Here is a 275,616-nt window from a genome sequence, read left to right as displayed (position 1 = left end):
ATGGGCTCTACTCTTTCCAATTAGCAGCAAGAGATCTTTTATTTGTGCTTCCCACAGGCAGGATAGCACAAATCATGGCCTTTGTTGAACCAGTTATGGATAACTGGTCAGTGCAAGTGGTTTACACCTACCCATTGAGCCTTGCGGAGCACTCACTCAGGGTTTGGAGTCGGTATCTGGATTAAAAATCCCATGCCTCGACTGGGATCCGAACCCATTACCTGCCAGCCTGTATACCGATGGTAGGCCTACTGGGTTCGCAGCCCGGTAGGCCTACCGGCTCCCACCCAGGTGTAAGACCACTACATCCTCTTCCTTTTTCACTGATTACTAACAACTAACCCACTTTTGTGAACAGACAGCCCAGATAGCTGAGCTGTTGAAATATGAACAGCAAACAAGGAAGGTATTTTTTCCGAGAAAACTTTAACGATGCCATTAATACTTCCTTTGTAATAGTTTTAAGTTTTTGTTTTGTTTAACGACACCACTAGAGCATATTGATTTACTATTTGATGTCAAACATATGGTAATTTTGACAGTCATAAGAGGAAACCCGCTACATTTTGTGTAGTAAGGGATCTCTTATATGACCAGCTAACAGACAGATACCACGGTCTTTGATATACCCGTGTAATAGAAGCCATAAAAAGTTCAGCAATAATAACGGATCCAGGAAGGGGGTGGGGGGGGCACTTTTTTTTTTTAAAGCGCAGGTTATCAAGGAAGGATGCAACCTTTAAAAGTATTAAACAATACACTAACGTATTATTTATATGGTAATCATCCACAGAAATATCAAGCTGAACACTAACGTATTATTTATATGGTAATCATCAACAGAAATATCAAGCTGAACGTAATATACTGATGGAGAGAAATAAGGGAACACACTTGGTATTTGAGACCATATATAATTCAGTATTAGAGAATAAAGCACACATGTAATGTTGGTCTGAATGTCAGTACGGTGTCAGTACGGATGCCAGTAAGACAGTAAAGTTCCCGACACTAGTCCAGGTAGTTATGTTAAATTTTTGAAGGTTGCATTTTTTGCTAAAGTTAATAACATTTTTGTCATATGTTCCCATGACTTACCTGAACCAGAAATCCATTGGTACCATTTTTTTTTTTTCTGACCACTATCATGTCGGCCATCTTGAAATTTTACTGACGAGCACCAAAAAAAATAAATGCAGATTTATGTAACTCCCTGGACTATACAATGGACGAGGGTTCTGGTAGCAGTAGAAATTTGCTGTTACTATTTATATGTTGCCTTAGTTCTTTCCATCAGCAAGAGATCTTTTATATGCGCCATCCCACAGACAGGATAGCACTTACCACCGGATATACCAGTTGTGGTGCACCACTGGAACGGTTACCTCACTGACGCCGATCTCAAACCCACCGCACATCAAGCGGACGTTTCACCACTCGGTTACCTCACGCCCCGCCATAGAGAAGAACGTCATCTACTCCAAAATTATATTTCTCGACTGTTTTATCAAGTGGCATACAGCCCACTTTAAAATAGTGTTAGGAAGTTTACACAAATGTGGATCAAACCACAGGAAGAAGACATGTAAATTATTTGACTAATTGTTTAAACTGTTTTAGAAATTTCTGAAATTGCTCTTAGAATGTAAAATAGTAGCTTCTTCCAGGCACGCAATCAATAAATTATATTTTTATATCATAAACACATTTTTTTTTAAGTTTCAGTAAAATCGTTGGTTACGTTAGTCTCATTAGTATTTTTTTTTTCAGCCTACTTTTGCAAGCGTGTTTATTGTTAGAAAAGCGAATGCATGTCATGACAGTTTGGGAAAGACGAAGCTAATGAACAATGGCGACTCAGTCTTAAGTGGTGTTTTATCCAATTTCAATGGCTAGGAATAAAAGAAATGACATAGAGGTGGCATGGTGCATACACGATTATCATTAGTGACGTCTACTTGCAAGACATTGCAATTGAAGTTGGGGGGGGGGGGTGTCTAGACTGCGGCGAGTTGTTTTTAGCGGCTTTTAGTAAGCTTCATAATCCAATAGTGTAATTGGTAAAGTTGAAAATCTAGCTTGCTGATATTTTTTGGGTGTGGGAAAGTGCATAGGCCTACCTAACGATGCTGTAAACGGCGATGTGGGTTGGACTCATTCATGGAGTCTCAGTGGAAAGATCATTTCATTTATATATGGATCATATAAAATGGCATGACATACATTGGACAACATAATAAGAACATAAAATGGTTAGATCAGATATATAGTAATAGTAATGATGGTATGAATATTATATGCATGTAATATGTATACGATATGTACACGTATGTATAAGTAGTGTGTATATGTGTTAGTCCAAGTTGGTGTTGTAGAAGGTCTGGTAAGTTCATCTTGTCTATGGGTGAACATTTCATAACAGAGTTGGCCAACAATTGGAGTCACCTGTTCTGGGCTGTCAAGAGGGAAAACACAGTTTTCCAGTTCAGACAGAAGTGTGAACTCAGAATATATTTGAGCGACTTTATAATATAGTATGACAGGTTGAATAGAAAGGTTTTTATCGGGACTGGAAAAAAAAAAGTCACGTCATTGTAAAAACTTGTATTACTCCATATAATACGCTTTTTTTCTCGAGGATCATAATGTAGATCATTTGTTTAATGTAAATAGTCTAATACCTATTTCATTTGTTACCAATGTTTTAGATAGGTAAACTAATTATCTAAATATTTCTTGGGCTAATAGTATTACTAATGATGTTAAAAAGATACACACGTATCGCTTGTTTAGAAATGTATATAGCATAGAACATTATGTTAATTAATAGTAGAGGCAAAATATTACAGTTCCGTGACCAATTTACGGGGACAAATGTTTGAAGGTGTTCTTGATATCTTCAAAGCCTTCTGAATAAAAGTAGCGGGGGTGACCCTCTCAAAAGTGTGGGCTAACTCCGCCAGGTGGCAAAATCCAAGATGGCTGCCAAAATTATCAAAGTACGTTTTTCAGCTTCTTCTTATCGTATGAAGATGGTTTTATAATAATAATAATAACAGATTTTTATTTCAGATCAGAGATCCATAAAACATATATAAACATCACATACAAAACTGATTACATAATATACAGCAGCTTGTGCCAGCGATTTACACATACAGATTTGACGTATACAGTTGTACACCGCAGATGGGCAAGTGAGGTAGGTCGTTTGAAGTTGTTTCGATTCTGCTCTTCAGCGAATATGCCGTTGAGCGAAGTAAAGCGCCAAAGCTTTTTACTCGATGACTGACAAACATCTTGCTGGCACTGTATGGTCGTCGTTATCCGATCATCCATCGGTATGCATTATTATAAAATATGTTAAGATCTTTCATGGTATTCTGTGTAAATTTCACCCATAATGCACCCGCTTACAAATTACTACAATAACTCACAAATAATTGTGTTTTAACAGATTCTGAACATTTTGCAAATCGCCGCAACAACATGTTTGCACGTACACAAAGGGCTCTATACTGTCGTTTAATGTCTTTATCGTCTTTCATGTTTTTGCATATAATATGACCTAGATATTTATAGTTGTCAACAAATTTCAGTACATCACCACACAAATATATCGAATGAATGAATGAATGAATGAATGTTTAACGACACCCCAGCACGAAAAATACATCGGCTATTGGGTGTCAAACTATGGTAATGCAAATAAATAAAGTGATGATCAACATCAATATAAAAATTCAAGACTTAAACAAAAACAGTGTGAAGAACTGTGCAAAAACACAAATATCACAGAATTTTACGGATAGTGAATTTACCAATGCACCACGACTGGTCAGTTTTGCTCTGGTATTGGCCATGTCCAAAGTCTGTTACATCCTGCATACGGTGAGGTCTCTTGCTGCGCAATCGAAAATATAGCGGGTTTCCTCACATTGACTCAATCATAATTACCAAACGTTTGGCATCCAATACACATGATAAAACAGTTTTCATTGTGCTCTATATAATGTTTTTTGCAGCAAAAAAACTTTAACATTAAATAAAATGCTGTTTGTAGATTTACAAAGAAGTCCTTATCATAATCGCAAAACTGAGTTATTTTGCGTGGCCCCAGCGGGTTTACCTCCCCCATTTTGACGGTAACTGTGCTCTTAAGGTCATTTGTATATGTGGCGATTTTAATTGTGTTAGAGGGCCGTGTTTTCAGTTTCATTGCACTTAAACCCAGATAGGCAACTAAGTACGAAATTATTCTGCAGATGAAAATCCTCGATAATACGCCTACAACCCAGCCAGTGTAAATAGGCCATGTGGCTAGTAGTTACGTAATATTTCCGGTAGTGGTTTTGGCCAGATACGATTGCTCGCGGTTAAAGGCGATTGTCCAGACTACTGACGATCAGAGCCTAACAAAATATTACCGACTCTAAATAATTTGATTTGTCAATAGATGATACTTGAGGTCACTATCCTTGTACCCCCATATTCAAAATCCTGATATTTTGTAAAAATAGCTAGAATCATGGAATGGTCCATAATTAGAAAAACTAAAATTGGAAGGCGTTGACATGGATTTCGTTCCATCAGTTTCAGTTACTGGTGAAATAGCTAGATTTTGCTCTGTGTATAACCTTGATGTAATTTTTATTTATTATAGATTTTTAGAGAAATGGTCTTTAAATCCGTGACATATGCCTTTAGACCCGTGTCTTATTAAATCTGACTTAAATATGTAGTTTAACTTTTTGTTCTATATCCTTATACGAGTATTGGTTATATAAATGTATTTGACATCCAATAGCCAAGGTATTAATAAAGGTTAATGCGCTCTATTGTGTCGGAACCATTACATATAATGTGTACGTCATTTTTGATGTTGTTACTGATCGTTCCCATAATTCTTGAAAAATAACTTATGTACTTTTATAAATGGTGTTGTAATTCCTTTTATTAGGCTACTGTGTGCTAGAAGGTGTTTCTCAATTAAAACATCGGGCTGGACGTAGCCCAGTGGTAAAACGGTCGAAGTTGATGCGCGGTATTGTAGTATCGACACCTAGAGATTAACCCATTAGGTGATCATTTTTGGGTTGTTATTATTGCTGTTATTAATGGTATACTAAAGGCTGTACATTGTGCAGCGTGTCTGTAATATGGATGCCAATAAAAGTTCTCTTGCTGCTAGTCGAAAATATACGTGCTTCCTAATAATATATATCATAATTACCAAACGTTTCTCTGATCCATACCTAGATGATAAATAAACTATTGTTTAACAGTGGTGTTTTTTACAAAACAAATTTAATTTAAATAAAATATCTGAGAGATAGTTTGATAATCGTGTTTTTTCTAGTTACGGGAAAGATAGAATTGCCCCGTGGCTGTAGCGGGTTTCCTCCCCCATCATTATCTATATGGTTCTTAACCATGTCTGACAACATAAAACCGTAATTAAAAGGTGTTGAGTGTCGTTAAATAAAACATTTATTTTTTATTTATTTATTTATTTATTTCCCTTTAAAGTCATCATTCGGCAGGGTTTTGTTTAACCATATAATACTCGAGGCTTACGCTACTTGTCTTGGCTTATTCTTTTTACGTGCCCCAATACCCCTATGGTTTCGGGCACGTCCCTCCAGGGTTACACCTCTGGCAAGGCACTGACTGTTCTTTACGTATAAATAAAACTGGTAATCCCTATTCAATCTCAAAAACATGAAGGGAAGGCGGGGGCGTAATTGGTATTTTGGCATTCAACATGAGCATTTAAAGAGTAATTATGTTTAAGAGTTTTATCATTGAAACTGGACTTCACATTTATGGGACTGACAAATCGTTTCGCATAAAATTGGGAATCCTTATTCGAACAGGCAGACATGCATATACTAAATACACAGAAAGGAAACAAGTAGCAATTGCGATCTAATGCAAGCAAAAGTGCTATTTTGCAATTTACGTGTATTAAGAAAACATTACTGCCTTCCGATTTGCATCTGAGTAAGACGTATATATGCTGGTGACTTTATTAACATCAGGACGACCAAAGCGAGCTTATGGGAAACAACTCTGCGAGGATAAAAATACTAATAGTGCTTTCAACATACACCTTATGTAATTACTGCAGATACGATTTGACTGGTAAGGATACACATATCAACAAGCACTAATATTTTTTGGGAAATTCTGTAATGTACAGTTAACGTTCATTTTGTAAAATCTATTTTTAGCAATGTATGGACAGAACAAGTGTAAAACAATATTAGTCCATAAACGAAACTGGAAAACTAAGTCTCCAATCTTTAATATGCTGCAACTTGTTTCTAACTATAATTAGTTTAACGTTTGTTTTGTTTAAGGACACCACTGGGGCACATTGATTAATTAATCATTGGCTATTGGATGTCAGACATTTGGCAATTCTGACACGTAGTCACCATAGGCCGGCAGCCAAGAGGAGGAACCCAACATTCTCTGATATAGTTTTTTTTCTCTCTACTGATTATTAATTTACGCTTCCATAATCTCAAAATGCAAAGTGGCGGCCATTTTGTAATCTAATATGTCTGCCATAGAACTGCAAGTGTATATATAATGATATAAAGCTAATAATATAGAAGGAAAAAGACAATATTGTTTATGTTTTGAGAAATAATGTTCTGTGAACCATACAGCAATGGCAGAATTATTCAGAAAACAAGATGGCTACCATAATGTTAACCAATATGGCCACCATAGAACCAAAAATTAACTCAAAATATTCTACTGTATTGATTATATCAAGGTGAGCAATCAATTACATACACTAATTGATCCTCATAATATATAGTTTGATCATAGGTATGAATAATTAATTGCTCTAAGATTGGATATCCTCTCGTGACCAACTATTTGTCGTTGGATCCCTTGGTGATGGGTCTGCTGTCAAAGCATTTCTCCAGACTGTTAACTGAAGATGGGTTCGGGAAACATTTTCCTTGATGTAGTCAAGGAGGCAAACTTAGGTGCACCAGCCACACTATGACCTACTTGGATCTAGTCTGGCCATAGCATGCCATAATGAATGGTGATGCTTGGGAAGTCACCTCTGACTGAAGACGGCTAGTGTCACCCATGTAATAATGACCGGTTCGCAGTATTTTAGGGCAACAGCCATGCCGATTTCAAAGTATTTTGTCATGGTGTTACAACCACAGACCGTATGCAGCTAACAAATCAGGAATGATCGTAAGATGTTGTTCAACAGTAGCTGTTACGTCAATCATCGCTCGACCTTAGATCAGAGAAACCATCATGACAGAGCTGGAGGGGATATATACTGGCTGAATAATGATCATTGCAAGAGAATGGGTGGAAAGCTTGCCATTTGGAGAACTAATGTCTGTGTCGATATTGTTAACCACTACCCGAATAAGACCATCGTTGACATAGAATAGTCCTTGTTTGTGGGACCTGCAGCTGTAGCCACTGCTGCTGAGCGTCTGGGGATGAAAGTACAGTAAATTCAGCACCAAAATGACTTCAAAGCTCCTTAATGAGTCTACAGCACGATATAGAACGCCCATCATTGCCCTGGTATAACTCGAAGAGTTCAGTTGAGTTCCATATACGACGTCTGTCTGCATGTAGGATGTCTGTCACGTGCTGCAGGGCTTCATATATTTCCACTTGTCTGGATGTTGTGCCTTGTTGGATTAAAGTAACCTTTTACTGATCAATAAGCTCATGCAGTCCTTGTAATATCTAACATGGAGGTCACTTTCCACATCTTCAGCACGACTTCTCACTTCACTTGCCCACTTGTCAGTACGAGTAACACATTTTCCCAAGAAGGTATTCTTTGTAGGGCTGCCATGCATGCTCAGAATGTGTTGAACAACATAGGTATGTTGGAGTCCATCTTTCTGTTTGTTTTGGGGTGGGGATTTTTCGCATCAGACTCAAAACCTTTTTTGGGGTTGCTAGAGTATCATCATTAGTGTTATACTTTGCTAGGTTAGTTTTAGATGTATATCGAGACACACAGTTTCTGAGGTGCAGAAGTTTCACGCTTTCATTGCCAGTAAGCTGTTTCTCAAGTTGTTGGTGAAAACTGTCTCCATAAATCTTGCTTGCTTTGATGATTTATTGTGTGCATGCCGCACCACTGGTCAATGAAAGGGGCCTACGTTCATCACCATATCGGGACTTACAAACATAGCCCTGTGCCATAATTTACCTGGAATCTTTCAAAGTAATGCTATGTGAACGTATTACGATATGAACACAAAATATTCAGTTCTGGTCCCAAGATCTTTGCAGATATATGTATTTTGTAAATTCATGACAAGATAAATTAACAATTAGTTCTATGACTGCCATAAGAAAGAAAATTGAACACAATGGATTATTACAAAATTGCCGCCGCTATGTATTTTGAGATTATGGATGTGTAAATAGTTGAAAATGCACCGTCACAAGGCAGTTTAACTATGTGTCTGTTCGTTATAACTGAAGCATTTTCAGCGCATTTGCGAGTCCATGGCGGCCATCTTGAATAATTAAAATTATTAAGTGTGATGAGTCCACGCAACCCAATGGTTAATAACCAGCAAAAATATATATCAGAGATTTTTATGTTAGTTAAAAAGCAGGGCTTCTGCTGCTAGATTGGCCATCCTGGATTTCAAAATGCCGCCATTCTGCATTTTAAGATTATGGAAGTGTAAATAGTTGAAAATGCACTGACACTAAAGTATTTTCGATGTATTTGTCCGTCTGTGGCGACCATGTTGAATAATTAAAATTGCTCAAGAGTGACGAGTCCACATCACCCTGGATATCTTTATATACACTCCAATGGTTAATATTCAACATAGAAAAAAAACTATGTCAGAGAATTATGGGTCAGGCAAAAAAGGGGGCTTTTGCTATCGGACTATCAGAGGAAAACCGCTACATTTTTCCTAATGCAGCAAGGGATCTTTTATATACACTTTCCCACAGACAGGATAGCACATACCACTGCATTTGTCAATTGTTGTGTACTTGTTTGAACGAGAAAACCCCCAATCAGTTCGATGGATCCACCGAGGTGGTTCGATCCTGAGACGCAAGCACCTCAAGCGAGCACTCAACCGACTGAGTTAAATCCCGCCTTAAATATAATTTGTGTGAATAGAATAGAATAGAATAGAATGGAATATAACAGAACATAATAGATGTTTAACAACACCCCAGCATAATTTGTGTGATGCCATAGACGACTATGTTTGTAATTCTATCTTTATGTCAAGTAAACAATATTCACACTTGATACAATGTTAAAAGAACCATCCTGAAATTTGTTCATACTTATTTAATTATTGGGAGGAAAAATCCGGTTTGGGTTATTACAAATATTAGGATGACAACAAACACCTTGTTTTTACAGATACTGACGGTCTTAAAATTAAAAAAATATTTTAATATGTCATTTTAGTCACCAAACAGCCTATGTTTTTGTTTGTGTGTGTTGTTTTTTGGTTTTTTGGTTTTTGTGTGTGTTTTTTTTTTTTTGGGGGGGGGGGGGGGGGGAGTTGGGTTTTTAAAAAAAACCTCAAGATGAATAATATTTTCAAACACAAACTACCAGTTTAAGAAAAGAAACATTAATTTCGGAACGAAAGCGAAAACCGAATGGTGACATGAAACCTAACAATCATGTACAAGTTAATTTACTAATCAAGTACCACACAAGATTTGTGCCAAGTTATTTCTGCTTATGTTTTTGTCTTCCAACAAAATAAAGCAACTAAATCTTGATTGACTAGTATATCAGTATATTAAGTTATACAAAATGTACTTGAAATTAGAGCACTTTATAAATTGTAATAATTGAGAATTAGTCTTCTCATTATATCGTTGTACGTAACGCAATTCTGGTTCCTGAATCGCAATATATCACAATACAAAAATTTCGGCAATACCCATTACTAATCTTGGTTCATTTCTGTTACAGTCAAACTAATGTGTATCTAGCACATATACAGTTGCTCATGATATAATTTTAAAAGAATATTTTCCTGTCATGTCCATTAAATATGAAAGAAAAACTATTTTGTTTAATAGGGTATACGACTTATTAGGTGCTGAATTATTTGCTATACGACTTACTAGGTGCTGAATTATTTGCTATACGACTTATTAGATGCTGAATTATTTGCTATACGACTTACTAGATGCTGAATTATTTGCTATACGACTTACTAGGTGCTGAACCGGTCTCGGTGGCGTCGTGGTTAGGCCATCGGTCTACAGGCTGGTAGGTACTGGGTTCGGATCCCAGTCGAGGCATGGGATTTTTAATCCAGATACCGACTCCAAATCCTGAGTGAGTGCCCCGCAAGGCTCAATGGGTAGGTGTAAACCACTTGCACCGACCAGTGATGCATAACTGGTTCAACAAAGGCCATGGTTTGTGCATTCCTGCCTGTGGGAAGCGCAAATAAAAGATCCCTTGCTGCTAATCGGAAAGAGTAGCCCATGTAGTGGCGACAGCGGGTTTCCTCTCAAAATCTGTGCGTCGTTAAATAAAACATTTCTTTTTTTTTACTAGGTGCTGAATTATTTGCTATACGACTTACTAGATGTTGAATTATTTGCTATACTACTTACTAGATGCTGAATTATTTGCTATACGACTTACTAGATGTTGAATTATTTGCAAAGTTATGTTCAGAAGACGTTTTATTTATTTGTTGTTGTTTTTTTTTATTTGTTTTTTTTAAACTAGGGAATGCATTAATATTGTTGATCCTGTTTATTTAAGTATTGTCTGTTATTTCTTTTACGTTCATTGAATCAAAAAAATAATCCGCAAACTATTAGAAATGTAAAAATGTGTGGTGATGCAACCCTATATAGCTGTTTGGCAGTAATGCTAATATTCTTCTTCTTCTGCGTTCAAGCTATAGTTGATCATGCTTTAGATTTGGAGTCCGGTTGTGGTGATAAAAAACGCTGTCTCTGTCAAGTCGTCTTTGGAACCCCAAAGCTTGACAGCCAGTGTTACTCCGTTCGACCAGTGCTTTATCCTGGCTTCATCATAGAGAGGGCAGAATTGCAGGATGTGCTCTGGGGACTGTGGTCCTGTTTGACATGGACATTCATCAGGATGGCATCGGACTGTTCTCCCTTCCTGGTGATTCCTGGAACATCCTCTACAATGGTTATGTCTTTTGATGATGTTGTCCAATCCTCCTCTACACCTATGATTCAAGGGTTTCCGTTCTCCAGATGTCATTGGTAGGATATCAGAGTATGTGTGCCCAAGCTGTCTGGCAAGATGGTTTATGCTGCTTCGTTTTAAACGGTTTTTGTTCGCTCTTGGAGTTGTTGATGTGCTGGGTTAGATGGAAACCTATTTAGTTTCTCGGCCGTGATTAAGAGTTTCTCCTCTGTTCATGTGTCTAGTGGCAGCAGTACTGTTGACTGTTCCAGTGCACTGATTGGAGTGGTTTTCATGCCACCTATTATAAGGCGCATTCCTGTGTTCTGTATTTTTGTCAGTCTGTTGGTGTTGGTTTTTGCAGCGGTTGCCCAGGCTGATGATCCGTATTCCATAACAGGTCTGACAGCTCCTGTGTACACTTGTTGTAGGATCTTGCTGTTTGCTCTCCATTTGGTGCCTGCCAACTTTTTCATGAAATAGACTTTTTTTGGCTCTGTTCTCAACCTCTTTTATGTGTGGGTTCCACGTTAACCGTTTGTCTAGCTTGACTCCGGGATAAGTCGGGGTGTTCTCCGGGATAAGTCGGGGTGTTCTCCTGGTGTAGCTCTTTTCCACTGACAGTCAACTTGAAAGTTTCCTTTGTAGTAGAGAGAGAGAGAAACATGTGGCTGCAGTCTTTTTGCTGTTTACAGTGACCAGTTTGATGCCCATTTGCTGATGGAATTCAAAACATCTTGCATGCGGATTGTGGCAGTGTTGGTGTTTTCTGCTGCATTCCGGATTGCGAGATTATCTGCATGGAGTGCCCTGTAGACATGTTTGGACAGATTTTCAGTGATAGCATTGATGAAGACTGTGAAGAGAGTTGGAGATATGACACTACCTTGTGGTACACCCTGTTTGAGCTTTGTGAGGTGGCTCAGACATCCATTCAATTTTACTTTGGCTGTTCGGTGTTGCAGGTAACACTTGATCCAGCTGTATATTTTGCCTGCTATTCCTGCATTCAGCAGCTTCAGCAGGAGTACACCTTTCCAGACCTTGTCAAAGGCTTTTGAGAAATTCATGAAGACTGGTATGACTTTTTTTTTCTCCTGAAAGCTATTTTTAAATAGAAAATGCTAATATGAATAAACGTTGTAACCCAGATTCCAGCACTTTTATTGTTTAATTCGGGCAAAAATCAGCCCGCCCCCTACACAAATGGAAGTCCGTATGCCAATGATAAGATAACTTGCCCATATAAAATGACGTCATCACATATGACGTTCCCTGACGACGTAATTTTTGCGTTCATCGAAAAATTAACAAACTCCCGTTGCTACGTCTGGACCAATCGGATGACGTTACGTTGTAATGAATGTAACAGAAATTTAATTATAAAGTGATGGAGAAAATATTGTTAACGGTTAGCTATACGGTGCCAAAATGGGATGTTCTTTTTCAACAGTAACACGACTAACACTGTGGTTAAATAACATTAGAAAGAAAATTATATTAGCATATATGTCTGTCTTTGAGTGTTTGTCTATATTATTATTATTGTTGTATTAGTTATAGGGCCTATTGTAAATTAATTTGCAATTCCATTGTTTTATGGGAGGACAGAAATTATCTATATGTCCTATCTATCTATCTATCTATCTATCTATCTATCTGTCCGTCCGTCCGTCCGTCCGTCCGTCCGTCCATCCACCCACCCATCTATCTATTTGTCTATCTATATATCTATTTGTATGCCATTCTTTCTAATTACCGTACATTGGGAACTAGGGTTAGTGACTTTAACACAACATAAAATTAGATGAGACGAAAATCGTATGCTACAAAGCGATCGTTACAAGAAGTCGTGCAGTAGCGAGATATCATTAATCTTTCATTAAGCAACAACATCGATTAGGTATAACGGTGAAAAGTTATTAGAGGCACATCGGAGGACACGGGTAGGCGAAATTGGGCTCACATATTTCTAATTGTGCGTGACGTATTTTTTCTTTTCTTCGCGCATTAAATTTAGGACATGGTTCACAAGGTCGTATATAAAGAATTTGTCTTAGTTATGACGGTTTATGTAAAAATGAACAGAAAAAGAAATGTGTCACCTGATTTTTTTAAAAAAAAAATATCCGTTTTTCAATTCTCAAAGACCTGGAAGGAAAATTAATTGAATTCTAAATACTAATATTTAAATATTTAAACTGTATACAACAAAGTTCCTTTCATATTACAATATATCGAATACTTCATAGCCGACTGGTCACGAAAACTATACCATAGTTCGAAACTAGAAACCATGTCACTGTTTATGGTACCGGAGCACGAAGCAAACACGTTTATGACGCTGAGCACAATGGTAATTTAAGTCTAGTATTGATTAACCCTCCATAATGCCTTTAATGGTTGTAATGGTTTAATTAAGCTACCTTGGAAAATCCACAATGTAGCACATTTCATCTGTCAATCAACATACTGCAGTAAACAAATATAGAGATCAAATTTATATACGATGGACTATGTATTGATATTTTGGTGTTATGATTGTTTCATAGTTTGGGTAGGGAAAGGGTGTACCTAAATTAAATATGTTTATGGATGGTAGACTGCGAGAACCGGCCATGCAAATAAAACTAAATCATTTTATTTTAAGGTTGTGAGCAGAGGCGTAGCTGTCATATCATTTACAATTTTTAAAATCAAATAAAAAAGAAACAGAAATAACAACAATAACAATTGAACAACTCTCGCCAACCCCTCAACCTCTCCCCCAAATGTTGAGGTAAATCAGTGTACTAAAGTCTCTCTCCTCCCACCCCCACTTATTACTCATTGCTTGCACACCACCTTTATGCCAGCTACGACTCTGCAGAGTACATAACTTGTTAAGAGAGACATGTATACACATGTTTTAACTATAGATGAATTGTAAATACATGTACATGTATATGATAATCTTGGGGTCTAAAAAGGCGTTTTGGTGGCTATGGTTATGGGTTTTTTAAGTCTTATTAGGGATGTCATTTTGGGGCTTTTTATCTGATTTCAGATTATTTATTTGTTTTGTTTTAAAAATGTATTTGTTTATTTAATTTAATTAACTTTATTTTACTTTTAAAAGGCAGCCATAACTTGACAGCTTTGTTGGTGGGGCAGGATATACTCACCTTCGTGAACGCATAATAATATATCAATATTGTGACAGTGATTCAAGAGTGCATGTTATCATAGCTATATTCGTTCCAATGATCTCTGAGCTAGTTTTGATTTAGTAAACTAGTATGGGAGTGGCAGTCCTCTTTGTGGCGGTGCAAAGGGGATGAAATCTCCAGCAAAGGATCTCCTTGAGAGGGGCTGTCCTCCTATAAACAAGGCAATTGATACAGATCCATGGAATCAACCACTATTTCGACTCTGCATTGTGCAGATGTTCGGTCTTGATCACGGATAACGTTCAGATTTGATCTTCAGTATTTATAGGATCATTTCAACATTTAGTTTTAAAGCAGTATCACACCCCTTATGGTGCAATTTCATATTTGTCTTGGACTACAACAATGTGCCAGACTTGCTAAGTTCTAGTTGTTTTTATCAGTAAAAACATATAAATTGTCATTTAATAATTGACATTTATATCAACTTAAAAGGAATTACGATTGTGTATTTTATTTTATCTAAACAAACGTCCTCTTTTGTCTGTGAGACACAAATCAAAGCACTAGTTTTAATCTACGTGTACTTGCTTAACAGTTGTTGTAAATAATCCCAGATGTTAAAATCCCATTAACCTTTATCTGAATGTTTTGTTTATACACATCAGCATGCATTACCGTAAATCCGATGTAATTAATTGTCCTGGAAGTGCAGCTGTGTGTTTACCACCGGAGAAGCTTTTTAATTCAGGAAGGACAAAACAGTGGAGCACCTGAACTTATATAAATTATCATTACTGACAAAAGCTGAAGAATACTGGCGTTGGTGACATAGTGGTTAAACTATCGGACATAAGGCTGGCAGTTACTGTGTTCGCATCCCGGTACCGGCTCCCACCTAGAGCTAGTTTTAACAACTCGGTGGGTAGATGAAAGGCCACTATATATACCGACTTCTCTCTAGCTAACAACTAACCGTCAGTCCTCGACAGACAGCCCGAATAGCTGAGGTGTGTGCCTAAGATAGCGTGCTTGAACCTTAATTTTATAAGAAAGAAAAAAAAGATAGAAAAGTTGAAAGTGTTATTTATCGTTTGGTAATCGCTTGGTTATAAGAAGAATACATACCAGTATGCATGGATATGTGCATGGCATTATATTTGGGTGGAGATGAGGATGGGAAATAAGGAGTGGGGTGGAAGATTAAAATGTATGTGTTAATCAACAACATCTTGACAATTTCAGAAAACTCAGGATAGATGCAACAGCCGATGGTTAATTAATGAATGTGTTCTACCGGTGACGTTAAACAAAACGAACTTTTCTTTTTTGCAAGGTAAATATAATTTTTAAATATATTTAATATCAATACTTCTGGAACATTCCTCAGCAATGTTACTGTCGCAAAGTCAAGATTTTTTCCAGCCTTTAATTACTCCATTCATACGTGTAAATTTATCTATGTTAGTAAACTGTATATAGATACATAATCGGGAAAACAAAAATAAGTATTAACCCAATCTCCGAGTGACCGGGGGGGGGGGGGGGGGGGGGGGGGGGTAGGTGACGGAAGCACGTTAAGAAACAACTCAATTCATTTAATTAAAAGTTTGTTTTGTTTAACGACACCACTAGAGCACATTGATTTATTAATTATTGGCTATTGGATGTCAGTAATTCATTTAATACGTTATTTAAAATAAAAATCTGTAACAATTAATTTGCATTCATTTGGTTTATTTATTGTTAACATTATTATTTTGTATAACACTGCAAGAGAAATCGTCTGTTAAGACACAGTCCTCTTAACGTATATCACCTGCATGCATCTTCAACCGGAAGGACAACATTATCGGTAAATTATATGAAATTATTGGCAGAAATGATAACTATTAGTGGCGTCCACCGTGGTCTTAACACCACTATCAAGACTATTAGTGGTCTCCTTCCATGGTGGCTTTCATAGTCAAGCCACTGCGCTATTAGATTAGATTACGATCGATCTTGGTCCGATGATGAAAGCAAAATTTGCTTTTAAAATGTGATGCACAGTTGTCAGACCAAAGGTGCTGTAATTTGCAGGGAAGTTCTGTACATTTCTGAGTTTGATTAGGTGTAGATTGGTTGAAAGCAACAGTTATTGGGAGTATGTTTGAGGACGTGACAAACTATCAGTTATGACTCTTCAAGTCTGCGCTTTTCAATAGTATGTGCGTGATACACACAATATGTGTACAAAGTACTCTGTTTTATGTTGAATATGGTTAAAATCTTCACTTAACGGGTTTCAAGGTGTTTTTTTGTTGCTTGCGAAATACAGCAGGCTAGGTTTTCTTCAGAACTAGTGATTATGTAGCGTCTGTCAGTAATGTCAGTTGCTATTCGAAGCGACTACTAGAAAAAGCCTGATAATTTCCTTTCATTGTATTGGGGGTTTTTCTGGTAATTTTGTCTGTGTTCTTTGGGAACGTTGTACATTCATTACCTGCACAAGTCGTGTTTTTATAAATGAATGTTCAAAGTTTAATAATGTTATAGTTTTCTTCTTCAAGTGGATAGACATCAGATTCTGTTGACACCGTCTCATAGGTGCTCTAGATTTTCACACTTGACACAAGAATTTAGCCAGAGTGTCGCTTTGATGAATCATGTTATTTTGATAGAGCTTTTTTGTTACACCATATTTCTCGTTGAAGGAGTCTCAGGATATGTCATTATTTAGAATATAACCAGCATTAATTATTAGTTTGGTTGAGTAGGAGCTATTTTTAATTGCGTCTTTTCCTGTGTAGACTTGGTCTTTTTGATCTGGAATCATGTAGCTTACATCTGTTCTGTCTGAGAAAGACGTGACAAAGTCTCCTCGAAGCGATCTTACCTCTAAGATCACCTCAAGTGCATACGGTTACAGGAGGCAGCTATGAATTTAAGGTGGTCTTAGTGTTAAAATAAATTCGTGGAACGGGGCTCTGATCATTAAGGACTATGAAGAACAGCTAGTTTATATTGGACAATACAGCATTTTCCATTGTTGATCGACGTCTGTAATATTTCAACCATCTTTGTCTTGTCTCTTGGTAAACTACCCGTCATCATTTAATAAGCGAGACAATCCGCCGAATGAAGATAATACATATGGTAACGTCTTACGATTCCTGATTTATTCAGTGTTTCGTCTCTCTCTCTTTGCGGTCTTTTGGGTTTTTCAATATTTATTCAATAAATGAGGTGATTGGTAAACAGGCATCAGTAAATACCTCTCCACAAATGTTCTGTGTAATAATTAATTAATTAATTAGCTATTTCCATCCAACACTGAAAAACCCACCAATTTATAATCTATTTTTCTGGCAGAATGGCTACAAAGTTATCATTATATTAAGAAAAAACCCTTTAAAATGTATACTGTACTTATTCCATACATCATACATTTATGGATATTGAAAAATAATAAGAGGATTCCTTTAAAAATAATTTGATCTCGTTTTGGTCTGATCATGGCCACTTTCGAAAATGCCAACGCGTATCTTCTCTTTTTTTCAATATATTTTCCGGGGAAGCATGTCTAACCCCCTTATAAACTTCGTTCGCGATAGTCTAGACGCCACACACACACGTACACACACGTACGCACACATACACACACACGTACACACACACACACACACGTACACACACACGTACGCACACACACACACACACACACACACACACATACGTACACTTGCCTGCAGTAAGATAATATGTCATTATTATTTGATTAATGGTTTCCATGAAGGTTCGGTGTTTGTTGTGCAGCTGATTATTTACGAAAGCTTATTATTATTACAAATGCAAACGACACTTGAAATTCTCTATATTCTGCTTCTAGGATAGTACGCCTTGTGAAGGACGATACATAGATAATACTACATGAGCGGCCGTTAGATACTGTTTATCTTACAACGAGTTGTTTATATAGAGAATACTACATGAGCGGCCGTTAGATACTGTTTATCTTACAACGAGTTGTTTATATAGAGAATACTACATGAGCGGCCGTTAGATACTGTTTATCTTACAACGAGTTGTTTATATAGAGAATACTACATGAGCGGCCGTTAGATACTGTTTATCTTACAACGAGTTGTTTATATAGAGAATACTACATGAGCGGCCGTTAGATACTGTTTATCTTACAACGAGTTGTTTATATAGAGAATACTACATGAGCGGCCGTTAGATACTGTTTATCTTACAATGAGTTGTTTATATAGAGAATACTACATGGGCGGCCGTCAAATACCGTTTGTCTTAGAACGAGTTGTTTAAAAACATATCTAACGAGCGAAAGCGAGTTGGATACGTTTTTAAACAACGAGTTATAAGATAAATGGTATCTAACGGACACGAATGTAGTATTTTATTTCTTACATATCTTCAGAAAACAGTTTTAAAATAAATTTAAACGCCTTTTCCATCTAAAACCTATGTACGGCTCTAGTGCGTATAGTTACGTTGTACGTCACATCTAGTGATCCATTTCTACCGTGTTTTTCCAATGGATGGTATGACAGTGGTGACCTGGTCATCACCTAGGTGCAGCCAGTCATGTGTCTGTAAAATGTTATCACACGTATATGTGTTAACAAGTATGTGTTATCAAAAATAACGAATAATGTTCTCACCAACGGGTATGTAAGAATTGTAAGTATCAAATGTGTTTATGACATGGATATTATGAGTTAGTTATAGGACAAATATCGCTTATAACGGTACTCAATAACTGTTATTCCAGAGATGGTAGGCGAATTAGTTTTGCTTGTAATGAAGCAAAGTGTATATTAGTTATTTTAATATTACTTTATTTTATGTCATCGGGGTTGGGAAGGGGGTGTTGGTGCAAGCGAACCACATTTTGGCAATTTGTTTTTTTTAACATACATACATACATACATACATACATACATACATACATACATACATATATACATATATATATATATATATATATATATATATATATATATATATATATATATATATATATATATATATATATATATATATATATATATATATATACTGAGAGGCATAAATAACGCAATGGAAGATATTGGTCAAATCGGAATTTTAAAAATAAAATGTGGTTTTAAACAAAAAACAGAACTGGTTTTTTTGACAATAAAACAGCAATTTGTTAACATTACTTACCATGGCATATTAAAAACAGACAGAAAACACACAAAAAATGGTTGCTTTTATAGGAGATGAGAGCAGGCAATACACATGCACTTACAATTATTACGAATATGTTATTTGTCCGCATACTTAATATATGTGATTTGACATGTCTATAAGAGATTATTCAGTGAAATACCCATTGCGTTATTTACGCCTCTCAGTATACATAATGGTGGTGCATATGTCTTGGTTGCTGTGATTATGTGTATCGATTCTATTCTACTGCATGTTTGCATGTATTTGTCATAGATATTTTTTCACTTATTTGGTGGCTTTATGTACAGTTAAAATGGAATTGCCGAGGAAACAAATGGTTTTAATTCAAAGCGTATGAATTTCTACGAAATGAAAAATAGAACAAAAATAGTCTAACCATTGTAAAAACAGTTTAAGCATTGTAATAACGTGAGGCAATAAGAATAGGTACCTAGAACAAAATGGTCGGCCTTAATGGGGTTTTTTCAATGTATTATCTTTTTTCATTTGTTTTTTATTTATTAATATGTACTGCAAATGTAGTTTTCAAAAAATCGATATACGACTTCCGGTACTACTTTGAAGTTAAACGTTTGTTTTTGTTTAACGATATCACTAGAGCAGACTGATTTATTAATCATCGGCTATTGGATGTTAAACATTTTGTAATTTTTGACATTAAGTCTTAGAAAAAAACCGTAACATTTTATATTAGCAGCAAAAGATATTTTGTATGCATTTTACCACACACAGGATAGCACATTCCACGGCCAGTTACAAATGGGAAACTGGGAAAAACCTAATCAAAGAATGGGTCCACTGATGTGATTCGATCCCACGACGCATGCATCTCATGCAAACGTTCTACCGACTGAGCTAGATCCCGTCTCTGTACCTCGTATTTAACATTAAGGGCGGGACGTAGCCCTGTGGTAAAGCGTCCGCTTGATGTGCGGTCGGTCTGGGATCGATCCCCGTCGGTGGGCACATTGGGCTATTTCTCGTTCCAGCTAGCACATCACGAATGGTATATCAAAGGCCGTGGTGTGTGCTATCTTCTCTATAGGATGGTGCATATAAAATATCCCTTGCTTCTAATGGAAAAATGTGGCGGATTTCCTCTCTAAGACTATATGTCGAAATGTTTGACATCCAATAGCCGATGATTAATAAATCAGTGTGCTTCAGTGGTGTCGTTAAACAACACAAATTTTAACTGTACCGCGTTGAAAGTATTTTGATTACATTAGCAGGCTGCCACGCGGATCTATCAAACACGGGGGTCGTCCCCCCCCCCCCCCCCGAACCCCTCCTCTGCACACGCGCCTCCATAATGTTATGGAAAGTCGGTACGGAGTACGACCGCTGGGTTGCGAAGATATTTGAAGATGATTCAAGAAGCAATCCACTTCCTGCTATAGATTTTCGCAATATTTATTAGAATTAGAAAATTACTTATGTAATGATTGAGGGGCGGGACCTAACCCAGTGGTAAGTCGCTCGCCTGATGCGTGGTCAGTCTAGGATCGATCCTATTGCTCGTTCCAGTCTGGTATATCAAATGTCGTGGTATGTGCTATCCTGTCTGTTGGATTGTGCATATAAAAGATCCCTTGCTACCAATGTACCAATAAAAAAAATGTAGCGGGTTTCCTTTCTAAGACTATATGCCAAACTTACCAAATATTTGACATCCATTTTAACTTTTATCGTTTCCAGTAAAATATTTTTTATCGGCGCATATCCCACCCCTACCCCGACAATACTGACATAACTGTGCGAGAGAAGGTATGCATACGACCTAAGGTCGACCTAAGAGGTGTCGTTAAGCAAAACAATCTTTTTGTTTGTAATGATTGATTATCGTAATTTCATTACGTGCATTGTATATATTGTATTCATCCGCCTATTTCTTACTGGATATTCCAGCAGCCTGGTAGGTCGTAAACGTAATATAGCATTTATTTCATTCGTGCTTGTATCCAATTAAGGTTCAAGCACGCTATCCTGGACACACACCTCAGCTATCTGGGCTGTCTGTCCATGACAGTGGGTTAGTTGTTAGTTGGCTAGTGGTTAGTGAGAGAGAAGAGGGTGTAGTGGCCTTGCACCTACCCATTGAGCCCTTAAGAACTCGCTCTGGGTTGGAGCCGGTACCGGGGTGCGAACCAACTGTGCCACCGAGGCCGGTGTAATATAACAAATCTGTGCGCTGTGCTAAGTTCAGCCAACTGAGCAGAAAAAAGTCAGGTTTATGCGCTTCACGGTAAACCAAATGGTACGTCGGGAACCAATCAAATAGTTCGCGAACGTTAGCGAACCGTTTGCTGGATGAACTTGGGGCTCATGTCCAGTTGGCCGTGGTATATGCTATCCTGTCTGTGGGATGGTGCATATAAAAGATCCTTTTCTACTACTGGAAAAATGTAGCGGGTTTCCTCTCTAAGACTATATGTCAAAATTACTAAATGTTTGACATACAATAGCCGATGATTAATAAAGCAATGTGCTCTAGTGGTGTCGTTAAACAAAACAAACTTTCATTGTTGTTTGTGCTCTGGTATGACTGTACCAAACGGAAACAATCGATAAAAGCTTCCTTTGGGAAAGTAATACCAGGACATGTCCTTGCTTCTCTCTGGGAAAACATATATGTAAATCGTAATTTTCGATACGTTCGTCGTCTGTTCAGTTTGTTGATGTTTAGGGAAGTGATTTGTGCATCTGCGGCACATTAGGTTTACTTAACACAATTAGTTTAATATCAATAAATTACATTTTATTCTACTCAAGTATGAAATGTAAGTACCTTGTACTGTATTGTCGTTAATGGAATTCGGATACATTAACAATGAACAGGAAAAAATCGATTTGACATTCAATCACAACATTATTGACTCAGTTTTCACTTTGCTTTGTTTGCACAAAACATAGTGTACTGTTAAGTATCTCTGAAAATGTTTGGTAAGTATGTATACCACGTGTGCCTGTGTACTATATGTGTAACACGCGCACACGACAGGGCTTTAGTTCTTACAAATTTGGACGCGCAACAAGTGTTTGGGAATAACGTTTATCGCCTTCACTTTGATGCATTTTACATCCCTGGGGTGGGATTTAGCTCGGTCGGTTAAGTGCTCGCTTGAGGTGCTTGCGTCGCATGATCGATTCACCTCAGTGGATCCATTCAACTGATTGGGGTTTTCTCGTTCCAGTCAGTGCACCACAGCTGGTCAAAGGCCGTTGTATGTGCTTTCCTGTCTGTGGGAAAGTGCATATAAAAGATCCCTTTCTGCATTAGGAAAAATGTAGCGGGTTTTCTCTGATGACTACGTGTCAGAATTACCAAATGTTTGACATCCAATAGCCGATTATTAATTAATCAATGATGGTGTCATTAAACAAAACAAACTTTCTAAACCCCTGAAGTCGATCTCTCTCTCTCTCTCTCTCTCTCTCTCTCTCTCTCTCTCTCTCTCTCTCTCTCTCTCTCTCTCTCTCTCTCTCTCTCTCTCTCTCACACACACATATACACACTCATGCATACGCACACAGAATGACAGAACATTTATGATCGAAGCTAATGATCATTTTTGTCTTGTCATGCTTGTGAAAAATCACCACAACACGTTGAAGGCATGTCATGCATATACGAGATATTGGCAATTCGCCCTTCACCTAGGATCAACCAATGCCTTCAAGTCAGTGATTAATTAATAAATGATACAGATGATAAAGTAATAAAATCCTTTTAATGATGCGACCGTAAACACCGAGAAACGAGATCAATATCCTTGTTGTCAAAGATGACTTTTGCTCTGGTGACATCTGCGTTGATTCCGAATGCAAACCACTGTTCTGGTAGCTGTAGACCTAACATTAGCAATTAAAATGCTTTTTGACTTATACTTGATTAAATAAATGACACATCCGACTGCAGAGACATGTCAGCTTACAGACATACTAACACGCCTACCTCAGTATTGATCCAGTTACTATGGAAATTATTTCGCTTATATGTGTCCAATGTATTTTGCGTCCATTATATGTGTACGGATCTATCGACAGGACAACTGGTTGTCTGATAGCTGCGGTAAAAGAAAAATTTAAGCTTTAGGACTTCGGAGATCTTCGGCTTTAAGCTAGAGATCATCACAAAAACTTCCAGGCTGGATTCTGACATGAATTATTTTAGACACTCACAAAACAGAAGACGTCGAAAATTACCACATGTGCAACGAAAGCAACACGAAAGTTCTATATTTTGGCCATCGTTTCACGGTGCGCTTGCTTGGATGAGAAAGAATCAGGAAACCATCGACACTGCTGTGAAACTGCTTGAGATTTACCCCAGTCTGATACAGGACAGATCGCTCGATGTTCTGTGGGATTTCCTCCATCCTTTCTTCGCGACGAAGACGAATACACCCACAGGTAGCAGCCAAACGTCAGCGAGAACGGTTTCAACGCGGTATGTCCCGTCCATCTGTGTTACAGAGTGCGAGGACATTTCCGGTGACAATGTCTATGGGATGCCCATTCCTGCACTCAATCTTCCAAAAATTTCAGTTGTAGGCGACCCTTCAAATGGGAGCACCAACTTTCTAAGACTCGTGAAAGATATTGACGTATTCGTGCTTTCCAATTCAGCCCCTGTCCACGAATCGGACGCTTGTATATTTCTTATGACTCACGAAAATATTTCCAGCAAGGCGTGTTATAGGGACCTTGTTTTAGCCAGCACGCTGGACATACCTACGTTGTTCGTCAAACCGCCAGGCTTTGTGTTACCAAGTCCCCTCCCCGATGCCGTCATCCAGTTTGCGTTGTGTAATAACAGCAGTTCGCAGCGGTATAGGAAACACCACTGCGGAGGTTCCGCTAGGATGACCAAAACTAATCAACAACAAGTAAATGAACGTAGTGGTTCATCTCTGCGGCACACGAACAACACAGCGAAACATCCCTTGGAAAGACACGATTCCGATTTAATCGTATTGCTCATAGATGGGTATAGAAAGGCTGTTGAATATGATCCTAAAAACCACGATGTGTCTGTTAAGACTTTGAAACAAAATATTGAGCAAGTCACCAAAATGAATTTGTCGTCTGCTAAAGGAGCGGAGGGCAATCTGTTTTTGGACACAGCTGAAACGACGAGCACATCTGGAAATTTCCTCAGTGTTCCTGATCCGGATGCGTCGATTTCGTGGATGGATAGTTGCGATACAGAATTTGATGAAGACATGCGAGCAGAGTCAGTAGATTCGTCGGACCTTTGTTTGGAAGGCAGAAGTCTTTCGGAGCTTAGCGAAGTCGAGTCTGAAATCAGCTCACTAGAAAAGGAGACTTTTTATTTTGTGTCCAACAACAAATGTTCGTCTGGAAAGGTCGTAAAATGGCCACCAACGCCCATAGAAACACATTCAGAAATTTCATCAGCAAGTAGTGACACGCCTACCAATTTTTACAATTTAGACTTTGACAACTTTCAAACTCAAATGGACTTATTCGATTCAGACTCTACACCGGAAATTACTTAAACGAATAGAAAGAAATGAACAGACTCACGTGCCTTTGGAACTCATATATGTAAAATGTTGCTAGATCAGCAGTTAAAGGTACAAAGTCTTATAAAAAAAAAAAAAAAAAAAAAAACATTGTAGGGTATTTCTAGTTGAAACAAGTTGATATATGTGCAACTTGGTTGAGTTAAAGGCATATTGTCACAGACCACTGACCTATTTAATGGTCTAACAAAGTATTACCTGAACAAAAATAATTTGATTTGTCCCTAAATGTACTTTATTCAACCATCTTCATAACCACCATACTCCATTTATTAATGATATTTTGTAAAAAAATAATTGAATTATGGCAATGATCCATAATTCAAAAACTAAAATTGTCGACAGGGTTGACATGGATTTCACTCCATCATGGTTCAGTTAAGGTGATGCAATAGCTAGATTTGGTTTCCAACAATTAATGTAATTTTTAGTTATTATCCATTTTTAGAGAAATAAGGTCCTTAAATCCGTGACAGTATGCCTTTAAGGTCTTCAGAAGCTCTAAACAAAGGCTTCCCGACTTTGCAACCATTGTAAGATGTTTCCAACTAGCAGTTTGCTTTTAGTTTGTTTTTGTTTAACGACACCACTAGAGCACATTGATTAATTAATCATCGGCTGTTGGATGACAAACATTTGGTAATTCTGACTCGTAGTCATCAAAGGAAACCCGCTACATTTGTCCTAACGCAGCAAGAGATTTTTCTATATGCACTTTCCCACAGACAGGAAAGCACATACCACGGCCTTTGACCAGTTGTGGTGCACTGATTGGAACGAGAAAACCCAAATCAGTTGAATGAATCCACAGAGGTGGTTCGATCCTGCGACGTAAGCACCTCAAGTGAGCACTCAGCCGACTGAGCTAAATTCCGCCCCTTCTCTAACAGAGTCGTCTGGGCGACTATAATAACATATTAAATATCATTTCTTACAATACCAGTGTCTGTATATCCAGTGTGTTTGCGGTCGTGTGCTGATGTTTGTAGCAGTTCTTTTTCATGTTTTACTTCGTAATATTTATTTTGTCATATGTATGAAATTATTAGGAGATAAAATCTGGTTTGGGCTGTTACAAAACATTAGGACGACAACAAACACTTTGTTTATAAAGCCACTAATATTCTAAACACGAAAATATCATATATGTAATATGTAATGTTAGTCATCATAACGGCTCGGTTAATCGGAAATATCTTATAGTGAAGGCAAACTCATGACAGTTCCTTTAACAAGACCGTCTAGCGCGTGCCACAGTGTTGTTGATATTGGGTTGTAATGAAAGTTAAAGTTTGTTTTGTTTAACGATACTACTAATTTATAATCGGCTATTGAATGTCAAACATTTGGTAATTTTGACATAGTGTTAGAGAGAAAACCCGTTACATTAGTAGCAAGGGATCTTTTTATATGCACCATCCCACAGACAGGATAGCACATATTACGGCCTTTGATATACCAGTCGTGGTGCACTGGCTGGAACCGACGTCTGGTCACGAACATGAGGATTTACTGTATGTGATTATACACTAAGGCATAAATTCCTCGTGAAGGATGTCAAAAAAGTATTCTTTCAAAATAGGATAAAGGTTTTAGAGAGAAATGCCATACAATGTTGCAAAGGAATCTTGTATCTTTAAAGAAATAACAAATATCTGAACTGCTGTACATAATTAGATAACATACGTACCATTTCGACGAAGCTTCATTCAAGCAAATATGTTAGAAAAAAATTAAATATTTGTTATTAATAAAAATTTATATTACGTCCTGGTATGTGGTTGGATTTGTTTGTTTGTTTTTGGGTTGTTGTTTTTTTAACTTACTGTGTATTGGTGTTAGTGCCATTGTTGTTATTGTTATTTAATACTTACTGTACCTCATGCAAGCAGAATACTTATTCACTATCGATTGCTGCTTTGCTTCTCTAAAAGACAACATTTAAGATAAATGCCCTGTTCGATATACTGGTCTTACGCATGCTTCTATGTACATATATAGCTATTAATTGAACGAATTGCTGTGTGTGCTATTGCCTGAAAGGGGTTTTCTGTCGGCGGTTTTACCTTAATTAACGTCAGATCAATATGAACTGGATGTAAGCAAACTACAGATGAAACATACGAAAGAGGATTGTGTGTGTTCATTTATTTCTATTCATTTGTGTACTTATAACCACTTAAGCACGCTGAGCTGGCATACAGCTCAGCTATCTGAGCTATCTGTCCACGATAGGAGTCGGTGGCTAGTTGGTTAGTGAGGGAAATGTCGGTGTAGTGGCTTCCCACCTCCCAATGATCTGTTAAAACTCACCACCGACCCGAGCCGTATCAATATAGGTTTTGTTTATTTGGATGGTGAATGGAGGCATGGATATATTCACCTTATTTTTATTTATTTACTTCTTTTTCTTTTTTTCTTCTTTTTTTTTTTTTTTTTTTTTGTGAAAATATACTTGGGCGTGGTCAGCACAATCGTTCGAATAGGTAAAATTAAAACAACATTGGTTATATGCCGTCATATTAATGACACTGACTTAAGAGAAAGTGTAAAATTAGCCAGAGTATTCTGACTGTAAGAGAGCTAGACGGACATTTGGACGGTTAGACGCTCTCATTACAGTCAGAGTACTCGGGCTAGTATAAAATATGTTTGACTTCTAATATGCTGACGGGAAGAAATAAGGGATCACACAAACATTAGAGGAAAAGAGTGACTGCAACCAAAACCCTCGTCTGTTATATCAGAACATTAACTGTGAAACTGTCATTCAGTCTTTCATTAGTGACATTCATTTCCACGTTACAAACGAGTATTTGTACTTTATACAGATATTACAGTGACTTAAATGTGATCGACTATACCCAGTGTTTCCTTGTAAACGGGTTTTCCCCTCAGTAGACTATACACACAGCGTTTTAGAGTTAAATTACAAATTACTTTGGTCTGCAGGTTTAATGCTTAGAACGCACCTAAGTGGCATTCAATCTTACATTAGTGACATTCAGTTCCACATTACAGGCGAGTATATTTACTTTATACAGACATTATAGTGAAACATTTTTTTTACCTCGGTATACACACAGCTTTTTAGAGTTAAATTACAAATTACTTTGAGCTTCGAGTTTAATTCTTAGAACACACCTAACTGTCATTCAGTCTTACACTAGTGACATTTAGTTCCAGATTACAAACGAGTATTTGTACTTTATACAGATATTATAGTGAAATTCGATATCAAGAGTTCCCATACGGTTTGTTTTCTCATGTATACACACAGCATTTTACAGTCAAATTAAAATTATTACTTTGATCTGCTAGTGTAATGCTTAACACACACCAGCTGACTCTACGGTCTTGTCGGCATTGTGCAGTTTGTGATGGCAACACACGTATAAACATTTATCCTATATCTTACTAATAATATCCATGTCATAAACGTATTTGATATTTACCATTATTATATAACATTTAGTGAAATGTCTTAAAATATCAGTGAAATAAAGGTGTTATCAGTCACTCAGTGACGATAACACATTTTAGAGTGAAAATTTCACTATTTCACTCTAAAATATGTTATCGTCACTGTAGAAAGTGTTATCTTCACTGTAAGAAATCCGGACCTATTTCGATGTTGGCATTTTAAAAATAACGGTAAATTGCCAAAAGTTATATAATAAATAGAAAATTTCATGTTTGCAACTTCACTCGATGAGATATAAATCATATTTGACAAAAAAACACAAAAAAACCCACATGAAATATCCTCTATTTATTAACTCTGTTAATACTGTTTCGTTGTCAATGGGCCGTTTGTTTACAGCCAACTTGTACACCTGAGACTTAAACACCTGAGCGTAACATTTTGATGAGATTTTGTTGAAGTGCGTGACGTCATATTACTGGTGAGACGACTTCAGAACTTTGATTTACTAAATTTATATCTAATTAAAATGTTATTTTAGAAGTCTTATAGGATAAACAGAATTCACTAATCGTGTTATCAACATCGTCCAGTTAAACAGAATTTGTCTCGGCAGAGCATCAACAAATACTGATTAACGTAGACTCGGTTGATATTTTACATATTAAAAAACACTCGTGACGAATCCTGCGTTTATTACCGACATTGCCTACAAGAAATATAGGTACCTTATATAAATATCGAATTTTCTCACGCTATCTTTATAGCATGTGTCATAATAATACATTGAACACTGTTAATGAGTGTTATGACACACTTCTGACTTCGCTATAACAGCTGCAAGCTTGCAGCTGTCACGGTTATGATATTGACATCATTCAGCGTCGCTGTAATTAACATCGCTCAATATTATAAACATCGATTGTAAAGCGATTACAATCATATTTAACGTTTGTTATAAATAGCAATTTGTGGGCAATAAATAAATTATACAAAATGTATTAAAGGGACATACCCTTGTTTTTAAAAACTGAGGCATATTGATTTTACTATTAGAATCATTTTTGATAACTGAAATGATATTTTACTTAGATTTTATTGTTTAGGTTATCTATTTCCGCACATTCGAAGTGTTTTTGGTCATCCTGGTATTTTTAATATCACAAAATGCATTTCTCATATTTTTAAAAACGCACGTGCGTCTGAGAAGTAACAGTTATAGAGTCGAGTTTTAGTCTATTTTTAGAGGATATTTCACCATTTCAAAGTCACAGACTCTTGTTTCACTCAACTGTAACTTTATCCAAATGAGTTACAGGTTTGTAGATTAATTAAACTTAGTGTTAATTTTCACGGGTTGAAACTAGGGTCTGTCCCTTTAAACTTGTTTGGGAATTGTTTTATACCCCTTGCTCTCGATCGGGGAATAAAACAATTCCCAAACTCGTTTCATAAGTTTCGTATGGCACTTACGCTCATGCAGTAATCTATATTTGTATATTTGTAGTCCAGTAAAAGTTATTCGCAAATATAAACATTTATGATCAGTGAAAGGTATACCCATGATGTGATGGAAGAGACGCTTGTGCTTTAAAGATATCGTTGGTAAAACTGTTGCCAACTTTGATATATATGCGCTTCACCGCGTAGGTGAGTTGTTGGATGACTGTGGGTGTCCAATGAATGCAAATATATGGATGGTGAGGTCTTGGGTGCCAGCAAATGAATGAATGTTTAACGACATCCTAACTCAAAAAATATACAAACACAGAGAGTAAAGGCTCTTTCGCCATAAAACTCGGTTTCAAAAATCTAACACCTTTTAAACAATGCTGGTGAAAGGAATATTTGTTTAACTACACCTCAGTACTTCTTTTTAATACTACTGCTATTTGGAGTCTAACATATGGTTATTTCGACATTTGGTCGAAAGATAAAAAAGGGAAAACCCACTGCCACCACATAGGTTGCACCTAATGATAAAGCAGCAAGGGATATTTTATATGCGCTGTCTTATAGAGGTGGTGGCCGAAGTTTCTGTTGTTAGTTAAGAAGTCAACGCCTGTGAATATGTTATATGGAGAACTGGGGCGTTACCCAGTCTCCCTTGATGTCAAATTAAGAATGATCACTTTTTGGTTTAAACTAATAACTGGAAAACACACAAAGTTATCATTCTTGATATATGAATTATTGCTGAATGATTACAAAAATGGAATATGTGATCATAAATGGTTAAAGTGTATCAAATCTGTTTTGGATGACGTTGGATATAGTAATGTATGGACTGCACAGTGTAACCAGCTACCAGATGTAAATCTATTAAAACAAAGAATTCTTTTAAGACTACAGGATCATTTCTTACAAACATGGAACAATGAAATTGTTAATTTATCTAAAGCATCTTGTTGCAGACTGTTTAAATCAAATATTGTGTTCGAGACATATTTAACCAATTTAGAGAAAAAATATTGCTTACCACTATTACATTTTCGACTCTCAAATCAGTTTCTTCCCATTGAAAAAGGCAGATGGAAAAAAATAACTTTAACAAATAGAACATGCTTTCTGTGTACAAATAACGAAATTGGTGATGATTTTCATTATATAATGCGTTGTCCTTTTTTTTAAAGATGAAGGAACAAGACGTCTGCCAAAGTGTTGCTAGTCTAGACCAAATGTTTATAAATTTAGAATGCTATTTGACAATAAAAAAAACTGGTGTTCTCAGAAAGCTAGCAGTTTTCTGTAAACAAATTATGCATATTCTTAAGTCCCATGGCTGAAATCTGTTTTTACAATTTCATTTTATTTGTATATGCAATGTATGTCTTCAAATGCAAGTATGAATCCATAGATATACACTTGTTTTATCTGATGTACATTATTATGGCGAATGTGCCATCTTGTCATTTATTTATTTAATTATATTTTTACAATGTACCTCATGTGCCGTTGGATTACGGCCAGAGTGTAACTAAAGTTCAGTTCAGTTCAGTAAGATGTATCGACTGTGGGGTACGGGTTAGGACGGAAAAACACGAATCCATCGACGGCGGGGGAGGGGGGGGGGGGGGGGTCGATTCTACGATCTATCGTGCCTCTGAGGAACGCTCTACCACTGAACTAAGCTTACATCGCTGATGACGCCCATGGTTGCCATTACCACCCACCACACGGTTAGTTTCCTTCCACGCATAACCTTTTGACGATTTGTGATATCATATTGCACCAGGCTAAATACAACTCACTGTAATTATTTTATAGAACAACCAATCTCAGTGACGTAAAGGCAAAGTCGTTGACCTTTAATAAAGCTGGTAGGCACTAATCTAGAATTTGAAAAAGTAGGAGACGTTAATTCTTTATTCACAAAAGAAAGTAAAGTCGAGTGTGTTTTGTTTAACGATACCACTAGAGCTCATTGATTTATTAATCATTGGCTATTATATTGGGTATCAAACATTTGGTAATTTCACATATAGTTTTAGAGAGAAAACCCGCTATAATTTTCCATTATTAGCAAGGGATCTTTTATATGCACCTTCTCACAGACAGGATAGCACATATCACGGCCTTTGATATACCAGTCGTGGCGTACTTGCTGGAACGAGAAAAATACCCAATGGGCCATGAGTCCTCTCTCGCTAACCAACCAGCCCACTGTCAGACAGTTTAGACTACTTTAATTCGATATAAGCACGTGCATGTGTGCGTGCGCGTGTGTGTGTGTTCAGGGCATCATGCTTGAACCTTAATAGGATATAAGCACGTGTGTGCCCAGGGCATCATGCTTGAACCTTAATTGGATATAAGCACGTGTGTGCCCAGGGCATCATGCTTGAACCTTAATTGGATATAAGCACGTGTGTGCCCAGGGCATCATGCTTGAACCTTAATTGGATATAAGCACGTGTGTGCCCAGGGCATCATGCTTGAACCTTAATTGGATATAAGCACGAACATAAATTGAAATGAATGAACCATTGTATGCTCTTCTATTACTGCATTTATGTCGATTGTTTGTCATCCGGTGTGTGGGACGTTTTCCACGGCCGTACATATATACTACCTAGTTATTTATACTAAACGAATAAGGAAAGGAAATGTTTTATTTAACGACGCACTCAACACATTTTATTTACGGTTATATGGCGTCGGACATATGGTTAAGGACCATAAATATATTGAGAGGAAACCCGCTGTCACCACTTCATGGGCTACTCTTTTCGATTAACAGCAAGGGATCTTTTATATGCACCATCCCATAGACAGGATAGCACATACCAGGGTCTTTGATGTACCAATCGTGGTGCACTGGCTGGAACGAGAAATAGCCCATTGGACCCACTGACGGGGATCGATCCCAAACCGACCGCGCATCAAGCGAGCGCTGTGCCACTGGGCTACGACGAATTAAGAAAATGGGTAGTAAAACTTAAAATAGTCAAGGGCCAGCAATGGAGGATTTTCGTCAACTACACAAAAGGGCATTTCTAAACTAAAAGGGACATATTTGTTTTTGTATTTCCCGGGTTGGGGGGTTGTAGATTTAACACATAATAATACCTGTGATTTACACTGACCTGTTATATGTTGGTGATAATTATTTGCAAATTGGTTTATCCTACGCATCAGCACTATTGAGCTAATATGTCAATACTCGCTCGATTTTATTAAAAATGGCTTCCAGACAGATACCAATTTTACAAAGACATTGTTAGCGTAGTTCGTAAGTAAACGTAAATGAAAATCTATCACTGAAAATAAAATTCTTATAGTTACATATCATTTACATAACTAAATTAAGGTCATCCGAACGAGTTAGAGAGTTTGACCTTTGCGGTCAGTTTTCATCCTATTACCATTATAAACATTGTTAAAATAATTGTCCAATTAGTGATCGGCAGCAGGAGAGGAGGATAACTCATTCAGTCCCAACCCAACCACATTCAACCCAAGGAGGATCCAGGATATGTTTTAGGGACGGAACCAAGGACAAAAGGGCCCATGGACCAACTCTTGAAAAGAACACTTCAATAAATATTTGGCATTCGCGAAATGAAGATCGTAAACAAACTGTCAAAAAATAGGCATTTATTATTTGTTAATTATCTTTGGGTGGTGGGAAGAACAGGTCCCACATGGTCTCCTTCCTTTGGTTCGCCCTTGCAGTCGAGGAACTGCTTAACGACACCGAGCACAGAGTTGGACTATTGGTTGATGGTTTCAGAGGCAAACGTTCTTGTGGTCTGTGTAAGAATGTTATTGAGCACCTTTGGGGCTAACAAAATCCATATTTTTGTGAACGACAAAACCGTTAGCATTTTCAAAATCGTATCTTTGCACAAAGGCAAGTCAAAACGACGGTTTGAAAACGTAACATATCTGACGAGTCACTGTCAAATATTTAGCCATTATGAGAATTGCCACTTTTTATTACTTTATAGGAGCAGAATTTAGTTCCGTGGTAGAGCGCTCGCCTGGGGTGCAATCGGTCGCATGATCGATTCCCCACGACAGACTCGGGTCTTTACCCGTCCTAACCAGTACCCCACGACTGGTACTTCAAAGGTCGTAGTACGTACTGTCCTGCCTAAGGGAAAGTGTATACAAAAGATCCCTTGCTGTTTTATCCTTAGGAGTAGGTTATGTGACGAAAGCGGGTTTGTACTCCTCTATATAGTTAAATGTCTAAATAAGCATGCGTCAGACACTAATGTGCTGAGATGTCGTTAAAGAAAAATCCTTTTCCTTCCTACTTCGTCTGACGGACTCCTAAGAATGGTTAGACAAATTTAAACGTGAACGTTCATTCAATTTATGTTCAGCAATCAAAGGTGTCTGTTTAGTGGTTAGTGGGAATGGGAACTCTATTAACGTGCCCATATCCTTGAAGGTTCAGGCACGCCGACCACGGATCCAGGCTCTGGCATAGCCAGTGGGTGGTTCCGGGGCAGGAGGGGTGTGGTTAGTGAGAAACGAAGTCGGTGTAGCTGCCTTATATTTTCCCCATTGAGCCGTTAAAGCTTGGTCCAGGTGGGAACGGTCTAATCTGTACAAGACAGAACTCAATGGACAAGCATCCATGCATCACTGTCCAAATTTGAACGACAGTATCGTTATCCAGTCAAAACCGCATCTTTGCACAATGCATAGTCGAATAGTGATTGACTCCATGCATCTCTATCTAGTGGCTCGGCTGTAAGAGGACAGCCACTCCCAAAGAAACAAATATCTATGTGGATGACTACAAATGCGTCCGAGTCCCCAAACCCCAAACAAAAGGGTATCGCCTCTGTGTATGTTTTGGGTGCTCCGATTCATATCTTAGATATAGATGTTTGTTTCTTTCCTGTATAAATATGAATAGTCCCTTTGTTTAATATTACCCACAATTCTAACAATTCCATAGAGCATTTCAACTTAACACGTATGTTAGTATCGATATTGTTTGCGTATGAAAGACAAATCTTCAGTCCTAAGTAATGTGTCCCTATATTCAGGGCCGTACCCTCCGGGGGGGCAGGGCTTCCATTTTTTTTAAAGAGGGGGGGGAGGGGCTGGCTTTTTCCCGACTTAAACGACTTAGTGCCCCCCCCCCCCCCCCCCAATGGATTTTGGTCAGGGTACGGCCCTGATATTACTATCCTATTATCAATAAACCTTTCATCAACAACAGGTTTTGGTGAAAACTTCATTAATTCTTCATCATACTTACTCCGATATGATCATGCATAGTTTTTTCATAACCTAGAGGTAATGAATGCGCCATCCTTGTGGTCGTATAATTATTGGCCAGTGAATTGAAAGCTGTTGTTTTCTAACACCATTTGGATTACTATTATAGTATATCCATTACCCTAGCATCCAAGACAGTCTTACACGACCTATTTCCAACTGCCGTTTTGCATGCCACTAATCCTTCCCTCTTGGGTAATCATAGGCGTGGCTTCCATTTTTTTTAAAGAGGGGGGGGGGGGAGGGGCTGGCTTTTTCCCGACTTAAACGAAAATGCCCGAATCTGCATAACAATATTTATTCATATTAGCATTACTACTAAACAGCTACATAGGGTTGCAAACGAATCACTATGCATTTGTACATGCATTACATCTAGTTTTGAGGGTAGAATGATGGAAATACATGGTCAAAAAGGCCTCAGGTTAGCATATTTTCCCGAATATCTCTATTGTTTTTGTCCAAATTTGAGGTTTTGTCCCGTCTCGTACACTTATGTGGGTATTGATGAGAAAATCCATAAACAAAATCCGCGCGTCGTATCTCGAATGTAGCTTGGACTATGTAATACAAATGTTTCCAGTTCCTCCGCACTATCGGCGATCTTTTCTGTTTATTATATTCTATAAATAAATGTATGAGGTCAATTTTTTTTGGTATAAACTATAAGCTTTAAAAGTGCAAATATTCTGAAATAATACAAAACATTATTTGAAGGTACGATCAAGGACAATCTATATAATATAACACGCAAGGTCGTTTTAACAGTTTTCTGATATCTTCTTCTTTTTGGATCTGCACTGTCGACCGCATCCGAAATATGTTTTTTACGCTCAGGTCCAGTCGAATACCATACACAATATTTTGTACAAAGATGAATTCCATAAATGCAACTGCGGTGGAAGCCGCCATCTTTGTCACTTAACACAGAAGTCTCTATATACACGGAGGCCGTATAGCCTCGGCTAATGACGGCTGACGATCTACATGGCGGTCGTATGTTGGGGGTTGTAAGGCCGCCACATTTTAAGTTTGCGCTATATTTCTAAGTTTGTTTCCGAGGAGACGCCTACAATTATTATTATTATGTTTTGTTTTATTCAATTTTTTGGGGTATGGAGGTGTAATCATTTGCTAATCGTCAACATCATACGATAACTGCATAAGTCACCTCCATTAACAAGAGCTTGATGTTACATAAGTGCCTAAGTCATTGCCCTTGTGGCATGTCAGCTCCGGTATTTAATTTTAAAATAGTAAAAAATGATAATTCACAGAGATTTTCTAATTTTTAATATTAGATTTCTAATTACATTTTTTAAATTTAATAAAACTTTTTAAAATGGGAAATTTCTAAATACCTCACTGATACCATTAGTTTGCGGAGACTCCCCAGATAATCATAGTATCAAGTTTCAGAATTTTAAAATCGATTCTAGTAATGGCATTGCTGTTCAAATTGTGCCAAGTGTATGAAATACAGGATCAAATTTCAAACCCAGATGGACCTTGTTAAGGGCATTTTTGGAGTCTGTTTTATTTTTATTATGTACTTTCAAATAATTTTCTGGCAGAAAACCTGCAAAACTATCCAATCAACATTAGAAGAAGATAGACTTTCATATTTTCAATTTAATTTTTCCTTTTGTAGTTCAAAAATACAAAATGTCTCAAATATATCTCTATTAGTGTGTGGAGAGTGTCACAGAGGAGTACTAGGCCTATACCAAGTTTCAGAACAATCTAATGAAAACCCTAGGAGGAAAACACATAATTAAACGTTAAAGCTAGAGCGCATTCATTTATTAATCATCGGCTATTGATGTCTAGGAGAATAAAGAATTCAATGTAAACGTTGACGGACGGACAAGGTATTAGAAGCTCCGCTGATAAATGTCATAACGATATTACAATGAAGGTTCTGCGTCATTTGTAAACATACATTTTCTGGGTGTCGGCCCGGGACGTAGAAAATCCTATTTTGTGTAGTACCGGTTTGCCGAATTATGAATATCCCGGGAAGTAGAAGGAACTAATTGGATTACATGTTCTGCATTGCAGTGTGAGCCGTGTTTTCTTTACCAACGAAATGACAAGTGTTTATATTCTAGCATTACTTTTCGGGGTAGCAATTGAGGAGGCGCGTGTGTGTGTTTCTTTGCTTTTATTGTTATTTTTTCCTTTTCTCCTCAGTTTTGTTTTATTTTGCTCATATTGGTCTCTACTGTTTTAAAGGATTACTGTCCTGGGTAGTATTTTATATCTGCTCACAACGCTGTACGCACTGTATTCCCCACCACACGATTGAGAGGCTGTTTTTTGTTTTTAATTTTCCATTACACTCAGTGTATTTGGCGTCGTACGCGCAAAAAGTATGATATTGAAAACGATGATGTACAAAAGGTGGTAAGGCGTGCTTCAACAATTTCGATGGTTCCACATATTAATCACTAATACACATAGTACAGAAAAAATCCGACAGCACCCACATTCAGCTACGCTTCGTGACACTCCGTCGCAAGAATTACAAAGCTCGGTGACCTATTTCGTGATGTAGATCACGTGATCGCCCACTGGGCGATTCCGCCTAGTAGACGGAATGGCTGAGTGGGCGATCATGTAACACAATGTCACGATATAGGTCGGCGAACTTAGAATTCTGCTGTCCGGAGTTTGCCGAAGCTTAGCTGAATGTGGGTGCTGTCGGGGTTCTTTCTGTAGTGTGTGTATTAGTGATTAATATGTGGAATTTTTTTTTAATCAATTAACTCGAAAATGATCGATGTAAAAGTATTTAACGTCAAACATAGGATTGTTGTGATATTAGAGCGGAAATCTTTGCCAACTGTTTGGTTGTCGGGAATTGCCAAAAAAATGCATAGCTTGGTCTCTGACTGTAATGAGAGCGTATTTATGTCCAAATGTCCGTCTAGCTCTCTTACAGTCAGAGTACTCGGGCTACAAATCGTCCAGAAGAGTCATCCGAACATATTTGAGGTGGTAGGTCAATTGAACCGTGAGCAGTCTACAGTGGAAGTTAAACTACAGATGGTCACTGGCGAGTTCCGGCACGAAAACAAAAATACCGCACTATTGATGCCAGAATCCGGTCTCTTAAAGACGAGTTGATCAGCCACAAAATCACAGACATGGAGTACACTGATCACATCGGAGAACTTTTGCATTTCAACGACGGACGGACAGACAGATTTACACCAGAGCCGTTAAAACTTGGGTTGGAAGCCGATATTATTGTATATCATTTTAAAATGTATTTTATTTAATTTATTTGTAATATCTACAACATAACCAGTGACACGAATTCTTAGTGCTAATAACTGCATTGTGGCACAGAAGTAGTTCGTTGTTATCTTTTGACTGCACACACCGTCATCCAGGTAAAAGAGCAATTAACGAGTACCGGGACGTAGATCGATCTGAATAAAACTGCTCAAATCCCAATGTTTTAAACTATTGTTTTCCCAGTCATCAGCTACAACCATATTATAATCACTCCCAAAATCATGATTGCAATAGCAGTATGTCAAATATTTCATCATTTTTATAAACTTGTGCCAAAAAAAAAAAATCAAATAAATGTGTTTCTATTTGAGTTTGAATTTTTTTTTTTTTATCTCAAAATTGAGAAACAATTACTTGGGCAATTATTATTTGAGACTGACGTAATGCAAAATATAATTTATACACAGCTAGCTAGGTTTAATAAACGTATGCATTATCACTAACAACGGTTATCGTTTAAACATAAGACTTTGTCGTCATGTTTTTAATTAATAGTAGCCAGATTTAACAAACATTTTTTTATAGAGGGACCACCGACACTGGAGGCCACCCACACTATGGGATGGGATGGGATGGGAACTCGTTTAACGTGCCCCTATCCAATTAAGGTTCAGGCACGCCCACCGCGGACTTAGCCTCGGACTTCGCCAGTGACTAATTCCGGAGCAGGAGGGTCCCACACTATGAGTTTTGTTATAGGTAGTACCAAACTAAATAACTTCCGGCTGAGACAAAGTTCGAGGTGCACCAAACTTTTGATAGTGAAGTTAACACCACAAGTCCTGTGATTGGTGATAAATGTGAGTGTGTTGGTTGTAAAAAGACATTAGTTTCATCTGAGTAAAAATTGTATGCAATTCTATTGCATATTGTACCACTGTGTCAAGTAGACTTGTGCTTGAAACATGTATGAGGTACCGCAATCTAATTAAAATTAGCTCCACTATTACATGTGGATCTAACACCAACCGGTTGGAGCTCATGTCCACCAATCAAAACCTTACTTGCAGAATCCTGCCAGTGATTTAAAACTAACAACACTGCGTAGTCCCCAATGTCCAGGTAACATTTCGTCTGTAAATAATAATTTATGGGATGGGATGGGAACTCGTTTAACGTGCCCCTATCCAATTAAGGTTCAGGCACGCCCACCACGGGTTTGACCTCTGACATCGCCATAATAATTTAAATATTGACCAATCACACTTCGCCTTTTATAACGTTATTTGGGAGCATACAAATTCTAAAAATATCGGGCGAGTCTATTTTAGTGGCCGCAGTACAGCGAACCATACCAATACATACGGGATGGGTTATCAGTCTTCAGTTTTACATTAAAAAGTATTTATTTATTTATAACACACACAAAAAAAAATCAGTCTTCAGTTTTACATTAAAAAAAATATATTTTATAAAATAAAACATGTTTTAAGGCATTCGTAAATCACACGAAACATGTCGTATACCCTCAGGATAATTCGGAATGTTTTCAAATTATTTTTAAATCACTGGCAGGATTCTGCAAGTACGGTTTTGATTGGTGGACATGAGCTCCAACTGGCTGGTGTTAGATCCACATGTCATAGTGGAGCTAATTTTAATTAGATTGGAGGTACCTGTAAAAGAAAGTACTCAAAATGTGTGCGACACTAGGGGTGTTGTAAAAACATCTGGTTATACCGAAAATGAGCCATGAAAGGTACCATTTTCTTCAGTTAATACTTTGAGGTAGAGGTTGTAGTACTGATATTAATGTGTCATAATTATGTTGATATATTCCATATACTGTTTTTGAACACAAACGTTCAGTTGGTCGCCTATGAGATTTTGTTTGGTATAGTAGGCCCTGCAGCCTATAGGGCGACAGGTAAATATATAAAAGGGGGGGGTGGGGGGGGGAGAGAGGTGTGCATAGGCGTACGGGCTAACATTTTTATGGGGATGGGGGGAGGGGGGGCAGACTGGCGAAAATGCCCGAATCTGGATAACAACAATTATTCATATTAGCATTACTACCAAAGAGCTATATAAGGTTGCAAACGAATCACTACGCTTTTTCTTTTTTTTTTTACATGGATTAGATTACAACTAATTTTGAGGGTAGAATGATGGAAATACATGGTAAAAAGGTCTGAGTTTAGCACATTTTGCCCGAATATTTGTATAATGTTTGCCCGAATATGAGGTTTTGCTCCAGAACTATGGGGCGGGGGGGGGGGGGGGGGCTGTTGGTATGTGTGGATGATCTATTCTAACTCTTTAAATATAACAATGCACTCGATAGTTTAGCTTTAAAAGTCCGTCGTTTTAACTGATCCTTTTTGTGAACAACGTCATCAAAAGACGTGTACAGAATCGTTTCCGTTTTACGGGATCTTTCGCCATTTATAGTCATCTTTAATTTTGGTGCCAAACATTTTATTTGTTTCGATCGCCAAATTACAATGAGTTCCTTGACAGTAACTGCTGGTCGAGACGGCTCTCGATCGTTTGGAGGTATGTCCTAATATTTTAGCCGATGTGAACAGAGCGTTTGTAATTGAAAGTCGAAACGCACAGCTGTGGTGAACGTTAAACATTTAACATCAAACATGGGTTACATGCTACACTCGCAAAAAGTCGCTAGTTTTTTAGGATCGTGTATCATACTGTATGCGTTTAAAATGTTTAAAATATATCACACAATACCTCTATAGTGGTCTAACGTTATTCGAAGATTAATTTGTAAACAAAATAAATAAAACTAGTGTCACAGTTCTGTTATTCAAGGGGAGGTAATTGCGTTAAACTAGCACATCACACAGCATCATGATTTGGTTACCAGTCATATCATCCCCATGTGAAAATGTCCCCGGTTTCAACGAAAACATCCCCGGTTCCTACTAAAATGTCTCCGGTACACTTAACACCGACTACACAATGCATACACAATAATTATTTGAGAGAAGTGGAATCAAATTCAATGTCATTTCAACCCTATTCAATCCCTGAATACCATTAGGCCTATGCGTCAATAGTGGGGTCATAGTCGGATTCATCAACATGATCAATCTCGATGTCTGCCCTGTAAGGCCATGAGAATGAAAGTTATAGATTTGCGTCCACTGCCCGCATGCCGTGAAAGGTACCGCTGAAAATGTTCATTATTTACAACAAAAAAAATCATTATTTGCACAAAAAAGGCACTTAATGATCATCACACAAATTCAAGTTCCAAATCGTCAATAGTGGTAATGTCTACGAGGTCCTTCGTGCCAATACTGTCATCTCCGTCATAAATTCTGAAGTGTAGCCCAGTAGAGCATTGAATTGTCAAGGAGGAAGCAGTATATTCCAAACTTTGACGAAAATTGCCGAACTCTTGATGTGTCGACCTCATTTGGACTTGAATCTACTATGGAAATAATAGATCAATAAAAATAATGAAAAATTAAAAAAGCGTCATGTGTTTTTTAAATTGTTCGGACGCAAATCTATAACTTTCATTCTCTTGGCCTAATCATGATGTTCAACTGACATTTCTTCGTTGAAATCATTCTCTGCACCTTGGAGCTCTAATCGTGGGTATGGCTCCTCTGTTGAAAGGCGACTATATTCAGCTATGTCTTGATGGGGTCCGGTGATGTTAAGACGGCATGTCAAACACGACCATTCGATGTCAGTCCCCTCTGCCAACAGCCCTTCTGTACTCTTCGTGGCTAATGCCCGTTTGGCATGTGCTGTGTTGCCAACGACTGCAGCCATCACAATTCAGGTTCTTCGTACGCGAGGACGATATGACGCGGGTATTTTATGGTCCTTCGTATGCGGGACAATTTGACGCAGGGATATTATGATTGGTCACCCATGATTTTATTGAGCAGTTTCTTTGACCTGGACTAGTCTAAAGGGATATAGAAAGTGTGGTTCTTTCTACTTCCGAATATTGTTACATACCCTATATATAGCTGGTTTAAAAATGTTTCTCAACCGAAATAGTGCAACAAATGGACACAAACCAAATGTATAACCTACCAAACTCACTAAATCCCGACTGAAGTACTTGTATCATTATTAACAAAATAAATCTTCCAATGACTGCATAAAAAAATTGCCCGCCATTTTAATTTTACTAAATAGAAGGAAGCAACTCGCCCTGCACATTGAGAAAAGTATTGACTTAATGTCAACCTGCACATGTTTTTTTGTTGTTGTTGACTTTTGTTTGTTTTCCTGTTAATGTAAAAAATGAATTCATTGTTGAGAATGATAAGCATGTGACGTATTAAGGTGAACGACAGCAGGGTATGCACTTGGGATTTTTTTTTGACTGGCCACTCACAGCAGCACTTTAACTCGCCCATACAACTTTTGAATTCATAACCCGTGATTGAATGTCTTTAAAAAAAGAACTTACTTAACCTTTAGACTACTGGATTAATTTTTAACAAAAATCACGTTGAGTGGGTACAAGTTTATAATTTTTACTCACATATATTCACTTAAATGTTTGATAAATACATGAAATAAAGTTCATATATATATGAATCGGTAAGTATTATTTTTGTGGGTTTTTGTAATTTTTATTATTTTTAGATCAGCTAATGGAGATTAAAATTAGGCAAAAAATCTAAAAAGTTGCGTTTACTTACGGGCATTTGTGGCCAGCTGTCCAGTATTTATGTCCATTATTCCCGATAACAGTGTTTTTCTGATCAGATTTTTTTTTTAAACCCGAACTACAATTTATATTGCAATATTTGGTGATTTTCGTTGTTGGTAAAACAATCAAATTTATTATCAGATTAGCTGTTACAATCAGCTATCAATCCCTGAAAATGACCGCGACGTGCCGCCATTGTTGTCAAGCTAAAATACTTGCCGAAAACCACATTTTGAACTCAAAATTTCAAGGTATTTTCAGTGGAAAAAATCAAAACAAAAGCCACCATTTTGAAACAAAATCTTTTTTCTTTTATTATATTTCCGTTTCCGGTGAGTGTCATGTGCAAAACGGCAGGAAATATGAATTGGGGAATGCACTATATACAGTTTACAGTATATATATCTCGCCTGCAGTACTCAGAAGGTTAAATTGCACTTTAAACCATTTTATCTTAGCATACAAACAATAATAACACAAAAGAAGGAAAACAAATTTGTTTTACTTATATTACAAACTGTTGTAATTAAATTATGATTATTATGTTTTATCACGGGACCCACACAATCAACATCTGGAATGTTTTACCAAGGCTTGGTCTTGGAGTGAATAAGGTGCTCTTGTGGCCATATGACGACAGGGTATGCACTTAGGATTTTTTTTGACTGGCCAATCGGGCCACTCACAGTAATACTTTAACTCGACCGTACAACTTTTGAATGGCCCGCGGTCGAATTTTGTTAAAAAAAAAGAACTTACTTAAATTGTACTTTAAAAACATGTTATCATAGCATAATAACAACTCAAAAGAAGAAAACAGAATTTGTTTTAGTTATATTGCAAACTGTTGTAATTAAATTATAATTAGGACCTATTATGTTGTCACTGGATCCACACAATCAAACGTGGAATATTTGACCAAGGTTAGGACTTGGAATCGTTTGCAGTGACGATGGGTGTTTGGAAAAATAGACTCGGTATATTCTGTAAGAAACGAAAACGTTCCAATACAATGTAACTTCGGAAGACCTCAGGCTCGTAAACAAAAGCTTTCTGCGAAACATAACGATTGAACCTACGAATTCATTTAGGTGGTTGAAGTTTCCCGAATACACAATCAAAACAGGCCATACATTTCAAATGGTTTTAGACTGTTTGATAGACTGGGAAAGTGTTCGCTATTATGTCCTATATGGGTTTAGTTGCGCAAATACTAATAAGAAACCAGTTGAAAACAGTACGACACGTGATACGGTTTTGACTTGCCCGACGCTATTTTGAGTCGCCATGGGCGATCGGGCGACTGCGAAGTGCACACCCTGTGACGAGAAATTTAAAAGCTGACAGCAATCTATACAAACAATAATCACATCCACTAGAGAAATAAACACACAACACAAGTTAAAGGTATAATCACTATTTAATTATGAAACGGATAATAACGATAAGAACAATATTTTTTAACCAAACAAACTAAATCACTATAGGGCAATTCCGTGGTGTTGGAGGTACATTTCAGACTGTTTAGCCAAGTATTACATAAATATACAACCAGTTCCACAACGTTTTATTGTTATACATTGTAAGAACCAACTAGGGCATCATTGTCATATATAAACTTTATTCCATCCTTATGTCACTTTAGGGATATAGTGAACAATATGCATGGAAAGAAAGAAAGAAATGTTTTATTTAACGACACACTCAATACATTTTATTTACGGTTATATTGACGTCAGACACATGGTTACGGACCACACAGATTTTGAGAGGAAACCTGCTGTCGCCACTACATGGGCTACTCTTTCTGATCAGCAGCAAGGGATCTTTTATTTGTGCTTCCCACAGGCAAGAAAGCACAAACCATGGCCTTTGTTGAAACAGTTATGGATCACTGGTCGGTGCAAGTGGTTCCTACCCATTGAGCCATGCGGAGCACTCACTCAGGGTTTGGAGTCGGTATCTGGATTAAAAATCCCATGCCTCGACTGGGATCCGAACCCAGTACCTACCAGCCTGTAGACCGATGGCCTACCACGACGCCACCGAGGCCAGTCAATATGTACTAGTATGGTGTCGGACGTATGCACACAAACTGCAATTTTTCACCCACCCATGGTTATGTCTAAATCTCTGTGATATGTGAGGGCATATTGGAAATATTGTGTCCTATTCCTATAGGGTTGATGTTTATCTGTATATTAGATGTAAAAGGATTGATCTTTTATCACACACTAAACAAATTGAGACAAACATGCTTGGTGTCGGATGTATTCGTGTGAAATACAACTTTACACTTTTTGAAAAACAGTCCTTATATTTAACAAACAACATGATATTAAAAACGAAAACACAATTTAAGCTAGTATTTTTTATTTTTGTCAGAAATGTTTTAAAAACAATTACCAGGTGCATCACAGGAGGGAGGTTTAGGGGGTGGGGATGGACACCCCCCCCCCCCCTTGGCCATATGTTTTTTTTTAAAGCAGTTCTTTGTTTTGAAAGAAAGCTTAAATATCAGCTATAATCTTCACTATTTCATTATAAAAATGAACCCCATTAAGGAATTCAAGGTAACACCCATTAGTACATTGGGGTGGGGGTGGAGGGGGAAGCTACCTTGTGATTAGTGTGCATGTATAACTAACAATTGGAACAAGAAAAATGTATACTACCTACATGTATAATGACTGGGATGACGGCACCACAGAAAATTAACATTATTCTAAAGCCAAAGGCATATAAGATGAAGGTGGCTGTGGCAGCCCCCATGACTATAGACTTCAACAAGGTACAAATGCCATATTGTACTATTTTTTAATTTATTTGTGACAAGTAATTTTATATTTATTGATTCCACACATAATCAAAGTATAATTAATTGAAGAATATCAAAATAGTAAAGTGCCACCACCTAATATAAAAGTGGTTTCCTCATATATGAACATTTCTGCCAGTAAATGCAATTTCTGGGTTTGTTATTTTTTTATCAACATGAACAGTTAGTTGTATGTATAATTTTTACATTTTAAAATATAATTAATGCTTTTGGCGGGAAGCTGCCTATTGCATACTTTGATAAACCCACCTTTAATTCAGTTATATAGATAATAAATTAACACTGATGGTTATAATTGGCTTTAGTTATAAAAATGTATGTTAATATCATACTGACATTGCACAAACATACATACTTTGCTTTATAGTTGGAAAGAATAAACATTCTTTATGGTGTCGGACGTACACTATAACAGCACCATAGTAGCATGGCAATTGTTACATATTCAGTAATTGTTTTTACATTTTTTAATCAACCACATAAAATTAACATTGCATCTCAGTTAGTAACATTTTACAAGCAGTTACCAGAAGTGAAGATTAAAAAATGTAATATTTTGGTGTCAGATGTAAAAACTAGATAAAAGTCAGCTTGAAATATAAATATTCTTTTATATATTATGTCAATTAGCAAAGGGCATGTCTGGGATTATTTCTGTATAAAGATTTATATTTCTACTCACTTGTATATCAAAAATATGCTGATAAATAATAAAAAAAATAAAGTATGTTACTATAATTTTTCGTAAAATATTGCTGCATTCACAGTTGATGTGTTGGTTGCATTATAAGTGACTAAAACACATCTACTGAAAAAGGATTAATGTAATATTTGACATTAGAGATAATAACCTTTCAAATGATACCAAACTTGTCTTACTTAAATGAGTTTTAATAAAAAAAATTACCCATTGGTTTACCTGACCACGGAATTACCCAGATCTATACTGATGGTTATTCACAAAATTTAAACATCATGAATATGCACTACGGTGCATATTCTGGAGAGAAAAAACATGTTGCAATATTAATCCGGTTTACAGTATATATATTTATTTGTTATATGAATACAATCCTCTGATGCTACTGGTTGGTGGCCTTGAGCGGAATAAAGGTCTGTTCTGTTCCGACAAATATAAAATGTCTCTGTTAGATTGTTTAAAATTAAATTCCATAATATACAGGTAAGTTGTTAAAACAAATTGTATGAAACAATTCATTGAGAGAGAGTACCAGTGTCACATGGCCAAGAAGTTGGTAAGTTATCTCTCTTCTGTTTTTTTAGGTCATGATGACAGGTGGTCAGGCAAACAGAGAAATCAAAGACGTGGAAGAGGAAAGTCCTATTACAGCAGAGGTACATTGCGTACAGATTTAATTTATTGAAATCATCTTTCTAAGCACGTGGACATATAGATCGGACTTTAAACTTTTAGACCTTCGTTCAAAATTTTATGTCAAAATTACTTTCTTTTTTTAATATTATTAAATAGTCCGATCCTCTCTCTTTTCTCTTATTTATTTTTGGACTGTCCTTATAAAATGCTCTAAATTATATAAATATTCAGCCGAACAGTCAATTCTTTTTTTATTTTTGGCTTGTTAATTTTTTTTTTATTTTATAAATCTTATTAACTTTTTCACTAATTGCTATTTTCAAAATTTTGTCCATTTCCAACTCATCCCCCCTTCTGTCCTAGACACAGTCACTGGCTAAGTCAGAAATTGTGCCCGGGAGAGATGTGCTTGAACCGTTATTGGATATAGGCACATTAATGTTATCCGATCCGATCCAATCCAGTCTAAGCATAATGATCATGTCTAATCTAGTAGCCCTTAGTAAAACGTAACCTTCTGTAGGTTAAATCAGTTAAGAAAACTATGCATTTATTAATGTATTATAATTAAATTTAAAGTGGTAAATATTTAGTTAATTTTCATTTATCACTATATAATTGCGTGTTGTATTCATGAGTATTATGCAATAAACAGACAGCTGTGATCAATACACACTGTATTTGAATTAATGCTGCCATTCCCACAACTTGGTTAATTCAGCTATATGTAATTTGGTAGATTCAAGAAACACAGTAACAAGAGTATTAGGATGTCCTAAACCATACCTTTATTCTGTAATTAGAAGGTATATTTTAGGGAACATTTTGTTCAGTATTAAGTCGCGATTCGCTACACGGATTTCAAAGATATCTATACAATTTTAAAACATTAAACTGTAGTTGCTAATCAATTTTCAAACAATAAATTTAGTTTATTTAGTACTTATGGACTGTGTTAATGTATCAGTATATTTGAATATTTCAGGAAGCTATAACAGAGGCGGTAATAAAGGTCCCAGGGGTGGCGGTGTTAACCCTCGTTCAAGATTCACAGATGAAGATGACGATGTCAACATGGATTCATCCAGTGGACATATCAACAGGAGATTGTAAGATATACATGTGAAATTTATATCATCCATTGAACTTTCACCTTCACAAAGTGAAATACATCACCCACAGCAAAATATGATTTGGTGCTTCAAATTTACATTTTGTTTTGGTATTTCTGTAGAGCATATTTTCAGTTTTGGAATTGTGAATACAGTTTATTGGAATTTTATTTACATGCACATGCAAAGCAGAATATAATATGCATTTAAAAATATAATTAACTGATTTGATATACATAAGTATATGAAAATATATTATCATTTTAAATATATTAATCTGTTTATATATATTTTTTAACATAAAACTGAATAGAGAGACAGACAAATCTTTGTTTCTGGTGCATAGTTAATGTGCTTAAGTTTACTTTACACATCGGGTCGCAATGGATAATTGGGTAGACCAGATTTTTAACATGCATAAATTTACCATGCATCGGGCCTGTGCAATTATGCAGGATTAGATACTGTATACATGCTAAATGAATATATTTGTGTGTGAATGCACATTGTTAAGAAACTGTTAATATGTTATTGGCATTTATGTATTATTTGTTGTCTGTGAGATAAAATCTTAGTACAAAGTGTTCTCGCTGGGTGAAAATTAAAGGAGGGCAGCTGCACGACCCCCCCCCCCCCAAAAGGCGAGGAAGTTTGGTCACCATATATCCTTGTGTGTTGGTCAATTTTATAGAAAAACCTACCCCTAATTTTGCCCCTCAATATCTTGTACAAAAAGGTTTGTACGATATACAAGCTGACTCATCTTTTACATATTATTAGTTGAACCGGAGATATTGTCGGTCTGACATTCATGGGAATTCGTTTTTCTGAATGGATCAAAGTTTTAATATTATTTTAATAAAGAATTCACAATATGTGAAAAATATTAAAGATTTGTTTTTAAGTGATCCTCTAATGTGGAATAATATGTTTTTGTTCTTTTTATTTTCATCTTCATCGAATGAATCGATCAGCCAGCTGATAAAAAGTAGTTTAGTTTTTGTAAAGGCGGTGTATATATTATTTGGCACTCAAGATAAATGATTTAATGATAAACACTACTACTTCCATTGTTTTTATAAGCAGTGATATCCCCAAAAACTAAAAGTTTCTAATATTTTATAAACAATTGTTGAATAAACAAATGACAGTAAGTAAAAATCATCAGTTACGAACAGTTAAGTCTACAACTGAGGACAAAATATTAGACGAGAGTTGGCACAAAAGACAGAATGGCCGTTCTGATCATGTGACAGAATTGGCGCTAAATAAGTGGTTTTTCAGTTTTAAACGATAATTAAAAAAAAAATCAATTCATTTCTCAAATAAAATATAACTTTCATTATGTGTATCAAACATAGAAATGGATACTGAAATGGGACACAATACAGGCTGTTAAAAATACTGTTAAATTATGTTGCAGTAACTTTTGTAAACTACTGAATTTTCTGTAATGTTTTTTTACAAACCACAGCTCATTTCCTGTGATGTCCAGTGTGCAGACTGATCGATTTTTTTCTCAGTATGTGCATTTTGAAATAGCTGAGCTGGGTGCTGTAAAATATAGTAGGATGTTGGAAAATAAAGAGGGGCGCAGAAAAATAAAGGGGTGCAGCAAAACACAAAAGCAGGGCATCAAAATGAAATAGCGGTGTGGGCCGCCCCACTTAAATGGAGCAGTGTAGTACATATGTTTAGCAATATTGTTTTTGTGTTTTAGTGATCCATATGGCCAAGGTGGTGGCTGGAACAGGCGAAACAGAGGACGGGGCAGTTTTAAAGGAGGCAGATACCATGGTGATTTCCAGAGTCATAGTTAGTATCTATTTTCAACAGTTGGCTATCAAACTTTACTATAGTTGTGATGCGTACATGTTACATTATATAGTGATAATTAATCCATATAAAAAATGCCATGGAAAGTCAAGAAATTTGCTTGGTAAGAAAAGCATATGAATCATGTTACCACAGTTGGACTGACTCCACAAATATTGTCATGAGACACATGATGTGTCAGTTAAAATTTGCAAAACAAAAATATTGATACACCCTGCCAGACTTTCTGCCAGAAAATAATTTGAAGGTACGTAATAAAAACATAAGTGAATCTAGTAGGTGGTTATGGGTTTGAATGTTTTGAAATTAGATACTGCATTTCATGTGCTTTGATCAGTTTTAAACAGCAGTTCTTTTAGTATCATTTGTCTGAAAATTATAAAATTAATATATTAATTTCCAAGATTTCAGCAGAGTATGACAAATATTTTGAAAAGTCACTAGCCACAGGGCTAGTGGGTTTGTGAAAACCACTAGCCCACCAAGATAAAGCACTAGCCCAAATTCCTGATCAATTATAACTGGATTTTTATATAATTTTTGTAACATTACACATTTACGAGTATAACAGTAAAATAAAACAAACACTTAAATCATGTTGTAACTCAGTTTTTTGTCGTGTCGTACGTTTTATATTTTGTCAAGTGTGATCCATCGTCATTGTCCCATTTTCGTTTTTGCGCCCCCCCCCCCCCGGGAAAAATAATTGAACAAACTCTTGGTTGGTATCTAAACACACTATCAAAATAATTAAATTTAAATGAGGGTACGACAGTGTGACACACGGTAATAGATGGTTCAGTGTATTTGGTAGTTGGTTATATATTTAGGGCCTACTATTTATGTCGCCAGGAACGGTGATGCCAAATACAGGGCATTATCCCGTGTCAGACCGATATCAAAAGAATATAACGGCGACATCTAATCCGTTGTTAATTTATGAACAAAAAAGGTATTATCTTGTATCGGCAGCTGTGACGTATTATCCAAACCGCTACACGTAATAGACCAAGCCGAGTCATTGCATATGCGGTTACCATTAAAGTAAATTGTTTTCCTGATTGCCGATAACCACATGTTAGCGAAGTGTTAAATTAGAAAACAATAGGTAAATAAAACAAACACTGAAATTCAAAGCATGGCTGGGGTTTACTTGATTGAGATTAAACTGTCGTCGCGATTGGTGATTTCCAAGTTCCAAGATTAACTACCACGTGACGTGTCTAACCAATCAAAACACGCATGTCATTAGACTTTATTTCCTGTGCCAGAAACTTGAAAGGGAAAGGTAAACAATACATGCTGTAACTGTGATGATGTAGAGATAGCATGTTACTGCAGTTTGCAGACCTAGCTCAAGTGGATTATTATTATATACTGATTGCGTTGTTGATATTATTCGATGACAAACGTCACAATCAAATTTATTAAACGAAATTTCAGCCGAGAGAAAAAGAAAGAAAGAAAGAAAAAAAAAACCACGATCGAGCGATGACGAGAGGAGGGGGGAAACATTCTCACTAGCCCGAACTTAAAAACCACTAGCCACGGGCATCGGACTAGCGGATTTGTCGAACTCTGATTTCAGGGTACGTAATTTTCCCTTCCGTATCCTGTGGCAGAAACCCTGCCTGCTCCTTTCGCCAGCAGAAATATTAGAAATTTTAGAAACTCTTTGGAATCGACCATAACCAAAGTTGTTGTGAGGGTTGTTTTGTTTTGGGGTTTTTTGGTGGGGGGCTGCTGTTGGTGGGGTTTTTTTTTCGAGGGGTGTGTATTTCTTGAATCTGGAGCTCATACAAACTAATTGTTATCAGTATACTGGGACATTCTCAGTCATGATAGTTTTCTTTTCAGAAGACACTGGTGCAATGCAAAGAATGGGTTTACCGGTCAGCAGACAGAACCAGTGGTACAAAATAACGGTGAGTTTTCATTTTATAAGGTGGTGCAGAATAACTAATTTTAAAGTGAATAGTATTGAGGTTTTTTGCTTTGATTGATTACAATGCATTCAAGCAAACAAAACAAGTAATAAATATTTTTTTCTTTTTCGTAAATTGTCATGGGAGTAATGCATTTGTTTAATTGAAACAGATGTTTTGTAGCTTAAAGTTGCAATCTCTGCTCTCCATCCTTTTTCATCTTTTATTAATGTGAAACGCAACAGTTTAAATTTTGATTTGCTGTACCCAGATATTGTCATGTGACTTGTTGTGATGTAAAGATCTCCTTGTCATATTTTAGCATTTTTATGACTACTAGATGCTTTGATAATGGCAACATATTTTAATGAATGGCACATCAGGGTGGAAATGCACAGTGGGTGATCTCTTCTTGATGCATAAGTGCTAGAAATAGAATCAACAGAGCAGCTTTAACTCATCTTTAATATAAATATTCCTTTTCTTTTATTTTATTTGAACTTCAAAAAGCTAGTTATTTTTTGACAAAATATTAATAATTACATTAAAATATTTCGCTAAAATAAAATTCGCCAGTTGATAGTATATATTATTTGTACTCTTTTTTTTTTTTTTAATCAAACTAATTTCTTCTATATTTTCAGATACCTCACGGCAAGAAAACGGGAAAAGATGAGATTCTGAAACTGATTAATTCTGTCATTGGTGCACCCTTTCAGCCTGTTTATGTAATTGTGTTTGATATTCACGTATTTTAATGTAACCGAATTATTCTATCGGGTCATGAAACTGGTGGGTAATTTTGTGTACTTAAATCAAGCATTATGGGGCATATGTCTTTTTGGACTGAAGTTATAAAAAAAAAACACACCCTAATATGAGCATACAGTAGTATAGAGCAGACATTTTTATAAATGTTATATTTTATTATAATATTGATGTAAACAGGACATGGACATAAATAAAATAAAACAAACTGGTCACATTTCACAACTAAAACATGACGTAACGTCATCATATATGTACTTATTATTTAGGACTATTTATTTCTTTTCACATTACCTGTCCTCACAAGTGCACTTCTTCATGACAATGAAGGGTTGACTGGCTGCAATTTACGACTCGCTCCGTCACATCTACTTCCGCCGACGCATTCCAAGAAGGGCCCGACACTGATGATTACATCGGATGTTCCTTGACGGCCGGTACTTTGCAGGTAGACGTTTGCTACCATGGCTGCCATGGTTCCTGCGATTTTAAGGCAGGTCCAGTGACGGTTCCAGCGACACCCATTACCGGCCCTATCTAGACTTCGCCTGTCTTGATGTTTCCGGATACAGTCCATCCTGCGGCTTTGCTTTGCTGTTTATGTTGCCTGCGGTTGCTGTGGAAGGGACTTCGGCGGTTTCACCGGTTTAGCATTTTTCATACTCTTTTCGTGACCAGTCTGAGTCGTCATCTCACCGGAGCCGTGCACGCAGTTGGTCTCTACGGCCTATCACGGGTTTCACGGACCGTTGTCACCAATTTTCGGCTGATGTTAGCTTCCAGGTTTTTAAGGGATCCCAACGCAACTTTTCATGGTCTCAGTCTCTAGCGTCTGCCATTGGTCTGCTTTATGAAGATAACTTGCCTTATGAAGATGATCCAGCCCCAACTGTGGTTGAAGATTGATCGTTACATCCGGTGGTGTTGCCAATCAGTCGCTACTTCCGCTGGCTCCAGAAGTTATCCAGTTGCCATCATGTGGTTTTGGGGGGTTTTTTTTACTGCAACTGTTTTACTATGGTCCATTGCGGTTTATCCCCTCACTGCATTCACTGTTGTTTTTTTTCGCTAGAATTGTCTGATGCTGAGAAGATTGTCTTTGCTGCTGCATAGCATCTGGTGGTGTGCCGATCAGGGATACTAGCCATTTGATGTTTGCATTGCTGGGTGTATACTACCAAATCAAATCCCATAGACGACAATAGTAACATATGTGGCTAAAAATCCTACCTGCAACGTATCAACCGACATAAACGCCATGGATATAAATACTACCACCCCTCACAATTAAAGTGAATGAGAAAAAAATGGGGGTCAAGCTGCTCGTTTCTGAGATAACGGGTAGCGTCTATGACTACCCTAGTTCCGCACAAAATTCGAGTACTTTTGTTTACAGGTACCCCATACATGTTTCAAGCACAAGGCTACTTGACACATTGGTACTAGATGAAATAAAATTGCATTTTTTTCTAACCCAGATAAAACTATTATTTTTTACAACCAACACACTCACATTTATAACCAATCACAGGACTTGTGGTGTTCACTTCTCTATCAAAAGTTGGGTGCACCTCGAACTTTGACCCAGCCGGAAGTTATTTGGTCTAGTACTACCTATACTGATAACATACATTTTTCAAAAAGTGTCCAGCTATGTGTCTTTATGACAACCAGGATCTGGTGTATTCTGACATAAACTGACAACCTCACTGAAACTGTTGTTTCTACAGTGCAACCTAATATAATGTACACCTCAAAAAACATATATATTGCATATAGTTTTGTACAAATGCAATATGTCATATTAAACAACAAAATGTTTTAAAATAAAACTCCTGAAGATATTTACTTTCAGTTGGGTGTGTGTACTCAGGTATATATATAGAGACAACAAAGATAGTCAGAGTACCTCTACCCCTTTAAAGAATTCCATTAAAACACATGCACTTGATTGACCCCTAGATTATGAAGACCTTAACAGGCACATCAAAGAAATATCAGTATTAAAAAAATACACTGTCTGAGGAAGGAAACACAAACATGACTGTACCTGTATGAAGTAATGACTTAATGTCCTGAACATTAGTGTTGGGAGGAAATCCTGTATGCTGGGTATGGGTGTCTTCAAGTTACCAGGTGTGCGAATTTCAAATCCATCGGCCATGCTGATTTTCATAATGAACCATCAAAACTATTGGCAGCCACCAATATTCCTGACTATATTTTATTTATAGCCTACTGTAGTTGGAGGTTTTAATAGTTGTGATATCTGGAATTATCATGCAGCTTTCACACATTTATTTTTGATTAATTACTGAAAAAAACTATTTTTAAATGACAAAATTACCCGAACATCTATTTTCTTGCATTATTTTCTAATCTGGATGAATACAATATGTATATTAGATGTATTCCTACAATCTGTAATCCAGCATTTTATTTAGCTAGTAACATTAGGTAATACAGCTTTAACAATAAAATAAATTATCAACTTAATCCAAGGCAGATAATCAAATCTGAAAAAATTGGTTCTGAATCTAGTATAAACTCGAAATGCTTTTCATGAGAGCTAACTAGGTGATTATTAAGAAAAAAAAATGATCTGGAGATCTAAGTTAATGTTTAACAACCTTATTGTTATGTACAAATAAGAATAGAAGGCACAATAGTGACAACAAATTTAATTATGTTTTTGGTAAAGTTTTTCTTCAAATTTACTTAAATTTTTTCATAAAACTACTATTTTGTCTAAAATATAACTTGGCATCCTATAAATATGTCAAAATGACAATAAAAATCAAGTTCTTTACAAATTTGAGTTTTCAGAATTTCATACATAAAAAATTAACAATGTTAATGGCAACTAAAGACATTAACCCACTATTGGCACATGCTATTTTTAATATAAAAATAAATTGCTATTAAAATCTTAGTTCAGGTTGCCTATATATAATACCATATTTAAGAGCAGTTGTATATGGCAAGTCAAATACCATGTAAAAAGAAATTATTGAAATCTTTACAGTATGAATTATAGGCCAAAACCAACTTTTCTTCAGTGCTAACTTTGATTCAAACTCCATTCAGAGCAATGTACAGAGATTATTGTCAAGGTCAAGGTCATTGTGAACTTGCATGGTAGAGTGATGGCTAATTAATCAACCAGTATAGTTTAATTAAATAAAATGACAAAATCATAATATTTTTTATTATGCACTGAATATGTGCTATAGGGTGTATACTACCAAATCAAATCCCATAGACGACAAAAGTAACATATGTGGCTAAAACTCCTACCTGCAACGTATCAACCGACATAAACGCCACGGATATAAATACTACCACCCCTCACAATTAAAGTGAATGAGAAAAAAATGGGGGTCAAGCTGCTCGTTTCTGAGATAACGGGTAGCGTCTATGACTACCCTAGTTCCGCACAAAATTCGAGTACTTTTGTTTACAGGTACCCCATACATGTTTCAAGCACAAGGCTACTTGACACATTGGTACTAGATGAAATAAAATTGCTTTTTTTTTTAACCCAGATAAAACTATTATTTTTTACAACCAACACACTCACATTTATAACCAATCACAGGACTTGTGGTGTTCACTTCTCTATCAAAAGTTCGGTGCACCTCGAACTTTGACCCAGCCGGAAGTTATTTGGTCTAGTACTACCTGCTTCACATCCATGGTTATCGGGAATATAGTGTAGCGGGTCATTACGCCGTCGGTGGTTCTTGACTGTCTAACAGGATGACTGTCCCGGGTTCCTGCTTCATTGCACACTACTGATTCATGTAGTGTCATTGCCAGATGTTTTTCTTATGCAGTTTCTCCAGCATCTCGATTGGGATTTGGGCCTTGTTCCAGTTCCTCTCGACCGATTGGCGAAGATTCAATTGATGATCACCAGGGCTTTGTTGTCTCATGTCTCCACCACAGGATTTGCAGTTCGTTCGGAGCCCGTCTGCGACCAGATCTCGGCCTTGTTCAGGTTCCAGTAGATCATTGGACGAAGATACAGTTATTGATCAACAGAGCATTGGCGTCTCAGATGTCTTTCCAAGAGAGGCAGTCTTTTGGGTCTCTTGATGGCAGGGCACAACTTGACGCTCAGAGGTCGACTCCAATTGCGCCGAATCCAGGTGTTCCTTCCATTCGGTACAACACTCCACACTTAAGCTTCGTCTGCCAGTCGATCTGCAGCCCAGTCTCTGTTGGTGGCAACGCCGATTGAACATCTTAGACAGAGTTTCTTTGCGGCCCTTCCAAGCGACTCGCCATCTCTTCGCAGATGCGTCTTTAGAAGGTTGGGGAGCTCATCTCAGCTGGACTGTGGTCTCCAGAAGAAGCCGATCTACATGTCAATCTTCTGGAGATGTTCACTGTTTACAACGCAATCCTCCACTGGCGTCCGAGGTTGATTGGAGCGTCCCTGATGGTAGCCACCGACAGTGTTTCCATGGCAGCTTACATCAATTGACAAGGCGGTACACACTCCAGCAGTCTTCTGCAGATGACGTTTTGCCTGTATGACCTGGTGGATAGCATTCCACTGCAGGTCCGTGCTCGACACATCCTAGGGTTTCCAATGTCCTGGCAGACAGTTTCTCCCGTCCGTCAGCTCTGCAGTCAACCGAATGGATGTTGCATCTGGAGGCTTTTCGATGGGTTTGCAACCGGCTTTGGACACCAAACATCGATTTGTTTGCCACACGGTTCAACCATCAGTTTTGAGTCTATATGTCAACAGTCTTGGATCCAGACGTCATAGATCTAGATGCCTTGGCCATCAGCTGGAATCAGATGGACGCTTACGCATTTCCACCTCCAATTCTGCTGCCCAAGGTGTTGCAGAGATTTCAGCAGTTCCATTGCCGTCTTCTCTTGATTGCTCTAATGTGGCCAACGAGAATGTGGTTTCCAGACCTCATCAGGCTCGCCGACCCACATCCTCTACCTTTACCAGACTGGGATCATCTGCTGTGGCATCCCACATAAGGTTACACCATCCGCAGCCTTGCTTGTTCCGGCTACACGTGTGGACATTATCACCAAAAGCTTGAAGAAGAAGGGGTTTTCTTCCAAGACTTCTGCGGCTATTTTGAATGCTCATCGCTCGTCTACTTCTGCTGCATATAATGTTCAATGGCTGTGTTTCCACCGATGGTGCATCCGGCAAAAACTCCGATCTCATGCTATTCCGGTGCCTTGTCTTGCAGACTTCCTGATGTATCTTCATACGTCTCTGAAGCTCAAGGGGTCAACCATTGCAGGGTACGTGTCTGTGATTGCTACGGTTCATGATCCAGCCTACTACTACGAAGCTGTCTACTATCCCTGAGATACACAAGATGATCAAGGGGTTTAATCTGCAAGATCAAGTCCATCACTTTCGTACACCGAAGTGGTACTTGAATCTGGTCTTGCTGTCCTTGACATCGGCACCATATGAACCTATAGAAGAGTCATCCCTGGAAGCATTAACACGGAAGACTGTCTTCTTGCTGGGTTTCACTACAGCAGCACGGGTTTCCGAGATTCGTGCCTTAGATGTGGACCTGGTCTGGTTTTACCGTGAACGCAATTGTTACCTTGGAGCTCCTTATGAACTTCGTGGCCAAGAATCGGCTGCCTGATCAAGCTCCTCGTTCCTACGTGGTTCAAGCCGTGTCATCCATTGTGGGTCCGGACGATGTGGAAGACTTACCCGTATGTCCAGTGAGAGCTTTGCATCACTACAGAGAGAGGACTCGCTCGTTCCATCAACGTCGAACATTTGACGTTCCTTTCCTGTCATCAAAGTCACCTGGAAGACATTACCAAGAATACGGTCTCTTCTTGGATTCGGTCTACGATCCTGTCTGCATACCAGAAGGAAGGTTTCCCTGGCCGCCACCATGTCCCTGCACTGTAACACACCCATTCAGCACCTACTTTCTGGTTGTTCTGGGCGACGGACTCCATCTTCGATAGCTACTACTTGCGGGATGTCTCTACTGAAGATGTTGAGGGCTTCCATCATCTGGGACCTGTGGTGGCTGCGCAGACATTGGTGAATACTAGCCGTCCTCGTCGTCGCTGAGCTGCTATTGACTTATAGACTGCACACCGATATGTCTATCGACTCAACAGGTGAGGACTTGCTAAGACTTCTGTTCTTTGCACCTTTAACATGCACTGCTGCTGGAACTTGGCCATATGTTTCCTAACTGAACTAACATTTCTTTGGTGTACTAGCCAGAAAACATTTGGGGATTTGTTCAGTTCAGTGTTCTGACGGATGCACCCATACTGTTGTTGCTTGTTTTTTACTAAAAATACTCCAATACGTTGGAAGGTTACCTAACACCTGCATCCCTGGTGGTACGTCTTCCCACCCTGTCAGAACCTACTTGAGATGTGGCTTCACGGCTCCTGTTCCATGTGTTTCGGGGAGCTGTACCTGCCACTGCTGACGGATGCTGCCTTTTCTGGTTGTTGTTACTAACATCACCTGCATGGGTTTGTGACGGGCATCCTTTGGAGGAGGGCTTACCATGGTGGCCTAATTCTTCCACTTGTCAGACTCCATCCAGTCTTGGGGAGAGCATTTGTGCATCTGCAGATCTCATTACTCACCACCATCTGTTGAATGCTGCATTTGTGATGACAGGTAATGTGAAAAGAAATGGAGTGTCATTACCTGTCCTCAAGGATTTATTCCCACCCGAGCCTCCCCGCTTCCTGTTCTCTGTTGATGCGCTCATGGAGAAGAAGGAAATTGAAGTCACATGACAGGAACTACAGGGAACATACAGTGAAGAATTTTAGGTCATCCCATTGGCTGTTGGAATGTTCGAACCAGACCACTCGCGTGGGGGAGGGGGAGGTGTACTTGTGAGGACAGGTAATGTATCTATAAACGAGAAAACACTCCAAGTTTTCTCCATTTTCTGAATTATGTGTTTTAACTGGAAATATTTTTTGTTTCTTTCTTTCAGTTTCACTATCAGAATAAGGACGCCTTGTTTTATGTGAAAGATTGGGACCAAGCAACAGCACTGAGACGCACGAGCAAGATGATCACATTGCCGTCAGGCTTTAAGGTGACTTAGAAATCGTTGTTGATGTAAAAAGATGAATACTAAACCTTGCCAGTTGCTGGCAATGGTACTGTTAATATACAGAGATTATTATACAAGCTTGTGTGTAGAACTGATTATACTAAACAAGTGTCAGGATTTTTGTATTGCCCAATTGAGAGCTAGGTTAATACATGAATCCTGACAAGAGTTTCGTAGAATCGGTACGACTCAACTCGAGTGTAATAATTTCCTTTATTGTCCATATTATTATTGTTGTTATTTTTTTTATGAGTAACAAGGACCATCCCAAAATGTTATAACCACAACTAGAAGGAGACAACAGAATGACATCATATTTCACATACACAGCCTGAGCCAGGACTAGAGAAGCAACGTCATCTTCCCAATATTACGTCATTACACTTGTTATTACATGTGTGATTCGTATACTTTTTATTAACTCGGTTATGTTGAACCATCTAGATAATAAAAGCACAAACTATCAAAATGGTCTGTTGATGTATCTTTGCACATCAGGCTACCATTTTAAACTCTTTTTTTTCTTCTTTTTTTTTTCTTTCTTAAATTTTATCAGCAGTTTTAGCATATCCTATTTCTGACTAATGCACTATATTTCATTTCACTGTCATATAATATTTTTTTAATTTATTTGTTTTTAATATTGATACATATTATTTTACTGTTGTCTATTTAGTGGAGGTAGTATTTATTTGTTTATTTTTTCCAGATGATTGTTGTGGTTTCGCCATGTAGCCCTCCAGTAATACCAATGGACAAAGAAAGCATTGAAAAACTGCAGGTATCTATGCTTGAAGTTTTATGTAAATTTTTTGTAATATGTTTTGGAGGTCTTGAACTAATATTTGATGTATACAGCATGTATTGATTTTATACATATACATATACATATATACAAGCACATGCACATACACATACACATACACATACACATACACACACACACACACACACACACATACACATACACATACACATACACATACACATACACATACACATACACATACACATTAACATTCACATTCACATTCACATACACATACACATGTCATATATATAAAATATCATTTAAAATGCTTTATCTCCACTTATCTGCATAAAGTTTTTCTTGTTAATCTGCAACTCTTGAATTTTAATTGATATATCTTTTTTGTTTGCCGCCAAGATCACAATAAATATGTATGTGGTGAATTCTGCTGAAAAGAATTATATATAGGTATTTTGTAGCTCAATCTTAAACAGTCTTCTCTGTTATATACTGGTTTATCAAAATGTATTGTTTGAATTGCTGAACTGGTGCGTGGTTGAGGAAAGTGTATAAATTTTACATTTTAAGATAACTCACTTGTTAATAATATGTGCATCTATTTCAGAAGAGAATGAGTGAACGATATGACCCTGCGTCTAAGTGTTTGGATCTCAGTTCACTCTACCAAGATGAAGGTAAACTAGGAACATCATTTTAATCATTTTTATTTGTATATACTAAGACAAAAAGGTTTAGCAATTTGTTAAATGTGCTTAAATACTTGTGTCTTTCAAAGTGAAATAGGCACTGGATATAATTGATGCATGATTTGTCACTGTAAGTAGCAGGAGATTTTCAGTATAAAATGAAATGCGTAATTGTCGGGTCATTGAATGTTGCTTGTATTGTAAAGAACAATGCAGTAGTACCGGATTACTATACTTTTGTGTCCTAGTATACCCACTAACTTGCACCAAACTATTGAGTTTAAACTAAAATATGATGGATTAAACTAAAATAAGTAAAGTTTGTTTAGTTTAACAACAACAACACTGTAGCAGATTGATAAATGAATCATCAGTTTGGGGTTGGAGAAAACTTGGTTGGTTTACTTATGGAGTTCATGCTCTGACCCAAGCACCTTAGGCAGACATTTGCCCAGTTCTTAAAATAGCTTGGTTTGGAAGTAGATTGGGTTCAAAATGAGAACTTATTCGACAGCTACTGCCATTTCGATTTAGGTAGCTTGGTTTGGTAGCATTGGTTGTAAAGCTGAACAGCAGTTTTAATTTGCTATGTTGGCATTTTTATTTAGGGTTCTCTGTACAAGCTTTGGTAGGGTTGGTTCTGGGTCAGCAAAAGATTTCACCAAATTCTCTACTAAACTTCAAAAACAGCAGAAACCCAGTTATTTTACAACGAAATATAAATTTTTCATGAAATTATTTTCAATTATTATTTCTTATATATTGACTCGGTAAAATACCATATCAATTATTAAGCATGGCTTTTCCTGTTAAAGCGATAAATAGAGGATAATAAACGAGTTACCATTTATTATCAAATTTATGTCTCTAGCTTTAGCCAGTTACAAGTAAAAATTATTTGATAATAACAGATATCAAGTTTGTTATTCTATTTATTACCCCATCTATTTTAATTATTTTTTATATACAGAGGCTGCACTTCCATATATATGGAGGCGATGTAAAGCACTTTACACACTGTTCTTGGCATTGCTTTAACTTTGCATTTTAATCATGGTTCTCAGATAATTTTCGAAAACCAAAGTTCTCTATATTCTGCAAAATTTGTTTTATAATGAATTGTATAAAACTACCATTTTATTACAAGTTTAACACTGAAAACAGAAAGACATAAATGCTATATGACGTCATTTTGTGTACTCTGCCAAATCATGATGATGTCATATTTAATACCGACTATGTGATTGGTTTGTAAGCATCAAATTGTCTCATTATTAGTGTACGTTAAACCAATGCAGAATATTTCTCACTGAGAAAATATGAAAAAAAAATCCCTGTTCAGAGTGACCACTGGAGTAATAAAGAATTGATATCTGCAATTTATTCTGTATATTAACATTTCTTACACACCCGTGTAGGAGATCACTGTTGTGTATCAAAATCGTATACAATGTATGTTGGAGATCATTTTTGAGAGGTCATGACCCAGTTTAGTGTTATTGTAAGGAGATGTAAAGTGACGACATTGGAATATTGAAGTCATTCAAATTCAAAATTAGCTGTATTATTACAATGCTTCGCCATATTAAAATGCTCACTTTTCATTAATTTCATTTTCCGAGTGGTTGGCAAATGTTTTAGAATGCTCTATGTTTTTAAGGAAAACGTATCTGTTAGTACAGTAGTGATTTGGTATCAAATGGTATCAAATGGAAACTCATGTATTATTCTCTATATCTCATATGATTTAAATATTTGTTATGTATTTCTTACCGGTCCTCTATTTTATTTTCTTCTTTTTCAGTATTGAGTGCTAGTGGTCTGTATTTAGCCCTGAATCGAGCCAACACAATGTCAAATGTGGTGAAAATTATTCAGGAAAATATCCCAGAGGTTGGTTTTTATGCATATATTTGGGCTTCTTTTTCACAGAAACAAATTCAACGAATTATTTTTTGACAACATTCCGGCATGTGTGTTGTGGAGCATGTGTTCAAGTAAGAGAAAGTAAAAAGGGTGACCTGTCTAGACTAGAAAATAAAATATAATGTTATTTTTACCATTTTATCATACCATGACAGCATTTTGACTCTGGGACATCTTATGCAAACATGTCAGTATTTCCAATAGAGTGCAAGCTATGGAAACACTGATACATATACCATTTCATTTTAAAATCAAAATAAGCTGGTACAAAACTTGAAAAAAGTGCATCAAACCATGGGCCTAAAACTACAAATATCATGAACTTCGATTATTCAAGAGGTTCTTATTTGGAAATAACAAAAAAAAAACACAATTATATAAAAAAAAAAAACATGGTCAAGGTGGAAAAAAACCCCATTAATTAAAAAATTAAAATCAGCAGTATTGATCCATATTGAAGAATATCTACTCATGGAGTGAGAAATTATGTTTTTGTGATTAGTTGTATCCTACAGAGCTCAGTATTTAATTATTCTCTTGATAATCTGTCAAGTACCATTTGGGTATCCATTTTGTATGTGTTCAGGATATAAAAAAAAAAGTATTTAACTATTTAATCTCACCATGTGTCACTGCCAAGTACAATAGTACAATATTAATAGATTCAGTCTAATTATTTATATTCGTGAATAGTTACTTGTATTTGAGGTCCCATATTTGCGATATGCATCGTATTTGCCACTTGGTATACAGTGAAACCTCTCAAAACCGGACATTTTTTTAGGCCCATTTTTAAATATCTGTACAGAATAGAGACTCTCTATGCCAGATACCTCATAAAACCAGACTTCTTACTTGGTCCCCTGGGTGTCCGATTTAGAGGAGTTTCACTGTATTTGTTAAAGGTGTGCTTTTTATGTATGGTTTTAAGTTGGATTAAGAATATTAATTCAGTGTTTGATTTCTGTTGTAGCTTGTTGGTTTGGATCTGAGCAGTAATCGTCTTCTGTCACTGAGTCACATGACAGATTTGGTTTCAGCTGCGCCATTTGTAACCAAATTAAACATTGGAAAAAATCAGGTATTGTTTGGCTTTACCTCAGTTTTCTCCTCTCAACATATTTAGCTATTTTTTATTTTGGTTAATTGTACATGCATATTCTTTGTATACATCTTTACGAGTGTATATTAAAATCCTGGTAAGTTTAAATGTTGACTTGTTAAAGAGCGATCTTAAAATTTAGCGAAATTCAAATAAGTGGCATATTATCAACATAAAATTTTAACGATGTGGTCATATCAGAAACTACAAAAAGAATAAGCTTAATTTGTAGGATCAGCTAAAATAATATTTTGGACCAATTTTGACGTTATGCATCTTACAGATAACTTAAATTTAGTTTTTAATATTGCAGTAATGTGCATAATTAATTATTGGGGGTCATTTTTTTATTTTATTTTTTTATTTGATCTTACATTCAAATAGTTATTAAATACATATACTACACACGTAAAATGTGGTTGTAATTACAACATATATGTGAGGGGAATTTTTTTTAGACATAGGATATACTTATGATTGTAAAGTCTGACCAAAAATAATTATTGTTTTCTATCCTTTTCATCTAACCATTGTTGTGCGATCAGTTAATACTGACAAAACAATCACACAAACATTTTTTAAATATTTTTAAATTTAGCATCATGAAATGTTAGTGTCTTGTACGAGCTCCCTAAATTCGGGACTGGCATCGTGGTTAGGCCATCGGTCTACAGGCTGGTAGGTACTGGGTTCGGATCCCAGTCAAGGCATGGGATTTTTAAGCCAGATACCGACTCCAAACCCTGAGAGAGTGCTCCGCAAGGCTCAATGGGTAGGTGTAAACCACTTGTACCGACCAGTGATCCATAACTGGTTCAACAAAGGCCATGGTTTGTGCTATCCTGCCTGTGGGAAGTGCAAATAAAAGATTCCTTGCTGCTAATCGGAAAGAGTAGCCCATGAAGTGGCGACAGCGGGTTTCCTCTCAAAATCTGTGTGGTCCTTAACCATATGTCTGATGCCATATAAAATAAAATGTAAATAAAACGTGTGGAGTGCGTCGTTAAATAAAACATTCTTTCTTTCGCTAAATTTGCTCAAATTTTATGCTCATTAATATTTCCAGATTTAGAGTAGTAATACATGTTGACATGCTACACATTTTATTTATTTAAGCTTCTCTTGTTTCAGCAGTTTCTAAAAAGTCATAATTTCTCTATATATTATTATACTTTTTATATTTTTAGGGTGTTTTTGTTTTTATTAAATTGAAATGATGCTAATTTACTCCAATATATGGTAAAGATATATAAGGATATTAATTTTCATTAGGTCAGTGACGTTTGAGCAAATATAATTATTTTAATGCAAGGAAGAATATATACTTTTATATCTAATTTTTTCATTTATTGTAGTTGTTACCTGATATATATAAGAATAGTTTGCAATTTTTTGTGAATTTATCGATGTATAACAGTCATAAATCATATAACATCGCATGGCATAGCAAAGTGATTTTATAATAAATTTGTGACTTGTTATACATCATAAATGTTTTAAAAAGGCAAACAATTCTTATAATTACAAACAACACAACTTATTTAGGTAAAGATACACATTCTGAAGTCCTTCCCATGATATGAGTTTTATGTAATGACATCCCATTTGATGTAATGATGTCATTTTCTGAGGTTCATCAAAGGATAACATTCGGTTTTTAAGTGACATCATCCAATAAGAATAGAGTAGATTGCATAATGGTGGGAAGTTTGTAATTATACTGTATATGTATAGAATTGTCATTATGTGTGTTTCTAGTTGCGGTCGATTGAGGAACTTCAGAAGATTGAAGGATGGAAGTTGTTACAGCTCGTCTTGGATGGCAATGATTTGTGTGACCGCTATAAAGAGCGGTCTGAGTACATTAGGTAATGGTATCGGTCATTTGAGCTGAATGTCATGGTGTGTCCAGGCATTGTGTGACCCACAGATGCAATGGCTGGCTGGTAACTATTAATCTTGGTGTATGGTGACTGAACACAGTGCATCCTGTGCAAAGGGAGTGAACAAATGTATTTGGTATATTATGTGGAAAATGTGTTACGTGAAATATTAAAAAGAAAAAATATTTATTCTATTTTTCTCTCTTCATACTTTTTTTTTATTTGTTCGGGAGGTTGGGGTGGGGTTTTTTTTTTTTTTGCAGAATGATATAATTATAATTGAGTTCCTTGGCAAGTATAGAAAACTTTTGAGGTATTGACAAAATATTTTAAGCAAGTAGTTATGCTGAATATTGTTAGAATTATGAAATGAAACACACAAAAACAACACAACACATGAGCAGCCAGGGTTTGTCAATTCCCCAACTAAACAAGCAGAAAATCCCTTGATTCAATGTCATTTTAATGTACCGGCCAGCACACGACCCTGAAAAAGGGTCATCGAGTCCTGAAAAGGGCCACACTTTTGTGTGTGGCCGGTACAACTGAAGGCTGGCCAGGTGACGCAGACCTGCTTCCGATGACGGGTAAGATTTCCCAGGAAGGGGAACAACCTAAGACAGGGGCAGCTGGGACCTGGTGAAACAGCAGAGTGCGAGAGAGAAAAAAACAGTCATTGAATTGGGTTTCAGCTTGGTTTTGTGTCTCTATTTCCCGGCAGCAAAAAAACAAAGTCTTTTGTTTGTCAGTCCAGACTGACACATCATATGTTCTCTGTCGGGGAGTCACAAATATATGTTTTGAGTCTTAGTTTGTTCGGAACCAGCCATGTGTTGTTTGGTGATAGTTGTCTTCTTGTGAAAACAGTCTGTTGTTAAAAGTCTTTGGTTGCCATGGTTCAGCTTTGCTTCATTGTAGCTGCTAGTGATTAAGCTAGATGAAGGACTTAAATGATTATCGTTGTCAGACTGAGATGAAAAGGGTCCAACTAAATGCACAAGTCAGGAAATGTGCAGTTTAAATGGTATCACTTGTTTGATCTCAAACTAATTAATTTCAGTGGGTGCACCCTGCCAGATGTCATACGGGTGGCCCTAGCCTATGTTGTGAATATGACAAACATTTGACAAATGTTTGAGAAAGTCAATGGCCTTCACAGAAGCTTTGGCTAGTACCCTATGTATTGTGGTAATATAGGTGAATATTTCCACTAGCCCAAACCAAATATTCACTGGCCAGGTCTTGGGACTAGTGGATTTATTGAACCATGCATTTGGTATTGTTTGAACATTATACTATGGATACAGTGGACATGATGTATATTTTAAAATAGATATTATATTATTCAGAATTGGATGAGTGAAAAAAAAAGAAGAGGAAAATCCTGTGTTAATACCTAAAGGATTACACTATACTTGCCATGTTAATTAATTCTGTTTAGTTGTGTAATGTTTTTGGGGAGGGTTACTTTTTTATTTTTTTTCAGTAAAGTAATACTTTTTTTTCATTTTCGTTACTGCACATATATTTTTTAAATTATCTTTATATCTATATTATACACATTAATCTTTTGTTTTGCTGTTATATAACCAGTTCTTGTTCTATCTTTTCTCTTTCTTATAAATTAAAATAAATATATTTAAAAACACAATCATGTTTTAGGATTAAATTTATTGATATATTTTCTAGTAAATTAGCCATATTCCTCAACAGAGAAGTTCATCATTACCAGTTGATTTCAAGTGCTCCTGAATCCCATTAGTTAAAGAAGACAGATCTCCCCTCCTTACTTTGACGTTATCACTTGTTTATTTTGTTTATTAATATCTGTTTGTTGATGTGACACTTTTCCAGCATGGTTCGAAAGAGGTTTCCTAAAGTTATCAATCTGGTGAGTTTTTAACCATTGTCCATCTATAGTCTAGTCTATACAGTAGGATATGCTTACAGCACAGTATTCTCTGGTGTAATGGATGACATTCATTTCTTGACATTGTAACATGAGCAGTACTATAATCCGCATGAAAAAATAACCCAGGTTGTATCTGTGTTGTATCTACGCAATTTATACAAAAAATAATGTAGTTTAGTGGGTCTGTCCTATAATGTTATGGGATTTTAAAACAGCTTGATGACTTATTAGTACTCTGTTTTAAAAATAAAATAAAAATTTATGTAAAAATCTATATTTAAAAAAACCCAATCTATGTTCGTGGTATATATCAAATTTCCCGTTAAAACAATTGTGAAGAGTTAGTTCCCTTAGTTTGGCAAGTAATAGTTAATTTTGTTGAATATGCATATGCTGTATTATATCTATGAAAGTTGTGACACAGAAACTAGTGAGAAAAAAAAGTATTTATACTTAACAATATGGTTTGCTTCCACAACAATCTGAATATCACATACTGTAACATAATTTCTCACAAAATGTCACCAACTGTCAACCTGCTTAGAATCTTTCCCCATTGTTTACTGAAATGGCTAGCAGTGGCATCCTGTGGTGTATTTAGGTTTCTTTTTTTAAAATTTGTTTTTTTTTCACTTATAAAAATTTCATATATCCCAAATTGTTAGTTAACAAGAATTGACAAGAATAATTCAACTCGACATAATGCGAGATGTTTTTATTACTTTCTCAAGACACTAGTGTTAAACAATAGACCTTATATGGCATGCACGATCAACCACAGCTAATCAGGTTGCACTCAAAACTGGTGTACAGAGTTGCAGTTATTTGAAAAAACAACTTTGCTAATTACCTGCCAGTAAGTCTGTGTGCCATAATAACAAACAAACAATACATTGGAAATACACATTTGTTACCAACAATTACTGCCGGTACTGGAAGTCGAATATTCCATTGTAAGGATCAAAATAAAACAGATGCACATTTGTTCCCAGTAAAAGTGTGCCAGAACCCGAATATTCTGTAATAATAAATACCGCTATAACGAGAGTTGACTGTACATGCATATTGACCTCTTTCATCACCTGAGTTTTTTCTTTAGTTTATCGTTTAGATTTTTAGTTTTTACAAGATTTTAACTTGTTAATAGAAGTGGATGTAAACAACCAACCAGTGCATCTACATAAAGAACATAAAATGGAGCTAGAGTTAATTTGGGTAAAAGCGAATGCTGACTGATACAATTGCAAAGTCTAAGTAACCTGGATTAAATTGTAGCTCTGTAATTTATCTCCACTTTTTACACCTTGGAGATCCTTAAAGCCGCACACTCTAGTTCCATCCAGCGAAAATAAATTATAATTTGGTTAATCTACAAACCTGTAACACACTTAGATCACGTTTTTATCAAATGGAGTGAAAAAGCTGGTTTTATATCGATAAATACCATGGGAATCCCCATGTCCCAATTGCTTGAAATAATTTTGAAAGTTTGTATTCTGATGTCACCGGTAGATGTCGCTCGAAGCACAACAATGCCTACGTCATGACAAATTTCACAGACTTTGGGTGCATTCCTTTCACCTCTCCTGGACATGTTCCAACTGTTCTGTCCTGGTTGTATCCCCTCTCCAGATATTGTAAGACTTAGCAAAATTATTGGTTTTAAGGGTTTGTAACGTTTTGTATTGAGACACTTACTTGTCTGAACTTTATTTTTACTGAAAATGTTCATGAACTGTGAAGAAAAATCTCACAAATGAACAACAACAAATCGGATGTTGATTGCGCGAACCGTGCACAAGAAAACAAACCGAACCAAAATGATAATGGTCACGTGGTATACCAACGTCTGTGACATTGAAATGGAAATATCCCCTCTAAAAATAGATTAGACCTTGTCTGCTCAATTGTTTTTTCTCAGAGGCCCGTGCCATTTTATGAAATACGAAAAATGCATTTTGTGGTATTACAAAAACCAGGATTACCAGGATTACCAAAAAACACTTCAGGTGAATGGAAATGTATATTCTAAATAATAAACGGTAAGTAAAGTGCAATTTTATTTGTGAAAAAATGGGTTTAATAGCGAAAAACAATGCCATAATGGTTAACAACTAGCCGTAACTAGGGTGTGTCCCTTTAACCTGAGATAAAAAATTAAAAAAATTCATGTAGACAGGACTTATGCTCATTCAGAGTGATTGATATGAAAACTGCTTGGTTGTGTTAAGTGGTTGATAATCATGGAACAAAAGCATCAATTTGGATTAATGGGTTCGCAGTCTCTAATCATTTGCGTATTTACATCCAATAAAATTGAACAGGATTAACATCAGAACATCGAACACAGAGCTTTGTATTCTTTGTTTTGTTACATTGCTTGTATTAAAATATGACTATTTCACAAGGCCTAATGTGCCTAGTTGATAATTGTGCCCGGGGAACTTTACACAAAAATATAAAATATTATGTATTTGAACAAATTTAAACTGCAGAAAGAAGTCATTTTACATTAAAAAAAACAAAAACAAAAAACATTTTTTGAAAGTTTATAGTAATGTTCTTTCATATTTCTTTGTAGGATGGGCATGAACTTCCACCACCTATAACATTTGACCTGGAAACGACGACAGTTATACCTCCATCAAAGGTATTAAGGAGCTATTGATCTGTTGCTGGTGAAATAATGGTTTATTTTTTAGTATGCTAATCAGAATGATGAGATCTTTGTATTGGCAGAAAGGAAAACCATTTTGATAGTCTTTTATATTTAAATTAATTTAATTTGTAAGATTCCCCCCTCCCCCACATGTTATATGGCTACATGTCTTAAACAAACATACTTTTGTTATATTAGGTGCCCCAGATGAAAAAGCACTGAATGTTTGCTGTTGTTGCAATATTTGTATAAAGTGGTATTCATTAAAAATAGAAACATTTAAATTCTGTAATTGTGAGTTATGTTATCGTTTCTGTTTTTTCCAGGGAAGTTACTTCATGAATGACGAAGTGAAGACAATTGTGGTGAAGTTTCTCAAAGAATACTACACGATCTATGATTCAGATAACAGGCAGCCACTGTTTGAGGCCTATCATGAACAGGTGTGAGATAAGGGGGAAGTTTATTGTGAGCGCTTGGTTATTAAATTCAAAAGTCATAAAACATTGCAAACTGACTGCGAGTGTGTTCTGTATTGTGATTGGTTAATTACATTTTTTTCCCGGGATCAAATGAAAATAATACAGAAAGCTAATGGTGTCATTAAAAAGTGACGTCATTAGCAATTGGAACAGGTGAAGTTGACGATTCACGGGTCTACAGTTAGATTGTAGCCAGGTATTTTGTTCAAGAAATACCAAATATACAATTAGTTCCGTAGAAAAACAATTTAGTTTACAATGGACATAACCATATGGAGTTTTTAGATTTTGTGGGTGTTATTGTCTATTTGATGCCCGCAAATGTTTCATTTTTTACCTCAGGCTAACGCCTTCAGTAAAAAATTACATTTGCAGGATCAAATAGAACACCCGCAAATCTAAAAACTCCACGTGGTTATTTCCTAACTGTTTTAGCTGTATTGCATCAAGTGTTTCAAATGAAGAACTACTAGACAGTATTTTACTTTTGATCAGTTTTTCTACATTTTGTAGTATATGGCTTTATACATTTTACAATTAAACTTGGTCTTTTATTTGATCTTGTCTTTATCACAAGACATTAAATTATCCTTGGTAGCAGCTTCAGTTGACAGCATTTATTTTTGATATGTAATACGCTATTGCATAACATCTTTTCAGGCTTTGTCCTCTATAGCTATATTTCATATTGTCTTTTCAGGCTGTGTTCTGTATAGCAACTGCATACAATGGCACTTTGGATTACAAGTAAGTATTAACTTAATTCATTGGCTTGAAGTACTAGAAGATACTTTTTTATTTAGCTTTTTTTTTTCTTTTTTATCAGTTCAATTGTTTTATTTTATTGTAACTTTATTAATTGCAGGCAGCCATCACTGACAGATTATTTGCAAGAAAGCCGAAATATCTTTCGAGTAAAGGACACAGGTAAGAGATTTATGAAACATGCGACATCCTCTGCAGTATGTATTGGCATGAAATCCAGCATATATTATGCACTCAGCAAAATCTAACCTAAATGAACATAATGCAGCAAAATACTCATTTCAATTCAACATCACCTGTCCTCAAACTAGTGCATATTCCCCTAAGGATAGTAGTCTGGTTCGAACATCCCAACAGCCAATGGGATGGCCTAAGATTTCTTTATTGGGCACCCCTTCCTGTCCCGGTCATGTGACTGTAACTTCCTTCTTTTTCTTTCACTCTTATGGTTTAGACGTCCTGGGTTTTGCTCCGTCGTAATTTGAGCAATCTATCCTTTTTACTTGGTTTATTTGAGACTGTACTGTTTGTAACACATTTCTAAATGTTGTTACGTTACTGTTGTACAATTATTTTGGTTGTAATCATTTTATTAAAGTGTTCTAGCCAAATTATTAATTTTCATGTGTGCCTGTCAACAGTCTTGGTCTTCATTTTTAAAATGGCGGCTTCTTGTTTACCAGAATTGTACAGACATATGTTTTCGCTGTTTCATTACAGAGATAATTGAATGTCAGGCATTTGTTCTACCAGAGTGGTGCATTCTTGCACTAAGTGTAAGAAGTTCCTGACAGGGAAAGACCCACATGATGCGTGTCAAGACAAGATGTCTTTTGTCTTCCACTGGGACTGTCAGAGTTTAACAGCATACTGTAATTATTTTGCTGAAAGACCTTCACTGCAATGTTCTTCCTGCCGGTCTTCAGCTATTGTTTCTGCAGCTGACCAGTTATAATCGATGACTCTCGTTAAGGTGTCTACGGACCCGTGTCTGCGGGCAAGACAGCTTCTGTACCGGTCCATGGGGCTTCACCAGCTCCCATGATCAGCTGCTACTGTTACTTACGCAGACCAGCAACCACCTACGGCTTCAATCACAGCGCTTGCTGCAGCCGTGCCTACGGGCATTACGGTACCCGTGTCTCACGGGACTCGTGCAACTGCATTGAGACAATCATCTTACTCATCTCTTTGTGTGACTCTACTCTGTAGCCTACAGTAGATCCAATGAACGGTAACTGGTCTTTGACGATTTCCACTCAGCAATCAGTGCGAGATAGAAGTTGACAGTTCTCAACTCAACATAGCGAAAACGCAGCTGTCACGGGTAACCCTCTCCACGGTCTTCCACGGGTCAGTCGTCCATGATGTCACAGATGTTTAAGTTGGAAGATTCAGCCTTCACGCAGTTGATGGGTTCTGCTGGGATGCCCCGGTCCATGTCATCTTGACCAGTGTTCTACATGGAATCGACATGTCTGCGCTAGATTGCTAAGCAGTTGCCAACATCTCCAATGGGCCCAGTGTCTATGATTGCACAGACACTACCTGACAGCTGTTTTTTCTGCTCACGCCGATCATTCTTGAGATGGCAGAACAGTCAGTTTCCTACATCAACTGCTGATCGTCAGTTCGTCACTTTCGCTGTTACGGTGGAAGGAAGATACCTTTACTTCACACCTTCAGATCGGGTTGCTACTCCAGCTACAGTTTCAGTTACAGCTTCTGTCTCAGTTACCATATCAACTCACCGAGTTGCGGTAAACCTCGCTACACGATTTTCGACATGCAGGCGGTTGTGGGAATTCATCATCGCTTGCTGTCATCGGTTCGAAGGTTACAAGCATTACGGTTTGGGGCTGAAGACAGTCCACTGGGCCGGTCAACTGTTGGCGCTGTTTTGGACTGTTCAATTGTTGATCGGTGACATTACACAGATATTCAGTGGGTCGATCACTACATCTGTTGGTGCCAGAAGTTTGTAACTTGATTGTTACTCTACCACTCTACCACTACCGATTGGGATCGCCTCCTGCTTCATCCCACGTCGAGACCCCAATCATGTTTGTTCCAGTTACACACGTGGATCTTATCTCCAAGTGTTTGGGGAAGAAAGGTTTCTTTTCTAAGACCATGTCGGCGATACTGAAAATTCACTGGACATCCACAGCTGCTGCATATAATTTCCAGTGGTTGTGCTTTTACCGATTGTGCATCAGACACAAGCTAAAACCTCAGACTACGGTTATATGGCGTCAGATCCACTTGCTGTCAAAGGCTGCACTAGTTTGAGGACAGATGATGTTGAAAAGAAATGGAGAAAACTTTGAGTGTTTTCTCTTTTATAGATGCATCACCTGTCCTCAAGGGATGATACACACCCAGCCTCCCTGCTTCCAGTTCTCCGTGCTACCTGCTCAGGAAAAAGAAGGAAGTTCAGTCATGTGACCGCTAAAGGAAGGGGAATCTTAGGCCATCCCATTGGCTGTTGGGATGTTCGAACCAAACTACTATCCTTAGGGGAATATGCAATAGTTTGAGGACAGATGATGTATCTATAAAAGAGAAAATACTTCCAAGTTTTCTCCATTTTTACCAGTACTCTTATACATTTATTGTGAGATTTTTTTGCAAGATTACCCAATTGGACTCATCACACTTGTAATTCCAAGCAGTTGATATAATATGTGTTATTTGTATTTGATAGAAAGTCATCTTTCAGTTTTCAGAAGCTTTTAGATAATATATGGGAAACATCACACACTTTTAAAACTTTTTTTGCAGCACGTCGCGAGAAATCAATAAAGAATGGACGCCTGCCTGTTGTATCCCAACTTTGTCTGCTACCCAAGACCACACACGATCCAAACTCTTTTGTTGTTGACATTAATATAGTCAGAGTAAGTAGCATGGGTCTTTACAGGAAATTAAATTTAAGCAATTCTACAATTTATTGTAAGGATTATTTAAAAATTCCTCACTTAATATTTTTATATTTCTGTTTGTACCATTTAATAGAACTATGTATTCCTAATATTGTTTTATGTAATGGTAAATGTTTTGTAAATAGCATAATTACTATTTGTTATTTGTTACATTAAAACTACATTGTTAACAATGATAAGAAATTACTCTTCCTACCTTTAATTACTGCTAGATTTCATCACATTTTGTCCAAACAGAAACGGTGAAAAAAACATTACATTGACATATATTCCACAAACTAGAATATAACCATGTCACCTATATTGACAAGATATTGACTAGAATGTAACTATGTCCCCATCGCTGTCTGCCATTTTGCTTTTTTATGGAATATTCTTCAAGAGGGGTGAAAGCGTTCAAAGTATGTGGCATAATTAATATGACATCATGTCATGACGATGTTAGATTGCATCACATCCTTTCACCCCTCGTGGAGACTATTCAATAAAAAATAAAAATGGCAGCCTACATGCTTTTTGTCCTAGGAGATTTCATGTATAGTATGGTGGGGTTTTTTTTACGATTTCTGTCTGGACAAAATGTTTGGGACATCTTATGGTAATTAAAAGTAGGAGAGTAATTTATTGTAATTGTTAATAATGTGCTTTAGACTTTAATACAATAGAAACACCTCAAATTTGGTTGTATAACAAACTATTTGTCTTTTGAATAATCTTACAAAAATAAAAAATAAATTCTTTGTTAAAGTGAAATTTATCTCCTTTTTTCTTCTTTTTTCAGCCAACTTTGTTGAGCTTTAGCTTGACAGGAATATTTAAAGAAAGTAAGTGATTCTCCTGTTGAATATTTCATTAATGTAATTTTTTAAGAGACAACCTGTTTTTCAAATTATGTTATAGTGCATGCCTATAGTGAAATTATATTCAAATTATCTTGGATTCATTTCATTTACAAAACATTGAGCTATTTTTCAGTCAGCATGCCACAACTCGTGCAACAAAGGCTGTGATTTGTGCTATCCTGTCTGTGGGATGCTACACATACAATATCACTTGCTGCTAATAAAGAAAAAAAAAATAGCCCATTCCTTGGTGCAACAGGTTTTCTCTTATTATCTGTGTGGTCCTTAAAGGAGAGGTCAATTAAGGCATTTGGCCTGGTATGCATATTCAACGTTATATAATGCACATTATTGCTTAATATCAACACGTATAATCGTATAGTTAATTAATAAAACGGTTAAATGTGACGGCTATTATATATAACGGGCGCAGCCATTTTGTACCATCTCAGTGAGTACGCCCCTCTGGTGAGTTGGTGGTTACGTAATACTTAACGCGTCACATCAGGAATGAGCCTTAGAACTAGAGAAACCAATCTACCTGGTTTTTGCGGGATGATAAATAGTCATACACATACACAATACACATCCCAGTAAGCCAGCAATAAGTATATCCAGCACTATATATATTATTTTTCAATACAAAATAAAATACCATTGTCAAAGTGGCTACACAACAAGTGGAAACAATTAACAATGTTTTGCCCATGCATTAACCTACGTACTGAAAATGATACACAGTGTGTTTTCTTAGTTAATTGGTCTATGCTGTTAGTTGCTTCTACCTGTGATTCCTGATTGGCAGGTGTGTATTTGATTGGTAACCAGACGAGCCAATTAATTGACGCTGTCTAGACACAAAAATACATACCGGTATTGTGGAATATTACCTGTCGCCCCTAAAATGGTAATGGACATGGTTTATTACTGTAAATAGTTCTGTAAAACTATTGATTAAGTAGAATTTTCCATCTTAAACCACAGAACTGACCAATTACGTAGTCCCAAAGAAAAGAAAATTATCACTTGGGTATCGTGGGTTATCATTTGTGCTCCAACGTAGCATATCAATAGGCCTAATAGTGTACATTTTACCGTTGGATTATTAAACAGAGAAAAATACTATAACCCCATTTTGTTCCATTAATGCAACTTGAAATATATTTAGTTAAATAGTTTATTATATTATTAAGTCATTTATGCTGTTTTACAAGTCAGGTTGATCAAGGAGAAGCACCTTGTCAAAAATTACTGCTTTTGTTTACACTGTACATACAGGAGATGGTCAGGAGCTGACATCACTTCGCTCCAAGCTATCCCACCAGACGTCACAAAAACGAAACAACATGGCTGCCCCCAGTTAGCAAGAATAATCATGTTTTTTTATTAACTCTAAAATTACGCTAAAGTGTCAGTATGTGTTGGTGGTCCGGGTATGCATCTTTCCAACACATAAGGCTCTTGTTTGAGTTGACCCTACCTTTAAAGTGTCAGTATGTGTTGGTGGTCCGGGTATGCATCTTTCCAACACATAAGGCTCTTGTTTGAGTTGACCCTACCTTTAAAGTGTCAGTATGTGTTGGTGGTCCGGGTATGCATCTTTCCAACACATAAAGCTCTTGTTTGAGTTGACCCTACCTTTAACCATGTGTCTGACGCCATAAAAACATAATTAAAATGTGATGGGTGCATCATTAAATAAACATTCCTTCCTTCATTTACAAAGTTTTCATTATAATTTTTCACCTTTAAACTTAACAATTAAAGAGCCTATGTATATTTTTTCATATTGGGGTGCCGTTATAGACATGCATTATTCATTCCATTTACAAGACCTTTAATATTGAAAATAGCTTATCTGTCCCTTTCAAAGTTAATAAAGAATTCAATCAGTACAGCATTTGGTCCTCTTTTTTTTCAGCTGAAAGCAAATCTGACAAGCCACCGATACGAGCATTCAACAGACTGTTTGTCACAGTGCCTTGCGGATCAGGGTGGGTTACTTTCACTTTAAAATTACTCTTACAAATTAAAAAAGTTTTTTTTTTTTTTTTTTTTGTAGTAAATAATAACTTGTGAAAAAGCACAAAGTTAATTTAAATCTTGATCACGTTGGGTTATTTTCACTTTGGAATTACTGTCACAAATTAAAATTATTTTAATACCATGTAGAGCCTGTTGTATTAAATAATAACTTGTGAAATAGCACAAGGTTTATTTCTATCTAGATTTGTTCACACATTTCTAAAAAGTCTGTTTCTAGTTTTATTTTGTTGGAATATTTATGAAGGATCATGACTACAAAGTATTCAGCTGTGACATACCCTAGAGATGATTAAATTCTTCGATGTCTGAAACTTTAAGTGATGTGAAAGAACTGTAATTGAACGTTTTCATTTGTTTCAGGATGGTTATCACCAATGATGTATTAACGATCACCAATGCATCACCGGAACAATCACAGGTGAGGACGCGGTAGTAGCAGACATAATCTAGTGTTTAAGGAAACACTGTTTATCATGTATAGCCATACATGTTATTGCATAGTCCAGATGTGTTGATCACAAAACTTTAAACGATTCTTGTTTAATATTCATTGGTTGGATATCCAATAGCCGATGCATATTTTTGTGCTGGGAGTAATTAACTCTTTCACCACTAAGTTTTACAGTCTTGACCTTCCCTGCACACTGAGTTTAAATAGCAGATTTATGATCATGTTTGTTAAAGGATAAAACTACTTGTTTTATCATTAATTTTAGTTATAGGCTATACATTTCCAGAAAGGTGAATGGACGGCTGTCTAGATAGAAAAATAATACTTTAAAAATGTTAGATTCAACAGGTATAAATCTGGTACTTACAGGTAAACTATGCATATTACTCACCTATTTGAGTAGGTAGGACTGGTAATTTAAAAAAAAAAAACAGTACAAATGTTTTTCTTGTTGGATAATTAATTAATTAACATTCCAGTTATAATTTTAAAAATATATTTACAATGCTTTTGCAAAATTAAGCTTTCATTTCATCAACAGAAATATCATATCACACACCTTTGTTGTTAGCAGGATCTGTATCACGCTTTTTTTTGGCATTCATTATGACACAATTACACAATTTTTCCATACACTGTATTGGAATAAAATAGCGAAAAGTACTCTATGGTGTTTGTGTTGACGTCAAACACTTTTACGGGCCCTGGATTTTTAGTAAACGTTGATCTGCAGGTAACCGAATATGGCTCATGTGTCCAGGTAAACTCAGGCGCGTGGTAAAACAGTGGCAAGTCATCTTGTAACTCGTCATCGGTATCATTTTCTTCTAAATCGCCAATCTCGATTAAATCAAATGCACCAAAGTCCATATTATCCCACATTTCATCATCGGAAAACCCGTCATCTGAATCGCAACCATTGTTTTCAACAGACGAAATTTCGTCACCTCGGTTCATGTTTAATTACAGTCAGAATATCAGTATAAACTTGGAAAAACTCATTCAGAATTCGCTAGAACATGGACGCAGCCATTACAGTGTGTCACATGGCAGCTATGGTCGCGCGAGATTTTGTCTAATTATAATATTGACGCGTCACTCGGCGCCAAATATGAACAGGTGTTACAAGCCGCTAAACCGGCCTGTCGTGGGGAGAGGCACTGGTATCACTAGCCAGTATACAGGCCTGTCATGGTGAAAGAGTTAAACATTCATTCTTTCAATTTTTATAGTTGTAAGAACTATTTTTGGAATTAAATATATTGCTTAAGAAGCTTTATTTTTCTTCACCTGCAAAATTTTAATAGTACTGGAGTGTAGTTTTATATTCATTTGAAACTGCTGTATATTTTAAAATGTTGTGTAGAAAGTGCACTAAGCCTGTATTATAGTAAACGTGTGAATATTATAATTACCCTTTTAAAAACATTTCAGTCAGCATTCAAAAGTACCGGTCCCACCCCCTCTTCCAGTCCCGTGTCGAGTGCCCCACCTGCCGTTCCATCGACTAGCTTGTCACCTATACCTGGGACGAGTGCTGTACCCAACAAAGAGATGATTCAACGCTTTTCTGCCGAATCAGGGATGAATGCAGAGTGGTCGCACAAGTAAGTGGATAAAGCTAGTCCGTCCACAGGGAATGCCTTTTTTTCACCCTATGGAATTTACTACAAGTTGTTTATTTTTTTAATTGATTGTTTTCTAAATTGCACACAAAAATAGTATTAGTAGCCAGAACACTTACTTTTCTTCTTTCGTAAAACCAAACTGAAATTATTTAGAAAATATTTACTAGTTTTTGCTATATAGTTCAAGTGAGGGCAGTTTGGTGTTTTTTTTCTGTATCAGTTTAGCAAGTTGTATCATTTGAGAATATAAAACAAACATTGAATTATTATACTTTTACTTTTCTTTTTATACATATCCTGACCTCTCAAATTTCCCTCCTTCCTCCCTCCACCTCCCTTTCCACTGGTGTGGTCCAAACAACCCAACAGCCAAAAGGTTACATTTTACTCATGTCACCTTTTACTTCTTTCCATGGGAGTGCAGGACAGCCACATCAACAGTTGGCTAAAGTTCACATATGACCACATTTCTACTTGCTCACCAGAAAGACGATTAATCTAGGATCAATCTATCAAAGGCTGTGGGATGGTGTATATAAAAAGATCCTTTGCTGCTAATGGAAAAATGTAGTGGGTTTCCTCTCGAAGACTGGGTCAAAATTACCAAATGTTTGACATCCAATAGCCGATGATTAATAAATCGATATGCTCTAGTGGTTGTCGTTAAACAAAACAACTTTAATTTTTAACATTTCTACTTTTACTTTGGCTCATGTTTGCAGACATCATTTTAGTGAAGGTTAAGAATTTTTTCTAATACATTTGCAGATTTATATTAAGCTGGGTTAAAGTGTGGTTAAAGTTTATCCTTTGCCTTTTAACTCTCGAGTTGTGTAATGGATAATTTCTATATTTGGCACAGCTGTTCAGCAAGTGATAACTCTTTCAACTGCACAACCCGACAAAGATTTTGACCCCGTCATTTAGAACTTGGTTAATGGGTTTTTTGACTGCAATGGGTGGCTTTCTTATTTGGTGTGAATGTTCACCAGTTCGTAGTGCACATCCTCACCCCCTTGAATGTCATTCCAAGATAAGTTCACGGTCATTTAGAATCTGGTTTAAAATGTTCTGAATTTATTTAATAATTATGTAATGTTTAGTTTTCATATTTCGTATGTATGTTTACTAAGTCATGGTATACAGACTGATTTAGGTTTTCACTATCAGCATATGTGACATGCCATTGTGGCTTTGCCCTTTTTTTTCTTGGGGGGGAAGGAAGGGAGTCAAGTTGAATCCACTGTATTTTAAATTAAACAAGATTAACTTTATTAGTTGAGATTTTTAACGACATTCTGACCAATTGTGTTAAATTCCCAAAGAGAAATGCACACATATGTAACAATGTGCTGGGATATTAAAACATTCTATTTCTTATCTTTTCAACTAATAGGCAAAATAAATGCACTAATATTGTCAAACCTTATTGTTGACTGTGTATGGTTTGCTGATTGGGAATGGAAGAAAAATATGATTGTCATAATCGTTTTCTTTTTTTAAGATGCCTTGAGGAAAATGGATGGAACTATAAAAAAGCTGCTCTGGTGTTTACTGAATTGCATGTAAGTAAAAATATTTTCCTCTGTTCTAGTAACAGTGATTTTTTTTTTAAATGTATGTACCACTTGTACATGTACAATGATACTAAATTTCTCTGTTCATACCAAGGATGTAAAAATAACACATAATAATAAAACTTGGGCCATCATAATTAATTTTGAACTGCATAATGCTCATTGATACCAGTAAACAGCACAAGAAAAATGTGGCGATTTTTTTGTGATGTCATTTTGAGTTTTGTTGTGATATAGGCAATTTGAATCACATTAGGTATTGATCATACTAAATTTCTCAATCTCGGACATTCAACAATGGACTATAAAAATGAATAACTGTATTTTCCATAGCATATATATTCTTATGTTTAATATTAAAAAGACCTATGTTTTTTTTAATTAAAAAATATTTTGTTTTCTCTTGTAGTCCCAAGGAAAAATTCCTCAAGATGCTTTTGTGAAGTGAGAGATTGACAGTTGTTGGTTAAAAAGAATATTTACCAGTTTGTTAACCGTTAATGACTCAAGTTCAGAAAGAAAGGAGAGTCAACAAACTTTAGTTTATCAGTGTTATCATCATGTTTTAAATCACAGTTCTGATGTCAACGAACGTGCTGGTGGCTTGTTTCAGTAAACAGATGATTCTGCTACTCCTGTTATTGTGCTGTTGTGTATCACAGTAGTTCAAACTGTTATTGTTATCATTTCTTCAGTTTCATTTCACACACTGTACCAGTGGCGTTACAAGATTCCATTTAAAACTCTTTGTTCTATGGTGATTTTAATTAAAAATTCCATTTTTAAAAGAAATTGTTGATACTGCATAGACCGATGTGAAAACTACACATCAAGTGACATTTTACTTTGGAAGATAGGTTATGGCTGTCTGAATGAACCACGTGTTAATATTCATCAACGAGTTGGAACATCAGATTCCATGTACAATAGGTACAAAAGAAGAGATCAACAGGAACTGTGGGTCTTGTGTTTTAAGTGCACTAGTATGTGAAAAAGTATTCGATTCCATTGCTTCAATACTGCAGACCTGGCAGTTGTAAATTTTATGTCTTCCGTCCATTGTTTTGTTTGTTGTTCGTGTAATAAGTCTAAAGAGCTGTAAGAGACTTAGCAAATGCTGTTAGAATCTTAAGACTCATTTGAATGATATGAAGGTTCCAAGGAAATAACCTATGATATCCAAACAGATAGTATTACAACAGTCATTTATGTCAAGTTCACAATGACTTTAAATTCAAAACCTATAATTATGATAGGCCATTAAACATTGGTAAATTATGCTTTCTTAGGTTTAAATATTCCACAATTGTGGAGTTGTAAACTTTAAAATTAAAAAATTAAAAATATAACCATACCAAAAATGTGACATTACAGGTTATTCTCGTGGACCCTTCATATATATTAACTGAAGTGTGTGTGTATGTTTTAATTTATGCAAATGATAAATGTTTTTGTTAAAACATAGTTCATTAATATTACTACATAATGAATGGGAAGTGAGAAGACGTTTATCTTACATAATTTGGTGAAATATCTACTCTTTTGCACAGGACTTGTTTGATTTTTTCACAAGTTATTGCTCAATATTCAGACATCCATTCCTGTGTGTTGTAGAAGAATAAAGAACTATCTCTACCTTTTATTAAATGACTTCATTCTAGTCATCTTGGTTTAATTATTGAACTTTATCAATAATGTAAACAGGAAATATTAATGTAATAAATTGATTTGGTTCAGCTTCCATTTAACTATTTGTTTTTATATCTCTTGTATTAACAACAAATACTGTTGTTTATTTTGGACAGTACTATCAAGTATTATGTATCACTGCTACATATGATTAAAACAAACTTGAGTTTTTTCCTTCTGTTTTGGCTTTACAAACTTGATCGACAACACTGAAACAATGATTTGTTTGGCCAGAACGATTTTAATTATCCTCATTGCCAGTGTGTTAATACACATGTATGTAATAGTCAAACCCGACATACATACAATATACAAATATTTATACATCAAAACATACCAGCCAGTGCCAGGTTTACCCACTGTTTAATCACGCAAGTGGGATCAATTGCATAGCTTGTAAGCATATGGTTCATTGAAAGAGGTTTTTTTTTTTAAAGAATAACAGAGCGTATCATGACAAGGTGCAGGTGATTCGTTGGTTCGAGTTTTACCAACAGCATGAGACAATTTGTGAGTCCAGAAAGAATTAATTATCCCCTGCACCAGTGCATTAACATCTATGTATGTAATAGTCAAACCTGACATACACACAATATATTAACTACACTGAAACAATATAACATGTCTTGACTTAATTTAGAAATTCTTTTATTACTTTTGTAACAGTTTCCAAATAAAATGGGCAGCACATTGTATAACATTTTGATGCAGATCACATATTTCTACTGCTTGTGTCATATCACTGAAGGACTATTGCAGGAACATAAATAATTTTAGTACAAGGTTAGTTGTGTGGGTATAGAAAATGATGTGATTCACGTGATGTCATTAATATTTAAACTGAATCGAGTGTGTTGTTTGTTTTTATTTTATGTTAAGAAAAAACTGTTGTACAAAAGAATGTATTTTATTTTTATGCTGCATAATTGTATGCTATGAAAAAAGTCATTAAATCATCCAAAGCTGACAGTCATGTTTGTTTCTGTTCATACTATAATTTAAAGAGCAGTGGAGTATTTGTCGGTATCACCGGCCTCAATGGTGTCGTGGTTAAGCCATTGGATATAAGGCTGGTAGGTACTGGGTTCACAGCCCGGAACAGACTCTCACCCAGAGCTAGTTTTAACAACTATGGGAAAGTGTAAGACCACTACACAGACTTCTGTAATGGAGAGTGTACGAGGGGGTGTAGATTTGTGAAAAATAATGAATCTACACCTCCAAGTGCATTCTCCAACTTGATCTGTTATTCATTAAAACAAATTACATGACTGCAAAAATTAACTACAATTTTATCTTTTTTAATGAAAATATAGGTTTAAATGGCAAAGAATATTTCAAAAGTAATAACCCAAAACCAAAGAATCCTTTTAGACCTAACCTGAACGATTCGGTTAGAAAATCCTCAGTAGTGGATGAATGGCATTAAGCACGTGCTAAATGTGTAACCTGATTTCCAATTTAGTTTTCAACCATCTTGGCCATGTTCCGCCAGAATACATTACTGTCACTAGTGTCGGGTTTATTAGGATTAAATTACATATTTATTTGATGATGCAGATGTTTGGTCTCCTGGGCTAAAGTTTACAACAAATAAGTTCTGTCAGTAATCGGTTCGCATCCCTGACCTGAATGCATAAAAAGTTGAAATTGCATTATTTCACAGGTGTTGATTCTTGAAAAATAATCTACATCTAGAACAATTGTGTGTCGTCACGTGACGGCAATACATGTCCATCTACTGAACATGGCAATACTAATAGTTTCTGGCACAAGTCCTTTAGTAGATGGTTTTTCTGACACGAGTCTCAAGAAAATCAATCCTTGGAGAAAGCTTTAGCGAGCTCCAAGGATTGGTTTTTTCTAGTGTCAAAAAAAACATCTACAAAAGGACGAGTGCCAGAAATATTTTCCAGTTAATGATTGTTATAATTTTAGTATAATTATAAAATTCACTGCATTTTGTTTGTACTGTGACATCACTCCTTCACGTCACTGAAAGGAACGCATGCAGCGTTACATATTACATGACGTCAAGTACTACCACTGATTGTGGAATGACGTAATGAACAAGTAGCAACGGCCGCCTATCTCCTAAATGACGAGAACACGTTTTTACTAGCACAGCTTTCTAGCACCTTTCTACTGGTTGACTGAACTAGAAATAAAGTTTTTGTTTAGTGAACATAGCAATACATGATGTGTATAGATCTACTGAACCTGGAGTACATGATGTTTTCATCTTGTGAACATTGCAATATATGTTCATCTAATGAACATGGTGCAATACATATCATTTTTGTCATGTAAATATCGCTATACATCTAGTGAACATGGCAATACCTGATGTGATGATCTAGTGAATAAGGAAATACAAGGTATTTTTGTCATGTAAACATCGCTATACATCTAGTGAACATGGCAATACCTGATGTGATGATCTAGTGAATAAGGAAATACAAGATATTTTTGTCTTGTGAACATGACAACACATGAAGGCTGGTATATGAACACGTTCACGTTGGTTGGTCTAGACAACAGCTCACGGTGGTTGGTCTAGACAACAGCTCATGGTAGTTGGAGTAATAACCATGCCAACTCAGGACACTGGATCTACTGAACATGGCAACATATGACATTATTCTGAATATTCCAGGATTGCTTTTCCTTACAGTTGAATGTATTTGTGTTACTGCACCAATGTTAACACTGCATTCATTATTTTATGGATTGTACTTGGGCAACTAAGGCCTGCCACCAACTATACCCACAAATACACAGTAAATTCCCCCGCCTCCACCAAATTTAATATTCCTTTCATGTGCATACAAACTACTGCTGGTGGCAGGCCTGCACTAAGCTTATCTTTCTGCATTTACATTTGGTGTCAACATTTCAGAAAAGTATGAAACTATCAAAACAATTTCATATTTTTTCAAACAAGTTGTCTTCGTCTTGTTCTGAAGGATCAGTTGGAAATATTGGATCTACTGCGGTCTTCACCAGGCACCTCACTAGATCTGGGAGAAGTCGTCTGAAAATAAAACTTAACTTATAAATGTTAGGATAAAGTAGCAGTTAGAGTACAATATTCATAGATAAGCAGATTTTCTGACAATACATATATTGAGTTAAAGATCAAGGAATAGCCAGTATTTTTATCAGGGATATTCTCAGTAAAGAACAACACTTTGCTAGTTGTCTGTACTACAACTGTAAAGCTAGTATATAAAAGGAAAGGAATGTTTGTATAATCTACAGTTTTCGATCTGACATGATTACTGTGACAACTAGTCTAAATTGTGCATTAAAAAACCCACATAAAAGGAAAGGAATGTTTGTATAATCTACAGTTTTCGATCTGACATGATTACTGTGACAACTAGTCTAAATTTTGCATTAAAAAACCCACATAAGCTACTCTTACCAAACAGTAGCAATGGACCTATTCCATAGACAGGACAACACATACCACAACCTTTGATTTACCAGTTGTGAGGTGGGTTTTTTTTCAAACAGATCCATTAAAGAGATGCATCCTTGTGCTTATAAATGTTTAAAGTCTAGTCTCAAGACTTTAACAGACTCGGACTTCAATTCCATGGCAACGCCATACAAATTGTATATGTGTATAACATTTAAAGTTTTATTAGCATGGACCCCAATCCTTTAAGCATCACATCTTAAGATAGCTATCTACCACTAAACTTCGATGCCAGTGATGTATCAAATATGACAAGATGGCTGCCCTGCCTGTGAAAATGACCTTTAACATAATTTGAGATGAAACAATGTTGTCATGCACCACAACATAACAGATACTTTCTCCCTTAAAATTAAACTTGCAGAGGTAGCAGGTTTCTTTACTATGGATTCTTCGTAGCAATGTTAATCAGAGATGAAAAAAACCTCACCTTCGATTATTTAAAGAATTTAAGATTTTAGTGCTACCCCAAAACTGCCCGTCTTTGTTGGTTGAGAAAAACCTTACAATACACCACCTACTTGTCAAAATCTTACAAACTTTTCCAGATTTGTTTTATCCAGTCATTTCCATCTCTGTGTTAATAAATTTAATGACCAGCAGTTAAAGGGACACACCCTAGTTACGGCTAGTTGTTAACCATTACGGCGTTATTTTTCGCTATTAAACCCATTTTTTCACAAATAAAATTGCATTTTACTTACCGTTTATTATTTAGAATATACATTTCCATTCACCTGAAGTGTTTTTTGGTAATCCTGGTAATCCTGGTGTTTGTAATACCACAAAATACATTTTTCGTATTTCTTAAAAACGCATGCACGTTTGAGAAAAAAACGTTGAGCAGACAAGGTCCAATCTATTTTTAGAGGGGATATTTCCATTTCAATGTCACAGACGTTGATATACCACGTGACCGTTATCATTTTGGTTTGGTTTGTTTTCTCGTGCACGGTTCGCGCAATCAACATCCGATTTGTTGTTGTTCATTTGTGAGATTTTTCTTCACAGTTTGTGAACATTTTCAGTAACAATAAAGTTCAGACAAGTAAGTGTCTCAATACAAAACGTTACAAACCCTTAAAACCAATAATGTTGCTAAGTCTTACGATATCTGGAGAGGGGATACAACCAGGACAGAACAGTTGGAACATGTCCAGGAGAGGTGAAAGAAACGCACCCCAAGTCTGTGAAATTTGTCGTGACGTAGGCATTGTGCTTCGAGCGACATCTACCGGTGACATCAGAATACTAACTTTCAAAATTATTTCAAGCAATTGGGACATGGGGATTCCCATGGTATTTATCGATATAAAACCTGCTTTTTCACTCCATTTGATAAAAACGTGATCTAAGTGTGTTACAGGTTTGTAGATTAACCAAATTATAATTTATTTTTGCTGGATGGAACTAGGGTGTGCGGCTTTAATACTAAATTAAATTTACTATCATTTGATAACAGTTATTGAACAGAGTGTACGGTAAAAAGGTGCTGAAAAGACCAGTAACCATGACATTAATACTTCTGAACATCAACAATGACAAATGTAACAACATACTGTGCACAAGCTGGTCCACCATTGATCTCCAATAACCAGACTTTGAAGTTTTCGTCAACCATAAAATCAAATCCAAACAGTTGAAAACACTTGTAGTCTAAACCATCGGTATTAATTTGCTGTAAACAAAAAATCAACCAATATACATTTAATATTTAACAGTGTTATCATTTTTAACTTACTTTTTGTGTTTCTACAAGGGGGCAGGACGTAGTCCTGTGGTAAAGTGCTCGCTTGATGTGCGGTCATTGGGCTATTTCTCGTTCCAGCCAGTGCACCACAACTGGTATATCAAAGGCCATGGTATGTGCTATCCTGTCTATGGGATGGTGCATATAAAAGATCCCTTGATGCTAATCGAAAAAGAGTAGCCCATGAAATAGCGACAGCAGGTTTCCTCTTTCAATATCTATGTGGTCATTAACCATATGTCTGACGCCATATAACTGAAAATAAAATGTGTTGAGTGCGTCGTTAAATAAAGCATTTCCTTCTTCTTCTTCTACAAACCAAATTTTACTGTTTACTGGTATTAATTTCAAATATGTATAGGACAAAATTAATTATTGCAATTGCAACAACAACATATAACGTTTTATTAAATTAAAATATTGCAGTAGTTATAAACATTCATGGGTCAATGACTTCACAGTCTTACAAACTAATGGAATAGTGAAAAGAATTTCAGTAATAATCTTGTACTGTATTTTAAAAATCTCTCTTAAATCAAACAATTTAATTAATACAGTTGTTACAATTCATAATCTTCAAAACATGTTTTCATACTTAATTCACCAAAATAAGTTTGTGTGTGAGCTTTTTGTTTGTACTTTGATCTAAAAATCATACCAGTATGGAGTTTACAGTTACCTCTTTTATTATTCCAAGACATGATTTGATGACTTGTTTTATTTGTGGAAGAAGTGTTGTCTCCATGGTGATGTTATATTTGTCTTGTAGGTACCTGAATTAAAACAGTCTATAAATAATGACTGGACTCAAAAATATCCCTTAAATTACTTCATTGTTGTGAAAAATAAACACTACATCTCTTGATTGACTGAAACATACCTGTATTACTAAAAGACAAATGAAATGAGAATTTATATATATATTGTTCTAATAATAATTATATTTCTTGATTGGATTGGAATATACTGACCAAATTATTTGAATGAACTAAAAATTATTCATTAAATAAAAGACTCAACATATTATTAAATCATTAATGGACAAGAATATTCACTAAATCTTATTGTAAAGTACAGTTGAATCCCATTGGCTCGAACCGTCGGTGCTCGAGAAAGTGTTCGACCCATTGTGTAGTTTGACCGAACCATTCGGTCAACATCGGACATTTCCATAATATCAGTTACAAAGTTGAATTACGGTAGATACAAATTGTGTAATACATGTAAATGCACTGAAATCAAATAAATAAATGGCAAATTCTTAATCTGTATTTACATGAATTTATTACTAAACAATTTGAATTTTCAACAATAAAAAACTCAGCACTGTCCACTTTCCAGAAATGTAGTCGTTTTCAAAGTAACGCTTTATGCTGAGGCCTGTTTGTGCACTAATTGTTTGATTGGTATCACGGTTCATCTAACAGTTGCAGTAACACTAACTGTACTTAAAAGATCATTACTGATAGCCGCTTAACAACCAACATGACAAGTGTGGGGACAAAAGAATTGTATGGTTAGTGTTGCGATTCCTTGATTCGTCTGCGTCGTTAAATAATTTTTTCTTTTTTTCTTTCTATAGTTTGTTCCGCCTAAATAATTAATCCGAAGGTTATAACAACCAACTGCACGAGCTCAGCAACTGTTAGTCCTGTTTGGTGGTTTACCATATAATTTGATATTTGATGGATCACCAGTTTGAGGGAAATATAGCTATTAACATAGATGGGACCGACAATTTAGTTCGAGCGAAGGCTTATAGTCGACCCTGGACGTGTTCGACCCTGCAGCAGTTAATATAAGGGTTTACCGAACAAAAAACTCGGGACTTCGTTTTTAGTTCGAGCGTTGCGGTGTTTTCGACCCTTCCAAGGTCGAGCCAACGAGATTCTACTGCATTTAAAAAATAAAACAATCTGCATACTAGTTACTTGAAACAAATTCTCCAAAACAAATTATGATCATATGGATATAAAATATAACACAATTTAATTAAGATACATTTGAAAAGAAATTTTTAATAGTATTCAGTAAACTAAATTAAGATTCATTCTTTGAATGTTACCTATGATTCTTAATGTATGCACATTCATAAATTATATACTTAATTCTTAATTTGTTACTGTTACTAATCTTAGAATGCTATACTGTTTGGTTTTTGTGGATTTTATTGGGCGTTGTTTTATTTTTCACAAAAGATAACAAAATATTTAATGTTTTTAAATGATATAATAATCTATTCTACTGAATTAAAGTGTACTGTAAAAATCAGTGGTAGGTATATTCTGAGATTTCTAGTCACGAGTAGTAAAAACCCACAACATCCACCAAGAATGGTATTTTACTTAATTGTATATGCCCCGTGAATCAGTCACCTGCGACAGTCAAAGAAAGAAAGAATGGGACAATGTTGAACAAGCTAGACCTGTCAAATTGATCATAAAACATTTCATTTCCGTCTTCGTATTTTCCAAAATTTGGCGACCTCTCTTCTTGGAGATTGTGATTGGTCAGGTGGGCTGTGACATCACCAAGGTGATCAAGGGAGTATAATTCTGACGCGGTACGAAGAACACCTTCTCGGTACAGATAGATAGAATATTCTGCATCAAGTAGTACCCAACATCTAGCAAAATATAATACACTGTACTTTAAAGACTTAAATACTTTTTATTATTATTATTATTAATGTACAATATGTGATTAAAAACATGTACAACAAAAAAACATATTTAAATAATAAAAATAAAATAATAGAATAAAATACAAGGCTATCGGGTAAATAAAATCCAATACAATATTTTTTAGCTTATAAAACATGATTGACACATAATTCAATAACCTATGAATTATGTAACACTTTATTGCTATACAATGGAATATAAAACAATACTTTTACTTCTATACAATTAAACATTACACTAAAATAATCATACAACACAAAGATTACGAAATATGAAATAACAATGTAAGTTAGTGACTGAGTTAAGGCACGGAAAATTTGTCTCATAAACATGTTTAAATCTGCGAATACCTGATATCAAACTTCCGACCTCCTTCCAGTAATAGCGGAGGATCAATGTACTGCTGGATCACATACGCACTTTTCTGACTGTCAATCTCATTTAGAAGCTCATCCACATCACGTGATATGTTGATTCCCTCTCCTAAAACAATGTTAGACATATTTAAAATTAAATACACAAGGTTCACCTGTCCATTTTCAAATTAGCCAACTGCTAATTGTTTACAAAATGGCTAGACCATTTAGTCTTTGACTAACAAAATTAACAACATTTTTAATACTTTTAAAGGAAATACTATACATATTTGAAAAATATGTCTCTACCAGGGGTGGGGAAAAATAAAATTGTCAATCGGTCCCGCTTGATGTCATCATGTAAAAAAAAAAAAAATTGTGAAAACAGGGGGTGTAAAAATGAAAGGAATAAAAAAAAACCCCACAAATTGTATATATTTTACATAATGGAATAAATAATATAAAAAAGGAATAAAAGCTATGAATTTAAATCCCATATATGTTTAAAAAGTACGAATATTCAGTAGTGTCCCGAAAATTAATAAAAGATCGCACCGTTGAAGCGTTTGACAGCCTGAGCTAGCACATGTTTAGACAAAGAGATTAATAACGTCATCACTGAATGGACGAAATTTGACCTCTTGAGATAACCAGTATATGTAGCTGTTCTGCTTACTCCCACTTGTTAACAAAAAAGTGGAAACCTTTTGTTAATTCTAAAATCCTTTATAATTATTGGATAGACTACATTGAACAGTCAACAATAAATACATTTATAGATTATTTCAGTATATTTTATGCTATTTCAAGTAGTTTGTATTGCACAATTTAAGTCTCTTGCTTCGGACTGGGACACTCGACCCAACAAAGCTCCGTACATAGGTGTTGACAGGTGTTGATTGTAACCAGTTGCAAACTCTGGGTCCTTTGTTTTAATTGGAGTGTAATACCTTGATGGCTCTCTCACCAAGAATGGTGTTATTGTTAACGTCTGTTTAATCTCTTGACCGGCTCAGCAACTTTGACAAAATGAATGTCTAGCCTAGTGGCTGTGGATTGACACTACTGTAGCCAGTGTAGGTCCGACTTTAGTGACTGACGATATATACTTAGGCAGACTTCAAAATCACAGACGTCTTGCCACTAGCCATATTAACCACTATTTATTTATTATTTTAAATCATGCATGAGATACCGATGTCTGGGCAGGCCTGTCCACTTGACGGATAAGGATTTGTTCCAATAATAGAAATGGACAGGTGCTTCGGACCGACAAGAATGACAAAAGTGGGACCGGCAAACAAACGTTTTTAAAAAATAATTTCGGTCTCGGAGATCGAGAATCGGTCCCAGACCGGGAGAAAAGGGCTTTTCCCCACCCCTGGTCTCTACATCACGTGATATGGTGATTACCTCTCCTAAAACAAGTTATTTAAAACAGAATATAGAATGCCTGTAAAATATATTTATCAGGCACATGCAGTTAATAGTACATGTTTTAATTCTGTTTTCATCACTGTTTAAAAAAAATAAAAATTGTGACCTTTAAACATATATAATGTTTAGTGTATAGTATTTCCAATGTCCTGAAAATGTCAAATTAAAAACAATTTTACCCCACCCCCATTTTAATTTTTTTTTTGATGGCCATATTCAACAATATTTATATTGTACCTCATCAGTTAATAATAATAAAATGTATTTGTTTCAAATTATTTTAGTACTTATAAATATTCAATTATGGAGTACCCATGCTGTACACACCCCAACTATCTTATCTTGGAGAGAAAAGTCAGTGTTATTACTTTACACATTCCCACTATGCTGGGCACACACTTAGTTGGAACCAGTACAGTTTCAAAAATCCCAGAACCTACCACCCTAAAACCCAACAACTTAATCAGTATGCTACTGAGGCTGGTATAAAGTGACTGCAAGTAAGAATAACGATAATAATACAAATATGTAAACAACTAACGGCATACAATTTTAATTACAAACACCTTTTGACCCAGCTGTTATTTTAGAAATCCATATGACATCTTTCCCTGAGGACTTGAAACTCTTGTCTATTCCCAGCAGTTCATTTCTCTCATCTAGTTGTGGTGGTCTCGTCACTGGTATAGATGTTGATACCTGGCATTCACGGGACTTGGGGTAGATGATGTAGGAGACAGGCAGCCATTCAAATAGTGGTACATTTGATGTGGTGCAATACTGCTTAAGAGTTCTACAATTAAACAAGGTTCAGGTACTTTTTATGGCCTTATCAATGAGTAAAATAAAACATCGAAGTTTCATGCTGCTATAATCAAATACTTGTCCAATTACATTGCATACATTTTTATTACTTTTCAATGCATTTCAAGATCTTTTCTTTACTAATCATCTAACTTTTTCTAACATTACTGTAAACAAGAACAAGTTTGTTTTGTTTAACGACACCACTAGAACACACTGATTTATTAATCACAGCTATTGAATGTCAAACATTTGGTAATTGTTACATAGTCTTAAGAGAGGAAACAAGCCACATTTTTCCATTAGTAGCAAGGGTTCTTTTATATGCACCATCCCACAGACAGGATAGCACATACCACGGCCTTTGATATACCAGTCATGGTGCAATGGCAGGAACAAGAAATAGCCTAATGGGTCCAGTGACAGGAATCAATCCCAAACCGACTGCACATCAAGCGAATGTTTTACTACTGGGCTACATCCTGCCCCCTACTGTAAACAAACCCATGAGATGACAGACTATTCATCACACCAAATAGATCCAATAACAAAATATCACACTCACTGTTGTCACAAACCCATGAGATGACAGACTATTCATCACACCTAAAAGATCCAATAACAAAATATCACACTCACTGTTGTCACAAACCCATGAGATGACAGACTATTCATCACACCAAATAGATCCAATAACAAAATATCACACTCACTGTTGTCACAAACCCATGAGATGACAGACTATTCATCACACCTAAAAGATCCAATAACAAAATATCACACTCACTGTTGTCACAAACCCATGAGATGACAGACTATTCATCACACCTAAAAGATCCAATAACAAAATATCACACTCACTGTTGTCACAAACCCATGAGATGACAGACTATTCATCACACCTAAAAGATCCAATAACAAAATATCACACTCACTGTTGTCACAAACCCATGAGATGACAGACTATTCATCACACCTAAAAGATCCAATAACAAAATATCACACTCACTGTTGTCACAAACCCATGAGATGACAGACTATTCATCACACCTAAAAGATCCAATAACAAAATATCACACTCACTGTTGTCACAAACCCATGAGATGACAGACTATTCATCACACCTAAAAGATCCAATAACAAAATATCACACTCACTGTTGTCACAAACCCATGAGATGACAGACTATTCATCACACCTAAAAGATCCAATAACAAAATATCACACTCACTGTTGTCACAAACCCATGAGATGACAGACTATTCATCACACCTAAAAGATCCAATAACAAAATATCACACTCACTGTTGTCACAAACCCATGAGATGACAGACTATTCATCACACCTAAAAGATCCAATAACAAAATATCACACTCACTGTTGTCACAAACCCATGAGATGACAGACTATTCATCACACCTAAAAGATCCAATAACAAAATATCACACTCACTGTTGTCACAAACCCATGAGATGACAGACTATTCATCACACCTAAAAGATCCAATAACAAAATATCACACTCACTGTTGTCACAAACCCATGAGATGACAGACTATTCATCACACCTAAAAGATCCAATAACAAAATATCACACTCACTGTTGTCACAAACCCATGAGATGACAGACTATTCATCACACCTAAAAGATCCAATAACAAAATATCACACTCACTGTTGTCACAAACCCATGAGATGACAGACTATTCATCACACCTAAAAGATCCAATAACAAAATATCACACTCACTGTTGTCACAAACCCATGAGATGACAGACTATTCATCACACCTAAAAGATCCAATAACAAAATATCACACTCACTGTTGTCACAAACCCATGAGATGACAGACTATTCATCACACCAAAAAGATCCAATAACAAAATATCACACTCACTGTTGTCACAAACCCATGAGATGACAGACTATTCATCACACCAAAAAGATCCAATAACAAAATATCACACTCACTGTTGTCACAAACCCATGAGATGACAGACTATTCATCACACCTAAAAGATCCAATAACAAAATATCACACTCACTGTTGTCACAAACCCATGAGATGACAGACTATTCATCACACCTAAAAGATCCAATAACAAAATATCACACTCACTGTTGTCACAAACCCATGAGATGACAGACTATTCATCACACCTAAAAGATCCAATAACAAAATATCACACTCACTGTTGTCACAAACCCATGAGATGACAGACTATTCATCACACCTAAAAGATCCAATAACAAAATATCACACTCACTGTTGTCACAAACCCATGAGATGACAGACTATTCATCACACCTAAAAGATCCAATAACAAAATATCACACTCACTGTTGTCACAAACCCATGAGATGACAGACTATTCATCACACCTAAAAGATCCAATAACAAAATATCACACTCACTGTTGTCACAAACCCATGAGATGACAGACTATTCATCACACCTAAAAGATCCAATAACAAAATATCACACTCACTGTTGTCACAAACCCATGAGATGACAGACTATTCATCACACCTAAAAGATCCAATAACAAAATATCACACTCACTGTTGTCACAAACCCATGAGATGACAGACTATTCATCACACCTAAAAGATCCAATAACAAAATATCACACTCACTGTTGTCACAAACCCATGAGATGACAGACTATTCATCACACCTAAAAGATCCAATAACAAAATATCACACTCACTGTTGTCACAAACCCATGAGATGACAGACTATTCATCACACCTAAAAGATCCAATAACAAAATATCACACTCACTGTTGTCACAAACCCATGAGATGACAGACTATTCATCACACCTAAAAGATCCAATAACAAAATATCACACTCACTGTTGTCACAAACCCATGAGATGACAGACTATTCATCACACCTAAAAGATCCAATAACAAAATATCACACTCACTGTTGTCACAAACCCATGAGATGACAGACTATTCATCACACCAAAAAGATCCAATAACAAAATATCACACTCACTGTTGTCACAAACCCATGAGATGACAGACTATTCATCACACCTAAAAGATCCAATAACAAAATATCACACTCACTGTTGTCACAAACCCATGAGATGACAGACTATTCATCACACCTAAAAGATCCAATAACAAAATATCACACTCACTGTTGTCACAAACCCATGAGATGACAGACTATTCATCACACCTAAAAGATCCAATAACAAAATATCACACTCACTGTTGTCACAAACCCATGAGATGACAGACTATTCATCACACCTAAAAGATCCAATAACAAAATATCACACTCACTGTTGTCACAAACCCATGAGATGACAGACTATTCATCACACCTAAAAGATCCAATAACAAAATATCACACTCACTGTTGTCACAAACCCATGAGATGACAGACTATTCATCACACCTAAAAGATCCAATAACAAAATATCACACTCACTGTTGTCACAAACCCATGAGATGACAGACTATTCATCACACCTAAAAGATCCAATAACAAAATATCACACTCACTGTTGTCACAAACCCATGAGATGACAGACTATTCATCACACCTAAAAGATCCAATAACAAAATATCACACTCACTGTTGTCACAAACCCATGAGATGACAGACTATTCATCACACCTAAAAGATCCAATAACAAAATATCACACTCACTGTTGTCACAAACCCATGAGATGACAGACTATTCATCACACCTAAAAGATCCAATAACAAAATATCACACTCACTGTTGTCACAAACCCATGAGATGACAGACTATTCATCACACCAAAAAGATCCAATAACAAAATATCACACTCACTGTTGTCACAAACCCATGAGATGACAGACTATTCATCACACCTAAAAGATCCAATAACAATATATCACACTCACTGTTGTCACAAATTGTCGATAGATGCACAGACCAACAATATAATGAACTGTTACTTACTTAATCATTAAGACTTTTCGACAGATGACTGAGGAACCTCGGTAGTAGTTCACAAGTTGTGAAAGACCTCTAACCTGACCTAAAAGGAATAATCAAAATAAATTTAGTCATCAACTGTTTAAAGGCATGTACAGAGCTATATTTATGTTTAAAGGTTAACTTTGTAATTTATAATAAAAATCAGACAAAAATTTGTTTTGCTAATTTATAGCCAAATATTAACTCTTTTAAATAGTGATGTAATTTGTCTGACTTTCCCCAACTGTAGTAGTGTGGTAACATAGTGAAACTTTATCAAGAATAATTGTTTGTTTTGTTTCACGACACCACTAGAGTATATTGATTAATTAGTCATTGGCTATTGGATGTCAAACATTGGTCATTCTGACTCGTAATCATCAGAGAAAACCCGCTACATTTTTTCTAATGCAGCAAAAGATCTTTTATATGCACCATCCCACAGACAGGATACTACATATCATGGCCGTTGATAAACCAGTTGTGGAGCACTGGCTGGAACGAGAAATAACTCAATGGGTCACCGACGGGGATCGATCTTAAGACTGACCATGCATCCAGTGAACGCTTTACCACTGGGCTACATCCCACCCCCTTATCAAGAATGACATTATGTATGAATACTGATGTCACCCTTGTTTTCGACACAAGTGTGGAACATTTAGGTATTTTGCAAGACATTTTGCAGTACTTTCATCAAAAACAAAAGTAGGCACAACACATTTTACTTGTTATTGGGAATATAAAGTATATAGTAAAATAGATTTAAACCATATAAGTCATAGTTAATAATTTTATTGTAAAGTTAACCTTTAAGCAGCCACAGATTGAGGTAAAAAAACACATCATGAGTGGGCAGCAGTGGAACCATTGGCCAATCACAGGCACAACGGAGCAGGGGGTGCTGGGTTAACAATAATTCTGAATTTTAAAATGTTATTGGTAGTAAATCTTAAGACAGTAATGAATTTTACTTATAGAATGCAGGAAATTGCATTTTGGGACATCTAGTTTTCAAAATTTTACTAGGGACAGGGCTTCTAGAATTTTTATAAAATCTACTAGCCATGGGATCAGTGATTTCACAAATTCACTAGCCATTATTACAAATTCACTAGCCATGATTACAAATTCACTAGCCATTATTACAAATTCACTAGCCATTATTACAAATTCACTAGCCCTACTTTATGTTAATACACTTTTACTAATAGCAATAATCAGAGATGTCACCTAAAGAGGAATATAGAACTTAAAAACACTAAGATTGGTGAGGGTGGGGGCATGATATTCTTATTTACAAAATAGACTTAAATGTAGCATTTGACAACTTTTTTTTCACTAGCCGTCGGGCATGGCAATAGTAGTTATTTACTAGCCCAACACTGAATATCACTAGCCATGGGAATGGGGCTATCATAATCTTAAAAATTTTACTTTGCGCCCTCGATCTCAGTCAGTCACCCCACCAATGTCTACTTGCTTCCACCGTGCCTGAATCAGGATTTCTGCCAGATGGTAAAATGCCATCCCAAAATATATTATTTTGCCATACCCAAATTTTATTGCAGATTTTAAAAATTAGTTTTGACCTTTTGACTGCATGATTAATGTGTCGATTCAATGGAAACAAATCCACAGCCTAACAATAACAGGATATATTTCACTGCAACTTTTAATTTTATTTATAATGCTCATAAATATTTTCCCAAATGTTTTCATCATATGTGGAACAATTTTATTTTTTATACCAACTACAATGTGCACGAATGACAGCAATGGGGACCAAGGAATTTGTATCAGAGATGGCTGAAAAACACATCTGAGAGATCCTAAATTCTATTTTCTTTATGCGGGAGGCCTTCCTAGACCCCCTATTGACTGCAGATGCCTTTGACACCCACATTCTAAAAACTCAATTCCCTAGCATCTACCCAAATATTTCTTTCTAGCAGAAACCCTGCCAGTGACCCATGACTGGAATATCAACATACTTTTTAATAGGAGGATTCTAAGTATCAGCAGTAGGTCTCTTTACATCAAACACATATCAAAATACTCACGTCTGGTTTCTGCCAGCAGGTATGGGTGATAAAATTACATACCTTTAAAATCTTAGAAATGAATGGATATATTTTTTTTATAATTTTTAGATAGATGATAGTAAGAAATTTCAAAACATTTCACACCCATAAGCAACTATAGTATGGGGCACTTATAATTTGTTTTGTTTTTATATTATGTACCTTTAAATTATTTTCTGGTAGAAAGCCTGCAGGTATCATTCCTGTATTTTTCATCCAGTAACATCTCATTAAATCAGGTGGTCCAGGGGTGGTCCAGGGGTTGGGGGGGGGGGGGGGGGGGGGAAAACTTTTTAGGGGGTCATATCACAGCTTTACATGGTGAGTAAAACACTCACATTTGTGAGTAACTAAAATTATTCACAGGCGACTGTTTCTTAAAAAGTAGTAGCCAACTGGTGAGTACATAATATTGGACCTAGTAAGCATAAACAAGTTGAAGATGCCTATGACATCATCAGTTATTAATATCTTAGTAAGTATAACATGATTTCAAAACAAATCACATTTACTTCCTATATTACTTCTCCAAACTCTGGCTTAGATCATCAGAATTTGTTTAGCCATTTTGTTAGTGGTATGCTATTATGTACAGGAAGTTTACTGGGGTCATTGCCATATATTTATTTTATAAAATTATATATTAAGTAAAATTGGTGAGTGGACAAAGAGATTTGGTTAGTAAAAATGTGTCATTTACTTAGCTAGCAGCAAGTGAAATAAAACTCCTGCATTGACTCCTGCATATTATATATAAATAATGATAAAAACCTGGCTTATGCCCACCCTCCCAACTAGAGATTGTGAACCCCTCTACTAAATATTCTCTTTCATTGTACCCACTGGGATGTTAAAACACACTAGGATATGAACCCAATACACACTGTTGCCTCACTCTCTCTCCTTTTTGAGGCTCTCTGTCCATCTCCCCCACACCCCGGTGTTCTCTGTCCCTATCTCCCCCTGGGTTCTCTTCCCCTCTCTGTCTCTGGAGCTCTCTCCTTCCCTCGGGCGATGGGGGTGGGGCTCTCCCTCCCCCTTCTCTCTCTCTCTCACCCACCCCATGGGCCCCAACCCCAGTGACAATAATAAGTGTAAATATACAAGCTCGTGGGTAAAAGGTACAATGACCTAATTTGCTATATGGCAGTCGGTTTCGTTCACCCAGCATCAGGTTGAATCTGTCCGAATCTCTGGGCAATCGTTTCCATGACCTTCTCTCAATCAAATAGTCTTGAACTGCCTTATAAACACTACTGACGTCATCTCGTGAGATGAACGTGAACTGTCCATCTGACATGGTATATCAAACGAACACCATTCAAAATTACCATTATACTCATTAAATTTTAAAACACGTGTACTTGTTTACGTAGAAACGCGAAGTTGTTTTCGGTAGACATGTAAAAATGGGAGATAACTCTGGACGCAAAGCATTAAATTGGTCTCACTAAACATAATCATATGTACTTGTGTGTGCGTATAAACTGATGCTTGCACTTCTGTTTTAATATATAATCAATTGTAGATCTTGCTTACGATTACTGGTTTAATTAGTCATCTGTATTCCTCATAAAGGACCTTTAATAAAATGATTACAGAAAATATTTATATATCATATTTGTACAGTAGGCCTACAGTATCTATTTATTATGGACTAGTATTATATTTATTGTTTTTGATATAACTAAACTTGAAATAGTTGTCAGATTCGCAGAAAATGTTCCCATTATAAAACTCACAACACTGTATTTATGAAGAAAACTAGTAAAATTTGCTATTTCCAAAACTGACATTCTATACTAAAAAAATCAGGGAATATAATCGAAATGTAACCATATTGTCTTTTATAGATTCAACCAAAGCTGTAAGCATAAATGACATGCCATAACTGTGTACATACATAGTAACTGATAGACAACAACAATGTTTTATATATATATATATATATATTTATTTGTAACAGATGGTAATATATATAAATATAGTAAATCAGGAATCTGTCTTATTACAATTATTTTAAAGACAAAAAAACCACTTTGATTAAATATTATATTTTTAAAAATGGTTATGTCTCTGATAATAAATGTGTAGATATTTGGAGGGGGGGAGGGGGGAGGTAAACTAAAAGAAATTTCCATAAGACAAAGGAAAGATTTTCTTGAAGATCATGAAAAACTTCATGTTTATAATATTACAGTAATTAGTAAAATATTGAACTATAAAATGACATGTTTGTTGGATTTCATTTAAGAATTTTTTTTTTTCAAAACTGATTTTTATACTACTGACAGAATGTTTTTGTTTTCTGGAGCTAGACAAAAAGGTCACTTTACAACAAACTAAACACTTGAGCAATTTTTCATATTTTCCAGGGGTGTTGGGTGGTATCTGCCCACCTGTAACCCTATTTTAGTTAATATCACTTCAACACAGATTTAATGGGTCTCACTGACTAGTGACCAACAACTAACCAGTAACCAATTTAGCTTAGTTGTCTCTCAAGGACAGGATGCTTGAACTGTAACTGGATGTTTGCACGATAATCAGGAGAAAAAAGTGAAGATCAAGCTGTTTTAGAGGTAATGTAAATCATAAAATATTAGCAGTCTTAAAATTGTGCAAATTCCATACAAGTGACATATTAGCGACATAAAACTTTTGCGAGGTCATCACATCACAAACTAAAGCAAAAGATCCTAAGTTATTGGATCAGCTGAAATAATACTAGTGATCAATTTTGACGTTATGCAGCTTACAGACAACTTACATTTTGTAAAAAATTGCAGTAATGTGCAGGCTAACTAACTAATGATGTTTCTATCTTTTTTCTTTAAATGATTTTTGGAACAGTCTGTTGTAAAAAAAAATATTTAGCGTCTTGTAATCCCTCACTAAATTTGCTAAAACTTTATGCTCGCTAACATTTCTTGATTTACAATATATATTTTGACAATGAGTGCAAAATATTTTATCATTGGGTCGTTAGAAAACGTGTGGTAATTTCAAAGTTGGAGAGAATATAATATAAGTGGCTATTAATAAATAATTAATCTTCTGAGTTGTTTCAAAAAGTATCTAACATGTCAAAGCAAGTTTTCAAACAAGATGTAAGATAAAGGATTAACAGTCAAATGTAGTACAGTATTTGTTATATATTCTCAAAAACAAGGTTTAAATAACATTTTGATATCTTTCTAACTACAGTACACTTACAACATATTAAATTTGTGCTTGCACAGATAACCTATATATTACAAAGTAATTAGATTTAGTAGTGTTAATTTGTTTGGATGGTGTGGCTTTGGCATTTAGATCATCACTGTGGAGTAGCCAATCAGCTGTCATTAAATCAATCTCCCACATGTATGATATCACAGAGTTTTCTATTAAATATGTGAAAGAAAAATAATTTGAGCAGTTGTGAAACACAGTAGAACACTTGGGAATTTTGCCTCAGATGTGTTACTTTATGTCAATTGGATGGCACTCCCAGAATACTCAGTATATGTAAGGAAAGATCTTGTATTTGACACGCTGACAATAGCGATCCCAACTGGATCCATATTTCTTGTAGCATTCAATACTATCTCGTCTCTCTCGGTGCACCAAAAAAATCAGAAAGTAGACTGGATAAAAGTAAGGTATAGCATTCAGACCTGCAAAACAAAATTGGTGAATTACTGTTTAATGCACAAACCATCATATCAAATAAATTGGTGAATAACTGTTTAATGCACAAACCATCATATCAGATAAATTGGTGAATAACTGTTTAATGCACAAACCATCATATCAGATAAATTGAAAACATGTGATAAACCCCAGGACCATTATCAACTGTTGCAGTGGTGGAATGAACATTTTAAATACTGTCACAACCATTCTATTAATCAAGGATTTAGCCATAAAAGCTGAAATGATTTTTAAAAAGCTGAGAACTCTCCACCATTCTGATAGACAGTTTTTAAATTTTGAGATCTAATTCATTCTATTTTGTGCTAATTATTTTATGCAATTTTGTTTTTCTTCTGATAATGATTTTATTTACACTGCAAAAAATTATACTTTGAGCAACTGATTTTTTTTTAAAGGCATAAAACTCTGTAAAACTCATTATAATATTTGCATGTATTCGGTTCAGGCAGTCGCGAATACGAATACAACTACGATACAAGTTGCTGTTCAGTGAACCGAATATTCGAGTGTATCGTCACAACTTTACTCTACATATCTAAAAATTGGTTAAAACAACAGTATTCAAAGTGTGAGCCCTGTGTGTCTCTGGAAATATGCAGGTTTATGTATACAACAGTAACATACCACAAGGCAAAGACCAGGCCAGAGCCATGCACAGGTCACCCAGGTAGTTGGGTTTTCTAACCATTCCCCACCAACCAGACACAAGTAGCTTCTTGCCAGAGGCTGTTGGAATCGTCTCGTAATCTGTAAGTGAAAAAAATAAGATGGTTTCAAATATTCAGGTTAGCATTTTATAAGAGAAAACAGGAATGAAAAGAAGCATACATGTAGTAGTTAATCAAACTGGTTAATGGTTAGTTTTTGGTGGATAGTGAAAGAGAAGTCAGTGTAGTGGCTTTACACTGAATCACTAAGCCTTTAAAACTCACTTTGGGTGGGAATAAGTGAATAAATGAAAAAAAGAAATGTTTTATTTAACGACACACTCAACACATTGTATTTACAGTTATATGGCGTCAGACATATGGTTAAGGACCACACAGATATGGCGTCAGACATATGGTTAAAGAGAGAGGAAACCTGCTGTTGCCACTTCATGGGCTACTCTTTTTTATTAGCAGCAAGGGGTCTTTTATATGCACCATCCCACAGACAGGATATTAGGATCAATACACCACCAGAAGTATATTTGATATTTTAAACACATTTCATGTGACTAATGTTTTCACACATACTTGTGTGTAAATGCAAATATAAAAGTATACATGCTGAACATCCACATATACTATAAATAATATATAAACATTCATTCATTCACTCCAGCCAGTGCACCACGACTGGTATATCAAAGGCCATAGTATGTACTACGCTGACTGTGGGATGGTGCATATAAAAGATCCCTTGCTGCTAATCGAAAAGAGTAGCCCATGAAGTGGCGACAGCGGGTTTCCTCTCTCTTTAACCATATGTCTGACGCCATATAACTGTAAATAAAATGTGTTAAGTGCGTCGTTAAATAAAAATTTCCTTCCTTCCTTGATCCTCATAGTAACAGTATTCTTATTTCGTTAATACACCCACAGAGATTTGAAGTTGGTAGGAACCAATAGGGTAGTTTATATAATTGAAATATAATATCTGTACTTACTATCAAACTTAGGATCATGTGGATTCTTTCTGAACTCATTCTTTTCAGAATTTGAAGATCTAAAGATGTAATATCCTACAACTAAAAAAACCAACCAAGAAATATATTTAAATACATCCTAAGTGCAGAAAAGTGAAGCATAATTGTGTCCAATTACATGATTTGGCATGTACTTATGTATGTAGCCTACAATTTCAGCAAATGTGATTCAATTATTTGTCATAAACCTTATTAGTTTTTCACTGTAGACACCGATATATTCTTTAGAAACTAATAATAAAGAAATATTCAATGAAAAATATTCAAATTAATTTGAGTAAAAGTACTTATGAAAAACATTAAATAAAAAAAGAATAAAATAATCATCTGAAATAGTCTCAGAATAAAATAAAAGAAAACTTACAGTTAAGCAGAGCAATGCCACACATTGCATACCACGTTAAGTCTCTGGGGTGCTCCAGTAAATAGCGAGTCTGCAGGCAGTACAAGAAAGGTACCCACACCAGGTCGCCAAATGCTAACATGTATCCAAAGCCATCATGCATAATATCCATCGTTGTTAGAAAATGACTCTGAAAGTATGATTATACCTTATTTTATAGCATACAAAAAGAGAACTCATGGAATAAATATAATCTATTGCTACTTTAAAATGGATTATTAACACAGGAATATGAAAGTTGTAAAGGGACCATCCTGAGTTGGTAGCCATTTTAAAAGGTTTTCGCAAAAAATGTTTTGTAGTAAATTTATGTCTAAAATAATTTCATACAACATTCAAAAGAAATCTTAAATAATTTGGCCAAAGGTCATTCCAAATGTGTTTATCTGTATAATGCTTTATATTTAAACCATAATACCATCCAATAGTGTTTTCTATAAAAAAAAAAAAAAAAAAAAAAAAAAAAAAGGATGCATGTTTATTTTGTTGGCAGAACAAACTGAAGTCTTGTTATGGCTGAAAACTCATAATAGTCCCTTTAACACTAAATTCAGTTCTCAGTATTGGATGGTATGGTTATCTCCAGAAAACTAACTGTTGATTTAAATGTAACTCTACCATTTATTTTATCTATGAGTCATGCACATACAGCTTTGTTTTGTTAAATAATACATTCAGTCTTCTAATTAACACAGATCATGCTTTATTACACTACAAAACACTTTTTAAAAATTATGTTCTGGTTCATTTACAATGTTGCTTTTCATGCCAGTTTTAAAGACTTGCATTAACAAAACAAATCTAAGAAGAACTATGTTTAGTCTTATGTTCTTTTACTGATTAAAGGCACCGTAACACATAATATGGAAATGTATCAACATTAAAAACATTCAGCATACCTCGAAATAGAGAATGTCAGCTATATACAATGTCTGAAAGGCTGTAACCATAGCGAGTGCTGGAGGTAGTGTACCAGTGTCTTGATACGCCTTCAGAACAAAAACGAAATTCAGCATAATCCACCCGATCAAGCCTGGACGCAACTCGAAGAAAATCTTCAAATCTAAGCTTCCAATTCGAGGATTTAATTCATGTCCCACGAAGAAGTCATAAATGATGCTCCCTGGGTAAAAGAGGACATAAGGAACTGTAATCAGTTAACAGTGACCACTTAAAACATGATACCAATGACAATGTTTGACAAATGTTGGAGACAGTCACAAGCCTTCACAGAAATGTTGACCAATGCCCTGTGCATTAGTGTAATACAGCTGAAAATTTCCACTAGCTCAGACGAAAAATTAACTAGTCAGGAGTAAGAGCTAGTGGACTTACATAAGGCCAGTTGGGCAGGTTTGACTGAAAATAAAAACTATCATGTTGTTGGAGCTGGTAATTAACCCGATCTTGCCACCAGTGCATACTGTCAAACATTATTTCAACCTCTATTATTTTGGGATCCCCATTGACTACTAGTCCGATTGTATAATTTTTACCATCAGCTACTCAAAACACTATTACATCAAGCTATTTGGTTCATTCCATTTAACAACAAGATAACAATGTTAGATTGTATTTAAATATAATCATGAACTATTCATATGACAACAATGTTTTATTCTGATGTAAATTACATTGCCAAGATGTGAGTGAGTGTGGCAGGATACTACTACAGATATACTTAAATAATATACAATTTTGGTATGTTTACTCTAGACTTGGGCTTACAGAGAATATTTTGTAAAGAAACTAAACCTGTGTTAACAATCATTACAGGTGTTAAACCTGTGTTAGGTATGGGTGGGGCAGGTCCATCTACAGATATGTTTTGATGTGCTCAGGGGAAAGAAGGAAGCTTGTCATGTGACCATAACAGGAAGTAGAATACCCACTGGAAGATTATAAGCCATCCCATTGGCTGTTCGGAATTCGGAACAGTCTTCGGACCAGTCGACTTATATAGGGAGGATATGCCATTTGTTGAGGTCAGGCTAAGTTGAAATGAAATTACAATTCTATGTGTTTGTGTTTATGTATGTTCAAACGTTATATGCATTTACAGTGTGGGATAGATGTGAAAGATAATGCATGTCTCTATGGTCATGAAAGCAATTCGTCATTTGTTATGAAATCGATTATTCTGTCTTCCTACCAATCTAATTAAAATTAGCTCCACTATTACAGTGGATCTAACAGCAGCCCATTGGAGCTCATGTCCAGTGATTTGAAAAGAATTTGAAAACATTCGGGATTATGCCGTGCGTATACGAAATGATTCGGGTGAATTACGAAGTATGCCGGAAACTAATTGCAATATAAAAAAAATTTCAAGATGAAATAAAAACCCTGATGGTATAGCCATAAAATCTGTTTATACTAGTATACAATCCAAAGTTTATTACTGCACTTTTCCCCCTGGTTTTTTTAATGTTGAAATAGACCAACAAGTTTGCCTAATGCATAAATAGTTTCGCCCAATATTTTTAGAATAACGCTATAAAAGGCGAAGTGTAATTGGTCGATATTTAAATTGTTATTTATAGATGAAATGTTACCTGGACATGGGAGTCCATGCAATGCTGTTAGATCTACTGGCTAGACCCAGTAGAGCTAATTTTAATCAGATTGTCTTCCTACTTGCCTGTGTTTCCACCAGGTGCCAAATTGTAGTCTGCAGTTAATGTTGATTTGAAGTATAATGCTATACTCAGGAACACAGAGTACACCAAGGCTGCTGTTAGTATTTGGTAGAACTTGTCGTAAACGATGGTCAGTGGAACATCACAGTAGACTGCCAAACCAAAGGCTGCAGAGCTGATCAACAAGGCATGAAAAGCTGCATTATTAAAAAGAACATAGTACGTAAGTGAATAATTTAATTGGATTATTTTTAGTATGTTTGCACTGCTTTATTGTATATTTTTTCCTAAGTATGGATGTGGCTAGTTATCATTTTTACATATTTAATAACCACTAAGTTAATACCAGTGCATGAGTTCAACCCATACCCTGCTTTCAATGGTTATGGTTATGGTTAGTCTTTAGAGCCTTTGATATAGAGGGATACGGGTCAAACTTTTTCCAATACCAGTAGTATTATCATGTCATGTAAAAATTACTTTTAGATGAAATTATGATTGAGATGAAACACTGTTTCTGCTTTTCCTTAATCTTGTAATTTTGCAATCATATCTGCTGAATTTATCACATGTATGACCATAACACATTTAATATAAACAAGGACCCGGTATACTTTTTTCAACTGTGCTGCTTACCATTACATCTATACATCAGTCTTTTTCCAGAATTCAGCAACTGTCCAGGAATAACTTGACCAACAGGAAGCAAACTAAGAACCACTTGAAATGCCAACCATCCAAAAAAGATGCAAGTGGCTTCCATATCAAAGAAATATGAAAAGCTAGGAAACTTTGGCAACCTTGTAATCGAACAGCTTTCCTGAAATCAATATACTGAGAACTGTTAACAACTGTCTATACATGTAAGAAATATGAAAACATGACTGACTGCTTAGTAATTGGGAAAATTCCCATTGGCAATAGGTAATTGTCAATTCACCTTATTTTTATTTATCTTCATGGCAGCCATGATAGGTGGTGATATGGACATCTTCAGTGCCTAAATCGCCAAGATCACAGATGCGGCAAGTTTGAAATCAATTAGTTAAAAACTAGAGTGCCTCATATGAGAATAGCACCTGATGAAATCATGTTTGTCTTGTAATAAAGGGAAGGAAGGAAATTTTGTATTTAACAATGCACTCAACACATTTTATTTAGTTATATGGCATTGGACATATGGTTAAGGACCACACAGATATTGAGAGAGGAAATCGATTGGCAGCAAGGGATCTTTTATATGCACCATCCCACAGACAGGGTAGTACATACCACGGCCTTTGATATGCCAGTCGTGGTGCACTGGCTGGAACGAGAAATTGCCCAATGGGCCCACCGACGGGGATCGATCCCAGACCAACTGTGTAGCAAGTGAGCACTTTACCACTGGGCTGCATCCCGCTCCTGTGATAAAGGGCTATTCTCATACGGGCACTTGTGTCGTGTGGTGTTGCCAAAAGATAGACATACTGGTCATGGCATTAACTCTACAACTTTACAGTAGATGTTAATGCTAATTACAAACAAACAATGACATAAAAGTATAAATATATCTCACTTTACCACAGGCAAGGTTGATGGTGTAAACAATTATGGGTAGCATGAAAATCAGGGCAGTTACACCAGGAGTTCCTCCAAATTCCATTTTTGTTGTTTTATATCTTTGAAAAGATTTCTCAGACTTCATCTTCGGGCAAGTTGTTTCCTGAAAGCAAAGGAGACTTTAATCATGTGTATTACTTAATCTAAAGAAACGAGCCAATAATCAGCTCAATGTACAAAACAGAATACAGATGTAATCTTTTTTTTTTACTGTGAGCAGACAGTACTCGATAAATCCCGATTGATTTAAGAAAAGTATTGCACTATTGTCATATTATATATCATGCGCTTGTATTTTTACTTTGCAGACGATGGTGAACAATGAATTAAACTTTTAACTTTTTTCACTATCAGTGTAACAGAAATGCAATATAAAAATACAGATCTGGAATAGAAATTTATATCAAAACTACAAGCAACAAAATACCAGGGCAAGGTTGGGCAGGGTTTGGCCGTGACGAGAATCAAATATATATGCTTTATAATAGCCTAAATAATTTTAATACACGTGTATTTGTTTACGAGCGAATACAAAACATAAAATGGGAGATAACTCTGGATACCAAGCATTAAATTGGTCTCACTATACATTTGAGCATGTGTACGTGCACATCTATTTTAATTAAATTAAATTAATATAGGTCTAAAGGCATGTGTTATCTTGTTTACGATTACTGGGTTTTTAAAATACATTTTAGTTCCGATAGAAACGGAGTACGGACAATTGCTCACCGGACAATACCTCACTGGACAATTGCCTACCAATAAAGTGAGAAATAGGACAATTGCTCACCACAATTGCTGATTTGTTTATCAAAAAAAGTTTATTTTAGGTTATGGTATGTGTGTGTAAATGGTTGGGTGGGAGTCGGAATCTCTGATATTATCAGTGGGTATGGTAACGTCAGTTTATTAAACACCTTTAAATAAAATAACAAAATTAATTCTAAATCAGCTATATTTTAAACAAGTTCAGCACATCAGTTCAGCATAGAAATGTCAGTACAAGAGTTCTTGAACAGTACATTATATTCAGCACAAATGAATATTGTAGGAGATATTCCGAAGGAAATCTCCCAGTCCCCTGTTTCCATCAGCAAAATCCTGACACAAATTCTGCAGTCTGCTTTGTATCTGCTGTGTGGACCTCTTCACCCTCTTCCTAGGTGGTTCACCTCGCTGATGTTGGAGGATGAGGGTGGAAACCAGTGCCTGGTCTTTGTGTAGACTTTCGATAGCTGTTCACACAGAAGGGTGCTGATGGCCAACCAGCCTCTAGAATCCAATGTCCCATGACTCATATCAATTTTAATTTTTTTTGTGATATTTCAAATCTTTTTTAAAGCTTTGATGGTCAAAGTGTTAAGTCTTGCAAAGTAGTAATAAAAGGCTAAAAAGTAACGAATTACTAAAATCAACACATAATTCTAAAAGTTTGATCTACCTAAACCAACAATAATGTTTGAGTAGTTATCCTAAAAATATAATGTAATTAGTAATTAACACCTATACCTGAAACATGTTATATGCCTTTGATGTTCATAATTAGTCAGAAGTAACTGCCTCCTTAAACAATTATAGGAACCTCAAAAACTTTAATTAAGTGAATTGTGTAATTAACACAACTTTGAAGTTGTGCCTTTAGAAATTCTCTGTTTTGTGTTCTTTTTTATTAACAAAAGAAAAAATATCAAAGGTGACCACGATTACCTAACTCCAGTGCCTTCTAAAAATTCTGTTATTTTTTATTAATAAAATAATAAATAAAATTTTATTAATAAAAAAACCCTAAAGGTGAGCGATTGTCCTATTTCTCACTTTATTGGTGAGCAATTGTCCGGTGAGGTACTGTCCAGTGAGGTATTGTCCAGTGAGCAATTGTCCTACATTCGATAGAAACGTACCATAGCCATTTTCATCATCAAGACCTCCATATATAAAATATTTACATATTCGTTGCATCTTTGTTCATTATTATAATAAAAATTTAAATCATTATAGTGAAGAATCAGAAGATGTATTATATTTATTCGTTCCAACGAAATCCCATTGTTTTACAAATTTATGGAAACCCTTCCATTCCACAATGTTTAGTTTATGTTATTTATTAAAAATCATTACGAGTAAGAAATTTAATATCTTAATTATCATTTATATAATTTGTGTTCCACAGTTGCATGCACAGGCTACTGTATCCATAACACTGTGTAGAATCTAACAATGACAACAACAAAATTTGGTGTTTTTTTTCCTTTTTAATCTATTTATTTTTAACAAATAATACATATAAATACAAACCAAACAGAACAAATAAAAAATATTAAAACATACATCACACACTAAATATTTGATGTACTCCAAGTGACAGCACTACTTTCATCATTAAAAGACATATTCCCAATGACATCTTCTGCAGTAAAAATATATATTCCTAATGATATTTGCATTTAAAAATGCTATTTAGGAGACTAAATCTGTCTGATTACAATTATTTCTCCAATTAATAACAAAAACCATTTGTTAGTACTAAAGAAAATCATTGCCTATGGTGCTAATAATAAGTGTGTAAATTACAAAAAATTAAAAAAGGATTTTTATTAGAAAAAATCAAATGGAAGATACTATTATTCCAAAAGGATGGAACAAATATTATGTTTATATCACAGTAGTTCGCTACAGTAATTACACATTTTTTCCCCGTAAGGATGACCAAATTAAGTTTTTCATTTAACTGCTCCTCCACAGATGGGGTGGGGTAGGGTATTTTAATTGATGAAATACACAAAGAAGTTTGTTTCGTTTAACAACACCACTAGAGCACATTAATTTATTAATCATCGGCTACTGCATGTCATTTTGACTCAGTCATAGAGAGGAAACCCACTACACTTTTTCTAATGCAGCAAGGGATCTTTGATATGCAAATATACAAAGAAACACTAATCAAACTACACTTCAGCTGATGTTAATACCAGTAGTTGGTTTCTTGCACACTTTAGCTGTGATGTAACCAATAACAGTTTTCTTCGACCTTTCTTCTTTTCAGGACCGTAAATAAAATGTGTTGAGTGTGTCGTTAAATAAAACATTTCTTTCTTTCTTTTTTCTTTTCAGGAACACCAAGTAACATATCACTTTATATTTATATAGCAATCTGGTGTGCAGTTTGGCAACAGGAACCATTGATTCACCTTGCCAATGGGAGTTTCTTCTTTTTTTTTAATGGCAAACACACAATTTGCTAAAGGTTCGACTAATTATGACAGTATATTGTGACAAAGTTTATTCAGACATATTTTCACAAAAAGATCACAATATCACCGGAAACTGAGGAAACGTGAATAGAGATTTAAAAGTATGGAGGAACTTAAAGAACTTGAGCATATATTCTGCCACTCTAATAAACAGATGTTCATAGAAACATTAATAGCACTTGGCAGTATTCACTACAGGTCTTCTGCCTCAGATTTTGTTACTTCATGTGGAAAGTGCTCCAAACATTAAACTCCACACTCAATACAAGTGAGGAAAGATCCTGTATTTAACACGTTGACAGTAGCGATCCCAACTGGATCCATACTTCTTCTTGCATTCATTACCATCCCGTCTTTCTCGATGCACTAACAAGATCAGGAAGTAGATTGGATAGAAGTAGGTCAGTGCATTTAATCCTAAAATAAAAACATTAAAAGAAATTTATGTTCTATGGCAGTCTATCTTATCAGATACAAACTGAAAAGATTTAATATCATGATGATGTTGCAACATAATCTTTCAGAAAAGATTACAATTCATATTAATACATTTTAAATGCAAAAGTTAATTACATCTATACAAATCTAGGTCTATGGAAATGAGCATTCTGAGAGTACTGCTAAAGTAATACATGTTCCCTACCGGGTCTAACAGATTGTCATGTCTCCTAAGTTCAAGGGACATAACTCTGTAAAACAAATGGGTAAATCACCATGAAAGTTAAACTTTATCTCCAACAGTACATGATAAAAACATTAAAAAAATTCATCTTAATATCTTCAGACATTGAAAGATAAAAAAGGCCTGGACATATTTTTTTTCATATCTCCTAACTTCAAGGGTCATAACTCTATAAAAAAATTGATAATTTCGTCATAAAAGTCAAAGTTGATCTGCAATACTATATGATAAAGCTATACAAAAAATTCCAGCTCAATAGCTTGAGGTATTGTCAAAAAACATCTGGAAAACTACCTGTGGGATGGACAGATGGACGGACGGATGGACAGACAGGCAGGGGACTAATACGCAGGTTTAAGTATATGACAGTGACGTACCACAAGGCAAAGACCAGGCCAGAGCCATGCACAGGTCACCCAGGTAGTTGGGTTTTCTAACCATTCCCCACCAACCAGACACAAGCAGCTTCTTGCCAGACACTGTTGGAATCGTCTCGTAATCTGTAAATTTAAAAGTAAATTATAAAAGAAAGAAGTCTCAGTAAAATGTTCATGTTAGTATTTCATAAGATAAACCTGCCTCGGTGGTGTCGTGGTAGGCCATTGGTCTACAGGCTGGTAGGTACTGGGTTCGGATCCCAGTCGAGGCATGGGATTTTTAATCCAGATACCGACTCCAAACCCTGAGTGAGTGCTCCGCAAGGCTCAATGGGTAGGTGTAAACCACTTGCACCGACCAGTGATCCATAACTGGTTCAACAAAGGCCATGGTTTGTGCTATCCTGCCTGTGGGAAGCGCAAATAAAAGATCCCTTGCTGCTAATCGGAAGAGTAGCCCATGTAGTGGTGACAACAGGTTTCCTCTCAAAATCTGTGTGGTCCTTAACCATATGTCTTACGCCATATAACCGTAAATAAAATGTGTTGAGTGCGTCATTAAATAAAACATTTCTTCATAAGATAAAAACATCACAGAAGTGAGAGGGGGGAGGGGAAGGAAATGCTGGAGATGTATTAAGTAGTCAAAATACAGCAGTTCACCTGAAAGTGATGAATACTTGAAATGATTTACATGTAAACAGAGCTAGCTCTGGCACTCGCCAAATTCACCAGTTGCAAATTTTGAAAGCAGTTGGCAAATTTTATTTGAGTTTGGCGAAATAATTTCATGTAATAATTGACATTTTTTAGAAAATAACTGATAATTTCTGCAGTTTTTGAAATTTAATAAGCAATTTGGCAAAATGTTTTGCTCACCCAGAGTTAGCGCTGGTAAATTCTATATTTTTAGAAACTCTTAACCCATTAACACTTACTCTATATGGGAGCAGCTACTGGGACACAAAGTCAGTACCTACTTGCTTTAGAACCAATTGCTAAACGACCACGCCACACATGCCAGTACATGTAGTAGTTTCAGAGGAACTCATGCCTCTGAGAATTGAATATTTGTGTAACCCATTTTTTTAGCAATCTATGATCTCTTGAGTTTAAAGGGACATACCCTAGTTTTAAAACACTAAAACATATTTTTCACAATTAGAGCCGTTTATGATCATTGAAATAAAACATTAGTTATATTTTATTCTTTAGATTATCCATTTCCATTCATCTGAAGTGTTTCTGGTCATCCTGGTGTTTATAATACCACAAAATGCATTTTCATATTTCTAAAAATGCACATACATCTGAGAAGTAGCGGTTTATAGATTAGATTTCTAATCTATTTTTAAGGGTATTTTCCAGTTTTAACGTCACAGATTTTTCTTTCACTGTTGTAACTTTATCCAAATGTGTTACATATTTGTAGACTAACTAAACTTAGCGTCCATTTTTATGTGTGGAAACTAGGGTCTGCACCTTTAATGCACAAACAAAAAACAGGTTATGCAAAATTATATTTGCATGAGTGATATGTAAACAAAACAATTGTTTTATCCTAGATCACACTGTATATAGTTAAAATACAATAAATATGTCCACCAGATGTCATCAATAAATCAAACAAAATACTTACTAGCAAACTTAGGATCATGTGGATTCTTTCTAAACTCGTTCTTTTCAGAATTTGAAGATCTAAAGATGTAATATCCTACAACTGAAAAACATAAGAAATTTTAACATATTTTGAGTGCTGAAAATTTAAGATCAAAATAAGTAAAGCATTTAAGTTGGGGTTTTTTTCTTTATTCTTAATTCAGTAATTTTGTGCAGTTCTTTATAACTATAACATTTCTGAAAATATTCTTCAACCTGTTTTTGCCACTGATTAAAAAAGATATATCAATTGAATTCTTTTAATTTAAAAAAATCAGAAAAAATTGCAGACTAACACAACTTACAGTTGAGTGCAACAATGCCACACATTGTATACCACGTTAACTCTGTAGGGTGCTCCAGTAGATAGCGGGTCTGTAGGCAGTACAAGAAAGGTACCCACACCAGATCACCAAATATTAACATGTATCCAAAGCCATCATGCATAATATCCATTGTTGTCAGAATGGCACTCTGAAAGTATGAAATTACCTTCTTATTTCATTGCAAACAAACATCTGTGAGAACTTGAGGAACAATAACATATTTGTATTCTAAAACCAGAAAATTACACTTGTTCCTTTTAAAGGGATGTTCCTGACTCAGTAGCCCTTGCTGCATGTTCCTAACAAAGCTTTTTTAATGATTAGAATTACACATTAATTACATTTTCTTGATTAGAATATAAAGGTTATACTTTTTTTGTCACCCTAATATTTGTAATATAACTCGAACTGAATTTTATCTGATAACGTATCTTCTTTAAATAATATATGGTATTTATATATTAGTCTTCTCACTAAAGAAGATCATGTTCTATTACATACTAATTTTGCTAAGAATTATATTTCCGAAAGAGAAAAAAATTATATTGAAAAAACTATTTGCATTCATACATGGCTGAGTACAATTCACGTTCTTTACCATCAGATTTTTTTGGTTTAAATATTTAGGTTATACAAATTTTTAACACGATATCAGAAGTGGAAGTAACCACGCAGTTGCTGAAAACTTCTATTTCAGAGTGAAATCAGTACGATTTAACGCAGGCAAAGGTGAAATCAGACTCTGGTATGACTGTGGAGTTAATATAACTCAGCTCTGCTCTTTTTTTACCATGTAGATTATTAACCCAAGTTTAAAAAACCTTGTGCAGGTAAGTTAAAAGTGTGTTTTGTTTAACGACACTAGTAGAGCATATTGATTTATTAATCATCCGCTATTGATTTTCAAATACTTGGTGATTTTGACAGTTTTACTAAAAAAAACCTCCTACATTACTCCATTAGTAGCAAGGGATATTTTATTTGCACCATCCCACAGATGGTAAAGTCTATAGAACATACCACAGCCTTTGATATGCAAGTCTTGGTGCACTGGCTGGAATGAGAAATAACCAACAGGCCCACCGACGGGGATCAATCCCAGACCGATCATGGATCAGGCAAGCAGTTTACCAATTGTCTACATCCAACCCCCTGGTGTAGATGGACCTAAATTATGGTAACATCAAAACCTTAAATATACCTCAAAATAGAGACCATCAGCCACGTATAATGTCTGAAATGCTGTAACCATGGTAAGTGCTGGAGGAAATGTTCCAGTTTCTTGATATGCTTTCAGAACAAAGACGAAATTCAGCATAACCCATCCAATCAAACCTGGACGTAGCTCACAGAAAAACTTCAAATCTAAGCTTCCAATTCGTGGATTTAATTCATGCCCCATGAAAAAGTCATAAATAATGCTTCCTGAAAAAAAAAAAAAAAAGGTTTTTATACTTCATTTTATTTTATTATTTAAATAATTAAATCTGTCTTTTATTGACACAGACACCAAAGCTTAGAATAAAGGTGTGTTCATACATGTGAGTTGAGTTGTGTGTTTATGTATTTCTGCGTGCATGCATGAGTGTGGGCATGTATGTGTTGGTAACAAAATTCAGTACTGTGTCTCATTCTAATTCTTTGAATCCTAGATTCTGTATTCCATGCCTCTGTGTACAAATAAAAGAATAATTGATCAACCAATCAATCAAATAACACATTGGCAGTTGGGTAAAAAAGAAAAGTAAGGCATCTCTAAAGGAACGTATTTAAATAATGTTTTGTCACACAACCAGGGTTTCTAACAGAGGGTACTGAGGGTAAAATTACACACTGTAAAATCTTGCAAAAATCAATGGATATATAGAGGATAATAAACAAGTTTCCAGTTATAATCAAATTTATGTCCCGAGTGAAATAATTTTCCGTTGTCACGAGCTTTAGTGAATGAGAAATTACGATTTTTATTTTCCCTGTTATGAGTGCCTGCTGGGGTATTTTTAATTTTTAGATAATTATATAATGAGGGCTTCTGTTTAATATTTGGCCAAGTGCATGAAATGCAATGTCAAATTTTAAATCATTTCAAACCCATAACCACCTAACAGGGACATTTATGGTCTGTTTTGTTTTTTTCATGTACCCTTTATTACGTACTTTATTCTTCCCATTTACCTGTGTTTCCACCAGGGGCCAGCTTGTAGTTTGCAACCAATGTTGATTTGAAGTATAATGCTATACTCAGGAACACAGAGTACACCAAGGCTGCTGTTAGTATTTGGTAGAACTTGTCGTAAACGATGGTCAGTGGAACATCACAGTAGACTGCCAAACCAAAGGCTGCAGAGCTGATCAACAAGGCATGAAAACCTGTATTATTATTGAAAAGAACACAGAATACTTGTGGATATTCAGGAAAATCAATCGTGTTTTAAAATATTTTTGCACTGTTTGTAAGCCAAGATATTAACCACTACAATTTTACTATTTGTCTAAATTAGACCATAAAAATATATTGCTGGTCTTTGGTCAGCACACACAAATTTTCCAATTTCCCATGGTAGCTAGAAATAATGCTGAAATAAAAAAAGGTGAAAAGAAACTTCACCGCTGCAACAATTCTGGAACTTTGGTCCAAGCAGAGACTGACAATTTTTCTTGTTTTGCCTTGCCTTAACTACACTGTCTCAATTTCACAGTAACTAAAATTCAACATAACATTAGGTCAAACCTGCTTTTTAAATTGTTTCATAATTCCGATTATTACAAGACAATAAATTTAATTATGGAACATCTGTGACTTCCATTTCCCAAATTTTGTTTTGATGATTTCCAATTATTTGACTTATTTAAAACATATCTACAAACGTACACCTAGAATAGTATTATGATATCTTATAAGTGTCATAAAATGATACCAAGTGGGAATTGTCCTATTAGCTCAGTTGGTAGAGAAAGTGTAAAGTTAAAGTTTGTTATGTGACACCACAAGAGCACATCGATTTCTTAATCATTGGACCGGCCTCGGTGGAGTCGTGGTTAGCCATCGGTCTACAGGCTGGTAGGTACTGGGTTCGAATCCCAGTCGAGGCATGGGGTTTTTAATCCAGATACCGACTCCAAACCCTGAGTGAGTGCTCCGCAAGGCTCAATGGGTAGGTGTAAACCACTTGCACCGACCAGTGATCCATAACTGATTCAACAAAGGCCATGGTTTGGGCTATCCTGCCTGTGGGAAATAAAAGATCCCTTGCTGCTTGTCGTAAAAACAGTAGCCTATGTGGCAATAGCGGGTTTCCTCTCAAAATCTGTGTTGTCCGTAACCATATGCCTGACGCCATATAACCGTAATAAAATGTGTTGAGTGCGTAGTTAAATAAAACATTTCTTTCTTTCTTAATCATTGGTTACAGGATGTCAAATATTTTAGTTTTAGAGCAAACCCGCAATTTTTTTTATTCTAAAGCACTTTCCATCTTAGACAGGATAGCACATTCCATGGCCTTTGATATATCAGGGCACTGGTTCGGATGAATGAGTACTGAATAAAATGGGTCATACAACCAAAGCACTTCAGGCGAATGCTCAAAAGACTGAGTTAGATCCTGTTATTTTTGCAATTATTTCTACTGAATTTATCACACAAATAAAGTTTAAAAGATTGTTTTGTTTAACGACACCACTTGTGAATTCCGACTCGCAGTCATCAGAGGAAACCTGCTACATTTATCCAGTAGCAGCATGGCAGAGGTGCCGAAAGTACTCTCCCGCTTGCCAAATGAGAGTAAAAATTCTCACGGACAAGTTGAAAAATGCAACTATCAGTGCGAAATTTAGAATTTTTTAAAATTATATGAAAGAACAGTGAAAATGTTTCTTTATTCGAATACTGATGTGAAGACAGTGTATACTATAATATTATTAAACATTAATATATTGTTCTATAGGCTGGCAGACTAGTAGAAATTCTGGCGGCCTTTGACCAGCTGTGGTGCACTAGTCGGAATGAGAAAAAATCCAATCAGTTAAATGGATCCACCGATTCTGTGATTCAAGCACCTCAGGTGATTGCTCAACTGACTGAGCTACATCCTGTCCCCTTTATCACAAGAATATGACCACGACAGGCTTAATAGAATATACACCTTCAACTAGTACTTACCATTACATCTATATATCAGTGTTTTCCCCGATTTCAGTGGTTGTCCAGGAACAACCTCACCAATTGGAAGCAAACTAAGAACCACTTGAAATGCCAACCATCCAAAAAATATGTAAGTGGCTTCCACATCAAAGAAATATGAAAAGCTAGGAAACTTTGGCAATCTTGTAATCGAACAGCTTTCCTGAAATCAATATATTGAGAACTGTTACCAATTGTCTGTAAATGCAATAAATGCAAATGTTCTAAATAGGAAGTAAAATATGGCCTGCTGTTATGTTTTAAAAGTAGCCAAATACAAATTATAAGGAAAGAACAAAATAAAATGTCTAAATATATCTCACTTTATCACAGGCAAGGTTGATGGTGTAAACAGTCAAAGGCAGGGAAACAATCATGGCAGCTACGCCACAAGTTCCGCCAAATTCCATTTTTGTTGTTTTTAATACGTGATAAGATTTTTCAGACATCTTCTTTGAGCAAGTTGCTTTCTGAAAGTAATATAAATTTTATTAGCATGTGTATTCCTTTATCTAAACATGATTAGTACCTGGACCCATCATGAGTATATGTATGTATTATACACAACACAAGAGCAAACCATCAAATCATTGTGCAAACAATCAGCTAGCACACATAAGCCATCTTTGTTAATTTAATGATATTATATGAAATGCACAAAAAAAAAACTTACATATTTAACCGTTGAAGTGGGGTGCTGTTGGGCTTCTTCCTGAGGTGTGTGTATTAGGGATTAATATGTGAAATATTTATTAATGTATTAGCAAACTCAAAAATCTATGAAAAGATATTTAATATCAAACAAGATTATTACATAAAAGTGGAAATTTTTGTTCACTTGGTGGTAGACAAACATTTAGCCCGAATGACGGTAAGAGAGCTAGACGGACATTTGGACAGTTATTAACCTCTCTTACTATCAAAAGTTGATAACTGTCCAAATGTTAGTGTAGCTCTTATTCCGTCAAGAGTACTCAGGCTAGCAAAAATCCTGTATTTTCGATACAATAGTTGTCACTGATGGCAAAGAGTGATAAAACTCTTCAATGTCCTTAGCTCTCAAATGACACACTATTCTGGCTAATCAGGTCAAACAATATAGGCCTGTATTACAGAATACACCAACAATGCAAACTTATCCAGACCATCTGTCAAGGACCTTTAAATTATATTTTAAAAAACAAGAACGGCTTTTGGGCCCATGTATCTTTGCCTATACAAAATATATATAGATCATGCTATATATGCAGTAGCTGTCAAGTTAAAACATTTAACTTGTGATATTTAAATGGACCAGAGGCGAGGGGTTTGCGTCTCTTTTCTGTTTTTTCTTGGGGGGGGGGGGGGGGGGGGGAGAGGGGGTCCTTATATTATTTTAAAATATCATTAAAAATAATAATAAACATAGGCCTAATAAACATAAAGGCTAGGAAATCGCGTTTTAAGCCATCCCCACCTCCATTTTAGCTATTGTTCCCATGGACATGTTCAAAAGGAGCGACTCTGACACTTCGTTTTTTTAACTAGTGCCCACAACGTTCCACCCAGGGCCAAGCCACTAACTTACACATTCAATACTAGCTGCATAACAGTGAAACGGCAGCAGGATCTATTTTTGTATGTTACTGTTTACCAAAGAAGAGAAAGAACGTATACTATTCGCAATGTAGTAACCTGCAGTGATGCTTCAATATATCGATTTAATAAAAACCCAAGTAAATAAATAAATATTTACTGAAGGATAATCATACAAAAACCCAAACATGCGATATGCAATGAGCGGGCAATGTAACCTTTGAACTTTAAAAACCCACACCGGTCATAAACTAGGCCTATAGTCCGTTTCAGAATATTACTCTGTGCCAGCTTGTGCTAGTAGATTAATTTTTAGTCGTCAGTTGTTAGTATTTTATGTACTTTAATAACAGATTTAACTTTCATCCGTTTATCCATCAGCGTTTTTAAACAAGTTTTACAATAAATAGTATCTAATGGACACAACATAATAGTATATTTCTTACTTATCCCCAACATGTTTCCTCCCAACCTAAATTTTTGATTGTGCTCATTTCATCAGATAGGACTGGTAACTGGGTCATCACCTAGGAGCAGCCTGTCATGTCTTTAAATTGATAACATGTTATTACTCTGAAATTATAATGCAGTGTGTAAAATAAAAGAAGCCTTTTCATCTTTTTTGTAATTGGCAGGTTATAGCCCAGTGGTAAAGCACTCACCTGATCGGATTGATCCCCATTGGTGGGCCAATTGGGCCATTTCTCATTCTAACCAGTCGTCATGTATCAAAGGCTATGGTGTGTGCTATCCTGTCTGTGGGATGGTGCATATAAAATATCTCTTGCTACTAATATAAAAATATAGAGGTTTTCTCTCTTGAAAGTTTCACATCCAATAGCCAATGATTGACAAATCGTGTTCTAGTGGTGCTGTTTAACAAAACAAACTTTAAATCATTCAGATTACCATTGTGACCCACAGAGCAACAATGTACGGTGTATATGTGTGTGTTACACATCTAAAAACAATGAATTGTGAAATGCAAAACTGGTTTGACACAGGCATGTGATTGAAACATTTCTAAAAAAGCTAAAAATGATACATGCGTGCCAAAGGCACGTAATCTAGTGCAGAATGCAAGGATTTTTTTTTTAAAAGCATTATTCCACCAATTAGTGAAAGAATCACATGCCTGTTGACATCACTTTTAGAAAGACAAACAGCAAATTATGTATGACTGTGATGGAACATGCTCTTATTTCTTTTCGCCTGTGGCAATATTAATTGTTTTAGAGGGTCGTGTGCAGTTCCAATATGCACTTAAGCCCAGATGGGCACTGTTACGTAATACCTCTGCGCAACGGTCGTCAAGCTCTTTCTAATACACACCCAGTCCAGGTGTGGAGGCCATGTGGCCAGTAGTTACGTAATACCTCCGCTAGTTCGGTATGATCGGGGTATTGCTGGCGAACTAGGCGACGACCAGTCTAGGCTTCTAAGAAAAATATGCCGGCTTGGTCGCTGTGGAAACATCACTTGTAGGTATTCGGTGCCGCCTTGTACCCCCAGGCGATATTCGGTTTTTATAATAAATAGCTAGGGTTTTAGAGATATCGGGGAGAAACAAAAGGAAGGCTCAAGGGATCGTTGTCGGTCTGGACTGGTAAATATTTTATTTCTGCTCTGTGTATAACCTTGATGTGACTTTAAATATTTTAATACTGTATTATACCAATATTATTTAGACAGTGCTGCCGGTAATCTGACGCAGTAAACTGTACACTCACTGTTCTAATATATATAAAGCTTAACCAGTCATCCTAGACGACCTAGGTAAACTGTAGGTTATTGTCTTTATTGTGATAGGTACCAGTATTAAGTCTGTATTACAAGGTTACTGAATGAGTAGTTAAGGGTTAATTAAAAATTAACCAGTTAGGAATAGTTGCAATTCCTTTACTAATTAAGTTCCCCTGGAAGCGTTTCTCAATTATAACACGTTGGTGTTGTGTCACGGTGTAGTGATTAGCATATTGTGTAAACTAGACACCTAGAGATTAACTAATTAAGTGATCAGTTCTGGGTTGTTACTATTTGTTGTTATTAATTAACTACTGCGGCAGTACATTTGTCAGCGTAGATTAACACAGATTCCAAAGTGTATTGTGTTTTTGTTGTGTTTTCTAGTGAACTAACAGGCTATATTATATATACTTTATATAAGATCTTATCTGTGATCATACCTAGACAAGCCACGCAGGTATAACTGCCTGTTACAGAGAGATCTAATAGATATACAGTTAGGAGAGAGATTTGGATAATCGTGTTTGATTCAGTTACGGGTAATATAGGATCCCCGTGACAATGACGTATACTTTCAAAAATTTTGGTAGTCTTCAACTCTTCAGTTACCTAGACCAGCTGTTGAAATCAATCCATACTAAAGTCTTTACTCAATGCTGTCACTTGGTATTTATTTGTCATACAATGCTCTTTCCAAATTCCTTCAATAAAATTATGGAATAATATATCATTCAACATGACGAATTCTGCAGAATTAAACAGATTCAAACATGCAATAAGTGTAACTGAAACTGTCCCTCATATTACTATTATGGTTCTAGAAGTCAAAAGATACCGCAGTGCCAACATTTAAAAAAATGTAATGCAAATAGGATCACATAGGCTTATTTAGGTCTAATACTGAGGTATTGTTTTTGGGGGGTGTTTGAAGTAAGATGTATTAACCTGCACCGTAACACTCAGATTTGTTTGTGTAATAGAATGTTCCACCGTTGATGAAAAGGTAGATTTGATTATTATGTAATCAATGAACATTGAAATTTATGCTGAATTTTAAAAAATCTCAGAATGCATAACTAACACTAACAACAAAAACTGCTTTATTTTATTACCAATTTATCTTTAACAGATGACAATACACATAAATACAAAACCAAATATAGAACAAATTTAAAAGGATAAAACATACATGAAATTAAATGAGTAAATAATGTATTACATAAAACAGAACAAATGGTAGTAAATATTTTAAAATAATGCTTAAATGACTGATATTAATACTGATTATTAATAAAATGATTGCCAATTCATTAACAATTATAGTTGATATACTGTATGTATGTAAATATCACGGTTCTTGGTTCTTTTTATGGCTCCTGCCATATATTGCTGGCCGACAGCAACATTTTATTCACCTAATTTCTAAAACTGTTTTTTTATTCTGTTCCCGACACTTTTTTCACCTGCTTTATCTTCATGATCACCTATTTAAGGCCTTTAAACAAGAACTGTGATATTTAACATACATCCACTACATAAACCATTTTAATTTGATTTATATACATGTACAGTGAAACCCCTCTAAACTGGACACCCAAAACACCAAGTAAACAGGCTGGTTTAAAGTGGAATCTGGTTTAGACAGGTTAATAAATGTTCTATCCTGATATTTAAAAAGGGACTGTGATAAACATCTGGTTTTGAGGAATTCCAGTTTATTGAGGGTTTGGCTTTGAGGGGTTTCACTGTATATAGAGAATAACTAGTTAATGACATCGGATATCCACTTTATCCTGTGAAGGTAAGAATGAGAATTTCTCATTCGGCCTGAACAGGATAAAGCAGACATTCAATGTCAGTAACTAGTTATTATCTTTATCCTGTAGACAATAAAAATTAAGGGGGAAAAGCTATTATTTCTGTTATTTCAGCCACATTTTACGATGACCTAGAGGTCAAATGAGCAATTTTGTGATGTAGCTATGTATATGTCCTCATAAGTCATAATCTGCTAGCATACGTTTATGACTTTGCTTTAATCGGTCAAAAGAAACAGTGGTTGCAGGATAAATATTTTTAATATTTGATCAAGCTGTGGTTGCTCTACTTCATTTTTTGAGGGTTTATTTATTAGGGTTTCTACTTTCTATACACAGTAAACTTCTGCAGGTTTCCCCCCTGAAAATGTTCTTGTAAAACAACTTCCAATTATTTTTGTCAACTTGAGTAATTTAAGCAAATGTAAACATCAAACACAATATCTCAATAAACTTGGGTACAATTGTCAGTGAATTCTATTGTCAAGAAAAAAATTAGCATAATGCCCTACAGATTTCCTCCTAAGCTTGTGCTGTTTCACCACCGAAAGATTAGTATGAGTAGATTAAACTGTTTTGCTTTCTTCCTTTATTATTAATATTATTCTGATAGCATATCAAAATGCAAGAGGATCAGATTCATTATGCAGCTGAAATCGGACTTCAGTAGTACTATTTTGTCAAATTAAGAGTTAAAACATACCTCAGTGGTAATATTCTTTTATGTAAACTGTTTCCATTTCCTAAATACTGTGAACGGCATACAATTTTGAAAACACACACAAAAAACCGTGGTACGTTTCCTATAGATTCAAATGAGTATTTTCAATTTTGTCTAGAATCTAACTCACATACTGTGCATCATGTATCTGCAACAAAATAAGACAAAGAGCAAAACATAACATAAACTAATTTGTTTAAAATTTTTGGCTGTTCTAGAATTGATCACACAGGAAGGGGACATACCAATCCATAAAACTGTTTCAGTAATTTGGCATTTTTCATATGTAACAGCCACACAACTCAAAGATACTTCATGTGCATCCATGTGATTATTTCTAGAGTAGTCCGTAGATTCAGTACTGTATATCATTAAACAATTATTCTCATATAATCTGCTCTAAGTATGTTCTGTAATACACATAAACACCCCAAACAAACAGTTGCCACCCTGCCACCCCAATTTCAAAAATAACATTTTCCATGTTTTTTTGTTTTTTTTGAAAAATGGTAAACATATTTACAAGGTATGTACATGAAGTAACAACTGTGTAGTTTTTATGGTTTTTTAATGGAAGCTAGCAATTCTGTCAAAACACTTGATAATTTGAAATAATATAATATTTTATATATTTTTTACTAGTTTACAAGATTACAGTGTGGCACACAGTGTTACTGTATTTTCTTCTATTAACAATTTGCACTGTGGGAATAGTAAGTAAATATGATCTCAAATAAATTTAGAACTGTTAGATATTTACTTCTGACCAATATAAAAAGAGACTGAGAAGATGAGAAAAAAGAATGCTTATTTTTACAGAGGAAAATCAGAAATGGACCCTTTAATCAAGAAAGTTCTTATCAAATTAAATACTGGAAGAAGATGCAGATGACAATAACAAATATCAGTGATATCATGTCCAAATTGTTTATGAATATTTGCATCATATTATATATACCAGAGGTTCGTGACTTTTTTGTTGTGTGGTAGAGCTTATAAAAAACATCTTACTGCTAAGCGTAACTGTTAATCAGAAAGAGTTGCCTGTGGCAGCCTAAATTATCTCTGACTCTAAACCATTAATCTGTCTTAATAAATAGATCAGGATGCGTAGCTTTGTGTTTCGTGAAGCATCTTAAACCAAAATAGAATATTAATTGCATACGTTATGAATTAAAAACAACACTTTTAAGAGAAGAAAACTTATTAAACAATGAAGCATATGTAGTGCACATTCAACTAAAAACTGAGATAATGACATAAAATGTTTGTTCAATAAATCTATGTGACAGTGCTTGCAACATTAATAAACCAACAATTATTTTCTAAATTCTCACTGCATTTCTATTAATGAACTGAACATGTCATTAAAATAAAATACACTGAACTTGCAAATAAAAGCTAATGTAAATATCAGTAATAAAGGATTATAAGAAATGTTAGACCAGTTTTCAAATATTCAAAATGGAGAGAAAATTAATTATATGTAACTATAAAATAAATATACGAGCACTAATCATGTCATGGATATTATTAGTCTTATACAATCAACAATCACATAAAAATAATAATTTAAAACTAAAATGCTGCATAAAAATACAAGATATTTCAACAAACAATACGAAAGTCAGATCAGGGTGGGTCGTTTGTGTTAAATCTAATTTGAGACTAAGAAACAAAAGGAAAAAAATACCTATAGTCCTTTCCAGAAATTAATGTTGTTTTCTGACTATGGTATGCACTACAATCTATTTATTTCTGAACCGTTTGGGTTTTTTACACAAAAATATATATTTTTAATTATTTCTATTTCCAAAAACCTTCTACTTTTCTTTTTTCCCCATCAAATGAAACTGAAAATATTTGCAAAACACAATGTTCATTGAAGCTGGGAAGGATTATAAATATTTTATGACATTAATAAACCCAAAAGATATTTCAGTTTAAGAAACAAATATGATAAATGACCAATTGAAGTGTGTGTTTATGAATACAACCAAACTATTATTTCAAATCTCTGTAACTAAAGAATATGCATGGAGTTTAGTACTTGAATGAATGTTTAATAGCACCCCAGTATAAAACTAACATTATATACAAAACATCTGTACAGCTTAATAAGAAAAATATGGTTTTTCTCTATATTCTAAATACCAATTTAGCACTAGCACTGTTTACGTTGATGATAGCTGTCCATTATTTTTTAGGCTGTATGTTCAAAATATACAGGTAGATCAAAAGTTACTTAAGAAATATATCATGTGAGCTAAATAACAAGGCTACATGTGTTGTGGTGAATTTCAAAATTGTTTGTTTGACACCAATTTTGACATGTCTGGTGATAAACTAATAAAAGAGAGATAGTCTCCCACATTGTATCAGATCCTCAACTTGCTGTTAATAAATGCAATACAAATAGAATCAATACAGCAGCAATATTGTAAAAAAAATTATTTTGACAGCAATATATATATATATATATATATATATATTTTGTATGAAGGGTCCATGGGAAGAACCTAGGATGTCCACCTTTGACATATTAGTCGATTATCTACTCTAGAGTATGAACTTTTGAACTGCAAATTACTCCAGTAATATAACATGCTCATTTACAAGGAAATAAACATTTAAATTGCATTTAATAGGAAATGCCACTATGTATATTTCAGTGACATTATGTCAAAATCAGTCACTCTTTCTAACTTTCAACATGATATACTTATTCATCTCACTTTTGGTCAAGTTAATTATTGTACCACTATAATATGTCAAATTTGGTGACTAAATAGAAAGTAGTAAATAATGAAATGAAAATAATGAGAGTCACTGTGAACCAGACGTCATATTATCAAAACAGGAAGGAAAGAAATGTTTTATTTAACGCACTCAACACATTTATTTACGGTTATTTATGGCGTCAGACATCATAGGCTATTCCTGTGGACCCTTCATATATGTATATGTTTTTTGGGCAGTTTTAAAACATAATTACTGGTACTTTGGTCTAACACAAAGCAAATGGTTCAGTTTATAAATGACATGCATGTCAAACTATCCTACTGCAATTAAATATCAATACCTGTTCAGTTAGTTTACATTTTCATACTACAATTTATACCCAGCTCACGGCCAAAGAAGATAGTTGGTGATCAATTTAAAATTTCACCAGTTGACTGCAAGTTTCTAGATTACATTTCAGGCTGTTCATTATCTCTGAAAGTAGGAGGCTATTTGAAAAATGAATGAGGTACATAACTGTAACCCTACTGTTTACTAATGAACACTGATATTTCACTAGTGTGTATGTGCAGTGCTGTATACCATAAAAATATAAAGCCGAACAAACATGAATTTTAAAAATGAAAAAACAAAAACTTACAATGAGGTAAAACGAACTCTTTTTTTTGGTTTATTTATATACATTATATATTTACACCAATGTAAAAATATAAATACATCTCTTTCAGTATTAAAAACAATATTTTAAAAATTATTAATAAAATATACATTGTTGTAAGTATCGAAAAATATAAATGACATTGAAATAGAGGGAGTTTCTGCTAGGCCTAAAACACATCAAAGCTGGGTCTGGGTCATCTGCCACTGTCAAAATAGTGCTTGTTTTACCAGATCTGTAGTTCGTGCCAGCACAGACATGGTGTTTTGTCATATTTGATTTCGAATGGTACCATACTTGCATTTGTCAAACCCAGATCTAAACTATGTGTTTTGTCAGACCCAGACCTAGACTATGTGTTTTGGGCCATAGTATGTTTTACAAGTCGTCTGCATTTTTTCCTTTAAGACACCTTAAATATTTGTCAAACTCCCTTATTAGCAGAAGATATTAATGGTGCACTTATGATTAAGTGATGACAGGATCAGATGATATCTGATCATGACGTAACAGTGATGCATTTAATATTTACATCAAACAGACGGGAATATTTTGCAGCAAATGTATTGTACCCTTTACAAAACATGTGTGAAGAAATGGTCATTTTCATATTTGAAACCGAGACTGGATCTGAAATTTGGAAGTTTAAGACTTGAAGAAAGAGTCTGAAATACATCAGACAAAGCTTTGTTTTACGTACTTATTTGCAAAATACTATTATAGATCAAAACAATTATTCTACAAATTATTTTCATTCCTTTGGAAAAGGCGTTTAAACAAGCAATATTTCATATGTCAAAATTACTTTATGGTTAATTTATTATAACATGTTAATTAATCAATTAAACTTTCAATTTTTATGTTGCAAATGACACTTAAACCATGCTTTTGGAGTACATTTAATGAATTAAAAATATTTACTGGTCATCAAACTACAGATGTTTGTAATATAGGAATATAAATAATATGGTACACCGTCAGACATACCATACAATATATATTGCAGACACAGTGTAACACATAGTAGCAGTAACTTCACAATTAACATAAGGACTTAAATATCTGTTTTTCTTTTTTGGAAAATGTAATCATTAAAACCATTCTACTAACAAATTAATGATTTAGTGAAGATATTTTTCAGCTCCATGTTTAAATACTTGTTCATTAATATTTTTATTTCGATAAGAAAATATTGATGAATATAAAAATCAATTTCTATATGCTAGCAACAAAAATAAATATGCTGAACTTTATAATGAAATTTTTCTTTGATCAAACTTCATCTGCAGAATCTGATGTATATACAGGATTTTCCTACAAAGTTAACTGTATTTACAACACAAACATAAACAAACAAATTAAGTCTGGGAAATGCAACAAAAGGTCAACTATTGTGTACAAATTGTTAATAAAATATTTTTTGATATATTCATAGTTGATATATGAAGCATTTTGTGCTTTAAACAAATTAAAATTTCCAAATGAGATGGATGTATAATTCAGTTATATTTTTAGGCCAAACATTATTCAGTTGAAAACATTTTGAAATAGAGATCCGAATGTATAGTATGTCCAAGTATAAAGTGCAGGTCGTTATATAATACTAAGTTAGTTTATTTTATCATAAACAAGATAGCAAACACTGGGCTCTACACTTATCGTTTGTCTACTTGCCCAGAACAAGTAAATTGTTATGTCAAGTTGTGTGACAAGACAAGGGAACTAAAATTACAACACATCGACAAAACAATTATTTATTCATAAATTCAAAGTTGTGACATTTTAATCAATTAGATTTTTGCTGCCTAATTACATAAATATTGCCGGAATAACAAACATATGGGTGAGAGTAGCACATTTCAGATACAGAAAATAAAAAGGAAGAGGAACTTGTGCTATATGAGACAAGTTAATGTTCAGTGTTAATGTAGAGCCTTGAAGCAATTGAATGGCTAATGCAAAAAAAAGAGAAAAAAGACACTTTCTTTGAGCAAAACAAAATAGATTAAAATATCTTAATAAACGAGTGTTTTCATAACAAACTGGTGATCAAAGTCAACCATTACATCATCTCAAAACAAAGGAATGTGAATGATGATGCAAAGTTTGGAGGATGACAATTCAAAGAATGGATGCAGTTAAAGACCCTGAGCATATCTGGCAATATTAACACACTGCAGCCCTGAGACACAGTAACAGTACTTGGCAAGATGCATTACTGCACCTCAGATTTATTACTTTATGTGGAAAGTGTTCCCAATTTTAAAAAGAACACTCAATAAAAGCAAGGAAAGATCCTGTATTTGACACGTTGACAATAGCGATCCCAACTGGACCCGTACTTCTTCTGGGATTCCTTACTATCTCGTCTCTCTCGATGCACTAACAAGATCAGGAAGTAGACTGGATAGAAGTAGGTCAGTGCATTTAGTCCTGAAATAAAAAACATTAAAAAAAAATTGTTAATGGGTGGGGATGGAGTACGGATTTTAAAAGCAGTCTCATAGCAGTCCTTGTTATTCCACATAATTCATTCACTGATGCTTGAGGTAAATGAGACTGATGCCAAATAAAGGAGCAAAATATTAATAGTCTGTACATTTCTGCATTGAAGTCCTAGTTACACAGAGATAACTATCTCTGTAAATAAATAGTAATTGAATGTAGAAGAATCATTTGAACACTGTTTAATGCTACAATCACAGGTATAATTTTAATATTCAGATACTTGATATTTCAAACTATTCTTGCATCAATCTATGAAAATCATCTTCTCTAGATAGAATGGAGAGGTACAGCTGATTCTTGCTCAATTTTAAAATATATTCATGAAAAGATCACAGTGTATAATGTCATATTTTCACTGCATAAAATCTGTACAAATCTGATCAAAATACAAGAACTATGCAAGAAATCAGGTTTAACTATCAGTCTATTTTGTCAGCTACAAACTGAAAAGATTTAATAACATGATTACATTGCCACATAATCTTTTATGAAAGATTACAGTAGACAATGACACATTTTAAATGCATAAAAATCTATACAAATCTATATGTATTGAAATATCAGGTTTACGTATACAACAGTAACGTACCACAAGGCAAAGACCAGGCCAGAGCCATGCACAGGTCACCCAGGTAGTTGGGTTTTCTAACCATTCCCCACCAACCAGACACAAGCAGCTTCTTGCCAGAGGCTGTTGGAATCGTCTCATAATCTGTAAGTGAAAAAAAACCAAGACAGTTTCAAACATTTTTGCTAACATTTTTTAAGAGCAAAATCAACCATAAAATCAAAGAAATAATTCACAGTATGGCTAACCTTAAAATGTTGAAGACACCTTATGTTTATAGTGAGCAGTTATACATTTACAAGTATCTGGTAACTATTTCACGCAGAAAATTAAAAAATTTGGATCACGGTAAAGACGAAAGAAACATATTTATTTAAGGATTGTCTGTTATTTCTTTTACATTCATTGGGGTATGAACAAAAAAAGAAAATCATCTGCAAATTGTGTGAATTGGCGAAGCCATTCTCACATAAGTTGCAGATGATTTAGGGTTTTTTTGTTCATACCCAGATGAACGTAAAAGAAATAACAGACAATACTTATAATTAAATTTGAAACATACTTACTTACTAATAATAACATTAAAAGTTCATATTTTATTTTGAATTATTTTTTTGGGTTAAAATATTAATGCCTAGTAACACAAATTATCAATATAAATTGACATCATCAGGTATGACGTTCCTTGACGACTTAATTTTTACATTCATTGAGATCTGAACAAACTCCCGTTGCTACACAATGGGATGACATTATTGTAATGCATGTAACGGAAATTTAATTATGTATATTTTAAACCTATAATTGTTTTAGTCTTGGATTCAGTAGCCTAGTTTTGCACATAAATGTAAATTTACTACTGTTATTAAAGCTAATGTTATAACTGTAGACCATACAAATAATATAGATATAGTCTGTATTTCTAAATGAGTTTGATTTTCATTATGCATCTCTTGTGTATGCAAAATACTAATCACTTCCAGCCTTTGAATAAGAGAAGTGTAATCCTAACTTAATTAGTTAGGTGTCACCTTTTTGGCAGAAATTATTCATTTCTAAAGCCTATGAAAACTGAATGTACAAAAACTATGCATACATGCATGCACACACAGATAGCAACATACTTCAGATTAATTTATTCATTGGTGCCCAAAGGACCATGGAACTAGAACTGTGCTGGATTCATGGACAACCATATCAAGCAAAATTTCATTATAAAACAATGAATCAAACAAATTAACTTGCTTACGAGAAAGTCTAGGATCATATGGGTTCTTTTGAAACAGATTCTTTTCAGTGTTGGAAGATCTAAAGATGTAATATCCTATATCTGTAAAAACAAGAAGAAATGTATTTGAATACAACAAATGTAGCAAGAGAAATTAACTGAAATGCCAAGCATAAATCTCACATTTCTCACTGTTTGAGCTACCTGATCACTCACATACTGATGATGCTTATTACTCATCTCAAACAAACACCAAGGCCAATTTTATTTTTTAAAACTTCCTCACTGTGGTAGAATTTCGTGCGTGCGAGTGGTGTGCCCGTGTGTCGTGCAACTACTCTGGACCTACGTACTGGGCAAGTGACGAGGAGTGCGTGCCGCATGCTCAAACGCACGCGTGACCATGAAGGCGTTTACCACATAAATAATAGTTAAAATGAACAAGACAACAAGATGTCACTTTAAAGACGGGTTGTTATTGCATTGAAAACACAGGAATTTTATACATGAAATATTATGCAGATATCAACCAAAGTTATGAACTAAGAATACTATTAACACTAAACTATGAAAACATATAGTTACCCAGTGATGTCAATTACAAGTATCACAGTTAAAAATCTATATTTATTTAAACAGCCAAAAGACTAGGCAGTCGCCCATTATCCACTGAATGTTCACAGTGACCGACTAACAACACCAGGAGACTAGACAATCGCCCATTATCTCAAGATGCTCTCAATGACCAGTTAATTAAAGAGTTATACACAAAAGAACTACAATATTTAACTACAGTTAATATTATATACACTTACATACACTTACAGATATTTATTTAAACAACCAAAAGACTAGGCAATCGCCCATTATCAATTGAGTGTTCTCAGTGACTGACTAACAACACCAGGAGACTAGACAATCGCCCATTATCTCAAGATGCTCTCAATGACCAGTTAATTAATTATCTATCCTAAATTTAATAAACAAGAAAGAGTAATTATTGAGTTGGATCCCAAAACTACTTTAAAGTAATTTAAATTGAATAACCTATTAATTTAGAAAGATTGCAAAGGAGGCTAAAGACAATCGTCTATTTACCTCTCAATGCTGTCCAAAATGTAAGAAAAATATTCAATGAAACATTATAACTGCGAAGTTTAGCTCGATCAGCTGATAATTGTCAAAATTTGGATCCAACTGTTTACAACTGACGTAACAGTTCTATTTATACCCCAACATTGACGTCACTGGTCTTTTTTGAATCTCTAGTATGACGTCAAATATACTCTTGAGAAAAACACAATATGGTCTTACAATACACAACGGATACATAAATCAGCGAATATCTAAGCATATATTTCTAATATCAATGTTATTTATAATCCATAACATTAATCAAAACAACAACATCGTTTTCACAGGTTAAGCAATAACACTACGGTTCCAGTCTATTAACCAACAGTGCTTTACAGCAAACCGGAAATAGTTCGTCTCGTGCATTTCCGCTCGCAAAGCAGACGACATTTAGCAAGAAATACTAAGTTTTTTTTATGAAATAACTCAAATATTAATATTCAGTTAAGTATTTACTGAACTATAATGATACATAATTTAATCACGGACATTGGCCTGTCCATCTACACGTTAATTACTTCAAATCATGGAAGAAATAAAAAGGTAAACGTCAAGTTTCAACATAGCTGACCACGGTGAAACATTGAAATTTTTTTTTAAAGGATCGTGCTCTTTGAAACAATTAATTTCACAACACTCACCAAACCCCTTACATAAATTATATTTAGCTCTATAGTCTAAAAAAACAAAGTAATATTTTAATCAGTTAGTGTACCTTTTTGGCAGAAATTACTGATTTCCAAAGCCTATAAGTCTCAATGTACAGAAACTATGCATACATGCACACACAGATAGCGACATACATCAAATTGCTTTTAAACTAAAATGAACGCAAACTTACAGTTGAGCGCAGCAATGCCACACATTGTATACCAGGTTAACTCTGTGGGGTGGTCCAGTAGATAGCGAGTCTGTAGGCAGTACAAGAAAGGTACCCACACCAGATCACCAAATGCTAACATGTATCCAAAGCCATCACACATAATATCCATCGTTGTCAGCACTGAACTCTGAAAGTATTTTACACCATACTTGTAAATAACTCAAGGAATGATAATAATCTACTGATGTACTTAAACATTCGGTCATAAGAATAAAAATTACCAAATACATGCAGCTGCAGTGACTAAAACTAAGTTTGTCTAGTCCATTAAATAAATAAACTTTGTAAATTTTTGAAGACTTGCCCTGATTGTTACAACTTCTTTCAGAACTAGTGGAATAGAGTCCAGAAAATAGAATGTTAAGCTGCAGTTTTAGTCACTTTATATTAAATATTCATTAGTTGGAAAAACGGCCCCAGAGAATCATTGTACCACACGTCAGAGGTACCAGATTTAAAAAACCATCAGGAAATATACTTAATTTCTATTTAAAATGTTTAAATTTAATAAAAATGCACAATTTTAAGATTTCCAAAATATCTAGAGCTCTGGTTTGTGAAGATTGACCTAGAGAATCATAGTTAATGGTGGGAATTGGTTGGATTTTCCTGCTTGATGATTGGTTAGTTGAACCAACCAGTCATTGGTTGTAATCGATTGTCTACATTTTAAACCTTTCTTTTACTCAAGGTTTAAAATATGCAAGTTTGTTTTCTTAATGCCATCACTGAAGTGTATTGTTAATCAAGTTATCTAATGGACACAAAAGATAAGAATAAATTGTCACTTTAATTTTTTATCTGAAAATAAACTTTCTTTTCAAGTTAAACAAAGAACTTCAAAAAAACTTCATGTTCACATGCTCCGGTTTGCTTGGAACTTCTGATGCGCTCAAAAGTGTCAAGAACAACCAGGGTTTCTGCCAGAGGGTAAAACGGGTATGGTGCCATACCCAAATGTTTTTGCAGCTTTTATTTTTTCAAGTTAATCTTTCTATTCCATAGCGCCATACCCAAAAATTTCTTTCTGGCAGAAGCACTGACAACCGGTCGTTATAAAATAAAGATTATTGGTGACACGCACCGATCTCGTAAGTTGAAAATAGAACACTCAATTACCCGACTCGACTTTATCCTTTGTCAAATAAATTTAAGATAAATTAAAACAAAACTGATTTAACTATTTTTATTGTAGGGTATAAAGTATATTATGTTTTTATGCAAAATGGTAACGCTGTATAGACATTACATTTCGCAGATCAAACTGCAAATAATAGTGTTGAAATTTGTAAATACCATTTTTATAGATATCATTCGGGTCACTTTAGCAATTTTCGTAGCATAAGGTATGTGTATATTAGTTTATAATCGATTACAAGAAATTGTAATCGATTAGTTGGAATTTGGATTTTACCAACCAGTCTTCGGTTATTCCAATTAATCGGATCACCACTAATCCAGGGCACAATATTTCAAAATCTGAGGCAACCGGAAGTCAGTTCACATGAATTTTACTTAGGTAACTGATTGTTCGGTTACGTGAATATAGTTCTCATAACCGATGAGTTAGGCCTACCTAATCCTAAAACACTTGAACTACGATTCTGTGCTACATTGGTGGTTCAAATGTATTTAAAAACATAAACCGATTTTCACTTTCATTACTGACATATATTTTAATTTTAGAATGTAATTGTTAACCACGTAACAAATTGGCAATTCTCGTTATTTTAAAGTTGCGTAACCAACACACGAACAGAACAATGTTTCTCATGAAATATTGTGCCCTGTAATCATAGTACCAAGTTTCAGGACTATCCGATCAAAACTTTAGGACTCAGTAGGAGCATTCAAATGTTCAATTTAAATGTTACAAACAAATAATAAAAACAAATAATTTCCAAAATATCTATTAGTTTGTAGAGGGTGTCCCAGAGGATCATGGTACCATGTTTCAGAATAATTCAATCAAAACTGTAGGAGTAAATAGGGAAAAGGTAAAGTTGACGTACGGATGCCAGACAAATTGGTATTAGAAAAGCTCCGCTGATGAATGTCATAGCCAGGGTTCGTACAGAAAGTGTGAAATCAAATTCAAGAACATTCAAGAATATTTGCGGGGGGAAATAGAACTTTTTCAAGAACATTTTAGGAGTGTATGTACAATAAAAAAATTCAAACATGTCAGGTGCAAGCAACAGCTTATGCAGGTCTGACTTCGCGTGGCTTTCTAAAGCATACTTCCCAGCATTCACAATGCTTAACCGTTTCTTGCAAAGATTGCATACTGCAACCTTGTCATCTGCGCGATCTTTCACTATCCAATCTTTATATTTGGGATCAACAAGCCACTCATCCCGAAACTTGCAACTTCCATGTTGGCGAAGCATGATCGAAAACGTTCCAAGAAACTTCCAACATGTGCGAATTAAAAATCCAAATGGTGTCACGTAGAAAATAAAAAGCAAACATGGCCCTAATTGGTCATTCGCTCTTGAACGAACCATTAGAAAATGTAGCATTAGCCTATATCAGGTGGCGCCATCTACTGAATCTAACTAGCACTTCCCGGATCTCCGCTATTTTGCACAATTCGCCGATTTTTTCATACAAACATTAGTAATGATTGTTTGACAAAATGCCAATAAATATTATTCCGTCATACAAATTGTTAGTTACGTGCATGAAAATTCGTGAAAATCAGATTCAAGAACAATCAAGAACATCCAGTCAAATTCAAGAACATTCGAGGGTACTCAAACAAAAAAAATCAAATTCAAGAACATTCGAGACTTTCGGCACCCTGTGCGAAACCTGGTCATAGTAGAGCTAAAAAGAGTTCAATATGGGTGATTAAATATACGGGTCAATACACAAACCTTTATTATTTCATGCTCTAATATCAGAAATGACTAAAATGAAAAAAACATTGTGGAATAAACCACCTGGTGATTTTAACACATTATACAATATATGTAGTCTTATTAAAAACATTTAACATACCTCAAAAAAGAAAGCATCAGCAACATATATTGTTTGGAACATTGTAACCAGCAAAAGTGACACAGGGTATGTACCAGTGTCTTGGTACGCCTTCAGAACAAAGATGAAATTAATCATAACCCATCCAATCAAACCTGGACGCATCTCAAAGAAAAACTTCAGGTCAAAGTTGTTAATTCGAGGATTTAATTCATGACCCACAAAGAAGTCATAAATCACATTTCCTAAAAGACAAACAGAAAAGCAATTGCAGTTTCGGAGATCGAGACACGTTATAGAATGAGATGAGAATACATTCTGAAGCTTATGTGCTCAAAGACAAATGTGATTTACATTTTAGCTTGATCATTTTATTTGTGTCTGATCTCGAATGACATCCTGGACTGAGCATTTCGTGATGTCATAATGTGTCGCTGTGTTCGTAGCATTAAGGTGTTATGGTGCTCGGCGCACCAGTATTACCATAGCAGACTAAATTCACAAAACATCATTAATTTATATTTTTGATAAGCATTTACACTTGTCTAATGTTTACACTGTTTGGCATATATTGCATGCAGAAAATTATGTTACTACAAATGATGGATCAAGGTAAGGACTAAAAATGTATTTTATATATTTGGAATAATTATTTGTACTGTGTGTAATTATATAAATTATTTTTCAGATTTCGTAGATTTATGTTTACGTGCAAACCTAAAACTTATGTTTTGTGAATACAGTCAAAATATCACAGCTTTTCCACCCCTGGGGACGAACTGACGCCATAGTATTTTGTAGCATATTTAAGGCGTACTATTAGGAACTCTACACAAATGACTGAGGCAGTTACAGTAAGCATATTAATAGTCGAGCGCAGCACACGATTACATCCACAATGTAATTAAATTAATGGCACACTGAGAACCATCACATTACATAAGGGTTAACCTCAGACCCTAATCTAAAATTTTAAAAGTTGGAGATGTTGCTTATCCCTTCCCAGGAGAGAAAAGTATGATTAAAATAGGCACATTCCTTAGTGTTTCATTATGTTCCACGTTCATTCAGTAACTTTCTGAATTATACTTGATTCGAATCGTAATATTTTGTTATCAAATACTACTAACTCCAGTAATAAAATGTGATCAAAACAATTTAATGTTCTCATTAATGTAGTAGTAATAAGCAACTGATAATTAGTTAATAGGGGTGGGTTGAGTTATGCTGGAAAATATACAAAAAAAACCCATCTGCTTGAGCAAGGAGGGATTTCGAACCCCAAAACCTTCCCCTGGACACATGCCTGTATGTGTCACTGAAAGTAATAATAATTTATATTTTCGAACAAATGTTATTGAAGTAAATGTGGCCGAGAACTAAACAATGCAAAACTGGTCACTGCAAACAGGGACAAACATTGTTATAAAACAACAGACTGTCAAGGTGTTATGTGAGCTGTGGGCACTTAACAAGCCAGTGTCTTGATGTTTGTTGTGTGCTTTTGTTTAGATCCAAAATATTACAGTGACTTTGACTTCTTACTACTACTAATAACTTAGGGACTCGAGCCAACTTTTAAAGAAAAAAACCCTTCATTTTGCTGGTTAGATTACAGCCTGGTTAACCTCAAATCTTGTTTTGTGTTTTATCTAGAACTGAAACAATAAACCGGTATACCGCTATATCACAATGTTTCATCAGCTCAATACGAACTGCTGTACCGTTTTGCGAATCGCGACATTTACACGTTATTGGTTCCTTGTATCTTATTTGACGGGAAATAGTCAGACAAACAAAAAACCCAGCATGCTTGTTGTCCTAGAAGATCTTATCGAAGTCAATATAAATCCATCTAGTATGTGGAATCTTTGTCATTGTAGGCTAATTGTGTTTTCACGATTTCTTTCTGGACAAAATTTGGGGAAATTTTCTGGTAATTAAAGGTAGGAGAGTAATTGATAACAATGTGGTTCAGACTTTAGAGCCAGGAGAGGTCAAATTCATCCAACCAGCAACTAATATTGTGTACATACTGTGTAAAGTGAGACTTTACTAAAATGTCTGTCTGTCTGTCTGAGAACGTCATTAATCGTTTAGTCTATAAACGTGCTAGCTTAATCTGTCAAGCTGCTCCCCCTCCTCCATCCTTGGTACCATCTAACAGGTATGGCAGAAATGAATTTTACTTGTAGAATACAGGAAATTGCATTTCGGGACATCTAGTTTTCAAAATGTTACGGGCGAGCATACCCTCGAACACTCTACAAACTTTGCTTTGCACCCTCAATCTCAGTCAGTCCCCTCCCCACGTCTCCCATGTGCATGTTTCCGCCGTGCCTGTCTAAAAGTATATTCAGTACAGCTGGGGACATTGTAACAGCACTGGCGGCGGCACTGAATCCTCAAGTAGTAGATTTGCAGATGACAAACTAAAACTAATGAAGTTCGCTAAAAAGTTTATCCCTTCTGTTTTCATTAAAAAAACCCTATAAATATCCAATTTAAATGGTTTGTTATATCACAATATATCACAATACGGTTTTCATCCTATCATTGCACCCCTAGTTTTATCACTAGACATTAAAAATTGCTCCAGTCACCAGATTCATGGTTATGTGAAAACCACATTTATATTACAAATATTAGGTAACAGATTAATAACCGTTTGCTAATTTATTAACATTGAGAAAGTAAAGAATACACATTAATTTAATGTAATACTTGGGCAATGGTAACTTTCAACCCATTTAACTCTCCTTCATTTAAAAAATCTCATACAAAATGTTTCCTAGTTAAATCCGGTAATATTATTAGTACTAATAAAAATAAAATCACCATCTTCCTATTTACCTGTATTTCCAGCAGGTGAAAGACTGGCATTGTCAACGTATCTTGATCTGATGTACAATACAATGCTGAGGAACACAGAGAACAGAAAGGCTGTTGTTAGTATTTGGTAGTACTTGTCGTAAACGATGGTCAGTGGAACATCAAAGCGGACTGCCAATGCAAATGCTGCCATACTGATCAATAAGGCATGAAACCCTGCAAAAAGAAAAGGAGACAAATATCTCTTCAATAGTATCTCCAGAACTTTTTAAATGACTGCTATTAGGTATCAAACATAGAGCAATAGAGTTACCACCACAGTAGCCATTCTTACCGATTGGCAGTGCATATCAAATTGTTTAATTAGTTACTACAAGGCTAAAGCCTACCACACACAAGAGCTACCTATCAGCTAAACAAAACATAACTTGACACTTTTTGCTCAGCTGTTGGCTCATAAAAATTTCATCACACGTCATTCCTGTTACAATTGGTCCATTGGTAAATTCAGCTCAGTTGATAGCTCACAGATGGTGAAATTTGTACCGCACATGACCAAAAATATCAAACATTATAGATACTTTTCTCACAAGGCAAAACACATCAAAATTGCGCCTACACGAGAGCTATCAGCTGAGTAAAAAGTCTCAACTAACTTTTTGCTCAGCAGATAGCTCTCATTAGTGACGACTATTGTTTAAATTTTTGAATTGCGATACAGGAACCTGGGTCCATATTTTTGCAGCTGACAGTCGAGGATAATAACTAACAGATTAACCTACTAATTATGCTAATTTTGCAACAAAAAAAAAGAAGAAAAGTTTTTTATCTGATATGTTAAGACATAAGAGGTAATTACAATAAAGATAATGGTTTGTGAATGAATCATTTTACTACACATTCAGTGTTACACGCATAATAATTTGAAGGAGGGTTTGTTTTTTCCTTCCAGGTTTAACACTAATAATTCTGTGTTCATTTTGTCTTATATCACTAAACAAATATAGATATTAATGATTATTTAATAGAGTAGTTTTCTTTTTATAATAAAAAATATGGCTACTTTCGAAACTCGTGTAACACATTATTTAGGGCATTTTAAAAAAAATTGAAAATTCAGAAAACTTTTTAAAATTTGGAAGAATTGTGAAGAACACTAGCACTGGTCCAATAATATCTGCTGGCTGATAAGTGAATGATCAGAGGCAGAGTTAACAGTAAGTGGAAAATTCCATTGCTTAAAGTGCCACCTGATTAGAAATTGGAGAAACCTTGAGGTGTTTTCTCTTTTATAGATGCATCACCTGTCCTCAAACTAGTGCATATTCCCCTAAGGATAGTAGTCTGGTTTGAACATCCCAACAGCCAATAGGATGGCCTAAAATTCTTCTACTGAGCAGCCCTTTCTGATCCAGTCACTTGACTGTAACTTCCTTCTTTTCCTTGAGCAAATCGCACAGAGAACTGGAAGCGGAGAGGCCAGGAGGGTATAAACCCTTGAGGACAGGTGATGTATCTAAAAGAGAAAACACCTCAAGTTTTCTCCATTTCTTTTCAACATCACGTGTCCTCAAACTAGTACAATATTCAACAGATCACTGCGGGTTCCGTACTCCGAAGATGCACAAGTCTTCTCCCCATGCACCAGCAAGAAGATGACACAGTGGAAGAATAGGCCAGCCGTGGTTAGCTAATCTCTCGTGGGATGCCCCAAACAGACCATAACAGTGATGTTAGTAGTAACAGCAGTGTTGATGGCATTCATCAGTGGAGTGGAGGAATGATCCCGTGGTTACGTATAGAACGCTATCTCGTCATCCAACAAAAGGGTTCTGACAGGGTGGGTAAGCATAGCCACCGGGGATGCAGGTGTTGGGTAACCTCCCAATCAATTCTTGTGTTAGTAACATCAACAATATCATGGGTGCATCCATCAGAACACTGAACTAACACATCCCCCTGGGGTTTTTTGTCTAGTAAACAGTGATATGCTAGTTCATTTAGGACGACACATGTCACCAACGTGCAGTGCATTTTGACAAAAGTCTTGTCACCAAACCAGTGCGTTAACTTCAGATCGGTACAACAAACAATTGTGTAAGGCGAGTCCTCAGCTGTCAATTTGTTGGACATCTCGGGATGCAGTCCAGGAATCCAACAGAACATCAGCGAGGACAAGGATGGCCAGAGTTAACCAGTTTGCGCTGTGACCACAGGACCCAGATGATGACTATGTTCGGTGCACACATCATGCAAATAGTGGTCCAAAAACACCCTGTTAAGCTACTGTTAAGAGGTGTGTTTCAATGCAGCGACATCGTAGTGGCAAACTGTGCACGTATTTCATGCGGGTTAGATGTCAACAGTGGAGGTAATCCCTCAGCATGGTAACAACAAAGTATCAGGGAACAAACCCAGGTGGACCCAGTGTTCTTAGCGATGTCTTTCAAGTGGCTCTGGTTGCATGAGAGGAACGGTCGCTTTCAATGCTTTCGGAAAGGCCTCGTTCTTTTGATGTAATGCTTGAGGGCTCACACAAGTTCTCTACATCATATAGACCCACAAAGAAGAGAGTGCTTGGACAGCGTAGGTGTGTGGTGCTTGATCAAGAAGCTGATTCTTAACAATAAGTTTATCAGGAGTCCCAGTGTGATGAAAGTATCATCTCTTGATGCATGTATCTCTGACACTCTCACAGCCGTAGCAAAACCCAGCAGGAATACCATCTTCCTTGTCAAAACCTCTAGGGATGTCGCAGCTATGGGCTCATAAAGAGCTTTGGACAAGGCCCTCAAAACAAGATTCAGGTCCCATTTCAATGGACGAAAACACTGAACTGGTCTTCATGCTTGAAACCCTTTATCATAGCGTGGATTTCAGGAACCGCCGCCAACTTGAAACCAGTAGCAGAATCACAGACAGTATAGATGACCGAGATGTGGCTGGCTATGGTAGAACCCTAGACTTTCAAAGTGGACCCGAGATACAGCAAAAACTCCACAAACTTCTCCACACGAACAGTCTGAGGTCTCAGCTTATGTCATATCCACCATCGGTGAAAGCAAAGCCAACGGACATTATATGCAGTAGCAGTGGATGCCTGATGCGCCTTCAGTATCACTGCTGTGGTCATGGAAGAGAACCCTTTCTTCTTCAAACCTTAGGAGATGAGGCCCACATGTGTAGCTGGAACAAGCATGGATTGGGATGGTGCAATCCCAATGTGGGATGAATCAGGAGGCAATCCCAATCGGGTAGTGGTAGAGGATCTGGATCCACGAGACATATGAGGTCGGGATATCAGACTGCCTGGCCACATCGGGGAGATGAGAAATCGACAGCGAAACTCTTGAAACCGCTGGAGCACTCAGGGAAGCAGCACTTGTGGAGCGAATGCATTAGCATCCCGACTGTCCCAACTGATGGCCAACGCGTCGAAATTGAGAACTTCTGGATCCGGAACCAGTTAAACATCAACCCGAATTTGGCTTAATTGAAGCGTGCCTCAAACAGGTCGACATTTGGTGTCCAAAGCCTTTGACACACCCACCGTAAGGCTTCTGGGTTGAGCATCCACTCTGCCTTGCGGAGCAGACGGTCAGGATCAGGATAACATATCTGCCAGGACATTCAAAACCCTTGGAATGTCACAGGTTAGTAGCGGCAGCGGAATGGCGTCTACCAACTCAAAACAGACGATAGGTGAGCCGGAGCAGGCTGCTGGAATGTGTTCTGCCCTGCCAATTTGATATATGCTGGGGCTGACATGTTGTCTGTGGCTGCCATGTCTCATGGATCAACAGAGAGCACCAATGACATACTGTGTTGAAAACTATCAGAAGCTCTAACACGTTGATGTGGAGACCCGTCTCATTTGAAGAGAACAGCCCCTAAAGCTGTATGATTATTGAGATGCGCTCCCCAACCTTCCAGTGATGCATCGATTAAAACAGCCACAAAGAGATGTTCTACAGAATTTGTCACCACTGGAGACTGGACCGGAGGTCGTTGGGAAGGCTGATCATCAATCTGGGGTTCTTCAACGTAATAAATGGATTCAGGAAGATTTGTAGGTGACGTATCTGTAGACAGCCTCAAAGTGTCATGTCTTGCACTGACATCAAGAGACCCAACAGGCTTTGCCAAAAATGAAGGCGTTGCAAGAACTGTGTATGAAGTCAACATGTACAGCTAACTTTAGTCTTGCTCTGGCACTAATTGGGACATCGGAGCAGTGATCCTGGTAAACAACCAAGAGCTACCTAAGGCAGATGGGGCGAGACATAGCCCAGTGGTAAAGCGCTCACTTGATGCGCGGTCGGTTTGGGATCGATCCCCGTCAGTGGGCCCATTAGGCTATTTCCTGCTCCAACCAGTGCACCACAACTGGTACATCAAAGGCTATGTGCTATCCTGTCTGTGGGATGGTGCATATCAAAGATCCCTTGCTACTAATCGAAAAAAACTAGTAGCCCATGAAGTGGCGACTGAGTTTTCTCTATGAATATCTGTGTGGTCTTTAATCATATGTTCGACGCCATATAACCGTAAATAAAATGTACTGAGTGTGTTGTTAAATAAAACAGTTCCTTCCTTCCTAAAGCTATGCAATATTCCCGATATATGTTGATGTTAAACAATGCAAATACTGTATGGCTGGTGTTCAAGGCAAAAGCAAAAAGACGATCTTCTTTGTATCGTACATGAACGCTTACAGTGGGTTGATAATCTGCAATAGATTGTAGTAACGGTTGCATTAAAAACCTGTGAGGCCACACTTTTTTTTCTTTAGGATTACTGATTTTGTTTTGAAGGCGGCAATGTCGGAGGATGGAATAAAAATAAAAATAAAATTCACCCAATTCCTGTTGTTATTTACTTACTTTTTTTTGTATTACGGATGTTTTCAGTAAGAAGTTTGGGATGGAGGAGAAATAAAAATTAAAAAGATCCAAAAAGGTTCCCAGCCTTGATATAATGAAGCCAGGTATTGCATGCGGTGTATGAGAAGAAACTACTATCCACCAGCCCAAAGGAATATAATAAGAACAAGCCAAGATTTTTAAAAAGATACAAATTGTTTTATTAATATTTCAGAAGAAAACAACATTATGGCCACAACATTAGCAAACTACATGAATATATCACTATGCATCTGAACATTCATATATTTTAGGTATTGAGGAGAGCAGCTACCCGTGATGAACAGGACAGTGGATGGCTCCATCGGAACCCATAAAATCGGCAGCATCTATCAGAATGGCTCATTGATACTCATAGGGACTGGCTGCATTCTCAGCTGTGATGAGTTTAAAACCGTTGACTTCTATCTCGAACTGATTTCTGAGTGCAGTGTTTCCACAGACTTGGAATGAAAATAAAGGAGATAAAGCCGTAGACTTTATTTGTGGCCGCGGAGGGTGAGTTCAAGAGGGGGGATGTCCCACCCTTTCGTCTGTCAAAATTTTTGAGAAAAAAAAACAAGTGACCTGATATGCATTCCGACAGCATCTAGATCAACATTTCAAGGTTTGCCCTGAACAAATCTGTCCACAATCTATAAGATTTTAACAAGATATTGTATTAAATTATAACATAACGTACTATAAGTCAGATATTTAATAGCTGTTTGATTTTAATGAATAGCCTCCTCCTTTACTGGATACTGGCCCTCTATCTGTAACAATCCTGCACAAGGCTAAACATATAGCTGGCGTGAGCAAGGACGCTAATCTTGAAGGCTATTATCATGGTTCAGCCCTGCCTACACATTTTTTTAAAACCTAAGGACTGGTGGAGATCTATCTTGTTACACCAATAATATAGTTTTATAAATTATAGTATTTGTGTATTTGGTTCAGCTAGTGATGAAATACGAATGCAACTACGATACAGATCACTGTTGGGTGCACCAAATATTATTATACCCCTAATTTGTAAACCCAACAGTTTTTTTTTACTCTGATGTGCACTTTACGTTGTTAATATGGGTACAAAGTTGCATGAAGTTATCTTAGCAGTTTTGGAGTTGTACTCCAGAAATGGTGAATTTGGTCATTCTGGCATTTTGTTGCCCATTTATTTTCATAGAAACAGAAAAAAGTTTGAAAATGAAATGCCCTCAGCAAAAACCACTTCTAGACTAGTCTGTGTTTAAAGTTTCATGAAGTTATCTTTAACAGTTGTGGAGTTGTTTTCCTGAAACATTACCGGAAAGACAGACGGACGGACAAACAAGTGCCCATTTTAATATCCATATCCCTCCTGTGACCGTTTTATTAACAACGAAAATATTGGGATATGAATCTGTTTCCAAAATAAATTCTGGTCAGAAAAACAGTGATTGGGAATAATGGACATAAATACTGGACATCTGGTCACAAATACCCATAAGCATACACGATTTTATATATAAAAAAATTGCTTAATTTTAATCAACATTAATTAAAAAAATAATAATAACACCGATTCATACATGAACATTATTTTATGTATTTATAAAACATTTAAGTGAAAATATGTCAGTAAAAGTTATAAATTTGTATCCACTCAACATGGTTTTTGTCAAAATTAATCCAGTAGTCAGAATGTTAAACAGTGCTTGCAGCTTACCATTACATCTATAGGGCAGTCTGTCTCCTGAGCGCAGTGGTTTTCCACAATAGTAATGACCAATTGGAAGCATAAAAAGAATAACTTGAAATGCCAACCATCCAAAAAAGATTAATGCAGCTTGTCGATCAAAGAAACACCAAAAGCCAGGAATCTTTGGCATTGCTGTCAGTGTGCATCTTTGCTAAACAAAAAAACATGGACAATAGTTAACAGCAAATACCCTTGAAAATTCATGACAATATATTTAAACAGGCCCATCTTACCAATAATAGTCCAGCATTGTTTCATTGCATAGCATTTATAATTTACAAGATGCACCACACTGACAGTAGAGATACTACTGAACAGGCGTAATGCAGTATCATAGTGACTACTCACTGAGAAATGGGGCAAAGTTAGTGGTTAAAATTCTATCCTCTACTTAACGATAATACAGTGTTTTGGCTAACTGATGAAACTGACCTTTCTCTACTGAAAGGAATTAAATTCACCTTCAAATTATAATTGAGGTTTTTCCATGAATTTTTCCTGTATTGCGAGCGCATAATATAATTGTTATTCCTGATATATGAGTCAAATCGGCTTAATTGCATAGCCCCAGTGTGTCAAATTTATGCTAATAACTGGTAAAACCGATTATCCGATAGAGCCCCATTTCCAGATTATAACCAACAGTAAAGTTTACAAATGCCTTGTGGACAGTCTATCTTGCTCTTAACTGCAGAACACCTGAATGCCGATACATGTATGCATTTCATTTGTTTATACATGTATTTTAAAATAATAATAAATAAAATAACAGTATAAATGTAAGATTAAATACTTTTAATTTTGCATTGTTACAAATCTGCGGCTGTGTTTATTGATGCTATTTCTAGATACTAATATTCCCGTTGCAGTTCGTTTGCATGTTTTAGTAGTGGCAACGTTTAGAGATTTTAGATACTTTGGGAAATTTTGTTATTTTTTTCAAAGATTTGTTAATGGAACGGAAACAATCATTAACATTTGACATTTACTATTTTGCTTTTTAAATAATTTCTCGAAATTATCTATTTTATTTCATGACACTGATAATTTATTTATCTGGAATTTCCGTAAAGTTATCGTCCACGGAAAGTCCCCAAGTATACCGGTACAGTACAAATCATACCGGTGGGTACCAAGACAGAAAAAAATACCAGTATACCGGTAATACAGTACACCTCTAATCAGTTATTAGCATAAATCTGACAATTAGTTCCAACATATTATGAGACATGTAAATTCATATAGCTAAGACAAGGGAAGATGACATTGCTTACCGAAATGATGTTATTTAGCAACTAATATGCACCTTGTCATGCGTACAAAATTTGTAATATAAACGACTCGATAATAATCATACGAAGCACACGTGTAATAACAAGTGTGATGACATAATTTTGGGAAGCTACGTCATAACATGATGTTGCTTCTCCAGTCCTAACTCAGACTGTGCATTTGAAATATGACGTCATTTCGTAGTCTCCTAGTTGTGGCTGAAACATTTCGAGTTGGATCTTGTTATTCATAAAGAAAACAACAACAACAATAATAATATGGATAATAAAGAAATTATTGCGCTCTTGTAGTTGTACTGATTTTACGAAACTTGTTTCATAAAATCAGTATGACACACAAGCTTGTATAATAATCTCTATGTATGTGCAAAATTTAAGTATGAGGAAACACATTTTTATATATAAAAAAAAGTCTTTATAAGTCTTACTCTCCCACAGGCAAGGTTGATGAAGTATACAGTGAAAGGTAGGAAGAAAATCAGGAAGATTACACCAAAAACACCTCCATATTCCATTTTTTCTGTTTTACAAGTCTCACAAATTTTCTTATGTTTGTCTTGTGGTGCTGTTTGTTTCTGAAACAAATGTAAATATTATTGTATTAGTAAACATCAGTGTATGAACAGCATAACATGACCATTTATACATAAGTGTGTAAAGTGATTTTGTGGTTGGTAACAGGTCGTTTCACCCTTATTACTAGTTCACCCGAGTCGTTTTGAGCAGGGTACCTCCAACCGAGTCATGTCGCCCCATGTTTCGATTCGCCCTAAACAATAACATTTTTTTTTTTTTTTCAAGTTTTTTTCCATGAAATGCCACATTTACATCTGTGTTATATACCCACATGGCTTGGGTATACTACACACACATATGCATAATAAATATTATACATCTTATTAGAAGAAATAACATCGCAAAATACTAATAATGAAAAATAGCTATGTACATCTATTACGTAATAGGGATTGGCAAAGTCATGGAGGACAGTTATATTAGTAAGAAAATTAAGGAAATGTTTTATCTACAGCTGAAAGGATGTTTCCATTAGTGTAAAAATAAATTAAGTGGAATTGATAAGACTTATTATTATTCTTATTTAAAGTATTAATTTTAAGGAGGTAAAATGCCCCATTTTTCTGTGAAGCGGTCTTCATTGTACCCTAAAATATATTTTCCTATTGTTCGGTAATATTTTATAAAACTAAGAGCTTCCATAAATTTTTGTAGTTTTCGTCCCTTCGGACTAGGTTATTAATTTTAACAGCAAGATATATGAAAGCACAGTCTGAAAGATCTGTAGCTTGTTATTTTAACTTTGTAAAGTCTTTGAATAAACTGACAATGTGTGTCAGATTCAATACACATGTGGACATTAAACAATACAATTACACGCAATTAAATTTGTAAAAAAATAATAATAATAAAAAAAATAGTTGTTCGCATCAATGAATATTTCATTGCTGTTTCGTTCATTTGTTTCCTTTGTCTTTGTTTATTTCGCACTCATGCATATCGCGATCGCGGGAAATGAACATGCAGTATTTATTATTATACAAATTGCGGTTAAACGTACACCGAATACAATAGTTTACAATAACCATGACATGTTAGATAAAATATTATGCAAATTTGTAGACTGTGAGGTGACATCTAAAAAGTTAGTTAGATTTTAAAAAGACTGTAAATTTCAATTCATTATCTTTTTAATCAAAAACTTTTATGTAAATGGAAGTTGTAATAATGTGACATCAGCATTCTTATAGTCCAGTAAAGATAACCTGAAAAATAGGCGAACCTAGGACAAATTGCAACAGAAGGTTTTTTTATTTTATCTTATTCTTGGGTTATCCCTACATAACATATCCAAAATAGGACAAAATCGGACCACCGGAAATGACCTAATTTACTAAAAACAAAATGGCGGCCATTTTTGCACTGATTCTCGACTTTTCCCTCAATGTTTGAGTTAGACTCTATATATGTATCACAAATAGCAGAAAACCGATAGCAAGGAGTTAGAAAGTGTTATTGCAAACCTTCTGCATCACTGAGATACCATACAGAATGTAATTTAATGAGAAAATCACCATTTAAGGGGGAAAATAAGCATACATTTGTTTGCGGTATCCAGATAATCTGTTTCATTATCATATGAATACAGCCAAATTGTTGTAACACATAATGCAGTTATGGGACTTTTGAATCATGACATAGTTTGCACATATATAGGCTTCTAATGCATTGCAATACATGGATTTTCATTTTCTGGCCCAGTTTAATGAAGCTAGTTCAGCACTAAAATAATTGGAGCTTCGTAAAATGGGATTATGTTAATACTTTTATCAATGCATACATGTTTGTGAAGGAAGTTGCACATTACCTTTCAGCACTATGTGGTTACGGATTCATCCAGTGTGGTGTCAATATCTATGGAACCAGCAGAAGAGTTGCTACATGATGTACCTTTACATCCTACACAAGCACTGGAACAATCCATACCATTCTTTCTGCAACTACAGCGTAGACTGTCGCAGTCCCCTTTACACTGACACCGTATTATTTTGAGCAGAAACTCGGGTGCTGCCATTAAATCCATTTTTCGTGGCTCAAAACCTTGATCTGTTAGTAGCCAGCCCCAGTCAGTTGGCTTCAAGACATGTTGTGATCCAACCCAAACCTGACCCTGGTAATAAACTCTGCGCGAGTGATATTTGGCCGCATCTGTTGTTGGAGGAAGTGTTTGTACCCTAACACTACAAGCACTAGTGGCTATTTTCTCTGAAAATTTTCGCAGTCGCAGTTGATCCAATGTTTCTTTTTGCTTTCCCCCAAATAGACAGACAAGTGCTTTTTCTCCTGCATTATCGACATCAGCTGTTGCCAATGAGCCTTGGCTATGTATCTCAATTTGAGACTTGAAAAAACTGTCATTCAGAACTTTCTTCACAACAGATTCTTTTCCTACACCAAACAACCTCGACGTTGTGTCACAGCCACCAATAGCATGGATCACTGGCAGCATCTGGCACAACTCTTGTCCCAGCGTGCGTCTAACTAGATCAATATTCCAGACCCTACTCTTAGCACATTTTCTGTCTGATCGGAAGACCAACCCCTTTGAATCATTATTTGCATAATAACAAAGAAGCACAAGGATATCATTGTCTTCACCGATCACGTGTCGGTCCCAACATTGAACAGTTCACACCCGTCTTTGCTATGAGAACATCAGCATCTCCATCTGCGCTGACTGTCTTTATTCCATTTTTGTGCAATGTTTCTTTTAGCAAGTCGATTAACTGCTGCTTGTTGTTACTGTTAGCAAGGAAATGTTCTTTCTTCGATTTCAAAGGCAGTTTGGCAGCAACAGATACCCGTGGTCCAGCAGTACCATTTGATCTTCTCAGGTGTGTCACATCTTTAGTAGAGGACCCTAGGGTGTATCCATCAAATACTACGATAGCATTTGGATGATGTTTCTCCACTTATCTAACATGCATGTCACAGATGTCCTCATAAGTATCATCTTTCTTCCATGATAGCCTATGTATTAGAGATCCACCATCTAAAACGTGATATATTGGTTCATTCATGGATGGCACTGGCTGGTCTACATTAACTAATACTGACAAGGTATCTGAAAGCTGTGCCTTGTTTGCTTCTCTCAAAAGGCCGTGCTCATCAAAAAGAGAAGTAGGTGAACTTGAAAGTTCAAATTTGAATAAGTCATTCAGATCACAGTCACAGTTGCTCTTTGCTACAATTAAAAGTCGTTGAAAGAGGAGTTGAGGGTCTACAACTATTGACTCACCACCTGCAGAAACAGCCTTCTGTCCCATCACTTTGACATGCTCTATTTTCCTGAAAGAATAGTCCAAGGCATTTTGTCCAATCATCTTGTTTAGAATAGCCGATCCAACTTCAACAGCTTTCTGTGGATTAGCGGAACTGTCGGCAACCACACCAGTTGCAATGTTACGGAGTGTTTCCACTTCTTGAAATGGATCATGATCTTGTAGGAATTCCAAGACCGTCTTTGTGTCTTTGCAATCACGGACTTTCCTGGAGTCTGTCATCTCTTTATGCTGGTCACTGGTGGTGTATTGCGCCCCTGTCAGGTCTTGCATGCATTCATTAATTTCTGCACACGCGGGCATAGAAAGCAACCACCGAATCTCTGTGATTCCTCCATACCCCGACCATGGGTTAAACCTCCAGTTGCTTTTAGTGTCCTCATAAGCGCTTGTTCTATGACAAGGTCAGTTGAAAGACCTGACCAAAACCTGTCACTTCTGCGAATTACAAAATGTCCTGAGAGAAAATGTTCATAAACATGTGTATTGTTTTTCTCAAGATCAAGCATGTCCTGAATATAAATGTGAGCTGACCTGGTGTAATGAGTGTCCTGAAGAAACAAGGTAGGGCAACATATTTTGAAGGGAATTCAAATGGAGCAGAAAATTACCTGTCCTTTCTGCCTTCAGGAATGTGAGGAGTAGATCAACCATAGTCATATACTGAAGCCATAGTTGTCCTGTTTTGGTGTTTGTCATCTTTGATTTCTGCTCATCTAACGTTTGGTGTATCTTCCTAAAGATACTGTTGCTTTATGCAGTATTCACTGTCACTTCTCTGGCTAAAAGAGCATCAAAAATGCCAAGTGCCTCTTTTAAATCTGGATGCAGCTCGCCTGCCTCTTTTTGTTGAATTGCATCAGTTTTGCATTCTTCAGCATCTGGCAGATGCACATTATATGCTTGCATGACAAACATTGCAGTCAAAGCTGCATTAACCATCGTGTGTGCTCGCACAGCTCTGGCATAGGCTTTTCCTGTTAATATGTGATTCACAGCATTGTCAGCATAAACTAAGTCAAGGACTTCCTTCAGACCAGATGAATTCATCAAATGGCCAATGCATCCTAGGTAGCTCATCATGGTGTGAAAACTACCAAGTTTTAAGATCACTCTTGAGGTCACTTCCTTCTAGCTCATTCATAACAATTTTCTTTGCTTTGAACCACAGTGGTTGATCAAACGTCAGGATGGGTGTTGTAGAGTGCCTGCGGTTTTCAGAAACAACAAAGAGTAACATTGAATATATGCATGTCAAATCAGTGGGGTCCATGTCTATCATGGGCAGGAAATGAATCGATGATTTGCCTGGATGCTCACCTGTGCATACTGCCTGCATCAGTCCTGACCACCCTGGCCTTTTGGGACGAAGAGGCCACGATATTTTCCAGATAAGGTCAAGATTGGAGAGTGGGTCACTGCCAATTATTTCTGATTGTTTCTGAAAGAGAATTGGAGTGCCTTTTCCGAGCGACTTATTGTAATATCTGATTGCAAGCTTATCTGCAATAACACATTGATCGGCCAATGCAAGTCGGGGGACCAGTGCCCTTCTCCGAACCTCAGGTGTGACTGCTACTATAATCCCCATTCCATGGAAGGTTCCATGGCCATCTAATGTCTGTACATTATGATCTACATTGTCTGCAATGTAATGCCCAAAGTGCCCTGATATCGGAAAAGTATTATCAATAACTGTTGCTGCACATTTAGAAAAATGCAAAACTTCTTGGTATGAGGAACACAAGCCATGGTTCGATAAACTGTCTAACAAAAACCTTGAACCATAAAGATGGTGTAATTGTACACCCAGTCCAAATGGAATTTGTGCAATAACAACCCTTGGCCGTGTAGCTTGCACTATGCACTGACCAATGGTTGAGACTTTCAGGTCAGTTTTCTTACCACTAAACAGACCAGAGAGTAGAAGACGGAGTGAATTGGGCAAATAACCAAGATTTGCTTCCAATGATCCGAGTTTTACAGGGTCGGGGTAAAATGCTTTTGATCTGTCTAGGCTTTTTATATCTGCTTTGATTAGTTCTGTGGCAGTTTTGATGATTCTCTTCTTTTCAGCGTCCTCGTCATTCATTTTAGGATGGCTGTCATAAAACTTTTGTAGAATTTTTACTGCTGTGGTGCGGAATGTTACAACATTTGCCTTACCATTTATAGTAGTAATCACTACACCATCTCCTAAATGTTCAGCTAACTTTTGACGCATATATTTCGGACTATATGGATCCGAACATATCTCAGACATTCGTTCACTATGGTCAGATATTGTTGTTTGTTCATCATCGTTGTCACGCAATTCACGAATAACCTGGAGGAATGCTTCTACACGTGAAAATACTGGAGCGCCGTCCCACTTTAGCTGCCCTTTTTCCTTCACTGTCATATCGGAAACGCAGTGGAATTTGTTTCCCCGTCCGAAAGTTGACGCTGCAAACCTGGTGGTAGATAGCATCAACTGCTGGTAGGTCAACAGCAAATGCAATACGTCCACGAATTCTTTCAGCCCACTTGTCATTACCAGTTCGTTCATCGCATGCTTTGACAATAGATCTTTGGAAATCCCAAGTTCTTACCATGAAGACTTCTTCATCTGTATTGTCATGAGTTATTCGCACCACACAAAGAAAACAGTGGTCCGAAAATGTCAAATGAACATCATCCATGAAGGATAAGAAAGTTTGACGTAATAATTGGATTTAAAGAAATTTATTTGCCTTATTTTCAAATGCAAGTACATTGCAGTTTGACATGACAAATACGTCATAATGACGTCATAAACCACACATGACGTTTACAAAGCGCTAGAAATAGATAAAAGTACAATTTTAAGGCCAAATCAGCTTGTTCATTGATGATTTTATCAAATGTGCTAAAAACAAACCATACTATTTATTGTGCAATTGATGACCCGATGACACAAAATGACGAAACATGCGTCATTACGTCATAGATACGTCACGGTGTCTTTTTAAAATGTTAACTTGGTTCTTAGGTATAATATTTCTATCTACTGATATGCATATTTGTGGTCTAAAGCCAGCCGTTAATAAGTTATAAGACATCAAATTTCATTTTGGCGGCCATATTGGATTTATGCAAATTAGCCCACTTCCGGATGTCCGATTTTGTCCTATTTTGGATATAATATTCAGTGAGGTGATATCTACAATATAAAACAAAAAAACCTTCTGTTGCAATTTGTCCAAGGTCAAACCATAAATTTACTGGACTATTAAAGGGACACACCCTAGATACGGCTAGTTGTTAACTATTACAGCATTGTTTTTCGCTATTAAACCCATTTTTTCACAAATAAAATTGCACTTTACTTACCGTTTATTATTTAGAATATACATTTCCATTCACCTGAAGTGTTTTTTGGTAATCCTGGTTTTTGTAATACCACAAAATGCATTTTTCGTATTTCTTAAAAACGGACGCACGTTTGAGAAAAAAACGTTGAGCAGACAAGGTCTAATCTTTTTTAGACGGGATATTTCCATTTCAATGTCACAGATGTTGGTATACCACGTGACCGTTATCATTTTGGTTCAGTTTGTTTTCTCATGCACGGTTCGCGCAGTCAACATCCGATTTGTCGTTGTTCATTTGTGAGATTTTTCTTCACAGTTCGTGAACATTTTCAGTAACAATAAAGTTCAGACAAGTAAGTGTCTCAATACAAAACGTTACAAACCCTTAAAACCAATAATGTTGCTAAGTCTTACGATATCTGGAGAGGGGATACAACCAGGACAGAACAGTTGGAACATGTCCAGGAGAGGTGAAAAGAACGCACCCCAAATCTGTGCTCTGTGAAATTTGTCGTGACGTAGGCATTGTTGTGCTTCGAGCGACACATACCGGTGACATCAGAATACTAACTTTCAAAATTATTTCAAGCAATTGGGACATGGGGATTCCCATGGTATTTATCGATATAAAACCTGCTTTTTCACTCCATTTGATAAAAACGTGATCTAAGTGTGTTACAGGTTTGTAGATTAACCAAATTATAATTTATTTTCGCTGGATGGAACTAGGGTGTGCAGCTTTAAGCTATGTATTTTACAAGCTGAAATCAACAACAAGCATTTAACATGACGCAGAAATAAATAACATGACACAAACTGCGAAATTGTTGGGGTGGAAAATTGATGGGTTACATAAAAAAAAAAAAATTAAAAGCAGTTCTAACCAAAATAAAGATTGCTATTTTAAAGCTCTATTTAAAAAAAAAGAAGATTATTGGCACTTAAATTTGTATTAATGTCATAAGCCTTAGAAGTTGGGGTGGACGATTGCAGGGCGTACTGGCTTTCAACTCTGCATACCCCCCACACACACTAAAAAATCAAAGTAATATATTAACTGCCCCTACCCCCATTGCGATCTTTGATTTTGATCAGGGAATAGTTGTTATTCAAATTTATTCCAGTTTGTACATAATTAGCTGAAAAAGATGCATATTCATATATAAATACTCTATACAGTACTGTGTAAAACAATTTTGGCTAAAATATTTTCAGTATGGCTAATAAAAATCCCATTTGACTAATTTTTTAGCTACAGGTATTTTTGATCCCTGCAACGAAAATGACCAAATAGTTGGATATGAATCATAGTTTATGTTATTGGGAATAATGGACATAAATACTGGACAGCTGGCCAAAAATGTCCGTACGTAAATGCGACTTTTTCGAATTTTTTTGCCTGAAAATAATACTTACCGATTCAAATATGAACTTTATTTTATGTATTTATAAAACATTTAAGCAAATATATGTGCATAAAAATTATAAACTTGTACTCAATGTGTTTTTTTGTCAAAAATTAATCCAGTAGTCTAAAGGTTAATACACTAATGACCTGACAGTAACATCCAAATATACCCAAAACTGTATATGGGGACCAGAGCCATACAAATTTACGAATTCCAGACTTATCAGGAGTACTCTCAAAGATGACATAGAAAGCGAAAGGTGCTTGTGAAACTGAATATCAAGATGTATACTGTGTATTTTGATCGGCATTTGATTCCTGCTCGGACCTGTAAATTTTGAGCCTTGCTTGTTTTCTGTTTGATTGCTCAAGGAAAGTTACCTTGCCATCTTTGGCTTCTCTCGATTTCCTGTCAGTACTTGGTTTCCTGTCAGTACTGGACTTCCTGTTAGTACTACGTGATCTAGATGAAGCTTTTCCTCGTGATGAGGTCCTTTTTTTACGAGAACTGCTTCTTCCACGACTCGGACTGCGTGACCCAGCTGGAGGACTCAGCTTTGGACTGGCCCTCTAAATACACAAATAACAAAAACATTAAGGCACGGTATATAGAAAATTTATAATCCTTTAACTTTAAGTAGGAGGTTATCTAATAAGCAGGCAGCTATATTTAACTAAGCATCATGAGATGTATATTTGTAAACATAAAAAGTAGACAGGTGAAGGCTGCACCAGCCCTCTAACTTTAAATTATCCTGCAATGGTACTTCAGTACAGATGATAATAAAGTAAAGACCCAATAATGATACAAATGACATTTTTTAACACCTTTTTTTAGTGGACTGCTGATTGCTGTTGCAAATTTCAAGGGCTTCTAAAAACTACCATTAGCTACAGGGCTTCAGAAGAACACATGTCTGTTCACCACGAAATGGGCAAAACAGCTGGGAACATCAAAGCTAGAAACACACTAGCTCACTGGGCAAGTTATAAAATTATTAATTTTGCATTGAATAAAGTGTAAAATGGAAGACAATTCAAAAGAATATCTCAGATTAATAATATCTGCGATCTAGTGGATTTCATATTTACCAAGTTTGTTATTCTATTTATTACTCAGCTATTTTTTTCTCTCTAAAATCCTTTTATTTTCGATACATGTAGCCTATAAAGAAACCATGTAAACACTTCTGAGTATTGCTTTTACTATTTATTTTAATCACATTATGAGATAATTTTCAAAAACCAAAGTTCTATTTATTCTGTTCAAATATATATAACAAATTGCATTAAAATGACAATTTAAATTTATTACAAATTTAGCAATGAAAACAAAGCCATAAACGCAAACTCTTTAAACTACATGACGTCATTTTGTGTTTGCCAAATCGTGTTGACATCATCTTTATTACCGACATGGTCATTGGTTTCTAAGCATCAAATCGTCCAATAGTATTGTTCGTTGAACCAATGCAGAATATTTCCCACTGAGAAAATACGAAAAATATTTCCCCCCGTTATGTGCGACCGCTGGGGTAATACAAAAAAAGTTCCATAGACCTGCTACCTGTTTTTAATTATGTTCATCTCCTTTCTCATGGTGCTAAAAATGCTTACTGTCACCATTCTAATTGAATTAACATCTCACAGGCTTTCATATTGTGGAAATTAAATGGGGGTGAACACAGAAACATACTGAAATTTACTGACCGAAAATATTGGTATCTTGTACGATCATTTAGTATGTTCCATTTGTCTGGCATTTAGTACGATCCATTTTGATCAGCAATCTATCTTGCCTTCTAGTAGATGAAATTCCAATGTAGTAAGCTAACTGAATCAGTTATGATTGAGAAATACCATATAACCTACTAACCAGTCATGCTAATTTCAGCATATTTCGAGGGCTTGTGCATTCATATTTATCATCATGGAATGGATTTCATGTAGTAACAAGGGGAATTGCAAACTTATCACAACCTGTAGTACATTTTAAGGTGTGATAACCATCATTTACAGATAGAAAAGCAGAAAATGTAAAATTATGCTTACCCTCTGTGTGGGAGATGACATCGTTGTTATTAGTTACTTGCAAACTATAAACTCCTGTCACCCGATACTTGCAAACAGACTACAATAAGAAAACATTCATGTTAATTACTCATATTACAGCAACAGCAATTGTTATCAGTCGCCATTAAGTTCAAACCCTGCATAGACGAACAGAATGATTGTGTTTTACCGACTGTACCCACAGAATGTTCAAATTAAAATTCCCTGTATTTTCCCTGAATTTTCCCTGTTGTAAAAGATTTTCCTATGTCTGATATCCATGACTTGTTATTGTACATACAAGGGCCTCCTGCCACCCCCAATAGCCGCACCTTTACTTCCAAATACCATATACATATTGTAACAATATGTTTGTACATTTCAACTAATTAATTTTTTGTCCAGTGTTCCAGTTACTGTTAATATTGGTTAGCCATAAAAACTACATATGTTCATTGTGGTCCTTGGGGGAAACATTAGACATTACAGTGAAAGAAATATGCAGAAGTTTTTACTACTCTCGAGTGCCTAATAAACATAGGGGCTGAATAAGCATAGAATCTGGAAAATTTTCTAAAATCAATTAAAAGTAGGGTACGGAATTAGCATAGGGTCTGGAAATTTAGCTAAATTGTAAAAATTGACTAGTAATGAAAACAGAATTTGGTTTGACGTAAAAATAAAAATAAGTGTTTTGGAAATAACAAAAATAAATTATTGTTGTGTGTACATGTAATTTAGAAAACAAGCAGCTCAAAAATAAATAACTTGTAGTAAATTCCATAGTATGAAAAAATGTGTTCCCCGTGGGACGCACTATAAACATGTTAACTTTCTATTATCTGTTACATCTGTGTTACTGTCACACACAATTCATTAAAACTGTAAGTGTGTTTGTAGGTTTTTATGAAATTATGATAATTAATGTGAGGCGAGATTGCAGCTTTAAAAAAAAATCAAAAAGTCCCATGGAAGAAAACCAAAACAATCAGGGTGGATGACAGCTCGCTAGATTCATCTCCTGTATTTAACACATGGTCAATTATAACAAAACATACTAGTAATTTCATCAACTTAATTTTTACCTGTATCAATCTTTATTTTTAAAGCAATAACTTATAATGCCAGGGGCTGGCATGCATAAATCTCAGCTGAAGATTCACAAACAAGTGTGGTCATCGGCCATGCCAGCTGTTAGCAGAACACGCTGGAACTGGAACGCAGTTAGGGGATGTAACTCTGCCTAATTTTTCTCACTAATTTCTAATAGATTAGAGGCTATTTAATAAATTAAGAATTGTAAGAATGCCGAATTAGCGTAAGGGGTTACATTTTTTTAGATGTAATTAAATGTAGGGTGCTGAATAAGCGTAGATACCAATTTTATTTCACAAATTGGCACTCGAGAGTAGTCCACCAGACAAATACATCTAGAAATCTACTTGTCCAAATAAATGGTTTATTTTATTCAAGTATCAGGATGATGATGTTTGTGATTGCTAAACATGAAACTGCACTGAAATTTTTTACTTGTCCATTGGACAACCACCAATGCACATTTTGCTTGTCTGAATATTTTCACTTGTCAGGATAAACGGACAAGTGCTTATTTTAAACATTGCATTATGTTGTATTATAACTACATGTAAAAGCTACAATGGTTTACAAATATAACAATACTTGTATATAGATTAAGTCTGGTATAACCTTCTACTCCCATCTGTTTAAAGTTGTAGTAAAACAGCAATCATAAAGATTGGTAACAGATTAAGACTTCACAAACATTATTTGTTCAAAGTTCAGCAAATAATATTTCAAACATCTGAACTGTCTTTATATTTTGAAACAACTTGTCTGTGCATTTAAAATGTCCTTGTATGATCCATAGCTGTGGAGACTTATCTTGCCTTATAAATTGAGCTAGTGTATCTTCTGTTCTACTGGAGACGCGGCGGGGCTCACTGGGTTGATGGCGGGCTCTAAAGATAACACTTAAATCGCACACTGATAGTTGTTAACAATGTGGTTAAGATTTCAAGAAGAAAAGTAAGTGTTTTGGAAATAACAAAAAATACTATTTTTGCATGCAATTAAAAAAAAAAATCAGCTCAGAAATAACGTGTAGGCATTTCCTTAGTGCAGGGTGCATATTTGGACTAGCATTCCCCATAGTGTAGGGCGCACATTAAGTCAATACTATTCTTAATGTGCAAGGCGAGTTGCTTCCCTATATTTAGCAAATTTTAAATTGCGGGGGGTAAGTTTTGAAGGTTTTCGTTGGAAGATTAACTTTGTTCATAATGATGCAAGTACTTCAATCGCAATTTACTGAGTATGGTAGGTTATACATTTTTGGTTTGTGTGTCCATTTGTTGCACTATTTCAGTTGAGAAAGTGTTTAACATGGTGCCACAAGTTTTGAATACCAGCTATATATAGGGTAATGTAACAAGTTTCAGACATAGAAAGAATCACACGTTTACTAATTCAATTCAAATCATTTATTTTATATATGGATCATATAAAATGGCATGGCATACATTGGACAACATAAGAACATAAAATGGTTAATTCACAATATTAATAACCGTTAATTTTGTGAATGGCTTGTACCACACTTTAAAGGTTAGTAAAACTTTTTACAGTATTGCTGTCAAGGCCAGTAGTAGCAATGGCAAATATACTTAGCCGAACGAATAGTGAACACACAGAATTATAGATTAACGGTATCCCGGGGATACCAGAATTTAATTTAGGATACCAGACTTCAGAACCCAGTATCCCACCGGGATACCATACAATGTACTTGGTTTTTTTAATCCTGCATTTTTATTTTTTGCTGAAACAATGAAAGTCATCATTTACTGGTGAAGTTAAATAACAGATTTTCAAGCTTGTACCCAGTCTAATGCTATGTTGTAACAATATCTCCCCAACTCGTATCCAGTCTAATGCTACACCAGCAATAGTGGTGTAGCAAAAGACTGAGAACTGCTAAGTCGCTATTGTTTTTGTTGGACGTTTCCTCCCTTCAAATTTTATTTGAGATATTGATTCCACATTTGCAGAAAATTGACAGAAAATTGATACAGGTAGGTTTATCATTAGTAATGTCAGAAACACTTATAGATTACTGCTAAATATTAATTTATGTCAGTATTACGCAAAAATAGATGCAGCAAATCTTTTTGCCAATCCGTTTGAATGTGAATTTCACGAATTCCGTGATTTCGATTGCAGTGTAGCAATATAGACTGGAAAAGAGAACGGTGTCGTCCAAGTTTGTTATGTTATTTATGAATTTCATTTAAGTGCGATACTAAATTCTCAGGTGGGATACCAGATTTTGAATTGTTAGTATCCAAATGGGACACTGTCCAATATTTTTTATCTTGAACACTGACACTCAAGGATACTTTATTTTTTAAGGTTTATATTTTTAAAAAGTTAACATTACTAGCAATGGCAATTTATTTGGTGAAAGCCAACCACAAACTGACAACCAATCACTGATTTTCTCCTTTTATTAGTTTGCCAAGTCGTGTTATTTATTTGCATGTAAGGTACGACATTGTGTAGGAAATGTCTTGGTCTTTAATATTTGTAGTAAAAAGCAACCGATAATTTCTAAAACACTTTCTTCACTTTGTGAAAACGGGCAATTTCACTTGTGAATTTTTTTCGTTAACAACCTGTCATCTTTTACAAATCATCCATAAATATACATATGTCATGAATAAGATTCATATAAATTCACAAAGTAAACTGAGTAATAAACAAATTAATACATTTGACTAATAATATTACCATAATTACGTAATTAAAATAATTAATTTCTCACTTACAACTGACTCTCCAAGGGAAGTGGTGCAAGACGCTTGGCGGGCTCAATTCTGATTGGACGTTCACATAATGTCACGTTTTCATTGGATGATTTGTCAGTATGGTTCGTTTCAATATTCTAAAAAGAAATAGAGCGTTGATTGGGTTTTGTTGGTATTTTGTATTATGGGGATATCTTTAAAAAGTGGGGAAAGCTGCATACTATATGCAGTTATATTTATACTTTGATTATGTACGTATAGTAATATCATATTGTGACGCAAATTCGAATATCGTTTTTTTTTTTTAACTCAAAATTGGTGTCATAGCAACCACTGAGTAATCGTGAACAAATAATTTTAAAGGTACAATCTCGAGTATATTGGCACTGCCGCGGTAGCTTAGTGGTTAGGCCATCGAAGCTGGTAGGTACCGGGTTCGCATCCCGGTACTGGCTCCCACCCAGAGCAAGTTTAACAATTAAATTCTTGAACCATAATTGGAAATAAGAACAAACAAATGAACATATATATATATAGGCATTGGCCTTAGTGGTGCAGTGGTTAAGCCCATAAGCTCTATGCTGCCCTGAGATTAAACAAGCCTTTTTCAGTAATTAATTATAAAATTGCCTTTATAAAACATAATAGGTATTATTAATGACTGAAGTATGCCTTTTATATATTTTGCCATTCATTTATTAAAGCAAACATAAATTACATTAATGTTTATTTCAATTAATTTTTGTGTATTTTTAATGAAAAACAAATGCCCAGAAAATGGTGAAAATGCCCCAAAAGTGTTTGGTCTACCATGCCTTGCCTAATTTCTAGGGAAATCACTATGCATGATGGACTTTCCAATAGAGTAGCTTTAGCTAGTTATCACACTTAGTATTTATCATTCAGGTGGACGAAAAATCAAAGAAATCTGTGTTTTATGGTTTGCCAAAGTATTTATAAACATGTAGATCGGTACCCACAATGTTTTTTGTGGTTTTTGCATCTTTCGGTAGTGCTGAATAACAATTGGAGAGGTGTAAACTTGGCACCTTGAGCATTTTTAAATATTCAAGATAGCGTCCCAAGATTGCTGTCAAAACAGAACTGGAAATATCTCCAATACTTTATCAACTATGATGAAACTGTTCATGTTTGTGACAGTGTTTTAGGGGTCAGAAGATTCATTTTGAACTACTCCCAGCTAACCAAGACATCGCAACATCATTTACATCCAAGATTGCTACCACAATGTCAGTTAGAACTCAAAATTTTTTATTTCAACTATAGCAAACTTTTGATGTTAAGGATGGTATTTTATTCATTAAGGAATTCATTTATAACAACTTCATGCTGAGATATTGCATCATCATTTAAATCCAGGATGACCAAGAAAATGGTTGTTAGGAGTAAGATCTTTCATTCTATTTTACCCCAAACAATATTTGTTACTTCAAATACAGTGTATTTTTGTAGGGGCAAAGAATTCAATTCTCGCACTCACTTTCTATAGAGAAATTTAATATGATAATTATAATACTGACAGGTCTCTATGTCTTAAAGGTGCACCAATCTATTTTTAAACTACCTGTATCTAGAAAGTAATTTTGCATCATATAGACCAAATCATCAATGTCAACCTGACTGGGATAAATGGTAAAGATTGTGGAGTCATTTTTTACCATTAACATTTTCTGCCTCTTGATAATTACTCATTTGTCGTTAAATGTGGGTTAACAGGCTGCATTGAATCGGTTGGACAGTTTTAGATGATACTCATCTTCACTCGTGGAATAGTTATTTGTGGAAGTGATCTAAAGCTTTTGAGGGTTTTTTCTCACTAATAAATGTCTGTAACATTTAAATGTAGCCTTCCTGGTGACATATCGCTATCAGCATCTAAGTACTCAAGTTTTTACTGGTATATCACAGCCTGAAAGGGCATGGGTCATCAAATGTGATGCATCCTTTTCATGTTTCTTTACCGCTCCCCCATTGCCCATTGCAGCTCTTGCTCTGTCATTTGAACTGAAATCACAAGAAGCACATCTGAAATTATGCAACAAATTCGGTGTAGCTTTCAACAAAACATACCGTTTTTGAATGCTAAATATGGGTGTTTTAACAGCTCATTTACCATCTAATTTTATGTACCTATCATGGGACAAATTCTCAAACAACTGTTGCACTAAAAAACAACCTTACACAATTTTATGAGGGGAGTGAAAGTGAAATGGCTGAATACATGTATATTATATAAAACAACTACTGTTTACATCATTAGATCATTGATTACTGGGTGGTGTATCTTAAAAAATAAAGTAGTTTGTTTAGCAGCAATCCTTTTGTAGTTATTTGAATCCTATACATATACTCTTCAAAAGAAGAAACGCAAAACCACATTGTCGTAACATTTGGAGAATTGATTTAATTATTGAATGGTGAGTCCGATAATTACCAAATGTTGCAGGATTGTTCACAATTCACTCTAGTCCATTGTGAGTAAGTGATAGGACACACCACCAAGGTCAAGGTCATCTGGAGTCAATACCGGGTGTGGCCTCCGCGTGTGTTGACAACTGCCTGGCACCGCCTGCCCATTGAAGCAACCAGAGTACGGATGACGTCCCGGGGGATGGTGGCCCACTCGGCCTGCAAGGCTGCTGCCAGCTCGGGCAGGGTCTGGGGCTGTGGTTGTCGCTGTCGGAGGCGTCGGTCCAACTCGTCCCATAGATGCTCAATTGGGTTCAAATCCGGTGATATCGATGGCCAAGGAAGGACATTAATGTTGTTGTTCTGTAGGAAAGCCATTGTGAGACGTGCTGTGTGAGGCCTGGCGTTGTCATGTTGGAACACTGCGTTGGCGTTGGCCATAACTGGAACGATGTGTGGCCGGAGGATCTGGTCAATGTAGCCCTGTGCATTCAGGTTGCCCTGCACGTGGACCAGGTCAGTTCTGCCAGTGTGTGAGATGGCTGCCCACACCATGACACTACCCCCGCCGAATCTGTCCACTTCCTGCACACAGTTTGCCGCATAACGTTGACGCCTATACACGCGACATCTTCCATCATGACGTCGGAGCAGAAATCGGGACTCGTCACTGAACCACACCTGTCTCCATCGCAGTTGAGGCCATTGTCGATGAATCTGGCAACTGCAGTCGGAGTGGACGGTGTTGTGGTGTTAAGATGACACCTCGAACTGGACGTCTGGCACGAATTCCTACCTCACGTAGGCGGTTCCGTACGGTCTGGTCGGATATCCTGCGCAAACCTGGTATTGCTGCGGCTGTGGAGGTGGCAGTAGTCAATCGTTCCCGAAGGTGGCGTACCCGGATGTAGCGGTCCTGCCCGGGGGTAGTGACCCGTGGTCGACCGTATCTAGGGAGGTCACGTGTTGATCCATGTTGCTGGTAACGGTCCCACAGTCTGGAGATGGTGCTTGGGGACACATGGAATGCCCTGGCAACGGCCGTTCTGGATTCGCCTGCGTCTAGTCGGCCGATGGCATTGTTTCTCTGCGGTTCACTGAGACGTGGCATGTCCTGGATTGTCAACTGTCGGCCAGATACAGAGGCCAGGCAAGCGAACACCCTGCACTTTTATACTGTCGGTGTTCATGTTGCACGTGCAGACAACGCACGTGCAGTGGTGACATGGTTTGCACGTGGCTGCGTTTTTGCGAATATTCACATTTTGGAACTTTATTGTACAGTAGCTGCGTTTTATCGAATGTAACCGTGGGAATGTGTTTGGGACATGCAATGACCTTATATTCACAAAGCATGAACCGGTAGGAAACATAAAATCGGAGTTATAACCCATTTGTACCCTTTTGCGTTTCTTTTTTTGAAGAGTATATATAGCTACTAAGTTCATTTGGTGGTGGTGGTGGATTTGAAGGTATAATCGATGCATACTAGTATTCTAATAATTGCTATATTATGCAGAGATATATTGTCTTGGTCAACAAAATGCAATTCTAAAGTATGTATCAATTATATGGAGAGAGATAGGAAATGAGAATTTTGAGGGTTGGCTGAAACATTTTGAGCCTATGATGGACTGCATTGATGGAATTGGTTAATAATTATTTTTCAACATCATCGTCTTCAAGGTCCAGACTGCTGCCAATGATGCTGGGATGCCTGGATTCCAGACAGTTCTTTCTTCAAGTCTGGGGAAAGGTGAAAATTGGATTGTGTCAAATCTGGTGGATGTTCCAATGAGTTCAAAGCCATGGCATCAACACTTGTGTACAGGTGCTTTGCAACTTTCACCATGCCCAGTTCATTCTTCAGAATGTTCTCAACTCTCTCATGGGATGCCTGTATTTTATCAACATTTTCCGTAATTAATGGTAGCAACTGAAGGTCTTCCTGGTCTTGAACACTGCTGCCCACCTCGTAACATTAGCAAAGAAAGGAGCATCATCCCATAAAGTTGACACAAATATTGGAGTTAGTTGTAGAAATTTTATGACATCACAAAAGCCAGTTTTATCCATTTCCATCAAAAGACAATGCCTAGTCACTGTGAGGCCTGCAAACATATGCTTCCATGTAATTATTTGGTTCAAATGCAGAATATAAGCATAGACTATTGTATAAATTGTTCTTTGGGGAAAATAAATAGAATGTAAGATATGGCCACATCTTACTATTGCTGGCCATTTTTATATGGCAATCATGGATTTAGATGGTGATGCAATATCTGTTAGCACAAGGTTCTTATAAATTAATTCTTTTTCCCATAAAATTAATTCAATAACATAAAAATATCTAGTTGATGTAAAATGTGATAAATTATGATTTCCTTGTTCTAGCTAATACATTGATGGCCATCTTGGATTAAATGATTAGGTTAATCAGCTGAGAATAGTTCTGGTTTTGGTGAATGTTGACAAATGCATTTTCGTTTGTGTGATTAAAATTAGCTATATAATGACATACAGGTTAATACAGAGAAACATTATTACATTTTCAAAAAAAATACCCCCTTTTTACTAAAACTTTGTTTCTGACCTTAAGCTACCCTGCAGAAAAGACTATTATGCTGTTTTGAGATCCAGATACATACAATCTGATTAAAATTAGCTCTACTGGTCTCACCAGTAGATCTAAACAGCATTGCATGGACTCCCATGTCCAGGTGACACTTCATCTATAAATAACAATTTAAATATCGACCAATTACACTTCGCCTTTCATAACGTTATTCGGGAGCATACAAATTCTAAAAAATTACTAGTTTGGCAGTAATGCTAATATGAAAAAACGTAATTCAGATTTGGGCACTACAGTTAAACCATCAAACATAAGACTGGTAGGTACTGGGTTCATAGCCTGGTACCGGCTCCCACCCAGAGTGAGTTTTAACAACTTAAATGGTAGGTGTGTGACCACTAAACCAACTTCTCTCACTAATCACCAACAAATAACCACTAACCCACTGTCCTGGACAGACAGCCCAGATAGCTGTTGTGTGCCCAGGATAGCATGCTTGAACCGTAATTGGATATAAGCACGAAAATAAGTATGAATGCACCCACCAGCCTCCAAAGTGTCATGGTTAAGCCATTGGACATTTGGCTGGTAAGTATTGGGTTTGCAGCCCCGTACCGGCTCTCACAAAGAGCAAGTTTTAACAAATCCATGTATAGGTGTAAAAAAATAGAAAGAAAAAAGACACACCTCCTCATAAAAACATGAATAAGAATAGGTATTAAAGCCACAATAAAGTTTCTGTCACATTATACAATGTATACAAATGTTACATAAATATAAAAACATAGCAGTCCAAGTCATTGCAGAAGTTAACATGTTGAACTCTTGTGACGAATGATTTTTGGGATTGCCGACCGATGCTGATCATCGTTAACGCCATTGCAAGAGCACTTGGGTTACACAATCACAGTCTGATGCAGAAAAGTTAGTCAAAGACCGATCTGTATAATCACACGGTCAGCTTGCTTAGGCTTTACAAACTCCTGTAATTGCCCACTGTAATCGGCAATGCCGTGGAGTTTTTAATTCTCCTCAGCACTTTTTTGCCTTAGACTATATTCAGGGGTTTTTAATGGCATGTTTTTTTGCCATGGACATTTTCTTAATCCCATTCAGTCATTAAAACCCAGTACCTACCAGAATTATGTCCAATGGCTTAACCATGACACCACTGAGGTCGGTGTGTGCCTCTATACTCGAGATTGTATCTTATCCTTGTGAAATGTGGCATCGGGCAAGCAGGGTTTCTGCCAGAAAGAAATTTTTGTGAGTATTGAATGCAACAAGTCTCTCTCAGAAAAAAAAAGGTTTAGAAAATCGTACAGTAATTATAAGAGCAATTCATTTTGTGAAAAGGTTAACTTAAAAACAAAATCTGCAAATTTTTTGGGTATGGTGCCATACACATTTTACCATCTGGCAGAAACCCTGGCAAGTACAAATAAGGCAGCGTCAGTACCAAAAAAAAAAAAGGAGAAGCGGATACAAGACCTTGCATATTATATACTCTTCAAAAAAAGTAGTGGAACTCTAATAAAAATTTACAACTGCCAAACTTGTAAGGTATATTAGCTGTGGGGAATGGTTATATGATAGTAGTGAATTAATTGGGCAAACATTACAACTGGTAGTTCAGTATTACAGTAGGTTTTATGACCACCAAAAATCTTGAAGGACGATTGGGGTCAGAAGTGAAATCTGAAAGTTGACATTTTTTTATCAGTAGTGGGTGATACCGCCACGATGTGTAAGACATTCATTCAGTCGATGAGGCATACTGCGTACGAGTCTCCCAATGGCCATTAGAGGGTGTCTGTTCCACTCCTCTTGCAGCACCTGACCAAGTTCCGCTAACGTGGCCGGCGGTCTTTGACGTTGACGCACACGTCTCCCTATCATGTCCCAGACGTGTTCGATGGGGGAAAGGTCTGAGATCATTGCTGGCCATGGCATTTGATAGATGTTGTGCTGTTGGAGGTGAGCATTGACAATTCATGTACGGTGAGCACGGGCATTGTCGTCCTGAAAAACAAAACGTCAACATACACGCCTAGCAAACGGGACGCCGAAGGGTGTCAGTATGTTGTCCTGGTAGTACTGCCTAGTGACCCTTCCTTGCACAATATGGAGGGGGTTCTGTCAGTCATAGTGATACCACCCCACACCATAACCGATCCACCGCAAAATCTGAAATCGCATTGTGACATTGGCGTGCCGTTCATTTTGTCGTCGCCAGACCCAACCATGCTTGTCAAGGAAGTCCAAAGTGAATGGTGAAAATCTGAAAACATGACACATGACCAGTGACGAATACCCCCGTCCTGATGCTCCATACACCATTCACGTCTGTGAGCACAACCTGGGGCCGTCGAGCATGAAGACGATTTTTAATTGTCTGACCCGTAACTCTGACACCAGTAGCCTGATGAAGGTTTGCAACTGGTTTGCACTGGGACGACCTGAACAGGGTCGATCGTCAGCATTTTGGGTTTGTTGGTACCTGTTCCATAGTCTGCTAATCACTGACTTCGAAACATTGAAAGTGTTGGCCACTTCATGCGGACTTCTGCACGTTTGCAGCATGCCAATTGCCCGTAGACGCTCATCGTGTTGCATATGCCACATCACAAATTCAAACGATAAAAATTACTAAAAACAAAACATTAACAACTGTATGATCAACATAATGAAAAAGATTGACAGAAATAATGTTCCACAGTGATTAATCGACCTTCCTGGAAATTGCCAAAATCGAGAATGACACAAAACGCACGTGTATGAGGGCAACTGTGTGATGTACGTGCAAACTATGGAATGTGTTTCGGTGTGTTGATAAACAGACCTGAACGTTCTTTACTAGGATGTCTGTGGTCAAAATGTATGTTTGGTCTAATAGTAGATATATTAACATTAATATTTCAGGTTCCCCTACTTTTTTTAAAGAGTATATTACATATATGTAAAGAAATAAAACAAAACGGCAAAGTAAAATGTTAACATTTTATTAACCTTCCATTTTAATTGATATGTGTCCTATTCAACGTCATTGTCAACCTCAAGTCTACATCATTTTCTGATCCGAGGTTTTCAGAATTGTTCTCTAAATAAAGTAGCTCTTTATTGATTGACAGTATAGCAACTCCTCTGTGACTCCATCTCTGTAACTACATCCTGAGAAGATTGACACGGCATCCCCTATGATCTACTATATACAGGATGAACATAACACTGAAGCCCACAACTACATGCTCATTTTGAATGACCTTAGAAATTAGTTCAGCTGTATGTACCATACTTCATTCTCAACTCAGTCTTTGTAACTTATTTTTCCACCCTAACTCAAAACCATTTTGGCATCTGCATCATCACCAGAAATGAGTTCAGTTATCTGTACCATGTTTCAGCATGAACTCAGTCCTCCATCTGAACTGAAAACTGTTTTCAGCATCTGCAGCTTTATCAACAGAAATTAGTTCAGCTGTCTGTACCATACTTCATTATCAACTCTGTGTAACAAATTCCATCATTTGGACGTAAACCATTTTCAGCATCGGCCAGCACACTCAGCTGTCAGTCCCATATTTCATCATGAACTCAAAGTCTTTGTAACTAATTCTCCCATCTCCATCACGATCAAGCTCCCTGAAACATGAGAATATATACACCATTATATTACCAGACAATTTGTGTACCATACTCTGTAGATTCCCATCAGGGCTTTTGCCAGAGGGTCCAAAGGCTAAAATTACATACCCTCAATTTCTTGGAAATTAATAGATACATATTTATAATTTTTAGAGATATTTTAGTAAGAGAACTGCTCTTTAAAAATTTGTCAAAGCACATGTAATGCAGCAACCAATTTCAAAAAATATTTTAAACCCATAACCACCTAGAAGGAGCACTTATGATCGATTTTGTTTTATTACTTACCCTCTGATTGTTTTCTGGCATTCTATGGGGTATGGTAGTGCATATCAAAATAGCACGCTAACAATGGGTTTTTGTCAAAATGAAAGTATGTCAATTGAGGTATTAATAATAATATTTTTATATACTGGTAATGTGGGAGGAACATGGTCCAGTGGTAAAGAGCTTGCCTGATGCCTGGTTGATCCAAAATCCAGGCTACTTCCTGTTTCAGCCAGTAGTCCATAACAGGTGTAACAAAGGCGCCATAGTATGTACTATCTGGCTGTAGGATGGTGCATGCAATAGATCCCTTGCTACTAATTGAAAAACAGTAGCTCATGGAGTGGGGGGAGCTGGTTTCCTCTCTCATTCTGTGGCTGATGCCATATAACCGTAATTAAAATGTGTTGGAGTATGTCATTAAATTTCCTTCCTTCCTTCTTTCTTTCTTTTCTGAAACTTTTAGTGGAACTATTAATGTTAAAATGTTAAAAGGAGATAAGCAAATTAACATTAATGGCTCATTCTTTTCTGATTTCAACTGGAAAATGCCAGGGCTCTATTTTAGTGCGTGTCCACGACACATGATTTTGGATGTTAAGAGTTAAAGGGACTGTCCAGAGTTTGCTGCCATTTATAACATGTTTCCAACTAATAAGGCTTTATACTGACTGAAAATACACTTTAAATAAATAAATTTTCCTGTTTAGAACATCTGTGTCTCTATATCGAGTATGTTTTTGGTTATTCTAATGTTTGTAGTAGCATAAACATCTTTTATTTTCTATCTAATATATATTTTTTGTAAGTATGAAATTATTCAGAGAGATTTGTTTAATTCAGACTCCTACAAACATTATGACAATCAGAAATGCACTGGGTATACAGATACTGATATCCTAAACAAGAAAGTACATTAAATATACATGTTCGTGTAACAGTAATCGTTAAAAAGGCTATACTAGTCGGGAACATGTCACAATCCATCAGACTGAGGATAGTCCCTTTAATGTAGAGTCCTGTCAAATGCAGATATATGTACTAACATGATTAAATTGTTGAATGGTAGGTACTAGCCTCTGATAATGACATTAAATTGTTGAATGGTAGGTACTAGCCTCTAATAATGACATTACATTGTTGAATGGTAGGTACTAGCCCCTTAAAATGACATTAAATTGTTGAATGGTAGGTACTAGCCTCTAATAATAACATTAAATTGTTGAATGGTAGGTACTAGCCCCTTAAAATGACATTAAATTGTTGAATGGTAGGAACTAGCCTCTAATAATGACATTACATTGTTGAATGGTAGGTACTAGCCTCTGATAATGACATTAAATTGTTGAATGGTAGGAACTAGCCTCTGATAATGACATTAAATTGTTGAATGGTAGGTACTAGCCTCTAATAATGACATTACATTGTTGAATGGTAGGTACTAGCCCCTTAAAATGACATTAAATTGTTGAATGGTAGGTACTAGCCTCTAATAATGACATTAAATTGTTGAATGGTAGGTACTAGCCCCTTAAAATGACATTAAATTGTTGAATGGTAGGAACTAGCCTCTAATAATGACATTACATTGTTGAATGGTAGGTACTAGCCTCTAATAATGACATTACATTGTTGAATGGTAGGTACTAGCCCCTTAAAATGACATTAAATTGTTGAATGGTGGGTACTAGCCTCTAATAATGACATTAAATTGTTGAATGGTAGGTACTAGCCTCTAATAATGACATTAAATTGTTGAATGGTAGGTACTAGCCTCTGATAATGACATTAAATTGTTGAATGGTAGGAACTAGCCTCTAATAATGACATTACATTGTTGAATGGTAGGTACTAGCCTCTAATAATGACATTACATTGTTGAATGGTAGGTACTAGCCCCTTAAAATGACATTAAATTGTTGAATGGTAGGTACTAGCCTCTAATAATGACATTAATTGTTGAATGGTAGGTACTAGCCCCTTAAAATGACATTAAATTGTTGAATGGTAGGAACTAGCCTCTAATAATGACATTACATTGTTGAATGGTAGGTACTAGCCTCTAATAATGACATTACATTGTTGAATGGTAGGTACTAGCCCCTTAAAATGACATTAAATTGTTGAATGGTGGGTACTAGCCTCTAATAATGACATTAAATTGTTGAATGGTAGGTATTAGCCTCTAATAATGACATTAAATTGTTGAATGGTAGGTACTAGCCTCTGATAATGACATTAAATTGTTGAATGATAGGAACTAGCCTCTGATAATGACATTAAATTGTTGAATGGTGGGTACTAACCTCTAATAATGACATTAAATTGTTGAATGGTAGGTACTAGCCTCTGATAATGACATTAAATTGTTGAATGGTAGGAACTAGCCTCTAATAATGACATTAAATTGTTGAATGGTAGGTACTAGCCTTTGATAATGACATTAAATTGTTGAATGGTAGGTACTAGACTAATAATGACATTAAATTGTTGAATGGTAGGTACTAACCTGAATGAGGCTGCAACTGTGTGTGCAGGTATACGTGGAGCAATCTGACCAAACACCTTCATCAGATCCTCAACCGTCAAAAACCCATGACCTAAAAATATTCAATTAAATATGTTGCAAGTAATTTCTGTTGATACATTATAAAGAGACAGTATAAATAATGGATCTGTTATAGTGCCAAATTCTACAAATGCCTGAATGGATGCATAGATAATTAGATGGATAAATGGTTAATTGCATGGTTGGTTGGTTGGTTTGATGGATGGATGGATGGATGAATTTTATTGGGTGGGTTGGTGTGTGTTGTACACGAAGGATGGATGAATGGATGAATTAATTAATTAATGGACAAATGAATAAATAAATTAATTAATTAATTGACAAATGAATAAATTAATTAATTAATTAATTGACAAATGAATGAATGAAAGGATGGATGAATGGATGGAAGGATAAATCAATACCGAATACCGTACCAATACTGAGGTAAATCACCCCAATACCAAACCTGAAATTTCAATACCGCCCTGCTCTAGAATTAATAAATGGATGGTTGGGATCAGTGGATGGATGGATGAACAGGTTGATCAATGGTTGAACAGATGGATCAATGAACATGGATGAAGAGGTCGATCAATAGATGGATCAATGGATGGACATATGGATCAATGGGTGCAGAGATGGATCAATGTAAGAATGAACAGGTGGATCAATGGAAGAATGAACAGGTGGATCAATTGATGATGGATCAACATATGGATCAATGGATGGATGAACAAATAGATCAATGGATGAACAGATGGATGGATGGATGGATAGATGAACATATGGATCAATGGATGGATGAACAAATAGATCAATGGATTGTGGATTAACAGATGGATCAATGGGTGATGGATGAACAGATGGATCAATGGATGGTGGATTAACAGATGGATCAATATATGGATGGATCAACAGATGCATGAATGAACATATGGATCAATGGATGAACAGACTAATGGATGAATAGGTGGATCAATATATGGATCAATAGATAAATGGATGAACAGGTGGTGGGTGGATAGATGAACAGATGGATCAATGGATGAACAGGTGGTGGGTGGATGGATGAACAGATGGATCAATGGATGGATGAACAGATAGATCCATGGACGAATAGATGGATGTGATAGAAAGGTAGCCAACTTTATTTATTTTTAGCATTTACAACCATTTGCTCAAAGTAAATAATTCTAGAGCAAATATGTACAACAGTACTTTTATCAAATTTAATGGAAGAACCTCAAATCAATGTGTCTTACACTGAATATCAAAAGCCAGAAAGACTTGTCTTATTTCATCATCTTCATCTCGACTCGCAAACTTTGGACCAAGGACAGCAAGGAAACTTGTCAAAGATATGCCTGAAATAAGATCATGATAGAGAAAATTGTACAGATAGTTAAGGAAATTTGTCAAAGAGATGCTTGAAATAAGATCATGATGTGTTACAGAAAATTGTGCAGTTAGTCACCAAATTGGCATGATATGTCAGCAATTATGTGTCTTTCAACTTGTATCAAAATGGTATGACTGCTTGATTCATTTTCACTAAACATCTCCATTATTCTGCTTAAAAACAGGCCTCTGAGAATTAAAAATCTCTGTTACCCATTTATCGGTTACGCAGAAATAAATCCATGTGACCCATTTTCGTTTTGCATAACCCATTATATTAAAATAAATGGTGATCCAAATTTAGCATGAATAAAAAATTGGTTATGCCAAATTAGATTCGCGAGTGCAATAAGGGAACGAAATGATAATTCTCGCAATTTTCAGAGGCCTGAAAAAGGATTTTGTTTTAACCAATTTTCAGCAATCTATTTTTTATACATTAGAAGTTGTTGATTTAAACAAGTACCACGATGCATTAACCAACTATCTATTCAACAATATTAGTAATTGGCTAATATAATGAACACTGCTTCTATTTATCATATTTTAATAATTGAATATAACTGAATGTGCAATTTTTACATTTCAACATCAAGAGGATTATGGTAGAAAAAACTAGAACACAACTAGGCCACAGATCACAGTTATCTTCCCATTTGGTTGACCAAAATCCTGAAATATATCCTCACAAGTAGTCTGCTGTTTGACTATGATTATTTCATGGCTAAGTGGCAAATATTAGACTAAAGTTGATTTGAGAGCATGTAGTGCCACTGTGGGTGTGTTTGTTTACCTGAGAGAAAGAGCTGTACAACAGGGATTGTCCTTTTCATGGTATATTCTATGACAAAGGTGCATTAAAAAAATCCATGGGCTTAGTGATATTAATAAAAGTGTTACAAGTAGTACTAAACCAAATAACATCTGACTGGGTCAAAGTTCGAGGTGCACTTACCTTTTGATAGAGCAGAGTTTGTTGTGATAAAATGTTGGTTCATCAGGCCAATATATTTTTGTAATTTAATTTGAACTAGTAGTGTACCAACTACCATTGTGCTTGAAATATGTGCGGGGTCCTACTAAAAATAGCATGTCGACTAATACGCTACATGTAGGAGTTTTAGCCACATATTATGTTACTATTGTTGTTTATGGGATTTCATTTGGTGGTATACACCCTATAGCCACTAAAGCTATATAGAAACATATATCATAAATAATTTTGGTCTGTGGCCAGCTACAAAAGTGGTCCTTGAAACATAGTTTATGCTAAAAATAGTACCTTTCTTTCCATCAATGATTATGTCACCATGGGTCTGCAGAATTTCATTTGTTTCATACTGAAAAAATAAGAAGAAACACTAGTAAAAAGTACGACTGCTCAATTTATGATAATACCCGTAACTTCAACCCTTAACAATAAATAACCTATTTTATGAAATGGGGGAATAACCACTGATGTGTTTTACACATCACTTAAAAATGTAAGGTAAAATCATGAAACTTATACTTGATTGACTGATCAAATTCTAAAAGAAAACAACTAGAGCTGGGGGTATACCATATATACTGTTCTGTATCGGTATCATATCAATACCGATTTACTGTACCAAGCAAATTTCAAAGTAAAAAGATTTCGGTATTGAAAAATGTTTCCTGCCACTTAATAAAGCACTAACAATATATTTGACAAATGCAAAATAGGTTGGGTATAAATCAGATGAGAGCATTGTGTATGGAATTTAATTTTATTTAGATGAAATTAGTGGGTGACCTTAACTCAGATATGCATTTAAAGCAGAGTATACTGAAAATACCGCTTGATATCGGTATTGGTATTGTGTTAATACCGAATACTGTACTGATACTGAGGTAAATCACTCAAAAGATACCAATACTGAACCTCAAATTTAAATATCACCCAGCTCTAAAACCAACACTCAGCTATCACAATTATCAACATAGAAACGGCATGCTAGAGGAGTTAAAGTTGTTTTGTTTAACGACACCTCTAGAGCACATTGATTTATTAATCATATTGGATATCAAGCATTTGGTCATTTTCACATACACTCTCAGAGAGAAAACCTGCTACATTTTTCCATAGCAAGAGATTGTTTATATGCACCATCCCATAGACAGGATAACACATACCATGGCCTTTGATATACCAGTTTGGTCGTGCACTGGCTGGAATGAAAATAGCCCAATGGGGATTGATCCCAGACCAACCAAACATCAGACCAGTGAAGAAGTAGTTAAACAAAAATGATGATAAAAATATTTCTTATAAAAAGAACATTTCTGAGGAAGAAGAATGATTACTACATGAATGGTTTGGACACTGCAAGAAATGGCATTTAAGGATTGTTTTCATGAACAATGCTAATTTCTGGAAAAAATCACAGTTCCATTTATTTTTACTGTTTACTAGACTGGTTTGGAAACCTTATAGACAAACAAAATCTACCTTTGATGGTTTGTATCCAAACAAAGACACAACTGCAAATTTCAAGTCTTCTCTGGAAAGGAATCCCTTCTTGTCAGTGTCACAATCATGAAAAATCTATTAAAGATACAGAAAACATTTTTTCCTAAAAAAAAAGGTTATGCGTTAGTGAAATCAAAATGAACAGTTCCCATAAAGACATTTGTTTAATTTCTTTTTTTATTATTGGCATGGAATATCAACTAACATTTTTACTAATTAAAATTATTAACATATGACACTTTGATAGTAGCGTTTTACTTTGTACTGGTATCGGTAATTAAAAAAATGTTAGTAAGAACACCTATTTTTCAAGGATTATCCAAATGTGTATATCCAATGTGATTTAGATTAACATATTGTGTAATGTAAAATAAGCTTTTGAAATTGTTTTGTGAGCTAAGGCACATTCTTGTTTAAAAATACATAAAGTGAAATACCGGGGTAGGCCTATATATATATATATATATATATATATATATATATATATATATATATATATATATATATATATATATATATATATATAGGTAAAATAGTTTTTAGGAATGACTGATTGTTTTGAATAATTATATATATATATAATTATTCAAAACAATCAGTCATTTATAAAAACAAAAAAGCACAAAATTACCTATCTGTAATCTATAATGTAAGTGATGGTTTATTTACCAAGTATATCAAAGGCTGTGGTATGTGCTGTCCTGTCTGTGGGAAAGTGCATATAAAAGATTCTGGCTGCTAATGGAAGAATGTAGTCGGTGAGACTAAAAATAATCAAATGTTTGACAACCAATAGCCGATGATTAATAAATCAGAGTGCTCTAATGGTGTCGTTAAACAAAACAAACTTTATCTACAAGTCATAAAGGATGGTGTGCACCTTTAAATTAAAAAAATATGTTAGGTTCTTTTTGCATGAACACCGTTGTAACAACAGTAATTAGTCTAATATGCCACATACTACTGCTACTGTTAATTAACTAATTAACTTCCTGCCTTAAAACGGGATTACCGTGATTTTGATATAGCCAAGATAGGTAGGCCCTATGATTTCATTACTATCATCGTATCGAACGTATCGCACACGCCCCATTCTTACTCACAGATGTTAGCAAACGATTTTCATCTGCATTTATTGTTCTTTTTATGGATGTGTATCCTGACGTCGTTAAGTCGAAAAGCATTTTTGTAGCCATTGGACTTCAAATGTTACACGAACATTTATTGCTACCAAATAAAAATTAAAAAAATAACTGGACTTGTCGAGACAGACACCAATGCGGAATTCCTGGGCAATCCCCATTACTTTATTTTGATTGGCTTCTGAAGCCACGTGGTTCCAACGGACGAATCAGTTTGCTTCCGCTTCTGGAGATAAAATAGAACATTCATTATGGCTTCTCGTAGATGATACGATCTGTTTGTTGACAAAATAAAAACATTTAAAGCTGTTTTAAAGCTGAAAATGTCCAATTCTTCTATGCGGTCAACACGGCTAAGCGGTAGGAAACGCGGAAGGAAAGCAAAGGCCAAGCCTGTGCAGCGAAAGCGACGATATGCTGGTATGTAATTGGCCAAAATCTGCTTGCAATTTACACAAAAGAACATTGTCAGTTTTACGTTTGATCCCCACATATACACATTCTGTTTATAGTATTTATGATGGTGAAGCTAAGGAATAACTTTACATTTGGTTTGCACTTGTAATTCAGTTACAGTTTGAATTAATACGTTAGTTCTAGCAGTACCGGTAATGGCACTGTTGTGTCACTTGATGAACAAATTTACATCACATGTTTATCATATTCAGGCCAATGTTAAATGCATGATGTATAGCCTTATAGTAACCATTTAGAGTCTGCATGGTGTGATACATATGGCTAGGATTTCAGTTACTTTTACACACAAAAAATCAAAATCTCAGAAGTAAATAATAATAGCCTGTAGACTGTACATTAAAAATAAATAAATAAAAACAGCCTCAAAACATAAGATCAATACAGATAATTTTGGCTTGGAATAAAGACATATCATATTTTACGGTAATTTTACTTCACATCCATGGTACAGTTTTTAAATTACATCAATAAAAAAAAAAAAATCAATACTATTTTGTTGTTTTTTAATGTTTTATTTAACAACACAGCACATTGATTGATTTGAAACATTTGGTCATTTGTGAAATTTTTGGAAAAAACAACAGCTATATTTTTCCATTAATAGCAATTTATGTACTTTCCAAAAGACAGGACAGCACATAAAAAGTCTTTGATATACCAGTTGTGAAGCATTGGATGGGGCATGAAAAACCAACAAAGAATGGTTCTAATCTACTAAGGTGATTTGATCCTATGATGCAGGAACCGTAGGCAGGCACTCTGCCAATTTAGCTGTGATTTTATAATGCAAAATATAGCCATGTATTTGAAATACATACATTTTGAACATTATGAGGTCTTGAAGTGAACCTTTTGAGCAAGATGTGCTGTATGACTATTAAAGTCAAAAAAAGATTAGGAGCAAAATATTTATTTTAAGTGCACACTTTAATAAAAATAGAATAAAAAACCCACATTAAAGGCGCAGACCATAGTTTAGTTAATGTAAAAACCTGCAATACATTTGGATAAATCTAAAGCTAAAATCTGTGATGTTTAAACAGGGAAATTACAGTACCGTCTAAAACTAACTAGATCTTGTCTCTGTGAATGCTGGTCAACTCGCCCCAAAACCAACTCGCCCCAGTGTTTGGACAACTCGTCCCAAACTTTACAGTCCATAAATAATTGTGACAAAATTCAAAATAGACATCTAGAACTTGGTGTTTTCCCTAACTTGTTTTAGCATGGTGCAGCACCATGCCTCAATAGTGTAGCACCATCTTGCCTTAATCAGTACCATGCTGCCCTGAGATTAAACAAAACAAGCCTTTTCACGAATTAATTCTAAAATTGCCTTTATAAAACACCCAAAAAGGTATTATTAATTAATAAAATATGTCTTATATCTTTTGCCATTCATTTATTAAAGCAAACACATAAATTACATTAATGTTTATTTAAATTAATTTTTGTGTATTTTTAATGGAAAACAAGTGCCCCAAAAATGGCGAAAATGCCCCAAAAGTGTTTGGTCTACCATGCCTTGCCAAATTTCTAGGGAAATCACTACGAACTTTGGTGTCATTTTATTTATTAATATTAGAGTGAAACTCCACTATTACGACCACTTATTAAATGGTTTTATATTGGGGAGATCCTAATATCGGATAAATAATAATCTATTACAATGAACTGTCAAGCCTATTTTAACGACATTTATGTGTTTGTCCCTTATTTCCTTAAAGGAATGATCAGGCAAGGCTTTTGGACTCAGACTGGTGTGCCTAATCAACAATATTTAATGCACATTATTGCTTAAAATATTGGTATATTAACGAAGAAAATGGTAATGGTATGAGTTGACTAAACGGTGTGGGACGAGTTGACCTACTGCCGTCTTTATAACCATTACGTCTCAGACGAACATACATTTAAAAAAAAAAATTGATGAAAAAGTGATATTTAAAGCCTGGTGAAACTACATGAATTTATTCTGATATTGTCCAATAGTGACATCATGTTTGTGGTATAGGAGCTTAAACAAGTTTGAGATTGCAAGCTCCTGTTTTCATCGTTTGTTTATCCAGGGCTTCTAGTGGATTTTAGAAAAATTCTAGAATCCCCGGTTTATCAAAGTATTTCAGTCATGAAATACTGATTGCATTTTATATTGCACTCTATTTAGAAGTCACTTTCTGTAACATATAAAATTTAATTCTGATGACCAGTATTTTAATGTGATATCCTTTACGTAAAGTCTAAACTGAAGATTTGTGTTATCAATCAGTTTTCATTGAAAAATGACATATTTTTGAAATCAAGGAATTGTACAAGATACAGCGATTGAACATAAGTCATAAATAGAAAATAGAAAAATAATTAACAAATATTAATGTAGTTTTACGTGGGCAGAAATATTTGGTGTAGATCACCAGGGTTTCTGCCAGAGGGTAAAACGGGTATGGTGCCATGCCCAAAATTTAATTTTTTAAAGTTAATTTTTTGACAAAATTAATTACTTTTATCATTACACTATGATTTTCTTAACCCTAACCCTAAACTTAACCCATTTTCTTTTTGTGGGCGGTCCTCCATATCCCCTGTTGACTGTTGTTGCATTCAATTCCATAGCACCATACCCAAAAATTTCTTTCTGGCAGAAACACTGATCACCAGTTTTTACATAGACAAGACCACCTCCATCAAGAAGCATTTTAAGCACGCCTTTACAATTGTTAAAAGAAACTGAATAAAGCAATCATAATATAAAATGGTGAAAATTCTAATTGCACAGTCTGATTAAAGCAATTTTTTTAGGCACAAACATTAAAATTAGTCCCTAATTCAAGCCCAGACTATTTCTTACCTGTAGATATCTGCTTGCTTTATCGATCAATCAGTTGACTGGTTTAACATGCATGCATCCAATTAAGGTTCACACATGCTTGTTGTGGTATGGCTCCAGAGTGTACAAGATGGTACCTAGAGCACATTGATTTATTAATCATCAGCTATAGTCATTTTGACATGTAGTGTTAGAGAGGAAACCTCCTACATTTTACTATTAGTAGCAAGAGATCTTTTTATAGGCACCATCCCACAGATAGGATAACACATACCTTTGGTGCACTGGCTATAATGAGAAATAGCCAAATGGGCTCACCAATGGGGATCGAGCCTAAACCGGCCATGCATCAAGTAAGCTCTTTACCACTGAGTTATGTCTCTCTCTCCCCCCCCACTCTAAATGTAAAACAAAGTAAAGTCTAGAAAATAGCCAGAGTTTGTACCCAAAAAGAAATGGGGAAAGGGGGAGGGATTCTTTTTAATTTGGGCATTAGCCAATGTTGTCTTCTAAGTACTTGTTGATTGTGGGTTTTCATAAGAAAAATAAAATAACTGAGATACCAATCTTTGTAAATCATTTGATTGTCTTTAATTTCTTACCGACAATCGTAATATTTTGTTATATGCAAAATAATACTCTGCTTTTGAATAAAGTTTTTCAAAAGGCATGTAACAGGAAAATGTATAACTATTTGAGTTTGTTTTACAACCATAATATTTACTTTGAGTAAATGGTGAACCATGTTGTGGTCTGTTTTCGTGATGACCATTTTACATCTTTCATATTGCTTATTGTTAATCTGCTTAGTTCATTAATATTATAGCAGAATTAAATGTTGGTTTTTGACATTTCTGTTCTTTCGTAATAAAACAAAAATAAGTACTAAATAGATAGTGTGAAGATACTCATTATCTTCAGCTGTTACAGTAATGTGTATGGTCATTTTGGAAGAAATTTCCAGTAAAAATTAAAACAAATGACATTCACACAAATGAAAATAATGATCGATCATACAAACTGTGCAGCCCTGTAAATATATTGGTAATATTAAAACCCAACAAATTGCTATGGAAAATTTCCATTGAACATCCTCCATTGTCTTAAAAACGATAGCATCATGGATGTATTTTATTATTGTAGGAAGATGCAGAGTGACATCATTCAAATTCAAGGAAAGAAAATAATTTTATGATCATAAATAAAAATGAATTCGCAAATTGTGTTTTGTAATGGTACTGGACATATTACTTGATTACTGTACTATTATTAATCAGAAAGACCGACCCTCTTAGTGGCAATTTTTAAGTCCATGTGTTATTTTTAACCCCTGCAATTGCCTGTGGCAATCGGCAATGCAATGGAGTTGCCGCAGAGTTTTTCGTTCTCTGCAGCATTTTTTTTGCCGTGGACTATATTTTTTATTATTTTTTTCAAGATGTATTTTTCCCTTATTGTTAAAAATAAAATATACTTTGTGAATGGAAAACAGATTAAAAGTAAATATTAAAACAGTAACTGCACCGTTATTACTAAGTATCTGAGAATCTCAGCGTCATTGTACATAAATACATGTAAAATGTTTAACATACACTCACTTGAAGTGTTATGACCAGCCTGATGATTAGATATTTGTAGAAATACATATATAGAGAGAGATCGTTCCGATAGTTTAATCAGAATTTCTCCGTCATTAATATTGACAAAATATGCTACCCTTTCTGGTGCTGAGTGGCCTAATCTAAAAAAGCAAAACAAACTTTACCGATTTACTTGGGCTTGAAAGGGGGGCAGAAAGTATGCCGTTATTAAAGAAAATAATTTTAATTCTATATCGCATTAAATATATTCTGACACTTTGATGTCATATAATTAAAATATAAAGATTGAACTGGCACGTCACTGCGGACTGATAAATTGTCATCCCCTTGCAACCCCATTGTTCTTGAACATGCACATGTCATTCGCATGTTAACTGTTATGTCACTTTTAATCAACGAATACCGCCACTGGTATGAATAAATCTTACAGCATATTGACAAACAACACAAATAAACTAATCATTCAAATTTACTTACAATCCAGAGTTGCAAACATGTTAACGGAAAAATTGCTATGGAAAATGCAGTAGACACTATTTTTCCACGGCAAATTATTTGACGTGGACATTTTCTTAATTGCAGGGGTTGCAAAAGTGACTTTTTACTTACAGAAAATAAATGATAAAAATTAATTATACTTTGTTTAAATAATAAATATTTATATATATATACATATTTAAAATACTGTAAATGAATGTGTGAAATGGACCACATACTGAACATCTTGCTCTTTTCAGATGCCGAAATAGCAGCTGAAGCCAAAGATATTAGTGCATCGTCTAGTGGTCAGAATAGTGGCAAATACTTTCTGCGAAGGCGTCATGCCAACCAAGAACATTGTTCTGGAGAGAAGCTGGACCAGGCACACGCAGAAGCTGTGCCAGTGAAGCGGCGACGCAAGTCCAGTTGCAATCCAGCACTCACGCCAACAGGTTTGTACTTCTCAGCCAGTCCATACAATACTGAGCTGTAGTTCATGTTTCAACCCACTATTTTAAGGTCAGTCATTTTGGTAGTTTATTTTGTTAGTGTTTTTTAAGCTATATCTCTCTCTTTAGGTGACATATCCAATTTTTACTATTATTTAGTAAAATTGTATTAACAAGTAAAGTACATTTTTAAAATCACTGATCCCATGGCTAGTGGATTTGATAAAAATTCTAGAAGCCCTGACAGTGATATACAGTATATACCATATTTCATTTTAATATATGATGTCACTTACAGTAAAACAACAATTTATACTGTGAAAATAATAACTGTGTTTACTATTTTTCTCTAGTGACTGATATACTAGTAGTATTGTTTCACAAATATTTTTAAACATTTCACTGCATGTTATACAAATGAGATTGTGTTATTTACCATATTTGTGTTTTATTTATCATTCTTCATTGTTTTTGAAGGTGCAGTTGGTGCAAAGTACTTGCAGGAAGACTTGCCCGTGGAGGTTTTACTGAAGATCTTTAGCTACCTGCTAGAATTTGATCTATGTGTAGCATCACAAGTGTGTAAAAAGTTTAGGGAAATTGCCAATGACTTGAAGTTGTGGTGAGTTCCACTAATGTTTGTTGACTATTAAAGCCGCACACCCTAGTTCCATCCAGCGAAAATAAATTATAATTTGGTTAATCTGTGAAGAAAAATCTCACAAATGAACAACAACAAATCGGATGTTGATTGCGCGAACCGTGCACGAGAAAACAAACAAAACCAAAATGATAACGGTCACGTAATATACCAACGTCTGTGACATTGAAATGGAAATATCCCCTCTAAAAATAGATTAGACCGTGTCTGCTCAACGTTTTTTTCTCAGACGTGCATGCGATTTATGAAATACGAAAAATGCATTTTGTGGTATTACAAAAACCAGGATTACCAAAAAACACTTCATGTGAATGGAAATGTATATTCTAAATAATAAACTGTAAGTAAAGTGCAATTTTATTTGCGAAAAACAACGCCGTAATGGTTAACAAGTAGCTGTAACTAGGGTGTGTCCCTTTAATCAGCAGTTATGAAATCAAGGCAGTTTTTAATATGATTAAGATACTTTTGTTGTGTGGAGTGGTCTTAGCATTACAAAACATTGCATTTGGGTGGGGAGGGGGTATTTTTTTTTAAAGCCAAATTTAGCCTTATGTAAGTATCAAAAGCCCTAAATGTTTTTCTAAATTTGAAGCACTTACATATTCAGTTACAGTTCCACTTCTGCAACAAGGTGGCCCTTATGCAAATCAAAGTGTAAAGTAAGGGCATTTTTTTAATACAATTGATTGTTTAATCATTAACAAAAGCATTACTTTCTAATGAATGTATTTCAATCAACCATATTGGACAGGTTGTCCTTTACTCACAAAAAATATGAAATAATATTGGTGGCTAATCTTAATATGTAATATACTTGAATTATTCAGGAAGAACCTGTATCAAGAAGTGTTTGAGTACGATGCTCCATTGCTGCATCCAGAAGTACAAGTTTTCAAATTCATTGATGCTTCGGACACAGAGTATGACAATCCTTGGAAGGAGAGCTTTAGGCATCTGGTAAGGATATATATTGTTTTTTAATTTTCCGTAACCCATAGCTGTAATATTGGGTGTCCATCATCTTTTAAAGCAGATTACTGTTAAGAAAAAGGAAAAGGAAAAAGGCAGTGATGGTGGCAACAGCTGCCAAAAGTTCCTACCTGTCTCCTACAACACACATCTTCATTTTCTTGTTTACTGGCATCGTGGTTAGGCCATCGGTCTACAGGCTGGTAGGTACTGGGTTCGGATCCCAGTTGAGGCATGGGATTTTTAATAAAGATACCAACTCCAAACCCTGAGTGAGTGCTCCGCAAGGCTCAATGGGTAGGTGTAAACCACTTGCACCGACCAGTGATCCATAACTGGTTCAACAAAGGCCATGGTTTGTGCTATCCTGCCTGTGGGAAGCGCAAATAAAAGATCCCTTGCTGCTAATCGGAAAGAGTAGCTCATGTAGTGGCGACAGCGGGTTTCCTCTCAAACTCTGTGTGGTCCTTAACCATATGTCTGACGCCATATAACCGTAAATAAAATGTGTTGAGTGCGTCGTTAAAATAAAACATTTTCTTGTTGCTTTTATTCTATATGTTGTACCAGTTTGTGTTTCACTTTCAAAATACTTTCGTTTCTCATATAAGATTGCACCCTAAAACTATGGGAACTAGAATTATTATTTTTTGTAGTGTACTGAAAGCCCTACAGTGAGAGTATTAGATTTTATTATATTTTTAGATCTTGAAATTGGGGAAAGTGTTTTACAATGTTTTAGTAATACTTTTGTGTTTTGTTTTTCAGTACCATGGCTTCCATGTACGACCGGGTTATCACAATCTGTACCACCCAAAGGGCAAGAAGTCTAAAGCAAGCAGACATCTACAGGTGAGAAGTAGTATTCATAATGATTTATTTCAAATGCCTCTATTTTGCATTAGAAAAATAGTATTGGTTAGCTAATATTTACCCCAAAAATAAGACTATGGAATCTCTAAGAGCTGTATGAATGGAATCTCTAAGAGCTATATGAATGGTTTCCTCAGTTGCTTCATTTCCCATATCCAACCAGTAGAATATTGTAGGTCATCTTGTATATTATTATACCTGGAGTGGGATCAACTAAAAATGCCTATTGATGTTAAAGGGACATTCCTGAGTTTGCTGCATTGTAATAAAATATTTCTACTATTAAACTTACATATTAAATATATTTTCTTGTTGAGAATATCAGTGTCTGTATATTCAATGTGTTCTGGTCATCTTAATATTGTAAGAAGCCCAAACTGGATTTCTTCTTCAAATAATTTCGTACGTACGAAAAAATAATATTTTAGGAAATAAGATGACATTTAACCTAGTACAAATATTAGAACGATCAGAAACACGTTTAATATACAGCTACTAATATTTTATGTAGAAAAATATATTTGATAATTAATTACAATCGTTAAAACGTTTCTGTTAGTCAGTAACATCTTAAGAGTGCAGCAAACTCAGGAATGTCCCTTTAACACAGAAAGTTGGTATATCTGGTACTAAGCTATGCTTTCTATATTGCTGTCTCTGTCTGTCTATCTATCTCTGTCTATGTCTCTGTCTATATATCTATATCGCTGTCTCTCTCTCTCTATCAATCTATATCTATGTCTGTCTCTCTCTTTGTGCTCCAGATCAGGTATTATACACAGTATTTGTATGTGTTTGTTTTTTGTTGGTTTTATTACTTGTAATGTCATTCAGCTAAATCTACTCCTATGTTAGTAGTGAAATATGTCAAATGATACTCTGAGAATACTTTATCAAATTATATTTTAAAAACTGAATTGTTAAACTTGTCAACCAACACTGAACGCTTGTCATTTTAGTGTTTCCAAACGGTGGAGCAAGCATACAGCTTTGTGGATAAAGTTGACATGGACGACCCAATAATATTTGTTCATTCTGGGCTGTACCAGGGAGAGTTCCTGCTTATCGACATTGATGTCTCAATTATTGGTGCAGGTAGAATATTTACACTAGTTACAGTAAACCTTTCACTGGTTTGGTCACATAGTTCCTGTTAGTTATCAGTGCTGTGAACTATTGAAAGGATGATAAAGATGACTTTGTTGTTTATCAAGTGATAATGGTGAAGAAAATCACATGATTTTTATGTTCTGTTTTGTGTAAAAATAAATCATGTGTAAAAACTGACAAATGATATGAGAATGTTATTACTGTTAGAAATGTATTCATTGTCTCACTTGCAACGGATTTTGTGGAATGCTTTAGCATAAGTTTTACTGGTTGATGAAACATCACAAGTATTATGCACATAGGACAGGGTCAACTTTGTTTTTCATTGAATTTTGGTTGTTTCAGCAAATTTATTGGTTTCTCAGAACCATTCAAACTACAAGTGCAAGTTCAACTTGACTGTATACATGCATCATGGCTGGTCATTTGTTTAATGATATGTGTGTCAACAATCATTGTTTGGTGGGATGTTTTACACCCATTGCACACTATTTATTTAAAATCCTTAAATATTTTAACTCTCTTAAAAATAGTATCTTCACCATAAGCATAGGCTTGTCTAATACTCGTCATGCAACCTTGTTACTCTTGCAGCTCCTGGCAAAGTAATAGACCATGTTTTCATTGAGAGGGAGAGTGAGTCAACAGTCATGTTTGTAGAAGGTGCTAGAAAAGCTTATCTTGGATATATCAGTCTTCGGGTGAGTTAAGTGTTGTATAAACATTTGTTTGATTTAGTTCCAGTGTTATTCTTTTCTTCTGTTAATGTGTCCTTTTGGATAAAGCAGGAGAGCAATCTATTGTTCTCGTGATGATAATACTAAGTAAGAAATTAAAGATAGTGAAGTTATAGTAATTCCACGTATTAAAAGAAAGGCAGACTCACTCACCACTTTCTGTCTTTGGGTGAATATGAAAGTAAGTGTGAGCAGCTGCTCGTCTCTCATGGATAAGGCGCTCACCTGATGCATGGTTGGGTCTTGGATCAATCCCAGTTGGTGGACCCATTGGGCTATTTCTCATTCCAGCCAGGACTGATATATCAAAGGCATTGGTATGTGCTATCCTGTCTGTGGGATGGTGCATTTAAAAGATCCCTTGCCACTAACGGAAAAATGTAACAGGTTTCTTCTCTTAAGATGATATGTTAAAATTACCAAATGTTTGACATCCAATAGCAGATGATTAATAAATCAATGTGCTCCAGTGCAGTCTTGTTTTTAACTCTTGGAGAGTCCAGTGTTACATTTATGGTTTCTTCCAATCAGATTGCAATTGTGACTCATTTACCGTAATCAACTAGGACTTCAGTATTATCTGTAAACCATTTTAATTTAAATTTTGTGGTAGTTTTTTTTAAATTATTTATATACAGTTGAATCCCGTTGGCTCGAACCCTGTCTGTGCTCATTGGGTAGTTCAACCCAACCAGCCAGTCAGCATCATGTAAGTGTAACTCGGGACTTCGTTTGTTTCGAGTGTTGCAGTGTATTCGAACCTTCCGAGTTCGACCCAACAAGATTTTACTGTAGTTTGTTTTCCAAATTTGTTTATTTATCATGTGAATTAAACTCATTGTGGGAACATTTTACAGTTTATGCCTGACATCACATCATCAGTACCGCACCACCGGCATTACGCTCTGGAAATAGCTGAAAGCTGTTCTCCAACAATAGATCAGTGTAGAATAAAAAGCACATCTGTGGGTAAGTATGTTAGCCTTACATCTATTTAAAGAAATGATCTGGCCCCGAAAACTAAGTTAAAATGGACCATATGTACTCAAATGTTGTCCTGTAAAATTTGGAAAAAACATTTGCAGAAATCATATTGAAGATGAATACACTTTAAATGTTCAATAGATTAAAAACATTTTACTCTGTTATAGTCTAGTCAAAAATTGTTTTGATCTCTTGCAAACATTACAACAATAAAAACATAACATTCCAAGCAACATGCTTTCAAGGCCGCCATTTTAAGTTCCATGCAAGCTGCTAATATTTGGCAATGTTCAGTGTTCACTATTATGCTCCAGCATATTGTGATCTTAATTTTTCTTTATTTTAATTTAAATGTTTTCTTATATTTTAGTGTAGTAATTAATTATTAATAATAATAATAATTAAAATGCCTACTACACAACTAACCCATGATTAAAAATGATTGTTTTATACTAGCTAACAGGTTTTATTAAAGGATGGTTTTGATCACATGTATGTAATGTCTGTTGTCATTGTTTTTTTTCTAGTTGGAGCAGCTGTGTGTGTATCTGGCTCAGGGGCTGACCCAACTATCAAACACTGTGTTATTAAAGACTGTGAAAACGTTGGACTCTATGTCACAGACTATGCACAGGTTTGTATCCGACTACTGTATCTACTTCATGTTGTCAAATTGGATTATAGCATGTAAGTCATTATGTTTTGAATGGGAATGTGTGTTTCTTTCTACTAGTATGTTTTTTATGTGGGGGTTTTAATGTTTTATCGATAACATTTCATCAGAGTAATCCTCTAAAACATGAAGTTATTATTTGGGTCAGTAGAAAATTTTGCTAAATTCTCTACTAAACTTCAAAAATTGCAGAAACACGGTTATTTTCTGACAAAATATCAATTATTTTATTAAATTATTTTGCAAAGTTAAAATAAAATTTGCCATTTGTTTTTGAAATTCGCAATTGGTGAATTTGGCGAGTGCCAGAGCTATCCCTGTCTGGTTGAACATCTTCCATATGGTCTTAATGCATATATTTCATGTTGTTGAATTAAATGTTATGAAAAACATGCACACTGTTATGGTACTTATTTTTTATATGATGTCTGTTGTTGTTTTAGGGAGTGTACGAGGACAATGAGATAAGTGGCAATGCCCTGGCGGGTGTGTGGGTCAAGAATCATTCCAACCCCATCATGAGACGGAACCACATACACCACGGACGTGATGTTGGAGTCTTTACCTTTGACAATGGGCGGGTATGAAAATAAAGCTAGTTATTTATTAGTCCCCTACCGGTCCAACCGGAGGGGCCTATAGGTTTTATCGCCATCTGTCTTCTCACATATAGTTTTCAGCATTTGGATCTGACATTTTGTGTGTAGCTTTATCATGTACTGTTACTGATCAACTTTAACTTACTTTTATGCTGATTTACCCGCTTTTCACAGAAGTATGGTGCTTGAATTTAGGAGATACAGAACAAATTTGAGGGGGGGGGGGACATGTATTGCTTTGTTGTTTTGGCAAAGTATGTGGTAAAATTATGGTTCAGTTATATTTACGGACCTAAATTACAGTGAAACCCCTCTAAACCGGACACCCACAGGACCAAGTAAAAAGACTGGTTTTAAGGGGTATCCGGTTTAGAGAGGTTCTCTTCTGTACTGATATTTATGAAGGGACTGTAAACAACTGTTCCAGTCTACCGAGGGTCCAGTTTTAAGGGTTTTGTATATCTTTTAAAACAATTGGTAACAAATTATCTTCAAAATATGTTGACAATTAATTTTTCAGGATTTTTATTCATGTAACATTGACAACAATAGGAAACCTCTCGAAATTGGTCTACACATTTACTATTTGTGGATTATATTGATTCATGTATTTACAACAATTAAAACTTATCTTGAAATTTGTTTCCGCATTTACAATTTCAGGGTTATTTTGATTCGTGTAACATCCACAACAACAGGATAGCTGGCTTTGAGGTGAAGGCTGGAGCCAATCCCACTGTTGTACGATCTGAGATTCACCATGGCCAGACTGGTGGTATCTATGTACACGAGAATGGGCGGGGCCAGTTCATCGACAATAAGATACATTCAAACAGCTTCGCAGGGGTGTGGATCACATCAAATGGAGATCCAACAATAAGGTCTGGATTAGCAGTCTTAAGAGATGTTTAAAATAAATAATTATGATTGCATGTCAATGGCGGAATGGGTTTGAAGAGGAAACTGCTCAAAAAGTTCATATTATATAATTGGATTATGTGTGTGGTGTATGTTGTAAACATTTTGAAATACCACATTCTCACCCCATGTTAAATTTTTTAAAATAGGAATTTTAATGAGGAGTTTTGCATTTAATTTTAATGGAACTACTATAATTGGAATGTGCCAGCATTGTTCATTTATTGTTAGATTTGTAGGAAGATGTTTGAAAAATGTCATTTTATGTGTTATATTTTGTGTTATTACTAGCAAATGTAATGTAATCATTATTTTTTGTTGTGGGTAGTTTTTAGTAGTGACATTTTGTTTTGCCAACTGAATCAAAAATGTGGTATTCATCTAAAAAAAAAAGTCATTAATTTATTGTTATTGTTTCAGAAAAAATGAAATTTACAATGGTCACCAAGGTGGTGTGTATATATTTGAACACGGAAGAGGATTGATAGAAGACAATAACATATATGGTATGTCCAACTTATGTTTGTTCATAACATGCAGTGGACTCAAACCACTGTTTACTTCTAACAATGATTTTTAAGAAGTTGCACCAAAAAGATTGACTTGTTCCTAACTAACAAAAAAAGATAACCAGTTTATACCTAGACCTGCAGAGGTGCAGAAATGGAAAATATTTAACCAGAACCAACTAAAATGTACTATCCCGCCAGTATTTCTACTAGTCCGCCAGCCCATAGATAAAAATATTATTGTTTAATAATATTATAATATACATTTCAAATGATAGTCTTAACCATATGTCTGATGCCGTATAACCGTAAATAAAAGAAATAAAAATGTGTTTAGTGTGTCATTAAATAAAACATTTCCTTCCTAGATAGATATAAATTTGACAAAAACATTTTTAGTAACTTGGTTGGCCAAGTGATCAACATCACATGGCAAATGAAATAAAAAAGACACACACCCTCCCCACCCCCGAAACCTTGATTAACAAAACCAGATCACCCGTCGGACTAGTAGTCGTATTGTAACTCTTCTGTCAAATTTTTTACTCACATATGGCGAGCGGGGCGAGTACTTTCTGCACCCCTGACCTGCCTTATTACTAAGATTTCTATATGTACTGGATAATTTGTGGGCTAGTTAAATTGGATAATGGTTAATAGCAATTATTATTTTTTACAGACAATAATAGTTGTTTGTTTCAACCTGGTGAAATAAAATTGTTAAAAGCACTTGTGGTGTACTTTGCCTGTTGTGTTTTATTTATGAATTTACAGATTTATGAACATACCTAAAGGATTAAATAATGTTTGTGTATTTCAGGTAATGCACTGGCTGGTATTCAAATCCGCACACACAGCAATCCAATAGTCCGGCACAATAAAATACATGATGGCCAGCATGGAGGAATTTATGTGGTAAGTCAAACTATTGTATTTCATCCAACTGTTTTGTTAAAAAAATAACATACATTTGAAACTAATGACATTTAAGAGCAGTTGAATAAGATAAACATTTAACATGAATTTTCACATACCGTATTTTCCTATGAATTATGCGCAACGGTGTATAATACACACCCCTCACTTTGAACATTTATTCCAAGAAAAAACAAGCATGAATAACAATATAATGCACACCGTTTTTTTAAACCACAAAATCAATGATGAATGCGAGATGTACCGTTCTCCCCCTGTCACCAAAATTAACTAAAAGCGAAACAAAACTTAAGTTAGGTATTTGCGTACATAGACCTACATGTCACACAAAACGTAGGCTAGTACTTGTTTACTTACATGTCACACATGCATAAATCAAGACAAAATTATATACCTATACACTGTAAATGACTAATAAATAAATGAAACAAAAATATAGCAATGTGAATGTGCGAGATTTCTGATTTTATAGTAGTGTCATATATTTCCGGTTTGACGGAAATGGCTGAATTAATCTCATGGAAATTAAAAATATTTAAGGTCCATTTTTATGCACTTTTTGATGAGGCATGGATGCTTTTGTACGTTTATTTTCCATTTATTATAACCATCACAACTGAAAAGCAATTTTTAACAGGGTTTTGGCGTTTAACACTGTTAATCTGTAAAGTACTGTAAACTACCGATCAACAATCTTTTGTTTTCTGTTATGTATAATGCGCACCACCATTTTTAACCTTTATTTTTCGGGGAAAAAAAGTATGCATAATACATGGGAAAATACAGTACTGAAATTTTAGTGTAATATCTGTTTAGTGTTATTATGTGAGATTTGTCAGCTATGAGTACAAATATTGGTGTTTTAATTGCTTTCTGACTAATTAGACTCCTAATAGCTATGATGACTGTAAACACCGGTTCTGTTCTATTGTAGCATGAAAAGGGACAAGGTTTGACCGAAGAGAATGAGGTTTACTCCAATACGTTAGCTGGAGTGTGGATCACCACTGGAAGTACCCCAGTACTGAGGAGGAACAGAATACACAGTGGCAAACAGGTATGCCTCACATCGGTGATACATACTAGTACGTGTATATAGTGATGGAAAGAAATACACATATATAGTAACAGCAAATATTGACTGCAATTAAATTCATCGTCAACAGTGTCAGCAAATTAATTTTGTTACTGGCAGTCATTCCCTTAATACTGACATTCAGTCCCACATTACATCTCTCTTTTTTATACAGGCTTAACTGTTCTGGTAGTGAATTGAATTTGGTGTCAGATACCACATGCTCCCCATATGTCTTCCCATCAGAATATTTTAAGTTATGTAAAAACTTTATTTTTGACTAGTATAGTAAACGTTTAGTGTGAGCCATGCACATTAGTTGGTATTATGAATTACTCATACTTAACCTGAAGAACATAACTTACCTTTGTTTGACACCCAATAGCCAATGTGTATTTTTGGTCTGGGGTATCATTAAACATTAATTCATTGAAGAAAATATATAGGCTTCATGAAATAAACTGACAATCAGCTAATTTCATTGGCCATTCTAATTGTCTGGTTTAGTTACATTTTACTAATTATGTTACAGATTGTCTGATACGGTGCTTAACTTGACCACCTATTTTGAATAAGGAGCCTTCTGCTTTAAAACTTAGGAACACCATGAGTATGGGAAAGAAGTTTTTACCATGTCAGTTTTTATATGCCGGTCTATGATGGGTCGTATTATGGTATGACGTTGTCCGTGCATCCGTCTGTTAACTTTTTCTTGTCCGGACCATATCTTGCATACAGATGAGATGCATACAGATACATACAGGACCATCAAACCTCATATGTAGGAATTACTTGGGATGACGGTGTGTCGCGTACTATTACTGTGACCTACTTTTCACAGTCTATTGCACATAACAGTAAATCCTTGTCCGGATCATATATTGCATGCAGATGCATACAGGACCATCAAACCTCACATGTAGGAACAATTTGGGATGTTGGTGTGTCACATACAGTTACTAGGTCACTGTAATACAAATAAATCAAATAATTTGTCTATATTCTGAACATCATAGGAAATCTTCCAGTATGCAATTCGGCACCGACAAGACATATGCTAATTTCTTGGCGGTTCTGTATGTATTGTTAACATTACATACATAAACTGTTTCTCTGCTATTATAAATGTGCCACCAGAGTTACCCATGCTAAACAAAATTTCCCTTTCTAATAAAGAACAATAACTTATTGATCAGACAGCACCTTCTCCAGTGGATACAATATCATCAGTAGTTGGTCCAAAACAAATTGTTTATCCATCCCATTGCAAAAATTTCACATAATTAGAATTAAATCATATACCGTAACATTAATTAATATCTATGGCTTTCCATCAGACTCCTGACGGTCATATCATGTACCTCACTGGTATTCTTGTTAAAGAGATGGTATAGGGTCTGTGGCCCTTTTGTTATTAAGAATACCTTCGGTGAGTGAAGATAGGAAGTGATTTACTCAAAATCAAGATTGATTGTATTCTAATAAATCTTCTTCATTTCAGGTTGGAGTGTACTTCTATGACAATGGACATGGAGTACTAGAAGATAATGATATTTTCAATCATCTTTATTCTGGTGTTCAAATTAGGTAAGAGTATCTATTCACAACTTTTGTCACTAGTTTCTGTTTGGGTTGTTTTAGACAATTTTCAACTATAATCCAAAGGATATAATGACAAAATGAGAAACAGAAGTAAATATATGGCTTTAAAAAACTGAGTTAGAAGGTTTTTTTACAAATCAGTAAGATTTTATAGTAAACAGTTTATTATTAAAGTGGCCCAAGTTGTTGTTTATGCAGTGAAATAACTTCTTTTCCAATTTTAACATAAATCAATTATAATGAGATCTAGATTCAAATTTATTACCTATGAGGTACAGCATAACGAGGGTCATATTTATCGTACGATTTCCCTCGTATGTCATAACTAAATCGTATGTCCTACTGACATTGTCATTTAATGATTGGCTGTTGTAAGAGTACATTTCTTTCTGATTGGCTGACACGACATTCCACAGATACTACTTTCTTCATTAATAAATTTTTATTTCGAGTGTAAGCTGATCACATGCCATAATAACAAATACGTGTTTTTAATTAATTTAATAAAACATTAATTGATTATTTATGATAACTTGTATTATATTACGATGTAGTTGTGACACATCAAACACTTAATTATGAATATGGGTTCACAACTGTTAGAAATCTATACTAAGGTCGACGAGTCACTTTTCGCACCCTTGTTTTGGCTTCGTACATAATAAATGTATCATATCTTACCGTAATTTCACTTGAAAGCCATATTTAGTAAAAGGTACAATGTTTTAATCACAAGATTTTCTTCAAACACATTCAGGTGCGTTAATAATGTTAAAACATAAATAAATTCAATAGCAATTTTGCACTGGAATTTTTCCAGCATTCTTAAAACGGAAACGTCATGTGCCCAATTTATAGTTATTGTAAGGAGATGCAAAGTGACGTCATTGGAATACTGACGTCATTCAATTTCAAAACTAATTATTTCAATTACTGTGTATTTGTTTCCTTTTTAGTATACACATGCTTTACAATTTACAGCTGTTGATACATGTGTACTCTTTACTTATGGGCACGTAAATTTAGAACATGTTGTGATTTGGTTTTCAAGACATCAATGAAGAAACCGGCCTCGGTGGTGTCGTGGTTAGGCCATCGGTCTACAGGCTGGTAGGTAATGGGTTCGGATCCCAGTCGAGGCATGGTATTTATAATCCAGATACCAACTCCAAACCCTGGGTGAGTGCTCCGCAAGGCTCAATGGGTAGGTGTAAACCACTTGAACCGACCAGTGATCCATAACTGGTTCAACAAAGGCCATGGTTTGTGCTATCCTGCCTGTGGGAAGCGCAAATAAAAGATCCCTTGCTGCTAATGGAAAGAGTAGCCATATAACCATAAATAAAATGTGTTGAGTGCGTCGTTAAATAAAACATTTCTTTCTTTCTTTCAATGAACAAACATTACTCTGCTGTTAAGGAAACGTTTGCAAGACAGTTCTACGGTAATAAACAGAATATTACATTCGTGTCCATGACACTCGTGCCTAAATTATCACATTTCCCTCGCTCTCGCTCGGGGAAATATGATAATTTAGGCACTCGTGTCGTAAACATCGTCTGTCATGGACACTCATATAATATCCTTTATTTATTAACTTTGTGTAATAATGAATGAAGAATGAATGTTAATAATATATTCTCATCTATTGTAGTTAAAATATAACATTTATTTACATGTTTAGAGATTTATAATTATTTTTATTTTCACAGAACTGGAAGTAATCCTTTGATTCGGAAGAACAAAATCTGGGGCGGTCAGAACGGTGGTATCCTGGTCTATAACAGTGGGCTGGGTATGATTGAAGATAATGAGATATTCGACAATGCAATGGCAGGTGTTTGGATAAAAACAGACAGCAACCCAGTGCTACGACAGAATAAGATTTATGATGGCAGAGATGGTGGAATTTGTATATTCAATGGAGGAAAAGGTATAATTACTGTGACAACATTTTTTTGTTCTTCAGAGTGTTTTAGACTTTCGTATTGATTTGTTTCCATGCTTATATGCAATTAACCACCTGACTACCGAGTTAAATTTTGACAAAAACCATGTTGAGTTTATAACTTTTACTCACATATATTCACTTGAAATAAAAGTACATATTTGAATTGGTAAGTATTATTTTTGTAGGTTTTTCTAAGTTTTATAATATTTTTAGATCAGTTAATGTTAATTAAAATTAGGCAAAAAAAAAAAAAACTTCATATTCCAATATTTGGTAATTTTTGTTATTTTTAAAACGATCAAATGTATTACCAAATTAGCTGTCACAATTAGCTATCGATTCCTCAAAATGACAGTGACATTCTGCTGTTGTTCTAGCAAAAATACTTGCTGAAAACCAACTCAAAATTCCTATGTATTTTCCATTGAAAAACAAAAAACTAAAACAGCCATACTCTTAAGTTAATCCATTTCCTGTGTTCTATTATTATTTCCGGTGAGTGTGTGCAAAAAAGCGGGAAATATGAATTGGGGAATGCACTGTATACAGTGTACAGTATGTCAACTGACGTGACGCCAGGCGAGATATCTCGTCTGCAGTAGTCAGAAGGTTAAGCATTGTAAATGTGTGTAGTTACATGGGTGTAAGACAAAACAGGCTTTGTCAATTCTGCCCCTCATGTTTTAACTATAAGAAAGCATTTCTGTTTTCTCTTAAAGGTATTCTGGAGGACAATGACATATTTGGGAATGCCCAGGCTGGTGTTTTGATCAGCACACAAAGTCACCCGATTCTCCGTCGGAACAGAATATACGATGGTCATGCTGCTGGTGTTGAAATCACAAACAATGCAACTGCCTCCCTGGAGGACAACAAGATCTACAACAACAAGTTCGGAGGATTGTGTGTCGCCACTGGTGTCAATCCGGTGAAAAAAAGTTAGTCCTTGATTTCTTTCTTCTTTTGTGATTAGTTTGTTGAAGATAATTGTTCATGTATGTCAGTTAAAGATACTTGGGTGTTTCCATTGGTGCCCCCCCCCCCCCCCCCCCCCAAAAAAAGATATATATTTAATTTTGGTCATATTTTTCTGTTTATTCTTTAAAGATGCTTGTGGTAAAAGTTAATATGACATATTGATAGTGTGAGTTTGATTGGGGAGGTGGGATAGTAAAATACTTCTTTTTACCCTGTATTTTTTCCCCACCAAGTATTGTGTTGTATTTTGGAATTTTCATGAACTTCATTCTCATTTCCTGAAGAAATATATTTACTTATTACCGTAACATTTTGTTAATTTTGTTCTTAGATAATGTTATAACTGGGAACCATGACATGGTTGCCAAGGCTGTGTCCACTGGTCAGTGCCTGTACAAGATTTCCAGCTACACCAGTTTCCCCATGCATGATTTTTACAGGTAACGGTCTTTGTTGAATCACAACACCAAGCTTACTTCAATCCTCAGTAGCATAAAGCCTTTCTTTATACCTGCTTTTAAAACAGCAGTCAGTCATGGTCAACCATCTAAATTCACTTATTTGCATGAGCATTTGTGAAATTTATACTGGAAAATAATCATATTTGTTGCAAGATTATCTTAATTCTTGACACTTAAATCACATTTTATTTATATATGATGACACTCGCCATTTTGAAAATATAACCCATTGTACTTATTTTGTTGTTTCATTTGTAGATGTCGGACGTGTAACACAACAGAGAAAAATGCTATATGTACAAACTGCATAAAGACGTGTCACTCGGGACACGATGTGGAATTTATTCGATTCGATAGGTTTTTCTGTGATTGCGGTGCAGGTACGCTGAACAATTTGTGCCAGTTACAGGGTGAGCCAACCCAGGATACGGACACACTTTACGACTCCGCAGCCCCAACAGAATCTCACACCCTGAGAGTTAACTGATTCACCTCGGCCTCAACCTGTGGTGCGGCATGTTTGTGGTATTCATCAAAACACCATCTGTGATCGAATCAAACACTGGAGCTGACCAGTAGGGTAGTTTTTGTTACAGCAGAGTAATGAAGAAGAAAGTACTGGAAACATTCGTTTGACTGGCACGTCGAGGTCGTGCGGCAATAAGTTGACAGTGAATGCATGTGTCCATGTGTGTGTGCTCAAGCGTGCCTACGCTTGTGTGTACTGGCATCACATTGTTGATATCAGTCTGTGGTATTGGATGTGTGTCTGCAGTGTGCTCGAGTTTAAAGCTTTCATGGAACACGAAAACAATTTGCTGAATCAGGGTTTCTTGTCTGTTACAGTATCGGTCTACGATTTGTGCGACCTTTGTTTTTTGTTCCATTGCGAGTTTGATGTTTGGTTATGTGGCTGTTCTGCTATTCTGACTGCTACAGTGCAGAATCCTGAGATCGTCAAAATGAAGCCCAGCAAAGCTCCCTCTACAAGTTGTCCAAAGTACTATTACATACCGGTATTCAGAGCTTTTGTGTTCTGAAGTTCTGAACTAGCATTACCGCAAACAATCAGCAAAAACAATAACAATGTTTGCAAGTGTCCTGTCCAAAATGTTCAGTGGACACTGCATCATAAACCAAAGATTTTTCAGTGTTGTGTTTACAGGCACAATGGCTTAAATCTGTTTATGCTTTAAAAACTAAAAAAAGACTTGTAATCTTTGCATGAAGAACTATTTATATACTCTGCATTTTTCCTTAGTTTCATTTTTATAAATATATTTATTTTCCTTTTTTTTTTGCTTTTTTTTTTTTTTTGCTTTAAATGCACAATAATATGTTTAATATATACTACTGGTATTTGTTAGTGGATTCAATTTGCTTTAATGCATGAACACATATTCACTATTGCATGGGTATCTCTTTGGTAAAACGTTGGTTGATAATGTGAAGGTATTTTCTTAGGATTATTATAAAGAAATGTACCAGCAAACAGTATGGTTCATTTATAGAAGAAACAAAATATTGTCAGTTAATGATTAGAACAAAGTTAACGGGAATATATAATAGTTAAATTTTAGAACTCTACTAATATTTCTTTCTAGTCTAACAGGAATTTGTTTTAAAAATAAAAATGTAATGAAAATATGCTTAGTTGATGATTAGAACGAAGTTAACAGGAATATATAATAGTTAAACTTGAGAACTGTACTAACATTCTTTCTAGTCTGACAGGAATTTGTTTATAAAAAAAAATATGAAAAGCTACCTGTCTTCTATAAGTTTTTAACTTGTTATTTGTCATCTATGGAGTGTTCTGTATTGACTGTGGTTTTGGCTTGAACACTGTTGACCACACTGCCGTGTTGTCTTGTCATGGGTTTTATGGTCACTTGACTTTATTAGTCTATTATTTTACCTCAGCAGTAATATTAAGTTCTTGGCTTACAAGAATTGTCAAAGCTTATTGAGTTTTATTTTATAATAGTTGTATATTATCTGCATAGTTGTCTTTGATACTACTCTGTTGTGGAAATGCATGTATTCATAGTGTTCATATCTTTATTACCTGGCACACATCAGGAATACAACACTGGAAAACACCATCAATTGTAATTTAATATGACTGAAAATAATAATCTTTATTAACCATATGGTTCAGCATTAAGCAAGTTAATAATAATTATATGAAGCACAAGTGTAATGACGTAATTTTGGGAAGCGACGTAACATGACGTTGCTTCTCCAGTCCTAGCTCAGATTGTGCGTTTGAAATATGACGTCATTTTATCGTCACCTTCTAGTTGCGGCTGAAACATTTTGAGTTGGGTCTTGTTATACATAAAGAATACAATAATAATATGGATAATAAAGAAATTATTACACTTGTGTGTGAGTCGTACTGATTTTACGATTCATGTATTACCCTCGATCTCACTCGGGCAATACAACAATCCTGACACTCCTTCGTAAAATCAGTACTACACACAAGCTCGTATAATAATCTCTATGTCTTTTTTAATATGTACCTTATATACAAATATATAAAACTGTTTTAAAATTCATTTTGGGTTTTTTACATTCCTGTATATGGTTGCCACAGTAACAAAAGTAACAAAAGTAACCACTGAAAAGTTTTTAAAAATTGATGATCCCAAAATCTATTTTTGTATTAATTAATATTCAGATATACTTCTTTTCTCTAAACATTTTATTGTTTTTTGTTTTTTTCAGAAATGTTACCTTTTGTAAAAAAAAATAAAAAATTTAAAAATCTGCATTGTTTTTTAAAACTTGTTTTTTCTTTTTTTACAAAATATTAAAATCCCATTTTAATTTAATATAATTGAGATAAATATTTTTCAAAACTATGAGAAAGGAGAAACTAGATGAGAAGAATGTAGTTCTTACAGTATTTCCATGTGCATAATACAAATATTGTTTGTATGTATCTGTTCCATTTTGTTTTTGTCTTCTTCTTTTTTACTGAATCATCGTACCTGTACTTTGTAGCTCACTTACATGTTGCATGCTTAGTGCGAATTCATTTTTATACAGAGTTTTGATACACCCACTTTATTCTGTTTTAAATCTTATAACAGTTTTGTGTCATAGTCGACAATTATATTTGATATTGACTATCACAAAAAGTCTTCCTACTAAAATTATTGTTCACGTCTTCCCATTTTTGTCCAAGTCTTTTTCTTCATTAAGATTATTATTAAAGAAAGAATATTTTTAAAAGTAATATGCTTTGCATCATTTGGATAGATATATTGATGATTTTTAACAGTCGTGGTTACCCTAATCAGGGCTAGCTCTAGTCATCGACAAATTTGTCAGTTGAGAATTTTAGAAACAAATTTTATTTTCAGCCCTCAAAATTCACAATGGCAGTTGATAGTGCTGCCGCAAAAAGTTATTGCATAATTGATCTGCAGCGGCATTTTATCATTACGGGCTATTTACTTTGTTATTATCTATACTGAAGTGCAGTCGCGATATGATCTGAATTTTAAGGGTTGAATTTGGTCAAAAATATGTAATGATTGATATTTTGTAAGAATGTAACTGGGTTTTCTATAATTTTTTAAGTTTTATCAAACATTTGGCAAAAACATTTCTGCTCACCCAGAGCTACATGTAGTCCTGCTAATGGTGGTGTTGGAGAGTGAGGCATTTGTTTTGCAAATTTGTACAACACAATATTAGGAAAAATTAATAAACAATATTGTTTTAGTAATGGTAACTTTTGACATGATCAAGGTTGATTTAGAGATAGGCCTCTGTATAGACGTAGGCCTGTTGGCTGATCACAAAACCGCAAATGTGGCAGTGATAAAATATTGCAGGGGACAATATTTCGAAATCTGAGGTAACCGGAAGTCGGTTCACGTGGTTTTTACCTAGGTAACCAATTGTTCGGTTACGTGAATTATATTTGCGTAACCTGTGGATTACCTGATTGGTTACCTCAAAGTTACGTTGAAATTATATTTAAATACATAATTTTTAGCTCAAACATAAAGTTAAAACAAAATACAAAAAAACGTTTTATAGAAGAGTTTCTTTAATGCTTGCAAATCGAAAGAAGTGACTTGTAGATGTTTCTTTTGTTTTCGTACGATCGTAGCGTTGTAGATTTATTATTATTATTATTATTCACCATTTGCCATCGGGATCGCAAAAAGTAATTTTTAGTTGCCCGAATCTAAAAAACACTGTCCTCGGACATCGGGCCACCGTATTCTATAACCTCTGTGCAGCTTGCGGAAGTTAACGCTATTGTAAAATGACTAAATATCAGCCCAGTACTGAAACAAAATTAATACATTTGGAGGAAAAATGCCCATTCCCTGGTGTATGATTAGACTAATAATTTTCTTTTATAAATAACAAATAAAGGCTACCATTTGTCACTGATATGTAAAATTTAGTATACAGCAGACTGAAAAAAAAAAAAAAAACCACCCATCAAAAACCCAAGCAACAAATGTCCAGTTCCTCTGAACTATAAAACAGGCTACTCTCATTGGTGCATGATTAGATTAATAAACAAATCTTATAATAACATAAAAAGAAAGACCACAATAATTTGACACCGATATTTTGCGGTGGTGATGCTACTTTCACTTTATCACTGGTACTTCTATACTACAGTGACGTTCCAAATGTTTGTTATTTAAAGCTCATTATGTGATGTTAGTATTTTTCAGCTTTTGTGACATTTTTGCATTTTTGTTTACGTTAAAACCGTTTTCAACCTTTCTAAAATTATAGGCAATCCAATATTATGTCTACATATATTCCTTTAGAGATAGAATAGCAGCAGATAATTTAGGCGCCTTAGCGATCCGTGCACATTTCTTTACAACTTTTGGCTCGACTCTATACTGAGTCTTCGGTCACAAGTTACAACCGTTGCAATATACCGTTGGCTACTGGTTTGCTGCACATCAAGTATCTAAAAATCAGTCTAAAACATTTGTCGGAATACTAGTACTATGTCTGCATGAATAAACTTACTGTAATCGTGAAGTCTGCAATTTTTAATTTCTGAACGTCTACAGGTCACGACGTAACCGATTTGCAGTTCGCGTAAATTTAATTTTGCGTAACTGACACGCGAACAGAACGGTGGTTCGCGTGAAATATTGTGCCCTGTATTGTTTAAATAAGGTTGATTAAATAAACTGATATCAACAGCATATCACCAAATATATTTTGCACGTGCTTCCAGTACATGTAGGAAACTTTGCAATGTGTCTAATTTGTATTGTGGGAAATATATTGTGGAGAATAGCTACATGTAGAACTCTTGCCATAAAATGGGAATAATTTTTCACTTTAATTTTTTTTGCTGTATTTATTTATTTCATATCAGTTTGTCTTCTTCTGTCTTTGCCACGTGTAGTAGAAGTATGCTGTTAGCAATTCACATTGTGGTAAAATTGCATATTAATATCCAATATTATTAACTATAGCTTTTCAAATTTCATACAACCCAAGCCTTTTAGTTGGTCCCATTCAAAATTATTTTGTCATTAAGTTAAATCAGGCGATTGTTAATTTTGTTTTCTATTAAAACTAGGACAGTGACATCAAAATTAAATTAACACTGTGACCAAGAAAATATTTAATGTAAGTTAATTATAAAACATGGCCTTTATCCATTCATTTCACTTTCAGGTTAATACTGTTTACAGTTATTGTTTACGTCTGCAGTACACTAAAGCTTCATTATATAGAGATAAAAAAGGAGATGTATTTATATGCAGAAAGGATATGCATTGTATTTAAAGTGGCCTTTGTGAATAGGTGGGTATTATCGAAGGTGCCTGTTTCAACAGCTTTGGGACCATACAAAAATGTTTGGTTTTAAGTGAATTTTTTTTCAGTTTTCTCTGCTTATGTTTTGCAATGACATGAAATTTACTAGTAGTATTAGTACTACATTTTGTATAATAGTATTATGACATTGAATTCTAATGTTCTTTTTTGGTTGATTTATAGCACATATTTGTAAATATATTAGGCAATAATTTATTAGCAATATTTTTAGTACCCAGTATGTTTAAATTAAACAGAAATTCAGCTAGAAATATTTACTTACCTAGATTTTGTTTGCTTGCTTATTTATAGGTGCAGTGTATGTACCATATTATATTTAGTTTATGTAGTAAGGTTTATTTTCAAGTATTCATTTAGGATAAACAATTATGTTCTTGTTCTTTTGTTGTCAGCAGTGATTATATTGAAACCTACTAGTTTAAAAAAAAAAAATTATTTGTCTTTTGAAATGTGACAGGTGGCATGATTTATATTACAGTAGTAATTAATTTATGTTTCTGATTAACATCCCTTTAATTCATTATTTGCCCAATCCAAAATCTTTTATGTTCAGCCATTACAGATTTTTGGCCATTACCTATAACATTTTGCTTATATTTTTAATTTTGGCAAATTCAATATATTTCTGGTCATCCTGTTATTTGTGGTAGGTCGAAATAAATTTTATGAGAAACCAAAAACATATATTCATACCTCAGAAAGAGAAGTCAGTGGCTTTAATAAAAAAAATAATGATAACAAAAATTACTCACTATCATCATTTAAGTTCCATAATAACCAATTTAATAAATTCAAGAATTTACCATAAATGAGTGATTGCAGTCTGGAATTATAATATTTGTGCACTGTCTGAATTGAGTGGTATTCTTTTGTACTATAGACTTGTTTTTTAACTGCTTTGTATTTAAAAGAAAAATAGATTACTAATTTTATGCACAGTTTGTATCTGTTCTTTGACGGGACAGGTATTGCAAGTTAGTTGTAATGTTTATTTTTTTTAATTTAAGATGAATATCTGCAGGTAGACCAACTAACATACATGTAGCGAGAGATATTTACTGCTAATGAAAAGAAAAGAACATTATGAAATGAAAAAGAAATTATTAACTTTTGTTTTTGTGTAAATCATCTTTTGTGTTTTAACAGCCACAGTGTTGGACAGTTGATAGTACTTTCCTTACAGATGTCTTTAGATGAATCATAACACTGCCTTTTCCATGTAAACCATTGTTAGTCTACTAACCATGATTTCCGTCCTGTCGTAGGTATGCAGGAAATCATACTTATACAAGAATCCAAAGGTTATTTCGACATTTTGTACTGTATTTTTCTTTCTTTCTAAGAATAATTTTTTAAAATACTGTTAAACATTTTTTTTTTTTTAGCTGTCTTACCTGGTAAATGTTTTTAATAGACACTTTCATTGCATGCAGGATTCATGCATTCATTGCATACTGACTTAATTGGTTACCAGATATTTTCTATTCGTTTACATAAGAATATTATTCACAGATGTAGGATGTAAGATTTTCGATTATATTTATAAAAGCAATGTCTGAAAAACAGGGTTGGAAATTTACATGCTTTCACCATGTTGCAATGTACAAACTTAAAACAAAAATTACTCTAAAATAGGCTTTAATTATTTTTTGTTTGTTGTATGTTTGTACAATAATAAATTATACAGAATTTGTATTTAAAAAATCAAAATACCATCATTAATCTGTTAAAATAATATTTATTTTTTTAAAAATCTAAATCAACTTTGAGACAGTAACTACATATACCGGGTATGTGTATATAATAAAAAAAAGAAAAAAAGAAGGCCATTGTGAATACATCAGTATAAACCCGACTGTTTCATAGCTGGGAGTTGGCAATTACCGGTATAACAAAGCAAAATGGGAGGTAACACTAACATTCTTCTTTTAATCTATACATTGTTCTTTAAATACTGAAAGCAGTTTGTTTATTCAACAATAAATGTAATTTTGCCATAGATAACCATTTCTGTTGAGAATGTGGTTTTACATTATTCATGTAGCATGGAGTTTGTATGCACACACACTAATATTGACAGTGGTGGATGGGCTTGTTAAATTATGTTTAATTATTGTGAGTCATTACTTCTTTTTTTTCCATCTTGTATCTTATTGATACTTTTTGAAAATTTGATGTAAGAAGCTGTTTGAAAGTTGTTACCTACATGTTCTGTTTGGTGTTAACTGTGTGATGTACTTGTTACGTTTGCCTGGTTTTCTCACATTTCTTGAAAGGTGTTGGTGATAATGTGACCAACTGTTCCATGTCAGACAGTTGGGTGTATGTTTTGTTTGTAAGGAGGATTTGTTGAATGTTGAACATGTTGTCTTGTATCTGTTATTGGTCTGGAGGATATATCCATAGGGCTTTTTTGTATCTTACTTCAGGATTGTCATTTTGTACTTAGAGAATAAGTAGTGTGGTAAATTGATCCATTTTTTAAAGTTATGGTTTGTGGTAAGACTGGATTTGTGGATGTTCTGTGGCCGTCTTGTGTTCATGGGTGTCAAGAATATATGAACATTGGTATCAGGTCAGATCATATAGGGCTAACACGTCTTGATTTTTAAATTATCATGTTAGGTTATGTATGCGTCCCACAATTATTAATTGCCTTGGAAAAACGAGCCCCAACCCATATGTGGTTTACAATTTCCTAGGGTCCATGGTGCCCCTGGTGTAGATTGTACTGACCAAATTATATCACCATTATGGTTCATTTTTGTCTTGCCTTTATGATGTAAAAAGGCAAGATATAGATATTACTTTTCTTAAGGTTGGGGATGGTGCATATAAAATATCCCTTGCTGCTAATCGAAAAGACTAGCGCATGAAGTTTCCTCTCAGTATATGTGTGGTCCTTAACCATGTCTGACGCCATATAACCGTAAATAAAATGTGTTGAGTGTATCGTTAAATAAAACATTCGTTCTTTGTGAAGGTTGCTGCGGCGATGGCACCATTTTTTATGTTAGAGTTTAACATTAAAGTGTCATGTTTAAATCCATTTGTCGCAAACTAAACGTCCTAGGTCAATGAAACTTGGTTTATAGTTGTGTCTATGAATGTTCATCACAGTGAGCTGAAACTTGGTTTATAGTTGTGTCTATGAATGTTCATCACAGTGAGCTGAAACTTGGTTTATAGTCGTGTCTATGAATGTTCATCACAGTACACCGCAAAATCTTATGGTAGGCGAGACATTTAATTGCATGGAATTCTTGTTATTATGGGAATCAGAGTTTTGCAGATGCCTCTTGCCTCTCCAATGGCCTTTTTGTCCATGTTGGGCTCAGTTGGTTTGTGTTGCAGATTGCTCTGGCTTTGTGTACATTCTGGAATGGTCTGCTGCCGTTGGTGGATTTGGTTAACCTGGTGGATTCATCAATATGTTTGCATTGTAGATGGCCATGGCTGTACGTGCTCTGGACTTGTCCTGGTGTCCATTTATGTGTTTTATTGCAAATGACCTGGTTTTAGGTGCTCTACTCAAGAGTGATCTGGTATTTATAGTGGGCTTGGTCATATATTTGTACATCGGAGATAAATGTCTGTGGTTGTACAAGCAAGTTACATGTGAAGAGAGCATTTTATTAATGACGTTTAGCTGGGGTGGGGTCGATGTTAGGTTTTTTCTTAATATATATATACATGTATATATACAAAGTCTTATTTTATATTCATGGAAAAAATTTCCTGTACATGTAATGGCACAAGATGTGTATTTAATGATATTTAATTTTTTTTTATATATTTTCAAGCAATTATTTTTGGTCATTCTCAAACATTAGGAGATAATTTGCACAATTATAGCATGTCCACACGAGTTACAAATTTCAACCATTTATTTTCCATTTGTTTTGAGAGCATTTATGTGGTTAACAGGAACATTTTTTACATGAATATATTTGCATATTTAATTTACTGGTTTATACCATGTGTTGAATGTGATGCTTATAAAAAGAAATACCTAACTGAATAAGTTTTTCTACTTGAAAATTTCTGTCTTTATATTAAGATTATGAATGCTAGTCCATTTTAGCCCTCATCCCATCTTAAATACGACCTTCCAAACTTGCAGTAGTGAATTTGTCCATAATTTTTTAACAGTTACAAATATGTTGGCATTAAACAATGTATCCGGTTCATGTTTTGTGTTTGTGTATGTGTCTGAGCAGATAACTCCCCCATGTCCCTAAATTACTTCCCCAGTTCAGTGAGGGTTATGGTAAATCTGTTTTCGTGACATTTATACTGTTATGGATATTCTGTAATGTTGTTCTTTCTCAATTCTAACTTGTACTTCATTGTCTTGTTTTGGAATCTGTGAAACCACTTGCGAAGTATTGCATAGATACACAGGAATGAATGTCTGTTGTGTGCTGCAAGCTGAACCATGTACACCTTGCAGATCTCTTTTACAATAATACACATTCAAGATCTTTTTTTTTTTTTTTTTTTTATTATACAGTCTAGGGAATGGTACAGAATTCCATTGGTTCACAGAACATATTGTTACATGATTTGTTAAATTGTGTTGATTAATCACCAATTTGGTTTTATTCATATTTGCACACACTACATTAATAAATTTTAGGATTTTGGTTCCATTTCATATACTCTAACTCATTAGTGCCTTTTTATTCATTTGTTTTTTTGTATTTTATATATGTATGTACTGATGTATCTTGTTTGTTGTTTTCTGATCACAGAATTTCAGAAGAATGTTGACTTCTTCTCTTCTTTTTTCTTCTTCTTTTTTTCCCCCCAGTCTTTGCTATAAAAAATAATAGACATTTTAAATAAAATCTATTATAATTTATCTTCAGTTCAGTTAATCAATATATAACTGATACAAGTTAATTTTGTTTTGTTACAAATGAAATTGCATTTATATGAGCACAGATGTGATTATTGTTGTCTGTGTGATAGACATGTTGACTTTTTTGTTTAAGTGTTGCATGGTTATGTGGGTAGATTGTGTTGGGTCGGCAGCTCTCGGCCTCTTCAAGGAAGCTGCTGTTTCATTGTTGAAATGTGTAATAAATGCAAAAACATGTATCAAACAGTTTGTGTTTTGTTGTCATTTTGAAATATATTTTGTTATATACTCAAGGTAATTTGAGAAAAAAGTCACATTACACACAAAAACAATACATGTACAATTTATTAAGTTTATTATGGTATAATGGTTGAAAATAGCTATTAAACATAATGGCAGACCATCACCATTATTTTAAATTGAAATAACGGTATATGTCACAATAAATGTTCCAAACACACTAGTTATTTGAGGATATTTCTCTCTTTTGGGGGGGGGGGGGGATATAATTTACATTTCAAGTGAAATATGCAATTGACTTGCAAGACTGACATGCATGACAAATGCAATACGAAATTGCAGATTTCACGAGATGAGTTCTAAATCATTTTAAAAATACAAAATGTATTTAAGGATTGTCTGTTTCTTTTATCAGGGTATGAAAAAAAATAAACTGAATCGGTGAAGCCGTTCACACAAGTTTGCGGATGATTTTTTTTTTTCATACCCTAATGAACATAAAAGAAATAAAACATACTAATAATAACACTAAAAATTCATATATTATTTTGAATTATTTTTTTGGTCATAAACAATGCTAAATAAGACAAATTACCAATATAAAATGAAGTCGTCAGATATGATGTTCCCCAACACGTAATTTTTATGTTCATCAAGAAATGAATAAACATGCGTTGCTACAGCTGGACCTATGGAATGACATTGTATGAATAACGGAAATTTAATTATATAACATTCATCATTTTATCTTTATTTGAATATGTGTTTTTTAAAATAATCAATGACATTTACACTGAAATGGATGTTTCTGCTGTGAAGATAAATTCCAGTTGTTAGTTTCACTAGAGACTAATAGCACTATTTTACTTATATTTTCTGAAACTTCACAAAATGTTATATTGTAAAACATTTAAATTAAAAAACAATAAAAAACAACAACAAAAATATATGTCTGCCAGTGACAAACAGTTAAGCATAAAAAATTTAAATATTAAAATGCTTTTGTTACAGATTTTTTTTTTTTTACAAGTTTGTTTTATTGCCAGCCCCTTGTTTACAATTAGAACAACACATGCCAAGGGTAAAACATGAGCCATAATTTAAATGGCTATTGCTTTTTTTATGGACCTTTTGCTCCACTTCTCTCTCAATCTAATTTTTCTAAAACTAAAAACATCCATCATATTTATACATTAAACACTGGATTTTAGAGCCATTTTGAATTTCTGTGGGAGTGGGGGGTGGAAACTGTTAAAATCACCAACATCCTCCTCTGGGACAGGGTCCGCACCAGAAACCGTTCACATAATGAATGGCAACAACAGACCACTGACTCATGAAATCTGGTATAGTTAAATGGCTATAAACGTACTATACAAAGTTTCAAAAACATACTGTATTTCAGATTTTTATAAGTTCGATTTAATATGTGAAACTGTACACATTAAGTGCCTGTAAATACTTTTATAAGATAGTTTTGAGTTCTTCCAGTCTAATTTAGTATACCATTATATCAAATTACAAATATTAATATCTATTTTGCACTTTATGGTACCCATTATGTCCGTCATTATGTAATACTGTGTCAGTACTGTAACACTGTGTTAGAACCATAATGGAAAAATGTGTTACGGTACTGACTACATTTTACACAAATGACACTATTTACTTAAAATGCATACCTGTATGCAAAGTTTCATGGTGCCATATTCAACATTCCATTCCTTTTTACATAGTTATAAGATCATTTAACAGTCAAATTCAAAGAATATATTGTGATTCTGCCTTACGGTACTGACATTGAATAAACATACCCATTCCACCTTTAGTAGCAAATTGCCAAAACTTTGTAATCACCCAAGTGATTTTGCCTGCAATGCTCATAAAATAGTGGTAATAACCACTTTCAAATGATCACACATTAACCATATTTAAATCAGCACAGGTTATATTAATGTTGCCTCTGTTAATGTCGCGTTACGGTACAGACATGAAACTTGACAACAGAGTATCATTTGCCTCCAAAATATTTTTAGTAAATGATATGGATGTTTATGTGCTGTAATATGAAGAAAATAACTTTTGATAATATTAATAACTAATTTATTTGTTAATTATCCACCCATATCGATGATAGCCCTGACACTGTATCGCTTCTCCTTGTACATGGTGACATGGTGATTTTGCTGACACATGACAGCATTAGTCTAAACAAAATTCATAATCAGTCACCTAAGAAACAATATCTTGGGTAGAATAATCACTTTATACTGTAAGTTTATATTTAGTTACAAATCATGAGAATCCTGTGCGTATTGGTGTAAAAATTGGCTCCTAAAGGCTGGCGACATCAATTTGGGTCATTATCTGATAATGACCGATAATTCCATTTCTTGTCCTCTTCCTCATACTGCTGTATAACATTATCATAAGTTTGTTTTATTCAGTATTTTCTTCAAATCCTAAAACAAAAAGAAGATAATTTATCAGTGTTACCAAATCTTGTAAAACAAAGAATTCAAAAATGAAAATAAAATGTGTACTACATAGACCGAATTTACGAAGCCTGTTATTCTAAAACACAGCGTTTAAGCCTTGTAAATCTATGTAGTTCACACATGTAAGACATAAACAGGCTTTGTTAATTCACTCCTTGTCTTTAAAGCAAAAGTGTGTGACAGTCATAAAATATTTGGCTTACATGATATAATCCATGTTAATGAAGTTGACACCTACCCACTTCAAACACGAATTTTTCTTTCATCCAGCATGATTATTACATATCTAACATATGGTAATTGTGAGAGGAGAAACCCGTTCTGCCAGATATGCTACTTTTACTGATTATAAACTTTTCCACAAAGGACAGCACATACCAGTTTTTGAGTACTAGCTGGGATAGGAGAAACCCAGTTGAGGATCCACCATGGGTGTTTGATCCTATAACCCTTCAGACTTCAAGTATGTGATCTACCGCTGATCAACTCAAGGTAACAAAGAGCAAAATATTTGTATGAGGCTGTTCACAGCTACCAACATTTTCATAAGTACCAAGCCACATGAGTATAAAGCAAATGTAAATGTGGCAATTATTTTTCATGGAATAAAACTCTTTAAAAAAAAAAAAAAAAAAAAAAAAATCAACATTTTCATAAGTATACCCAGTACTGTTTTTTGGCTTCAAAAATCAAATACAGTGCAACCTCTCAAACCCAGTCTCTGTGTCAACAGGAATTCCGTCAAAACTGAAAAAATTTCATGGTCCATTTTATCAGTACAGAAAATAACCTCTTTAAACCAGATACACCTCCAAACAACATTTTCATGGTCCATTTTATAAATATCACTACAGAAAATAACCTCTTTAAACCAGATACACCTCCAAACTGAATGTTTTTCATGGTCCATTTTATAAATATCAGTACAGAAAATAACCTCTTTAAACCAGATACACCTCCAAACAACATTTTCATGGTCCATTTTATAAATATCACTACAGAAAATAACCTCTTTAAACCAGATACACCTCCAAACTGAATGTTTTTCATGGTCCATTTTATAAATATCAGTACAGAAAATAACCTCTTTAAACCAGATACACCTCCAAACAACATTTTCATGGTCCATTTTATAAATATCACTACAGAAAATAACCTCTTTAAACCAGATACACCTCCAAACTGAATGTTTTTCATGGTCCATTTTATAAATATCAGTACAGAAAATAACCTCTTTAAACCAGATACACCTCCAAACAACATTTTCATGGTCCATTTTATAAATATCACTACAGAAAATAACCTCTTTAAACCAGATACACCTCCAAACTGAATGTTTCTCATGGTCCATTTTATAAATATCAGTACAGAAAATAACCTCTTTAAACCAGATACACCTCCAAACTGAACATTTTCATGGTCCATTTTATAAATATCACTACAGAAATTAACCTCTTTAAACCAGATACACCTCCAAACTGAACATTTTCATGGTCCATTTTATAAATATCAGTACAGAAAATAACCTCTTTAAACCAGATACACCTCCAAACTGAACATTTTCCATCGTCCATTTTTATAAATATCAGTACAGAAAATAATCTCTTTAAACCAAATACACCTCCAAACTGAACATTTTCCATCGTCCATTTTTATAAATATCAGTACAGAAAATAACCTCTTTAAACCAGATACACCTTCAAACTGAACATTTTCATGGTCCATTTTATAAATATCAGTACAGAAAATAACCTCTTTAAACCAGATACACCTCCAAACTGAACATTTTCCATCGTCCATTTTCATAAATATCAGTACAGAAAATAACCTCTTTAAACCAGATACACCTCCAAACTGAATGTTTTTCATGGTCCATTTTATAAATATCAGTACAGAAAATAACCTCTTTAAACCAGATACACCTCCAAACTGAATGTTTTTCATGGTCCATTTTATAAATATCAGTACAGAAAATAACCTCTTTAAACCAGATACACCTCTAAACTGAACATTTTCATGGTCCATTTTATAAATATCACTACAGAAAATAACCTCTTTAAACCAGATACACCTCCAAACTGAACATTTTCATGGTCCATTTTATAAATATCAGTACAGAAAATAACCTCTTTAAACCAGATACACCTCCAAACTGAACATATTCCATCGTCCATTTTTATAAATATCAGTACAGAAAATAATCTCTTTAAACCAAATACACCTCCAAACTGAACATTTTCCATCGTCCATTTTTATAAATATCAGTACAGAAAATAACCTCTTTAAACCAGATACACCTTCAAACTGAACATTTTCATGGTCCATTTTATAAATATCAGTACAGAAAATAACCTCTTTAAACCAGATACACCTCCAAACTGAACATTTTCCATCGTCCATTTTCATAAATATCAGTACAGAAAATAACCTCTTTAAACCAGATACACCTCCAAACTGAACATTTTCATGGTCCATTTTATAAATATCAGTACAGAAAATAACCTCTTTAAACCAGATACACCTCCAAACTGAACATTTTCATGGTCCATTTTATAAATATCAGTACAGAAAATAACCTCTTTAAACCAGATACACCTCCAAACTGAATGTTTTTCATGGTCCATTTTATAAATATCAGTACAGAAAATAACCTCTTTAAACCAGATACACCTCCAAACTGAATGTTTTTCATGGTCCATTTTATAAATATCAGTACAGAAAATAACCTCTTTAAACCAGATACACCTCTAAACTGAACATTTTCATGGTCCATTTTATAAATATCACTACAGAAAATAACCTCTTTAAACCAGATACACCTCCAAACTGAACATTTTCATGGTCCATTTTATAAATATCAGTAAAGAAAATAACCTCTTTAAACCAGATACACCTCCAAACTGAACATATTCCATCGTCCATTTTTATAAATATCAGTACAGAAAATAATCTCTTTAAACCAGATACACCTCCAAACTGAACATTTTCATGGTCCATTTTATAAATATCAGTACAGAAAATAACCTCTTTAAACCAGATACACCTCCAAACTGAACATTTTCCATCGTCCATTTTTATAAATATCAGTACAGAAAATAACCTCTTTAAACCAGATACACCTCCAAACTGAACATTTTCATGGTCCATTTTATAAATATCAGTACAGAAAATAACCTCTTTAAACCAGATACACCTCCAAACTGAACATTTTCCATGGTTAATTTTTATAAATATCAGTACAGAAAATAACCTCTTTAAACCAGATACACCTCCACACTGAACATTTTCATGGTCCATTTTATAAATATCAGTACAGAAAATAACCTCTTTAAACCAGATACCTCAAAACACTGAACTTTATACTTGATCTTGTTTAGATGGGTTTGACTGTATGTATAAAAACTCCATTGAAAATGTATCAGTCAGATCTGTAGTTGTTAAAATGATATGAGAAGAAATACAAATACATTTAATTGATTTAAATTAGGATAACTGGATGTATTCTGGTAGACAATAAATAGCCCAAATATTGTATACATTTTTTGTGTGTTTTTTTTGTGGAGTTTTTACCAACATTTTGTTTTTGTTAAAGTGTACTCTAACATTAATCCTTTTTCCCAAGAGTACTGTTTGTATGCTCCTGTAAATGATAATTGTGATCGTCCCCTAATACAATTAGTGTAATTATCTATTTATTGTATACCTTCTTCCCATGATCAAATCTCTAGCATTACTCCGCTCTCTCAAGAGTACTGTTTGTATGCTCCTGTAAATGATAATTGTGATCGTCCCCTAATACAATTAGTGTAATTATCTATTTATTGTATACCTTCTTCCCATGATCAAATCCCTGTTTTCTGAATTCCACCACCATGCTGGCAGGACGGTATACAACAATAAAAGCCCTGCGTGGTTTGTCGGTGGAGTTGCCACGGGTGTAGTGCATCGTCCGACCGTGATGCAGAGTGCACGAGCCGGCAGATATCTCAGCAGCAAACCCTTCATCCTGGAAAGTATAACAAGATTGTTAAACATAATCAGAAAACAAATGTACCATGGACATCACAAGGAATTTTTCAAAGAGCTTAAGTTGCTTTTTATTTTTATTTTTTTTAAGCCCAGATTATTACTCCAGATCATTAGCAATGTCTAGGTTATTATTATTCTTATTATTGTTATTATTATTTTTTTTTTTTTTTTGAAAGGGGTTACTTAATAAACAAAATTGCACATTTTATGGCCGATATTTCATTTTTCCATTAAGCAAAAAATAATGTGTAAAATACAAATTAATTTTCAAAAGGAGATTAACACCGTCTAAAAACACCCTGGTAACATACCTGAGCACAATGAAATGTCCATCATAAGTTTTTTAAATGTTTGTTTTGTTCAACGACACTACTAGAGTACATTGATTTATTAATCATTGGCTACTGGATTTCAAACATTTGGTAATTTTGACATATAGTCTTAGAAGTCTTAGAAAGGAAACCAGCTTCATTTTTCCATTAGTAGCAAGGGATCTTTTATATGCACAATTCCACAGACAGATTACCTTGGCCTTTGATATACCTGTTTTGGTGCACTAGTTAGAATGAAAAATAGCCCAATGGGCCCACCAACAGGGATCGATCCCAGACAGATCACATATCAAGCAAGTGCTTCACCACTGGGCTACATTCCACCCCTGTTCATCATAAGTTATTGCACTAAAAAAAAGTATATTAACTGATAAAAGAATCCAAACAAATAACTTTGTTTCACACTCTATAAAGACAAAAGAGTTATTTGTAATATATTTTAATATAAGAACTATTTAAGTGTTTATGTTTACAAAATAAAAATAATAAATTACTCGGTTACACTTCATAATTAGACTTACAGACATTCGCTTTAAGAAATTACAATATAATTACCCATTTCAAACAAAAACCTTAAACCAACTTTAGTATAATTTTTATTAGGAAGAAAAAACATCGATCCATTACTATGAATTATAAACAATGTCTTCATGCTTAGACAGTGCAAAGATATTGTTGCAAAGGCAAATGAATCAGGTGGGTGTTGGGGAAGAAGGGTATTGGCCTCATTAATCCTACACTGGTCCAACTGAAAGTCAAAATAATAACAGATAGTCTCCTATCCCAGATGTTGGCATCTTTAAATGCCTATGTATTGGTTTAAATGGGGATGGTGCGTTTTTACTAAAATGTTGAGTTTGAAAGAGGAAGGAGAAAATAGCCCCAATAAACTGTGAATGTAATGGAGAGTACCTCACTACCATCACACATCTGCACATGGCATCCTTCTTTGACAGGTCTGCTGGGTCTCAAGCCTTTGTGGTGCGAGCCAGGAACAAACCACATGCATCCATTGTCCTTTACAGCATCATCCAGGGCAGTCTTCAACACAAACAATACACATCAGTGAGTTACAGGGAATATATACAGTGTCATACATATGTTAATTAATAGTCTCTTTGCACTAGCTAGAGTCTAGATTTACAAGCTTCCTCTTTTTATTTCAAATACTTTACAATAACAACAAAATTTAATATGATTATACTCCCTATTGAAACCATTCATAAAAAGTTGATATTTTTCAACATTTGCAACATAACTTTGAAAATGTCTTACTATTCAAGGGTAAAAAAAAAAAGTGATATTCTTCAAAATTTTACAATTGTAAGAATATATTTCTATTACCCAGAAGCTTACGGACTTCTTGTTGTCCACTTGGGGCCAGTAGGATTCGTCTTGATGCCACGGAGTAATCGTGTCTGTATGTGGAGCCTGAAAAACACATCAGTGATTGTCATCAGCAAGTAATCGTGTCTGTATGTGGAGCCTGAAAAACACATCAGTGATTGTCATCAGCAAGTAATCGTGTCTGTCTGTGGAGCCTGAAAAACACATCAGTGATTGTCATCAGCAAGTAATCGTGTCTGTCTGTGGAGCCTGAAAAACACATCAGTGATTGTCATCAGCAAGTGTGTCTGTGCCAGAGGCTCGGGTTTACAACATTCATTCAGTCATGACAGATAATCTGTAATTCCTCGTAGCATGTTACTTATTCTCTAAATCAATGTGCTCTTTTGGCCTGCATTTTAAATTTTACAAATAAATTCATGATGCAACTCACCTTTGAAATCATCATGTCAAAATCAAATGCAGAATCATCACCAATCAGAGCTTTAGACAGAATCGAAGTCCTCTGATGAAGAGGCCCCTAAAACATGAATTAAAAACTACAGAATCAGTTACAGGTAAAGTAAACACTAGAATCAATTAAGGTTGAATTAAACACTAAAATCAAATCACGGGTAAATTAAACACAAGAATCAATTAAAGGTGAATTGAAGACTAGAATCAATTAAAGATGAATTGAACACTAGAATCAATTAAAGGTGAATTGAAGACTAGAATCAATTAAGGGTGAATTGAACACTAGAATCAATTTAGGGTGAATTAAACACTAGAATCAATTACGGGTGAATGGAACACTAGAATCAATTAAAGGTGAATTGAACACTAGAATCAATTAAAGATGAATTGAACACTAGAATCAATTAAAGGTGAATTGAAGACTAGAATCAATTAAAGGTGAACTGAACACTAGAATCAATTAAGGGTGAATTGAACACTATAATCAATTAAGGGTGAATTGAACACTAGAATCAATTACGGGTGATTTAAACACTAGAATCAATTAAGGGTGAATTGAACACTAGAATCAATTAAGGGTGAATTGAACACTAGAATCAATTAAAGGTGAATTGAACACTAGAATCAATTACGGGTGAATTGAAGATTAGAATCAATTAAAGGTGAATTGAACTCTAGAATCAATTAAGGGTGAATTATACACTACAATCAATTAAAGGTGAATTGAACACAAATCAATTTAGGGTGAAATAAACACTATAATCAATTAAAGGTGAATTAAACACTAAAATTAATTAAGGGGGAATTAATGGTCCTGAATTTGCATCTGAAATATATTTTCTTGTATTAAATATCATCGCTATCTCTATTATGTTTCTGATCATCCTGATGTTTGTAGTACTTCAAATTTCATTTAACTTCCTAATATATATATATATATATATATATATATATATATATATATACATGTATATATTTGTAAATAACAAATTGCTGGGAGGTAAAACCAGTTTGATCTACTACAAGCCTCAGGATTTAGCGGCTACCTGAAATACCTTTTATTTACAGACACAGATATTCTAAACAAGAAAAATATATTTAATACGTAATATTTACAATTTTATTGTCAAAAAGGTTCCATTAGCTAGAAACATCTAACAATAGAATCAAAATCAAACACTGGAATAAACTGAGACTGGCTGTTATCTGTCCAAGAAAGTTGAGGGATAGGTGATTAAATGAAGGTTATGACATTTTGAAAAGCATATTAATAATTTGTGAAATTAAAATGAATAGGAACTTTCTTCTAAGGCCACACAAATGAAACACAAATGAAACACAAATACAAATACATTTTTAGGGCCACAGTTACAAAGCCTGTTTATGTCTTATACGTGTGTAACTACATGTATTTACAAGGCCGAATTTACAAAGCCTGTTTATGTCTTATACGTGTGTAACTACATGCATTTACAAGGCCGAATTTATGAAGCCTGTTTATGTCTTATACCTGTGTAACTACATGCATTTACAAGGCCGAATTTATGAAGCCTGTTTATGTCTTATACATGTGTAACTACATGCATTTACAAGGCTGAATTTATGAAGCCTGTTTATGTCTTATACGTGTGTAACTACATGCATTTACAAGGCCGAATTTATGAAGCCTGTTTTTCTTATTTAACATATAACATATACTAAAGTTTGTTTGTTTTGTTTAATGACACCACTAGGGCACATTGGTTTATTAATCATCGGCTATTGGATGTCAAACATTTGGTAATTTTGACATACAGTCTTAGAGAGGAAACCCACTATATTTTTCCATTAGTAGCAAGGAATCTTTTATATGCACCATCCCACAGACAGGATAGCACATACCATGGCCTTTGATATACCAGTCGTGTAAACATATACTAATGATGATAAGATGAATGGTGAAGGTGCAATATTAGTGTTTCGATAATGGACTATCTGACCGGGCAGTGCTCCACAGTTCCTGTCAGTTGAACTATCTCAGTACATGTGTATTACCCAGTGTCTGTTGGGTAAGCCACTAAGCCACTAAGCCACTGAGGCCGGTGTCAAATGGAGACTTAATCACTGGCCTCGTTCCATGAACCGATCTTAGCCATACGATCACCCTAAGTGCATAACTACCTTACACTATGAAACAATCTTAGCACTAAGATCATCTTAAGTGCATAAGGTAGTTATGCACATAGGGTGATCGTATGGCTAAGATTGGTTCATGGAACGAGGCCAGTGATTAAGTCTCCATTTGACACTGGCCTCATTCCATGAACCTATCTTAGCCCTAAGATCACCCTAAGTGCATAACTACCTTATGCAGTTAAGATGATCTTAGTGCTAAGATTGTTTCATGGAACGAGGCCAGTGATTAAGTTTTCATTTGACACTGGCCTCGTTCCATGAACCAATTTTAGCTCTAAGATCACCCTAAGTGCATAACTACCTTATGCACTTAAGACGATCTTAGCACTAAAATTGTTTCATGGCATGGGGCCCTGGTCCGTATTTAAAATGACGTGCATTTGATTATCTCAATTACAAATTAAAGAGACTGATGGTTTAAATTTAAAAAAAATTAAATCAGAGCCATACTGAGTGTGGACTTAGGGGGCAAATATTGTCCCCTGTGAAAAATACAAACCAGTGCCCTTTTTTCTAGCTAGACAAGATCTTATTTTACTAGATTTTTTCCCCCCACTGTCTCTCCCCCCTCCCCCACCCCCGACATTTACTAGTGCATGTGGGGTGGGATGTAGCCCAGTGGTAAAGTGCTTGAATAATTGTATGGACTTAAATTACAACTGTACCAAATATGTTGCTTTGAGCCAACGTGTCACAACATCGAAAATCGGAAAGAGTAGTCCACGCAATGGGATGGTACATGAGATTGTGGATGGTGCATGGTGCATGAGATTGTGGTTAATAAAGGTCCCTTGCTACTAATGAAAAAAATGTAGCGGGTTTCCTATCTAAGAATAAATTTTAAAATTATCAAATGTTTGACATCCAATAGCCGATAATTAATAGATCAATGTGCTCCAATTGTGTCGTTAAACGAAACAAACTTTTAAAATTCTACCTGACGTCGACCCCTGTCAGTGGGCCCATTGGGCTATTTCTCATTCCAACCAGTGCACAACAACTGGTATATCAAAGGCTGTGGTATGTGCTATCCTGTCTGTGGGATGGTGCATATAAAAGATCCCTTGCTGCTAATCGAAAAGAGTAGTCCATGAAGTGGCGACGGCGGGTTTCCTCTCTCAATATCTGTGTGGTCCTTAACCATATGTCCAACATCATACAACCGTAAATAAAATGTGTTGAGTACATCGTTAAATAAATAAAATAAAATAAGTTACTTGTACATGTATTTTAATCTAGGTATAACCTTAAAAGTGAATGAATGAATGTTTAACAACACCCCAGCATAAAAATACTCATCATCTATTGGGTGTACCGGCCTCGGTGGCGTCGTGGTTAGGCCATTGGTCTACAGGCTGGTAGGTACTGGGTTCAGATCCTAGTCGAGGCATGGGATTTTTAATTCATATACCGACTCCAAACCCTGAGTGAGTGCTCTGCAAGGCTCAATGGGTAGGTGTAAACCACTTACACCGACCAGTGATCCATACCTGGTTCAACAAAGGTCATGGTTTGTGATATCCTGCCTGTGGGAAGCGCAAATAAAAGATCCCTTGCTGCTAATCGGAAAGAGAAGCCCATGTAGTGGCGACAGCGGGTTTCCTCTCAAAATCTGTGTGGTCCTTAATCATATGTCTGACGCCATATAACCCTAAATAAAATGTGTTGAGTGCGTCGTTAAATAAAACATTTCTTTCTTTCTTCTTTCTGTTGGGTGTCATAAAAGGAAAGCCCTAAAAGGAAAGCTTTAAGACATGATACAAGTCGACCAAGAGCTAGATTGGTGCACCTACTTGTGTGAGGTCACAGACATATTCACTGGGTCACATGATACAAGTCGACCAAGAGCTAGATCGGTGCACCTACTTGTGTGACGTCACAGACATATTCACTGGGTCACATGATATAAGTCGACCAAGAGCTAGATCGGTGCACCTACTTGTGTGAGGTCACAGACATATTCACTGGGTCACATGATACAAGTCGACCAAGAGCTAGATCGGTGCACCTACTTGTGTGACGTCACAGACATATTCACTGGGTCACATGATACAAGTCGACCAAGAGCTAGATCGGTGCACCTACTTGTGTGAGGTCACAGACATATTCACTGGGTCACATGATACAAGTCGACCAAGAGCTAGATCGGTGCACCTACTTGTGTGAGGTCACAGACATATTCACTGGGTCACATGATACAAGTCGACCAAGAGCTAGATCGGTGCACCTACTTGTGTGAGGTCACAGACATATTCACTGGGTCACATGATACAAGTCGACCAAGAGCTAGATCGGTGCACCTACTTGTGTGAGGTCACAGACATATTCACTGGGTCACATGATACAAGTCGACCAAGAGCTAGATCGGTGCACCTACTTGTGTGAGGTCACAGACATATTCACTGGGTCACATGATACAAGTCGACCAAGAGCTAGATCGGTGCACCTACTTGTGTGACGTCACAGACATATTCACTGGGTCACATGATACAAGTCGACCAAGAGCTAGATCGGTGCACCTACTTGTGTGAGGTCACAGACATATTCACTGGGTCACATGATACAAGTCGACCAAGAGCTAGATCGGTGCACCTACTTGTGTGACGTCACAGACATATTCACTGGGTCACATGATACAAGTCGACCAAGAGCTAGATCGGTGCACCTACTTGTGTGAGGTCACAGACATATTCACTGGGTCACATGATACAAGTCGACCAAGAGCTAGATCGGTGCACCTACTTGTGTGAGGTCACAGACATATTCACTGGGTCACATGATACAAGTCGACCAAGAGCTAGATCGGTGCACCTACTTGTGTGAGGTCACAGACATATTCACTGGGTCACATGATACAAGTCGACCAAGAGCTAGATCGGTGCACCTACTTGTGTGAGGTCACAGACATATTCACTGGGTCACATGATACAAGTCGACCAAGAGCTAGATCGGTGCACCTACTTGTGTGAGGTCACAGACATATTCACTGGGTCACATGATACAAGTCGACCAAGAGCTAGATCGGTGCACCTACTTGTGTGACGTCACAGACATATTCACTGGGTCACATGATACAAGTCGACCAAGAGCTAGATCGGTGCACCTACTTGTGTGAGGTCACAGACATATTCACTGGGTCACATGATACAAGTCGACCAAGAGCTAGATCGGTGCACCTACTTGTGTGAGGTCACAGACATATTCACTGGGTCACATGATACAAGTCGACCAAGAGCTAGATCGGTGCACCTACTTGTGTGACGTCACAGACATATTCACTAGGCCACATGATCTGAGTAATGTTTTCTACTCCTCGCTGTTTCTCATGCTCTGAAAATACAACGGTCGGTCGGTTAATCAGACTGAAAATACAACGGTCGGTCAGTTAGTCAGACTGAAAATACAATGGTCGGTCGGTTAGTCAGACTGAAAACACAGAACAAAACAGAAACATTTAAAACTACAATCTCAACCGCTATATCATGTGACATTGTTTGTTTGTTAGACTTGAGTCTCCCCCCATCCCATCCAGTGCCCCATAACTTGTACATCCCCCCATCCCATCCAGTGCCCTATAATGTGTACATCTCCAGACATCAGATCCAGTGCCCTATAACTTGTATATCCCCCACATCCCATCCAGTGCCCTATAACTTGTATATCCCCCACATCCCATCCAGTGCCCTATAACTTGTACATCCCCCCCATCCCATCCAGTGCCCTATAACTTGTACATCCCCCCCCATCCCATCCAGTGCCCTATAACTTGTATATCCCCCACATCCCATTCAGTGCCCTATAACTTGTATATCCCCCACATCCCATCCAGTGCCCTATAACTTGTATATCCCCCACATCCCATCCAGTGCCCTATAACTTGTATATCCCCCACATCCCATCCAGTGCCCTATAACTTGTATATCCCCCACATCCCATCCAGTGCCCTATAACTTGTATATCCCCCACATCCCATTCAGTGCCCTATAACTTGTACATCCCCCCATCCCATCCAGTGCCCTATAACTTGTACATCCCCCCCCATCCCATCCAGTGCCCTATAACTTGTATATCCCCCACATCCCATTCAGTGCCCTATAACTTGTATATCCCCCACATCCCATCCAGTGCCCTATAACTTGTATATCCCCCACATCCCATCCAGTGCCCTATAACTTGTATATCCCCCACATCCCATCCAGTGCCCTATAACTTGTATATCCCCCACATCCCATCCAGTGCCCTATAACTTGTATATCCCCCACATCCCATCCAGTGCCCTATAACTTGTATATCCCCCACATCCCATCCAGTGCCCTATAACTTGTACATCCCCCACATCCCATCCAGTGCCCTATAACTTGTACATCCCCCCCCCATCCCATCCAGTGCCCTATAACTTGTATATCCCCCACATCCCATTCAGTGCCCTATAACTTGTATATCCCCCACATCCCATCCAGTGCCCTATAACTTGTATATCCCCCACATCCCATCCAGTGCCCTATAACTTGTATATCCCCCACATCCCATCCAGTGCCCTATAACTTGTATATCCGCCACATCCCATCCAGTGCCCTATAAATTTGTATTATATAAATACATGTCTTATAATTTTATTGTATTTTTGAATTTGTTGACTGCACAGGCGTGGATCCAGAGGGGGAGTTGAGGGAGTCTGCCCCCCCCCCCCCCCCCCCCAATGCTCTGGACAACAAATTTATTTTCACTTATTTTAATGAATGAATAGGCACTCTTAAATATTTTTCATTTAATTAGTTGCATATAATTCTGGATCCGCACCTGTTTCACTAGTCCATGAATTACAAAAAGTTTAGACAACCACAAAAATAGGATTTTACAGTATGAACTGTCCCGTCTATGGTAAAGTGTATATAAAAGATCCCTTGCTGCTTTATCATTAGGCAGTGACGTAGTGTGGGTTGCCAGCACCCAGAGCAAGGCAAATATTGTGCCCCCTAATCAGTGGACCGTTCGCACTCCCCAAGTCCCTTGCACCTAGGACAACCGCCCCAGTGGCCCTGCCCACGTTACACCACTGTCATTAGGTACCCTTTCTGAAACGTTGCACACCCTCCCTAGAGAAATCCTGCATCCACCCTTGTTAACAAAATTCAGCTTTAATAAAAAGTTCTCACTTTCAACATATTTATACAGTCAACTGTCTTAACACAACATACTTTAAAATGCACTGTAAGTACCATTATACAGTGGAGAAGTGACCCACCAATTCAGAACATCATGATGAATGTGCTATATGCTTTTATACAGATTGTGACTTGATATACATCAATAAATGCACCACGAAATGAGAAACTATTCTTTTACATTGTACTTACCATGGTTTCCAAGATCATGGCGATGTTCACTTGTATCAATCTGACCACTCAACATTTTGCCAACAAGATCTGTAAAGGTCAGTGTTGAAAAACATTGTAATAAAATATTTGCTACATTCATTACAACATAATGTCATCCCATTGGTCCAGACGTAGCAACGGGAGTTAATTTTTCGATTAAAGTAAAAATTATGTTGTCAGGGAACGTCATATATGATGATGTCATTTCATATGGGCAAGTTGTTTTACTGAGCATTAATGTTTATGGATAAAAAATAATTCAAAATAAAGTATGAAGTTTTACTGTTATTATTATTAGCAAGTATGATTCAAAATTATTTATAAATTATTGTCTGTTATTTCTTTTATGTTCATCTGGGTATGAACAAAAAATATTCATCTGCAAACTTATGTGACAATGGCTTCACCGATTTACACAGTTTGCAGATGATTTTTTTGTTCATACCCTGATGAACGTAAAAGAAATAACAGACAATTCTTAAAATGATAAACGGTTAATCATGTTACATGTCACAAAAAGGTGATGTTTGTGTCTATGTGTATGTGTGTGCGTGTGTGTGTATATGCAGGTGTGTTTGCAAGCACACATGCGTGCATGTACATATACTAGTATTTACTAACTACGGTGAAACCTCTCAAAATTGGACACTCTGTAAACTGGAATTCCCTCAAAACCGGACATTTTTCATGGTCCCTTTTTAAATATCTGTACAGAACTCTCTAAACGGGATACCTCTTAAAACAGGAATTTTTACTTGGTCCAAAGGGTGTCCGGTTTAGAGGAGTTTCACTGTATAACTTTATCGACTTACTCCTACTCACTGACACTGTGTTATCCCCATTGATCCTCAATCTTAATATTACCAGCAAGAGAGTGTGTTGTTTAAAAGCTGCAATCTCTGTCTCTCTGTGGTATAAAACCCATTGGGCTATTTCTCATTCGAGCCAGTGCTCCACAACTGGTGTAACAAAGGCCTGTCTGTGGGATGGTGCATTTAAAAGATCCCTTGCTACCAATCGAAAAAGAGTAGGCCATGAAGTGGCGACAGCGGGTTTCCTCTCTCAATATCTGTGTGGTCCTTACACATATCTGATGCCATATAACCGTAAATAAAATGTGCTGAGTGCGTCGTTAAATAAAACATTTCCTTCCTTCATTCTCTGTTGTATAACATTGTTTATTTGCCTATTTACTCTCACTCAGTGGACTCAGGGTGTTTTCCCATCCCAACCTGTGCCCAGCAACTGGTACAACAAAGGCTGTGTTACCAATATGTATCGTCCTGTCTATGGGAAAGTGTATATAAGAGATCCCTTGCTGGGAAAGTTTAAACATTATACTTATTAAATAGCATCTGCCCCGGATTGGGCCCCTGAAGTGGACATGCTCGAAAACTTGGTGGTATATGAGCATGTTAAAGCATTACGCATGCACGCATTAAATAGCTCAGATTAGATGTATATATGCACTGATAATCACACTTACCTCGATATATGTTTACTTCTTCTTGGGTTAGAATGTTGTTGACAATCTATATAAAAGTATTTCACAATTAATACTGCTATTAAATAATTGTCCTCTTAAATTTATAATTTCATTAAATGACATACAAGAGGTGATTGAAAAGTTCTCAGTCTAACAAGCAAGGAACTGTGTGCATGAAATAATTATGAAAGACTGATGGCGTATGACCCAGTACATGACCAAAAACAACCAATTCAAATAAAGTCTGTTTTGTTTAACAACACCACTAGAGCACATGAGAGGGTCACTGGGCAGTACTACTGTGACAATATCCTTACATCGATTGTTGTGCCCTTCGCACGTCAGGCTGGATGCCTTTTTTTTCCCCAGGACAACAATGCCAGTGCTTATTGGAGTCATACGTGTCAGTGCATATCTGCAGCAACAGAACATCACCAGTCCACACTTCCATGGCCAGCCCTAAGCCCAAACCTTTCACCAATTGAGCACATGGGACATATCGGATGACGAATTAGGCACCACTCTCCAAGAGGAATGGGACAGGATCCCCTAAAATGTTACTGGATGTTTAATCAGATTTGTGCATGCTTGGCAAAGCACGAGGGTTTTACCCATTACTAGTGTTAATATTGAAAACATCAAATTGACAAACACTACCCCTGTTGCCTATCTGTGTTGTCCTCTAGACCTACATCACTATCCTGGCTATAATCTTTAATGCCAATCCCTTGTCATGTGAGTGTTTGTATTTTACCATTAATTATTATTGTAATAAAAATTAATACATATGTGTTATATTGTGTTATACAGTCAAATCCACTTTATTGCATACCGGTTTATAGCATAAGTCGATTATTTGCATATTATTCGGCTGCACATTAAATCGATTATTTGGATATTATTCGGCTGCGCATTAAATCAATACAAATTATGTCGCATATTTGAATAGGCTTATAAAGACAAACATCGGTTAATTGCATACGAAAACCAAAAAAATATAGAAAATTTCATCATAAAATGTTCCACAAACCTTTAATATTTTACCAGAAACAATTGTAATTGCACAGAGAACAAAGCAGAATGTTCTATATTGGTTAAAAACTAATATTAAAAGAGGAAAAAAGTAAAAGCGTTTACTAAAACAGGCGATGTACGTTGCATGTATAAACAAATGAAATGCACACATGTATCGGCATTCAGACAGTGTTCTGCAGTTAAGAGCACGACAGACTGTCCACAAGGCATTTGTAAAGTTTATCGTTGGTTATAATCTGGAAATGGGTCTCTATCGGATAATCGGTTATACCGGTTATTAGCATACATTTGACACGCACCAGGACTATGCAATTAAGTGGATTTGACTATTTGAATATCCCCTACTTATTTTGAACATTGTATGTATGTATGTGTGTAAGTAGGTAGCTCAGTAGGTTACTAAGGTAAGTAGTTATAGATATAGCCAGACTGGCAGACAAGACAAGATAACACAAGACAGACAGACAGACAGCTTTACAGAAATATCTATTTGACTCCCTTGGATAAACATACAATTTTGATGTATAATTACCAAATATCCATCTTGCTCATATTTCGAGCGCAACTCATCAATGGGTTTTGATGCTATCCATTCTTCTGCTGTTGGCCCCACAGGCCACGTAATAGTGGGATGTTTGTCTGCAAAAACATGACACACATTAAACTATGATTGTTTGCTCTCTAATATATGCTTATTTTAAAATTTTGGTGGAGAAATAGAAGAAAAAAACCTGCTGCTGTCATATATACTACTCCAATTGATAAAGCAGCAAGGGGACACTTTTTAACAAGCAGGACAGCACATCCCATCAAGAATTATTGATTCTGCAAACCACTGCACTTGAGGCAAGCACTCTACTACTAAACTACATCCCATACAAGCCACACAATCAATACTCCACATTAGTATACTACAAGCTAATTAAAAAATTACTTTATTGGGTTGAAGGGAATAGATTTGATTTAATACCATTCATTTATCAAATAAAGGCCCATGGCATTATCAGTATGTGATTAGTCACACCGACTTGTCACATGTGATCAAATCATACTGTGAGAACACATAAATCAAAACAACTTTAGTCTTATACATTCCAATTTTTGTAGAGCCGACAAATCACATATTAAAATCTGCAATGCATGAATGAAATGCTCTTCCTGTATATATGATTATCACACTAACCATTGTTTTAAACAAACTTATTAACATACAAACACACACACACACACACACACACACACACACACACACACACACATGCATACATTACACATATACATGCATACAAATGCTCACACACACACACATACAAACAAATACTCACACACAACACACAAACACACACATACAAACACTCACACGTACACACAAGCACTCACACACATTTTATGGACAAACACAAAACAATTTCAGTGAAAACCAGTCATACACCAAAAAGGATTTTTAGAATTACCAGAAAAATTGTTTTGTTAAGTAGTCTTCCTCACCTCACATCCATATAACAATGTATGTTAGACAAGAAATTGCTGTCTCCAGTTAAATTGTCAGTTTGATAGGACACTACATACCACAACGGTGACAACCTTTACTATAAAATTACTGAATCAACAAAAAAAATGAATGAATGAAAAGAATGAATGAATGAATGAATAAAAAAATTAACAATTGAACAAATGAATGTTTAACAACACCCCAGCACACACAAAAATGTTGGTATTGTATATCAACAAGGTGTTGGTAAGAACATGAAAGATACGCCACCATGCACGTGGATGGGTTTCAGAAGGGTTTTCAGAACTACCAGAAAAGCTGTTTTGTTAAAGTAGTCTCCCTCACCTCACACCCATATAATATTATAATGTTAGACAAGAAATTGCTGTCTCAGTTAAACTGACAGTTATGATAGGACACTACATACCACAACCTTTGATCAAAAATGAAGGAATCTATAAAATAAATTAATGAAAGAATGTTCAAATGAAGAATAAATGAATGTTTAACAACACCCCAGCATACACAAAAATATTGGTATTGTATATCAATAAGGTGTCAGTAAGAACATGAAAGATGTCACCAAATAACAAGGTGTCAGTAAGAACATGACAGATGTCACCAAATAACAAGGTGTCAGTAAGAACATGAAAGATGTCACCAAATCAATGAAACTTTGATCAATATACCAGATGTGTCACATTGATTGGAATGGAAAAAACTCAAATGGTCCACTCACTGATTTTATGACTCATCATACTTCACAGGAAACCCAAACTACTGAGCTACATCCAACATATGGTTAAGGTCACGATACCTGGATATGTGACAAAATTCTATTTAAAAAAAAATAAAAATAAAAATACATGGTCAAAGGCAACTTCAGATATGACATATCAGATAAACTAATTAACTTAGATAAGAATAAAGTACCAGTACATCTAATAATGTACATATGTCCTAGAATAAGTATATGTACGTGATAAAGTACACTTACACATGTGCTAACATAAATGCAATAGACTAAGTGTGTCACACTGTAGAGGTAAACAAGCTTTCAGGTTTGTTGAGGTTTTTTACATAATCTGCTGTGATTGTACATACTGCGGTTCAGGTTTCTTCTCTCATTAGCATTACAAAACATTATATGGAGGTAGGGGTATTTTTCAAAATGTCATGTTTTGACATTATGTAAGAATGAAAGGTCCCTTTAAACCAGTTTATTTATTTAAGGATTGTCTGTTATTTTTTTTACATTCATCGGGTATGAACAAAAAATATCATCTGCAAACTGTGTGAATCGGAGAAGCCGTTTTCACATAAGTTTGTGGATGATTTTTTTTTGTTCATATCCATATGAACGTAAAAGAAATAACAGACAGTACGTATAATCAAATTTAAATCAAACTTGCTAAAAATAACACTGAAAGTTCATACTTTATTTTGAATTATTTTTGGTCCATAAATAATAACACTCAATAAGGAAGAAGGAAGGAAATGGTTTATTTAACGACACACTCAACACATTTTATTTACGGTTATATGGCGTTGGAATAATGCTCAATAAGACAACTTGCCCATAAAAAATGATGTCATCAAATATGACATTCCCTGACGATATAATTTTTACATTCATTGAGATATGAACAAACTTGTTATGTCTGGACCAATGGGATGATGTTATACTGTATTGAATGTAACGGAAAGTTAATTATAAATATATAACATTCAAAACGATGAATTTATTCATCTTTATAAAATATATCTAATTTGTGGATTTATAAATATGTAACTTTGACAGTGAGGGATTTACATATGTATGATTTCTATTTATAAATCAAATGTTTTTCTTCTGCTTTATCAGGGCTTCAGATAGGAAGTAAAATAGGGCCTGCTGTTGTTTAAAACAACAACTAAAAGCCAAACAAAATAATATGTCATACTAAGAAACAAATATGACCTGTTAGAATAAGATAGCACGGTTTGAGATAGGGTATGAAAACTTAGGACCTAGGAGATGTATTTTAAATCATTATTAAATTAAATATAACAGAATCACAAGCTAAACAGCAGGTGAGATAATTGTACATATATTTATCTCTTGACTTGTTAGTGGTTTACCGGCCTCGGTGGCGTCGTGGTTAGGCCATCGGTCTACAGGCTGGTAGGTACTGGGTTCGGATCCTAGTCGAGGCATGGGATTTTTAATCCAGATACCGACTCCAACCCCTGAGTGAGTGCTCCGCAAGGCTCAATGGGTAGGTGTAAACCACTTGCACCGACCAGTGATCCATAACTGGTTCAACAAAGGCCATGGTTTGTGCTATCCTGCCTGTGGGAAGTGCAAATAAAAGATCCCTTGCTGCTAATCGGAAAGAGTAGCTCATGTAGTGGTGACAGCGGGTTTCCTCTCAAAATCTGTGTGGTCCTTAACCATATGTCTGACATCATATAACCGTAAATAAAATGTGTTGGGTGCGTCGTTAAATAAAACCTTTCTTTCTTTCTTTGTTGGTGGTTTTATCACATGGTTTAGGTCAAATAGAAATTCATCTGCTAGGTATAACAAAATTCTGGGCAGTATTTCGAACCCTGTTTATACATAACTATTTCCACTTAAGGTTGAACTATGATGCACTTGGATCAAACCTTAGCTATTTGAGATACGAGTCTAGGAGATAGGTGTATTGCTGTTGAGACTTGCTCTGGTTGCAGCCGGGATATGAACCCAGCATCCACCAGCTTAAAGGCGGGTGACATAACCAATAATGTCAAAATCTGCTAGAGTCATGGTATGACAGATGGCAGCTTGTGCCTGTTTCAGTACATGTATTCACAAACCAACTGATGGATGGATGGATGGATGGATGGATGAATGGTCGGACGGACGGACGGACGGACGGACAGATGGGAGAATGGTTGGGTTGGTGTGTATGTGATAGTGGATGGACAGTTGAATGAATGTGTTTGTGCATGGATGGATGGATAGATGGATGGATATTTGGATGTATGGATATTTGGATGGATGGATGGATGGATGGATGGATGGATGGATGGATGGATGGATCGACTGACCAATGGAAAAATGGACAGATTGATGGATTTTGTGTGATATTGAATAGATGTATAAATGGATGTGTGTGTGTGTGAGGTATGTGTGTGTATGTGTGTGTGTGTGTGTGTGTGTGTGTGTGTGTGTGTGTATTTGTGTGTGTGTGTGCATGCATAGATGGATAAATGGACTGACTGATGAATAAGTGGATTGATATATGGATTTTGCTCAATATTGAATACATGGATGGATTGACTGACAAATGAATGGATGGATGGATGGTTGGTTGGATGAATGAATGCATTGGTGGATGGATGCATGGGTGGGTGGATGGATGGGTTATGGATGAATGAATGGGTGGATTGATATGTGCATAAATGGATGGATTAACCAAAGGATAAATGGATGGATGGATGGATGTATGCGTGTGTGCATGAATGGCAGTGTTCGAGATTAACGGTATCCCAATATCCTGGGGATATTAGAATTTAATTTTGGATACCAGACTTCAAGAACCCAGTATCCCACCAGGATGCCATATAATACTAAATTCTCAGGTGGGATACCAGATTTTGAAATGTTAGTATCCAACTGGGATACTGGCCAAAAAATTTAATCTCGAACACGGAATGGATGGATGGATCAATGAATGAATGAATGTACAAATGAATGAGATAGTGAGTTTTGTTGGTGTGTGGTTATTTGGGTGGGTGTATGGATATGGATGGAAGGATGGATGGAAGGATGGATGGATGGTGGGTTGTATCGATGGACATGTGTGATGAATGAAGGGATGGATGGAATGATGGATGGATGGATGGAAGGATAGATGGGTGAGTGGATGAATTGGTGGATGAATGGCTGGGTGGATGGAAAGATGGATGGATGATTGGTAGCAAAATAATCTTCACTAGGATATGTATGATTTTAGCTAAAAACTAAGATTATTATTAAAATGTATTACAGTAAGTTTAACAGGCCTCCCAGCCACTTGTACATATTAAAATATAGGAAATATAGAAATTTGCATACCAAAATATAGGAGTTTTATAGGAATTTTGAGGTCAAATATAGGACTTTTATAGGAAAATTTGGACCGATTATCATGACTATAGGCATTTTACACAGATTTCTAAAGACATTTACATTACTAATGGCATGTTCTTACCTTGCGTATGTACACAAGATACCATCTACTACCTCACAAATATATACCAAGGCTTACCAGCAATCCATGCCGATATCCAGGATACTTTGAAAGTTGGTGCATCTTGTATCAGTATCATGGGCGTACATGGGGGGGGGGGGTCCGATGGGTTCGATCGACCCCCCCCCCCCCCCCCCCCCCCCCCCCCCCCCCCCCCCCCCCCCCCCCCCCCCCCCCCCCCCCCGAAATCGCTTTTTTATAATTTAATATATCTGACATTGATATCTGACATTATTATATTTACTCAACATAGAAATATATGCCCAATATCTCTGCAATCTATTTTGGAACCCTCCTTTTCAAAATTCTATGTACGCCCATGAGTAATACATCCTCCTCACCTCATCAGGTGAGCAGGATCTTGAATGGCACTTGATACAGATCTCCCACATTCAAAGCATCTTCTAAATTTCTAACAGGCTGGCTGCCTTTCACTGTGAATATAACTCGGTAACATATTTTATTCATCGGCATTTTGGCAAAACAACTGAGTCAAATATAGGAAATATAGGAAATGAATCTCAATATAGGAGTTTTATAGGATCCTATAAAAAAAAAAAAAAGAGGAAATATAGGAGGTCTGGTACTATTAATATATTCAAGTACAAGAGACGAACTCTAACCTGGTTTGCGCAATCGCATTTGGCATAGTCCTACTAATAATAGTTCTTTAGAAATTGGCCTATCCCAATCAATGACGCTGCTAAATCAACTGACAGGTAGGTTGTAATTATTTTGCACTAATCAGTTTAGAGGAAACTTTATTCTATAATCATATTGTCGATTATTTTAACGTGGCATTCGATACATTACTTGGGTCACAATGACATAAAAGAGCACGAACGCTCCGTAGCATCATTATTAACCACACGCAAGACAGGTTTCAGTTTTAAGCTTTCATGACAGAGTCGGGAATCAGTGGAATCGTTAGCGGGTGCTGCGTTGAGACAAAGCTAGTGCTCAACGTAAATACTGCCACTGCGTTGTGTAACTATATCATTTACACTGAATCATAACATTGCTTATACGATTAGGCTATTGGTATGATAAACGCTCGAGCGACGAGTGTCCTTTAGCTTTGTCCTGTTTATAGGTCAGGTTATCCGATAAAACATTAGCCGAGACTCGAGCTACGACGGAGGTGTTCCATCAAACCGATAATGAGGTTGTTCACTGATTGATTGTACACTTACCTTTAAATTGATTCTGCATACCATCTGTACCAGACATGTTGTTACATGACACCAATTTTAAAACAAGTTAAGCTGCCTTGATCACGGCGACTGCGATCGAAATACAAATGGCACTGCTGTCTATATACGACTGCCGTGTATACATACTTCAACTAACAACTGGCTATATGCACGGCCACAAACAAATAGCTCATTTGACGCGTGCATGCATCCACTGAAGGTTCTAGCACGTCAGTCGTAGGCATAGCCTCCCAGTTTTCTGGGAAATGTGTCCAAGGCAGATCATAAAAGCCATTTTGTTTGCTAAGAGATTCTGCATGAAGTAATGGAATACATTAATTTATGGTTTCTCCGTAACTCAGTAGTAAAGCACCCGCTTGATGCGCGATAGGTTTAGGATCGATCCCCGCCCATTAAGCTATTTCGCCTTCTAGCCAGTGCATCACGACTTGTATATCAAAGGCCGTGGTGTGTGCTATCCTGTGTGAGATGGTTCATATGAAAGATCATTTGCTACTAATGGGGAAAATGTAGCGGGTTTCCCCTCTAAGACTATATGTCAAAATTGCCAACTGTTTAACATCCAATAGCTGATGATTAATAAATCAATGTGCTCTAGTGGTGGTGTTAAAACAAAACAAACTTTAAACTTTTTTTTATGGTTTCTTAATGGTGACGTGTTTCCATAATGGGCCGTTCAACAATTACATATCGTAAAATCTGCCTTTAAAAAAATAATAGACTTGCCGCCCTTGCCTCCTCCATGTAATGTAATGCTAACTTAAAGCATGCCGCTTCTTATCTAAAATACGTAACGCACGCCAACAGGGGTGCAGAAAGTGCTCGCCCGCTCGCCAAATTCGAGTAAAAATTCTCACGGACGAGTTGAAAAATGCAACTCTCAGTCCGACGGGCGATCTGTCGTTTTTTTTCTGACTGACGGTATTTTAGTTTCATTTTATAAATTTTGTAAATCTATATGAAAGAACTGAATTTTTTTAAACTGTCTTTATTAGAATATTTCAAAATATAAATATCATTTCATGTGAAGACGGTGCATATTATAATATTATTAAACATTAATGTATTGTTCTGTAGGCTGGCGAAATAGCATAAATTCTGGCAGGCTAGTACATTTTATTTGGTTCTGGTCCGGCAGGCTAGTGAAATATTTTTTATTTCTGTACCCCTGTCACGGGGATTCTATAATTCCCGTAACTGAATAAAACACGATTATCAAAATATCTCTCCTAACTGTATATCTATTAGATGTCTCTGTAACAGGAAGTTCAAAACCGCTTTGGCTCGTCTAGGTATGATCAGAGATACGATCTTATATAAAGTATATATTATTATAGCACGTTAGTTCTCTAGAAAACACAACAAAAACACAATACACTTTGGAATCTGTATTAATCTACGCTGACAAATGTACAGCCGTAGTAGTTAATTAATAACAACAATAATAACAACCCAGAACTGATCACTTAATTAGTTAATCTCTAGGTGTCTAGTTACACAATATGCGAATCACTTCACCGTGACACAACACCCACACGTGTGATAATTGAGAAACGCTTCTAGGAGAAGTTAATTAATAAAGGAATTACCACTCTATTCCTAACTGGTTAATTTTTAATTAACCCTTACTACTCGTTCAGTAACGTGTGATAATTGAGAAACGCTTCTTTGGGAACTTAATTAATAAAGGAATTACAGCTCTATTCCTAACTGGTTAATTTTTAATTAACCCTTACTACTCGTTCAGTAACGTGTGATAATTGAGAAACGCTTCTTGGGGAACTTAATTAATAAAGGAATTACAGCTCTATTCCTAACTGGTTAATTTTTAATTAACCCTAACTACTCATTCAGTAACGTGTGATAATTTAGAAACGCTTCCAGGGGAACTTAATTAATAAAGGAATTACAGCTCTATTCCTAACGGGTTAATTTTTAATTAACCCTAACTACTCATTCAGTAACCTTGTAACACAGAATTAATACTGGTACCTATCACAATAAAGACAATAACCTACAGTTTACCTAGGTCTTCTAGGATGACTGGCTAAGCTTTATATTACCATATACTCGTATAAAATATAGAACAGTAAGACTACGATTTACTTCGTCAGATGACCGAAGACACTGTCTAAAGAATATTGGTATAATACAGTATTAAAATATTTAAAGTCACATCAATCACATCAAGGTTATACACAGAGCAGAAATAAAATATTTACCAAAGTCCCGTCTGAACTAATATAGGTCGTTCAGTGGACGACGTCCGTGATCCCCTGGAGCCTTCCTAGTTCGTTCTCTTCGATATTTCTAAAAACTAGCTATTTATTATAAAAACAGAATTCGCCTGGGGGTACAAGGCGGTACCTCCCCCTATCATCTGATATTTCCACCGCGACCAAGCGGTATTATTTCTCTCTGATCGTCAGACTTACTGACGCTATCGTCGCCAAATCACGGTCGTCGAAACCGCACTCGCAGAGGTATTACGTAACTACTCGCCACATGGCCTCCACAGCTGGACTAAGTGCATATTGGAATGCCCGATCGCGCGAAGTATTACGTAACAAGTTGCCCACCTGGGCTACGTGCAATGAAACTGCACACGGCCCTCTAACACAATTAAAATCGCCACAGGCGAAACAAATTTAAGAGCATGTACCGTCACAACCCCTGTACCAATACTCCACCCCATTAGATTTTCTGTTAAATTTATATGTATGCATGTTGTTTTTGATTTGGTTGTAAATAGGCAAAATTACTAGATAGAAAATAATCTTTTAAATGTAGTCCGTACATGTATATATAAATTCTTTGGAAATCTCTTGACTATACACAATTTCGCAGTTGAATGATTACAATTTTTAATTTTGCAAAGAAAAAGTAAGGTAGTTATTTATCATAATATGTATGTATAAGTAATAAGAGAATATGAAATGACTGGCAGCATTTTACTTTATAAATAAAAATGTGACAATAGTTTTCAAAATATTTTTACATACTTCTGCACAACACCCCGTCCGTTCCCTATAACGTTTTGTAATGCCTCGCATGATACCCACTAAAGCGTTACATAATCATTGAATGGATCTTAAAATCTCTAAGGTGTCCTCCCATTTTGCCTACACTCAATCTGCCTACAACCCAGTTTGCCTACACTCAGTGTGAAAAGATGACATCCCCAGTTAAAAGTGAACATTCCATGTATGGTCCCTATGTATAAAATAAAATAATAATATGACAAACATATTTTATCATAAAATTATTAAACAAAAACAAACTATTAAAATGGCCTCATAAATATTAAACAAATATTTCGTACAAAGTTCAGTCATATTTACAACTGCATTTTTAGCAAGTGGCTGGCAGCGTCTAAAAACTCTAAAGGAGTTTTGCGGCCTTGCTGAAGCTGATCCTTCAACCTCACAAGGCGTGTATCAGTATCACGATACACCCTTTTCCATGGTACTGAGGATGACTGTGTACAGACACAGACTTCATGTAGTCGTCTACAGTACTGAGCCTACCAATGCACCCAGATATTACACATTTCCAATGTGTAGCAGACTGACGACGGACATTTAATCGGTATCGGAAACCTGCATAGAAGACATATTAAAGATCACAGTATGGGATCATTGGACTAATACTAATCACCATAAAGAGCATGGAATCACCTTTGCGCCACTAAGCCCCAATTACATTACTTATGTTCATTGTAATCTTAATTGTTTATATCATACAATGTTTTAATATTGGTTTGAGGCACAAGATAATAGGGATGTCACTTTTTCATACTGTAGGCACACTGAGTGGAGGCATACTGGGTTGTAGGCAAAATGGGTGTAGGCAAAGTGAGTTGTAGGCAGAATGGGAGGGAACCAAAATCTAACATATTGCCGATCAATGCAGACCGACTCAAATCGACGCAGTCCAAGACAAGTTTTATGAAAACAATAGCAGTCGGTTTGCGACGAGTCGTCAAGATTTGGGGAAGTTGAAACCTGCTGCGACGATATGCGTCCTTGGTAGATTTTATGAAAACCATTGTGTGTCGGTAATATTGTTAAATTCTTGCTGAATCTTATGCGTTTAATAGGTTGTGTTTTAAGAGAAGTTCCCCTCAGATATTGTTAATGAGCATTCTGTAGGCCCCCTCCGTCTATTTGAAGCATAGTCTTCAGATAGGAGGCTGCCGGTGTACCAGCGGTGGACAGGTCATCGGTGACTTTATCGTTATCCCCTGTGATCAACTTTGATGCGACAGTGAATTCTGACATATTTCTTTCTTTTAACCTTAATTTTGTGCTAAGGTTCATGCACGCTGTCCTGAGCACGCACCTCAGCTATTAGGGATTTCTGTCTGTAGTCCTTCCCACAGGGAACGCCTTTTTCATACTATGAATTTTACAAGTTATTTATTTCTGAACTGATTGTTTTCTAAATTGCACACAAAAATAGGGGTTTTATCTGGTAGGTTTTTTTTTGTTGTTGTTGGTTTTTTGTTTTGTTTTTTATTTTTTATGTTATTTCCAAAACACTTTACTTTTCTTTAAGTTCTTATGTCAAACCAAACTGAAATTATTTACAAAAGACATTTTCGTAGGAGGATGAGACGGGCTATGGGACAGTGGGTTAGTTTGCGGTTAGTGAGAGAAAAGTCGGTGACCTTATACCTCCCCATAGAGTGAAACTCGCTCTGGGTGGGAGTCGGTACCAAGAGGCAAGCCCAGTAAATACCATACTTAAGTCCAATGGCTTAACCACTGCACCACCTAGAGGCAGGTGAATTCTAATAGTGACCGTTCCAACCAATATCAATGTTGGGCCCTTGAAATTAACTTATTTGAGTTACTACTTGAACGTTAAGCTTCTATATACAAATTGCAATACTATCTCTTTTGGTTTTTATTGTTACAGACGATTGAAAGAGCCAGCAATGTACTTAGCCAAACTTCGTGAGGCTGCCCAGGAGCCTGGTGAAAATGACGCAGCGCCTACGGTTCCAGCATGGTTGGATATGGAAAAGTTCAACAGAGGAAGGCAGTTCTTCGTGGACAACATTTTCAGCTGCATCACGGCAATGTTGATGTCGCTTGTTCTCGGGCTCAGCATTGATAGATTTCTGGATCCTCTAGTTTTCACGGGGAAATCGGGCGAACCTCGAAAGTCGTTAAGGCGATACATCAGCACCGTGAGGCACGTCATCAAGTGGCACTACGGTGATGTGTGGGACTTCTCAGACAGCGATGCGCACAAATCTATCATGAGTGTGAGGAAGATTCATCAAAAAGTTGCACAGGACATGACAAAAAGTGCAAGGTGTAAAGTTAAATCTACGGAGAATGATGCATCAAATGGGACGGATGAAGACGTGTTTCTTTCGCAGTACGATATGGCGTTAGTACAAAGCGGTTTTATGGGAATGATAACGATGTACCCAGAATCCTTTGGAATACAGAAAAATATCACTCGGTTGGACGATTACATTTACTTTTGGAGTGGCATTGGACATCTCCTTGGTATATCAGATAAAAACAATATTTGTAACGATGGATATGGCAAAGCGTATGCTGTTTGTAAGGAAATTGAAAATGATATTGTGATTCCAGCTTTGGTGAATCCTCCAAAAGATTTTTCTATAATGATGAACGCTCTCATAGATGGACTACACTTGTTCACTAAATATCGTCTGTTTACATTTGAGGTCATTTTGTTATGGATTTCAGATGTGTATGTTCTAGAAAAAAAGTTGGAATTTTATGACTACACCCGGTACTATTTTCTAAGATTTGTATTTATTTGTATTAGATATTGTGGTCCTTTCAGGAGAATGGCAAACAGAGTCATTTTGAGAGCCTTGGGTGTGACACAATGAAGTGATTCATTGGTAATATGGGACGTTGTGTTACTATTTTATTTTTTAAAATTTATTATACAAGGAAACTGAGTTTTATATTAATTTCAAATCTTTTATTGAATATTTACATTTAAATTTCAATTCTAACATTTGTATTTAAATTATTTCCTGATATCAAGAAACAATTTTATAAAATTAAGATATTAAAAAAAATTAATTGTATTCTTTGATCTAAACTTTACATTTCCGATAACATTCGGTAACATATGTTATCTTTTAAAAATACTGAAACATAATGTGTCGATTTTATGTGTGGGTTTCGTAACACTGGGTAATATCACAACCTAGAGTTAAAACTGGTTTACACAAAAGTCTGAAAAGCTCAATCCATGGTGCATTTTAGTCTTAAGCGAGGGATACACTTCATTAATTTGTATTTGAAACTCATTATCGGGATGTTAGCAAATATGTCAGAAGGAAAAGGGAGTGAGGAGAATAATTCCAGTGAAGAAACATTGGCAGATTCAGAGTGTGGAGTCAAAGGTGGTCTCCTTTGGATCGTCTACTAAAAAGGTACATGAGAAAATTAATGTTCATTTTGTAAGTAATGGTTTTATCAACATTTTTAATGATCAGAAACGGATACCACGGACATGAGACCGTGAGGAGAACAGAACAATTTAATGATAGATTTTTATATTAATTACTAAACAGTGATTCTTGGGAAAGTTACTTTTACACGCATGGTAGGACATCAGAGTTTTGATATTTTTTAGTTAATTATGTAAAGATTGTTAGATAGATTATTTTCTAGTTTGTCATAAATGGCAAAACAGTGAAACAAAGCACTTGCAGTTATGATAATATACTTTTAAGTTATGTTTTGTTGTTTTTGTTGTTAATGGGAGATAGGGCCTACCTGAATTATTATTTAATAGATGGATTAGTAGATGGATGTATGCGTGATTAAACTATGTTATTAGCTTTTTTATTGTTTTATTTCATGGGAAATGGGTGGTGTGTGTGTGTGTGTGTGTGTGTGTGTGTGTGTGTGTGTGTGTGTGTGATCCATTGTTGTCTGGCATCGTGAACAAACGTTTCACACTTAGACTTCTTCTTCATAACTCTGCTTTGCCAATTGAAACCAAATTTTACAGGAAGCTTCCTTAGCACACGGAGAAACATTTTGACCTCCAATAGGTCTGATGGGCGTGGCTCAAAAGGAGAAGATTAATCCAATTTAAAAAAAAAAAAAAAATCTTCTGTACTTCGAGAATCACTATAATAGAATGGTAAAGATCAATAGATGGTTTGTGAATGTCATTAATATTGGTGTCGTGAAATTTATTATGGCTATAATACAGAAATGTATTTAAACTGTAATTTCTTCATTGCCAGTTAAATTTGGTGGGGAGATTCTTTGACCCATATAGAAACACAAATCTGAATTTGGTCGCTTTGATCCCTCCTTAGGGGCCTGAGGGACGGGACTCAAAAGGGGGGAATTTTAAAGACAATTTTAAAAGATCTTCTCCACTTCCAAAAATGTCATAACGAATAGTCTTCATGCATAAAAAGGCCATTAGATGATTTATAATAGTTGTTATCTTCCTTTATGTTGGTTTCCCTGTTTGTCTCTGGGGAAGGGCTAAGTATTGTATAGAAAAATGTATTTAAACTATATTTTACATTTGGTAGAATGCTTCCTTGACCCATGGAGAAACACAGTAGTGAATTTGGTAATTTTGACCCCACCCATATATATATATGTATGTAATTTAACAATATTTCAACATATGACCTTTCAGATCGCAGACCCTAGTTTCAACCTGTAAAAAAGGACGCTAAGTTTGGCTAATCTACAAACCTGTAACACATTTGGATAAAGTTACAAAATATTCTTTAAAAAGTCTAGAACTTGCTTCATAATTATTACTTCTCAGACGCACGTGCGTTTTTAAAAATAAGAAAAATGTTTCTTGTATTAGTGGCTCTACTAGTGAAAAATATGCTTTAGTGTTTAAAAACTAGGGTCTGTCACTTTAAGGGAGTCACGCTGACGATACAGGCATGTATTTTAAAGGCTATCAATATGTCAAGACACTACTTATGATTGTGCCCCAACCCACCCACATTTGAGGAATTGTATTGTTTTTAGCATAAAATTTACTAAGCATGAATAAAATAATTTTTATCTAGACGAGTACGTCAATCTGGACCAATCAAATCGAAGTTACAGCATCGTACTTACAGAAAAAACTTTGAGGTCGCAGAAATTTCAGATTCTTGAAAGTATTCAACATATAAAATTGGTTTTATTAAGTTGTCTTGTCCATTTCACACATACATGACAATATAAGAGTGTTAAACAAGACATTTGCCGCTTCGGTACAATGTCATGACTGCGTAACCACATGCACGCGCGCACACGCGCACACACGCGCGCCTTAAATGGCATATTGATACCACAACTCGGCACATTTAACTGGAGAAATGAAACTACTGAACTAATCCAACCATGATACCCGAATAATGTAACAAAGCTCTAAAACAAATACCTGGTCAAAGGCAATCTCAGATATGGCATATCAACCAGACTAGTTTATTTCATAGATAACAATACTGTACGTGTGACACTGAAGAGGCACAATACAGTAAACTGGTGTTAGTATATGTTCTGATACGGAAGGAAGACAAAGCTTACTTTTCAGGTTTGTTGTTCATTTTTATAAGTATGTTGGTGATTGTAGTAATTGTGATAGTAGTGAGTTTTCTTATCTCATTTTCATTTTTAAATCAGTTTGCATGTGCTATGATATGTTACACACCTAAATATATATATATATATATTTTTAAATAACCAATTCGGGGGAGGAGAGAAGCTAGTAAACATTCTGAGGAGAAAAAGTTTAATAAAAATAAAATTTAAAAAATCTGAAAATATATATACAATTTAAAAAAAAAGGTGTTGAATTTGTATACCAAAACACAAGCGCACTTATATTTACAATATTTATATATTAAAAAAAAATCTTATTTGATTCATAAGTAAAATGCAGCCAGTGTTTTCTTCTTTTTTTCAATCGATACGCCATGTATAATTCAGGGGTTTCCCTAGAGCGATAAGCCGACACGGCCCGTGCTCCCTTAGCCAGCCAAGTAAGCGCCTTCATGTCTGGTAAGCGCCTTAACTGCAGGACCGTGTCGGCTTAATTTGTAACATGTATACAAAACAATGAAGCTGTGATCCGTAACGTCATTTTCTATCTTCTGATGTGAACAAACGGTTACATAATCTATTCGACACCTCAAACATAATAATACCAAATATTCAATTAGCATAATAGCGATCTGGCGACCGGTAACGAGAAACGGTGTTATCCAGAATACAGCGTATGCCTTATGTTTGCTAATTTTAATAATCATGGTTATTAATTTTAACGCATGCATTCGACATGTATGACAGCAATGTGACGGCGATTCAATGTCTGGAAGATATGTAACTTGCTATTTTAATTTTGTAAAGTCTTTGAACCAAAGTAATAAAAACAAACCGACAATGCATGTCAATTTGAATACACATGCCAGTTCAGGGCCGAACGACATGTCGGCTATCCCAAGGGCTGAGTTCAGCCAGACCGAGCGGAAACAAAACGTTCGCTACACTGTTTTGTGAGCTTCACGTTAAACCAAATGGACACGACGGACACCAATCAAGTGGTTCGCGAACGTTAGGAAAAACGTTTGTTGGCTGAACTGAGGAAAGCTCTCGGTGTAATATACGTCACGCTTCAGAGTCAGCTGACACCCACGTGTCAAGAGATATCGTTGCGGACATGAACAATACGATTACACAGGAGTAAATCTTGATGTAAATGTGTAGAAAAACAATAGTTGTTTGCATCAATGAATACCTAACTGCAGTTTCGTTATTTCCTTTGTCTTTGTTAATTTTGTACCTATGGTCGAGAGCACGCACTGAGATCGCGATCGCGGGAAATGTGCATGCAGTATTTATACAAATTGCAGTTAAACGTACACTGAATTAGTTTACAATAATCATATTTGTTAGATAATGCTAGATATATATTTGTTAAACTGTGAGATGACATTTAATAAGTTAGCTGGATTTTGTTTTTAAAGTAAAAATTTATTTTATTAACGTTTTGGGGTTTTTTTGGTAGTTTTTTTTATAAATGGAATATACTGTGAAGTCAGCATTCTTAGCTTAGGTATTTTACAAGCAGAAATCACAACAAGCATTTAACACGACGCTGAAATCAACAACAACAACATGACGCAAATTATGAAGTTGTTGGGGGTGGGGAATTGATGGGTTTTTTTTTAGAAAAAAGCCCCCCCCCCCCCCCCCCTCCCACACAAAAACAACCCCAACATGATTTGATGGATTGAAGACAAACACTTAACTGTTTTCAACTCACTACCCCACTTCTTTTGGCTTGATTTTTGTGTTATAATGATGCTAAATATGTAAGCGCCTTAAAAAAATCCTGGGGAAAGGCCTGTATATAAATACTATCTTGGGGCGTAGCCAGAGAGGAAAAAACGCCGAGGAAAACCCAGACGTAAAACAAAATATCGGTGTCATGGGAAAAATTAAATAAATCTGGGGAAATTCCAGACGAGGCAAGCGCAATCTAATTAAAATTAGCTCCACTATTACATGTAATAGTGGAGCTAATTTTAATTAGATTGAGGCAAGCGCCTCGTCTGCCTCATGCTGGCTACGCCATTGCTACTACCCCTCACCCTTAAAGAAAATCAGGAGACAGTTGGAGTTAAGCTGATGGTTTCAGATATAACGGGAAGTGTCTTGGCTACTCTAGTTCCGCAAAAAAAAAACACCCTCAAAATGTTATTAGGAATCCTAAAACCCTTTTTTCCATCATCTAATGGTGTATTATTGTTGATTAGACCCACGTAGCGTCTAGGGGTCAGATGGACCACACACACTCGTATGTACAAACGCGCGAATGCACAAACGCGCTAGGAAAACCGGTAATATTTTAGGGCAAAGGCTGAATTATTTTGGGTAGATTCTTCTCATACGTTGTATTCTTTGGCTTTTAAGTACTTAGTGTGGGTTATTTGATTATTACTATATAATATAATATAATATAATATAATGAGTAAATCAGGTTTCTCTATTACGTTATTTTATACATACATGTATGGAAATCAGGTCGTCTAAATTTTCAGGAGAACTTCCGTCAACCCCCTTCAATTATAGTGCATTCCCATACACCTATGCGTGTAGGAAATGGGAAGTGGACATTGTGATAGATAGGAAAGTGACCCATAAAAATTAATATTGAAATATATACTGACAAAATATTGAAAACAGAAGGTTGCAAACTATTTAAGAGCTCTTGCATTATCTTAAATTGTTTTATCGTTTGTGTTTTAAGAACAGTTCTACGCTATGCAAATAATCTTATAGAGTAATCTGTGACATATTAATACCTAGGCTGGCCCTATTGGCGTCCCCCTCCACCCATCTTATTGGCCTGTCTTACAATCCTGTCTGTTGAAACATGTTACCAGATAGCATGCTGTTGGGTGGGTCAGTGGTGAACCATCAGCAGCTTCGTCGTTTTGGCCGGCAAGACCACGTTCGCTGATGGGTAGCTAGTCAATAAATGCTGTTGGCTGTCGGCAGAATGCCTCTCATTAATCAATGTTCGCGCGACAGTGAATTCGAACTTTCATTTACGCCATTTGAGTCACTATTTCGGCGACAGTCCTCTATTCCGACGTATTTCAGTCACCACTTCAATGGTAGGCCTCAAATGTATTAAATATTTAGTTATTTTTACAGACACTAGAAAGAGCCAGCAATGTACTTGGCCAAACTTCGCGAGGCTTGACCACTGCCCCACCGAAGCCGGTAACTTCTGGCCGTAACCGTTCTAACCAGTATCAATGTTGGGCCAGTGTATTTGTGTAATTATTTGAACATTAGGCTCTATAGACAAATTGTTATATTATTGATTGTTGTTACAGACGCTAGAAAGAGCCAGCAATGTACTTAACCAAACTTCGTGAGGCTGCCCATGAGCCTTGTGAAAATGACGCAACGCCTAGAGTTCCAGCATGGCTGGACATGGACAAGTTCAACAGAGGAAGGCAGTTCTTCGTGGACAACATATTCAGCTGCATCACGGCAATGTTAATGTCGCTTGTTCTGGGGCTTAGCATTGAGAGATTTCTGGATCCTCTCATTTTCACGGGACAGTCGGACGACCCTCGAAAGTCTTTAAAGCGATACGCAAGCACCGTGAGGCACGTCATCAAGTGGCACTACGGTAATGTGTGGCACTTCTCAGACGACGATGCGCACAGATCTATCATGAGTGTGAAAAAGATTCATCAACGGGTAACACAGGAATTGACAGAAAGTGCAAAGTCCAAAGATAAATCCACGGTGACTGATGGATCAAATGGGACGGATCATGGCGTGTTTCTTTCGCAGTACGACATGGCATTGGTTCAAAGTGGTTTCATGGGAATGATAACGATGTACCCAGAATCCTTTGGATTAGAAAAAAATGTCTCTCGGTTGGACGATTACATTTACTTTTGGAGAGGCATTGGACATCTTCTTGGTGTATCAGACAAAAACAATATTTGCAACGATGGATATGGCAAAGCGTATGCTGTTTGTAAAGAAATTGAACATAATATTGTTATTCCAGCTTTGCAGAATCCTCCAACAGATTTCTTTAAAATGATGAACGCTGTCATAGACGGACTACATTTGTTCACTAAATATCGTCTCTTTACGTTTGAGGTCATTTTGTTATGGATTTCAGATGTTTATTTTCCAGAAAGGAACTTTCAGTTTTACGACTACATCCGGTACTATTTTCTAAAAGGTTTATTCTTTTGCATTAGACATTGTGGTCTTTTTAGAAGAATAGCAAACAGAATCCTTCTGAGAAGCTTGGGTGGGACACAATGAAATGGTTCTGGGGATTTTATATTCATTATAATTTTTTAAATCTAAAACTTATATTTAAATTTTAATTCTTTATAACATCTAAATTTTAATCATTAATATTTAAATTTTAAATCTTGATTTCAAGAAAAAATTATTTTATGAAATTAAAATATACTAGTATTTCTATTCATTGATCTAAACTACATTTTAATTAGCACTATTCACGTTAGTGCGGTAAAGTATGTTATCGTTAACAATACTGAAACATAATGAAACTATCCCATGACCCACGTACATTGTTTTTCAAACTGTTTGTTGTAGGAATGAAAGTAACAGGAAATCCATAACAGATACAAATAACGTATAACAAAAGTAACAGGTGATTATTGTCAACATTTTTTTTTAGTAGCATACAACTTTTTATCGACATTTTTCTGTTTTAAACATGTACGTAGTCATCGAATCCCTCTTCAGACGCGTGTGCAGGAATGTATGCAAGGGAGTGTCTTCACTGTGGCGTGCGAACTTCCTGGGGATCGGGTCGTGCTCCCCGGGAAATACATATTTAAAAAACAATTCGCTTGCATTCGCTTCGATTTCCGAACCCTCTCCTCTGCACACGCACCTCCTCCCCTCTAGTTTGTACGAAACAATCCAACAAAACACATTTAAACAAATTTAGACAACAAACAAGATTGTGTTTTTTGTTTTATTTTTTGTTTTTCATTCTTTCTCTCTCTTTTTTTTTCTCTTTTTTTTTCTTTTTTTTTTTACATTTTGTTCTTTTTTATTATTTTTTCCTTTTTTTTATTATTATTATTTTTTGCTGATATTTTTTCCCCTCCATATGTTTCAATATATATATATATATATATATATATATATATATATTAAAATTAAAGTTTTTTGGTTATTTTTGTTAATGTATACGACATATATTGTAAATAATTTTATTGTGTTATATATAGAAAGTTAGACAAAATTATGGTGACTCTTCAAACCAACGTCCTATTCCAGGCCGATGTTGTTCCGATTTCCTTGGTGCACTTACATAAGTCATATCGTGGTCGCCAAACGAGTGGCTACTAACAAGACGACTTGACATTTCAGTTACAACAGGGTCTGCAAGAAAGAAAACATTTCAGTTACAACAGTGTTTGCAAGAAAGAAAACATTTCAGTGACAACTGTGTCTGCAAGAAAGAAAACATTTCAGTGACAACAGTGTCTCAAAGACAGAAAACATTTCAGTGACAACAGTGTCTGCAAGAAAGAAAACATTTCAGTGACAACAGTGTCTGCAAGAAAGAAAACATTTCAGTGACAACAGTGTCTCAAAGACAGAAAACATTTCAATGACAACAGTGTCTCAAAGACAGAAAACATATCAGTGACAACAGGGTCTGCAAGAAAGAAAACATTTCAGTGACAACAGTGTCTGCAAGAAAGAAAACATTTCAGTGACAACAGTGTCTGCAAGAAAGAAAACATTTCAGTGACAACAGTGTCTCAAAGACAGAAAACAGCGTGCTTGAACCTTAATTGGATATAAGCACGAAAATAAGCTGAAATGAAATGAAATGTAAATGCTTTATCCACACTGCGAAGATACTTTGGTGAAAGTAACTGTGATCACTTTGAGTTATTGTATAAACTTGAAGACGTGTGTGAAGCTACCGCTGCTAATAACCGCCGGCAGACCAAAATCACAGAACACATTAACTGGATTCCGTGAAGTTAATGACTACACGAAAGTGAAAATTACAAATGTGAAACCTGACATTATAATTTAGTTATATTTACTGTTTGTTCTAATTTAATATTAATGAATTGGCTAAATGCAAAAGAAAATGTTTGTTTTATTTATGTTTAACCATGTGTCTGAAGTTATTAGTGCTTTATTAAATTGAACACATTTAAAATCAGTTGTTTTCGTTATTTATTTTTTGTCGTTAACTTGAATGGGACATTATATTATATTATATTTTTTATAGTTATTATTATTTTTTTATTTAAAATTATGACTTTAGTGTCACAAAAATTATTAGCTGGTCTTCATTTCTGTGAAACAGAAATGTTCTCGTGTAACAGTTGTCCATTTTTGCGACCGACGTTTATATCACCAAGAAGGGAAAGTATATTTATGGTTTAGTTAGGTCTTCTATGTTTGACTATTACTGGTGGGAATTTACTCCCGATCCATCGTTTATCGTAACAAATGTATGAAGGAAAAACGAAAAACAGTCATACAGATAACATATTCTTTTATTTAGGGACAAATCAAATTACTTTGTCACTGGTCCGTGACAATATGAGCATAATCTTGCAAAATAACTCGGTCAAATGTACACTGTTTACACTACTTCGTTCCTTGGCAACGGATACCAGCTTAGTATAAAACGGAACGAAGTGGTGTAGCCAGTGTATACATACATGACCGGGCTATTTTACGAGATTGCCGTAATGTGCAAACAAAAAAATGTAATGTTTAAGCAGAGTGTAATGTGCAACGACAAAAAGAAAAAAAAGTGGAACGTTTAAGCAGAGCGTAATCTTGCAAAATAGCCTGGCCAAATGTACACTGTTTACACTACTTCGTTCCGATGCAACGGATACCAGTTTAGTATTAAACGGAACGAAGATGTGTAGCCAGTGTATACAGGTAGCACTATACCAATTAATTTCCGGCTGGGTCGAAGTTCGAGGTGCACCGCTGATAGAGAAGTGAACACCACAAGTCCTGTGATTGGTTATAAATGTGAGTGTGTTGGTTGTAAAAAAAATTAGTTTCATCTGGGCTAAAAAGGTATGCAATTTTATTTCATCTAGTACCACTGTGTCAAGTAGCCTTGTGCTTGGAACATGTATGGAGTACATGTAAAAAAAAGTACTAAACTTTTGTGCGAAACAACGGGTGTTGTAAAAACATCTGGTTATACCGAAAATGAGCCATGAAAGGTACCCTTTTCTGCAGTTAATACTTTGAGATAGGGGTTGTAGTACTGATATTTATGGGTCATAGTTTGGTTGATATATTGCATATAGTGTTTTTAAACACAAACGTTAACATGGTCGCCTATGGGATATGAATTGGTATAGTCCAACCTATATACGTGATCGGGCTATTTTACGAGATTGCCATAATGTGCAGTATTAACTGAGGAAACCAGTTACAGCCTTTCGCGTAAATGACTAGATCGGGTAATTGACTAATAGTCTATTTGCACGGAGACTATGCAATTACGCGGAACCCACTGTACATCAATCTGATTAAAATGAGCTCTACTGGAATTAACCAGTGAAGCTAATTTTAATTAGATCGGTACATACATTTAGACATTAATATTGATAAAGCTCGTGTGACGTTACACTGCCTTAGTCAGAGAGAATTAAACAAAGGGAAAGTATGTGAGCTAAATCTTCCAACCCCTCGCGTGGGTGTGGGAGAAGGCTATGCTCCATTTCGCTGAACTAGAATATCCCCCATACAAAGTCCTGTCTAGGTATATTGCCCTCTTTCTTTTACCAAAACAAAAGGAGGATGTAGAAAAGAATACATGTGTGTGTGTGTGTGTGTGTGTGTGTGTGTGTGTGTGTACACAATTAACTTATCAATTTATGACCTTTACGGGCCACACTGGCGATGGCTATCACTTTGTCAAGACACACCACACCCTGGTCTGGTCTGGTCTGTGCCACACCCCGTCCTAACCACACTTGAGGAATACGGTTGTTTTTTTAAAGAGAGACAAGAAATTTGTTTTGTTTAACGACACTACTAGAGCAAACTGATTTATTAATCATCGGCTGTTGGATGTCAAACATTTGGTAATTTTGACATAATAAATCTTTTTCATAAGTAACAAGAGATCTTTTATAGGTACGGCCACGGCCTTCGATATACCAGTCGTGGTGTATTGGCTGGAACAAGAAATAACCCAAAGGGCCCATCAACAGCGATCGATCCCAGACCGACCGCGTATCAGGCGAGCGCTTACCACTGGTTTACGTCCCGCCCCTTTAAAAGCTGAAAGGTATTCTCTAAAATATAAATAAATAAGTTTGTTTTCCAGATGTTTCAGGGAACTTACATCAAATGCAAAATATTTCGCAAGGAGAGAAACATACCTTCGCATTACATACATAGCTTGTAAATGTCAGGCACGGCGGAAGCAAGTAAACATTGGGGGGGGGGGGGGGGGGGAGCTGACTGAGACCGAGAACGCAAAAGTTTTTAGGAGGTTCGAGGGGTATGCTCCCCCGTAAAATTGTGAAAACTAGATGTCCTGAATTGCAATTTCCTGCATTCTACAAGTAAAATTCATCTTTGACTTAAGATTTACTACCAATAATATTTCTGATTCAGTTATTATTGGGGGAGCCCCACCTCCCAGCACCCGTTGCTCCGTTGTGCCTGATGTCCCTACTTGGCTTCAGCTTAGAATGACTGCTCATGATGAAAGGTCACACAGACACAAACTGATATTGGCCTATGGCAGGCCTACTAAAGTTTGTTTTGTTTAACGATACCACTGACGCACATTGATTAATTAATCATCGGCTATTGGATATCAAACATTTGGTAATTCTGACACGTAGATATTAGAGGAAACCCCCTACATTTTTAATAATGCAGCGGGGGATATTTCCCACAGACAGGACAGCACATACCACGGCCTTTAATATACCAGTCGTGGTGCACTGGCTGAAACGAGAAATAGCCCAATGGGTCCACCGACGGAGATCGACTCTAGGCCGACGGGGATTGATCCTATACCGACCGCGCATGAGGCGAGCGCCTTATCGCTGGGCTACGTCCCGCCCCGGCAGGCCTATTAATGAATACCTCTAAGTGAAGTGGACACTAAGTTCTGTGTTGTGACCGAGCGCTTGCGAATAATTTGACTTCTACCATTGTCTTACTATCATATAGTATTCGTCTATATTAGGCGCAAAAAACCCAGTCTAACGAGAGACCGCAATTGCTCGCCCTCCTGAACATTCTGATCTTAGCATGCTGCCGGGTGACCGGGGGTTAGTATTCTACGGGGGGTAAAAGTACGGCAACGTTAGTGTGGCAGTGAATTCTGACTGCGACCGTTCGTGAATGATGGATCAATGTAGGCTAAAGCTGTATCCCAACCGGTCGCGAGCGACGCGAGCGATTATTTTAGAAATCATTGCTTTCATTGGTCAGGATGCAGCAATTGAAAGCAATCATTTCTAAAATAATCGCTCGCATCGCTCTAGCTTAAATAATGTATACCTTCTAAGTACGTGTATACGTTGTGTGCCTAAAATACAGTAATGTCCTTACAGTTACCTGTTTAAAAATACAGGCGCGTGTGCAAGGAATTGTGATTTGGGGGGTGGGGGGGTGGTCTAGGCTGTGGCAGTCAAGTTACGGGGGGATAGAGTTACGCTCCCTTAGGAAAAAATATATTTTAAAAGGAAAATTTGCTCTGAGCAAAATGGGTGCTTTGAACCCTAAAACCCTCCCTCTGCACACGCGCTAAGTCATTAAAATAAACCAAGGTTTATTTTAATTAACTACACTCGCGCCTGAAATCGTTATTTATGTTTATGAAAGTATTTCGTTAATGATTACCCTGGTTTTCCGTTTGGCAAACAGTCCAGTCAAAGGATTTCGTGTCTCCATTATTCTTACTTGAATCGTCGGATGGTTTCGTCCAGTAAATGCTTCGCTCTAGTGTGACGGGGCTAGTGTCACCCTGAAATAATACACAACGTTACCAGGAGTATCGAGTGAGTGTGGCCTTTCTGTGTTTGAAACAAGGAACAGGACCGTACCTAGCAGGAGAGGGGGTGCGGGAGGCGTTAAAGAGAGTAGAGTATACACCATTAGAGCACATTGATTTATCAATTATCAGCTATGGGATGTAAAACATTTGGTAATTCTGTCATATAGTCTTAGAGAGGAAACACGCTACATTTTTCCATTAGTAGCCAGGGATTTTTTATATGCACCATCCCACAGACAGGACAGCACACACTACGACCTTTAATATACCAGTCGTGGTGCACAGGTTGAAACGAGAAATAGCCCAATGGGCCCACCGACAGGGATCGATCCCAAACCGACCGCGGGACATCAAGCGAGCGCTTTACCAGTGGGTTACGTCCCGCCCCAAGAGTAGAGTAATACAATCGCCTTCAGCTAGGTGAAACTGGCACTTTTAAACTAAAATAGTCCGTGTTTTACCATTACCCTCCCTCAAGTCCATAGGAACCGGGATGGGCGAGTGGGCCTGTGCCCCCACCCCTCACTCTAGGACAAAAAGGTACCTTTTTTACTTGCTCTATATAAATAAATATAAATATTTGTCTTGTGCCCCCCCCCCCAACACACACACACACACACACACACTACAGACTGTGCTCCCCCCACTTCAGCTATCGTTCCTACTGGCCTGTTCTTTTCCGCCAGATACGTCCCTGATATAAAATTAACAATAGCATGTCATAACATAATATACCTGTATGTTTGCTGACCAAGGTCAGAACATGTCTATCCTCTGACTGGTTGTCTTCAGTGTGACGTACAGCATCGTATGGCTCTTATATAATACATTATTGTAAAACGTGTTTGTTTTGAGAGAGAGAGAGAGAGAGAGCGAGAGAGAGAGAGAGAGAGAGAGAGAGAGAGAGAGAGAGAGAGAGAGAGAGAGAGAGAGAGAGAGAGAGAGAAGGGGGGGTGTATTTTGGTCACTTAAAGTTTAAACTGATTACCAAATATTCGTGCAAAACGCATTGCTTTTCTTTTTGTCTCAAGCTGGTTTCGACAATTTTCTGAACATCCACATCGGTAAACTCGGTAATGCAATCGTCCAACATTCGAGAACTGCCACTGAAAACCGGTAGATAGTAAATAAATATTGTTATTAACATTGTCATACAAAGGATATTAAATAACGATCTCCAACTTCAATAATCAATTTACTACTGCCGCCGAATGAGTAAATCGAAATGAAAGTCAAACGTGATCTTTAACAGTACATGATAAAGCGATACACAACATTTCAGCTCAGGATCTCGAGACATTCCGGAAAAAAAGGGTGAAAAGCAAATTTTCTTATCTCTTGGGTTCAAGGATCATTCTGTTAATTCTATGAAAAAATGGGTAAATCAAAATGAAAGTCAAACGTGATCTTTAACAGTACATGATAAAGCGATACACAACATTTCAGCTCAGGATCTCGAGACATTCCGGAAAAAAAGGGTGAAGAGCAAATTTTCTTATCTCTTGGGTTCAAGGATCATTCTGTTAATTCTATCAGAAAATGGGTAAATCAAAATGAAAGTCAAACTTGATCTTTAACAGTGCATGAAAAAGCTATTCACAAAATTTCAGTTCAATATCTTGAGGCATTGTTAAAAAAAAAATAATAATAAATCCGGAAAACTATATGTGGAACAGACTGACGGACAGACAGAAGTACGGAGGCAAAAACCTATAGTCCCATCCGGTTGGACCGGTGGGGGACTATTAATATCTTAATGTATCACAAGTAGAAGTAAAAATATTACTAAAAGAAAAACGTCCATTCTAACAAAAAACAACAACTCATAGATCTTACTGGTCTCTCCGACTTAGGACTCCGGCAGCAGATCTAAACAGGGCCAACGTTATCACGTACGTCCATAGCTGTCGTCATGTAGCGACATCTTCTACTACTAGTGGTATTAACTCACTTTTTGTTCATAATTGAGGTAATATAATTTGTATGTACCTATCGTGTTATATCTGAGTGATTTCGCAATACATAGTTTGTGCAAAATGAACTGTAGTTACATGGGCGTACATAGGATTTTGAAAAGGGGGGTTCCAATACATAAGATTTTGAAAAGGGGGGTTCCAAAATAGATTGCAGAGATATTGGGCATATATTTCTATGTTGAGTAAATATAATAATGTCAGATATCAATGTCAGATATATTAAATTATAAAAAAAGCGATTTATGGGGGGTACGGTCGAACCCATCAACCCCCCCCCCCCCCCCCCCCCCCCCATGTACGCCCATGAGTTAGCTTTTAAAGTCAGAGGAATCTTCATTGTCACAAAATCAGAACTCATCACCTTCAGTTATGAAATGAATCTTCGCAACTTGAAATAACACATTCATAAATTTTAAAATTGTATTACAGCTTACATGAACCATCAGTGTTTAAGAATAATCTTGTTATTGCTAGCAACCTATCCTTGAATATTCGTTTTTCTTTCTCTTTTTGTTTTCTTTTTTCTTTTTTTATTTCTTCAAAACAAATATAATAAAGTGAGCTACTAGACTTTGCCACTGGACGGCAGATAGGTTAGGTCATCGAAACACGTCAGAGAGTAAGTATGACGGCGCCTATAAAAGACCAATGACAACGAAGAAATGCACAGGACGCCAAAGATCGCTGGTTCGCGTCTGCTAACGGGCACCAAGTCGGAGAGGCGTTAACATGAGGTATAAATCAGACTGAGGGTGCGACCTGCTAACAGTATGCGTCGTCTTGACCATCCTGTCGATAGCGTCTTCAAACACCTTGATCAGGCGAGTGAGCTTCATGTACTCGTTAGTTAACCACTCCTGACGCAGCTGTTGCATCTCCTGAATGGGGAGTAAAAACAAAACCTCTGTCTTACCTCGGAATTTGTTCAATGTTTCGTTAATATACTATTAACATCACCAGGAAGGAAGGAAATGTTTTATTTAACTACACGCTCAACACATTTTATTTACAGTTATATGGCGTCGAACATATGGCTAAGGACAACACATATATATTGAGAGAGGAAACCCGCTGTCGCCATGTCATGGGCTACTCTTTTCAATTAGCAGCAAGGGATCTTTTATATGCACCATCCCACAGACAGGATAACACATACCACGGCATTTGGTATACCAGTCGTGGTGCACTGGCTGGAGCGAGAAATAGTCGAATGGGCCCACCGACGGGATCGATCCTAGACCGACTAACATCATCAGGAGAAGAACCATGTCTTCTCTATGGAGTCAGTATTATAACATTTAATTAAACGAGATTCAAATTCAAAGGTTTATGTTGCGATTAAATCATGTGCATTTTGGGGACTGTTTATTTCAGGCGATTTGTTTTTATTTACCTCTTCCCCCTCTTATAACACTTTTTAAAATGTATTTTAATAATGCAAACATAATACACTTCATAGTCCGACTCCCACCTTGAACTGTATGTAAATGTGGAAAAGCTCCCTTGTTTTACAAATTAGCAAATAAAAAAATATAATTCACAGGGGATATAAACATGATTTTAAAAAATGGCGACTTTAGGCTAATATCGTAGTTATATATTATAATTGTGTTTTAAACACTGTTGCTCGTGAACCTAATTATAATATGGAATAGAAATGTGATGATTGGAAATCTTTGTATCAAACATGGGAGAGGACAATAGACACAGTGCTGGTAGGGTGCACTTTGTCGGCAAATGGTGGATGGTGGGGGTGGGGGGGGGGGGGGGGGAGGTGCGGGGGAGGAGGGACGATATCCGGTCTCACGCTAAATCCGCCATCGATGTTCGTCTGAAGGTTATTGCGTTTTTTCAACTAATTTATCTATTATGTTTTTCTCTTTTTATTATTAGGCCCCTATTACTATTATTATTATTATTATTATTATATTATTATTTTATATATATATATATATTTTTTTTTTTGGTAACTCGCCTCCTTGAAGTCCTCTCTTTTCTGAGTTTCTTTGATATTCGTCGACTGGTACTTGGTGCTCGCCACGTCCATCCGGCTGTGTGCCTGGTTAAGAGTCGATATGACGACCGTGTCCATCTCTTCGTCCTTTGTCTGGGACATCCTCTGAAGGGTCGTGTGGTACTCGCGAAACGATTTCTCGTATTTCTGCAAGAACAGTTGTTTTGTAAACTGACAGGCTATTTATCTGAACGACAAAACAGCTACCATGATCAAATGCGTATCGAAAGGAGTTTCGGTGGTGTTGTGATGACATGCACTCATGAATTACCGTCATAATGTGATGACAACAAATAGCTGGAAGGGAAAACTAGGGTGTGAGTGAGTAGGTCTATATAGCAAGCTGGGTTTGCGAAGGCATACCTCCGTAAAACAGTACTCTGAACTAGGGATGGTTCAAAACTTGATTTTCTGACATCTGAGGCTATCTTTGATTTTATTTCTATCAAAAGAAGCCCGCATACGATGTTGTCATCGAAAAATAAACACCAACAGAACTGCAATAGCGAAATCTAATATTTTGTCATATTAAGAAATTTATAGGCTTACTAAATAATACTTTTAAAACTTATATACCTTTCTCTCGATGTCCAGTTTTTGTTCCATATCCTTGTGAATCTTGGTGCATTTCTGGCGCTTCTTTTCAATATCCTTTTCTTTGGCATCAGTTATACTAAAATAATAAAAATTCTGTTAGACTTATACTACATGAAAAAGACCGATCGACATTTTTAGCAGCAATAACAAGTACGTACATTATTATACATTTTAGGACATATCACGACCTTTGGAATACCAGTCATATACAAATGTTTAAAGGGAAAACCCAAGGTCTATCAAATGCTGGGCATATAAAAGATCCCTTGCTACTAATGGAAAAATGAAGCGGGTTTCCTCTCTAAGACTATATGTCAAAATTACTAAATGTTTGACATCCAATAGCCGATGATTAATAAATCAATGTGCTCTAGTGGTGTCGTTAAACAAAAACAAATGCTGGGGTTCGGTTCATGGACAGGAGCGCGCGATGTGAAGTCAAAGATTGCGCTCTTTATTGTCAGGTGGTTTCAAGGGATTGTGACACTTAAAGGGACATTCCTGAGTTTGCTGCATTGTTTCCGACTAATAAAATATTTCTACGATTAAACTTACACATTAAATATATTTTCTTGTTTAGAATATCAGTGTCTGTATATTCAATGTGTTTCTGGTCGTCTTAATATTTGTAAGAAGCCCAAACTGGATTTTGTCTTCAAATAATTTGGTACGTACGAAAATAAATATTTTACTTAATAAAATGATATTTAACCTAGTACAAATATTAAAACGACCAGAAACACGTTTAATATACAGCCACTAATATTTTATGCAGAAAAATATATTTGATATGTAATTACAATCGTTAAAAAGTCTCAATTAGTCGTTAACATCTTAAAAATTGCAGCAAACTCAGGAATGTCCCATTAAAGATATTAGCTTTTTTTTACGACTGTAACTACGTATTGTTAAGAATACCAGTGCCTTTTTTTAGTGGAATGGTTAAGTCCAAATCTGGGCCGTTGGCTCAAAGCATCGAATTTGGCTTCTTGGATTTAAATGATCATGCAAATATCTCAGAAAAAAGTTATATTAATGAATTCCTTGATTCCTTGCTGGGTGGAAAATGCGATAAATATAATATTCTCATAAAACAACTTCTGATATAGTGGTCGCCATATTGGAATTAAATGACTTTGCAATGACTTGATTAGCTGGGGTTAGTTGAAAATGAATTCCTTGACCCTAAATTCCAGTCATAGACAACAGTTTTGTCACAGGTGATTGCAAGTATTGGAAACATTGCCAATTCTTTGTTTTGGCAACCATTTTGGACGCCATCTTGAATATTTCAAAATGCTAAATGGTGTCAAGTTTGTACTCCTCGGGTCCTCAGTCGGCACCTTCCAAAGATGCTAAATCCGCCCAAAAAACGATTCAGGTACCGAATATTGCAAGGTTCAGTGTCCTGTCTTTAGGCGACCATTTTGGTGGTCATCCTGGATTCAAATGATGGTGCTGTGTCTTAATTAGCAAGAGGTTATTATAAATGAAATGTATTATCACTAAAGTCTAATCACATTTTGGCTTAAGTGAGAGGAAGCAATAAATATGTTTTGGCAACCAATGCGATATAGTTTTAATTTGACCTTGACCTTAGGTCTCACTACACAGATGTCATCTGCCATTGAAACCCATGTTAAATTGCCCAACTTCAAATGAAGATTACCAATAGAACGGGTTCTCGTTTTCACTAACAACATACACCATTGCGAACATACATTATATAAGCATTTATTTTCATTCCAAAATTGAGAACATTTTCGTCGCAGTTTTTTGCTATATGACCGCATCTGGCTGTAATACCGGTCCGAACAGGTTGTTCATTAACAGATTCACCCCGGCTGTCTCTTACGCTATACACTCATGTCCCAAAAGGTCAATGCACAATATTAAACAATAGCACCTGTCTCGGTGGCGTCGTGGTTTAGGCCCATCGGTCAACAGGCTGGTAGGTACTGGGTTCGGATCCCAGTCAAGGCATGGGATTTCTAATCCAAATACCGACTCCAAACCCTGAGTGAGTGCTTCGCATGGGTAGGTATAAAACACTTACATCGACCAGTGATCCATAACTGGTTCAGCAAAGGCCATGGTTTGTGCTATCCTGCCTGTGGGAAGCGCAAATAAAAGATCCCTTGCTGCTAATCGGAATTGTAGTCTAGCGGGTTTCCTCTCAAAATATGTGTGGTCCGTAACCATATGTCTGATGCCATATAACCGTAAATAAAATGTGCTGAGTGCGTCGTTAAATAAAACATTTCTTTCTTTCTTTCTCATCCGAGACCAGCCTCGGTGGCGTCGTGGCAGGCCATCGGTCTACAGGCTGGTAGGTACTGGGTTCGAATCCCAGTCCGAGGCATGGGATTTTTAATCATCCCAAAAGATCCCTTGCTGCTAATCGGAATAGTAGCCCATGTAGTGGCGACAGCGGGTTTCCTCTCAAAATCTGTGTGGTCCTTAACCATATGTCTGACGCCATATAACCGTAAATAAAATGTGTTGAGTGCGTCGTTAAATAAAACATTTCTTTCTTTCTTTCTTTCTCATCCGAAAGTGATCTGTGTAGTGAGACCTTAACCTTTAAAAGTGAGCAGTTCCATACCAGCTATCCTTGATGATCATAAAGTATAACTGCGCCTAGTTTAGATATTTAAAACAGTTTTTCTAGACATTTTCTAAATTTGACCGTTAATCTTGAAGGTAATTCTATGGACTTAAATTACAACTATGCCAAATGTGTTGCTTTGGGCCAACGTGTCACAACATTGAAAATCGCAAAGAGTAGCCCACGCTATGGGATGGTACATGAAATTGTGGATAATAAAGGTCCCTTGCTACTAATGAGAAAAATGTAGCGGATTTCCTCTCTAAAACTAAATGTAAAAATTACCAAATGTTTGACATCCTATAGCCGATGATTAATAGATCAATGAGCTCGAGTGGTGTCGTTAAACGAAACAAACCTTGCTACTAATAGAAAAATATAGCGGGTTTCCTCTATGACTGTCAAAATGACCATATGTTTGACATCCAATGGCCGTTGATTAATAAATCAATGTGCTCTAGTGGTGTCGTTAAACAAAACAAACTTTGTTTTCCCTACCTGACGTATTCGTGGTACGGCTGGGTCGGAGAAGAGTAATCCTGCCAGCAGGAGGACACTATGTCAGCCACAGTGTCCAACGTCTTGCAAAAGTTTCCGATGCAGTCTATCAGTCGGAAGTCCAACTGGCCTGTCACAGGTTATAAAACAAAATCAGTTCACAGTAATTAGAGCCTAGAATACCTTATACGGTGAGAGAGAGAGAGAGAGAGAGAGAGAGAGAGAGAGAGAGAGAGAGAGAGAGAGAGAGAGAGAGAATAGAGAGAGAGAGAGAGAGAGAGAAATAGAGAGAGAGAGAGAGAGAGAGAGAGAGAGAGAGAGAGAGAGAGAGAGAGAGAGAGAGAGAGAGAGAGAGAAAAGAGAGGGGGGGGGGGGAGAGGAGAGAGATATTACCTTTTTAACATGCCCCTATACCACTAAGGTTTCGGGCATAATACGGTAAAACAAGTATACATTAATATATTGAGTTATGCTAGTATCGGACTACCAACTGCCAACACAAAATTGGCCAACTTTATGCTCTCACGACTTCTACGACTTGCAAGTCTGAGCTTTCTTACATCTCGATTCTCGTCCTACAACCCATTAGTTGTTAATCTGAGTTTGTTAATACAACGGGTGCCGTCGTAAGTCAGGAGTTGGGAAAATTACAACGCAACCGTCGAGTTGACTAACTTCATCTTACCAGTTGACAGTCTGATCCTAGCATTAGGCGCACACACTCTATGAATGTCAGAAAGCCCCGGAAAATCATGCAGTGTTTAGCAGAATAAATGTGTTTGTTATGGTGGGGACATGTATTATCTTGATCGGCTTGGTCTTTCTGAGGGCTATTAATGCACCCTCCCTTAATACCTTAATACCGTATGTGGCAATATAATATTAAACGTTGCACAGCATCTCTAAATACTGTGGGTAGGCTACCCGTTTTAAACATTGCACCCCCCCCCCCCCCCCCCCCCCTCCGTTAATACTATCGATATTAGTTTGTTTTATTTAACGACGCTACTAGAGCACATTGATTTTTTTATCTTATCATCGGCTATTGGACGTCAAACATATGGTCATTCTGACACTGTTTTTTTTTAGAGGAAACCCGCTGTCGCCACATAGGCAAGGGATCTTTTATTTGCGCTTCCCACAGGCAGGATAGCACAAACCATGGCCTTTGTTGAACCAGTTATGGATCACTGGCCGGTGCAAGTGGTTTACACCACCCATTGAGCCTTGCGGAGCACTCGCTCAGGGTTTGGAGTCGGTATCTGCCTCGACTGGGATCCGAACCTAGTATCTACCAGCCTGTAGACCGATGGCCTAACCACGACGCCAGCGAGGCCGGTACTGTCGATATGTGCCAGTTTTAAACGTTCACAAATCGCGGTATCTCCCCTTCTGTATGCTTTACATTTGTGCTTGTTATCTTAAAGTCCCAATCTGACCATGTACATTTTTAAGAATTCAGACTAGATTGATGAAGTAGGCAGTCTTTAGTTTTAAGGCTAGCAGTAGGTAATGGTCCGTCCGTCCAGATACACCTGAACGCTCTGTTGGTGTTTATCTTGATAAACTAGGTAACGGGTACATGAAATGTATCTTCGATATAGGTCCAGAGTTCACAACTAGACATCGGTTTCAACCAAGACCGAGTGTTCGTGGCTTAGTGAGGTGTACGACCATGAAATAGACTTTTCTCTCATTAACAAATCATTGGCAGGTCTAGGGAAGGGTCACAGTGCTCTTTTGAATGAATGTTGGTTGATGCTTTTTTTTTAATTCATCACCCACAATGTACAACACAATAATTGTCCTGAAAACGCCTAACTGAGCCTCATTTCAAAATGTTTGGGGTGCATATTCCCGAAACTCTGCAGATCTCGCTCCTTTTTGCAGATTAGCTCGTTTACCTTCGACAACTCAAATTACGATGTTTAAAATTATGTAACTCCCTTTATAAAATACTCGATCCGCCTCTGAAAGTGGGCATAAGTCATTAACTTCAGTTCTGGAAAGACCGTCCAAATTATTGAGATGTCTGCCCACGACATCGTCTTTAACACGATTCGTTCCAGCCAGTGCACCACGACTGGTATGTCAAAGGCCGTGGTATGTACTACCCTGTCTGTGGGATGGTGCATATAAAAGATCCCTTGATGCTAAACAAAAAGAGTAGCCCATGAAGTGGCGACAGCGTGTTTCCTCTCTCAATCTGTGTGGTCCTTAACCATATATCTGACGCCATATAACTGTAAATAAAATGTGTTGAGTGCGTCGTTAAATAAAACATTTCTTTTTTTCTTTAACACGATGGTTTTAAACACGGAAATAAATTCAACTAAAGGCTGCTGCGCATTGTAACTATTTAGCTGGGCCTACACGTGTGGATTTCAAAAGTAGAATTATTACTTTAAATAATACCTTCTTTCAAGGTGTTCCCAAGCTCCTTAGCAACTTTTTTCAGTTCCTTTGCATAAGCAAGATTTGCTCTCTGAAGCATTTGGAAACCGCAAGCCCATTGTTTATATTGTTTAAATCTATATCATAAAAACAAAAACAATATCAATAAACTAGTCACATAACACCAGTCTAATTAAATTACAAAATACCATAGCAAAGAAAGGCATGGCCGTAGGGTGGGTGTCCATAAAGCATGATATCAGTATATTATGTTATAACTGAACTCAACTATTGGCTGAAACATACAAAATACATTGCGAAGTTATTAATATAATAGTGTTACAAATATACATCTAAATAAAATATGGTACCAAACTACATAAAAAAATTTAGAAACTACAAAACAATTGTATATAAGAATTAATTAATAATAATGTTAGTAGTAATAATAATGGATGGCAATATAGCAGTAGTAGTACTGTAGTAGTAGTAGTAGTAGTAGTAGTAGTAGTAGTAGTAGTAGTAGTAGAGGAGGAAACAGGAACTATAACAGTGACGTTTTACGTCACTGCATTGCAACATAAATAAACTTTGATAAAGCTAATACGATTTTCTTTGATTTTAATGTTAATAAATTTACAAACTTGTTATGGGAAGGCCAACCAGAATCGTGATCTAATATCAGGACAGCAAGGACAAACAAGTAATTTAAAGTGATCTTCATCTTCAGTATTTTTAAAAATTTACAACTTGTTCTCTAGGAATATTGTTAAGTCTACTTACTACCATTTTAAATATTGATATATAACATACCACACAACACCACACAACACTACACCTTAAATTAAACATTGTACAAAATATACTATCTAAATATGCTTCAAAAACAGTAATCAGTTTTGAACTGGCAATAGTTTTTTAAGCGTGAAAACATTGAGATGTTAGCAAACACATTTTGCATAAACTGATCTCTAAGTCTCTGTTTAATGTTTTATGGTGACACAGCTGATGCATCTTCAGACTCCCAAAGATACAAAAATCCAAGTCTCTAAGTATTCTATACATTTTGTAGCAAAGACAATCCTTGTTATGAATTATTTTTAACCAAGACATCACTTATTATCTGTCAATATTCTATATGAATCGAGTAAATTTGTTCCATTTAATTGTTGAATTTTATATTGATGTTGATCACCACTTTATTTGTTTGCATTTACCATAGTTTGACACCCAATAGCCGATGTATTTTTCGTGCTGGAGATGCCGTTAAACATGCATTCATTCATTGTTCCATGGCCTAAGGCGCGTACCCTGTTCCCTCAGACCCCTGCGCGTGCTGTAACCTCACCGTGGTGCAGGGATGTAACATTCTCTTTGAGAATGGCCAATACAGCACACATTGAAGTTTAGAGTAAAAGTCAGTATCTCTCTGTGATATTTGTATTTTGCAGTTCTTTACACTGTTTTTATTTATATCTTGAATTTTTCTGTTGATGTTGATCATCACCTTATTTGTTTCCATTACCATAGTTTGACACCCAATAGCCGATGTATTTTTCGTGCTGGGGTGTCGTTAAACATTCATTCATTCATTCATTCATTCTGTTCCCTCAGACTGCACGCAAATATGAAATAACCCCCAAGCCTGCATACGTATATACTGAACAAATATACTGAACAACAAAAGATACGCAAATATTAAAAATATATATATTATAATCTTGACAGAATTAATTCGGTAAATAGACTCGAAGTGAGTCTAAAATGTTCACATGACATTGATAGATTTGATAAAAATCATAAAATAAAATTAATAATTTAAAATTAATTAAAGAAACCTAAATTAATATTTGTGTTTCTTTTGTTGTTCAGTGTAGGGTTCAAAGATACATAGATAGGTCCACCTTTTACTCATAGATAGGTCAACCTTTTACTCCGCTCGCCAGTCATCTATTTCAAGATCCACTCTAGGCACGAAAAGATTGTTTGCAGAACGACACTCCAGCATTTTGTGTATCAATGGCTATTTTGTGTATAACATAATTTACTCGAGAATGTATGAAGAATCGTACTGTTGCTGCCGCCAACAGAGCTATTCCTTCTAACACACACAGAGAGAGAGAGAGAGAGAGAGAGAGAGAGAGAGAGAGAGAGAGAGAGAGAGAGAGAGAGAGAGAGAGAGAGAGAGAGAGAGAGAGAGAGAGAGAGAGAATATGTGTGATAGAGAGAGAGCGAGCGGGAACACTGCCCTCAACTATGAGGTGGTCAGAATATCAGTTGATGACTACTTCCAATGCCTATTTGATGAGTGAATGAGTGAGTAAGAGAGAGAGAGAGAGAGAGAGAGAGAGAGAGAGAGAGAGAGGGGGGGAGGGAGACGAAGGGAGGGAGGGAGGGAGACGGACGGAGGGAGAGATAGAGACCGACGGAGGGAGGGAGGGAGAGAGAGAAAAAAAAAAGACAGACAGACAGAGAGAGGGAGAGAGAGAGGTAGTGGGAGAGAGAAAGAGAGAGACTGAGAGAGAGAGAGAGAGAGAGAGAGAGAGAGAGAGAGAGAGAGAGAGAGAGAGAGAGAGAGAGAGAGAGGGAGAGAGAGAGAGACAGACAGATAGCGAGAGGCAGAGACAGAGAGACAGAGAAAAAGAGAAATACATATAAACATATATACACACTTGAACACACATATACACACACATACATACATATACATACATACGCATACATACATACATACATACATACATACATACATACATACATATGCATACATACATGTACGTACATACATACATACAAGCTTCGATAGCTCAGAGTGTATCGTGGTTAGTCTTGCAATTTGCGGGCGAATCGGTGCCACAGGTTCGAGTCCCAGCAACGGCATGGGACAATTTTTGAGGCCAGAAAGGATTTAATTATCCCCTGCGCCAGTGCGTTAATATCTATGTATGTACTAGTCAACCTCGACATACATACAATATATAGATATTCATACATCAATACATACATCACATATACATGATATACATATACATACTTGTTATTTATTGTGTATCATAAACCCTTACCTATATATACATATACATACAGAATAATAATAATAATAATAATAATAATAATAATTTTAATAATAATAATTTAATAATAATAATTTTCTTAGTTGAATTTTGTTTCTTCTATAGTAACAATCTATTGCCAAATTTTTGCTTTAAAACCATGCCACTTATGTGTATCCCGTTTCTTGGGCAATAAATGTTTGTGGTTTAGGCCTATATAAAAAAGACAATATATTATTTGACTTACGATTTGGTCTGGAATTCGGACAGCACAGGAACAGCAGTGTACCGTATATTTTTCACCCAACCTGCATTCATTTTTAGGAATATTTGTTGTGGGCCAATTTCTTTTCTTTAATTTTTAATTGAGGCATCCGTTTCATAACCATTAGGGTCAAATAGAAACAATCAATCGTCGTTAAGTGCGGGGATCATTACGTCATATACCTATGACGTAGAACAGTGATGTTGCTAGTAACAAACTGCAGTTATTAGATTCCCAAGGCAGGACGTAGCCCAGTGTTAAAGCGCTCGCTTGATGCGCGGCCCATTGGACTATTTCTCGCTCCAGCTAGTGCACTACGACTGGTATGTGCTATCTTGTCTATGGGATGGTGCATATACAATATCCCTTACTACTAATGGATAAATGTAGCGGGTTTCCTCTGATGACTACATGTCAAAATTACCAAATGTTTGACATCCAATAGCCAATGATTAATAAATCAATGTGCTCTAGTGGTGTCGTTAAACAAAACAAACTTTACAAACAATAGATTTTTTAAAAAGCAGCCCTGAGGTGTGACCAGTCCACTTTCGATAGATTCGGGGGTTTCCGTGTGTCATTTAGTGCCCAACGATTGGTACATCAAAGTTCATGGTATATAGTGTCTTGCTGCTTTATCGTTAGGAACAGAACGGAATATTTGTTTTAAGTTTAACAACATCTTAGAAAATTTGAATTACATGTACTACTATTTTGTGACAAACATATGGTCATTTCGACATTTGTTAGATAGAGATAAGGAAATATTTTATTTAACGACGCACTCAACTCATTTTATTTAGGTTATATGGCATCAGACATATGGTTAAAGACCACACAGATATTGAGAGAGGGAACTCACTGTCGCCACTTTATGGGCTACTCTTTTCGATTAGCAGCAAGGGATATTTTATATGCACCATCCCATAGACAGGATAGCACATACCACAGCCTTTGATGTACCAGTCGTGGTGCACTGGCTGGAGCGAGAAATAGCCCAATGGGTTCACTGACGGGGATCGATCCCAAACCGACCACGCATCAAGCGAGCGCTTTACCACTGGGCAGATAGAGATAAAGAAAGACGAAAAACTGCCTGCTAGTAGTATAAGGGCCTGTATGGCATCATGACCTTGACCTTGGTATGAGTCATAGGTGTGTCGTTATAGTCTGGCCTTGGCCGTGACCTTGGTGTACTTGGCAGGTGTGCGACATTGGTGTGAGTCATAGTGGTGTGGTCTACTAGGGTGAACGCTCGCCCGTGTCCCTGGCCGACTTAGATTGGTACTGATGTCCTTGGACTGGCCCTGACCGATTTGTTTAGCATTGACCGACTTAAAAGGCAGTGACTGGTATACCTGGGCAGGTGTGCGACCTTGGTGTGAGTCATAGTGGTGTGGTCTACTAGGGTGAATGCTCGCCCGTGTCCCTAGCCGACTTAGGTTGGTACTGATGTCCTTGGACTGGCCCTGACCGATTTGTTTAGCATTGACCGACTTAAAAGGCAGTGACTGGTATACCTGGGTAGGTGTGCGACCTTGGTGTAAGTCATAGCCTTGACGTACTTGGTGTGTGACTCATCGCCTAGCCTTGAAAGGGATGGTGTAAGATCATTAATTGCTACTAATGGGAAAGTGCAGCGGGTTTCCTCTCTAAAACTGTCAGAAGTATGTTTCACATCCAATAGCCGATGATTAATAAATCGAGATGCTCTAGTGGTGTCGTTAACCTACCACTTATAAGGACTGCCCGACGCGAGGTAGTGTATTTAATTTTAGCGCGCTGAATGATGAATGGTTATCACTGTTTACATCCGGCAAGTGATGGTATCTTGTATCTAAATAAAATATTCTACGGAACTTCTAGAAGTTACGTTCTCAAAGTCTGGCAGAAAGACGAAATGATTGAAATAGGTGAAAAAAAGGAATTATCGTTCTACACTAGCGCATTCACAAGATTATGAACTGACCTATTTCGTCGCTTCATTCCGCGAGCGCACACACACCCACACATATATATGGTTTAAATGACAAACTTTGCCAATATCTCGGTAGCTCAGTCGTTAGTGTAGTCGACTTGAGCGTGAAAGGTACGTCGTTCGTATTTCAAGTGGTAGAAAAAAAAAATTATATTATTATTTTTTAAATTAGTTTATTTATTTATTTATTTGTTTTTATTTTATTTATTTATTTATTTGTTTATTTATTTATTATGTTCAAGCAGAACCCAATACAAGCATCCTCTAATAACCCTGTGTGGACGGGACGTAGCTCAGTGTTCCCTTGATGTGCGGTAGGTCTGGGATCGATCCCCGTCGGTGGGCCCATTGGGCTATATCCAGCCAGTGCTCCACAACTGGACAGCGACCGTGGTATGTGCTATCCTGCCTGTGGGAAGCGCAACTAAAAGATCCCTTGCTGCTAATCGGAAGAGTAGCCCATGTAGTGGCGACAGCGGGTTTCCTCTCAAAATCTGTGGGGTCCTTAACCATATGTCTGACGCCATATAACCGTAAATAAAATGTGTTGAGTGCGTCGTTAAATAAAACATTTCTTTCTTTCCTCAATCAATATCTGTGTGGCCCTTAACCATATGTCCGTATAACCGTAAATAAAATGTGTTGAGTAAATAAAACATTTCCTTCCTCGTAAAATAAAGATTAATTCAATACAAATATTTAGTTTTAGTATTTTGTTTTAGTCATAGGGAAAGAAAGACATATTTGTCTCGAAGAAAGGAATGTTTGTTAAGAAGAAAGGCATATGCGTTAAGGAGAAGAAAGGAATATTTGTTAAGGAGAAGAAAGGGATGTTTGTTAAGGGAAGAAAGGAATGTGTGTGTGTGTGTGTGTGAAACATCCCCAACCCACTGCTTTGAAGAAAGAACGCGTGACTGCAACTCAACCCTCCTATATGATCTTTTAACTGCATTTTAAACACAAGTATTTCCCTAGAGTACAAGCCTTTTTACAGGGCTTTTTAATTACCAAATGGGTAAATACAGTGGTCGATCTAGGATCGATCCCCGTCGGTGGCCCATTAAGCTATAGCCAACCAGTGTATTATGGCTGGTATATCAAAGGTCGTGGTATGTTCTGTCTTGTACACACAGCTCTTGCTATTATAAAGTAGCGGTAGAAATATCCAATCACAAATCTAGTCATAGAGTAAAAAACATAAAAAAATAAACGCAATGGTTTGGTTTTTCATTTTTTTATTTCTAAATTACAATCACTGGCCTCTCTAGAGACAACTACACATGAAATGGACACACACTGGGTTACATCGAGAGGCCTTAATGGCGACATGTGAATAATATGAGTTTGATTTCTCTTCATCATCGTCGTCCTCCTCATCGTCGGTATCGTCGTCGTCTTGTTCATCCAAATATTCGCCGATCCATGAACGATACTGATTTAATTTAGAACGAATCTGTGGTCTCACATCTCTGTCTGGATTCACAAACTGTAGAATTTTCCTGGTGTTGGGACCTTTATCAAAGTAATGCATATATGTCAGAAAGCGAGAGTACGTGTCTTTAAATAACTTCCATTGCAATGTTTTCATGTTTCTTTTGATGGTTTCTTGGGACATGTTTTTTTCTTCGCAGCGTTTCCTCTTGCTTTGGAGATAGTCACGATTGATGTCGAATTCACGTTCCACCACGAGACGAATGCCTTCGGTTTCCAGGTCGGGCGACGACTCTCCATTTCCCTCTTCGCACGTTTTAAATCGCAGATGTTGCTGCAAGTCGCTTCCGTCTTTAAAGACCAGACCACACGTATCGCAAGACTGCATCCTCTTGACTTTTTTCAGATAGGGTTCTACCTCATCATCATTCACTTTCGTAGGCGGGTATGCCTGGTAGTTTTCTCTTGAATGCGTCCCTTTGCATAATTTGCAGGTAGAGAGCTTTCTTCGACAGTGGTTGCACGTCTTCTGAGACATTCGCAAGTCAGGTCAGGTCATAGGGTTTTACGTGCACATTCAGAACAAGCTGTTGTAGCGCACGCCTGTCGTGGGCACAAGAGCCGGCCTTGGCCGGCCCCTTTGTCCAAGACAGGAAAGGTGGGGGGGGGGGGGGGGGGGGGAGGGAGGGACCTATGCACTGGCAGGTGCAAGGGAGCACCAGCAGTCCGATTGAATCGGTAGCAGGCGGGTGGGGGGGGGTGGTGGTGCTATGGAATTTTGAGTGGAGCCATTTTAAAGCCAAAGAGAAAATGGTGCGCAGTTTTTGTTGAGTAATTTTGGCGCAATTTTGAACGGTCGGTCGAAAGGTAAATGATTGAGCTAGTATAGGTTTTGAATCGAGTGTAGCTCGTTAGTGAGTCGAGAGTAGCTCGTTACTTATCGACTTTCATGATGCTGGTTGTCTCCCTAGGTTGTCCGTAGGGTCCTGATAAGGACCTGACCTCTTCTGGCCGTGGCATGACAACCCAGATGAGACTCGTGCAATTGTGTAGACACTGGCAGGCAAGGCGATTTGTTCCGGGGTGGTCGAAGCGCTGATGTTGGTTTGGTCTTCAGTTTCCTCCTCAGTGACACCAAGTACATTTCCCAGCAGCAAGTATTTGGGGATTGGGTAGGGGCGGCCGATATTCTTTTGTTCGGCCTCCCCCGGGTGCATTGCAATTGTGTACTCGGAACCGGTATTCTTTTGTCCGGTTCCTTATTAGAGCACGTGCTGGGCCATTAAAATGTGGGGCGGATGCATTGTTATCATTAGTCAATGCATCCTGTGTGCTGTTGCGGTGAGCATGTTGTCTGTGTGTAATCCTAGTTTGGTGTTTAGGTTGTACCTATTGTCTTACGTCCCTATTCTAATGTTTCCAACGGTCATCATGACCACCCCCCCCCCCCCCCTCGCGTAGTTTTGTTAACACAATGGCGGGGGGGGGGGGGGGAGATTAGTCTATTCTAAATATCTAATTTGAAGGGCGAGCCCTTGTAGTGTATGTATTGGTTAAAAAAGCCTAGTGCTTAACATATTTATTTTACCAATCAATGAAAGAGAGAGAAAGGAGAGAAAGATAGTTAACTTATTAGTAATGAATAGTCACATAACATAACTGTCAGCCACTCCAGCGTACTATTAATTTTGTTTCCCGCCCCCCGCAAAAGATTAATGAAATAAATTATATCTATATGTTGGTAACTGTATACTAGGGGGGTTTGTTGGGCTTGCGCCCTTATACTATATTGG

General features: G+C 35.9%; 11 protein-coding genes across 17 annotated transcripts; 4 read left to right on the top strand and 7 right to left on the bottom strand.

The window, feature by feature from the left end:
- The first annotated feature begins 40,953 nt into the window (after positions 1-40,953).
- On the top strand, positions 40,954-84,479 carry LOC121371499 (nuclear RNA export factor 1-like). Its single transcript, XM_041497431.1, has 24 exons — positions 40,954-41,073; positions 47,343-47,414; positions 48,380-48,503; positions 50,227-50,321; positions 52,200-52,267; positions 52,912-52,995; positions 60,025-60,129; positions 60,857-60,928; positions 61,524-61,593; positions 63,410-63,498; positions 64,505-64,612; positions 66,392-66,501; positions 68,371-68,407; positions 71,010-71,078; positions 71,414-71,530; positions 72,270-72,316; positions 72,435-72,496; positions 75,119-75,234; positions 76,061-76,103; positions 78,043-78,115; positions 78,528-78,585; positions 80,053-80,225; positions 81,751-81,811; positions 82,233-84,479. The coding sequence occupies exons 1-24, from the start codon at positions 41,022-41,024 to the stop codon at positions 82,269-82,271; spliced, it is 1,944 nt and encodes a 647-aa protein (XP_041353365.1). The 5' UTR covers positions 40,954-41,021; the 3' UTR covers positions 82,272-84,479.
- Positions 83,828-101,472, bottom strand: LOC121371504 (tubulin--tyrosine ligase-like). The gene is made up of 8 exons (XM_041497441.1): positions 101,214-101,472; positions 97,981-98,059; positions 93,790-94,016; positions 91,781-91,913; positions 91,172-91,372; positions 89,426-89,519; positions 88,556-88,674; positions 83,828-86,546 (listed from the first exon to the last, which is right to left on the bottom strand). Exons 1-8 carry the CDS (start codon positions 101,380-101,382, stop codon positions 86,438-86,440), a joined length of 1,131 nt encoding a protein of 376 aa, XP_041353375.1. The 5' UTR covers positions 101,383-101,472; the 3' UTR covers positions 83,828-86,437.
- A 567-nt stretch (positions 101,473-102,039) lies between these two features.
- Positions 102,040-110,663, bottom strand: LOC121371503 (delta(14)-sterol reductase LBR-like). 3 transcript variants are annotated; one of them, XM_041497438.1, is made up of 9 exons: positions 110,543-110,663; positions 110,072-110,218; positions 109,150-109,333; positions 108,516-108,710; positions 106,774-106,997; positions 105,836-106,004; positions 105,433-105,513; positions 104,406-104,528; positions 102,040-103,741 (listed from the first exon to the last, which is right to left on the bottom strand). In XM_041497438.1, exons 2-9 carry the CDS (start codon positions 110,198-110,200, stop codon positions 103,584-103,586), a joined length of 1,263 nt encoding a protein of 420 aa, XP_041353372.1. In that variant the 5' UTR covers positions 110,201-110,218; positions 110,543-110,663; the 3' UTR covers positions 102,040-103,583. The 3 variants fall into 3 exon arrangements, with proteins under 3 accessions (XP_041353372.1, XP_041353373.1, XP_041353374.1); XM_041497439.1 differs by having other exon boundaries at positions 110,077-110,218; XM_041497440.1 differs by lacking the exon at positions 108,516-108,710.
- Positions 110,664-112,367: 1,704 nt separating this feature from the next.
- Positions 112,368-122,390, bottom strand: LOC121371502 (delta(14)-sterol reductase LBR-like). 3 transcript variants are annotated; one of them, XM_041497434.1, is made up of 9 exons: positions 122,332-122,390; positions 120,920-121,066; positions 120,576-120,759; positions 118,589-118,783; positions 117,615-117,838; positions 116,393-116,561; positions 116,068-116,148; positions 114,429-114,551; positions 112,368-113,786 (listed from the first exon to the last, which is right to left on the bottom strand). In XM_041497434.1, exons 1-9 carry the CDS (start codon positions 122,359-122,361, stop codon positions 113,629-113,631), a joined length of 1,311 nt encoding a protein of 436 aa, XP_041353368.1. In that variant the 5' UTR covers positions 122,362-122,390; the 3' UTR covers positions 112,368-113,628. The 3 variants fall into 3 exon arrangements, with proteins under 3 accessions (XP_041353368.1, XP_041353371.1, XP_041353370.1); XM_041497437.1 differs by having other exon boundaries at positions 122,271-122,389; XM_041497436.1 differs by having other exon boundaries at positions 122,164-122,375.
- A 2,620-nt stretch (positions 122,391-125,010) lies between these two features.
- On the bottom strand, positions 125,011-164,648 carry LOC121371501 (delta(14)-sterol reductase TM7SF2-like). Its single transcript, XM_041497433.1, has 11 exons — positions 164,422-164,648; positions 160,577-160,655; positions 158,906-159,094; positions 150,356-150,502; positions 148,603-148,786; positions 142,012-142,206; positions 139,180-139,403; positions 136,135-136,303; positions 134,181-134,261; positions 132,953-133,075; positions 125,011-132,288 (listed from the first exon to the last, which is right to left on the bottom strand). The coding sequence occupies exons 2-11, from the start codon at positions 160,595-160,597 to the stop codon at positions 132,131-132,133; spliced, it is 1,491 nt and encodes a 496-aa protein (XP_041353367.1). The 5' UTR covers positions 160,598-160,655; positions 164,422-164,648; the 3' UTR covers positions 125,011-132,130.
- Positions 164,649-172,391: 7,743 nt separating this feature from the next.
- LOC121371511 (EF-hand calcium-binding domain-containing protein 11-like) lies at positions 172,392-181,042 on the bottom strand. 2 transcript variants are annotated; one of them, XM_041497450.1, is made up of 6 exons: positions 180,861-181,042; positions 179,737-179,832; positions 178,549-178,606; positions 177,131-177,232; positions 175,827-175,917; positions 172,392-173,047 (listed from the first exon to the last, which is right to left on the bottom strand). In XM_041497450.1, the coding sequence occupies exons 1-6, from the start codon at positions 180,951-180,953 to the stop codon at positions 172,969-172,971; spliced, it is 519 nt and encodes a 172-aa protein (XP_041353384.1). In that variant the 5' UTR covers positions 180,954-181,042; the 3' UTR covers positions 172,392-172,968. The 2 variants fall into 2 exon arrangements, with proteins under 2 accessions (XP_041353384.1, XP_041353386.1); XM_041497452.1 differs by lacking the exon at positions 179,737-179,832.
- A 102-nt stretch (positions 181,043-181,144) lies between these two features.
- Positions 181,145-204,066, top strand: LOC121371496 (F-box only protein 11-like). The gene is made up of 19 exons (XM_041497426.1): positions 181,145-181,319; positions 186,542-186,736; positions 187,211-187,355; positions 188,225-188,354; positions 189,135-189,218; positions 190,199-190,334; positions 190,944-191,050; positions 191,944-192,055; positions 192,598-192,704; positions 193,187-193,324; positions 194,006-194,223; positions 194,681-194,766; positions 195,590-195,684; positions 196,640-196,762; positions 198,282-198,367; positions 200,095-200,315; positions 201,053-201,271; positions 201,643-201,751; positions 202,031-204,066. Exons 1-19 carry the CDS (start codon positions 181,223-181,225, stop codon positions 202,257-202,259), a joined length of 2,637 nt encoding a protein of 878 aa, XP_041353360.1. The 5' UTR covers positions 181,145-181,222; the 3' UTR covers positions 202,260-204,066.
- Positions 204,067-212,824: 8,758 nt separating this feature from the next.
- LOC121371509 (phytanoyl-CoA dioxygenase domain-containing protein 1-like) lies at positions 212,825-238,561 on the bottom strand. Of its 2 annotated transcripts, XM_041497448.1 has the most exons (11): positions 238,407-238,500; positions 233,694-233,790; positions 231,995-232,101; positions 230,428-230,473; positions 228,921-228,989; positions 226,817-226,893; positions 221,366-221,452; positions 220,930-221,016; positions 220,498-220,626; positions 219,054-219,230; positions 212,825-215,188 (listed from the first exon to the last, which is right to left on the bottom strand). In XM_041497448.1, the coding sequence occupies exons 2-11, from the start codon at positions 233,710-233,712 to the stop codon at positions 215,153-215,155; spliced, it is 834 nt and encodes a 277-aa protein (XP_041353382.1). In that variant the 5' UTR covers positions 233,713-233,790; positions 238,407-238,500; the 3' UTR covers positions 212,825-215,152. The 2 variants fall into 2 exon arrangements, with proteins under 2 accessions (XP_041353382.1, XP_041353381.1); XM_041497447.1 differs by lacking the exon at positions 233,694-233,790 and having other exon boundaries at positions 238,407-238,561.
- Positions 237,826-245,271, top strand: LOC121371508. Its single transcript, XM_041497446.1, has 2 exons — positions 237,826-237,932; positions 243,348-245,271. Exon 2 carries the CDS (start codon positions 243,367-243,369, stop codon positions 244,303-244,305), a length of 939 nt encoding a protein of 312 aa, XP_041353380.1. The 5' UTR covers positions 237,826-237,932; positions 243,348-243,366; the 3' UTR covers positions 244,306-245,271.
- A 5,209-nt stretch (positions 245,272-250,480) lies between these two features.
- Positions 250,481-251,575, top strand: LOC121370097. The gene is made up of 2 exons (XM_041495198.1): positions 250,481-251,098; positions 251,570-251,575. Exons 1-2 carry the CDS (start codon positions 250,481-250,483, stop codon positions 251,573-251,575), a joined length of 624 nt encoding a protein of 207 aa, XP_041351132.1.
- Positions 251,576-252,048: 473 nt separating this feature from the next.
- On the bottom strand, positions 252,049-270,576 carry LOC121371506. Its single transcript, XM_041497443.1, has 10 exons — positions 270,397-270,576; positions 267,118-267,233; positions 264,703-264,832; positions 261,576-261,672; positions 260,961-261,146; positions 259,745-259,863; positions 257,998-258,115; positions 256,856-256,979; positions 252,142-252,370; positions 252,049-252,107 (listed from the first exon to the last, which is right to left on the bottom strand). Exons 1-9 carry the CDS (start codon positions 270,465-270,467, stop codon positions 252,231-252,233), a joined length of 1,101 nt encoding a protein of 366 aa, XP_041353377.1. The 5' UTR covers positions 270,468-270,576; the 3' UTR covers positions 252,049-252,107; positions 252,142-252,230.
- Positions 270,577-275,616: the final 5,040 nt, after the last annotated feature.

The sequence above is a fragment of the Gigantopelta aegis genome, chromosome 4 (assembly GCF_016097555.1).
Source record: "Gigantopelta aegis isolate Gae_Host chromosome 4, Gae_host_genome, whole genome shotgun sequence".
In the NCBI taxonomy this organism is placed as follows: domain Eukaryota; kingdom Metazoa; phylum Mollusca; class Gastropoda; order Neomphalida; family Peltospiridae; genus Gigantopelta; species Gigantopelta aegis.
The sequence above is the reverse complement of the archived record's forward strand: the minus strand, read 5'-3'. Positions and strand labels throughout refer to the sequence as shown.

Coding starts and splice junctions, on each gene's coding strand:
- LOC121371499 (XM_041497431.1), top strand. CDS start 41,022: ATGAGTTCCTTGACAGTAACTGCTGGTCGAGACGGCTCTCGATCGTTT. Junction 63,499..64,504: donor TTCAGGAAAATATCCCAGAG/GTTGGTTTTTAT, acceptor TTTCTGTTGTAG/CTTGTTGGTTTGGATCTGAG. Junction 76,104..78,042: donor GACAGGAATATTTAAAGAAA/GTAAGTGATTCT, acceptor CTTTTTTTTCAG/CTGAAAGCAAATCTGACAAG.
- LOC121371504 (XM_041497441.1), bottom strand. CDS start 101,382: ATGTCAGATGGACAGTTCACGTTCATCTCACGAGATGACGTCAGTAGT. Junction 98,060..101,213: donor ACTGCCATATAGCAAATTAG/GTCATTGTACCT, acceptor TATTCCTTTTAG/GTCAGGTTAGAGGTCTTTCA. Junction 86,547..88,555: donor GGTGGACCAGCTTGTGCACA/GTATGTTGTTAC, acceptor TTTTATTTTCAG/ACGACTTCTCCCAGATCTAG.
- LOC121371503 (XM_041497438.1), bottom strand. CDS start 110,200: ATGAAGTCTGAGAAATCTTTTCAAAGATATAAAACAACAAAAATGGAA. Junction 109,334..110,071: donor TCAACCTTGCCTGTGGTAAA/GTGAGATATATT, acceptor TATTGATTTCAG/GAAAGCTGTTCGATTACAAG. Junction 103,742..104,405: donor GGCCTGGTCTTTGCCTTGTG/GTATGTTACTGT, acceptor TTTGTTTTGCAG/GTCTGAATGCTATACCTTAC.
- LOC121371502 (XM_041497434.1), bottom strand. CDS start 122,361: ATGTTTGGGTTTTTGTATGATTATCCTTCA. Junction 118,784..120,575: donor ACTGATATATAGATGTAATG/GTAAGTACTAGT, acceptor ATAATAATACAG/GTTTTCATGCCTTGTTGATC. Junction 113,787..114,428: donor GGCCTGGTCTTTGCCTTGTG/GTACGTCACTGT, acceptor TTTTTATTTTAG/GATTAAATGCACTGACCTAC.
- LOC121371501 (XM_041497433.1), bottom strand. CDS start 160,597: ATGTCATCTCCCACACAGAGG. Junction 136,304..139,179: donor CTGATGCTTTCTTTTTTGAG/GTATGTTAAATG, acceptor AAATACTTTCAG/AGTTCAGTGCTGACAACGAT. Junction 133,076..134,180: donor ATATGATCCTAGACTTTCTC/GTAAGCAAGTTA, acceptor TTTCACTTACAG/ATTATGAGACGATTCCAACA.
- LOC121371511 (XM_041497450.1), bottom strand. CDS start 180,953: ATGGCTACAAAAATGCTTTTCGACTTAACGACGTCAGGATACACATCC. Junction 177,233..178,548: donor AATCATTGATGGAAAGAAAG/GTACTATTTTTA, acceptor ATCTTATTTCAG/GCATATCTTTGACAAGTTTC. Junction 175,918..177,130: donor TCTGGCTTTTGATATTCAGT/GTAAGACACATT, acceptor GAATATTTTTAG/GTCATGGGTTTTTGACGGTT.
- LOC121371496 (XM_041497426.1), top strand. CDS start 181,223: ATGTCCAATTCTTCTATGCGGTCAACACGGCTAAGCGGTAGGAAACGC. Junction 191,051..191,943: donor TTGGATATATCAGTCTTCGG/GTGAGTTAAGTG, acceptor AACATTTTACAG/TTTATGCCTGACATCACATC. Junction 201,752..202,030: donor CCCATGCATGATTTTTACAG/GTAACGGTCTTT, acceptor TTTCATTTGTAG/ATGTCGGACGTGTAACACAA.
- LOC121371509 (XM_041497447.1), bottom strand. CDS start 238,443: ATGTCTGGTACAGATGGTATGCAGAATCAATTTAAAG. Junction 221,017..221,365: donor TTGACATGATGATTTCAAAG/GTGAGTTGCATC, acceptor TGTGTTTTTCAG/GCTCCACATACAGACACGAT. Junction 220,627..220,929: donor AGAAGTCCGTAAGCTTCTGG/GTAATAGAAATA, acceptor TTTGTGTTGAAG/ACTGCCCTGGATGATGCTGT.
- LOC121371508 (XM_041497446.1), top strand. CDS start 243,367: ATGTACTTAGCCAAACTTCGTGAGGCTGCCCAGGAGCCTGGTGAAAAT.
- LOC121370097 (XM_041495198.1), top strand. CDS start 250,481: ATGTCGCTTGTTCTGGGGCTTAGCATTGAGAGATTTCTGGATCCTCTC.
- LOC121371506 (XM_041497443.1), bottom strand. CDS start 270,467: ATGAATGCAGGTTGGGTGAAAAATATACGGTACACTGCTGTTCCTGTG. Junction 256,980..257,997: donor GCGTTTTGCACGAATATTTG/GTAATCAGTTTA, acceptor GTATTATTTCAG/GGTGACACTAGCCCCGTCAC. Junction 252,371..256,855: donor TTGCCAAACGGAAAACCAGG/GTAATCATTAAC, acceptor TCTTTCTTGCAG/ACCCTGTTGTAACTGAAATG.